At 36.0% G+C, this 240,000-nt stretch overlaps 5 protein-coding genes and 1 long non-coding RNA gene across 10 annotated transcripts; 4 read left to right on the forward strand and 2 right to left on the reverse strand.

Annotated features, from left to right (window-relative positions):
- The first annotated feature begins 24,106 nt into the window (after positions 1 to 24,106).
- LOC115210590 (nodal homolog) lies at positions 24,107 to 31,749 on the forward strand. The gene is made up of 2 exons (XM_029779193.2): positions 24,107 to 24,385; positions 30,578 to 31,749. The coding sequence occupies exons 1-2, from the start codon at positions 24,136 to 24,138 to the stop codon at positions 31,498 to 31,500; spliced, it is 1,173 nt and encodes a 390-aa protein (XP_029635053.1). The 5' UTR covers positions 24,107 to 24,135; the 3' UTR covers positions 31,501 to 31,749.
- Positions 31,750 to 41,535: 9,786 nt separating this feature from the next.
- On the reverse strand, positions 41,536 to 58,771 carry LOC115211050 (charged multivesicular body protein 6-A). The gene is made up of 8 exons (XM_029779925.2): positions 58,629 to 58,771; positions 52,568 to 52,677; positions 50,730 to 50,817; positions 49,854 to 49,940; positions 47,006 to 47,071; positions 46,608 to 46,688; positions 44,791 to 44,869; positions 41,536 to 43,186 (listed from the first exon to the last, which is right to left on the reverse strand). Exons 1-8 carry the CDS (start codon positions 58,692 to 58,694, stop codon positions 43,131 to 43,133), a joined length of 633 nt encoding a protein of 210 aa, XP_029635785.1. The 5' UTR covers positions 58,695 to 58,771; the 3' UTR covers positions 41,536 to 43,130.
- Positions 58,772 to 59,454: 683 nt separating this feature from the next.
- Positions 59,455 to 68,878, forward strand: LOC115211049. Its single transcript, XM_029779924.2, has 6 exons — positions 59,455 to 59,592; positions 62,912 to 63,013; positions 63,988 to 64,123; positions 66,318 to 66,534; positions 67,698 to 67,783; positions 68,242 to 68,878. Exons 1-6 carry the CDS (start codon positions 59,549 to 59,551, stop codon positions 68,380 to 68,382), a joined length of 726 nt encoding a protein of 241 aa, XP_029635784.1. The 5' UTR covers positions 59,455 to 59,548; the 3' UTR covers positions 68,383 to 68,878.
- Positions 68,879 to 68,989: 111 nt separating this feature from the next.
- On the reverse strand, positions 68,990 to 156,996 carry LOC115211046 (nucleosome-remodeling factor subunit BPTF). 5 transcript variants are annotated; one of them, XM_029779918.2, is made up of 23 exons: positions 155,255 to 156,996; positions 142,762 to 142,764; positions 113,838 to 113,958; positions 112,369 to 112,490; positions 111,707 to 111,912; positions 109,977 to 110,143; positions 108,484 to 108,736; positions 107,024 to 107,227; positions 106,333 to 106,716; positions 104,092 to 104,234; positions 99,585 to 103,074; positions 86,231 to 86,369; positions 85,538 to 85,881; positions 85,046 to 85,249; positions 83,428 to 83,541; positions 81,472 to 82,425; positions 79,657 to 79,960; positions 77,969 to 78,194; positions 77,214 to 77,461; positions 74,966 to 75,139; positions 72,989 to 73,184; positions 71,808 to 71,892; positions 68,990 to 69,576 (listed from the first exon to the last, which is right to left on the reverse strand). In XM_029779918.2, exons 1-23 carry the CDS (start codon positions 156,313 to 156,315, stop codon positions 69,386 to 69,388), a joined length of 9,333 nt encoding a protein of 3,110 aa, XP_029635778.1. In that variant the 5' UTR covers positions 156,316 to 156,996; the 3' UTR covers positions 68,990 to 69,385. The 5 variants fall into 5 exon arrangements, with proteins under 5 accessions (XP_029635778.1, XP_029635776.1, XP_029635777.1 ...); XM_029779916.2 differs by having other exon boundaries at positions 109,977 to 110,164; positions 155,255 to 156,995; XM_029779917.2 differs by lacking the exon at positions 142,762 to 142,764 and having other exon boundaries at positions 109,977 to 110,164.
- LOC118763137 lies at positions 123,181 to 126,299 on the forward strand. Its single transcript, XR_004998893.1, has 3 exons — positions 123,181 to 123,227; positions 125,576 to 125,634; positions 126,214 to 126,299. It is a non-coding gene; the product is annotated as an uncharacterized LOC118763137 (long non-coding RNA).
- Positions 156,997 to 193,193: 36,197 nt separating the features above from the next.
- On the forward strand, positions 193,194 to 206,419 carry LOC115210885 (aminoacyl tRNA synthase complex-interacting multifunctional protein 2). The gene is made up of 4 exons (XM_029779655.2): positions 193,194 to 193,772; positions 201,247 to 201,390; positions 203,076 to 203,319; positions 205,050 to 206,419. The coding sequence occupies exons 1-4, from the start codon at positions 193,221 to 193,223 to the stop codon at positions 205,448 to 205,450; spliced, it is 1,341 nt and encodes a 446-aa protein (XP_029635515.1). The 5' UTR covers positions 193,194 to 193,220; the 3' UTR covers positions 205,451 to 206,419.
- Positions 206,420 to 240,000: the final 33,581 nt, after the last annotated feature.

Here is a 240,000-nt window from a genome sequence, read left to right on the forward strand (position 1 = left end):
ATTTCTGGAACCACCGTTGTCACTGGCTTACGCTTATTGTCCGACCCCCATATACTGCATTAATATTCCTCGCACTTTTTGTTGCGTTGTTGCTATTATTGAACTCATAAAGCAAAATATGCCAAATATGCTCCTTTCTCACTTCCATTATAGCTTTGAAAAAATAACTGTTAAAATCGAACTGCACTCTTCAAAAATTGCACTAAGAATAAGTCTTAAAAAAGGGAAAATTACAACCTGCTTTTATAACAAGTTGATGCTGATAGTTTATCCCGTCCCCTTCCGACTTTTCGTTCATGCAATTGGAAAAGCTGCATTATTTATTGAGATAACCCATTACATACATATATATATATATATATAGATAGATAAAACTTACTTGGAGAAGGATGCGTGGCGCTCGATCATATAATAATAATAATAATAATGATGATGATGATGATGATGATGATGATGATGATGATGATGATGATGATGATGATGATGATGACGATGATGATGTAGTACCAGGCAGTGGCTCTCGTGGCTTCTGATTTTAACTGATTGGAAGTGTCATCATGTACATTGTTTTGTCTTGGTATAAAAGATGGGCTACAGCAAATATTCTGCTCAATACCACAGATTTGCTTGTCAGTTGTTTGACCTTAACCAGTTGAGCATGTCCCTTAGTGACTGACGATATGTGCATCTCTGATCACGGGCAGAAGTAGTGAGGGAACATCATAGACATGGGTGTTTCGTTCAATATCCTTAAACAACCCTTATTCAGGCACCTTTTGAACGGGATGGGTTACTCGACCAGAAGAAAATTCTAACTGGGCCCCTCATGCAAGGTCATGTGCTGTTTATCTTGATATGAGATCACCATGTCGCGCACGTATGGTTGTGATGCATGTGCCTGGTGTACTCTTATCTGACGGGTAGTCATGATGGGTATACTGGGCTTCGTATATTTTACCCCAGTGTTACTTTGATGGCATGCACTGCTCTCTCACTCACAACTGTAATTATATATTATTGTTTTAATAATAATATATGCTCCAATTAGAGCGACTAAATCTAAGCCACAAAAATATGTATGTATGTATGTATGTATGTATGTATGTATGTATGTATGTATGTATGTATGTATATGCATATGTGTAGTCACACACAAACACGTACACACAAACAAGTGATTGTGCCATTATATATATATATATATATATATATATATATATATATATATATGTAAAGAGGAATTTCGATTATCCCCACGTGGTGAGTTGTAATGTATATAAGAAATTAAATTTTATATATATATATATATATATATTATATATAATATATATATATATATTTCTTTACTACCCACAAGGGGCTAAACACAGAGGGGACAAACAAGGACAGACAAAGGGATTAAGTCGATTACATCGACCCCAGTGCGTAACTGGGTACTTAATTTATCGACCCTGAAAGGATGAAAGGCAAAGTCGACCTTGGCGGAATTTGAACCCGGAACGTAACGACAGACGAAATACGGCTATGCATTTCGCCCGGCGTGCTAACGTTTCTGCCAGTTCGACAGATATATATATCATGTATTTGTATGTGGATGTGTGTCTGCGTGCGCGCATGTCAGCACTGTTGACATATGTTCAACGTATGGCATGGTCGAGTCTTTGGCAACTAAATTGACCTACCACCAACCAGAGAAGCCGATAAGGCAGGTTGCTATAAGCCCAGCTGGACAAAACCAGTACTTCTCACAAGAACTAATGAACCAATTGTTGGTGTTAATGACTAAGCAATGCTAATGAGGACTTAGAAATTCCTAGTATTGTTTGGCACACTGTCAAATTTATTTACTCAAACTGTCAAATTTACTGGATGTAAAGAATACCTTAGCTTTCGTTAAAGTATGTCTCTAGGACAGTGGTTTTCAACCAGGGTTCCGCGGAACCTTAGGGTTCCGCCAGTACAGTCCAGGGGTTCCGCAAGAAGTTACAAAACTGCTAAAATCGGCAGTAATTTTTAATTCTCCCGTGCAGATATGTGTGCATAAGACTATTAAATTATTGCACAGGGTTCCTCGAGCCAGTAGAATGTTTCCTTGGGGTTCTGCTCCAGCAAAAAGTTTGAAAAGCACTGCTCTAGGAAGTTACTCTGGTGATAAACCCGTTGAGCAGTGAATTGCCTTCACCGTTCGGCGGATGTTTATGAGGTTTATGAAATTCATAACGTTTCTACTCACTTTCTGAAACCCGATCTTATTGTATGTGTGCGCGCGTGTATGTAAATATATGCTTACTGTTAATCTGTTGGCTCAGGCACTAGCCTAGACAACTGTTAGTTTTGGGGGAGGCGAGATTTTTGGGGTCTTTTTGTGCATTTTTTTCTTTTTAAACATTGTTAAGATCAATTCGCTTGATGCCACCTGTATACAGAAGTCCTAACTTACTACACTTGTACTAATGAAACGAAATGGAGTCAAGAGAAGCAGAACAACCATTTGGAGAAGACAAAGCAGTCAAGACAAGCTGTGCTATTCGTTGTGTTTATGTTGTCCACCACAGCAACTTGGACTGTTTTTATCTGCGCTTACTTATCCACATTAAATGCCGACGTTATTTGCGGATTTTCGATGTTTTGCAGTGGTGTGCACAATACCAAAAAGATGAAGACGATAAAACGATGGAGAAACGAATCGGACACAGGAGCCAAAAGCAGATACTCAAGAGGCCTGTTAGATAAGATAGTTATTTGCTATTATGCTCACATCCAGTGAAACTGATCGACTCTTCTTCGGGATGAGTACAAAATCAATATCAGGCAATTTCATGAAACAAGCCAGAAAATAGATTGAAAATGTGTACATTGAATTTTGTCTCGAAATCTACAACCAATCTGTCTGTGACGTATCCTGTTAACTAACTGGGGAATTCCAGGCCAGATAAAGAAATCAAAGGAGCATATAACGGTTAAGATTGATTAGGTACACAATATTATGAAATATCGGAGTCAGCAGTTGTAACGATAAAAATTTGTTGTTATAACGGCATGTTGTAGGGTGTGAAAGATGAACAACGCATGAAGTTTTAAGGAAATATTTATTTACCGTCACGTTACAATACCTTGCCTCGACGGACAGGTTATGATAAAAGTCGTAAAGTATTCGAAGTAAAGTTTGTGTTTGTGTTCTCTTCATTGTTTAGTAGTAATTACAGAGAGAGATAGAATGATGTTGTGATGGAACAGAATTAGAGCTCGTGGGACTTGTAGGGTTGTGGGCCGTTGTTTCACAGTTACTGACAGTAAACTTCAATTCTCCCTCTGACAAAGGTTCTAGCTGGTCAGCCAGACTTCGTTCTCATTGAGTTGTCACTAGAGTGACTAAACTGGTTGAGTCGTCACCAAGTGACTGAACTATCTTTTTGCTTGGGGTTAGACATATCGTTGAGAACAATGGGCTTCGTTGGTGGTACTGTGATATCTCCATTCTAGCTTTTGGTGAAGTAGAAGAGGTTATAAGGGTCAAGTGGGGAAGACATTATTTCGGCCTAGCTAAAGGCAATCTGGCGAATGTAAAGCTGCTGTCACTGAAAAGCTATTGTTTTACGGTGAGAAAAGTTCTGTTGAACTGTTATTAAATTTGGCTAAGGTGGATCGAATCCACTTCATGCCTGCAAGATCCTACAAGCACAAGAAGTCTTTCTGGAAACCACCCACGATATTCAAGCCTCGGATAAGTTTGAGGGTGAATGAACTTTCAGTTGGTGAATGACCAAAAGCATGTATGACATCATTCTGAAAAAGTACTGAAAATGACAAAGGTTTTAGTTTGTTGTGACCCTAGGCAGCACAATGTAGACCTTCTTTACAAAACTCATGCTAGCTAAAGTTCGCCAAAACCAGCGTATTACCTTTGCAGTGGAATCAAGTGACATTGTCGTAAAGCTTCTGGAAGAAGGAGATGCCATCTAGAAAAACTACATAAATTGTTGCTTTATGCAGCTATTGACGCGCAATCAGAAGATATCAACTAAGCTAAATGTATCTGGTGGAGCTGTCAAAAAAAAAAGCTTTGTTTCGATTCTTGATAAGAATGCTGAAATACAGTGGCGGTTCGTAGATAAAATTAGTTGGGTGCTGCTTCAGAAAATTTTTAGCCGTTGTTTTAATATTGTGTAAAAGGAAACAAACATATAAAAAGAAAATTTATACATAAACTTGATCGGTTCGCATTTTAACCACTGCCAGGTGGTGCATTTAATTTGTTCACTGAACACCGCCAGGAATTACCCCTTGTTTTTCAAAAATCCCCCCTAAATCACAAAATAAGTGGGGAAAATGTGCCCTATTTTTCAAATTCTAGCAATAACACTGAAGCTGAAAGCAGGATAATAATCTAATTCTACACTTTGTCACATTCAAGAATATAAACATGTTTTTAAGCACAACACACTCGGAGTCAAAAAGAAACACTTCCTTTCACCGGCATACCGGGATCGGTACTGCGTGAACGACAGAGCTCTCTCTCCCTAGTGTGAAGCTTCCTATTTCGGACACGTGAGCATGCGCACAACAGCAAAACACCGCGTCTCTGGAACTGTGAAGTGCACAGTTCTATGCAAGAATTTTTGTACTTTTTTTTTCATAAACTAGGGAATGGCTACTGACATTAAACTTAAAGATTAAATAATGTACAAGTATAAAGAAAGAATTAAAGAAAATAGGACTCATTATATTGAATGTTATCGATGGTATCAAGTGGAAATAGGGGGTGCTGCGGTTCCGCAATGCCTATACATGAGTTACCACTACTGAAATAGCACTCAGAAGCATCACACTTATCAATAACAGAATTTTGGCGGAAACTCTGCTACAACAGTCATGAGGCATTATTCCCCAGTCAAAGACTGACCATCTTAGCTTATAAACTTTTGAGCAGAGATTACAAACCCAGAAAATAATGGAAGAACAGTGAATGCAAGGGCACATGAAACTACAGAACAAACATCACAGAGGAGAAAATGACAGATGAAAGTTAATGCAAGGGAGCTTGAAATTCTTGAGCAAGAAACTGAAAGAAGATCCATCAATTTAAAAGCTCTTCGAAATAAGAGTTCAAAATGTTATTTCAAATGTCAAATTTTGCTTCAAATTTCAAATGTTATTTCAAGGGGTATTTCAAATAAAGGATTCAAATTCAAACGTCCAAAATCTAGTGCAAAGATTTAGTAAAAGATAAGGATTTAAAGCAGCTCAAAAACGAATTCGAAGTTCAGTTTAAATTTTTTTGTAACGGACAAATAGTGTTTGCGGTTTGCGTAAACGGCATATGTGAGCCAGCACTGTATCTCAAATATAACCTGCTTTATTTTTTAAAAGGGGGGATATTTTAAATCACACATTTACATAAATGTGAAGAGGTTCACTACATGGATAGATGATTTGTTGCTTATGTACCCCGATTCTATCTATTAATTATATTCCTATTTGACTGATAAAACACATAAGTTGGATAATATCTATAGTCTCAGCTGGTCACGCTTGAGAATCCAGGAGCTAAGTGTAATGACGGTTGCTTCTGATAGGACTTTACCCTTACAACCCTCTCAGGAATAAAGAAGATGGGCGGATGGGGGGGGGACTTGAATGCATTTCCTACGGCACAGAAGGAATTCCCATTTGGAAATCATTAAACTTTTCTGTCCACAGGCGACGTGCTTTCTTTATCGCTCCGTATAAGAAAATTATTTTTGTTTATTACTGTTGATTATTTTGTTATGGAAGCGACCATTCGCATAGAGAACGTGTCGTTTGTTTTTGCATTCTTTAAGGGGTCTCATTTGTTGAGTTTTGATTTTTCAAATTTTAGTTAGAAAATTCACCCCTCTCTCCTCAAAATTTTCGTTGCGTTTTGCAACCTTTTCAATAGTTTTGACTCTCAAAACTATTGAAAAGGTTGCAAGACGCAACGAAAATTTTAGGAAAATAAAAATAAGAAAAAAGTGAACATTTTACCGGTGAATGTGTTTATATTATAAGGCACAAAAAGAAAATGACTCTCCCCAGACACAACAGAATATGCTTCAACACACGAACTCATATAAAGAATCTTGCAAACCAAATCCAAAAACGAAATACATTGTTTTTTATTTTATTTTTACCGTTTATTTCTTTTTGTCACTGAAATGAGGCCATGCTGGGGCACCGCCTTAGAGGGTTTAGTCGATTAAATGAACTCCAGCACTTATTCTTTTAAGTCTGGGACCTATTCTATCGGTTTTTCTCCCGAACCGCTAAGTTGCAGGGATGTATACTATTCGACACGTTTGTCAAGCGGTGATGGAACACACACACACACACACATATATATATACACACACATACACACACACACACACACACACACACACACACACACACACAAATTTATATACGGGCTTCCACACAGTTTCTATCTACCAAATCCACTTTTTTTAGTCATTGGTCAACTCGGAGCTAAGGTAGAAAAGACTCTTTTTGCACAGTAGAACCGAACCTAAAACCATGTAGCGGCGAAGCGAACTTCCGAACCACACAGATGTGCCTGAGCCTATGGAATTAATTGTTAATAAGAGGCAAATCACAAAAGCTTTTAATAATGCGCTGTGTTGTAGTCGAAATTGCTATCAAAATACACTTTGGGCGCCATCGACTTGTCGGATCGGCGTATAAGGAATGGTGGAAACGCAGTAGGTATTGTACGTGTGTTTGCCTGTAGAAGAAATTTGGGGAAATGACGACGACGATGATGATGTTGATGATGAAATGATGATGATGATGAAATGATGATAATGATTAATATGACGACAAGAATGATGATGATTATGATGAAGATGATGGTGATATGACGACTACGATGACGACAATGACGACGATGATGATGATCATGATGATGACGGCGATGATAATGACGACGATGATGATGATGATGATGATGATGATGATGATGATGATGATGATGATGATGAAATGATGATAATGATTAATATGACAAGAATGATGATGATGATGATTATGATGAAGATGATGATGACGACAACGACGACGATGATAATGATGACGACGACGACGATGATGAAATGATTATGATTAATATGACGACAAGAATGATGATGATGATGATGATAACGACTACGACGACGACAACGACGATGATGATGATGATGATGATGATTATGATGAAATGATGATAATGATTAATATGACGACAAGAATGATGATGATGATGATGATAACGACTACGACGACGACAACGACGATGATGATGATGATGACGACGATGATAATGATGACGACGATGATGTTGATGATGAGAATGGTAATGATGACGACGGCGATGATGTCGAACTTCGGCAGTGTTGTTGATGACGACGACGACGACGATGATAACGCTTGAAAAGCCCTGTGCAACAAGTAATTGTAACCAAAAGAAAATGCCAGTTCAATTCGGAAGCATTAACAAGTTGATTCGAGATATAAACAATGAATTAAGTTCCACCTGCGTTAGCAATTACTTCAGTTGAAGAAATACTAATTACTGGCACCTGGAAGCATTTTTGTAAAATGTACTCGTGTGTGTGTGTGTGTGTGTGTGTGTGTGTGTGTGTGTGCGTGCGTGCGGTGTGGTGTATGTGTGTGTGTATGTGTGTGTGTGTGTGTGTGTGCGGTGTGTGTGTGTGTGTGTGTGTGTGTGTGTGTGTGTGCGCGAGTGCGACGAAGGGAGACCGGGAAAAGATAGGTGGAGAAAGATCGAGATAGAAACGGAGAATGAGATGGTTGTGTACCGCCAAAGGTGTGCATCATAAATCTATTTTCCCTTCAAAAGCAATTAACTTCTCAACCACTTAGAAAAGGAATAATAGTCGTTTCCGCTATTGTCATCATCATAACCATCATCATTATGAATTTACATTTGTCATAATGACGTAGCGGGGAGTATTCGGGACGCGCGCTGTGCACAAGGCGGCCATTTTATAAACTTTTTGTCAAAGGTACGTTACATTTAAGGAAAGAGATGGCTAATTTGTTACTAAAAAAGATGACCAAAATCCAAGCCACTCAGTCCCCATCATTGTTGCACACATAAGCAGCGAGTTGGTTGATTCGTAAAGTCGTCGGGGGAAACGCTTTACGGCTTTCGTTCTGGATCCTTATGTTCTGAGTTCAAATTCAACCGAGGTCGACCTTGCCTTTCATTCTTTCGGAGTTAATAAAATAAGTACCAGTTGAGTACTGGAATCGATGTAATCAACTAACCCCTTCTCCACAAAATTTCAGGCCTTATACCTATAATAGTAAAGATTGCTGTTGCATATACATAGGTGGCGAGTTGATAGACTTGTTAGGGTGTTAGAAAAAATGCATGCAGGCATTTTTGTATGGAGGTAGTAGTAGATAGGCCTATGATCTAAGGCATTCAAGCAACAACCTAAGCATTTGGTATTTACAGTAAGCAATATATTGCCTTATACAACGGTAGTACGACCTCAGGAAGATTTGGTTAATGTTTCTAACAGGTCTAGAGACCACATAGACGCTTCCCTTGTATCATGGACACGTTTATCTCAACTTATGGTACGTGATTAACACTAAGCATTAGCTTCTGTTAACTTAACTCACTTATCCCCTACTCCTTAAAAAAACTTATCACTAACGCCTCTGCCTCTTTATAGTAACTAGACAATACAAAAATAGGAAAATTCAAAGTTATCTTCAGCGACCTAACATTAATTTCGGTGAGGGTTTATCGCGACCAGATAGAAGGTTTGGACAGTAAATTTGCATTGTGTTAATTTTTATTTCTCTTTCACGCGAAATCTTTTCTTACACAGCAGGGATTCTTTGCTGTCGGTGACTGTGTAATCACAGTTAATTTTGGAAACGGAAGCTATGTCCGCTCTAAGCGAACAGACTGGCTAATTGACAAGTCTAATTGGTAGTAGTAAGTTAAGTAAATAGACAAAACTAAAGCGTTACCGAAGACGACGACGACGACGATGATGCGAAAGGCGTGATGAGGAACGGAGATGAGAAGGACGTGACTATAGTGACGACAAAATCGATCAAAAGAAAAAGAACTCAATAAGGAAGTCTCTACACTGTCACTCAACCTGAAAAACATAAGTCAAATTTCCCTCAAATCACATACTTTGCTATCTTACAAAGAAAAAAGAAAGAAAAGAAAAGAAAACAAGAGATATTTTAGGTAATCAAAGTAACAATAAAGTTGGTGCTACTATAAATAATATAGTTAAGCCAAGAAATTTAATTGATTAAAATTACATCCTCAGTGATGAGGACAATAATTATACAAAAGATAAATTATAATAAAATGAACAAGGGGATGAAGTCTGACCTTTAGCATTATGGTAAAGTTTCTGGATACGTTTCAGTTTTATTGTAAGCCTAGTACTTATTCTATCGTTCTCTTTTGCCGAACCGCTAAGTTACGGGGAAGTAAACACACCAGCATCGGTTGTCAAGCGATGTTGGGGGACAAACACACACAAACGTACACACACACACACGCACACACACACACACACACACACACACACACACACACACACACACACATATATATATATACATATATACGCCAGGCTTCTTTCAGTTTCCGTCTACCAAGTCCACTCACAAGGCTTTGGTTGGCCCGAGGCTATAGTAGAAGACACTTGCCCAAGGTGCTACGCAGTGGGACTGAACCTGGAACCATGTGGTTCGTAAGCAACCTACTTACCACACAGCCACTCCTACGCCTATGGAAGATTATTTATCAATTAGATAACGGTTTGTCTTACTACATCATATCAAGTATATTAGTGCTTATTTTATTAAATTTTTGAGCAGTATATGCCTTGGGTTCCCCACCCCCAGTCGTTCTTTTAAGATATAACACAACTCTGTTCATCCACAAAAATGCTATATATCTCTCTCATCATTATAAAGTCTGCAATAATGGTTAGACCCTGCTTTGTTGATGAGGTTTAATAAGACTGAAATAAAACTTGGTGTTGTTACCATACTATTATTAAACTTACTCCTCAAGGGCATTCTATATAAAATTAATTTTAATTGATTGAAATTTTATAGTAATCTCTCATTTTTTTCCACAGCTTTTTGACCAAAATTACTTATATAAAAAAAGGATCGTTTACTTTATTAATAATGCAATTTTAATTACATCACTAATGATGGAATAGCTTGGTTTTCTACTTTAAGCAGGTTATGGTTTCCCGGTATTTTCCCATATTATTCTCTTTATTAAATAGTGTAGACCTAGAAAACTATATCATGGGCTTAACAGATGTGGTAGTTACAGTTTAAAAACCTTTGGTTACAGGTTTTCTGAATCAGAGTTTACATGGGCAACAGCAAAACAACTCAAAGAGAAAATACGATTTTATCAAAGTGCTAAGGGACGAAAGATAACCAGGGAAGTGTTGCCAATTGATCAGTTTGAAATGAAATGATTCTGGTGTAGCTGAAAAATTCTTTTATATTCAACCGATCTACTGAAATAAGAACTTACTAACTGGTTGTTATTTGTCCGTTTTGTATTTTCCTTTTTATTATTATTTAGGCGGAAATTAGATTTATATTTTGATTTCTCTTTGCTTTGTATTGGCAAAATCAATATTAGGAAGAGAATTGGCACAGAGCGCAAGGTATTTAGCTACGTACATTTTGAGTTAAGATACCGCCAAGGTGAGCTATATCTTACATCCGTCTGATCTCTATAAAAAGAGTCTCAGCTGAATTCTGGTTTGATCTCATCGACTCTACCCTACCCACAAATTTAATAGTCAAGTTGTTAGCCTCATATTTAATGCAGTGAAAGAAAAACATATAATCAGTCTTATAATAAATGCCGTTGTGTATTACCATATACAGACAAAAATACACACACGTATACACGTATACATACATACATACATACAAACATACATACGGACTGACTGACAGACGGACATGTATGTATGTATGCATGTATGTATACTTTAAGACACCCACTCTTTTACTTGTTTCAGTCATTTGACTGTGGCCATGCTGGAGCACCGCCTTTAGTCGAGCAAATCGACCCCAGGACTTATTTTTTGTAAACCCAGTATCGGTCTCTTTTGCCGATCTGCTAATTTGTGGGGACGTAAACACACCAGCATCGGTTGTCAAGCGATGTTGGGGGGGGGGACAAACATAGACACAGAAACATACACACACACACATGCATGCATACATACATACATACATACATACATACATACATACATACATACATACATATACGACAGGCTTCTTTCAGTTTCCGTCTACCAAATCCATTCACAAGGCTTTGGTCGGCCCGAGGCTATAGTAGAAGACACTTGCCCAAGGTGCCACACAGTGGGACAAAACCCAGAATCATGTGGTTGGTAAGCAAGCTACTTACCACACAGCCACTCCTACGCCTGCTGTTGAGACTCATCATGAAAAAGAGAATATAATGAAAGAATGACAAAGAAGACGGTGATCAGACTTTTGTATTTATTCAGACTTAGAACAAAAATAAATGGATAACAAAAAGGGAACAAAGGAAAGAGCATCGCATAGTTATCGTAATGAAACGACAAAAGAAAAAAATTCAAGGACAGATATCAGAAAGATTGTCACAAAGAATTCAACTATCAAGGCCCGAAATTTTGGGGAAAGGGGCCAGTCGATTAGATCAACTATCAATGAAATATTGAATTGAGAAATGTTATACTTCTCTCCAAGATGGTTCAATGCGAGTCAATATAACATGTAAATATCTGTGTATAAAAATTTACGTAGTTTTGTATTTTAACCTTTCTTTGTTCTCATATCAATACATCTAAGTACGATAAACATAAAAAAAATAAATGCGCCCTTTTAAAGCCTAGCCAGGCTCATGGGCCCGGTTTCCCAGTTTCTATGGTGTATGTGTTCCCCAGCTGGACGGGACGCCAGTCCATCGCAGCGTTACTCATTTTTGCCAGCTGAGTGGACTGGAGCAACATGAAATGAAGTGTTTTGCTCAAGAACACAACGCGTCGCTCGGTTCAGGAATCGAAACCACAATCTTACGATCATGGTGCTGACACCCTAACCACTAAGCCACGCGCCTCCACACACGATAAACATATTTGTTGTCAAATAGAGAGAAGAAAAACTCATTCGATTGATTAATTCTGGTCAAGAAAACCAGGGGAATCAATATCGAATTTAATTAAATAAAAATAACATGTATTATACGTACCCCAAATTTTAATCTTGATTTTAGTGGGAGAAAAGGTGTATATTATTCATGTTTTATTGTAAATAAAAATTGAATGGAGTCATGTAGTAAGGTGATACCTCCATTCATGTTTGGGCCTTATTAAACCTCTTCAGCAGAGTATACTATCACTTGCCAGACTCTAGATGATTAAGATATAAAGATTTTAAATGAATAAACATGACAAATTAGTAAAGGCAAAAGTTGGAGATAAAGGGAATGAAGGAGCATTTATTGACATATGCATTTAGTCGGCAAAATATGAAATCAAAGAGTGTTTAATGGTGGTGGTGTTGGTGGTGGTGAGGATTATTGAAAAATTAATCTTTATCTTTCACACCTCGATATCAAATCTTTAAGATTTTCAGCCTTGGCTAATGTGTGATATGGCTGTGTCGTTAGTGTTTACATCCGGTTCTCTAGCGTATAATGTTTGTTTCACACACACACACACACACACACACACACACACACACACACACACACACACACACACAGACACACACACACACACACACACATACGCGCGCGCGCGCAAAGAAAAGCATACACGAACACACTTAGAGTCAGATATATACGCATAAGGATGCACCAATATACATGCGAGCGTATACATTCATATTACCATAGGCTTGCACGTTATATATATACAGAAAGCGACAGTATATGTTTAAAACGGTATCGTTATTTAAATCCACATTTAGTGCCATATCTTCAAAAAGATAATACACGGGTCAAAATACTCTGGAAGATAAGAAATAAAATATTGATTCATTGTTTCGCATTGTGTCTGTTTGTATTTCAAAGATATTCAGATTTTGTGCTCTGCAAGTGGGGCAGTGAATTTTTATGATGTTTAAGTATATTTCAAATTTTATTAAAAAAAATTAACAGTCCGATTCAGAGAATATATATGAATATTTTGAAGGTATATACAAATTTCAACGTGGAACAATGAAAAAATACGTAATTCCATACTTTCTATGGTATTTGAAATCACGTTTCTGAGTTTTTGATGATAAAGAATTTTAATAATCTATTTCAATCTGAAACAATTACCGCACAATATTCAAAGACGAACCCAATTCCATTTGCTTGATATGCCTATGTAACATACAGTGAAGCTTACCAAAGAAAGTGCTTCTTGGAAAATGATTGAAACTGAAACAATCTCCAAACAAAATGGAGGCCTTCTTTATATTGGGTTGTCCGGAAAGTTCGCGCCGATTTTTAAAGGAAAGAAAAAGGTCAATAAATACTTGCCATTACATTTTTAATCAATCAAATATGAACCATTTTGTTGCACAATGCGTTTCCATCTTTCCTTTAACTTAAAAATACCCTCTTCCCAGAATTGAGGTGGTTTCATGGCAAAGAATTCATCAACGTATCTTTTTACGTCATCCAAGGAATTGAAATTTTTACCATTAAAACTATTCTGCAGAGACCTGAATAAGTAGAAATCCGAAGGAGCGATATCTGGTGAATATGGAGGGTGGGGTAACACATCCCAGCCGAGATGCAGTAATTTTTGTCTGGTTCCCAAAGCATCAAGTGCCGAAAATGAACTTTCTAATCTTCCATTTTAAAGGGTTACAGAATTAACACAGGTTATAGGAACATAAACCTTCTTCCACGAAAAGATAGCTTAAACTGTGCTCTAAATGGAGGTGTAGTCAAATCCTATTTTATGGACTCAACCATGATCTAAAATAAGTCGAAAGGTAAGCTACAATAAATCGGCACGAACTTTCCGGACAACCCAATAATTTTTTTTGTACCCGTTCACCATCCAGTCTTTAGTAACTTTAGCATAATAACCAGAACAACAAGACAAAGTTTCACTGAGTTTAGTAACAGCAAAGCTTCAAATAAACCCACAATATTTTCTTTTATTATATCATGTGCAATAAGCTCCGCTCTACACAAAAGATACTTTTATAATATCCGACTAGTAAGCAGAGTAGATTGTCGGCTCCACTACGGATTACACCTATGACTCTCAGTCGAGAGATTCTTTATACAAGTAGTTATAACAGCCAACGAGTAGAAGTATGCTCACCAATACACTTGGTTCCAAATGAAAAGAAATTGAATACAACGATCAATTAACTGGCAACATTTGATTCAGGAAGAATAGTTTTCTTTGATGTTTTTGGTAGAACCTAATTGTGATATCAGATTTCTTCACTATTGTAGTAATCTCATCTGGAATAGCTACAATTTTGCCTACAGGTGGCAGAACTCCTCATTCTTCTTTTAAACTTGCACATAATGACAGCCCTCTGTGCAATACTGGCAAAGAATGTAAATTGGCTGAAGTTCTAAAGCAGGCCAAGCTGAAAGTATGAATCAATTCTCACAGATTTGCATTTGAGACTCTCAACCAAGCATTCCTTACAAGATCTCAGCAGTAGCATTAACACGATAGGTGGAGTGACAGTCTTACCCTTTGTTGATATCAAACAAACTCTGGCAATCAACGCAAATGGTACATGTGCATATGAGTTAAGAAAATGACCCAAAGAAACTTATGATTAGAGACGAGAATAAAAATATTGTCTTTCTACTAACCTGAAAGTTGCACTTGAGAGAGATGCTTCAGTAGCCCAGCTTTTAAAAGTTAAATTTTAGTTGGAGGCAATAGTCAACTACCATACATTACTGGGAGTCGAAATGTCAAGATACCAAAAAAAAAAAAAATGCAAAACAATTATCAATACAGCCCAAGAAAATCTATTGAAAGATTATTCCAATCTTTCATAGGATTTGTAGAAAATATGAACGACTTCCTCAACATATCATCGTAGCTCCCAAAAAACGATATAGTGTAGAATATTAATAGCGCCATCATTCAAAAGGTACCAGATCAAGTAAGTTTACAATGTAATTGACGTTAACAAAGGTACCAAAATATCCAACATATTTCATCAATTCTTTCCCATCCGTTGCTGTCCCACCTCATAATCTGTACTTGAGAGCAAAAGTACTCGTTATTTTACTATAAAATTTGGAAGTACCAAAACTCTATAACGGTACAAGACCAGCAATCAAAATTCTTATGTCCCGTGTGATCGAAGCCACCATTATCAGTAGTTGCACCAAGGAAGATATTTTCATTCCATGCATTCTTCGCATTCAATTAGATATGTTATTTCAATTCAAATACCTTCATCTTACAATGATCATCTTGTTATTACATGACCACCAAGTCTCAGGAACAATCCCTCAAAGTTGTTCGAGTTGAGATGACAAGTCCCTGTTTGTCTTTGAGTCAGTCCTATGCAACATGATCACATGTTAGATTAAACAGATATCTTTTCATCTGACCACCAAACCATAGAGCAAGAAACGTTATCTTCTCTCAGAATTCATCTTTATATATAAAGCTGAAGTTGTCTGTGTGTGGCAGGTTTGGTAGCCTTCAATTAACACTATCTCCTCCGAGACCCTGCAGCGCAAGTTGACCAAAATTGAGAGTATGATAGAAGAAGACTTGCCCTTCATTCCGTAGAAGAAAAAATTCAAATCGGACCATGTTAAGACCAAAAATTATTTACATCAGAAAGGTGCTTTTTTCTATGAAAATCCCTATTTTTTACGGTTTTTTGACTGCTGTGCCGCCATTTTTCAACCAGAAAAATGTTCACATAAAGAGAATAACAAGCTACATAATGCAAAATTTTTACTTTTCAAAAATTCCGATTCTAAAGGGTCGAAAAGAAAACAAACTCAAGCAACGCCGGGCTACACTGCTAGTACTGAATAAAACACATTTCTTGTAGAAATATTTTTGTTATATTTTGTGTTACATATCAATTCATAATTATGAGAAAATATAAAATGTAAAGTATAATGGTAGTATTTTCTAATGGCACAAAATTGAAATTAGCCATAAACTCAGTCTCTAAATTTCTACACGCCACAGAATCCTGGTTAAAAGTGCAACTTCAGATTTGCTGTAAGTTAAGTCATTCAAAAGTTCAGTAAAACTGTTTCTCCATATTCGACACCCAATCAACGATGGGTGGCTCTGCTAGTGTACGTGTACGTGTGTGTGTGTGTCACATTACAAAATTCCTTCCAATGTATTCTGCACACACATATATATACATATTTACTCATACTATTTCTTTTTTTCCTACAAAACCCCTTCCTTTCTCTTTCTTTCTGCCTAACCATTTTTCTCTAGTTTTCTATAGTCACGCCTTTCTTTCTCTCTGTTCTTCTCTTACACACCTTTCTACCGATTCCACTCTTCCTTTTTCTTTATTTTTATTTTATTTTTTTACTCTAACCCTTCTAATGTAACAATTTTATTGAATTCATTTAACATTTTAATGAAATATTTTGAGCCGCCAGAAGAATTTTATTGTCCGTTCACCCCCACCTCTCTATCTCTTGCTTTTTGCGTCTTCTGTCAACCGCTCTATTTTGCACTCTTTCTCTTTTCATCTCTCTTTCTCCTTTTACTCACAGGCATTTCCTTTCCATATAATTTTATAATAATTGGAAAATTTCAAATAATTAAATTTCTATTTGTATCTACCTGCTCATGTCTGTCTCTTGTTTGTGTGTGCGTGCGCGCGTGCGTGTATGTATGTGTGTATGTATGTATGTATGTATGTATGCATGTATGTATGTATGTATGCATGTATGTAGGCATATCTATCTATCTATCTATATGTATATATGTATATATACATACATACATGTATATATGTATATATACATACATACATGTATATATGTATATATACATACATATATATATATATATATATATATATGCATATAAAGGGGCGCAAACACATCAGCATCGGTTGTCAAGCGATGTTGGGAGGACAAACACACACACACAAACACACACATATATATACAAACATATATACGACGGGCTTCTTTCAGTTTCCGCCTACCAAATCCACTCACAAGGCTTTGGTCGCTCCAAGGCCATAGTAGAAGACACTTGACCAAGGTGCCACGCAGACACAACAGAATATGCTTCAACACACAAACTCATATAAAGAATCTTGCAAACCAAATCCAAAAACGAAATATATATAATGAATATAATAAAAGCTGACAATTTTTTTTATCTTATATTTATTTTAGAAACAAATAATACAGTATTACATAGGCATTTTATAATATTTCTTATTTTTCTGGGAACTCGCCGCGTACCAGCAGCTGATGGCTCGCGAACCGGCACCGGTCCGCGGACCACCACCTTGTGTAACACTGCCCTAGGGTCATAAAGACCTGGGTTGAGAACCCCTGCTTTAGATGGATGAAATGGCTCTTCCACGATGCAATTGCTTCAATTCCAGCACGCAATTTCAGACCGTGTCAATTACTAGATAAGTATAATTCTGACTTTTGTCATTTGGCTTCTAAGATACATCCGTTTATACACCTACATGCTTCATTTACTGGGACGAATTTTAGTCAAAGCATGACAGTCAAATTCCCAATGTTATTTTAGTAACAGTGATTGTATATTTTAAGAACATTAAGTTTTATTTGTTGCAATAGAATTTGCGAGAATCTCTTATTATAAAAGGCAGATTTTATCTGCCTCCCTTTGTCTCTTATAGAAATCTACAATATAGGATTTCTTCAATTACAATTTACCTAGCATTTTTAAGAGTAGAATGCATCGGGTCGTGCCAGGTCCAGTTTATCAAATTTCAACCCCAATTAAGCAAAATTTAGAGAAAACTCACATTGTGGTGTCTAAGTCAAATGCTTTTCTTAGTGTGGGCTACAGCACACGCTCACACACACATAAACGGAGCGAACTGTTTCACTGACGCTATCACCCTAATTTCTCCTCCTTTGTCTTTGCAAGTGTGCAACGATTAAAGTGAAAGTAATTCACTTTTTGTAGTGAGTGACTCTTTCACTCTGCATTCCCACTTCCTCTTTACACACATAGACACGCAAATATATAAATAAAATTGTAAGCTAACGTGTGTGTGTGTGTGCGTGTGTGTGAGTGTGTGTGTGTGTGTACATGTGTGTGTGTGTGAGGGTGCGTGTGAGTGTGTGTGTGTGTGTGCGTGTGTGTGAGTGTATGACAGGTAAGTTTTTTAGGACGAATATAAGACCTAAAGTATATCCAAATAGCAGAAAGATCGCCCAAAAGTGTATATAGATATTTAAATGTATTTATATATTCATCTATACACAGATGTATAATGTGTGTGTATATATTTCCATAGAGGTAACCTTTCACTCCATACAAAGTTTTTTAGGACGAAAATATTTATATATAAAAGAAAGGTTGTGTGTCTGTCTACTCCGATTTAGATTCCTAACTACTCCCACATTTTGCGATGCAGTTTAACCAAAACCGGGTATCTTATAGTCGTGATTCATATCGAGCCCTTCTGGGTATTAGCGCGCGTCTACGATGAGTCTACGATTTTACAAATAATTTACCATCATTTTTTTCCATTTTAATGCATATTTTTTTTAATAAAGGGAAGTAACTCTCAAACTTCACACCAATATGCGTGCTTATATGCGACGTAATATCACATCAGCAGCATTTCCTCACACCCTCCTTGCACTTGGCGAAGGCAAAATACCAGGGGATGAAAATGGTAATATTGCCATCGATTCCATTTGTACCATTGTTAAGACGCCTTCTGATCTCAGAGATGCAGTGTTCCCAGATCTACAAGCTAATTATCAGAATATAGATTGGATTGGCAAAAAGGCTATACTGGCCCCGAGGAATAAAACTGTTCACCATATTAATGATGAAATGCTAAAACTCATTCCTGGGGAAGTCTATGTATATCAGTCTATCGATACAACTCCTGACCCAGAGGACGTCATCAACTATCCAATAGAGGTACTCAATTCCTTTGAGCACCCCGGACTACCACCACACTTTCTCAAACTTAAAGTTGGTGCCCCTATAATGCTCATCAGAAATTTGGTTCCCCCAAAACAATGCAATGGCACACGTTTGATCGTTAAGTCCTTATCTCCCACCGTAAACTTATATCAATATTTGCCTGAATAATCATCATAATTCAGTGCAATCATTAACAGTACTTTCAAGCAATTCAGTCCCGAGCAACGCCGGGCAATTCTGCTAGTACCTTATAAACACTGTGAATTATAATTTGGATCAAAGTTTGTGAGCCGTAAGTATCTTACATTTCTTTCTTCTGCCATAAAAATTCATTATCTTTTTTACAGCTTACATATATTTATTCAGATCATTGTTTAGTAGTTTTCTCTTTACCCTCTGCGCTGTATATTCAATTTTGTTGGTTTATCAAACTCTCTCTCTCTCTCTCTCTCTCTCTCTCTCTCTATATATATATATATATATATATATATATATATATACACACGCAATTCTTCAAATTTTTTCTTGTGAAGACGCTACTGGTTTCTCATTAAAAAAAATCAATCTCTACCATTGGAATGTAATAAATAAAATTTATTGACATGAAAGAAAATTACCGGTGTTGTTTACAAATATCTATTTCTTTATTGTCTACAGGGAGCTAAACTTTGCCTTTCATCCTTTCGGAGTCAATAAATTAAGCACCAGTTACATGCTGTGGGTCGATCTAATCGACTGGCCCCCTTACCCCAAATTTCGGGCCTTGTGCCTAGAGTAGAAAAGAGTAGAGGCTTTTGTAGCGTACACTCGAGTGAAATTCCTCTCTCCCCTTTATTATATGTACGTGCATTCGGACCTAGCAGGTAACACAACGCACCACCCAGTTTAGGAATTGAAACCACGATTTCACGTGCAACACCCTAGCCACTTGGTCACACGTCCTTATACACACACACACACACACACACACACACACACACACACACACACACAACGCTATTTGGACCCCATTGTGTCCACTACTCTGATTGGTTGATATTGGTGCAGTTTGTCTCTTACTCTGTCGCGCCAATTTGCCGCGTATAACCAATCGGAGCCTCTAAATAAAATCACGTGAGACAGCCTGTTCTCAACCCAGTTTTGAGCTTACATCTTATAAAACTCGCCTTCTCCTTTCGAGGTCTTTCGGTTCCAGACCTTTTTAGGTCTAGCCACAGACCACAAAGACACAACCATTTCCAGCGACACCACCACAGCAGCCACGTTGAGACTTACCAACTTCGTCCAACAGCATTACGGCAACCTCCGTCTTCGTCGTCAACATCATCTCTCTACGTACACAGCCCAGCAAGCAACTCGCCCAGGTTCCAACACTTCACTGTTTGTGAATTGATTCACTATGGATCAACAGCGAATATATAACCTGCTTGAACTCCTGTATCACGTGACCCAGGCAGCAGCATCACAGCCACGACTTCACGTACGGCACGTACCTGCAACCGGCTCAGCATCACAGCCACGACTTCACGTACGCAACGTACCTGTAACCGGCTCTGCATCATGGCTGCGGCTTCTTGATACAGTATTTCAACTACTGTGTACAATTGACTACGAATTGCTATTCTCTTACAAGTGTCAATGAACTTCTCACTTCGATAGCTATAGACTCCTCGCTGTCTCCTTCATTACCATTCTTATATTTCTTAGCAATCGCATATATCTATGCTTACATACACATACATTTGTTCTCATGATGGCCTGTCTATTATTCTGTATACATGACGCACACGCAGACAAACATGTTTTCATGTCAATAAATATTCTCTTAATCATTCTACGCGACTGGTATATCCATTTTCTCTCTGGCACTTAAATGTACCATTCAATTATATATTTACTGTAAAGGCTGTGTGATGTACTAAAGAGCCATTCTCGTCACCTCGCATCGCATCGCACGGTCCTTACAAACTGGTGACCTTAATTAGAATACGCACCTCGCCCGCTTACACTCTCAATCAGGAGCGAACTGAGAATATTAAGGGCCCTCAGGCATAACTGTTTACCGAGCCCCTTTGAATGTGTGTCTTAGTAGAGTTAACATGTAGAGTGCGGGCCCCTCAGAGCTCCGGACCCTCGAGCAGTGCCCGGTTGACCGACGGCCCCTATTTTATTCCACTGTACCTCCAAAGCCATTCACTATATTTAAAAGATAATCTTAATGTATTCATATAATTAACTATTATCAGGAATCATATATGAAAAAATTAAAATATTTCGTACATTCTTTCTTTTATTCTTTTACTTATTTCAGTCATTTGACTGCGGCCATTCTGGAGCACTGCCTTTTTTGTCGAAAGAAATCGACCCCGGATTTATTCTTTGTAAACCTGGTACAAACATGGACACAAAGACACATACATAAATATATACATATGTTTATATACAACGAGCTTCTTTCAGTTTCCATGCACCAAATCCACTCACAAAGCTTTGGTCGGCCCGAGACTATAGTAAAAGGCACTTGCCCAAGGTGCCGCGCTGTGGAACTGAACCTGGAACCATGTGGTTGGGAAAAAAACTTCTTACCACACAGCCTGCCCCTATATGTAGGAGTATAAACAATTTATTGCGCATAAATTTTAACAACAAAATCTTGTATGGACCCCCAAAGGGTCATATTGCGCCCAGTTGTGAACCACTGCTTTAGATTAAAGCGATAGGCGAGTACAAAGTGTAATGTTGGTTTCAAGTTTTAGCAAAAGGCCAGCAATTTCAGGGTAGGGCTTAAGTCGATTACATCAAACCAATATTCAACTGGTACTTATTTTATCCACCCCGGAAAGGATGAAACTCAGCGGAATTTGAACTCAGAACGTACCGCAATGCATTTGACCCAGTGTGCTAACGATTCGCTGCCTTAGTACAGAGTGTAATATTAATTAATGAATAACAAAGAAACAGAAGGCTGCGAGCTGGCAGAATCGTTAGCACACCGGGCGAAATGCTTAGGAGGTCAAATTCCGCCGAGGTCGACTTTGCCTTTCATCCTTTCGGGGTCGATTAAATAAGTACCAGTTACGCACTGGGCTCGATATAATCGACTTAATCCGTTTGTCTGTCCTTGTGTATCTCCTCTGTGTTTAGCCCCTTGTGGGTAGTAAAGAAGTAGGTATTTCGTCTGTCTTTACGTTCTGAATTCAAATTCTGCCGAGGTCAACTTTACCTTTCGTCCTTTCGAGGTTGATAAAATAAGTACCAGTTGCGACTGGGGTCGATCTAATCGACTGGTCTCCTCCCAAAAAATTTCGGACCTTGTGCCTAGAGTATAAAATAATAACAAGGAAACAGAAATCCCGTTTTAGCTCCTTAACTTACAGTTGTTTCTGCTATAAGAAGCAGTGCTCTCAGAGCTGAGTTTTTGTGCCACATCCGATAGCTTCGATGAAGCCATTAAAATTAGTTTTAATGCACTGCTTCTAGTAGCAGAAACAGATGTAAGCTAATGAAGTTGATAACGTGATTTCTGTTCTCTTGACATTCGTTAATGTGTGTGTGTGTGTATATGTGTGTGTGTGTTGTATGCATGTATATGTATGTATGCACATGTGTCTATGTATGCATATACATATACACTTATACGTATACATACACATGCACAGACAAAATAATGAGTAGCAATTACCCACTTCTACCACAAGCCAACCCGGGTCCAGCCATTTGCAGAAAAAAAATGAAGTAAATGACGTCATTAGCAAAACCTTAGCGATGTCCGTTCCGCACAGCATGAGCTTCCGAAATCACATTATTTACTATTTACAATTTCACAGTTTTCCATGCCTTCACAAAGAAATCCTGATCTGAGCGTTATCTTTCTTCCTGCTAATCCCTTTTCTGATGGTACTTACTCCGTCTGGATTGAAGAGTATGCTGACAATTAAGGAATGATCAAACATTGTAAGATTCTCTTAAGATAACAATCTCAACTCAGATATCAAACAGACGCAAACTTCATTGTATAGACATACAGACACAGACATAAACACACACACAGACATAGACACACACACACACACACACACACACACACACACATATATATATATACATACATATTTATATATACATATATATATATACATACATATACATATATATATATATACATATATATACACATATACACATATATATATATACATATGTATACATATGTATATATATACGTGTATATATATATATACACATACATACATACATACATATATATATATATATATATATATATATATATATATATATATATATATATATATATATATATATATATATATATATATACCTATATATATTCACGCATACACACACTTGCGCACACACATACACACCTAGATGTATATATATTCAGAAGGTGCTGGCTCCCTTTCTTTTATAGAAGAACAACGTCCTGCGCAGGTTTCACTTCTTAACCCTAACCCTATCGTAACCTGGATTTACAAGTCTTAAAAACGATCATAATCATTCTTCAAATTCTAAGAAACGACAACTTTTCTTAAGAGAGATCCCACTTTTCAGTAACATAATTTTATTTTCTTCTTTATTACCTCTGATTTGATTCTCAAGTCAATAGATTCGATGTATTGAAAATAATCAAAAAGAAAGAAGATTCATACAACAGATCTGCATTCCCTTCAGGAACTTTTGAGTTGCTACAAAGCTATTATTTCTTGATAAAAGACAGTTCTGTCAATACCACTGACAATTAATTTTTGTACTATTCAATTGCAAGTTATACTGTTAGCAACGATTACGAATCTTTCAGTTTCTCAATATTCTGGTTGAATTCTCAGAATTTATAGCGTCTTTGTTGAAAATGTGCTGTTCATTAATTCTGTTTCAATTGATATTATTAGCGCTTTGGTCCACTTTGTCGTCTGCTTCGCCAGTGGCGGCAGTAAACCACCGAATGATAAAAAGTTTAAAGAATATAACCACACTATCCAATACCGACCATTTAAATGTAGACGCGATTCTTTATCAACTCCAGCGTAATGGACACTACAAAGACCGGAATATACTGTGGACTCCATCAAAAAAATTCATGATTGATTTATTCAAAGATTTAAGAAGAGAAGAAAGCCTTCAGAATAGTTCTGGACAACTAAGAAAATCGAAAATTCGTCCATCTGATACAGTGCGAAGCTATTCAGCCAAAGGTAAGCAATCAGCTACATCTCTATCACTAAAAATATTAGGGTATTTCTTTAATATAAGTCTAGATTAGTTACAGAGGAGTGTGATGTTGTGAGGCTTATATATTTAGGAATATATAAAACGAATTGTGGAATTGGCCCGATAGTTTATCTGATAAATTGACATTTTTAAATATTTCTCTATAACGAGTGGGATCGGTTATGACCGTGAGAAAGGTCTCGTTTGGCCTCGGGTCACTTCTGATCAAGCAGACGTGATCAAAGCCGTTTCAGTCGTGACTATCTTATCGTTATTTCAACCACAGCATGTATATGACTATACGTATACGTGAGAGCGTCGGATAGAATCCCTTGCAGTGTACATGGCTCTCTGTACCTTAATTCCAGATCTTGCCATGGTCATCTTTGCTCCTTCAGGTTTTAGGGGTCGATGAATAAAGTGCAAGTCCCCTGCCCAGGTGGATTTTCTCTTTCTCTGTTTCTCCTTGATTTCACCTATAATTCAAAGGTACAACCTAGTCACGTTATACCATGCCGATTCAACCTGAGAATTGCATTAAGACTACACTAAAAAAATTACCTCACAGTCTGCAGTCTTTTAGATTTTGTACCAATGACATATTTCAGTCAAACGTTTCTTTATTTTTTAAATTCTGTTCACTGTTTCAGTTGTAGACAATACACTTGTTAACTTAAACTTCACAAATTTGATCTTTCATTTTATGGGGATCTTTTCGTTGTGGTTTTCTGTATAAAAGGTAGATTTCACAATACTTATACCTTTCTACGCTACATCATAACTGTTTAAATCCACGTCTAAACACAAAATCCAACGATTACAGTGTTATTTCCAAATATCCAATCACAAAAGGGTTTCCTTCCTAAAATTTGATCCCAGGGAGATATATTTTCGTGTATACAAATGCTGAATTTGTGGGAAATATCATCATACATACATACATACATACATACATACATACATACATACATACATACATACATACATACATTATGGCTGCCCCCTCGTTATCGAGTATGGCCATTGCACGAAGCTTAACTGTTACTGGTGCTGTGATCGAATGTGACTTTTTAGCCCAGCTAAAGATCTACAATGTCTTGTACAAAATTGGCAACTAAGACCTTTACTGGTAATAGCCGGCTGTAGTTGTAACTGGGCTACATACATACATACGTACGTACGTACATACATACACTCATATATACGCACACACATACATGCATACATACATACATACATACATACATACATACATACATACATACATACATACATACATACATACATACATACATACATACATACATACGTACGTAGATACATACACTCATATATATGCACACACACACATATATACATAATACAAACATACATACATACATACATACATACATACATAAATACATACATACAAACGTACGTACGTACATACATACACTCATATATACGCACACACACACACAAACATACATACATACATACATAGATACGTATGTACGTACGTACATACACTCATATATACGCACACACACATACATACATACATACATACATACATACGTACGTACGTACGTACGTACGTACATACATACATACATACATACATACATACATACACACATATATACGCACACACATACAATAATACAAACATGCATACATACATACATACATAATACATAATACATACATACATACATACATACATAATACAAACATGCATACATACATACATACATACATACATACATACATACATACATACATACGTACATACATACAGGCATACATGCATGCATGCATTATGGTTGCAAATCGATTTCAAGCAATGCCCTCGCTTGGTTATTCAGCTACGATGTTCAGAGAACTTACCAATCACGCTGATATATGCTTTAATTCCATTATGGAATTTTTCATGGAGTGCTTTGCATTTTTCAGCTACGGATAGCCATAATTTGCAATACACATTAGAAATGTTAAAAATCAAGCGATGCCTATGTCTGAGGCTTTTTAAAATGAAGAAAGGCTTAACTGACTCTCTAAATAATGTATGCATTTGCACAGGCAGAAGAACTAGTCTACATCATTGGATGCAAACGAAATCTCAAGTGTTACATCAGATTTTACCTTCTTGAGAGATATCTAAACAGAGACTAGGGGTTTCTCACTCTCACATACATACATACATACATACATACATACATACATACACACACACATATACATACATACATACATACATACATACATACATACATACACACACACATACATACATACATACATACACACACACACATACATACATACATACATACATACAGACAGACAGACAGACAGACAGACAGACAGACAGACAGACAGGCAGGCAGGCAGGCAGACAGACAGGCAGACAGATAGACAGAAGTGTACACATATGCACACATGCATGAATGAGTTGCCACTTTTGTTTGATATATCGTTGGCAAATACGATGTTTCTCATAGGTAACGGTGACTAATGAATGTTGAAAACAGGTCAGTCAAATTGCCAAATTTAACAAAATCAAAATAGTTTTAAAACTTTTTCAAATTTATCCTGTACCATGGCGATGAAAGAAAAATCATAGAGATGCAAACTAAAATTCGTCTTCTCGTTAATGAAGAGGAGAGATTTCGCCAACGTTTTTGTGGTAGCTTGGTATTCGTCTGCTTGGATAGATACTATTGTCTGTCTCAGACAATAGTATCTATGGAAGTAAGACGACGAGCTAGCAGAATCGTTAGCACGCCGGGTGAAATGCGTAGCCGTATTTCGTCTGCCGTTAGGTTCTGAGTTCAAATTCCGCCGAGGTCGACTTTGCCTTTCATCCTTTCGGGGTCGATTAAATAAGTACCAGTTACGCACTGGAATCGATATAATCGACTTAATCCGTTTGTCTGTCCTTGTTTGTCCTCTCTGTGTTTAGCCCCTTGTGGGTAGTGAAGAAATAGGTATTTCGTCTACCGCTATGTCAGTTCAAATTCTGCCGATGTCGACTTTACCTTTCAACGTTTCTTGGTCGATAAAATAAGTACCAGTTGAGCATTGGAGTTGATCTAATAGACTTTTCACCTTCCCCGAAATTTGCTGGCCTTGTGCCAAAATTTGAAACCAATATTCATAAATTGTTTTAGACACAAAAACAAAATATTATTCATTGTTTATCACATGGAATGTTGTTAGTTAGTTAGTTAGTTAGTTAATTTGGCTCAAAAGCAAATAGCAAGGCCATGTAGGGGGACATGGAGTTAAGTACAGGGTGGTGTTCATGTAAAGAGTTCAGGCCACTTGAGGTCCAGGGAGGCTTTGAACAAAGCGGTCGTCGGCATCTTCACCATCTCATCTGGCAGCTTGTTCCACGGATCCGCAACCCGGACGGAGAAAGCTCCTCTCCTTCGATTGAGATGAAATCGTCGCAGGTAGAGCTTTTCGGAATGACCCCGCAGCCGACGCTCCGGAGCAGGAGTGAAGAACAGCTCTTTCGAGAGGTTACACTTCCCGCTTATGATGTTGTGGGCGAGAATGAGATCACCACGGCGGCGGCATTTTTCAAGAGAATAAAGGTCGAGCGTCCTCAGCCTTTCTTCGTAGGACAAATTTTTGAGACCATGAACCATGCGGGTAGCCAGCCTCTGGACTCTTTCGAGATGCTGTATGTCTTTGAGGAGATAAGGAGAAGAGGCTTGAATCCCATACTCCAATATGGGTCTCACCAGCGTGACATAGAGTGGTAGGAATATGGCTGCTGTGAGCATTCCGAATGACCGTCGAATCAAAAACAGAATTCCGCGCGCTTTGTTGGCAGCATGGACGCACTGGGCCGAAGGCGAAAAGGAGGAATCCACCAAGATACCCAGGTCCTTTACCTGATCGGTCCTCTCCAGCAGCAGACGACCCGGCTCGAAATCAAGTTGAGTTGCAGGAGTAGAGCCGACAGGCAGATGACAGCACTTTGACACGTTCAGACACAGGTCCCAATCGTTAGACCACTTCCAAATTTGGTGGAGGCATCGACGAAGATCCTCTATACTACCGCGAGGAGCGACCAGTTTGATATCGTCGGCAAATAGAAGGGTGTGTTGCGTGAGGTTGTCGGGCAAGTCATTTATGAAGACTAAGAACAACAAGGGCCCAAGCACTGAACCTTGAGGCACGCCACTGCTCGCACTGGAGACGTCGGACCGCGAACCATTAACTTGAACTTGGAAAGAGCGATCTGAGAGGAAGGCACGAACCCATCGTACAATATCCGGATGGAAACTATATGCTTGAAGCTTGACAAGTAGTAGGCGGTGGTTTACCGAGTCAAAAGCTTTGGCAAAGTCCAATAAAACGATGTCAACAGCATCACTATCATCGAGGATGCGCGTCACCAATTCTTCCATTACTAGTAAGTTGGTCAAGCATGATCTCTTCGGCACGAAGCCGTGTTGGGAATCAGTGATCGAGGCTGTGTTTAGGAGGTGGAGCATCATACTTTTCTTAAGGATGGTTTCGAACATCTTGCTGATTATTGATGTAAGGGAAACCGGTCGGTAGTTAAGCGGGTCTTCGCGGCTCCCTTTCTTGAAAATTGGGCAGATTATCGCTGTTCTCCAGTCTGCAGGTATAACACCCGTCGCCAATGACATATTGAATAGTCGTGTTAAGAGCTCGCAGATGACCGGAGCCAACGCTTTGATAACCCGTGGGTGTATGCCGTCAGGGCCGTGACCCTTGTTGACATCGAGGCCTTGAATAACACGTTTGACTTCGTCCCGCGTGATGACCAATCGAAGCATTGGAGGTACCGATCTATCAAATGGAGGGGGTTCAGGACCATCATCTTGTTTGAAAATAGTTGAAAAAGCCTCGGCAAATAATTGACTCTGTTGATAAGGGTCCTCAATCGATACGCCTGTTGAGTCTACCAACGTTGCAATCTGGTTGTTCAAGCGGGAATTCCGCTGGACATGGGCAAAGAAGGTTTTTGGATTGCTACTGGCATTTGCCGCGATTTTGTATTCATAACTGAAGCGTTCTTTCTTTTCAATTTTCACGGCTCGGTCTCGTTGAGTTTTGTACACCTCAAAAGCTGCAGTCGAATCCAGGTTTTTGAATTCAGCCCAAGCAATATCTCTGAGTCGACTTTCTCGTTTAACCTTCTTCGTCACCCAGGGCTTGTGTTTCTTCCTCTTGGGAAGCCCAACGGGAACTGCCTGGTCAGTCAAACAGATTACATATGCTTTGAGGGATGACCATAGTTCGTCAACTGAGGACAACGTCATCAGGGATCGCCAGTCCAGAAGCGCGGAAGCCTCGGTTAGAATTTCAAGATTAATTGCAGAGAAGACTCTACGTGGCAGCGAAGTAATCGTGGGCGTAGAAAAAGTTGTGTTCATGACGAACTTCAGGACCGCATGATCACTCTTGGCAAGAGGGGCGCACACAGATACGTCTGACACTGATCTTGGATAGCGGGAGAATACCAGATCTAGCATAGATGGCTGCTGCCCAGACCGATGCCTTGTCGGATATTCAACATGTTGCGATAGAAAACAATCTTCAGCCACGTCAAGAAGTGCCTGGCCGAACCGGGAAGATGTTGTACAAATTGATGCGGGCCAATCGATCGTGTGAGCGTTGAAGTCGCCTAGTACCAAGCAGTCATGCGAAGCTGAAACGAATCTTATCGCTTCGAGTAGATGAGCATCGTCCTGGGGGTCGGCTAGAGGCGGCCTGTAGACAGCCAACACGGGCAGGCAAAACTCAGATAGGCTCAGCTTGCAATAGACGGCATCGAATTTTGTTGTAGGTTGAGCATTTGTGGGTAGAATACCACAGGACGGTTTGTGCTCAGACTTAACATACACAGCAACTGCATCTTAACAATTGAGACTAACCTATCATTTTAACTGTTGAACTTGAGTTTGCGTACATATATCCAGTGTGAACCTTACACACACACGCGCACATACACACACATATAAATACGTTATACATAGAAGTGGATACAGACAGGTAGATATAAATATAATTTTTTAATTTAATTTTGAGAATTTTTCTATGTAAGGAATTCTTTATATATAGTATCTACTTGGAGTAATATCTTGTCAATTAATGTATTTATTACAATATTTAAACTCCTAACTAAAACTTCGTCTTTCTTTTCACAGTTCCTCGATTGAAGTACAATAAACATGGATGTCCGAAGCTAATCTATGTGTTTGATATACCAAAGTTACCAATACATGAACAAACCAATACGGTTGAGTTTCGAGTTTTTTACCCGTCTGCTACGACAACGTCTGCTTTGCCTCGTTCATCTTGCCGGCCAAACCATCGATACAGACATTGGACTGTAGTGGTGAAACAAAATGGAGTAAGACTACATAAGAGCACTCAACGATATAGACCAGTGAGAGATAATGTTTATGAAGTATTCAATATAACTAAAGCAGTAAATTTTTGGATAAACTCAAAGCACGGTAATATTAGTATTGTGGTTAGGGAACGGCTTCGAGGTGAAAAAGATGATTTACGTGATAATGATGATGATATAAGTATAGCACAGCAGAAGCACAATGTAAGGCCAGGAGAAGGTCTTTTGGTCCTTTATTCGGGAAATAGTCATTTTTTCCAAGACATCTACCAACGTTTTACTGCCGAATCGCAACAAGTGAGTAGGCAACGACAACGCAGACATTCGTCGCAGTCGAAATCAAAGCGCAGACGACAAAAACGGAAAAGGAAGAAAAAAGTAAGACAGGACGTACTAAATAAAGATCTTCCATGTGGTTTGTATGATTATTACATTGACTTCAATGTTATTGGATGGGGAGAGTGGATTGTCTTTCCAAAACGTTTCAATGCTCATCTGTGTTCTGGTAACTGTCCTTCGCCTATAACAATGGATCTTAATCCCACCAATCACGCTATGTTACGCAGTTTGATGAAATTAAAACAACCAGACGTGACTCTTTTGCCCTGTTGTGTACCAACAAAACTGAAGCCCATTAGCCTACTGTATTTGGAACCTGAGGAAATTGTACTTCGACAACATGCTGATGTTGTTGCGGAAGAATGTGGTTGTCGTTAAAGAAGAAAAATAATAAACAATGAAGGTGGTGGTAACGGTGATTGTAATGACTTTTATTTTATGCAGACATTAGATATCATATCAAAAGATATGAAAGAATAAGAATTTATATTCATATATTTCTATTTAAAAAAATTTGTTTTTTGAAATTTCTATTTTTAAAAAATGCATACAAAAGAGATTTGGGGCATAAAATCCAAAGAGACATGAAGCAAAATCTGATGGTAACCTTATGAGATTCTCCTTAACCTCAACGAATATCAACTAAAAATAAAGTATACAATTCCTAAATTGTTGTTGTTGATGTGGTTCTTGTTTGACAAAATTTTTATATAAAGCCAGAAATTTTATGCAATACATGAAAAATATTTCAAGAAATCCGAACGATATGAAATATTTTTCGATGAAATCATTTAAAAAAATTTTTTAATTTCTAAAGAAAAACGTTCTATATTACGTATAAATTTACCATAATAGTTTCTAGCTTAAGTACAAAGTCTAAAACTTGAAAGAAAGAGCTAGTAGATAGCGCTTAACTGGCAGTTTATTTTATCGAACCCGAGAAGATGAAATCGAAGTTAACGTATGAATTCATTATGTAAAAAGCTGGGAGAAATACCAGATGACACTTTTCCGATGCTTTGATGATTCTGCTAGCTCAACGATTAACCATAGATAATGAGATATCTATATATATAAAACTGTAGTTGTGTGAGTGTCTGTCCCCTTCGATTTAGATTCCTAACTCCTCCCACATTTTGCGGTGCAGTTTAACCAAATTCGGGTATCTTATAGTCGTGATTCATATCGAGCCCGTCTGAGTATTAGCGCGCGTCTACGATGAGTCTACGATTTTAAAAATAATTTAACATCATTTTTTTATTCCATTTTAATGCATAATTTTTCGTGTGTCGATGGCGGCGGAGTTGGCGTCCATGTCACACCTGCACCTGTTTGCTTCTCCCCCTTCTTCCCTCCCTCGTGAAGCTGTGGGGAAGGGAGTGTAAGGAAATCAACGTCGTAAAACGTTGTCAAGGAGACCAGCGTTCTTTTAGAACAACGACTTCATGACTTGAAGACACCAAAACAGAAATGGCTAAGAAAGCCCGAATTGGCATCTATAAGGGAAGTAACTCTCTAAAAATGCTTATATAGTTATTTCCCTTACAAACCCGAGCAACGCCGGGCGATACTGCTAGTACATACATAAAAAAAAAGAAAAGAAAGTCCAACATTTGATTTAGTAATCCTTAGCTTTGAGAAAATTCAGAAGATTTACATTATTTAAATTCTTACAGAAAACGCTTAAATTATAATCTAATCATTTGTCATTACCAGATCTTGTGGTAGATTTTTCCATATTGGAATTATTCTATTTATAAAAGAGTATTTATGCAGAAGTGGTTGTGTGTAAAGAAACTTGCTATCCAACTACATAGGTCCGGGTTCAGTTCTACTGCGTGGTACCTTGGTAAAGTATCCTCTACTATAGCGTTGTGGATTTGTTGTACACGGAAACTGAAAGACGCCCGTCCTGTGTATATATATAATGAGAAGTTTTGGTATTCAGAAGACCCAAAATGGCAGGTAAGGCTCTGTAAGTGCTACGGAAGGACCGTAACATCCAACAGAATTTTTTTTATTAATATTCTCTTATTTCCCTTTATACTTCCCATATCTCTCCCTTTCCAAAATAACTCCCTCATATCGTCTCTGGCTTTGTTGTCTCATTTTATTTAACACACACACGCGCGCGCATATTCTAGCGTAGCTAGAGTGTGTGTCGCCCGGGGCGGCCCACGGGCCCCACAAAAAAACACATATTGCCTTCAGCAGATCCAAAAGTACCGACCCTACCTCCCCCCTAGCTACGCTAGTGTATATATATATATATATATATATATATATATATATATATATATATTCTCCGAAGAGGCCTTAAGATATATTTGTAAATGTCTCATTTTTAACTTCATATTGACATACTATACATGGCAAATATAAGTAAAATGAGGCATATTTATCTGCATGGCCGAAACAGCTGTAAGATATAGTGTATATTTATATTTATATCTATTTATATTTATTTATTTATATCCTCTTATAATGATTATACTTATTGTATTGTATTACTCATTCATGTACGCTGTTTTGTTATATATTTTTATGTAGTGGTTTAATAAAGTATGTGATTGGGTATTATCTAGTAGTTGATAAATGATTTAGATGTATTTCTCCATTTTCTTATTTTGTATTATATATATATATATATATATATATATATATATATATATATACATGTATGTGTGTGTATAGCTTTGTGTTTGTGGTTGACAACCGATGTTGGTGCGTTTATGTCCACGTAACCCAGCGGTTCGGCAAAAGCGACCGATAGAATAAGTAATTGGCTTTAAAAAAAAACATGCCTTGGAGTCGATTTGTTCGACCAAAACCCGTCAACGCTGTGCTCCAGCATGGCCGCAGTCAAATAACTGAAACGAGTAAAAGATAAAGGATCTTAATTAGGAGCGTTCTCTTTATAATGACCTCTTGGATTAAATTCGTTTACAGGAATATCCAACAAATTATTTTGACATTTAAAATCCATAATTAGGTCTTTTTATTTTAATTTTTCCCTCTACAAGAGAGAGACTCAGATTATCAAATACTTAAACGACCTGGTTAAGAAAATTTACTTAGATTAAATAACCTTTTTCGGGTATAAGAATCCGATAACCATCCCCAGCTAATTACTCCGAATGTTGCCCCACTGGACAATTTTTTCCAGTGAAAACAAAGCGCGACTGTGGGGCGTATAAATAATTCTTTTCTGCTCAAGGCACAAGTCTCGAAATTTTAGGGGAGGGGGCAGTCGATTAGATCGGCCCCAATACGCAACTGGTACACCGCCTCGTATAAATATTAAAGAAGCTACTGAAGGTTTTATTTCATGTATACACAAATACAATAATAGATAATCCTTTCTATTGGGTTGTCTGAAAAGTTCGTGCCGATTTATAGTAGCTTACCTTTCGACTTATTTTAGAACATGGTTGAGTCCATAAAATAGGATTTGACTACACCTGCATTTAGAGCACAGTTTAAGCTATCTTTTCGTGGAAGAAAGTTTATGTTCTGATAACCTGTGTTAATTCTGTAACCCTTTAAAATGGAAGATAAGAAAGTTCATTTTCGGAACTTGATGCTTTAGGAACCAGACAAAAATTGCTGCAGCTCGGCTGGGATGTGTTACTCCACCCTCCATATTCACCAGATATTGCTCCTTCGGATTTCCACTTATACAGGTCTCTGCAGAATAGTCTTAATTGTAAAAATTTCAATTTCTTGGATGCCGTAAAAAGATATCTTCATGAATTCTTTGCCAGGAAACCACCCCAATTCTGGGAAGAGGGTATTTTCAAGTTAAAGGAAAGATTGGGACATATTGTGCAACAAAATTGTTTATATTTGGTTGATTAAAAATGTAATGGCAAGTATTTATTGACCTTTTTCTTTCCTTTAAAAATCGGCACGAACTTTCCGGACAACCCAATACTATAGGACAATGCCTGAAATTTTGCGGAAGAAGATCAGTCAATTACTTCGATCCCAGTGTGTATCTGGTGCTTAATTTATCGACCCAAAAGGATAAAAAGCAAAGTCGACCCCGGCGGAATTTGAACTCAGAACGTGAAGACACGAAATACCTATTTCTTTACTACCCACAAGGGGCTAAACACAGAGAGGACAAACAAGGACAGACAAACGGATTATGTCGATTATATCGACTTCAGTGTGTAACTGGTACTTATTTAATCGACCCCGAAAGGATGAAAGGCAAAGTCGACCTCGGCGGAATTTGAACTCAGAACGTAGCAGCAGACGAAATACTACTAAGCATTTCACCCGGTGAGCTAACGATTCTGCCAGCTCGCCACCTTATTACACTGATGAGATTCAAAGATTCTCCGTACAGACGACACTTAGTAGTGCTCAAAAGATTCAAACTGAGACTCCGATGTCTTTACAGAGGATCGATTTCACAAGGTAAAGAAAGACTATAAGAGGGATCAACTTGAGCGGGTATAGAAGCAATTATGCGGATGAACAAATTAGACACATTAAGTATATTAAAAATATTAAATATAATAGTTTGGGTATGAAGTACAAAATAGTTATATATGTATACATGCAAAACGAGAGAAAGCAAATGGTGGAGACTTTCAGATGATGAATTTTTAAGTATAAATATATAGATATTTATATTAACAGGCCCAACTTACACAGAGTAGAAACGACAGAGTAAATTAAAGGGATGGCAAAAAGGTGTTATAAATCCAACAGCTGTTTTGGGGGCTTGGAGATCCATAATAATGTTGGTTGATGTAGTTCATCACAATATGCAGCCGTATGGATGAAATTAACATTGGATAAAACGAGTCTGTCATCAGGATAAGATCTTACATTTAAGATCTTAATGCAAAGAAGTTCAAAGATGGAATCCAATGTTAATTGCATCCATACGGTTGCATATTGTGATGAACTACATCAACCAACATTATTATGGACTCCAAGCCTCCAAAAACAGCTGTTGGATTTATAACACCTTTTTATATTAACATGTTCATATATATATATATATATATATATATATATATATATATATATATATATATATATATATACTATTGGATGATTCTACATATTGAATAACAGATAAACTATTGTTTCAAATTTTGGCATAAGGCCAGCAATTTTTTTAGAGAAGATGGTTAGTCAAGTGTATCAACTCTAGTACTTGACTACCACTTTATTTTATCGCCCTCGAAAGGAAAGAAGACAGAGTTGAACTCAGAACATAAAAAGCTAGAAGAAATGCCGCAAAGCATTTTGACCGACGTGTTAACAATTCTGTCTGCTTGTCATCTTAATCTATATATATAAAACTGAGAATGTGTGTGTGTCTGCCTGTATTACTAAAACTCGAGAACTACCCAACCGATTTCATTCAAATCTTACACATGCACTACTTAGAGTCCATGGAGTGTCATGAGCCAAAAAAAATTTCAGCTTCTTGCTTTATGCAAACCCGGAGCAATAACAGATAAAATATTGGCTTGTCTGACAAATTAATTTTTTCCCCCTACTTGGTACCCCATCGGCATATGTTTTAAAAGAAGTACTATTTATTCAAATTTCAAAAACGATAAACGAAAGTCGTAAAGAAAGAATAGTGCTAAAAAAATCTATAAAACATACGATAAAAATATCTTTCGTGTTAATTCAACTAATATTGAAAAGGATTTAAATAAATATGAAAACAAAAAACAACGAATTTATCTGACAAGCCAATATGAAAATAAAACCTTAATTAGTTTTATTAGTCGTAATTTGCACCCACGTTGTTGTGAGCTTTAAAAAAAATTATTTCTTGAAGAAATCGTCCAGTGAACAATTATCCGAAGACAATTATCAAGGAGCACTTGTTCTATATAGAAAAATTTTCAAGGGAAATTGTCAGAGGGCAATTATCTTAGAACACATAAAGATCGTTGCACCTACTCGATGTATTTTTTAAAACAGTAAAGACTCTAGATCTTTGTGACATACTTAAGTTGAGAAGAGGCAATTTTTAAACATTTTCAACATAAAAATTGTCTTGTGACTGAATAGTCTTAAAGACCAGCGTATCTTTTGAAAACCTTTAGCACACACTCTAATGACAAATTTAAATCATGAGTTGCAAGAATTCCCAGTTTAGGTCTATTGGAAACTTTAGGAATGTCGGTTCCATTAAAAAAGTATTCAATACTATAATTTTCTCATTCAAGATGTAAAACATTTAAGAATACCAAAGACAAGTTTACCTTTTGAACTTACAAGAATACTCGCTGGAGATCAAAAATTAGATTTATATAGGCTGCATTTTTATTAACAGAGTAGAATTTTGCCACATCTTCATACAATTATAAATTAGAAAAAACTTTGCTTATCATTTATATAAATTAAGAAAAATACTGGCCTAAGAAGGTTACCTTATGGATTCCAGTTGAAAGTGGAGCGAAAGTAACGAAGCAATCTTCAATACGAACAGTTTTCTGTTTTCGAAATAGTCTTTGAAACATGATATACGTTTACCTTTAATTCCTAACAGTTTAATACTCGTTTATTACTGTTCTTTTTTTAATATTTTAACTCATGTCCATTGTCCGGAAATCTTTCGTCATACACCTGTAACCTCTTCAGCGACACTTTTCATTTTCGCGTGTATTCTTGCTCCACTTATTCCATTTTGATCAGAATGGAGTTCTCTATTCCGTTCTGTTCAGAACAGAATAGAGTAAGTGGAGCAAGCGCACACACGAAAAGGAGAAGTGTCGCAGAAGAGGTCACAGATGTGTGACGAAAGATTTCCGGACAATGAACGAGTTACAATACAAAAAAATTTTTAAACTATAATAAACTAGTGAAGAACAAATATATGGTGCGTGTGTTTATTTGGCAAAAAAAAATGACAGTCCAGAAATACAGCAATATCTGTTTCGATACACGAGTTCACATCAGAAATCTTGCAACAAAAATTGATAAACGTAAGTTTAATACTCATGTCACCGTATTTCTATGGAAATATATTACTTATGTTTCAGCTGATTTTGAAAATAATGCAGCATTTAGTAAAGTAACTTCATCGTTATTAAGCTGGTGTTTGAAACATATATTAACTTGTAATTCTGATGTAAAATTATAATTTAGATGGCTTTAAACTGAAATTTTGTCATATAGCTTATCGAGAATTTCAAGCTGGTTAAATCAGTTTTTGGTGGAATATGTTGTCAAAGGATTTTGGTATATCTAAATAAATAACAACTTTGAAATCCTGGCCAATTAAAACAGTCCGTTCACTAAAACATTATAGAAATTATAATACTGTAGCTTTTTTACTCATTAAGTCATGCCAACATTCAGAAATTAATGTGTTTGTATTAAAATATTCAGTCAATTTTTTCTCGTATAATAGATTCCATTACTTTACTAGTTGAATAGAATGGTAATTTTTCAGTTTAATCTGATGAGTCTGGGACGTGTGAGTGTGTGTGTGTGCGCGCATTTGTTTGAGTTTGTGTGAGTGTTTGTATGTGTATGTTTTCGTGCGTGTGTATATATATGTATGCGGCGTGCGTGCGTAAATGTGTGCGTGAAAGTGTGTGTGCGCGTGCGTGTGTGTGTGTGTGTGTGTATGTGTACGTGTGTGTAATTCGGGGTGACTTTTGAAATCTCCCACATGCCAGATATTTTACCTGTTTTTCAAGAAATTATTCCGAACACGTTTCATAATGGTTCGGCAATACAATATACACAATATTTCTTCAAAATGGTTGAGGAATATCATCAATTTCAATTGCAAATTTAGAAAACAATTTTATAATACGCTCGGATTCAGTATCGCCACGAAGCAAGACGTCACTTACAGTTGCATTTACATCATTAGCGCCATTCAATTTCTCTACTTGAAATAAAAACAGGAGCATATATATGTGTGTGTACGTAAGTGTGTGTGTGTGTGTGTGTGTGTGTGTGTGTGTGTGTGTGTGTGTGTGTATGTATGTATGTATGTACGTACGTACGTACGTGTGTGTGTGTGTGTGTGTATCTATATTCTTTGATTCTTTTACTTGTTTCAGTTATTTGACTGCGGCCATGCTGGAGCACCGCCTTTAGTCGAATAAATCGACCCCAAGACTTATCTTGTGTAAGCCTAGTACTTAGTCTTTTTTTTTTGCCCGAACCGCTAAGTTACGTGGACGTAAACACACCAACATCGGTTATCAAGCGATGGTGAGCAGACAAACATAGACGCACAAACACGTACATATGTGTGTGTGTGTGTGGTGGTGGATCTTGCAGGCATGAAATGGATTCGATCCACCATAGCCAAATTTAAATTAACACTTCAACAGAACTTTTCTCACGGTGGAACACTAGTTTTTCGGTGACAGCGGTTTTACATTTTCTAGATTGCCTTAGCTAGGCCGAAATAATGAATTCACCACTTGACCTTTTTAACCTCTTCTACTTCACCAAAAGCTAGAATAAAGATAACAAGACCACCAACTAAATCCATTGTTCTCAACGATATGTCTATCCTTCTGGATAGTTATAAAAGCAAGAACCCCAAGCAAAAATCACTTGGCTCGTGACAACTCAATCGGTTAGTTAATGAATGATAACTCGAGTCAGAGACAGCTACCATCAGTTAGGGAGCGGAACACTAGAACCATGATCACAAGCAAGGCAGCTACTAAAGACAATGGTCAAATGGAGAAATGAAATTTACTGTCAGCAGCTATGAGACCCAACTTTCCACACTCTCACTTTATCTTCTCTGCACATTACCATATCTCTCCCTGTGGTTTACTACAATAAGAACACACAGGCTGAAATTAATTTTTTTACTTCGCACGCTCTAGGATTTTATTACCTGCCCGTCAAATCAAGGTATATTTGATGTAACGGTAAATAAATATTTTCTTCACAACTTCAATCACTGTTCTTTCATCTTTACATAATGGCAATTAGTGCAGAACCAATCCTTTACAAACAGATTACATTCTATCCTGCTGTGTATCAACTATCGTTTTTCATATTATTGTTTACTATATACATATAACCTCTACTACATTGATTCAAAAGAAAAGAGTATTCTTTGACAGCATTATATTGCACTCAAATATTAAATCTGGGACTTTATTTACAATGCTTTTAGAATAAAAAAGAATGAATTTAATCCATCTAATCAAGTATTCAACTCAAGATTGGATTTCTTTATCATTAACTCTATTTCCAATTCCACCGTGCTAACTTTCTTTAAAAGCCATTTTGCTTTCATTGGAATATTTCACTGTGACTTCTAAGTTGCAAAATGAAGACAAATCTTCAAATTATGAGAAAGACTACACTGATGATGATCAAAATCCTTCAAGCACTTTGCCTCACTTACTTCTATATCAGATCATACCGTTCGAATATTTAATTCATCATCATCATCATCATCATTTAACGTCCGCTTTCCATGCTAAATATATATTTAATTCAATATACTTATGCACTTTATTTTTTTAGTTGAATAGCTTGTTTATTTGAACTGTTAAATTTGAAAGATTCACACAGGTACAACAAAGCGGGGAAGAAGATAGATGACAAAGGAAAAGAAAGGAGAGGGGAGAAAGGCGGAGCAAAGTAGCGGAAGACAGAGGGGGAAGGGCTGAGCTGCTTTGTAAAATAGATACTTAATTCATCATCATCATCATCATCGTTTAACGTATGCTTTCCATGCTAGCATGGGTTGGACGGTTCAACTGGGGTCTGGGAAGCCCGAAGGCTGCACCAGGCCAGTCAGATCTGGCAGTGTTTCTACAGCTGGATGCCCTTCCTAACGCCAACCACTCCGTCAGTGTAGTGGGTGCTTTTTATGTGCCACCAACACAGGTGCCAGACGAGGCTGGCGAACAGCCACGCTCGGATGGTGTTTTTTTTTACGTGCCAATTCATATACTTCAAAATATCTGTTGAACATTCCAAGGCACATTTTTATAATTATATGTATATAGTGAGCATGTTAATAAAAGTTATTATGCATTCCTTTTATTTGTAATGTTGTAAATATTTAATATGTATAATATATATATAGGCAGGAACACATCAGGCACCCAAAAATAAGTTTGACACAGTTCGCTAAAATACATGCAGTCATTTTCATCAATTTTATTTACGTTATCGATAAGCCGGAAATAAACTCTGTGCTCAACACGAATGTATATACGAACAACGTACTTATGCTCTGATCGTCCTGTAAGGAAGGAACTACTCATATCTTTTCCACAGATGTTGACTTACAAAGGTTTAAGAGGAACATTAATGGCATCATTCTCACTGGTCTACAAGGGCCTATACAGATCAAGCCATGAGCACTGAACTTTTTCACAGACCCAGGAAGTAAAAAAACAAAGGCATAAGAACAAAACAATGATAACGTAATCAAGTTGAAATAGAATCCTGAATTAGAGGCTTCAATTGTTTAATAACAATGCAATGTACAGAATATTGACAAGCAGGAGACAATCTTTGATTCTCATTTAATAATCATAGAAATATAGAGCAATTTTAGAATGGCAAAAAGGCTGTTTACACACACACACACACAAGCACACAAACAAACACACACATACAATCTGCTGTAAATTTGTTGTTTCATTTTATATAATTTGTAACATGGGAAAATATATTAGAAATCATAAGTAGCAAGAACTTTATTTATTATAATTATCATTATTAATATTATCAGCATTATTTTTACAGTCAATTCCACTTAATTACATACTGGATAATTACATAATTTGGTTAATTGCATAACATTACAAGACAACAAATTATTCACCATCAAATCCATAAAAAATTGAATAATTAATTCTATATGCAAAGTCAATTTCAGTTAAGTGCACAATTTTTACTGATTTTTAGAAAAAAAAAATGGTAAAATGTTGCATACGACTGACCATTTATAATATATAATAAGATAATGAATGTGATCCTGGGACCCTGTATTTCCATACTGAGTTAAATGACAGATTCATGGTTCCAAATTAGTCAAATATATTCAATGTATGTTTACTATTCCATATCAAATTTCAGATCCCAGTTCAATTTCATTTATTTTTTTATCAATTGCATGATAAATTTCTTCCATAAATCTTTATTGTAGATAAAATTTGTAAAAAGTTTGTTTTATATAAATAAAGTGACGACTACACACTCTTTTGTTTTCATTATTGACAAAATTAGTCAATGACTGGCCTAATTAATTAACCTGCAAACCTTTAAATGTAAGTATGTGCAAATTGAAAATCACTGTCTATACACAAGAATCTATCTAAGTTTGAATAACTGAAGAACATCATTGCATGAAGTCCAAGTTATTTTCTTATAGTTTTTGAGAGGATAGACAGAGTAGAACGTAAGTAAATTATATAGATACAAAACATACTGTAAGTAAATAAAGTTTTATTATATAAACCATACACATGTAACATATCCACAATATCTTAAGACTGATAATATACTGAAATCTTGCACTTTGTCATCTACCACACAAATTTGGTAAATTGTACAAGAATTCCATTCACTGAGGCTATGCAATTAAGTGGAATCAATTGAATTATTATTATCATAATAATTATTATTATTGTTAAATTTTTTTTAACATTACAAAATAATTAAAAGTGTTAAACAATGTCAAGAAAGACAGGTAATGGACACCAGTTTGGATTAGTTTTGTTTTCTGTCAGTCTCCACTTCTTGATTTCTTTTTCTAAGTTAATTATTTCCTTCTTGGCTTTCCTCTATCATTAGTTCAGTCACTGCACTGATCAGACCATTGAAAGTTGTCAGCAATGACATTTATAATCATTCATATTACCTCTGGGAGCAATGAGAGAATGCAGCTGCTAAAGAACACAGCATTTGGTTTAAATCTTTCTTTTATCAATAATTCGTCGTAGCTTTTTTTTTTTTAACATTCATTGTTTTTTTTTTAAAGAGTTCATCCATTATTTTTTACTTTCTTGAAGATGATATCAAGATGCAACCATCACAGGTTCTGCTGCCTTTTGCTTCTTTTCAGCAATTTTATCTAAGAAAAATAGATAAATAAAAATATACACATGATTAAGGGTTAAAATTATAAATGCAAATAAAAACTTTAAATGATTTTGCTGTCTTTTGGGAGGGTCATTATACCAATAACAAAAACATGCACTGGTTCTGTTTCACTTCTTGTAATATTCTTATTAGTCAGTTCAAGGCAGTGAGCTGGCAGAATTGTTAGTACACTGGACAAAATGTTGTTGAGCATTTTGTCCATATTTACATTCTGAATTCAAATTCTGCCAAAGTTGACTTTGCCTTTCATCCGTTTGGGGACAATAGAATAAAGGACCAGTTAAGCACTGAGATTGAGGTAATCAACCAAATCCTTCCCATACTATTGCTGGCCATGAGTCAAAATTTGAAACCATTATTATTAGTCAAGTTGTTAATATTATTTAACCAATAAACTTAGTCAATTGTTTGGCTGATCATTCAGTCAATCAATCAATCAGCTATTTTTGTCAAAGTTCTTTCACCATCATTCACAACTTCATCAATGATATCCTCTCTCTGTTCTAGGTCTAACTAGTCATCATATCACATAATACTATGATGAGTTGTCATTGTTTAACCTAGGTCAATACTGATCTAGCAAATCTTTATTCCAACCATGACCATCCCATTTTCTATTCAGACATAAAGTATCTAAAACTATGCAATTTTTTTAGAATGCTAGATTTAAAAATTTAGCTGCTATTTTTAGCAGGTTGAGCACTACATAGAAACTTCATCCTGGTCCAATGGTTGCCTTTTATTCAGACATAATATATCTAGAACTGCATAATCTACTATGGACTTCTTCTTTTATAATGGAAGAGTAATGTTTAAAGGGAATTTAGCTGCTATTTTTAGCAAGTTGAACAACCACATAGAAGCTTATTTCCTGGCACTATGGTGGTTGATGTTTAGTCCCAAGTCAAGACTGACTGAACAAACCAATGATCAAAGATATTTCGGTAGTGATTATTTCATCTTTTTAAAAATATATAAGATTGCATTATCCAGTATGTTCTCTCCCAAGATATGAGGACATGATGTAAAGGAAATTTGGCAGTTATTTTTAGCAAGTCAAGCTAGGAGGATGCTAGTTTGTTACAGGTAACAACCCAGCTGATGCTATAGCTGCCTTCTGTAGCTATGTTAACTGAAACAGTGCATCAATCTCTAATAGAGTTATTCTGTTATCTGCTTACAACATATGCATGGAACTTACAAAAAAATAAAGAAGTTACAAACTATGAGTGGTTAGTTCAATCCTGAGCCATTTCCATTATACTTTGCGATGTTTAGAAGTGGAATTTGACATTTTATAATTGTTTCTTTGGCTGAGATAGAAAGACAGCTTCCTCTTTCAATGGATGGATATAGATGTAAGGACAGGGAATATACAAGCAAGGAGGGAAGAAAGTAAACATGCAAAGTGAGTGTAGCTGTAGATGATGTTGTTGTTATCATCATCATCATTTGGAAAATTCTATAAAATTAGTGTACAAAAAAGCAAGATTATGTTACTAAAAGTCATATTAAGTAGGTCTAAACGGAGAACAAGAAACCAAGTTTTTATGAAATCATTTTTCTTTTCTATACCTTCCAGCTTATCTTCTGGTACATCTGGCAACTGAATGTCTTCAGGTAATTCTTCTTTCTTTGCAGGTTCAACGTCTGCCTGTAAAACAAAATGCTTAATGTTTAGTTCCAGAAATGGTTTGAACCAAAAACTTAATAAAATTTTAACATAGAATGTTCAGGAGAAATAAATACAGAAAAAAAGATTAAATAAAATTAAATACATGCTTTATCATAACAAACAAATTAACAGTTTTGTTATATGAAAACCTTCATTTTTGTTCAGTTAAATGGCCTCTCCTCTTTACAGCTAATATTGATTTCATTTCTAACTCTCTCCTAACTGTGAGTAGCCATGTAGCACTCCTACAACAAGAACTTGATCTGCTCCACCCTTTTCTTGCATACATTAACCTTCATCTAATATAAAGCTCCTGTCCACAAGTTTTGTTGGCATGCAAGCTGTATAGCAACCTCACTAGAGCAGGTGGCACCAGAAAAGCACCAGTTCACACTGTAAAGTGATTGGCATTAGGAAAGGCATCCAGCTGTAGAAACTATGTCAAAACAGACAAGAGCATAATGTAGTCCTTGGACACTCTGGATCCATTCAAACCATCCAACTCATGCCAGTAAGAAATATGGACATTATATGATGATAACATGTGTGTGTGTGTGAGAGAGAGAGAGAGAGAGAGAGAGAGAGTGTGTGTGTGATGTGTGTGTAAAAGAGGTAATTTAACTGAACAAAAATGACAGTATAATTCCTCCTCCTCATCATCATTTAACGTCCTCTTTCCATGCTGGCATGGGTTGGACAGTCTGACAGGAGCTGGCCAGGAAGGAGCGTGTGCCATGTTTTGGCATGGTATTTACAGCTGGATGCCCTTCCTAACACCATCCACTCCATAGAGTGAGCCGAGTGCTTTTAATGTGGCATTCACACAGGCGAGGTATTTTTGACATGATTTTTACAGCTGAATGCCCTTCCACACACCAACTACTTTACAGCATGGACTGCATGCTTTTTAAGTGGCATCTGCACTGCCAGGGTCACCAAGTAACTTTGTAAAACAAGGAATCTCTGAGAGGGCAGGGAGCATATAATTCTAGATATAAAATAGCATTTTCTTGAGTGAAGTCTAAGTTTATTCAGTGTACATGCATTCAAACTAAAGTATTACAATAATCCACTTCAAACAATTCTTTCATAATTTTCAGTATATACATCATCATCATTTAACATCTGTTGCTCATGCTGGCATGGGTTGGACGGTTTGACTGGGATGGCACAATGGAAGGTTGAGCTAGGCTCCAATCTGATTTGGCATGGTTTTCTACGGCTGGATGCCCTTCCTAACACCAATCACTCTGAAAGTGTAATGGGTGTTTTTATGTGCCACCAGCACGGGTGCCATTTGCATGACACTGGTATCTGTCACAACTGCAATTTTGCTTGGCTTGATGGGTCTTCTTCTCAAACACAACATAATTCCAAAGGTTTTGGTCATTGCTTCCATAAGGCCCAATACACAAAAGGAACTCAGCCACTTGCCTCCATATTTGTATGTATAAAATATTACAATCAACTCATTCAACCTTTAATAAATTATTTTGTTCAATTTATCCCCTATATATTATTTATGATTGACCAGCTATAGTGTTATCTTTCAAACAGAAAACATCTGTATGAAGTCGCTGACTGGTAGTAACAATAAAAAAAATGTTAACACTCATTCAATATCAACGCAAAACAAAGCACAAATCATAGGTTTGTGATTTTCATGTACACAGAAAGAAAAATTTAATCTTTTTAAATGCTTTGAAATAAAACTTACCTCTATAAGTGCATCCAGTTCAGCAAGGACATCGTCTTCATCCTCTTCCGTCAAACCACCAGCCAACAGTTCATCAATTTCCTGTAATTAAGATCATAATGAAATTATTGTATATAGTGCTCAGGTGCACCACAACTTGTCAAAAGTGCATATAAAGTATATGGAGTAATGTACAAATATCTGAAAAGTGAACAGTGTATGAGTCAGATACATGCTTGCGTGTGTATGGAGGGGAGAAAATCAGGTGTAGTGTTGGCGAATCTCAGGAAGCATGGAAGTTTTGAAGGATAAATCATTCAATACAGTAATTATTCCAGTGGTTATTCAGGAAATTATCATGGTACCCCCAATGACTTGAAGTTTACTGGACATGATGAGAACAATGAAACAGAACCAACCTGTTGGTATTTAATGCCTTCTGCAGTTTCATCCATTATCTTTTCCACATCTTCAAGTGACATTAACTGTAAAAGAAAATAATAATATTAGCAAAGACAGCAATTAAATATCATTATCTTAAATGCAAGATATTGAAAAATATTTACATTTTACTTCAAACTGAAGAGGGCTGAAGTATATCAAATGAAATTTTTTCCTTAAAAAAGTAATATATCTTTTATCTTTTACTTATTTCAATCATTTGACTGTGGCCATGCTGGGACACTGCCTTGAAGGGTTTTAGTCAAACAAATCGACCCCCTAGTTCTTATTCTCTCGGTTCCCTTGCTGAACTGCTAAGTTACAGGGGATGTAAACACACCAACACCGGTTGTCAAGCGGTAACAAGAAAATAACAAACAACATTTACAGAAAGGATAAACATTTGCAGTAATGATAAACATGGCATTGGATTCAAAAGATGAAAGAAATTATTTCATCTATGCAAATGGTGCTATCATTTTATCTAATAATAATAATAATAATAATAAGAGAGCGGGATGGGCTACTCAAACTGAAGAAATTTCTAACTGGGCTTCAACTACAAGGTCAAGCAGTGTTCATCTTGATATGAGATCACCATGTTGCACACATATGGTTGTGAAGCAAGTGCCTGGTATACCCTTATCAGAAGGGTAATCATGATGGGTATATTGGGCTTCATATATCTGCACCCCAGTGTCACTTTGATGACATGCATTGCTCTCTCACTCAATAACAATAACAATGCTTTCTACCATAGACACAAGGCCTGAAGCTTTAGGGGAGGGGTCTAGTTGGTTACACCGACTTCAATGTTTCACTGGTACTTAATTTATTGACCCCCAAAAGGATGAAAGGCAAAGTCGACCGTGGCAGAATTTGAACTCAGAACATAAATACAGACAAAATGCAACTAAATATTTTGCCCAGCATGCTAATGATTCTGCCAGCTCACTGCCTTATTATTATTATTATTATTATTATTATTATTATTAATAATAATAATAATAATAATAATAATAATAATAATAATAATAATAATCCTTTCTACTGGAAGCACAAGGCCTCAAATTTGGGAAAGGGATTAAGTTGATTATATTGACTCCAGTGTAACTGGTACTAATTTTATTGACCTCAAAAGGATGAAAGGGCAAGTTGACCTTGGCAGGTAAAGACAATCAAAACGCTGCTAAGTATTTTGCCTGGCATGCTAATGATTCTGCCAACTTGCCATCTAAATAACAATAATAATAATAATAATAATGGTTTAAAATTTTGCCACAAGGGTAGTAATTTTGGAAGAAGGGATGAGTCAATGATATCGACCCCAGGGTTCAACTGGTATATATTTTGTTGACCCCGAAAAGATGGAAGGCAAAGTCAACCGCGATGGAATCTTAACTCAGAACGTAGCATTGGGCAAAATACCACTAAGCATTTCATCCAGCGTGCTAACAATTTGCCAGCTTAATAATAACAATAATAAATAATAATAATAATAATAATTTGTCCCTGATTAAGACACAAGGCCAGTAACTCAAAAAGAGAGGGTTAGTCAATACAATAATAATAATAATAATAATGAAATTATTGTATACAGTGTTCAGGTGCACTACAACTTGTCAAAAAGTGCATATAAAGCATATGGAGTAATGTACAAATGTCTGGAAAGTGAACAGTGTATGAGTCAGATACATGCTTGCGTTTGTATGGAGGGGAGAAAATCAGGTGTAGTGTTGGCGAATCTCAGGAAGCACGGAAATTTTGAAGGATGCAGTGCTCCAACAACTAACAACTGATGCCAGCAGTTTGTTCCATACTTCAGCAACTCTTAGCGTGAAAAAATGTTTCCGAACGTCATGGGAGCTGTGCTGTTTTCTGACTTTGTAAACATGTCCATGGGTGTTACCCCAGTACTTGACTGCTTTTTTATTTTATCAATTTTGGAGAAATAAAAGAGAAAGTGGGATTTGAACTCAGAAAATAAAGCACCAGAAGAAAACTACAAAGCATTTTTTTCAATACTATTATTCTTATTATTATTTCTTGTACTTTAAAACGTGTTTCTTATCGACAATGGATTTAAAATTTGTCACAAGTAAACACCAAAGTAAGCTTTTGGAGAATTATAATTATAAACTAGCTTCAGCTGCCAATGTGAGACAGTTCATTGTGCTATTAACAGCACCTAGAAGTGCATGACCAACCCAACTTCACAGCTCTCTCTTCTGAAAGAAAATCTAAGAAATTGTATTTCCAGCTTTATAATGATAATTAGTTTAGGAAAACTTCACTCATCTGCTTATATCATATAAGGTGAGACATATGGCATGTGGGACTGGCAATGTCTGGTCAAGGCAGTGAGCTGGCAGAAACGTTAGCATGCCAGGCGAAATGCTTAGTGGTATTTCATTTGGCTTTATGTTCTGAGTTCAAATTCCACCGAGGTTGCCTTTGCCTTTCATCCTTTTGGGATCGATAAATCAAGTACCAGTTATGCACTGGGGTCGATGTAATCGATGGGCAATAAAGAAATAAGGTGACTTTTATTGACAGACAGCAAGTGTAAATGAACCAATGAGGAAGCCTCTATGTAGTAACTAGATGTGCTAAAAATAACAGCCAAATTTTCTTCACATCACATCTCACTGCCTAAAAATAGAAGGGGAAGACGCACTAGACAATGTAGTCCTAGACATACAAAAGGATGGGACAATCATCACTGGAATGTCTTTAATCATATAGTCTGTTCAATCAAGGATTGACCTGAAGCCAAATAAAGAAACTGTGTTTATAGCAATGGCACCAATGATAGAAAAATTTTACCTCATGCATTTTCTTCAGGGAATCATTTCCTTCCTTAAGACTCTGTAAAACATTGGCTTCAATCTGTGCAAACTCAATATCATGGACCTGAAATAATAGGAAAAATAAAAACAAATTTTATTATATTTTGTGTGATAACTATGAGAATATTGCAACTAAAGTTGTTATTAACAGTGATATTGTTTGAAAGATTGGAGGTGGTATACACTGGCTTTAAAATTATGCCCTGTGAGGAGTTTTTCACAATTCATTAAAATCTGCATGTCTTGCATAAATAACAGAAAACTATTTACTAAAATGTAAACAAGTATAACTTCATTTACATAATGGGTACAAGTTTGACAGTCAGAGAATACTATAGTATCAATACAGCACGAGTTATGAACAGACAGTCCATCTAGCTCCATCTATTTAGCAGAGATGGTTGCAACACTCAGTAGGGTCACCGTAAAGTTGATGCAAGTTTTCTTTTACAAGTGTTGACTTCAAACCTCTCAACGAGTTAAATCTGCAATAAAGTGTTGTTCCAATCCAGGAAGGGAAGTGTCACACAAAATTTCATAATGCTGTGTCAGGATATTTCTCAGAGACAGATAAGTAAATAAGAATCTGTGCTGAAAGATTCTGCTCTTCTTAGCTTCACCCATTTTCTAAAAAACCGTATCCCTTGATTTGATGTAAGAAATGTTATTAACAACAATGACTATCTTCATCATGATAACATTATTGGTACTATAGTTGGTAACAGCATTGAATAAAAAAAGTCTTTAAATGAGTCTTTCTTTTTCCTTTTAAATGTTAAAACGTTGATAGAAACAATTCTACAGTCAAAGTCACTTGATAACAAAAATTGGAGACAAGAAAATAAGAACTTACCAGCCGTTCCAATGTTTCTAATTGATTTTCTGTTTTCTGGATTAATCCTTCTTGGAATTTTTTCTTTCTTAAAAGAAGTTTAACTCTCCTAAAATATTAAATGATGAAAAGTTTAATTATATTTCTTTAACACTTTAGCATTTAAACCGGACATATCCAGATCAAATATTCTACCCATTTCATGTTCAAACTAACCAGATCCAGTCTCTCACACCTATTCTACAATGTCACTCTAAAAGTAAACAATCACATCATCAAAATTTCAAAGCTATGAGATAATGCACAAGTAATGTGAATAAAATAAACATTACATTTAACAGAGTAATCTGAATGCTGAAGGGTTAAAATAGACAGAGCCTTGTATGATGCATACAAACAATATGCTTAGAAAATATGTTCATTTGTTCATATTAAAAAGAAGAAAAAGAGTTGCTAATAACTATTTTATGAAAAGATTCATCTCTTATAAAGCTTTGTACTATTGAAATTATTTATTGATTCTTAAGAAGTTTAAGCATAAACTTAGAAAGTCAATACAGATCAAGGCCATTGCTTAACAACATTAACTGGTTACATATCTTTTCAAAAGGTATTTCAAAATAGATTGAAATAACCAGACTTAGAACTGAGCAGATGTGACAAATTATAGATAGAAGTAGGCAAATGGAGTTATCACATCCATTTTCTGTTTACTATTTTTTTTTACTTTCTTTTCAGTGTATTTTTCACATTTATTTTTGAATGTTCTAAGAGACCTTTTTCTAGCACATAAACTTTTTATCTGTACTTGCATATTTTTTCATTTAGTTTGTGTTTTTATTTTAAGTCAACTATTCTATTAATTTAAACAGCTACCAACAAGCAGACAAACTATCTATCTATCTACTGGTCTATCTATCTATCAGGGAATAGAAAAATAACTCAACCAACTGACTGTTGGTTGAAATAAACAGAGATTTAATGAAGATAAAATAGATAATTGTTGAAATCATGAGATAAGTGGTGAGCTGGTAGAAACGTTAGTGCGCCGGGTAAAATGCTTAACGGTATTTTGCCTGTATTTATGTTTTTAGGCGTAGGAGCGGCTGTGTGGTAGTAGCTTGCTTATGAACCACATGGTTCCAGGTCCAGTCCAACTTCGTGGCACCTTGAGCAAGTGTCTTCTACTATAGCCTTGGGCCGACCAAAGCCTTGCGAGTGGATTTGGTAGATGGAAACTGAAAGAAGTCCGTCATATGTGTGTGTGTGTGTGTGTGTGTCTATGTTTGTACCCCCAACATCGCTTGACAACCGATGCTGGTATTTTTATGTCCCCGTAACTTAGCGGTTCGGCAAAAGAGACCGATAGAATAAGTACTAGGCTTACAAAGAATAAGTCCTGGGGTCGATTTCCTCGACTAAAGGTGGTGCTCAAGCATGGCCACAGTCAAATAACTGAAACAAGTAAAAGAGTAGTATAGTTAGTTGCTGCAAATTTGGCAAAACATTATTGATTGTGTTGTTGGGCAAAGTATTATTAAGTGTTGCTTTGTGCCTGCACTAGAGATTATTATTTTGTCTTGTGAGTTACTTGGCAACCTCACTAGTGTTGGTGTCTTGGAAGAAGTAGCCAGTGCACTATGCAAAGTGGTTGGTGTTAAGAAGTGCATCCAACCATCAAAACCATGCCAAAACACACATAAGTGTTCAATGCAGTCCTCTGGATCATTGAATCCTTTCAAACAGTTTAACCTATGCTAGCATGGAAGACGAATGTTAAATGATGATGATGGTGATGAATACTTTGTTTCCAATAAATGCACAAAATAAAATGATTATGATGATGGTTATATACTTACTCTCGACGGCCATTTTTCAAAAGAGCTCTGGCAGCTTCTTTTTCTCTCACTAAGTTTGCTTCAAGCTTCTTAGTGTACTGTTTCAGTTTGTCACGTTGAACCTTCAGTTGCTGTAAAGGATATAAAGAGTTTTTTTTAAAACCTTACCTTACCAACAATGTCTTATATTGCAACAGTCAACAAAGAGTCTTAATAACATTGATAACTGTGACACAGACAGTTTGGAACATCATGCATCTAAGTTCATATCTATCAAATCAACTTTGTTGTTACATCAATATCACCATTGTTTTAATGCTAACATGCCTCTAATTTACAACCAAGAAAGATACTGTTTACAACCATTTAGTTTTATGTCAGATCCTATCAGGTAAGCCTATAATCAAATGAATTATAACTATAGCCAGTCCACTTTTTACTCAAACAGTGTATCTGGGGCTACATCATACAATTATCTTTCCTTTTTAAGACAGCAGAATGTGATTTGGATATTTGGCTGCTATTTCTAGCAAGTGGACTGACCAAGAAGAGGCTACTTAGAGTTTTTATTTTCATTGGTTTGATCACAAGGAAGAGTCTGTGTACATAGCTTTGACAGGCCCTTCAAGACCATTGAATTTACCAAGAGAAGCTGGCTGATGCACAAAAAATATGATCAGGGAGGGAATTCCAGGGAGCTATATTAGCGAAAGAGGACTGGGTTTTTTACTGGGTCTGGAGAAAGGGGCAGTTCCACAGTCTTTGCAGGCAGGCATTCCAAGGACAATGAGATTGATGCTATTAATGATCTATTTAAACTATTGTAAATCAAACTGAGTGAAAACCACACAGATTTGGCATGTCAAGTAGAGATAATGCAGGGTTGGAGAGGACTCATTAGTTTTACTGAGAACAAGACAACCTCTATAGTGTTGGTGCCTTGAAAAAATACAGCTAGTGAACTTTGTAAAGTGGTTGGTGATAGGAAGGACACAAAGTTCTAGAAACAAAGATAAATCTGTGACACTAGAGTAAAGGCATGGTCTGCCAACCTGCTGAACCATCCAACCCATGGAACTCAGATGTAAAATGGTGATGATGATGATGAAATTGATAGCTACAGATAGTATTTAGCACAGGACCTGGAGAGGATGATTAGGAGACACAACAAAGGTGATGAGAAGAAAAGAGACAAGTAACTCTGGAACACCTAATGTCAGTGGCACAAGACCAACCAGAGCAAAGAGCAGAAGCAATTGTGATAGAAGTAGAAAATACAGAGATAAGAAACAACACATCACTAGGCCAAGGACTGGAGGTTGAGGGCAAGTGATTTCTGACAATCAATTAGTTAGTCGTCTTTTTTTTTAAGATGCTGATGACGTATGTAGCCTCAGGCTAGTTCTGATCAAGTAGAACTACAGCATACAGGTAGTTGACCGAATAACTAGTTGTAACCCACAGATGTGTCATTACCACTTACAGTTATATGTGAAGGTATAATCATTTAACTTACACTTCTTTATTTACATAAGAATGGTTTATCCCAGAACTAGTCTTGAGATGCTAAGTAAGCCAAGGGAGTTAATTACGCAACCGTCATTAACAAGCCAACAAATCTACTAGAAATAGCAGCCAAACTTTATTCAAATGAAATCATACCATCTTAAATGCAGAACAATGTGATGTAGTCTATAATATTTAAAGCACAGAATGGTCACAGCTAAGACACCTTTGATCTTAAACAAGTCTGACCTGAGGTTCAACCATTTCTGGATTTAGGCATGTCTGTATGAATATCCCTACAATATCTCTCTTCATTGACTCAATAGACTCAGGTATTTTCAATACAAGGTAAAAAAAACCTGAGTCTAATGAGTCAATGAAGAAACCTTTCTATAGTCTCTTAACTTGCGAGAATTATCTGTCAAAACTCCCTCAAATCACATCAAACCATTTAAAAAAAAAAACAAAGAATAATACATCTAAAATTGTTCAATGCTTGAAAAAAGATGGGATGTTAACAAGGGAAACGCCTTTGATTGCGAGTTCACTGGATCAGGGATGACATGGGATTAAATAGCAACAAATAGCCGACACGATAAGAATGTGAGAGAACTGCTGAGTATGGTTCTGTTGAATGTCTTTCATGAAAATTTGAATGACCATTCTCACTAACTACTACACAGCTTTCTGATCAGATAGAGGACTACCACTATACTATATTGCAATACATTAGACCAAGACACTTTTAGTTGTGCTGCTGAGAAGGCATTTTCATATTCCTGATATACAAAGGGATAACAAATGCTGCTTGATCTCCAAAGAACATGTGATATCACAGCATGAGGGGGGTCTTGTGTAATTTAGATATCTAGGAAATTGAAACTGTAAACCTCTATCTATTGATGTAAATGAGATACATTTGCAACTTATTTGTATTCAAAATCAGCAATAAACTCAATAGATATTGTATTACACTAAGAACAACTTGACCCAGCCATGACACTGAATCAAGTTATCTGAAGCTTAGTACATTACCAACTACTGTACTACTTATATGTAGGCCATCAATGATCAAATAATCAATGACCGAACCTACCACTATAGTGTCAACTACATAGTTGATACAGTTCTATATTTAAGAGATGAGGAATTATGTTCATTGTTTACATTATTTACATTTGACGGATATTTGTCCTCATCTTGTTTGTAGTTAACACAACGTTTCGGCTGATATACCTTCCAGCCTTCATCAGGTGTCTTGGGGAAATTTTGAACCTGGGTTCTCATTCCTAAGGTATTTTTCGATATTATTATTATTATTATTATTATTATTATTCAGGTCAAAGCCTGGAATTAAACTCAGAATCTTAGGGTTAGTAGCCTGTATGCCATATGCCCGGGCATACAGCATAGTGATTAAGAGCATGGGCTACTAACCCCAAGATTCTGAGTTTGATTCCAGGCAGTGACCTGAATAATAATAATAATAATAATAATAATGATAATAATAATAATAATAATAACAACATCGAAAAATACCTTAGGAACGAGAACCCAAGTTCGAAATTTCCCCAAGACACCTGATGAAGGGTGGAGTGTATATCAGCCAAAATGTGTAAACTACAAACAAAATGAGGGCAAATATCTGTCAAATGTTAATAATGTACATAGTTGATGTTGATAGAGTTGTAGATCAGTGTCTATTGGTTAGAAACTCCAAAACCAAGTTTCAGTGAGATATTCATGCCTATCTCTTAAATTTCCAAACCATCAAAGTAAGAACGATGTAGGTGTCATTCTTAGCCATATGCTACCATAGATAATATCTTAATGATTTTTTGCTTCCAGTTAAATCAAAACACAATAAAGACACATTGAGCCACAACATCTGTAGATTTATTTGCTGAGTAGACAATCTAGTGAAAGGTGAAAGTGATGGAAGCATGGGATTTTTATGGGTGTTGTTTTAAGTTTTTCACTGTAGATTAAAAATGTGTATCCATTCATAGTTATTGTTATTTTGTTTATAACAAAATGGAAGATGAGCTGTACCTCTATATTCAGCATTTAAACTTTAGTCAAATTTGGCTTTCATTCTTGGCAAAGACTCAAAACCTTGAAGATGTACTCAATAGAAAGAAGATTTGAGCGATACCGAATTATATACATTTGGAAAATGATAGAGCAAAAGGTGCCAAACTTTGGTATCAAAACCTACCACTCACTGCGCCACGGAAGACGCTGCCAGCTACCACCAATCAACAAAAAGGCTGGCCAGGCAGCAAAAACCCTGCGAGAGTCAAGTCTGTTGGTTCGAGGAGCACAACTATTCAACTCCATTCCGGTACATGTCAGAAATCTATCAGGATGCAGTGTGGAATCATTCAAATTGCAGCTGGATAGATACTTAAGCACCATTAGAGATGAACCCCATCTCCCAGGATATACACAACGAGCACAAACTGACTCAAACTCGCTCCTACACATGTCAAAATTAAACAGAGAATACAACCTGGCAACCACACCAGACTCTGAGGGTGGAGTCTTCGACTTGGCCTGAGCATGGACTCAAACTCAAATGAAATGAAATGAAATGAAATTGTTAGAATGAATGCTAAATTTTACTAAAATTTAAATGTCAATTCCTGAAAGCCTTTGTTATACAACTAAAGACATGCAGAATATAGGGGTACAAGCTCTTAGGTATGTCCTCTTAGACTGATGAATATAATGGTGATGATATTGAACTTTTAAATCCCTGTTGGTTGATTCTTGTGGGAAGAATATGAACAAAGAATATCCCAGGAGGTTCTGGCCAGGGGATATAAAAGTAGTATTTGTATGGTGAGACGAAGTAGGGATAACAAGTTGAAGAGTAACAGACCCATTGGCCCACTACAAGCCAATTCAAGAGAACAAAAGCAATTTTAGTGCAGTAGATGTTTCCTTCCTTCTCGAGTCACGCCTGACTCATAGGGCCAGTTTCCCGGTTTCCTTGGCGTATAGGTTCCCCACCGGGACGGGACATCAGTCCATCGCAGGTAAGCTGCAAGATGTAGGAGGAAAGAGTGAGAGAAAGTTGTGGCGAAAAATTCAGCAGAAGTTCGCCATTACCTTATGCCGGAGCTGCGTGGAGCTTAGGTTTTTCGCTCATAAACACACACATCGCCCGGTCTGAGATTCGAACTCGCGATCCCTCGACCTCGAGTCCGCTATTCTAACCATAAGGCTATGTGCCTCCACTGCAGTAGATGAGACAAGCGCAATGTTTCCTCTAATGTGTCCTTTTCTTTCTTAAGACGATAGAGGAAAATTTTTGTTGCTATTTCTAACAGGTTGGACGACAACGTAGAGGTTTCTTCGTCGGGTTGTGAGCAAGAAATCGCAATGTATTGTGAGGGCACCTTAACTAAAAGACACAAGAATATTGGCCTTCTATTTGAAACATTTAGGTGAGGGTAACAGGCATAAATCAAAGATGTTGGTGAAAACTTCTGTTAGCCGATTGAAAACCTTCGCTAGCTGTACTGCTCATCTGGAAATACCACAAGACTTACACTTGGGCATACATAATGCACAAAGATAACTTATCTAACGGGTGGAGAGTCCCATTTGGCTTCCGGGGTTCGACATAAACTTTGCAGTGGAAAAATCAGTCGAAATTATATTAAGAATTACTAATAAGAAATAACTGAAGAAACAAATAATGGAGTTTAGTTTAGTTTCACTATACATTGAAGGAAGCAGGAATCTCTACGTGGTCGCTCAACATACCAGAAATAGCAGTCTTCTTCAAGTCACACCCTACCGTCTGGAAAAAAACATTGGATAGCGTGGTTTGGGGTTACCTGTGCAAGTCGGAATATCTAGAATACCTTTATCATATACAGTAGGTTTACTCGACCTGGACTCACCTAGGGCTTAACAACAATAACAACTAATGTATAGGTTTTAAAGTGTGTGAGTTATTGCTTAACTTCAAATTAGGCCCTGATTAGGCACAACCTATTATCAGAAGTAGTTCAGTCATAACTATCCCGTCTTTTACTCAGAGCTACATTATTCAATGTGTCCTTCTTCTCACTGTAAGGCAGTAATAAGTAATTTGAGGGAGATTTTCCAGCTGTTTCTAGCAGATCGAGTGATTGTGTAGAGGTTCGAGAATTTATGAAGAAATGAATGGTTGTAAATTAAGCAACGACCCGTGCCCAAGAAGAAGAAAAAAAAACATAGAGTTCTTATACATGTGCTTTGGTAGGTTCGTCTATAAAGCAAATAATGGGGTTTTTGGGAGGTTTTTTTTAAGTGGCGGGGATTGTTTTGCTTTAGAGAAATTTCTGTTTTCAAAATACGGAAACAAGTGACAACCCTGTAATTGACATACTAATATTACTTCCACATGTACGGTTAAACTCTCCTATAAAATACACTACTTACTCATTGTGCTAAGAATTAACAATATATACGTGCGCGTGTGTATAATTATTCATATATATATATATCTATATATATCATTATTAAGATGCTAAAAAAATACCATAGTTGAACCTCCCCCGAAATTTACAATCCAACTTACTAATACTGCTTTGTCTTGTTCGGTGATTCTCGTATCTTTTTTCTTCTTAGTGAAAAAACTCCCCATTGTGATCAGATCTTCCACTCATAAAAAAAGTTAATACTGTACTACTTGTATGGTCAGTGCCAACAGCAAAGAACTACACCCATAAAGGCAACAGCCTCTACCAACACCGGATAGCAACTGCCATTTTGTGATTTCACTTTAAGTAAGATTGTAGTTGTATGGGTTTGTTATTTTCAGGACATTCACATTTAAGTTGTCGCCCTTCATCATCATCTCCTCGAAATACTTTAATTTGTTGGACTGTCTTCGTCTTATGTTGTGATAATTATCACCATATACACGTGGTGTAACATAAAATCGGTCTCCAGTATTTCTCTGGTCCTTTGTTTTTATCGACTCCGGGACGATAACCCCGGTAGAATTTGAACTTAGAACCTGAAAGGCCGTAACTAAATACCTATTTCTTTATTACCCACAAGGGGCTAAACACAGAGGGAACAAACAAGGACAGACATAGGTATTAAGTCGATTATATCGACCCCAGTTCGTAACTGGTACTTAATTTATCGACCCCGAAAGGATGAAAGGCAAAGTCGACCTCGGCGGAATTTGAACTCACAACGTAACTGCCGTAACTAAATACCGCAGAGCATGTTGTCCGACGTTCTAACGCTTTTATCAGTCAGCTAAGTGGTTCCTCGTTTGTTTAGAATGTTAAAATTCTTCTAATTCTTTTTTTTGACATATGTATGCTCATATGTTATTTTAGTTGAATATATAATGTAACATAAGGTACTTATTTCCAGCTTCATCGATTTGGATATAAATAAACTCTTCTTCGGTACAATACAGACAAATAATCACTTCTTGGTGGTTTACACAACATTGTTTTGGAAACGCTCATCCCAAGTAACATGTCGTTATTTGGATTGTTTACGCCGTATAAGTTCAATATTAAGTAAGTTTCGTTACCTTCTAACTTTTTAAATCTAATTTTAAACTCATGCTATAGTTTTCTCAGACGAATGTTGTAATACTACAACGAAGTCCATGAGTTTGAATAAGTTTGTTTGCTGTGAGACCAAAATAGGAATCTGACTCTTAGTCTGAGAGAAAGGAAAAATATATTATTTAGATAATAAACGAAGGAAGCTAACGCAAGATTGCTGTCAAAAGGAGGAAGATTGAATACAAAATTAACGGAGGCTAAATTTAATATTAACTGGCCTCTACTTCTTTTAAGTCTATCTCTTTTTTCTTTTTTTACCACTTTACAGGAGGTATTTCCCTTTCTACGAGTATCCCTCGTTGTTGCTTTAGTTTTCTGTAGTATAACAAAACTCTCATTATTTGGATCTGTGACCCATCACTCTTTTAGATCTGATCAAAAACTTTCATAGCTCATGACACTAAACTACCTGGGCCCCTCATTTTGCCTCTTCTATCGTTTCTACAGCAGGGTCTGCTCTTTTGCATTATTTATTTATTTTGTAGTATTGTAACTCAATAAATGTATTTGAGTTCCTTTTCACTTCGTCTACACATTTCTTATTACTAGTCGCCTTTCTACACACTTTGCTATCTAAACAATTCCAGAACTGCATTCCCCTATAATTGAACCTACTGCGTTGGCATTTGCTGTTTAGTTTACAACTGGGCGATAGTTATGGTATAACTGAAACTATAGATCTCTGGATCGCGTTTAGTTGTCCGGCCGACTACCCTTATTGATCAGAAGCAGAGCCTTAACAACTGCTTCTTGACAACCTACTTTCCTGAGTAGAGTTTTGGAACACAGCTGTCACTTGAAATCCTATACCTCGTGGGAAGAGGAAAGGGTCGTTGTCCCCCACCAATGTTCCTGTGTTCATGGAACATAGATTAAAATTCTGAAAGAAGAGAACCTTCAAAAATTTGAAATATTTTATATATTCACCCCATCACCATCTTTTGTACTCTTTTGCTTTCCCATGAGCTCAGGTCTTCGAAAGATAGCTATTCCAAGTAGCATTGATCCCATTCTATTGTCCCCTTTCTCTCTTAATGAAGATCTAAATGCCTATTGACTACAGTTACTGGCTATATGGTTTTCATAAAACCTGATCTACTGGAGATTTACTGTCCTCTGTTACTTACCAGTGGGGCAGTCAGCCATATCCAGCAAGCAGATCTGACAAAACTACCTACTGTCTAAGAATTCCATCTGTCTTTTGTCTCTTGAAGCAGTGGCTTCAGTGAATAGTTCTCTTCGACCCACATTCTGTCAACTCTGGTGTGCATGGGGTTTCAGTTTTGTTTGCCACACTTTTACTCCTATACATCAACAACATACTGTCTGTCACCCCCAAGCAATATCCACTGCTATATAGTTGATACCATCCTTCATTCCACCCTAATCTTTTGCTACCAAGCATCATTTGCCTCAAAAAGTCTTACATTGTGCCAATGTTGTTTTCTTTTACATCAAACACACTACCACCACTCATACCATGAAACAGTATTGTGCCCCACCCCTCAAAACAAGGACAACATACAACTAGAACCCTTAATGTCACTAATAATGCTAAGCTTCTCCTTCACTGAAGACCTCATCTGGTAAATGTATATACACAATATAGCAAAGACTGCTTCATAAAGTTTAATCTTCCACTTCAAGGACAAAAGATACTTCATTCCTTTCATATAATAACCTTCTACAGAGTTCAATTGAAACCTACAATTGGGTACTGCTCCCTCATCCAGGCCAGTGCTGCTGCCCATTCACAGACATCCTAAACTGCAGAAGAAATATCAACCACCTAACTGACTTTAATCACTCCAACTTTTGGCCCATAGATGTATTGTCTCATCTATCTGCCTCTTATGTTGCAACCACATTTGCCTCTACTTCTCAGACTGGTTGGTCTTAAGCAAACTTCACTCAGTTGATCCTGATTTACATGTCACCCTATTGTGTCCATCTTTCCAGACCCTTCAACAACCACCTACTCTCTGCAACATCAGTTTTGTGTAATTCCCTCCCTGTATAATTTTTATGTCCTGCAACTTTTCTAGAGCAACATTAACCATATCAAACTCTGTGGTCTTGTAGAGTTTGCAAAATCCTTAAGCACGATTCTTTCCTGAAACCAATCAAATAAAATTTTAAAAAGTGGAATTATGAAACTGCTTTAACAGTGTAGATGACTGAGTTAGTAAATAACTATCCTGGGTACAATTCAATCAATTATCATTAAACATCATCATCATCATTGTTTAACGTCTGCTTTCCATGCTAGCATGGGTTGGACGATTTGACTGAGGTCTGGCGAACCAGATGGCTGCACCAGGCTCCAATCTGATCTGGCAGAGTTTCTACAGCTGGATGCCCTTCCTAATGCCAACCACTCCAAGAGTGTAGTGGGTGCTTTTACGTGCCACCAGCATGAGGGCCAATCAGGTGGTACTGGCAACGGCCACGCTCAAATGGTGCTTTTTATTTGCCACCTGCACAGGAGACAGTCCAGCGGTACTGGCAACGACCTTGCTCAAATGTTTTTTTCACATGCCAGGATATTTGAGATGCTACTGAAGGTTTTCGTTTTTAAATCTTAATAAAATCAGATCATTGTGGTAGAGCTGAGCCATTTCTAGAGGGAAAATGGGAAGTTATGGTATCCATTCTTTTTCTAAGAGCATTAATAATGCTTGTAACAATGTGGTTAAGAAGTTTGCTTTCCAACCACATGGCTTTGTGTTCAATCCCACTGCATGGCACTTAAGGCAAGTGTCTTCTATTATAGCTCTGGACTGATCAAAGCCTTGTGACAAGACTTGGTAAACAGAGACTGTTTGTATGCATATCATGCATATTTGTATATCTGTGTCTCCTTAACTTGACATCGCATGATAGTTGTGAATGAGTGTCAGTCATACAAGCAGTTTCAGTATTCTGCAAAAACATATCTGGCTATGGGATAAAAAAAAAATTACCATGCTTGGAAACAAGTGAAGGTTGGTGACTGGAAGAGCATCCAGCCATAGAAGCTCTATTGTAATAAACTTTGGTGGATCCATGAATGTCTGGAAAAGTAGATGTTGTGATGGTGATGGTGATGCTGAAGTGAAATGAAATACTAAAGGCGCTTACTCCTCTGTCGGTACAATTATCCTGGATTACACTTTTTCATCTTAAGGAAAAGGTCCTGTGTAATTAAAAATCCTTCATAAAAAGTTTTTGCTTTTTAGCGATAGCTGAAATTTTAATAAATGATTTATTGTTCTGTATTCTTTTTCAGGTCTTCACTGTTTGTATTTATAGGACTAATCCAGATCCTGGTTGTCTACGCTAATGCCAGATGTTCTCTTTCTGTTTCACTCAATAAAAATGGTTTCCACAGGTAAATCACTTGACTGTTCTATTTCGATGATGGAGATGATCAATTAAGAGTGGAATGTATTTGCTTAGTTCGGTAATACATCATCACTACTGTGGATTCAAACCTACCAAAATTTACATTACTTTTCATTTCCTGTGTTTAATAATATAATTCCCTGTAATATTTTAGAGTTTATGTCATCAACTATATTTCACAAGAATTGGCCTTACCCCTGGTCAAAAATAATCATTGCAACTCTTTCAATATCTTTAAAAAAACACTGAAAAAATTAACACTTTTTACTGTTAAATTTGACTTTAATTAAAACATTCTCTATATTAGTCTATTTTTTTTACCAATAAAGAAACAAAATTATTTTTTGAAATTTGCTTCTGATTTAAAGATAGAATGATTTTGAAGCTTCTTGCTTGTAAGATGACAGAAATCAACAAGTCTCTCTGGTATAGTGGTAGCAAGTTGTCTAGTCAATGACAGATTTGTGGTTCAATTCACATGGCTGATTTTATCCAGAAAGACAGACCAAAGTGAATAATATTGTATAAGCTTTTATTTTGAGCTATTTCATAAAAATGCTTATTTTCAAATTTCTCAGTGCTTTGAAAATATCCAAAAGTATTAGCTCTTCAACTTGTGCTTACTTTTTTCATCTTTTCAATTACCTTACAGACACTATTTTAAACTTTATTCAAGTTTAATCAAAGATGATCATGCAAAGAAATGCAATATTATAGTCCTACAGTTCAGATTGTTCTGCCATTAGTCACTAAGAAATCTAAGAGGTTTCAAATAGAAGCTGAAACACTTATTCTTCTCTGATACAATGAGTGTGCAATTTAAAAACCTCCAGTTCTATTCTAATTATCTTCTTAATGTTTCCTATTAAAAAGCTAATAATTACACCAAAATTGAATTGAATTTAAGACTTCAGATTAAGTTAACATAAACTGAAAAGTTTTTTTTTCTTTTTTTCTCAGAGAAATGGTTTATACAGTTAGTATAATACTCCCAAGATATTTGTCAACAACCCAATGTAAATCTGCTCTTGAAATGACATTGCCAGCTGGGGCATATTTAGATCCAAACCAGATTAACAATTTAAGGAAACCCGAAGTAAGTAGATTTAAAAGCATTTCTATTCCTAATTTGTCAGTGATTGAATGTGATATTTTGAAAAAAGAAAAAAATTAGTGGGGCAATTTTTAACAGATGTACACCTTTTCTGATTTATGCTACTAAACTAACCACAGCTGTCCCTCAGAACTGAGGATGACTAAGTAGTATGTACCATGCTTTCACTAATTATTTTATATGCCTGTGTAGTCATGGCTACACAGACAACCTCTTGAGCTTCTTAACCTTGAGCCAGCTGAACATACAGGATATGACAACTTCATTTCAGCTGAGTAAACTTGAGCAATGTGAAATAAAATACATTTTTTAAGGACACAACATGCAACCTTGTACAAGAATGAAACCCACTTTTATGATGGGGAATCCAACATCCTCATCACTAAATCATATACCTTCACATATTTATACTACTAATTACTAGATATAAGTATTAAATATATTTTACATTTATTTGAAAAGCTAATCTTTTTTAGCTTACACTAAGTTAAAATAATGATATATTTTTGTCTTTTCACTCAGGTCGGGACTAAATTTTTCATGGGACAAATATCAGTTGAATCCTTTGGATATAAACCATTTATTTTTCTAGAGTTGATAAAAATAAGTACCAAGGCATGGCTGTGTGGTTATGAGTTCAATTCATGCGAACATTGTCAACTGGTATTCTATACTATAGCCACAAGTCAGCCAATTACCTTGTATGAAATTGATAGAAACTAACTGAAGAAACTTGTTGTTTGTGGGTTGGTGTGTATGTGTATCTGTTTGTGTGTGTATGAGAGTTCATATTTCTCATTTTCAGATGAGTTTGTTGACTAAATAATATAGATGGTGTTCTTTGCTTGCAATCAACTGTGGAAAGCATGTCCAGAGTTTTTAACATACTGCATGATCTTTGTAGACTAAAGTCTCATCCAAAGGTGTTCACTTCTTGTTTGCCTTGTAGTTGCATTCAGGCTTTTGTTGTCTGATAGACTAAGGGATTACTACTTTGCTTGGAAACAAGTGAAGGTTGGCAGGAAGGGCATCTAACTGTAGAAAACCTGTCTCCACAAATTCCATCTGATTCATGCAAGCATGAAAAAGGGAACAAAAATAAATGCAATGATGATAACAAATTTCTCTCTACAAAAGTTACTCTTGTACCTAAGCAATATGACACTGGTTATGTACATCTAAAACCATATTATTCAATACCATTATTACTGAACAATTGTATTTCCCTTTTTCTAATACTGAGTCACTTCAAATTGTTTATATATATATATATATCTTATAGAGAAGTTTGTTCTATAAATAATTTTGGGATCATACAATTCCTATGGGAGAACATTAAGACCTGAGAACCATAAGTCTATTTACTTGGACCCAAGTTTCTTTCAGTTTTCTCTTAAAATAAGTTGATGTTATAATATTTGTCTTGCTTTCCAATGGCACTGGCACTTTGGACAAGTATCTTCTGCTTTATCCTTTAGTTGACCAAAACCTTGCAAGTGAATTTGGTAGATGAAAATTGAAAGAAGTTTGTTGTATGTGTATAAGGTTCCTTTATTCAACTCCTCTAAAATTGGTGCCATAGAAACTGCTCCCAGTACATGTGGTTGATGATTTCTGAGGTCTCTCTATTCTAATGCTAATATATCTAGTGTAACCAGTACAGGAGGCTAATGTGAGCATCAGTCAATGGAAGCAGCAACTCCCAATAAGAAACAACTTAGGCTGTGACAACCTGTCAGACCCATGCCAACAAGAAAAGTGAAATGGGGATGATATTGATAAATATATACAGGTGTGGGTATTTGTTTACATTTGTGCTTTTTCAAAAACTGCTCTGCTATGGTCAATGGGTCATCCACAGGCTTTGCACTCTCAGAGATATATGGAATAAAGGTATTCCCAGCTTATGATTATTCAAGTCTGTATTCTCCATAGAGACAGTACAGAATTAAATAATCAAATCTTTGGTGTCTTATTTGTTTCCAAATTCTCAACACTGTGTTTGGTTGAACAAGTGTCAGGTATCTTTCACCTGGAAGGTAAATACTTGTCTTGAACATCTGCTCTTCCCCATACTGAAGGTCAGCAAAGTTATAATGAATAGTGTTTAGAGCTTTTAATATCATAACATGAAAAATACATTGATCAATATTTATACCTTTCTTTTTATATTCAGGTTCTGTTTGATTCGCCAGTTGATGTTGAGGCCCCGGAACATGCTTCTTCTAATCAAACCCTTTTGGTTTACACTGATCTTCAACCAGTAACACAAAATGAATTCACTGCAGAAATAGTTCTTCCAGTTCATCTTCGTTATCATCAGTCAGAGCATTCAAAACCTTTCAAAACTATTCATTTCAAGACACCTGACACAATATTTATAGATTGCTTGGGTAAAATATATAGTTTTATAAATTAAACCTTTTTTCACGCTAATTAACTGCAGCTACCACCATTATATAATTCAAAACTAATTACAATCATTCAATATTAGGAAATCATTAAAATGTCATTTTTCCCAATCCTAACTTTATATAACTATTATGAAAGTTTCTTTAACATGCACATGCTTCCATGTGTGTGTGTACGTATATATATACACACACACATACAATGATGAGCATCTATTTTTCTTTCATTCTAAACATATCTGAAATACTTTCCAGAAACATTTCTCTTTTTGCTTACCTAAGTTTTATAAATTGCACCTATTTAGGAAATAAGTATTGTACATTTTCTTTTTTCCTAACTGTATTCCTACTTTTGCACCCCGCTGTATACAGATGCACACACATATATATATATATATCAGTGGTTATAACATTCATAAAATACCCACTTGAGACAATTACTGTTCTAAAAAGAATGTTAATCAAATGTAGGCATTGTTTCAGAAGCCCGCATACCTAAAAGCAAAAACCAAGCTCTGCTGCAAGCTAAACAGTTTAACCACTTACATATTGCCCCAGCTGTATACAGTAAACTTGTACTTTCCTATGCCACCCACTTACTATCTTGGCCATAGCATCCATGTGGTGTTGTGATGGGATAAAGTACAAACCAATGCTGTAATTGGTCAGTTGACTAGCTTATGTTTAAACTGACAGAGATCTATCATAAATCATTTAACAATTATTAGACAAATAATTTTGGAACAAAATATACTTGATTTGAGTGAACTTGTTGACATGATGTAAACATGAATAGAGATTTAATGAATTCTGTCCATTAATATCTATAACAATAAGAAGAATTAAACATCAGTTCGTTAGAAGTAAACTGAAAACAATTTATTGTCTATTCAACTGGCTTACCATTCCATCTACACTAACATATGTTAATAGAATATTAACAAGTGTAGTAAAGTAATAGTATCACATGTTACTTTATGAATTTTGCAGTAGAAATTAAATAAGCAGGAAAAAATCTAAATTTCATTGAGTTTTATATATATATATATATATATGAGAGAGAGAGAGATCTGAAAAGAAAATTTATTATCATGGTAGAGTAATGAAAACACATAAATCAAGATTTTGTTTTTTTATATTTACAGATGGAATGTATACAACCTATGAACTGCAGTGTTCTCAAACCAATTATAACATTTGTACATGGACCAAACTCAAATGCCAATGCAGAGTAAGTATGTATGTCTGGGTGTGTGTGAAAGCATCCAGAACTTTATACTAGAAAGTAAAATGCAATTTACTTGAATTCATTTAAGATATAGAGAAGATATATATATATATATCAATCTTAACACTTTCCTATTAGTTACACTAACGCCATAAAATAAATAAAACATTCACATAATTATTCTGATATTCAGAATTTGTCACCTTTAATGGACTTCTTAAACAGTAGTTTTCTAATAATTTTTCTGAGAAAATTTGGCAACCATAGAATGATTAGGCACATATACATTTATTTATAAAATGAAATAAATTCACATTTCAAGAGCTAGTTGAAGTGACATATATTAATTCAATACACACTCTTTGGTGTTTTACGGTTTTCATTTAGCAAATATTTTTTAATGTGAACAGTTACTGCTGCAAAAAAAAAACCCAAACTATTTTTCTTTTTTATATTAACAGGTATCATCTACTCAAGCAATCATTCCAGTTGGAAATTTAGACCATCTACTAATTGTAGCAGTAATTACTACACTGACAACAATATGTGGTACAACCTTCTTACTATATCAATTAAAGAGTCAGTTTTACAAAATGAATTAAAAAATTTTGTAATTCCACTCTCTACAACAATTATCAACTTTGTCTAACAAGAGGAGGCTGGGAAATTTTACAAAAGAAACTTAAATGATTTTGACCACTAGGTATTTAAATTATAAAAATAAATTATTTTGGTGACAACAGTTATGATGTTTATGGTAGGGCTGGGGGGAGAGACAATATGATTCAGCAGTTATGCTTTATTGATTTAAGTTCAATATAGAAATTGTTAATTATACAAAACTGGTAAGAAAACAACACTTGAAGTCATTACAATATTTATTAAGAGGTTGACTGCTATGTGAACAATCAAAATTTTTTTTTTTCTCTTACTGCTACAGTCTTGACACATGATACATGTCTGTGGCCCATTGACTCCTCTGTCATGTAGTCTATGAAAAGGTAGGCTAAAGCTCCATTGTGATGCCAAAGTGAAGTTGTGTAGTGGAGCGAAAGTTGGTGGGGATGCATATTTTAATAAAAAATAATGAACAATGAATTTCATTCACTGTTGTCGCTGGAAAGATTTCAGCCACAACAACAAAAACAACGACAAACATTCTAATTTTTTCTTTTTCCAAGTTCCTGTTCTTTCCCTTTCATTCTAAACATATCTGAAATATATATTCTGAAACACTTTTCAGAAACATTTCTCTCTTTTTACTTACCGAGGTTTTATCAATTGCAATTATTTAGGAATAAGTTATCTTTTTTTTTTTTTAAACCTTAAAACAAACTATGATAAATGTGATGATATTAATGAGGATAGATGGGTCTGACAATTATGTGTTGCTGAGAGGATCTGTTGTCAACAACAACATCAATGGTAGGCTGGAGACTAAGACGAATAGTGGAAAATAACCCCTTCTCAATATTTCTACCAGTGCTGCATTTCCACACCACAGAACTAAGTTGGCCAAGCTGGCAGTTACAGTTTGAAGAATCTATCAATGGTATTTACATTGAAATGGATAGCAGCAAGTTAACAAACAGAATGGATTTTGTCCTAAAATTTCTCTTTAAGGGTTTTCAGTTTCTGTACAAAAAAGGTTTCCAGTACTTCCGCACATTGATAGAATGGAGAATCACTGGGATTATAGTAACGACAGTTATCAAATATTTTGGTCATGTCTTTGATAAAATCAGTCAAACGTTTATAATGTTTGCTTGAGAGTCTCTCTTCAACAGTTGATAAATCTGAAAAACAAAAAAAATGTATATCCTTTATTTGAAAAAAGCTATTCAACAATATGGTTTAAATTTATTTAGGTTCAGATTTTTATAGGTGTAAAGGGTGATTTCATTAGATGCTCAAAGGATAGTAGAGGGTAGTAGAATTGGTAGTGAGACAAAATAACTTGTATTTAGTTATGTCCCTTCACATTCCAAGTTCTAATGCAAAAGTTGCTTTACCTTCCATCTTTCTAGGGCAGTGGTTCCCAACATGGGGTCTGCAAAAGTAGGACTGTGGGCCCATGAACTAAATTCAAAATTTCAAATATATATATATATACACACACACACACATAAGGATAGGCAATATCCTTGGGTCTGTGGAAAAACTCATTTAAATAAAAGGGGGTTCTTGGTAGTGAAGAGGTTGGGAACCACTATTCTAGGGTCTTAAATAAGTACTGTTTCCGTTATAATCAACTGTTGCAGACTTGAACTTCAAACTGACATGCTGGTATAAGTACCTCAAAGTTATTAATCAATCCTTCTTACAATCTCTGCCAAAGAATGGAAACAGACCTAAGTCTTACCCTCCATCAGACACCTACCATATTCTGAGCGCCTTGTTTCCCTGGGCATGGATTCACTGAAGCTCTGGCGTCTGGCGACGGACTTGGTAAACACCCACAAGGTTATCAACCACCTCACCAACAACAACACTGAACACCTTTTTGATCTCCATGTGTCTAACACACGTGGACATGCCTACAAAGTCAGAAAACAACACAGCTCCCATGACTTTCGGAAACATTTTTTCACGCTCAGAGTTGCTGAAGCATGGAATAAACTGCCTGCGTCAGTTGTTGACTGCCATGACACTGCATCCTTTAAGGCCCTCATGCTTTCCGAAATCCGCCGAAACTACACCTGATTATATATACACTTCAGATGAGTTGTAGTGCACCTGAGCACTGTACACAATTATTATTATTATTATTATTATTATTATTATTTTCAAACCATATGAAATTAACTTCTTGCTTGTATGAGATTTTACAACTCTTCAAACTATGTCTAGAAAATGTGTAAATTAGTTTGAAAATACTAAGTCATATTAGTATATTTTAAATATAAAGATCTAGGTACACAAATAGGAAACAGAGAAATCACTGGCACACACTTATTTTCTCTTGTTATTTTTCCATGCCAAAATAGAAAGAAGACATAAAAGGATGAGTTTACATTTAATATCATCATGATCATCATCATTTAACATCTGCTTTCCATGCTAGCATGGGTTGGACGGTTTGACTGGGGTCTGGGAAGCCAGGAGGCTGTACCAGGCTCCAGTCTGATCTGGCAGTGTTTCTACAGCTGGATGCCCTTCCTAACGTCAACCACTCCGTGAGTGTAGTGGGTGCTTTTTACGTGCCACCGGCACAGAAGCCAGTCAAGGTGGCACTGGCATTGGCCACATTCGGATAGTGCTTTTTATGTGCCACCAGCACAGGTATCACAACTACAATTTCCATTTGATTTTTTTTATGTAGATGTAGATGTACTTGACTCAATAGGTCTCCTCAAGCACAGGAGGTCACTCTACGATCCAAGGTAAGCACAGCAGGCCGTTCTGCGATCCAAGATACTTTGGATGGGCTGGGGCTGCTATGTGGAACTGGTGCAGGAAACAGCCATGAACTCGCGTTATTTGTTGGGTCTTCGCAGTCACAGCATATCTCCAGAGATCTTGGTCTTTCGTCATTGCCTCTGTGAGGCAATATATGGATATTAAGGCAGAAATATGGGAATGCTGAGTTAAAATGCCTTATATCCTCAGTTCAGTTTCAACCCAAGTCAATTTTACTTTTCACTTCTTTCAACCCAATAAAATCAATATCAGCCATATGAAATCAATTCAAACCATATACGATCATTCTAAAATATGAATACTACTTTCAGTTTCATTTTCTCCCTCATGTTTTACACATGAATTTTTTTTTTTTTTTCCAATTCTGGCATATGAATTGTGAGGGCAAGTATTTTACAGCAGAGTTCTGATTCTACTTCTGCTTCATGTAAACTGGAAAAAGTACTTACATTCAGCTAGATATAATAAATAAGATTTGCCTAGAACCTTTGTATGAGGCTCTTTTCCATAAGAACCTTGTATGTGGTGCAGCATCATTACCCGTTGCTTTTTATTGCGTCTATGATTGATTCTGAAAAGCATTTTAGTTAAAAACTATTTCACTTACCCATAGGTTCTTTGATGACATCATAATAGTCGGGGGCTTCAAGCCTGTTAACTGGTTCCAAGAATGGCCATGCCATCTTATTTGCCTAAATAAATTAGAAAACATATTTAGTATTTCTTTAAATGTAAATATTTTTGTGGTATAGTGTATAAATGACTGTGGGATTGTACCTAGAAAGTTAATCCCTGAGGCACAATTCTGGGTAAACTTATTTATGGAAGAGCAGTAATTGCCCATGCATACCAACCTCTCCTCTCCATGTCAAGGGAGAGCAAAGGCCAATACATCTTGGCATCAGTGACATTGCAACTCATTGCCACAGCTGAGTGAACTGGAGCAATGTGAAATAAAGTGTCTTGCGCAAGAACACAACACATAGCCTATCCAGGAATCAAACTTACTACCTCATGATTGCAAGCCTGATGCTCTAACCACTGAGCCATGCACCTTCACTGGTGTAGTGTACACCAAGCCAAAAGCACCAGGTAAACAAAGAGAGCAATAGTTAAAATTCTCAGCTGAAGCTATTCACTTCAATTACATTGCTAGTGTCCATGGAAAAGCCATGAATATCACAGATAATATAGATTCTTCCTTAAATATTTAATTAGACATAAAATTATATATATATATATATAATATATAAATATAGCGCAGGAGTGGCTGTGTGGTAAGTAGCTTGCTTACCAACCACATGGTTCCGGGTTCAGTCCCACTGCATGGCACCTTGGGCAAGTGTCTTCTACTATAGCCTCGGGCCGACCAAAGCCTTGTGAGTGGATTTGGTAGATGGAAACTGAAAGAAGCCCGTCAATATATATGTATATATATATGTGTGTGTGTGTCTGTGTTTGTCCCCCTAGCATTGCTTGACAACCGATGCTGGTGTATTTATGTCCCCGTCACTTAGCGGTTCGGCAAAAGAGACCGATAGAATAAGTACTGGGCTTACAAAGAATAAGTCCCGGGGTCGAGTTGCTCGACTAAAGGCGGTGCTCCAGCATGGCCGCAGTCAAATGACTGAAACAAGTAAAAGAGTATATATATAGAGAGATAGAGGAGATACAAATGTTTACAGTATTGGGAGAAATAAAATTTTATCAACTCATCTAAAAAAAGTTTCAATCTTCTTCCAAATGACAAAAAAAAATCGATGGACAATAGCAGCATCAAAGTATTACCTGAAGGCTGCGAAGTAAGCGCCGTAAACTGTCGTAGTCTTTGTCTGACATGACTCTTTGGGAATATTTATCCCCATGTTCATTCTTTTTACAAGTAGGGCAAAGATACGTATCCATGCTATCTGCTTCACTTTTTGTAACCCCAACACAGCGTCCATGGAACCAATCTTGGCATCGGTCACACCCAATGTAAAACCTGGAATGGATCAAACAGATGAAATAAGTCATCATAAAAACAGAAAAGGATATAAATATTTACATAGAATTTGCACAAATGTTTCATTGATAATTATATATCTAGATTGTTTTACACAAACAGAATTATATTATTAGTACAGAATTATATTATTAGTACAGTTGTTTCACCGATTCGCTCGGGCATCATTCCAAGCAACAGTGGCTGTTAATTCTCTTCAAGTCTTTCCTTTAACTTCAGTTAAACATTGCAGAGTAATAACAGTTTGTTACTGCTGGAATACGAAGAAGACATTATGAATAAAAGCATTTGTTATACAATAAGAAATATTTTATTTTAAGAGAAGTAGCCAAAAACCTGCCAAATATTTTATCAATGTAAAGCAACTGTGCAAAAATAAAACAAAAAAACAACAACATATATTACACATTTCAAATACAATAACCAAGTTTTTGACATGTAACACTAACAGAGAGAATTCCTGAAATGATTTAATCACAGCTTGTGCAATACAAGCTTGATTTATATACATACATACATGTGTGTATATATATATATATCATTGAGCCTGCTAAGGCCAAGTGGCTCATTGCAAACTTCACAATTTTGTGCACTTTTTTTTTTATATAAACAGAAGCAAATAATGAAAATTTAATATTTGGTAAACAAAACAAAAAAAAAAGTCAGTTAATTGTTATAAATGTTCAGAAATAATGAAAGAACTAATAAAATGGATGTAGAATTTCAAGATAGAAATGAAGATGAAATGCTTATGAAAGGCAGTGTTAAAAGTGAAAAAAAAAATTATAAAAGAATGTTAACTTAACCAATAATTATAGCATCTTTAATTTGAAAGCAATTTAAGGTATATAATATATGTATGTGTGTGTGTGTGTATACATATGTATATGCAGATGAGCATGACCATCCGAAATGTTCAAGTCAATGGCTGTCAGCAATGCTCATGCTGGAAGTTGAAATCAATAACAGATTGAACAACATCGCTAAGACTTTCACCTACAAAGCCAAGTAGTCCAGAAACAAGCAAGATCAAGATCTCTGGGTTTGCAATGAGGTGGGAGTTATTTGGGAATTTTCTTCTTCTAGAGAGTTGTCTAAACAAAGTCTAGGGTTCTCTCACTCTAGTTGAAGGATGGCCATTGACTCCGAGTTCATCTGTACTTTGACAGGTTTTGTTTTTTGTCCAGCAGGGAGTCCAACAAAAACCACTCTTCTTACCTGGTAGGGTTGCAAGTTTAAGCACTGACAATCTGACCATGCAACAGGTTGTACAAGATTACATGTAAATACATAAGTATATGAGTGCGTGTGTGTGTGTATGTATAAATAGGCAGACATGTATAAATGTGCGTATGTGTGAAGAGAGAGAGAGAAATACTGAACAGAATATATGATAACATTTTAGTAACACTAAACTGAGAAAGAAATAAAAATAGATGAGAAGTGTATGGAAAAAGAAATGTCAACAGATTGAAATGTGTAGAATATATAGAAATCTTAAAACTGAAACATGCAGGACAATGAATAGAGAAATGAGAGCGAAATGACACAGACAACCCCAATGATACACCACTGTAGTGATTAGGCTTTGGAGGATCCATCCTCAAGCAGCTAGAGTTAGTATACTACATGCGGACATAGACAAAATGTTTCCATCAGGGGAATAGAGAGAAAGAGACAGACAGACTTTACAAGCAGTCACAGAATCAAAGTAAAAAAAAAAAATTGTTCTTCTGATGTGAGTTGGAGTTCCTACTTACTGAGACTTGTCATAAGGAGTTCTGCAAATGCAGTAGAGCTCTTCTGATGTATTCTCTCGATGCAACTTGCATTCATCGCACACGTAGGATTCTATGTCCTGAGCCTGCTCCTCAGAAACAGCTACACAGGCCCCGTGGAACCAATTGGAACACAGATCACAACCAATGTAGAACCTGTAGCAAAACAGAACAACCCTTCATTTACACCAATCTTATTGCCCATCAAGGGCAGTAGGCTAGATGATAGCCAGAGAGCCAGAGAGCCAGTGGGTATATTTGTTCAAGATCTCTTGATGGTTTCAGATAGTTTTGGAAACATTAGAGTCACCAAACTGACTGAACAAGTATAGCAAAGAGAAACAGCTATGCACATCATCCAGCAGCTTTCTCAAGTAAATGGATTATGCAACCATCGCACAGGTCACAAGATCTAAATTTATCATGAAAAGATATTTGGGTATATGTATGCATGTTTGTGTGTGTGTAAGAGAGAGAGAATAGGTTTTAAGTAACAATATCCTTCTCTCCCCTAACTATCATGCTATTGTTTCACCATGCAGAAATCATGGTATATGTCAAAGCACCAGTTACTGATGGGAAAAAATCGTTGTCTGAAATGCCCAGTCTACCCATTTCCTGCTACACAAAATGGCCACCTCCCATTCTCAATTTAGTTTACTATCTGCTTAGTATTACCACAGTCTGAATATTATCTCTCCAGTTTATTTACAGTTTAGGGCAAGGGAAATATGTAGTATTAGTATTTATTAAAGCTAATGAAAAAAAACATAAAATGATAAAAACCCAATGAATTCAAAAGAAGGGAAACAATTTGTTACCATCATTCAATACAGAATAGATTTGAATGTTACTATAAAAGAATACCTGAAAATAATTGCAACAACCAGAAAGAAACAGAAGAATAGCTACAAAGAAAGAAGCTATGCTGATGATAAATGTGTTTTAATATGGGGTAATAACACATGCAAGGATGAATAAGGAGATGATGACAACCAATGGCAGAAGTGGAGAGAATTTTTTAAACTGCTTATCAGACAATGTTGATAATCTGAGCAAGAAAGATGCTGACACACACACATCAGCAATAATGTATTTGACTGAGATGATGCCCTGAGAAAATTCAAACCATGAATATGAAGCATGGAAAAAAATAAGTCTAAAGTACCAAGTTGATAACCAACTTACCTTGCAGAAAAAAAAAAAAAACTTTTCAAGTACATTAAATCAAAGTATAACAAACAAATACCATTTTTATATAACCTTTGTAAAAAATAAAATTCTGAAAAAAGAAGTTTTAATCTTTGTTTGCAACTGAACTCTTTTATTATGTGGCATAAATCTAACAAACCAGTAACAGATTTTGTAACTTTTACAACAATACTACTGTTTTATGCAGATACATCACAGATTTGTCCATTAACATCATTTGCCATAATAAATGAAAATGGTAATGTTACATTCTGTTTTTCCAACCATCTCAATCCAGCACTATACTAGGCTGAACTCAACTGGAAAGATGTGATGTAGTTTTAAAACTACTGCAGCTTTTTCATTGATGAGTCACTTCTTGACTACCTTAATTTGACAGCCCACATTCTGGACAATTATTGATGAGGTTAATGTTGTCAGTAAATTGACCAACAGATTTAATAATGACAGAAAACAAATGTAATATACCTTATCGAGTACATTTGCATTAACTTTGCTAATGTGATACATATACGGCAAAGTAGTTTCACATTTGCTGGTTATACATACAAAATACATCCATGACATGTTAGATATATTCATTTTAACTTTCTTGATGTAGAGCATAAAGTATGTGTACCGCTGCCTTACCTTTGATGGAATACTCACAAACATTGAAATATAACTGCCTTACCTTTGTTTGCACATGCATATTCATGAAGTGCTCTCTGCAACATATTTGTTGATGTGTACTTAGACACTTGTGTATTTGTTAGTGTGCACACTGAACATTAATTTCCCTTGTGTATACACATGAAATACATCTAAGAAATTAAGCTAATTTTTCTAATACCGATATATACAAATGGGATACACTATCCCATAGAGTAAATTATAGTTCAGCATAAACAAATACTTTCTATACAGATTTATGGGTTGGTTTAAAAGTTACCTAAAATACTGTTTCTCATGTGTATACAGCCAGTAAGAAGGCATTTTAGGAAAAAGGAAGAGGACAACAACAGAAGGCTTTACTTACTTTGAGTCATCATATGGTGTCTTGCATATGCAGTACAATTTTTCAGCTGGATTAAAAGATTTGCCAGTTGATATAATCTTCTGCTTCTTCTTCTTAGAAACAGTAACAGGAGCAGGAGCCGTGGGCGCCGCTACTGATGCATTTAGTGTATCATCTTTACGCCTGGCAGCAACTGGAGATGTTGCGGCAACTGCTGCTTTCGTAACGGTTTTCTTTTTCTGTTTCTTGATGCATTCATTTATTTCCATCTGAAAATCAAAACATAAGGCAACATTTAAGTAAAACTAAAAGAGAAAACATAATTTCTAAATCAATTAAACAATAGGCGCTGAAGTGGCTGTGTGGTAAGTAGCTTGCTTACCAACCACATAGTTCCGGGTTCAGTCCCACTGCGTGTCACCTTGGGCAAGTGTCTTCTACTATAGCCTCGGGCCAACCAAAGCCTTGTGAGTAGATTTGGTAGACAGAAACTGAAAGAAGCCCGTCAATATATATGTATATATATATGTGTGTGTGTTTGTCCCCCCAACATCGCTTGACAACCGATGCTGGTGTGTTTACATCCCCGTAACTTAGCGGTTCGGCAAAAGAGACTGATAGAATAAGTACTAGGCTTACAAAGAATAAGTCCTAGGGTCGATTTGCTCGACTAAAGGCGGTGCTCCAGCATGGCCGCAGTCAAACGACTGAAACTAGTAAAAGAGTTAAAAGAGAGTAAAGAGTAATTAGCAGAATGCAAAAGTTGCTCAAAATACCTGAATATCATGTTGAAGATTCTTCTCCATTAATGAACGTTTACGTAAAATCTCTTTTTTCAAGGCTTCTTTTTGTTTGAAGAGCACAGCTTGAAGCTTGGAGGCAATAACACGCTTCTGCTTCTCCTCAGCACACTCTTGTTTCTTAATCCTTTTTTGTTCTACTTTCTCCTCTCTCTCAATTTTATCAAGAATATTCTTTATAGCTTGACTACACACAGAAAGGCTGCAAAATAGAATATAACAATGGATACATTAAATATGCATTCATATATTTTTATAGTATGGGCACATTGTGTATTTTATTTCTAGCATGGGAACATTACAATGATCCTAAAAGGGGGTAGATTAACTTACTTTAGAGTCTTGCTTTTTAACTTGTAAACTAATAAACTAACATACCAGTTTTCAACTACTTTTCTTCCAGAAAAAAACAGTAATTTTGCATTTTTTTTTTTAGATGTAAACTATGATAAAGATTTGTCGAGAAAATTTTACTGATCAGTTTTTCATCATCATCATTTAACATCTGCTTTCCATGCTTGCATGGGTTGGACGATTTGATTGAGGACTGGTGAACCAGATGGCTGTACCAGGCTCCACTCTTGATCTGGCAGAGTTTCTACAGCTGGATGCCCTTCCTAATGCCAACCACTCTGAGAGTGTAGCGGCTGCTTTTATGCGCCACCGGCACGGGGGCCAGTCAGGCGGTACTGGCAATGACCTCACTTGAAGAGCAAAAGGGGGTTATTAAGTAGTTTCTTTTTAAGTGCAAGCATAACCATAAAATTAAGAACTTTACATTGCTGTTCCACTGTGAAAAACCTTATCTTCTACACAACCACAATTTGACTTGTTGAAATTGGATACACAAAAACTGTGTGGAAACCTGTCAAGTGGGCTGTACCATCAGCTGGATGGTAAAATTAACCTGCTGCTCAGTTTAACCCACCACTTGGTCCTTCAGTGTCTTTGGGTGAGTCCTCTGTTTGCAAGCATTCAGGCCAGATATCCAGCCTGAGAAGTAACTTCCTCCTTTACCCCACCACCATTCCTTACAAAAGAATCATCGGTGCTGCTCTTTCTTTTCTGAGTAAACCACACAAAAAATTTACTAGTGAAAGCTACATATCTGAAGAGATGTTTCAACTAGTGCTGCTATCATAATACACACAAGAATAAAACAACAACCAATTTACAATAAAGTGGAATTAATACAGTTGACTTTAACAGGAATGTAAGGCAGCACCATTTGTGGATCCCACCCCCAATTTCAACTAGTGTGCATGTGTGTGTGTATTTAATGAGAAATTATTCAACAACCAAAAACATCTACTATAATACTCTTGTGTATTTCTCCATCACAGCATATGAATGAGAAAGGAAGGGGTGATGGCAAACTTGGTAGTGGGGTAATGGAAGTTACATGGTGAGAAAGGAAAAAATCAAACAGCATTTCAACTTTGCATGAGTGTGAGTGTGTGCAATGGAAGTGGGATGGTGAACATTCAATGCTGAAAAGAAAAAAATCAAACAGTGTTTCAACTCTGTGTGAGCATATGTCTGTACAAGGGAAGTATGTGAATGCTTGTATCTGTGATTATTTTGTACCTTATTTATATATAAAATACTACAATTAACCATAATTTTTGATGGCAAGGGGCCAGCTAGTATAAGCAATAACCTACCGAATTTGTTCATCCTTCTGTTCTGGAGTGAGAGCTTTAGGCTTTGCTTTTGGCGTTTCTACAGCAGTAGAGACAGTATTGGTGACTATAGGGATGGTCGTACTGGTTGAGCTTGTAGCTTGCTTCAGCACCAATTGTTGAGGCAATGCACTGATAATCTTATCCTTAGATTTCCCTTGTATGGCTGCAAGAGCCTGTAAGGTAGTAATAGGTTGTGATTTCTGTGCTTGCATTTGCCGCTGATATGCCAGTAATTTTGCTTGGATCTCTGGGCTTTGGTTTTGCAGCAAAGCTTGTCGAACAACTGTGATAAAAATAAACAAAATCTTAATTTAACAGTAAAATGTTAATTTCTCTCAAACAACCTGAAATATAATTGAATAACTGAAATATAATTGAATTACTTTCCCTAAGTACAAGGTCATACACTATATAATAACAGGAGAGGATGAAGTTAATTCAACTAATGTATCAACTGAACTTTGACTATGATTAAACAAAATATATAATGTATTACAGTAAATATAAAAAGCGAGTGATGTTAGAATACCAAAAAAAAATGGAAACGACTAATGTTTTGGACAGGTTCCTTCATTTGAAATATTATGAAGGAATATATATTATAATATATATACATTGTGGAGGCGCAATGGCCCAGTGGTTAGGGCAGTGGACTCGCGGTTTCGATTCCCAGACTGGGTATTGTGTGTGTTTATTGAGCGAAAACACCTAAAGCTCTATGAGGCTCTGGCAGAGGGTGGTGGCAACCCCTGTTTTACTTTTTCGCCACAACTTTCTCTCACTCTTTCTTCCTGTTTCTTGAGTAACGCTGTGATGGACTGGCGTCCTGTCCAGCTGGGGGGAACACATACGCCATAGAAACCAGGAAACCAGGCCCATCAGCCTGGCTAGGCTTGAAAAGGGCACATAAATAAAAAATTAAAAGAAATATATATATATATACATTATAATCACTCAGCAATACTGGACTGAGTGATTATAATATATATTAGAATTAATAGAAGCAAGATCTGGCAAAAAAGAGGGTGTTGTCAATCAAATCATCTGCAGTAAATTAAATTAAGAAATAAGTGGTATATAACTAGATACTGTGATTAGGGTCAGGGTTGATATTATTTCCATAACTCATTAAATGTATCTTATTTAATTCTTTAATAAACCATTCAAGTTCATTTATATAAGGTTCAACTCTTGTTTCTATATCATTAAGTAAAGGAGGTAAATTTTGATAATGATAATGAACTTATTGTATCGTTATTGTATTCCATATGAGTAACTTTTTCTCAGAGTTTTGTCATTTATTCCTCTCAAGTGAAGAGAAGCATGTGGAATAAAGTGTGCTGTTTAACCCTTTCATTACCGTATTTATTTTGAGATGCTCTGTGTTTCTTTCATTTACTTTAAATATAACAAAGAATTTAGTAAAATAACTTAGTTATCATTAAGCTAGTGTTAGGAACATAAATTGTGACTAAGGGTTGCTGGAAAATTTTAATTCAAAACTTATGAAAACAAGACATTTGCACTACAGAGCCAGAGGCGGTTTCTGCCGGGTTGGTAACGAAAGGGTTAAGGACCCAAATGCCAACAATGAATTTGAACTCATAACCTGAGGTGTTAATCCACTCAACCATTTTAACATTTCATATGCAATACTAGAAACAAGAGAAACAGAAAGTTCCGTTAAAGTAAGCAAAACACACATCATCATCGTTTAACGTCCGCTTTCCATGCTAGCATGGGTTGGACCATAAGAATATAAAATAATCTTTTTTAACAATAAGAGTTAGATACCTTGTTGCACAACTTGAGGAGTAAGTGCATATTTTGTGGTTGTTGTTGCAGTGACAGCTGCAGTTGCATGAGTTACTGTGCTGGAGGTAGTTGCAGGAGCATTAGAGCCAGCAGCCAGGGCAGTGAGAGGACGGGCTGTTGTCAAAACACTGGTGCCACCAACACTACCAGTGTTCATAATAGCAATGGGGACTGTTGTTGTACCAGGGCGACTCGTAACCACAGAAACAATAGGCTTGGCAATCACACGACTGGTTAGTGGAGAAGCTGTTAACATAGTGGTACTTGCAGGAACCACAGTGTTGACAGCTGGACGAGATACAACAGTGGTTAGTATAGTTGTAGTGTTGGTATTCTGAGTGACTTTGGAATTAGACAAGGAAACCACTGCACTAGTGGTAACTGCAGGTGCTGTTGCAGTTGGTGTTGTTGTAACTGCAGGAGCAGTGGTTGACGCTACTGTTGCAGCTACTGTTGAAGTTGCTACTGCTACTGTTGTTGCTGGTACAGTTGCTGTTGTTGTTGTTGAAGCTGCTACTGCTGTTGTTGTTGCTGCTGCAGCTGCTGCAGTTGCTGCTGCTGTTGCTGCTGCTGCTGCTGTTGTTGTTGTTGTTGCTGCTGCTGCAGCTGAAGCAGTTGTGGCTGTTACTGTGGTTGTTATCGTCGTTGTTGTTGTTGTTCCAGCAACATTTGGAGTGGTGCTTGGGGCAGTTGTGGTGGCAGTAACAGTTGCTTGTGTATTCGCAGCAGGGACAACAAGCCGAGTAGGCTGAGCTGTTGCACCAGCAGCAGCAGAGGTGCTAAGTAAAACGGCCTGCTGTTGTGGCCGGATGGTCACTTGTGGACGTACTTGACCAGGTGTAGTAGTTGTAGAAACAGTAGCCACAGTAGGGGCAGTTGTAGGAAGTGTTATCAATTGCAGACGGCCATCAGGAAGCCTTACTATTTGCTGACCTGCAATATTAAATAAACAATACAATTGCTGGAGTCGAAAAATTAATTCAGAATATAACATCATTAAAAAACAAAGTACAGACACAAAACTATTCTCATGAAATATACAAAACTATAATTGTATCCTACCATCAGTATTATCTCCCTGGCAAAGAAAAATAATTTCGATGGTCCATCATCTAACCGCGAACAAGCACCATAGCATAATAAACTTACCACTGAAGACAGTGATAGCACTCCATAATTCATAAGATCAAATCCTTGCATGAGCAGAGATCTTCCTGTGAGTTTAACCCTTTAGCTTTTAAACTGGCCATATCCGGCCAAAAGTATTCTACCTGTTTTATGTTCAAACTGGCCAGATCTGGTCTCTCGCACCAGCCCTACAATATCGTTTTAAAAATTAACAGCTACCTCATCAAAATCTCATAACTCCAAGATAATGCCTGATTAGGTCAAGGTAATGTGGATAAAAAAGGATTAATTTTGGCAGAATAATGCGAACACTAAAGGGTTAAAAACACTAATAGGAAACCTCACAGCTATAGTTATTCATAAATCACAATGCAAACATAAATATCTTCCACAGTGAACTAACGGCCCAACAATCTATGCAGCAGTACTATTATGTGTTACTGTTTTTAATAATTCTTTTGTCTTTTAGATAATTTTTTTTTTTAATTTTTGAAAGAACAAATCATCATTATGTAGTCACTTGACAGTGAAAGAACCTCTGATGGAATACAAATTCTGAAACCATTCGTTTATTTCATCAGAGAAGTTTTACTACCAAGCAAAGTCTTACATTGATAATACTCTCTTTCCCTATAAAGTTATATGTATTATGCCAAACATTAGAACTTCTACTTGAATCGTAAAAAAGTTTAGATAGAAAACTTATTCAGTGAAGTAGTAATGTAACTTGGAAGCTACTCCAATCTCACTATCATTTTATAACAATAAAAAAAAAAGAAAAAAAACTAAATAAAACCCAAAACATACCAGGTAAGAGTCCTCGTACTTGAAGCTGTCCTTGAGGTCCTTGGATTATTTGTACATTCTGTACTTGACCAGGCATACCTTGAGCAATAACTTGTGGTCTTATCTGAACAGTAGCTGAAATGGTCAACATGTAAGTTCATATAGTTGTTTCCTTTAACATCTTCAAAGAAAATATCAATACTAAAATCTCAGAAAATATAGATTCTGTACCAATTTGTATATGTGTGTGTGTATATATATATATATATATATATATATATATATAGAGAGAGAGAGAGAGAGAGAGAGAGAGAGAGAGCAATATGAAAATGGAGGGGATCAATAGGTGGTATTCATCAACTTTTAGACGTTATATTATGTCAATTTATTTATTTACTAAAACAAACAGTGACTTCACAATATTACATGGAATCTTGCATTTTAGGCATTTTGTCAGATGGAGTCTTGCATTTGAAGCAAATTGTCAGATATAATAGATTTTGAAGATAATTTTAGGCGATTTGTCAGATATAATAGATTCTGAACATACTTTTAGCAATAATGACTACAATTTGGTAATATGTAGGTATAGTTATATATAGAAGAGGATATGTGGGGATTCAGAGAAGGAATTATGGACGTAATTTTATTCGATTAACAACAACATGATGAGACGATATATACGGTCAATTTTGATGTTTTGTCCCTTGTTTGAGTTTGGTCCAATTGGAGAGATAAAAGTAGAATGAGGTATTATTGCCTCTTGGCTAAAACAGCTGTAAGATATTATCCCAATTTCTATTGCTCTATGTTATATATTTTAACAATTACTGATATTTTTATATTTATATATTATATATGTAAAGCATAATATGTTATACATGTTTTACACCACCAGAAAAACTGGTTTTAATACTTCTGCTTCAGAGTACATACATACATACATATATAATAAAAAAAGTTTAAAATCCTACCCAAGCCATATAAACTCATAAGGCAGGTTTCCCACATTCTGTGATGCATATATGCCCCACCACCTTCCCCTGGATGGGACGCCAGCCCATCGCAGGATTACTCACTTTTGCCAGTGAGTGGACTGGAACATGAAATGAAATTTTGCTCATTAACACAATGTACTGCCCAGTCCAGGAATCAAAACCACAATCTTACGATCATGAGTCTAACCCAGTGCTTTTCAAACTTTTTGCTCAGCGGAACCCCAAGCAAACATTCCACTGGCTCGAGGAACCCCTGTGCAATAATTTAATAGTCTTATGCACACATATCTGCACAGGAGACTTAAAAATTACTGCCGATTTTAGCAGTTTTGTAACTTCTTGCGGAACCTCTGCACTGTACTGCTGGAACCCTAAGGTTCCGCAGAACCCTGGTTGAAAACCACTGGTCTAACACCTTGACCACTAAGCCACATGCCTCCAAACACACACACACACACATCAGATAGTGTGTTGGTTAGACTGGTTATTACTTCACACCTTAGAGTCTCATGCACCTGACTAATGGCAAACATACATATATAACATAAAACAACAGATTATTTTGATTAAATAGGATACTTGCGACAGTAAAATATAAAAGAGTGGTATTAATTTGAAGTAATAATAAAATGAGAAATTACCTCGAGTGGCCTGCAACTGTCCTGGAGAAATAAGCCGAGCTGTGGCTCCACTAGCTGTGGAAACCACAGTACCTGGTTTAGGTGCAAGAGTAACATTAGTTGTAGGGCGAAGTGTAATTGTGGTACCTGGTAACTGAACCTTCACACCTGGCCGGATGGCACTGGCAGTAGTAGCTGACAAACTGTTCGACAGAGCAGCAGCAGCTAAAATAATGAAAAATTTATAGTGTAAACTTGTGTGTGTTTTAAACAGGTAAAAGCATGCATAAATAAGGCACAGAGAAGCTTGAAAAGTAGTGAATAAAGTAGGAAGAATTGAATTCATGCAAATACTTTTATCAATTTGTTTGATGCCTGACCATTCTCTCTCTCCCACGTACTCACACACACATTCAGTAACTTCATTATCTTAAGTAAAAGCAAGCGAACAAACAAATAAATAAACAGAATAATACATTTTTAATGTCAAAAAAAAAAATCCAGAAAGCTTACCTGGGGAAGCGAGAATTGTTTTTGGTTGCACTTGAACTCTCTTTATTACAGCAGGTGTTGTTATTATAGTTGGTGTATTTGAAGATTTCTGTGCAGATGAACTGTTTACACCCAAAGCAAGTGACACCACAGAACCTCCAGAGCTGGTGGCATTGGCCTTGCCAGCTTCCTGCAAGAGCCGTTTCTGTTGAAGATTCAAACGCTGCTGTTTGAGCTGCATTTCCATTTGAGCTTTGATTTGAGCAGCATTTTGTGGTAACCCACTGCTTGAAGGAGAACTACTTGCACCGACACTAGATTGCTGACTAGTCTTTTCTTGCAATGCTGCTCGCTGTTTTTCCAACCTGAAAAGATAATCAAAGTTTATCATTTAAATCAAAATCCAGTGTAATTATTATATTTCGAATTCTAGATCTTGTTACTACTTCGACAATTTATGTCAATTTTACTACTTTAGCCAGAGTCATTCAATTATCATCTCTCTTGATTCAACATTACATATAATTCCTTCCAAATATTTACATAATGAAATATATAAAATACATTTAATGTTCAAAGCAGTAAATAAATTTTGTAAACCAATTAAAATACTTAAAGAGAAAAAAATCTCAAAAAGCAAAAAAATAATAATATAGTTTTAGAACTGTAAGAAGATGAATGCACAAAACCAAACAAGTAGAAAGTTTAAATTACTTTTCTCCAAACTGCTTGATTTCCCATAATTCTAACTGTTCTTCTGGTGTCCAGGTTTCTGTAACACTTGGTTCAGTTTGTTTTGGAGACTCTGCTCGCTTACGTTCACGCAATCCACTTCGCTGAGGAGTGTATTTCTCTGAAAGAGACAAGAAATTTTCTTGCATAAAAAAAAAAACAAACCTAACTGAAAAAAAAATTAACAGACTAACAAAAACAAAGGAAAGTTTTCCTAAATATCCAAAGATGAAACAAAGAATGTAAATTACAATATAACTGACTCTGCAAGAAATCTTATCTCTTGACAGCACACTAACATAAACAGTAGTATATTGAGCTAAAGGTGACACAATCATTAAACAGTTATTCCCATTAGAATCAACTTTGTTTTGCATACTGGATGTGGGTTCATTCAACCATATTATACTCCCTTAAAAATGTCTAGCCTTGTACAAATTTAAGAATTATTATTCCCCTTATATTGATTGTTGTTGTTAGTGTTATAAAATGGCAGCACCAGTAGAGCATCAGATTATGCTTAGACTCCATTAAGATTGCCTTCCACCCATCAAAGGCTGATAAAATAAATGCTATTTTGCATTAGAACTGATTCAATCCACTAGTTTCCCCCCAGAATTTGTAGCTGTGTGCCAACATGAGAAATAAGAATTATTATATTTGCTCTCCATGCCTCCAGTGTTTATAATGTATCTATCAGAAAAATAAATATTCAAATATTAACTCTATTCTAAAAGTTATCTGTGTGTCAAGTCAAACGGTCAGCATTATTTGAAAGAAGGTGGTTAGGAACTAGAAAAAACATAGTTCCATTTAGAGGATGCCCTGACTCCCAATGTAAATTTTGTCTTTTTATTCTTTAATGATAAATGTTATTATAATATTATATAAGTATTATAATAAAATATAAAAGGAGTCTCTGAACTTGTATAAAAGTTTTATACTTAAAAACAAACAAACAAAAAAACACCATTATTAATGATTTCTTACACAGACAGAAGACCTCAGATTAAATGGTAACAAGATTTTTATATTTATTTTTTTTCTGCTCTAGACACAAGGCTGAAATTTTTGGGAAGGAGGCCAGTCAATTAGACCAACCCCAGTATTCAACTGGTACTTAATTTATCAACCTCGAAAGGATGAAAGGCAATGTCAACCTCAGCGGAATTTGAACTCAGAACGTAAAGACAGACGAAATACCGCTTACCATTTCACCTGGCATGCAAACATTTCTGCCAATTCACTACCTTAAGATTTTAATATTTATTAAAATTCTCAGGAATTACACTATTATGACAAAATATAAAAGGAGTCTCTGGACTTATATAAAAGTATTATACTTAAAAACAAACAAAAAACACCATTATTAATGATTTTTTACACAGACAGAAAACGTCAGATTAAATGATAACAAGATTTTAATATTTATTAAAATTCTCAGGAAATGTATGAACAACCCTTTCCATTTAATAAAATAGTGAAATGATGGGAACTAGATATTGAAACTAAACTTGACTTGCTAGGAGCTTGAGTTGGTATTAGTATAATTTATTGAATAAACATTTCTTATATTCAATTTTTAAACATTCAACAGGAGTTATACAGTTTTAGAAATTTATATATTTGAAAAAAAAAAACTGGACAAAGAATTTAACATTAAAAGAGCTTTTTCTTGTGCTAACCTTTTATCTGTGGTAGAAAAAAAAAAGTAGCTAGGGTGAAACTGAATTAATAAACTTATATGTTTTGACTAAAGGTACAATATAACCACTGTTGACATAGCACAGTATAGCCCATGACCTTTTCACAACATTTACAAATTGTGTGTTTACTTTTATTTTTTATTATTAGTACAAAAGAATTAAGTATTCAAAAATCAACACACAAAAAAAGCCCACAAAATCCTCTAAGTTTGGCTGTTGGGTGAGTGAGGGAAAGAAAAGTCATTTCATCACTTCCTCTTGGTTATACAAGTTTGCAAGATGTTTAACCTAAGATAAAAAGCATACCGAATGTGATTACTCCAATTTTTATACTGGAATAGTGTATTTAGAACTACATTATCTAATCTGTCCCTTCTTTTCTAAAATTACAAGGTACTACTTAAAGGTGATTGAGCAACTATATATAGCAGGCTGGGCAATTGCATAGAAGCTACATCATCATCTCTCTCTATCAGCATCTGTTCTAAAATGGGAAAAAGAACAAAAATGGGACAAATGGTACTCTTTATGTTATCACATGACAGAAATCCCTTTCTTAGCAACACTCTACAACCACTGATTTCCAGTTTCTACATTATATTTCTACCAATTCAATGCACTTGCCTTATCCCTGCCCTAATTAGAGATGGCGGGAGAGTGTGAAATGGAATACTGAACTAACTGGAAAATGACAAGCAATTTATTTATATAAAGCTGAGGTTAAATCCTATCACATAAAGATAAATAAATAAAAATGTTTTAACGTTGCTTTTGGTTTTAGAAAATAGTGTTTGTATGTGGAAGATGTATAGGAGCCATAAAGACCACAGAGACACAGGAAATTGATTTCCTTAAATGTCCCAGTGGTAATCTAATTAGCAGTGGAGAAGGTTGTACAGAAAGTGTAATTGCTAGAATAAGAATAGGATGGAGAAAGTTCAGAGGGCTTTTACCTCTGTTGGCAACCAAAGGTCTCTCTCTCTCTCTATCTCTCCATGTGAACTAAGATTGTAAGATGCATGTGTATGAACTGTGATGCTGCATGGTAGTAAGACATGGGTCCTGAATGTAGAGGACATTTGAAGGCTGGAGAGGAACAAAGTTGATATGTTCTGCTGGATGTGTGATATCAGTGTGCATGTGCAACAGAAGATTGGTGCTTTGAGAGAGAAGTTGGACATAAGAGGAATTATATACTATGTGCAAGAGAGGAGACTGCACCAGTTTGGTCATGTGATGCAGATGGATGAGGAGAGTTGCATAAAGAAGTGCCAATCACTAAAGGTGGAGATGACAGAGCAACAAGATATGTGGCGCACTGCTATACTCAGAAAGACAGTATTGAGACCCTAAAATCAAGATGTCATGTAAAAAGCACCCAGTACACTCTGTAAAGCGGTTGGCATTAGGGAGGGCATCCAGCTATAGAAACCAAGTCAAAACAGACTATAGAATCTGATGTGGCCCCTGGCTTTGCCAGTTCCTGTCAAGTTGTCCAACCCCCATCAGAATGGAAAACGGACATTAAATGTTGATAACGATGATGTTTTATAGTGGGAGTTTACATATTTTTAAAATAAATATATTTTTCCCAATCAGATGTTACTGAACCATTATAAATTTTATCAAATTTCCAGTAAGTCTGACAAAGATCAAGTGCCTTGCCAAGCTGTAGCATACATTGAACTCTTACAGTCAATAGTTTTGCATTTTAACCTGTTACTAATAATTTATCAGTAACTCTTAAGTTAACTTTATTTTAGATACTGTTGTGTACATCTATGGTAGACATGTGTCATTCTTTCAAAATATGCCACATCTATTTGATCAATGTTAATTCTCATCTTAGCTTGTTAAAAGAAAACATTCTGCAACAATGTCCATAGAGTAAATCCTTTCACAGAGTCCCTAGCTCAACTGGATCAGTACTTAATTCTGCTTTTTGTACCATTAAGCCAATGAAAGACAACTCTCTCCTTGGATATATGTCAGTCTATTGTAGATAATTTTTTTTTCACTGATAACTTAAACTCAGGAACAAACACATACACACACACATATATACATGACAGGCTTCTTACAGTTTCTGTCTACCAAACCCACTCATAAGGCTTTGGTCAGCCCAAGGCTGTAGTAGAAGATATTTGCCCAAGATGCTCTGCAACAGGATCAAGCCCAGAACCCTGCAGTTGGGAAGGTTGCTAATATTCCATAAATAAACCTAAAACATTCTGCAATTTCATTCCAATAGTAGAATCTTATATCATGATCTGAGTCAAACAAAATGGCTTTTAAAGTTACAAAGTGCCTCCAATCACAAATCAGTTTTATTACATCTAACCCCATCTTCAACCATCTGTCACTCTCCCTCACACTCTTGTGAAACTATACCCACTTTTCCCCACCATCCTAATCCACTGTCCGTATCCTTTCTTATGCTCTCCTTCTTGTCTTTGAGAGTTTGTTCAGGCACCCTATCACTCCCATTTTATCTGCTCCCCGGCTACTTGCACACTCCCTTATAAAATGCAGGGTAGTATGTATCTTCTCTATAGCAAGATGCTTCCACTTTTCTGTCTATCAAACTTTAACCTCTCAACACCTGGCATAAATCCATCTCTCCCTTCTCAAATACCCATACAAACACTTAGCCAAGGGGACATTTTCCGTTCCCTGTTCTTTTCCCATCTTGCAAAGTTACTTGGCAACCTCGATGCAGCACTGCAGCTCATTTGATCATGTCAAATTGTTCAACCAATGCTAATATTTTGTGGTGCACCTGAGCACTGTATACAATAATTTCATTATTATTATTATTATTATTATTATATGGAAAAGGACATTAAATGATGAGCATGGTCATCATCATCATTGTTATGATTTATTGCTACAGCTTAAAACATTCAGGTTAAGCAGTTACAGAATACAAAATGGCATGATTTCTGGTAGTTTGAAAGCGGTGCTATCATTGAGCAGTTCCTCCTGAAAATCCTTAGGAAATTTTATCTTACTCATTATAGAAGTACTAATTGTTAACATGGAGCTTATTAGATCATTGTCAGAATATGCTGCTCCACTAGTTTTATGTCAAATTAAAGGGCAGTTACTGTTACAAATGATTTTGAATAAATTATGTCAGCTGTCAGTTTCCTTGAATCAGATAAAATTTCAAACATAAATGAGGTTACCTACATGTACTTTACTGTAGTTGTTCAACCTATTAAAAATAGTAGTCAAATTCACTACAAACCATATGCTACTAGGTTAAAAAAAGAAGGATATGCTGTAATGATATGAGATAGTCATGACTGGAATGGATTATTTAACAATCTACTTGATCATCCTTTCGGGGTTGACAATATAAGTACCAGTTGAGCACTGGGGTCAATGTAATTGACTTACTCCTGCCCCTGAAACTGCTGGCCTTGTGCCAAAATTTGAAACCAAAATATTTCTTCTTGATCAAACATGTTTCTCATAGCAGAGCAGAAACAAACATCACCTGAATGACAGTGATGCTCATTTACAACACAAGATGTCACGATAAGGTATATACATATACAACAAGCATCTTTCAGTCTCCATCTGCCAAATCCACTCACAAGGCTTTGGTCAGCCCAGGGCTATAGTAGAAGACACCTGCTCCAGATGCCATGCAGTGGGACTATACACAAAACTACATGATATATATATATATATATATATATATATATATATATATATATATTCCTTTCCAGTGGCCTAACGTGTAAAAATTTAGTCCAAAGACTATGTATTAGTCATAAAATACAGTTTACATTTAAACACACAAGGAATCCACTCAAAGGGCTGCGTCTGCGCAGTAGATTTTGAAAAATTTAGGATGTATAAACAAGAGGCACATAGTTTGATTACCTCGTGTTTATATATTTAATCTAAGGTGTACCTGTTGATGACAATTTCACCTAGCGGGTAAATGTTATTTACTTGCTAAACTAAAATCAGAAACTAATTGATCCAGGAAACTAGATGGTAAAATGTTTTTATTTTTCCATTTTGTTCCTTTCGAATTTTATCCCTAATTTTGTGGTTATAGAACCTAGCTGTTCTTTCTAGCGTGTTGAATCCCACGAGTGGATTCCTTATGTGTTTAAATGTACACTAGGTAGGCTAACTGGGAAGATAGTTTTTGTATGTGGCAGATGCTCGGGAGCATTAACCTCCGAAAATCTGCAGAAAACAACTTCCGTCACTTTCCAGGGGGAAAAACTAGAAGTAGTTGATAGCTTCCGTTATCTAGGTGACCAAGTCAGTAGTAGGGGTGGGTGCACTGAAAGTGTAACTGCTAGAATAAGAATAGCCTGGGCAAAGTTTAGGGAGCTCTTACCTCTGCTGGTGACTAAAGGCCTCTTGCTCAGAGTAAAAGGCAGACTGTATGATGCGTGTGTACGAACAGCCATGCTACATGGCAGCGAAACATGGGCCGTGACTGCTGAGGACATGCGTAAGCTCGTGAGGAATGAAGCCAGTATGCTCCGATGGATGTGTAATGTCAGTGTACATACTCGACAGAGCGTTAGCACCTTGAGAGAAATGTTGTACCTAAGAAGCATCAGTTGTGGTGTGCAAGAGAGACGATTGCGCTGGTATGGTCATGTGGCGAGAATGGATGAAGATAGGTGTGTGAGAAAGTGCCAATCCCTAGCAGTTGAGGGAACCCGTGGAAGAGGTAGACCCAGGAAAACCTGGGACGAGGTGGTGAAGCACGACCTTCGAACTTTAGGCCTCACTGAGGAAATGACCAGCGACCGAGACCTTTGGAAATATTCTGTACGTGAGAAGACCAGGCAGGACAAGTGAGCCCAGCCCACTTATGAATGCCTTTCCTCCCTTGGACACAAAGACCTGTTGAGGCAAGCGAAGTCGATATAGAACCTCATCCGACGACAGACACCCATGCCAACCCCCCATGCTTGCGAAGACATGTTGGGGCAAGCGAAATCGAAACCGAATTGAACCAGCCAGGATCCCTGGCCTGGTGGTATCTAAAAAGCACTATCCGACTCGTGGCCGTGGCACGTAAAATACTCCAATGCGACCGTACGACAGGCACCCATGCCAACCCCCTTTGCTTGTGAAGACATGTTGGGGCAAGCGAAATCGAAATCGAATTGAACCAGCCAGGATCCCTGGTCTGGTCTGGTGGTACGTAAAAAGCACTATCCGACTCGTGGCCGTGGCACGTAAAATACTCCAATGCGACCGTATGACAGGCACCCATGCCAACCCCCTTTGCTTGTGAAGACATGTTGGGGAAATCGAAATCAAAATCGAAATCGAATTGAACCAGCCAGGATCCCTGGTCTGGTGGTACGTAAAAAGCACTATCCGACTCGTGGCCGATGCCAGCACCGCCTCGACTGGCTTCCATGCCGGTGGCACATAAAATACACCAATCTGACCGTGGCCGTTGCCAGCCTCGCCTGGCACCTGTGCAGGTGGCACGTAAAAAGCACCCACTACACTCACGGAGTGGTTGGCGTTAGGAAGGGCATCCAGCTGTAGAAACATTGCCAGATTAGACTGGAGCCTGGTGCAGCCTTCTGGCTTCCCAGAACCCCGGTCGAACCGTCCAACCCATGCTAGCATGGAGAACGGACGTTAAACGATGATGATGATGATATATATATATATATATATATATATATACACACGTGTTTGTGTGAGGGAGTTCATATTACCCCTTGTGTTCATGTGTGTTAATTGGTTGTCAACAATGGCCTCACAAGCAGACAGTGTTGTTTGTTTCCAGTTCATAACAAAAACATATCTAGGCTGTTTGGTGTTTGATAGATTGGGAGATTATAACCTTGCTTGAAATAAGTGCTGGTTGGTTTCAGGAAGTGCATTTGACAGTAAAAAATACTCCACCACCTTAGTCATCTGACCCATTCAAGTATGGAGAAGGGGGACGAGACATTAAGACAAAAATGACAATGCTGGCTTCTTTGCATTTTCTGTCTACAATTTCATTTACAGGGCATTGATTAGTCTGACATGAAAGTAGAAGAAACTTGATCAAGGTGTCACACAAAATGAAATCCATTGCCACATAGCCAAGCGGGCATGAATATATACACACACACACATACATACACATAAAATTTAATTTTTTTACACAATTCTAAATCTTAAATAAGCTTGGGGGGGGGGATTATTCTTCAGTAAAATGATAATTTTGGCATTACAGAGTTTAAAACAAAACAAAAAAGAAAACGGTATGGTTACATATACAATTAAAAAGCAATATAACAGAATCAAGACAACTTGTTTTGCAGCAGTCAGAAAATAAAACATGGCATTTATGGAATTGGCAGCAACAGAAGGCAGTGTGCTTTTGTTTCATTTAATGACCATATTCCAGATTAAATTGGTCGGCTAAGTCGCCCCATACATATTTGTCCTTATTACAATAACAATGCAGACATAGTAATGTGATCAAGGTAATAGAACGTACACCAGCAAAGGGAAAGATTTAATAACTATATCTTCTTCCTCATACCAGTTAAATAATGGAAGAATATATAAAGGCCATCTACAATGGCTACATTCTTCAGTAATTGAAGCAGCTCTTAAGTGGCAAAACGAATTTAATAAATTACAGAATGTATAACAGTACTGTACTTTCAAACCAGGAGTTCAAATCTTGCAATTGACGATTTTATTGTGATTTAGGCGAAGCACATTCTTTTCCAGTAAGTTATCACAATGGATAATTTGACATAAAAGCTAAGTAAGAAAGATTGTATTTTTATCTACAGTTCAACCAGTATACTTTCTTATGATCCTTAGGTATTATACTTTTAGAAACACAGTTTTTCTTTCAACTAGAACTGAATTAAACAAAATGTATTTGCAATTACAAATTTATTCCTTATCGACTGAACACATCAATAAAAATATGAAATCAGCCCTAACTAAAGGAAAAGTATGTGTAAATGTATGCATATGCATGTATGTGTGTGAGTGTGTGTGTTATATGTTGTTTCACTGGAGCTGAAAAACTTTGCAAACTTACTCAGCATTTCCTGTAACTGATGTAATATGAAACTCTAGAGTTGCAAAGTTTCTCAGCTTCAATAAAACACTGTATTTTACTCTACCTTTGGCATTTAAGAGCTATTTTTTGCACTTCATTTTATACTTATGTGATTGCATATATGTGCATATAGACACACATAGATATGCACCAATGAATGAATGAGTAATAATACAAACCATTCCCCGCCTACACACACATACATGCATACATTCATTCATATATAGTTCCAATATATTTCTCATAGATGCTCTGGGATCCTTAGGGATTTCAGGCCTTCAATTTGAGACCCCATTCCCATTACCCAGTTGATCCAGCCACAGTTGATCAAGTTCCAGCTTATGTCATCTCAATAACAACAAATTACTGGTCTGCTCACCTTATCCAAAACCATCTAGGACATACACACACACAAATTATAATGATTTTATCAATATACTGGCTTCTTAATTTAACCCTTTAGTATTTAAACCGGCCATAATATTTCATCTGTTTTATGTTCAAACTGATCAGATCCAGGCTCTCACACCTACCCTTCAATGTTATTCTACATTAAGTAATTACACCATCGAGATCTTGAAGATATGAGATAATGCATGATTAATTCAAATCAATGGGAATCAATAGGCATTATGTTTGATTGAATTGTCTGAACACTAAAGGGTTAAACCTTTTGATAACAGCCCACTTGAAACCTAACCTGGTCCAGTGGTACAAACTTCTTGATTTAAAGTAATCTAAATTAAAATTTATCAAAATTTCATATCAAGTTCCAAACATGAACTTAATAATGACAAAAAAAAATTACTGAATTCTTCATTCTTTCAAAATTAATTGAAACAAAGAAGTGTATTTCAAAATAAATATGATAACAAAAAGATTAAAATGAATATCAAAACTGTAACCAATTCATTCCTTTTAACTTTATGAATGAAATTAAGTTCTTTCTTGTAAAAAGTTTCTCAGCTTCAATAAAACACTGTATTTTACTCTACCTTTGGCATTTAAGAGCTATTTTTTGGCACTTCAGTTTATACTTATGTGATTGCATGTATGTGCATATACACACACACATAGATACAGTTTCATTCTTTGAATGATACTACAATGTAAAGTTTTAATTTATTGGATATTTTTTTTACGAGAAATTACAAGAGAATGTTGGAAACGTGGCTGCATGGTTTAATAAGCTTGCTTCCAAGCCATGTGATTGCAAGTTCAGTCCCCATCCACAACACTTTGGACAAGTGTCTACTAGTATAGCCCCAGGTCAACTAAGGCCTTGTGGGTGGATTTGAGACAGAAACTGAAAGAAGCTTACTATACACACATACATACATGCCAGGAAATGCATTTGGCCTAAAACTACAAGCTCATAATGTATTTAAATGTGATGTATGAATTATACAGAGGTTGCTTGAATGCATTCCTTGGATTACTGTATTGACTAATAAAGTGGCAGGAGGAAGAAGAAGGAGTCCTAGGGCTGTGCCAAACATTTCCTCATCCACAAAGCTGCTTTGAAGTACACAAAACATCACAGCCAAAGCCTGATGACTGTATGGCTAAACTGTAAGAAAGAATTTGATTATTCCTCACTCAAGGATAATAGATTCAAGACATGCTGAAGTTCCAACATCTATAATTAATGCCATTAAGAGGCCTACAACAACATGGTCCTCAGGGATATCAATAAGAACTAAAGCTACCTCTTTAGTCATGAACAATAATTAGGCTATCAACAGGAATATTTCAGGGCGATAGCTTATCTACAATGTTTTTCATCCTATCAGTGAAACCTTTTTCTACCCCGTTAGGCAATACAAAGGCTGCTTGATAAGATTTTCACTTGAAAGAAAGATCAATGTTACTCACACATTTTTGGCCTTAAACTGTATTTGAGAAATATACATGAAACCAAGAGACAATTAGAATTGATTACAATATTCTCATGGGACATAAATGGAGTATGGTTAGCTGGGGTGCCTGAGGGGCATGTTCCCCGCTCAAGAAAAGAAGTGCACCCTTCTAAATAATGTTATTACGCCCTTTTCTCCTGGAATTGTATTCCCTTCTGACCTTGTGCCCTCCCATCGAAAAATTCCTGGGACTGCACCTGGTTAGGACAAGTGTTCATATTTGATAGTCAAATGAAGAAAGATTATCAACCAGGCAAATAATCATCATCATCAAATGTTTTAAATGCTGGTTTTGTCCCCATTGACGGGGTTGGCCAGATCTACCTTAATGCCATAGCAACTGCCCTCACACCACCTTGCCATTTTGCCTGGTTTTGGGTGTCCTTCTTTTTCAAGCCAACCCTCCTAATCTCCTCCTCCACCTTTTCCTCAGTCTACCTCGCTTTTGCGCTCCATTTACCTCAAATGCAATCACCCTCCTCAGAACATACTCTTCGTTCATCCTCAACACATGCCCATACCACCTCACTCTATTTGCCCTTGCCAACCATTCCTCAAATCCTCCAACCCCAGCATCCCCATCAAATCCTCAATCCCCCTCTTATCAAACAGCTTTAATCCACACATTTCTCTCACTATTGCTCTCCTAGTCCTTCTCAAAATTGCCATCTCTCTCCCCCTCACACACCATGTCTCACTCCCATACAGCATTGCAGCTCTCACGCAATGCTTACAGACCCTTCTTTTCATTTTTAATGAGAACATTTTCCCATATAACAATGCTCCACATTCCCTGGACTTCACCCAGCTAAGTTTTGCTCTTGCTGTCAGCTTCTTCACATCCACCACTTACATCCACCCTATCTCCCAAATAACAAAACCCTCTCACCATTTCCACCGCATCACATAGCATTTCCACTGGTTCCGCCAGCCTCTACTACTTCTTCCTGACTAATCCTCTCCACTGGCCCCCTCAACTACAGCAACTTCCATTCTCTGATTCCATTCATTCTCCTCGTTCATAATTCCATTCATTCTCCTCGTTCATAATTCCCTCCATATGCTCCTTCCAAATTCTTCCCCTGTCCTTCTCACTAAAATTCAACCTTCCATCATTCCCCCTCATGCATCTTCCCAATTCAATATCTCTTCCATCTTTTTACATTGATTTAATAACCCTAAACACACTATCCACTATCTGGGTTCTCACCCAGCCCACTCAACCTCTCCTCAGCCTCTTTCCTCATAGATCTCGCGACCACCCTCTTTGCATGATTCTTCATGTTGCTCAGTCCTATTATTACATAAAGCTTCTTCCTCACTATTGCATCCCTCACCTCATTCCACCACTACATATCTCCTCGATCTTTCCTACTTTTCATCCTTCCACATACTTCGTCAGTACACCTTCTTTAAAAGACCTCCACAAATCAGATGCATCAATGCTTACCAACTCCCCAGTTCTCTCCTCAAACCTAGTTCTTGTTTCTTCTTCCTTCAGTTTTCACACCTTTCACCTCTCAACCATTCCCTTTCTCACACACTTTTTAACTTTCCTCTTATCCAAGTCAGTAACCACCAACCTGTGCTGCAACTCCCCTGGTATTGTCTTCACATCTCACAGATATTTTCTGTTTTTCCTGCCAACCAACACAAACTCAATCTCTGTCTCATTCCCTCTTGCACTGAAAGTCACCTTCCTTTTCTCTGTTTTCCTAAACCACTTGTTCGTCACACACAACTCTTTCTTATCACAAAACTCCAGCAGTATCCTTCCTTCTACATTTCTCTCCCCAATTCCGTTTCCTCTATACACACCCTCAAAGCCCTGGATCCATTTCTCAACCTATCTATTAAAATCATCCATGCCCAAAACCAATTCATCCACCTTATGTAAATCCCACTCATTTGTCATTTCATCAAAGAACTGCTCTTTCTCAACGATCCTTCTTCCACTTTACAGACCACACTCACAAATCACCCTTGCCACTTCTTCCTCAAATGCTAACACTATTGTCATCACTCTGTCACTCTTTCTCCTGACCTCCACCACCTTCTCACAGATTTCTTCCTTCACCAAAACTCCTACACCCCCATAATATGGATGCCATTGGCTTCTCTATCTCTCTTATTACCAGTGATGAATGTTACAGCTACATTGGAATCATTGAGAATATTGCATATATTGGTGCTGTGAGTAAATAAAAAATGACTAAAGAATACTTTCAGCAGACTTTGGAAAGCATATTAATCAGAGTTGTCCAGCTACATAGTTACATGCAGATCCACCAAAGTTACAGGTAGATAATCACCCCAAGGGATTACAATAATAAATATGAGCCAACAAGGGAATCTTTGTGATTGTTTGACCTGCAAGAAATAGCAACCAAATCTTTGTCAAATCACTTTCTACCATCTCAGAAAAGGAAGGGCACATGGCACACTGGACAATTTAGTCTTAGATATACATGAAGTCAAGAAGGAAAATGGATGGAATACCTTTGATTTAGATCCAGGGCTGACCTGGATCTAAACAACAAGAATATATATAAAATGTGTAATCATCCAACCAATAGTAGCATTTAAATAAAACAGTCGTTTGAAACAAAAAAATAATAAATAAATGAACCAACCTCTTTGTTGACTAGGTAATCCAATAGGCACAACAATTTTGCGTACCAGAAACTCAGAGCGGAGTCCATATGGACCAATATCACGCCTTTTCAATAACTCTGTCGTCGTTATCTCCGTTTCAGTGGAAACAGTGTTTGTGCCACCGGCAGGTGTCTTCACAGACATGTCATCCCACCGAAGACATACCCAGAGAATCCGTAGCTGCAGACCAGCTGCTGCGAGGGATTTGAGAGTTTGCGTGCGATATCGCCATGCAGATTTGAAAGAAGGTCGTGGACACTGATAAATCCAATTCACATTGTTCATTTTGCAGTTATAATTAAAACCAGAAGCTTCCATATTACCACCTTTCCGTGCTAGTCGTTTCAGTTCATGACTTTCTAAGACAAAAATACTTTTTGATTTGCTAGGAGTTTGAAATTTCTGACATACTGGCAAACTACTTTTACGTAACATTTTGGTCCGTTTACCAATTTTGGAAAATTTTGGCAGCCTAAACTTATCTTTTGTAGTTCTTATAGGTGGCATCTTAGCCTTCAATTCATCAACAGTCATAGCAGCTAATGCCTGTCTGGCAGCTATTTGTGCTGGTGTCAAGGCAGGTGCTACGGCTGGTTTCGCAGTGAGTAGTTGTGCTACAGTACTGTTGCTGGCTACAGTGCTGATCTTCCTGACAGGAGTACTCTTCTGTTCGGCAGTTACAGGTGTAGCTTTAGCAATTGTCAACCCACCAGCCTGGAGAAGTGATATGTCCGAAGAAAGTTTAGCAGGAAGTAAACTTTTGCCAACTAATCCATCAGAGAGTTGTTTAGTTGTATTTTCTGAATTAACCAAAAGAGATTTAGAAGTGTTTTCTTTATCCCCTTCCACATCAATTTTTTCATTCCCATGGTCAACAGTGGAAGAATCACTTTTTTTACCATTGACTACAACAGGTTTCGCTGGTGTTTTATCTACACTGGCAGTCTGTAGTGGAGCAGATTTTGTAAGAGAATTTGAAGTAGGTGTTGTAAAGACTACCATGGCAGGGCTAGATGTTGCAGTTGATATTGCCACTGGAACTTTAGTCCCAGGAATAGCCACCTGTGTTGGAGTCAAAGAAGCTGTATTATTAATTGAGTTATTCAAAGAGTCTTTTGATACAATAGAGATTGGTATGGCAGAGACAGTTGATGAGGTAGTACCTAAAGTGATCGTTGGTAGTGAAGATGTTGCAAGTGTCACAGGGATGGTACGAACGGCTGTTGCTGCTAATGATACAGGAATGGTGCATTTTGGAGATGGAGTGATTGCTGTGGGAGCAGAGGGTGTTGTGACAGCTGTTGTTTGAATGGGCGAGACAGTTGACCGTGTTGTAGATATGGCTGTAGGGGTTGCTACTAATGATACTGCAGTAGCGGTGGTAGATGCTGGTGCTGTAACAACAGATGATGTAGCAGATATTGATGGAGTTGACGGTGAAGCTGTTGTAGCAGCAGTTACAACTGTTTTAATCAAAGAACTAGTAGGAGTACTGGTAAGAACAATAGCTGGTGCAGCTGCACTAGTAACAGTTTTTACAAGTGTATTTGGCATTGTTACTGCAACAGTTTTTACAAGTGTGGTTGGTGTTGTTACTGCAATACTTTTTGCAAGCGTAGTTGGTGTAGTTACTGCAACAGTTTTTGCAAGCGCAGTTGGTGTTGTTACTGCAACAGTTTTTGCAAGTGTAGTTGGTGTTGTTACTGCAACAACTTTTGCAAGTGTAGTTGGTGTTGTTACTGCAACGGTTTTTGCAAGTGCAGTTGGTGTTACTGCAACAGTTTTTGCAAGTGTAGTTGGTGTTGTTACTGCAACAGTTTTTGCAAGTGTAGTTGGTGTTGTTACTGCAACAGTTTTTGCAAGTGCAGTTGGTGTAGTTATTGCAACAGTTTTTGCAAGTGCAGTTGGCGTTGTTACTGCAACAGTTTTTGCAAGTGCAGTTGGCATAGTTACTGCAACAGTTTTTGCAAGTGCAGTTGGCGTAGTTACTGCAACAGTTTTTGCAAGTGCAGTTGGCGTTGTTACTGCAACAGTTTTTACAAGTGTATTTGGTGTTGTTACTGCAACAGTTTTTGCAAGTGCAGTCGGCGTAGTTACTGCAACAGTTTTTGCAAGGGCAGTTGGTGTTGTTACTGCAACAGTTTTTGCAAGTGCAGTTGGCATTGTTACTGCAACAGTTTTTGCAAGTGCAGTTGGCGTTGTTACTGCAACAGTTTTTGCAAGTGCAGTTGGTGTTGTTACTGCAATAGTTTTTGCAATTGTAGTGGGTGTTGTTAATGCAACAGTTTTTGCAATTGTAGTGGGTGTTGTTAATGCAACAGTTTTTGCAAGTGTAGTGGGTGTTGTTACTGCAACAGATTTCACCGATGTAGTTGATGTTGTTAGTGCAACAGTCTTTACCAATGTCGTTGGTGTAGTTACTGCAACAGTCTTTGCAGGTTGAGCATTTGAAGTTACAGCCTGTTTATTATTTCGACAAAATGGAGAGTAGCAGGAAGATTTGATGGCAGTTTCGTTAGTTGCAGCCTTTTGCAATCGGCATGATACGCAATAGCAGCAATACTTCAGAGTCAATGACTGTTTTGTAACATTCACATTTTCTTGAGAATTTTTTGCTTCTTGTTTTAACAAAGCTGCTGCAGCAGGTGTGAGAATTTTTACCTGTGAATTAGCTGGTTGTAATTTCAATTTAAATGCAATTTGTTGTTCTATGGCTTGTCTCTGCTTTTTCTCCATTTCATCACATTTTAAACGCCGTTCGAGAAGGGAGTCTAGTTTAGAAAATGGCTTCACTAATTTAGGATAATACATTTTCTTCTGAAATGCATCAGAAACATCAATAACGTCAACACCTATTTTAGGTGGAAGACTAGTATAAGGAGGAAATGAGAACAAATGTTGATTCATTCTAATATAGTCATCAGATTTTATATCAGGATCATCATCAACTTCCATTTTATTATCCTTAATAGTTGTATCGGTGACTACTTTATCTTTTGTTTCAGATTCTTTCTCAATATCCTGTATTGGCTTTTTAGGAGACACCAATGGCAATTCAGATCGTTTTTCATCTTTACATGTGTTAACTTCCACTTTGGGATCAGACCTAATTCCTGATTCTTCTTTTAAATCAATTTCTTTCTTTTCAGTTGGCTCAACTTTTATTTTACTTCCATCAACCTCCATTTTTTTAACTTCATTAATTGCAGAACTGTTTTGGCTTTCTGACTGTTGTCCATTTACATCCATTCCTTCATTACTTACCTCCTCATTTTCTTTCTTAGCAATCTTTGATGGTCTTACAAAATTTGACTCAATTAATTTCCGTTTACGTGCTCGCAGTTTAACTGAAACAGCTCGCAATCCGACAGTATCCATAGGAACTATGTTATAGACTCGTGTTGACCCAATCCACAACCATCCATGACAGCCAGTAATTCTGTACTCTTCTCCTTTTTGTTTCCAGACCTGAACAGAAACAATAAAACAAATATTGAAGTCCACATAAAATCATTGACATATAAGTAGTCATTGGGGCAGGTTGCCTAAAAGTTTATGAAGTGAAAAGTCAAAAGTACGATCACGAAGAGCCATAAGTTATAAATGGGCAATGTAGAGAGTAATAAGCTGAAGAATAAAGCTTAATATAGAATCAAGGAAATAATCAAAGAGCCCAGGATTCACTGCTCATTAAACTATGAAGGGTAAACTGATAAGGCATTGACCACTCTCTGACAGATTTGTGGTTGAACCTGTGGCAGAGGAGTCCTCTGGCCTTCTTGGCTCCCAAACTACATCTCTTCTCACTGCTATTGAAGCAGGGATGGATATCTGCAAGTGGGAGCTCCATGAGTTGGAGTAGCTGTTCCAGCATGTCTCCCTAGCTATCCACCAGGACAATGAAGCAGACTGATAAGTCTTATGTCTCCTAAATGTGTCCATTAGCTCACCATTCAATAAAGAATCAAAGAGAAGATAAAATGGAAAAAAGACCAACAAGAAAAGTTATATGTGAAAGAAAAAAAGAAAGAGAATGAGGAAACTGGTGGTGGTCCGTGTCAGCAAATATTATGCAGAGAACTTCAAGAGTTTGAATTCAAATACCACAGGGCTGATCCTATATCTGAGAGTAAAGAAATTCAAACATTACTTTACAAGTAAACTGCCCACAAAAGATGATTAAAAAAAAATAATAAATGACCAGTTTAACTATGCTGGATGAGTTAATCAGGTTATAAAAATGCATATGTGTAAGCATCTTAAACCAACATTATCTGACATATAACACTTAAAGTAAGATTTTATTTCAATAGGGTAGTTCAAAATTTTCACAGATTTATTTTCATTCTGGCCACCTTATACTGACAGTTGAATGGGCTTATCAACCATACAATTAAAAACAGACCTAGCAACAAGAATATTAATATTTTAAGAAATGACAGAAACAAATCTTAGTAGGTAACAAAATAGTTTGTATAAACTTACTTGATGCTTGAGGCCTAAAGGATATTTAATCCAGACAAGCCTACTTGGGTCATCTTCCTCTTCTTTTCTTCTACGCTGTTCTTTTTCTTTTTTCTTCATCTCTTCTCGATCCATTGCAGTTATTTTTTGCAAACGATGATGTCCTACAACGAAAAGTATGAGGCTTTGTTAGGATTACATATTATTTTCTAAACTTTAAAACAAATAAAAATATTGGAGCATAGATAAAGTCAATAATTGTATTAAGAAAAAAAAAGGGTAGTTAAATATTTTAGTCTTTAAATATAAATAATGTTTAAAAAATTAAGTAACAACTTCTTTTTTTTCAATAAATGAAGTTATCAAAACTTTATATTTGGAATTTCAGTTTATTTTTTTTACACTTTTTAATACTTGTCTCCGTGCTGGTGGCACGTAAAAAGCACCATCCGATCATGGCCGTCTGCCAGCCTCGTCTGGCACGTAAAAAGCACCCACTACACTCTCGGAGTGGTTGGCGTTAGGAAGGGCATCAAGCTGTAGAAACACTGCCAGATCAGACTGGGCCTGGTGCAGCCTTCTGGCTTGCCAGACCCCAGTTGAACCGTCCAACCCATGCTAGCATGGAAAACGGACGTTAAATGATGATGATGATGATGATGATGAATACTTAATTTTGCAATTTTCAATGGAACACCTAGCTACATGTTGTGGGACACAAAGTACACTGCAGCACATTGTTTGGAAACAACTAGGAAAGCAATTATATTTTATATATAATTATATAAAAGTAAAAAATTCTTAATAATGTTAAGAAGACCATAAACTAATTCCCCAACACACATACACACAAATATAGCAGAGTGGTGAAGAAGTTCATTTTACAATCATACAGATCAAGGTGTTGCACATGTCTTCTACTAAGGGCAAGTGTCTTCTACAAAGCTTCAGGCTGGCCAATACCAATATCTTGTATGTGGAATTTGGTAATCAAACACTACTAAAACATGTTGTGTTTGTGTGTATATGATTGTGGTAGTGGTGGGAGGTTGTATGTGTACATGCTTATATTTATGTTCTGTCTCTTTACATCTTGTTACTTAGTGAAGGTAGTGCTCCAGTATGGCAGCATCCTGTAACTGAAACCATATAATCATTTCTTTTCCAAACTGGCTTGCTTCTTGGAACCCTCCATGCTAGTAGCTTAAAGTCACTAATAAGTAACTTATGCTATGGGGTACATACATCCTTCTCCAGAGAAGGTCTTCTACAGAGATGCTGTTTGGCAACAAGTATAGCAATGAATTCAGGGTACATGTAGGAGTTCACTAAGGAACAATCCTAAGATCCCTCTTGTTCATTATAGTCCTCCAGGCAATAACAGAGGAACTTAAGATGGGCTGCCTCTAGGAGCTCCTCTGTGCTGATGTACTTATTCTTATAGCTGAATCACTAAAAGAACTAGAGAAGAAATTTCAGGTGTCGAAGCAAGGTCTAGAATCAACAAAAACCAAAGTCTTAAGAAGTAGGAAAGTGGACAAATCACAAATCCCTTCAGGTAGATGACCCTGCTTGATCTGTAGAAAAAGCATAGGTAGAAACTCCATAAGATGTACCTGGTGTAAGCTATGGACACATAAGAGGTGCAACATTATCAGGGGAAGGTTAACAGAGAAAATAGTTTTTGTGTGTGGAAGGAGCACAGGTACAATAAACACTAAAAATGTACAGAAAATAGACTCCATCAAATACCAAGGGAGAAATCTACATTCTACTTGCCTGTATTTTCCCTCCAATAAGAAACCAACATTAACTTAACTTACTTTTATCCTACCCAAACTATAAAAGAGATTAAAAAAGTTGGAGCAATATTCTTCTCTCCTAGACTAATTGATAAAAAACAAAATAGATATTTAGCCAGTAGTTGAACTTGAAAATGTGGAAATATTAATCAAGAGAAGTGAAGCATGGAAATTTCAATAATTCATTCGATTTCAATTCACTGTAGTGATTACTCCTATCTGGTGCTAACATTTATTTGCTGTGATCATTTGTTAGATTTGTTTCTTTAACCAGCTTCCCTCAACACCCTTAATATTTTAATCAAGTCAATAGAGTCTTACAGTGATACAAGCAGATTTGTGTTATCGCTAACATTTTTTTGACAATGTTAGTGGGCAGTAATACAAAGTTTTTAAAATATTTAATTGTGCTTTTGTAAGAAACATTATTATTAATAAAAAAAAAACATAAATTACTCACCAAGAGATTCAGTCCAGACAGGGTTAAAGAGCACTGGCTTGATACAAGCCTCAAGAATTGCTAGTGCCAATGCGAAGTCTTGTGGATTTTGACACATATGTACCGCTTTTTGCCAGTTTTGGCGATGTATTGCCCAATTAGGATGCAGGAATGGTGTGGGTAGATTGCTTTCCAATTGTGTGATACTTAGCCTAAGTGTGGAAATAGTCAGTATACGGTTGCCATAAAGACTACCATTCCATTTAAACTCACTCACAGGAGTAAGACTAAACTTATGTGACAAAAACCGTTTTTTATCTCTCTCCTCATTATGCTGATGCTTATTTAAAGCTAATGCATTACTACTATATTGATTAATAAATGACTTGTAATTGTTTTCCATTCCTGCAAGTAAAACAGAATAAAATTTCAGATGATGAGGATTCCATGCCACAGCAGAACTATAAAACTGTTTCTAGAACATCAGGATGTACACGATGTTACATTTATGGTAGCTGTGAATTTATGTGCAATCAGATTACTTAAGACAGACTGATATAGAATAGCATTTAGAGAATTTACGAATAAAAAAAATAATAATTAATTAACTAAAAACAAATTTACAAGATTTACAACTTAAAAAAAAAAAAAAAAAAAGCAAATGCAGAATTCTAAAATACTTAAATCAGAAAAACATTAAAAAAGAGTTTACCTAATTTAAAGTATCCTGAACAAGAGTTTACAGCACTAGATTTGCTGCGTGTAACCCTGGTAACTTCTCCTTCTTTATTAATTAGCAGGACATCATCTGAGTTGGGAGTGCGGCTAATCTTTAAAGAACCACTAGTGATAGAATCATTAAACTGCTTGGGCGTTAATGACCCTGTTTTAGAACGAGTTACAATTCTTCTAGTTTCTGAAAGAAGAACAACAGAACGGTAATAATTTAAATAATCACAATTTTTTTTTTTATTGCATGACAGTAGTATTAATTATAATAAAAAAAAAAAAACCGAATGACGATGATGTTGCTTTCTACTATTGGAGCAAGGCCTGAAATTGTTTTTGGTGGAGTGGGTAGCAATTACATCACCCCAGTGCTCAACTGGTACTTATTTTATCAACCCCAAAAGGCTGAAAGGTAAAGTCAATCTCAGCAGCATTTGGTCCAGCATGCTAACAATTCTGCCAGGTTGTTGTCTTTATAAATAAATAATAATAACCCTTTCTACTACAGGCACAAAGCCAGCAACTTTGGGGGAAGGGATAAGTCGATTACATCAACCCTAATACTTGACTAGTGCCTACTTCATCAACCCTGAAAGGATGAAAGGCAAAGTCGACCTCAGCGGAATTTGAACTCAGAACATAAAAACAGATAAAATGTTAAGTATTCTGCCTGGATTGCTAGTTTATCATTATTTTTATTATTAATAATAATGATAATGATGATAATAATAATAATAGCAGCAGCAGCAGTAGTATTAGTAGTAGTAATAATAATAATAATAATTTCTACTAAAGGTACAAGGCCTGAAATTTTGGAGGAGAGAACTAGTTGGTTATATCAATCCTAATGTTTAACTGGTATTTAATTTATCAACTCCGAAAGGATGAAAGATAAAGTTGACCTTGGCGGAATTTGATAATAATGATAATTATTTTACAACTGCACTCCATGCTAGGTTGCAAGGGTCTGCTCACCTGGATGGGTAACAAGGTCCTTATCCTGCTTGCATTTCACTTTGGTTTCTATGGCTGGATGCCCTTTCTAACACCAACCACTTTAAAGAATGTACTAGGGATTTTTTATACAACCAGCACTAGAGAGGTGTTATGTCCTCAACAAGATTCAGGGATCTTCACAACCTCTGTAAACCATCCAACTCATGCCAGCATGGACAACAGATATTAAACGATGAAATGATGATGATGATGACAATGATGATATATACATGTATGTATATATATCTGTGTGTGTGTGTGTGAAACAGAATAATATATTTAAAGAAATTTGAAATAGTTAACATTTTTTAAAAATCTGACTAAGAATATGAAAAGAAACATTAAAATTTCACAGCTTTCTGAATTTCCAGACAGAGAGGTCTCAAACTGAAATGTAGGAGACAGTGTTAAGTATTAAGTTATTAGTATCTTCAAACAAAATATTACCCGTTTCTGATTTTTCTGCTTGCTTCTTATCCTCGTCATCAATAGAGTCTACAGGTTTTGGAGGAGCCATTGAGCCACTTAGGGAATTAGAGGATATTAAAGTACCAGAAGAAGTGACTGGGTCACTCTCTTTGGGTTGAGTTGGTGCTAATGAATTTGTTGAGAGCCCATCCACTGTACTTGTAGGAACGGTAAATGTAGATGAAGTGCAGGCTTCGGTGGAGTTGTTACCATGGCCAGATATTATAGAATTCTGAAATTAGACAAATACAAGTAACCCTTTAATTTTTAAGGTTTTATTATAATTTATTAACCTTTTTGATATGAACCCATCACTGGGTCTGTATATAAAACTGCCTGGGTTTTTAATGTTCATACTTAAATTTAAACTTTTCATCATAATTTTAGGTAAATAAAATATATTAATTAATGAAAATGTTACTTTAACTAAATCCCTTCAAATTCTTGATTATTTTAACAATTAATAGGAACACATGTTTGAAGTAACTTGATTAGAAAAATGATCCCAAAATACTTAAGGAAAACTAATTAATGCCAATCCAGAGTGAACCATAAGCAATCAGACATCTTTATATCACATGTATAGCTATCAGTGAAAAAGATCAAGAAATACTGATTTATTCCCTAGGTAAAGAGTCCCGGATTTACAAAAGACAGAAATGAAAGTATCCTGTTCATACTTTTCCTGAAGGTGTAAAAAAGCATACAAAGAATCCTTTAAACAACAGTCTTCAATTATAGCCTTGTAAGTGAAATTGGATAAATGAATACTATATGTGGAAACCCGTCAGACAGACTATTCCTACTCTTCAGTGGTAGACAATCCATTGAGCAGTTTCACACCACCAACTGATTCTTGGATACCTTCATCAGAGTCCTCTCTGTTACAAGCATGCATTCAGACTAGGTTTCCCATAAAGAGTAGTGTCTGTGGCTCCACTTTACCTTCATCAGTCTCCAAGGCCCTGAAAAAAGACCATAGGACTGGTTCTTCATCATAGGGCTAAGCTTTAAAAGCAATTTTTAATACTTCATTGGAAGGAAATTTTAAACTGAACGTTTTGATGGTCACCACTGAAAGAAGTAAAGAAATTTTGATTTCTTTTCAACAATCACAAACCAGTTAGATCAAACTCAATATATTACTGGTACATAGTTTATTGGTTCTAGGCAGATGGAAGCTAAGTCAATCTCTGCTGCATTTGCATTCAGAATGTTGAGCTGAACATTTCTGCCAACTTGAAAGAAGTAAAGAAATACTTAAGGGTAATAGACTTAATCCAACATCCTTGCCAACACCATCATCCAGTCAAGGATGCCTTTAGCAGAGTTTGCTCTCCTGCAAGAATTTGGAGCAGTTCTTGGTCTGAGCATAACTTGAGTTATATACACAATGATTGCTATTTCATCTAACAAATTTTATAGAATAAAAAAGTTTAAAAAATATGAAATTCTGAACATGGTTTTAGTACCTCTTGAGCAAAAGACGGCATCTGTGAATTCACTATTTGTTGTGAATTTTCCTGAGAGTCACCACCACTTTCTTGACGCTGCTTTTCCTCTTCTCTTCTCCTTATTTCTTCCTCTTCTCGAGCTTTCCTTTCAGCTTCTTCTTGAACTCTTTTAGCTATTCTTTCAGCTTGTATTTTCAAACAAGTTGCTAAATGACAAACAAATGAAACAGTGAGTATTCAAAAGCTAATGCATATACTGACATAATAATTAAAGACAAAAACAAATGTAAGCTATATCAAGGTTTATGAATCGAAACTAATATTATTTAATTCTTAATTAGCTGTATAGCTCTAAGGTAAACTTGACCATGGCAGGATCTGCACTCAGAATGTAAAGAACCACAAGGAAAACTGCAAGGCATTATTATGCTCTAACCATTCTGCCAATCCACTAACTTTAGTAACTGTTTACATAAGCACAAGGTCAGAAATTTAGAGGAGGGTAACAGTCAATTATATCACCCTCAGTATGTGACTGGTACTTTATTTTATCGATTCCAAAACAATAAAAACAAAGTTGGCATCAGCACAATTTGAACTCAGAATGCTAAGAATCAAAGCAAATATGTTCAAGCATTTTTTCCAACACTATACCAATCCTGCCAATCTACAGCCCTAATAATCCTTTCTACTAAAGGCACAAAACCCAAAATTTGGGAGAAGGGACTACTTGATTACATCGATCCCCTAGTGTTTCAATGACAATTTATCAACCAAGAAAGAATGAAAGGCAAAGTTGACCTCAGCAGGAATTTGAACTCAGAATGTAGTGACGGGCAAAATACTGCCAAGCATTTTGTCCAGCATGCTAACAATTCTGCCAGCTCACTACCTTAACTAATAATAATAATAATAATGATAATAATAATAATAATAATAATAATAATAATATATTGACAAAATGCACTCACATGATATGGTTTATCCATTTGACATCAGGGTCAACAAAAAAACAAAAAGTAGAGTATTATACTGACTTCATGTAGGAAATTCTTAAATATTAGAATAAAAAAATTGACAAGGTTGTGACTCAGCTAATTATCTTTGGGGCTTTGAGAACTATGGCAAAAAATTTAAGAGGAAATCTTGTAAAACTAGATCTTAATCTGGGAGTGAATGCAGTGCAGGAAACTAGCTTACTTGGATCAGCAAGAATTATCAAGGAAGTAAGGACATATAAGAATGTCATGGAGGAAACTTAATAGGAAAAAGGATAAAAATACTTCTGTTCCTTGATCCTGAGTTGTGGTCTGACAGAAAGTATGGTTAAAACATTAATGCCATATAACAGCAAAAAATAACATTATAAGTGCAAGCGTGGTTGTGTGTGCTTTGCAACCACATGGTTCCAGGTTCAGTCCCACTGTGTGGCACTTTGGGCAAGTGCCTGCTACTATAGTCTCTGGCTGACCAAAGCCTTGAGAGAGGATTTGGGAGATGGAAACTGAAAGAAGCCTATTATGCGTGTGTGTGAGTTTGTCCCCCACCACTTCAACAACCTGTGTTTGTGTGTATGTCCCTGTAACTTAGCAGTCTGACAAAAGAGACCGATAGAATATGTACCCGGCTTAAAACAAAATACATGTACTAGGGTCAATTCGTTTAACTTAAATTTTTCAAGGTGGTGCCCCAGCATGACCACGGTCTAATGACTGAAAGAAGTAAAAGATAAAAGATAATAATAATACCATTTTCAATTTCTAAAACAGATTTTTTGCTTCCTTTCGCAGAATTGGTGAGATCTTCAGTCAAATTCATCTGTTTTAGGATTTCTTCCTTCATATCTTCAAGAGCCATAACTAGCTCTGCTTCAAACTCGTTTCTGTCAAGGCAGTCAATTAATTCCTCTAGTTCAGCCTTTGTGCTATAATACCAGGACTGACTGTCTTTCTCACTGTTAATAAAAATCATTGCTTAGTAATCTCATTTCAGAAAGAACAAAAAAATGAAAGCTGAAATACCTAACACCAGACTAAAAAATCAAGAGAGACATTTATGCATGTATATTTAATGCTTTAAAAATTATTTAACGTTCTCAATTTGCAAACCAAATACATTTTAGTCAGTGAATAATTTCATACAACATATGACAAATTTATTTTGAAGGTCACTTAATTATAGAAAACATAAACATACCAGTAATACAACTGGTGCAATTATTTTATACACACACACACACACACACTTGAGGCTTTGTCATGCCTTAAAGAGAAAGAAAATCTATTGCTTGGGATATAGAAACTTTAGAATGAGAATTTAAACAAGCAAATTCTATTCTAGGCACCAGTCATAGTTTTAACAAAGAATTATGTGAAAATTTCTAAAACAAATATTTTAAACTGTAACTTACACAACCATTCTACGAATTAGGAACCAATAATTTCGCCCATGCCTATCATAACCAATAGGTTCATGTCGACATAGTAAGCCACTGCGTTCTGATTCAGAGAGGCAATCAGTCAGCCCTTTCACCTAAAAAAGAAGAAAATTAGATAATAAATAATAACCACAATTGACATCTGTTGACCAAAAGCAAGGATAGTTTTAGAGAAAGAATGTATGTTCAACTGAGATCGATATTGAAAAGTCTAGCAGGGTTTGTCTTAAGACAATGTAGCACCTATATATACATGTGTGTGTGAGAGAGAGAGAATCTATGAGCTGACAGTCATATTGACTTCATGACTTCTAAATGAGATATTGGAAGCATCCTTTTGAAATAAATTTGCAAATTGCAAACTGTTTCACATAAAAATAATTGCATGTCATTCTCTAATCCATTTCTGTTTCTAAACAAGAATTTATATCAGCTTATTACAAAATTTAAAAAACAGAAAACTGTACTCAAGGTACTTATAGGCTTCTAACAATAATTGGTATTCAATATAATTCATATGGTATCACACTAAATCATTTGTTCTCGACCCTCCCTTTTTATTTTTTTTTTGTAATTTAGAAGCACTTTGGATACAAAATAGAAAATTAATGGCACACTTCACATGAAAACTTAATAGAAAATTGTTTAGAAGCGAAAAAATTTAAATAACATGTTTTTTAAAACAGAGAAGGTTTTCTAAAGCCTTAAATTATATTTTCAAAAATGTTCAGTGTAATGTACCTCAATTTCACTTAATGCAACAATGTGCTGAGTTACACTGACAACTGCTACACTAAATAAAAACATCCAGTTTCTATCACTCTTTCATGTGTCATACCCTCCTTGAAAGTTACAGTGGATATGATGCCATGTTAAAAACAGTAGTTAAGTTTCCCTCCAATCTTACCCTAGTCTTAAAAAGGAAGCATATATTAAATCATGTGGTCCTAGATACACTGTGACTGAAAAAATGAGTTGGTCACAGTAGAAATGGCTTTGGTCATAAAAATACTCGAGCAGCTGTTTCTACAGCTGGATGCCATTCCTAACGCCAACCACTCTGAGAGTATAGTGGGTGCTTTTTACAACAATAAGACTTATATTTCATAAACACTAATAATAATTCTAATTTGGAAATGTTGACAACTACTTTAGTTTAAAATTTTTTTTAATAATTAATAGAAACATATGGTCAATATTAAATTAAGGAAGAGGTGAAAATAAAACTATGGAAGATTCTAATCGGAATTAAATTAAAAGATTGTAAAAAAAATAAAAATAAAACTAGAATTCTAGAGTATCAATAACTGAATATTAACAAATGAACGCTGTGATTTTTTTTTTTTATTAAATGGCTATAAAAGAAAATTATAAGAAACTAATAACTTGGTTCCATTATAATTTCAGATTTATGAAATTAAAAAAAAAAGTGTATCACTAACTTGATGAGATTTGCATACACTGCATAACCAATCATCCTCAGGAACTTCTTGAAGAGGTGGGTCAACACAGCTTAAATGGTATACAGCAGGGCAGGTTTCACAGCAGAGAAGATCACCCAGTCTACAATAACATGGAGCAGGAGAAAAATTAAACGACTGAACAAGGTTAGCAGGCTAATGTATATCAACAAAACAACAATTCGCAATAAACTGAAAAAAAAAAATGACAGAGATTATCCCATTTCACTGTTGAAATACACTATAAAACATATCACATTTTATAACATAAGTATATGAGGAATGACAGTGGGTCTGACGAAAGAAAGAAAGATATATAGAAAGTAAAGCTTATGCATATTAAGACAAAGTTGTGTTTTTCTGAAGATTTATCATTGTCTTTCTTATATAAGAGAAAGATCTTCCTTTGAAACAGACTTTTTCTGTTACTTCACTATACTATAAAACATGTATTTGGAAAGTATTCAAAAGAGTATACAGCAGCTAATAAAAAAGAAACAGAATTTGTACATAAGAAACTTAAAACAAAGATGCTTTCATTATTTTGCTTTTTTAATATTGAAAATAAATTTTTTTTTGATTTCTTTTATATCTAAAATTGAACTACTGAGGTGTCATTTGATAAATGCACCAACATAAAGAATATATTCTACCAAGGCTTTTTGACTACTTTTCCTTCATCTGTGGGAGCCTCACAAAATAGCATTCCCTAAATTTCTAGGGCACCAAAAAGGTCAGTTCACATAACTGTCTGTCTTTCAATATTTCATCAATGACCTTTTCAAGTCAGACTTCACTTATTTTTGTCTGACAGCCCTTCTGTAATCACTATTCTTTCAATGTACTCCAGTTCCTACTACAGCAAAATCTAGACTCAAATCAGATGTAAATACAATTATTTCCAAGTACATTGAACCTATATTATCAAATAACCAACTCTTTCAACTAAAGCTAGATTCATTTAACAATTAGTATGCAACTCTAAACCATATCACAGTAGTTTATTATGTATAAATGAGAAAGAGTATTGCCTATAGACTGCAAGAGCTTTTTCAAATGAAAGGAAAACAATGGGTGGATAAGATTGGTGTGAATGATGAAAAGACCAATGATTTTTGTTATGTAAGAAGAATTAGAATGGGGTAAAAACTTATAGGGCAGTGATTCTTGGAATAAAAGACTCAAGATGATGTTTAACACACAGCTCAGAAAGAAACAGTAAATGAGTGATAAGAGGAACAATATAAATAGCAAGGAGTAATAAATGACATTAATTTGAAGTTGGATTCAGATATTAAATTCCGGAAAGCATCAGCTATTGAAAAATGAATAAGGCAAGCCAAGTTCATAATAAAAAATATTTGTCAAAAACTTTGATGATTACATAGTGTCTTTACTGCTCACATTTGAGAACTGTATATTGGTGTTTATATGCAGCAAGAAGAACCAAGACACCAAAATAAGTGTAATGGCAACAGATACGATACATCACTAATGATGATTGTCTTCAATACATTTTCAACTTGGCCACCTGTAATTCCATATGGAATTTAATCAAGCTTATTTCTTCAGAGAAGTTCAATTTATTGTTTGTCTCCTCAGTATTTTTTTTATATATGAAATGTCTTTCTATTATTTCTGATACTTTAACTTCTAAATACTCTAGAATTTAGTAAAAATTATAAATTCTTGAACCTCAACTTCCTATATTGATATTACCACTTGTTATTTCACTGTTGAATGTACAAAGATTAATGAGAACAATCTGAAGATTTAGGGCTAACAAATATGCGAAAGTTATCAATGAGAACCACAGTTCCTTAAAGGTATATACAAACAAAATGCAAATTTAAACCCAACAAAAATCTTTCAAAAAGTTATGTATGCTACTCCCTAGTAGCAGTCCTGAACTAATCATGGATCCTTACAGATTAGAAGAGAAGAAGCTTCATAACAATAGTTAAGGAAAAGATATACATTTATTAACAGCATATAAGCAATGAGCTTGAATCTTTAAATGTTAAGAGCAATGAAAGGATTGTTAGTAGATGAGAACATATGGATCCATAATTATAGTTAAGGACAAAACTGCACCTTTAAAACAGATAGGACCAATTGGATCACCTTTAGTGGAAATGAAAGTGGAATTTTTTTTCCATCTGAGCATATGATAAAACATGTTCATGATCTTTATATAGAAAGATGACAGTAAATATGTAAGGTAGATACTTCAATTTCAATACTTATTGTCAAAATTACTTACCTTAAAAAGTTAATCAGGCAACCTATTAGATATATCATATAATATACCAGACATTATAAACATATCTTATCATCTGATAAAAATCTAAAAGACATAATCTACCATGTTAGATCTATCTTATCTCATACATAAATATAAATTAGATGATAGACAGTTGTACAATTGGAGAAATGAAGCTGGATGGAATGCATATGATACACAACTGCACAACACAACATCGTTGCATGATACAACATACAAAATGGTACAACACATAATTTTACAAAATAGATATGACAATACATAAATGATGATGAATATATGTACATGACACAATACTAATTTGAAACATACATACAATAGAAACCTACTGAATACACATACAAACAAATGTTTCATAGCAAACATGCCATATGGAGGTGTCAAACAAAATACAACCAAACTATCAAGCACATATCCCATCTAACATACAAAACTATCTTGCACACATCTCACATACAGACTATTACTATCACTTTCATCTAAACTTATTAAGTGTAAAGGATAAAAATAAAACTTTAACAAAATTAGTAATTTGCTTGAAACAAATTACTAATTTAAATGCTAATTTATTACATTTGTCAAATTAATAACAATTTTACAATATATAAACATTAAACTATATATAATTTTACTATATATAATATACTATATGCTTATATATAATTTTACTATATATAAACATTAAATATAAGAAATAAATTATAATGCATGTAGATATATCCCTGAACACTTAACATTTATAAATGTAAATGAAGTATATACTAACTGAACTTTACAGAAGCATGTAAGCACAGCAAGCACACACTCACATAAACATATCTAATACAGTTATTCATTCATAAATATACTATGTCAATGTTTTTTTTTTTTCATAATGCAGACAAAATAATATACAAATGTTATGTATACTTCCATAAATACATTGTCACTTTTCATAACACACAAACATAATCCTACCATAGCATTCGCATTCATGAATAAACTGTCACATTTTACAAAACACACATACACAAACCTACATAAACAATTACAAAATCAAAAGATGCTTAAACAAATGATCAAATTACAAATGAAACAGAAAAATAAATATAAATCTCTTCCCAAAATAAAATATTTTTAAGATGACAATAACAAACATATTAGGTGAATTTAAAGCCATTGTTAAATCTGTTAACCCTATATGGATGAATCAATTTGATTACATATCATCCATATAATATTACTAAATTAATGTTAGTAGCTATAGAAGACATTGGCTACGACATATCACACACACACATATACACACAAACACATAGACACCATGCAGGTGTGAAGGTATATTTTGTTCTTTTTTCCTGACAGCATCTATGCATGCATTTATATGGTCTGTTGATATGCATGCATATGCAATGCATTAACTGCCTAAATTAATGAATGAAGTTAGATCTATGAATATATTTTAGTTATCAAACATACAGCTATGTGTATGTGTGTGTATGTGAAAGAATTTAGTTACTGAAAATACTGAAGAGACTATTGCAAGCATGAAGGATTGTTGATTTAAATTCCAGGCATTATATACATTAAGCTGCCACCAAAAGAAATAGAGAGAGAATGTAGAGAAGAATGCTTACAGAGTATTATATAGGCATATGAGAAATCATACAAGAAGGTCTGGTTTGTTATACATAAGCTATCCACAGTGAGAGAGGAAAACATTATGAAGAAAATCTATTTTGCTCTAACTGACCTTTTCCCTAATTAATGACATATACTAAATGAGATCAAAAACATTGAAAAGATATGATTCTAGCCCTCTATTCTTTGTTAACTCTCACACCCCTTAACCAATTATTTTGCAACACTACAGTGATCTGACCATTTATTGTTATACCTCAGTTTCCAAACTCGTATTTTCCATTATCTCTCAATAATTCAAACCCACATCATTTCTTCAAATCCCCATCACTCTAGATCATCAGATTCTTTGTATGCCAATCTATTTCATGATACCCGGTTGCTCTAACCCACAATTACTTATTTAGTTCCTCAGTACCAATTCATTTATTCTGTAATATATCTCACATCATCATTTCATGATACATTACTCAGTTTAAGCTCATCTATTCAGTGATTAACTGCATAAACTTACCGCAGTAGCTGCAGCCTATCTGTTCTGTGATAATTACATGGCTCAAGTTCATCTATTTCATCATAACTATCTACTATAGTTGATGGCATAAAATATGCAAGGGCACACCAGACACACCCTAATTTCAGCAGTGCATATTGAGGCAAAAAAAGTTGTTAATGCACTGAAGCTTATGCAAGGCCCAATTTTGCAAACAGGATCTGGGGTGATATTTTGGATACATTTTCTTTTGGAAAAAAGTGTCTGATGCATCATCAGACGTGTTATTTTGTGATACTAAAAATTTCAGATCATCTAATATCCTAATACCTTTCTTTTTAACATGATCAATCTACCTATTTTAGTTTATATCACTGCTACCCCTCCATGCATACAATCCCAATGAACAGAAATTTGATCAGATATTCTCAATATCTAAAACTAATTAATCCATGCCCAATCTATTTTGGCAAAAAAAAAAAAAAATAATAATAATAATATAATTGGTAGATTAATTTATATGCTAATTAAATAGGTTGTTCAGAATAATTTCAAAGCTTTGAAAGTAAATAAAAACTGCAACAAAGGTACACAAAGAAACAACAACAACAAAAGACAATGGCCAACACATGCACCAATTATGAAAGCAACATTTTATCAAATGTTACAGGTGGCAAATTAGAAATTAGAATATTTTTAACATGCAACACAAAAAGGAACTAATAATAATTTTATTAAAAAATCCAAAACCATTCCGAATGAGCCAAAATTCTCAAAGAATGGTATATTACCTTCTAGTCGTCAGCACATTTTAAAAGGAGTCGAGGGGAAAAAAATAATAATAAATGAAATTAATAAAATGTAACAAAAGAGAAAAAAATTCAAGTATTATTTCATAAATATGGACACACAAACATACACACACACGCACTCACACATATTCAAATATTATATACATACATATTGAACTATATATATATATATATATATATATATATATATATATATATATATATATATATATATATATATATATATATATATAACCATTCTTTATGTTATAGGCATGTTAAATTATTATATACACATTATATGATACATACATACTACATAGTATATATTATAATCATAGTAAATGGATTATATATACACACACACACACACACGCTACATAGGACATATTGTAGAAGTACTCTAAATATTGTATGTTACATATATGGGCATATACATAAGTATGTTTATGTGAATGTGTTATGTGAGTTTGTATGTGTGTATGTGTATATATATGTGTGTGTGTATATATATATATATATATATATACACTCACACACGCACATACATACGTACCTGTACATACATGAGTGTATATATAAATATATTTGTATACACCTATATGTACATGTGTGTGTGTATATATATATATATATAGTACGGCTGTAAGGTACAAACATGACTGTGGTTAAAAACTTCTATTTCAAACCAAGTAGTTTTAAGTTCAGTTCCATTGTGTGACACACTGTAATACTTTACCAGTCATATCTGGTCCAAATATTCTCTCTTTTGTTCAAACCAACCAGATCCAACCTCTCACACCTACCCTACAATATCATTCTAAAACTATACAATCACATCATTGAAATCGCAAAGCTATGAGATAATGAATGATAAATTCAAATCTATGTGAACAAATAAGCATTACATTTGACAGAATAATCTGAATGCTAAAGGGTTAAGTGTTTTCCACTATAGCCCTGGGCTAACTAAAGCCTTCAGAATGGATTTCATAGACAGAAACAGAAAGAAGTCTGTAGTATGTATATATATACATATATATACAAGTATATATGTGTATATATTTGTCTCCTTATCTTGAAATCATACAATAGTTGTAGACAACCATTGCTGTTTTACAAGCAGTATTCTTTGTTTCTGATTTATTGTGAAAACACGTCTGACCATGGAGTAATATTACCTTGTTTGGAAAAAACGGTGAGTGACAGGAAGAGCATCCAACTGTAGAAAATCTGCCTCAATAAATTCCAGCTGATCCATACAAGCACAGATGAGTGAACACTAAAACCAGGATGATAGTTGTTGTGGCCAATGCTGGTGTTTCATAACTGACACGTAAAAAGCACCCACTACACTCTTGGAATGGTTGGCATTAGGAAGGGCATCCAGCCATAGAAACCAGGCCAAATCAGATTGAAACCTTGTGCAGCTCCCCAGCTTACCAGTTTTCAGTCAAACTGTCCAACCCAAGCCAGTATGGAAAACAGACGTTAAATGATGATGATCACATACACACACATACATGTATAGACATATAAAAAGTTGTGTATGTATGTATATACACACACGTTTATATACATACATTTGTATATCATCATTATCAAATGTCCACTTTTACATGCTCATATGAGCCAGATGGAATTTGCTGAGACAGAGTTTCTACTGCAAAATGCCCCTCCTGTCAGCAACCCTCACTGGTTTCCAAGCCAGTTAACATTTCCTCACAGCCAGACATGTTTTCATGGAAGACTGGAAACAAACATCACTTGTATGATAGTGATGCTCGTTTATAATCAAGACAAGGGTACAATCAAGCACACATACACAGACATACTACACATACACTGCAACTATTCTACTTTCATTCTCTTATTTCCCTCTATATTCCTTATCTTTTCTACAATAATTTGAACTCAAATATTTCCTCATATCGTCTCTGATGAAGGGATATCCATTATATCCCAGAAACAGCTGTAGGACTATTTCATTATAAATGTCCTGAAATCTCCTCAAAGCCTTGGATTTGTTATCTTATTCAGTCAGAGAGAGAGAGAGAGAGAAACCTACCCACCATAAAGGGCTTCTTTCAGTTTCTACCTATCAAATCTAAAGATAAGCCTTTGGTTGACCTGAAGCTTCAATAGAAGACACTTGCTCAAGGTGCCACACAATGGGACTAAACATCATCATCATCACTGTTTCTGAGACTACATGGCTGGGAAGCAAGCTTCTAACAATACAATCACAACTGTGCCATATATATATACAACACATGTTTATATGCATACACATACACACACTATATATATATATATATATATATATATATATGGGTGTGTGTGATATATATATATATATGTTTACATTACATGCACATGTGTGTATTTAGGCACACACACATAAATGTATGTACGTGTGATCAGTCTCTAAAGTGGTTTGTGTCAGTCTGCTTCAGCAAGACAGTAAAATCGATAAAAAGAATAAAGTGTATATATGTATATCAATATTATGAACCTTCTCGTAGTAAACAACAGATGAGGGTTACAAATTTTCTCACTGAACAACCAGCACGGACAATTTGTTTACAATGACCAGATGTTAAGGCTGCACCACATCGGCTCATTCCCTACATCAAAATCAACATTGTACAGGTACACAGTGTGCAATATGTCAGCTGTCAAAGTGATCACAGAACAACATGATGTGTTTTGCCAAGAACACAACCCATTGCCCAGTCCAGGATTCAAAGCCACAATATTACAGTCACAAGTGCAACACTCTAACCAATAGGCCATGCATACTCACATACACAAATACTATATAGTTTATGCATAATATACATATTTTATAAGCTATACATCCTTGTGATATCAGTGTCTGAAAATATGCTGATTTTTTATATACTGTAGCGGCGAGGTTTGAGTGGCATGTGGTGACTGGCTGCCTCCCACTGATGATCTCCAGTAGAATGAAATCACATGATATGGGAGTTCTGACACCCATGACAGATAATTTTCATCTGCTACAATCTACGTTTGTGCTTTTAGATATCAATTGTCTATATGAGAAGATCTCTCAAGGCTAATAACGCAGTATTCAGTGTTCCAACAAGACATCCACATTAGGTTGGATATTAAGACACAAACACACACACACATATATTTTATATAGAAAGCCAAGAACTATATATGAATGCAAGCATATTCTTTCTATGCTTTCAATGTATGGAAAAAACGGGTCTCTTGACAAGGCATTTCGTCATTTGTTGATCACTCCTCAGAGCAAACATAACCTATTTCTTTCTCTTTTTTCCTGCACATCTAAAGCATAAAAGAAATACATTTACATTCTAACATAGTTCTTTATCATGACTAATGGCTTTCTAATTATCTAACTTCTGATTCATATTATGATGTGCACAAAATAATATATATCATTAACAAATTTCTAAATCACAAATAAGCTAATTAAGCTGCCCATCTTGGTGGTAGCTCAATATATCATCATCATCATCGTTTAGCGTCCGTTTTCCATGCTAGCATGGGTTGGACGGGTCAACTGGGGTCTGTGAAGCTGGAAGGCTTCATCAGGCCCAGTCAGATCTGGCAGTGTTTCTACGGCTGGATGCCCTTCCTAACGCCAACCACTCCGCGAATGTAGTGGGTGTTTTTTACGTGCCACCTGCACAGGTGCCAGACAGAGCTGGCGAACGGCCACGAACGGATGGTGCTTTTACGTGTCACCGGCACGGGGCCAGGCGATGCTGGCAACGGACACGAACGGATGGTGCTTTTACGTGCCACCGACACGGGGCCAGACAGAGCTGGCTATATATATACATATACCTGTAATATAATATGTGACAATTATTCGGATGGCAGGGCAGAAATTTGCACCGGCATCTCTTATCGAGGCAATCAAAATATGCTATATCTATGATATCACAGATAAATTCCTCTATTTACATAATATCGAGGTCTCTTTCATTCTTTTGTTGTCTTACCATTACTATAAATATATATATATATATATATATATACACACACACACACATCAACTGACACTCCATTCTATGCTATCAATTGGGGAAGGAGACGAGATATGTCTTGTCTGAAGTGTGATCAACAAATAATAGAAAGAAATGTCAGGAGACACCTTAATGCACATCGATAGCCAAAAAGAAGTGAGTTTAAGTCTTTATCTCAACTAATGCTTTTCTAATATTAAAATTTATTTCAGTATTTCTGCTTCGCACTGTCTTGTGCATGAAGTAAGTACATACATATATAAATATTAATGTTTGTATCTATGTATAATTATACAGACACAGAAAACAGTCAAGCATTAACTAAAGGATGATTCAAAGCCATTCAGAAGACAAACATATTTATCATATTTTTACAAGTAAACATTTAACAGTTACTTCAAAATTTCAACTTAGTCATCCTTGTCAAAGTAACTGTCACACATTTTCCTGCGAAGATAACAGCTGTGTGGTTAAGAAATTCACTTCTCAACCACATGGTTTCAAGTTCAGCCCCACTGTGCAGCACCTTGGGCAAGTATCTTCTATAGCCTTGGGTTGGCCAAAGTTCTGTGTGTGGATTTGGTAGACAGAAACAAGATAAAATATATTGTATATTACACTACATGTGTGTGCATGTATATACATGTATGTATGTACATGTGTTTGTTTACATTTATGCTTCTCCAAAAATTGCAAGTTACAAGCAATGATGATGATGTTATTTCTCCTGTTAAACAATCCACTGGTTTTCCATCTTCACAGACACGTCTGGTTGTAAAACAATGCTACGCTAATATATTGATATGGTATTACTGAACAAATATATATATGCATGTTAAAAATTATATATATGTATATATCATCATCATTTTAATGTCCACTTTTCTATTAGCATAGGACAGATGAAATCCAATGAGGAAGATTTTCTAAAGCCAGGTGCCTTTCCTGCTGTCAAACCTCACCTGTTTCCAAGTAATATTTCTCTTTATCCTTTGAACACACCTTGTCACATTGTGCATGTTGATTCTGCCTGAAAATGACATTAAGAGTACAAGTACTTGTGAAATGCTCAGCCACTTACAAGTTACCAGTAACCCAGTTATTGAATAACTGAATCCTCACCAGTGAAGGACGTAAATCCACTATCACCACATATCACGCATAGCTAAGCACAGGAATGGCTGCAGTTGAGAAGCTTGCTTCCTAACCATGTTGTCTCAGGTTCAATCCAACTGCAAAACACCTTGGGCAAATATTTTCTATAATAGTATCAAGCTGATCTTAGCCTTATTTTACATATCATTATCCTCATTTAGCTTTCATCTTGCTATACCTACATGAATTTGTTAAGACAGATTTTCTAATGCTGGATACCCTTCTGGTCACCAACCCTCACCTGTTTCCTGGCACACATACATAATATTTGTTCTTATTTTTATGTTTGTTTTTACCATGCTGGCATTAGTAACTGAGGCATTGATTTTCAGTCAGATGGCCTTCCTGGTGCTAACTCTTAATCGTTTTTCAAGTAAAGCATCTCTTATTTCACATGCTTCTGAAGCCACAAAGTATGCAAATGATTTATTGACAGGAGAAGTACCAACAACACCACTGAAATAATGTGCTTCTCCTATAAACAAGCATAGATATAAACAAAAAACACACACACACACCCATGATGTGCTTCTTTTCAGTTTCTGTCAACCAAATCCAATCAAAATTTTAATCAACCCAGAGCTAGAGTAGCAAACACTTGCCCAAGGTGGTGTAATCAAAAATCATGTAACTGGGAAGTGAACTTCTTAAGAATATAGTCATGCTGCGCCTATAACATTATATATATATATAATTATGTGTATATATGTGTTATATATATATATTATATTGTATAGCTGATAATACACTTGGTCATGAGAAACAATTAAAAGGATTGATGACAGGAAAACCATTCATCCCTTCCTGTCACCAACTCTTTTACGCTAGCATAAAAAAAGGGATGTAAAATAATGCCAATGAATATGATATGAGAATTAACTACATATTCTATATGTACAATTGCATAAGTTGTTGGTTTAGTGACAATATGGTGATAAGTTCAAGCTTCACCATATCCCTTGGACAAGGAAGATAACTGCTTCTTAACAATAAGCTCCACTCATACCATAGTTAAGAGGTTAAAAGCACAAAGTGCAGCAATATGCTAATATCAAAATTTCCAATGACAAAACCACATCCTCTCATACTCACACAAACTTCCCATATGTTGTAGCATGCCACAAAATAAAAGAAGGAATGGAAAAGAAAAATGTAAGCATCTGGAATCTATTGATAAAAACAAGGGATGCCTCACTAAAATTGTTTTTGATGTTTGCCATGACCTTATTTTTGAGTGTGGGGGAGGAGGGCAACAAACTATGTAAATCCTCAGTTGTTTCCCTATAAAGTACCTTTGCTCAACTTCCATGTTATGTATACTGTTGTTTTTTTTCTTTCTGCTATTACAGTTTCCTTGGAATGTGGAACAGATATAATGGGGAAGTAAGAAGTAGAGATGAACATAAATGTAAGTACAGTTAAACTGTATATATAATATACAATTGAAATCTAAAAAATCGTTATCATCATCATCACCATCAGCTACATTACAGAAAAACATAGTTCCAATCAGATTAAATATAAGTATTCAGGCAATTTATTTGATTATAGCAAATACTAGTAGTTTAATTAAAGCTTTGATATTGAAATATGAATAAAGTCATTTCAATACTGAACAAAGGAAAAATTGCTAAATTCATAATTAGGATTATTAAAGCTGAAATATAGATTAAAGTTAATTTTCTCTTCCTGAAGCGTTGTTTTAGACTTCATCACTCTTCCTTGCGTAAGGTATGTTTCATTGAACAAAAAATTATAATAATAATCAAGAAGATGTTAAAAAAAAAAAAAGAGATAATAATTATTTACAGCAAGACAAATATGAAGTTGGGGAAAAAAATAATTGCAGATTCTGTTATTTCAAACTATGATACTTGTTTTTGAATAAACTTTTATTTAACTATGTTCATGTTAATATACCATTTTGAAAATGCAGATTCTTATTGTTAATTATTTTGCTTCCATTGTTTATTCTTGTTTATTTTAGGCTGTCCAATTAAAGACGAAAACAAGGAAAATTTGAGCAAATTCTATAGCTATAATTCAAATCGGAATACGAAGCCTCGGCAACTGCTTGTAAAGTCAACCAAGAATTTGTCGAGGGATCTATCAATGAACATACTGTTCAACATTAGGTCTAAAAAGTTTGCAATTGAGACAAGAACTTTCATGATAAGAAAAGTTGCAGGTAACTTTCTATGATTAACAATGAATTACTGAAGGTCATTACTGAAATATGGTCTCAAGTTGTGTTTTTTAATACTGGATATAGCTTATTCAATTCACCCACAAATCAGACATGTTATGCCATGTGCCCTTCTTTTTTTAATACCATATAATATGATCTGAAGGAGATTGGGTAACTAATTTTCGCAGATCTAATGACAGCATAGAAGCTTTCTCTTTTGCTTGTTGACCATAGTATTCTTTGAAAAGGTAGAACTTGAACTTAATACACCAAAACTTAGCTACTGTGAAAGAGTCTGAGTTATTTCCATAAAGCTTGATTTCAAAATAAGCTTTGATAAATAAAAATAATGCAATATTAAGAGCTATCATTTGGTGCAAAAATAATCACAGTTTTTTAGTAACGGCTTTAAAACATATCTCAGCTCAGAATAAATTTTATTAATTAAAATAGTAATTACAATCAACTAGAAACAAGTCTATTTACTCTTGTAACAGAGAATTCTGGGCTCCAGAAGCTAATGAATTCTTCAAAGGCATTTTGAACTGCTGCAGGACTGTTGCAGACCTTTTGCAGTCATTTATCAAAATGATTTGATAAGTGGAAAGTCTCAGAAAGAACAGTCTGGGAAGAAAGCTAGAAACGGCAATTCTGTAGTCCAGGTCATGCAACTTCTTCAGAGTGATTAATGAAACAAATGGCAATACAGTGTCACGAAGAAGAATGGTTACTCTTTGATTTACCAATGCTGGACCAATTCTTGGTGATTTTTCTAGTAATACTTTTATTTTTTGATGTGACAGGGTCATGAAATACTACTAGATGCTATCACTTACTGACAACCAGACAATGACCATAACCACTTGTTTTGAGAAAGTATTTTGGTGCTTCACCTCAGTCTAGCTACACTACGGAATGCCATCTACTGTTGTACAGAATCCATTTTAAAACAAGTTGCAGAAGAACAGAACATTGATTACCTAAAATTTGTACAACATTGAAAAGTTGGCAAATGGGCACAATATGAGTTGAATAAAAATCAGAAAAATTGCCATTATGATGTCTGCCTTGTACTTCTTTTGCACAAGAAAAAATTACACCTATATTTTCTATCCATACCTTATTATAGGAGGTCTGAGCAGAAAATCACATCTGTATATCCTGTATACTATATATTCACAGATTTCGGAAAAAATATATGCTTAGCATTCTAAATAGGAAGTTGGTTTTAAATGTTAGTCCCTATAAAGAACCTTCAGATAAATTTGGTGAGTTAATATATTAAATCTCTATAAAGATGAAATAATAAGAAAAGCCCCCATAAATCACATTTTCCAGAATATTAACAACTTTTGCAGCTTTTTTTTAATATTTTTATATTGCATTTCAATCAATCAAATCTTCAATTACTTGGCTTTCAATTGATAATCTAAATTTTTCTATACAGGCTTTCACAGTTTACTATTATGGATGATAGCATAGTAATTGTGACTGTTTAACACTGCACTGGAAAGATGTTTCTTTTTATTATGACAAGAACTCTGTCAATTTCTACAATCTGCATTCAATTGTTCAATCAAGAGAAATAACTATTCATTAAATTGATATGTAGGTGGAGATGCATGGTTTAGTGGTTTAAAGGCGGCGAGCTGGCAGAAACGTTAGCACGCCGGGCGAAATGCTTAGCGGTATTTCGTCTGTGTTACGTTCTGAGTTCAAATTCCGCCAAGGTCGACTTTGCCTTTCATCCTTTCGGGGTCGATAAATTAAGTACCAGTTACGCACTGGGGTCGATATAATCGACTTAATACCTATGTCTGTCCTTGTTTGTCCCCCCTGTGTTTAGCCCCTTGTGGGTAATAACGAAATAGGTTTAGTGGTTAGGGTGCTGGACCCATGATCATAAGATTGTGGTTTCAACCCCTGGATTGGGCAATGCATTGTGTTCTTGAGCAAGACACTTCATTTCACGTTGCTCCAGTCCATTCAGCTGGTAAAAATGAATAATCCTGCGATGGAAGATGTCTGGTCCAGAGAGAAATATATTCACCAGAGAAACCAGGAAAGCGACTCCAAGCTCCTTACAAAGATATGTGAGTGGCTGAATATTCCAGACAGTGTATGATCAGGCTAAATCAACATGACTACTTAACAAGAGCTGGGCCTTTGAATTGCAGGTACAATTAGACATGCTTCCACACAGTTTCCATGAACCCAATTCCACTCACAAGGCTTAGGTTGACCTAAAGCTACAGTTAAGACACTTGGCCAAGATGTTCTGAAAATTAGGAAATGCACTTCTTAACCACTTGGCTATGTCTGCATCCACAAAAATATAAATTCATGTTTAACATGGTCTAGGTAAATATATTTCCCATCTATATCATTCACTGATATTTCATATACATTTACATTTGATAGTATAGATTTAAAAAAAAACTAAAATGCTTATTATTGCAATTGAATAGAAAAGGATAAATATGTTTTTTTTCTTTTTTCGGTGATCCCCATTTGGGACTTTTCAAAAAATTTATCATAATTTCCAAAATAATTCACATGTGAAAAAATTTAAATATTATATATTATTTTAACTCCTAAGACACCTGGCAAAGCCAAAAAATATGAATAAAAAAAACTTGGCAGTTAATGGGTTAAGAAAGTGTTTAATAAAACAGTTTTAAAAATATATAAAGGAAATGTTGCCAGTTTCAAAGATGAATTTCATCTTGTCAAGTATCAGTGGAGATTTATAGGGGTTTGAAGTAGAAATGGTTAATCTTTTGTCTGGAGAGGAGTCAAAAATTAGGGTTAGGGGGGAAGAAGATTGGTAGGAGTGAAGAGAAGAGAGAAGGAAAGTAGGAGTGAAGAGAAGAGAGAAGGAAAGTAGGAGTGAAGAGAAGAAGTAGGAGCTGGAGGAGGTTAGATGAAGAGGGGAGGAGAGTTGAGCCCATGTGGCACAAAGGAGCAAAGAGAGAAGATTAATCTCTGTTCACAGTGCAAATGGGAGTCCAGATGGTCCCTGTGCAAGGACAATCCAAACACAGACAGGTGTTGCAAAGAGTGATCAGTAGAGCGGAAATGGCACAAGACTGGGGTATCATTGCCAAGTCGCATGTCTCAGAGGTCTTCTGTGAACCAGTCAGCCAAGCAGCATCCAATTTGCCTGATGTATAGAGAAGGGGAGAGAGAGCAGGAGATGACATTGGTAGAAGTGCAGGAGAAGGAGTCGGTGATGTGATAGGGTCAATGATGGGTGCCGGTGAGGAGGGTGGTGTTTGAATCAGCAATGTCATGTTTGGTTAAGTCCTATTTGGGGTGAAAAATCAATAAACTGATTCCTTATGAGGTTTTCCATTCAAGCAGGATGAAAAAAAAAAAAAATCGATAAAGCGATTCCTTATAGGATTTCTTACTAAAATTGGCTACACCCCATTTTCAACCATAACTTTTACCAATTTTGATGTATTAACTTGATGCTGGCGTTACTTAGGACACATGGGGTTTTTGAATGCTTTAAGATCTCCAAAAACAAAAAAACAAAAAAAAAAAAATCGATAAATTGATAAACCGATTCCTTATGGGATTTCCCAATCAAATTGTCTGCAACCCATTTTCAGTCAAACGTTTACCAATTTCAATGGATTTCATTCAAATTTCATATTTCATGTCAGTGTTACTTAGTTTGGTTTAAAACAAAGCACTTGATTAGCTTAATAATCCTAACTTAATCCAGGGCAATGCCGGGCTATACTGCTAGTATATATATATATATATATATATCATCATCATCATCATTTAACGTCCGTTTTATTTATATATATATATTTATTTATATATATATATATATATATCATCATTGTTTAACGTCCGCTTTCTATGGTGGCATGGGTTGGACAATTTGACTAAGAAATGGCGAACCAGATGGCTACACCAGGCTCCAATCTGATCTGGCATAGTTTCTACAGCTGGATGCCCTTTCTGATGCCAACCACTCCAAGAATGTAGTGGGTGCTTCTACGTGCCATCAGCATGAGGGCCAGTCAGGCGGTACTAGCAACGGCCACGCTCAAATGGTGTTTTTTATGTGCCACTTGCACACAAGCCAGTCCAGTGGCACTGGCAACGACCTCACTCGAATATTTTTTCATATGCCACTGGCACAAGTGCCAGTAAGGCAACGCTGGTAACCATCACACTCGAGTAGTGTTTTTTATGTGCCACTGGCATGGAAGCCAGTCAGCTACTCTGGCAACGATCACGCTCAGATGGTGCTCTTAGCGCTCCACTAGCATGGATGCCAGTCATCAAATTTGATTTCGATTTCACTTGCCTCAACATGTCTTTGCAAGCAGAGTTTAGTGTCCAATGAACGAAAGGTATGCATAAGTGGGCTGGTTACACCCATGGCATAAGCCATGGGTTATGGTCTCCCTTGGCTTGCCGGGTCTTCTCAAGCACAGCATATTTCCAAAGGTCTTGGTCATTAGTCATTGCCTCGGTGAGGACTAATGTTCGAAGGTCATGCTGCACCACTTCATCCCAGGTCTTCCTGAGTCTACCTCTTCCACAGGTTCCCTCAACCGCTAGGGTGTGGCAGTTTTTCATACAGATATCCTCATCCATTCTTACCACATGACCATACTAGCGCAGTCGTCTCTCTTGCACACCACATCTGATGCTTCTTAGGTCCAACTTTTCTTTCAAGGTACTCACTACACTCTGTCAAGTATGCACACTGGCATTACACATCCAACGGAACATACTGGCTTCATTCCTTGCAAGCTTACGCATGTCCTCAGCAGTCACAGCCTATGTTTCACTGCCATGTAGCATGGCTGTTCGTACACATGCATCATACAGTCTACCTTTTACTCTGAGCAAGAGGCCCTTTGTCACTGGCAGAGGTAAGAGCTCTCTGAACTTTGCCCAGGCTATTCTTATTCTAGCAGCTTCAATTTTCAGTGTTTATTGCTCCTGAGCATCTCCCACATACAAAAACTATCTTTCCAGTTAGCTTATATAAGGTAATATTGGTATCTCGATAACTTAAAATAGTTCAATTTAATTAAATCAGTATATAGTTAACATGTTCTTTAACCTCAGTTGCTCCCTTATTAAATACCAGTTAAATCCAATTGATCAATCTCCATAGAAACCATATAAGTTAATATTTAGATAAGTAATAAGTAAATAAATATTAGACTATTTCTTTGCAATTTTCTTTTCCTCCCTCTATTGTGGTAAAAATTTGGTATATACTCAAAATATTCAAAGAAGTTTTATACTTGTGTTAAAATTTCATTCTTAATAATCTTCTTGATTACCCTAAATTTTAACTTTATACAATAAGACAATATCATTTGAAATGATCTTTAGAAATTATTTGATTTATCTCTTTCTTAAATGGCTCTACCCTCCTGATCTTAGTATTTATAAGGACCTTTATATAAATAACCCTTCTAAACAAGTACCACTAAGAAACTATAAATATCATGTAGGGAGTAACAATAATAACTTCTTAAACCTATAATATAACCTTTAGTTTTAAAAAAAAATGAGTGTAAAATATGATTGTTCCATAACTTAAATATTCCTTCAGCTGATACCAGACATTAGTCTTTTACTGATATTAGCTAAATAAGTAAATATATAATTTTTAGTCTAATATATTTTGAATTATTACACTTTTTCTAAAAATCTTCTCTATTAGTGTTAATAATCTACATATACTTTACCATAGTATTAGTAATTAAGCTATTTTATTTCCTTTTGTATGTGTTCTGCCCTACTTGATTATTTTATTTTTTATTATCTTATAATTAGCCTGTATTTATTTATAAAATTAATCTAATTTTTGTATCTCTATAAATTCATACTTGTATAAAACTATACTAGTATATATACTACTTATAAAAAAACTGCTTAGATTGTAATTTTATTAATATACTAGCAGCATAGCCCGGCGTTGCCCGGGTATGTAAGAGCCCCTAGTAGGCAATGACTAATCCCAATCTAGTCCTTTCCCTCTAGGGAACGAAGGCGCATGTGTAGGTTGCAATGTCTTCTCTTCACTCCCAAATAACTATCAAACAGCTATCAATAATTCAACCCAACCAATTCCTACCAGGAAGAAATTACATTCGAGACTTTACCCCCAACACCGCCACTTCTGCTACTAGCTGCTGCAGCCGCAAGTTATTCGAATACTTTTTTGTTTACACTTTCTTTATAACTACCACTCCAAACGTTTTACCTTAAATTTTTTAAGGAAGCCTAAGGGTCCTCGGACGCTACTTGCAAACTCTTGGTTTATTATAAACCGCTTTTGTCGTGTGCATCAAAAAACCTTTTCCATTCGTTTGTTCAGTTTGGTCACTTTTGACTTTTTCGTTGTTGTCACTCACATTGCTGCCCGCTTTTTTGCCGTTTTTGTACATTTTTTATACATTTTGGGATACTTATCCCATGTGTTTGGAGAGTTAAAAAGGTCGAGTTGCGTCCCCTAGACAGTCTGTAGAAAATGTGTTGCATATAAAAAGCTTAGATTCTCGACCCATGTCGAATTTATCGATTTTTTTTCATAACTGGGGGAACTTTTCAAAATTTTCGCTACTTTAGTTTTGAATTATGACATTGGGCTATGTGTGTGTCAAGTTTCATCAGAATCGGTTGAAAGCCATGGTCAGGGTGAGGGTACAACCTGACAGACACACAGACAGACAAACTGCCGTTTATATATAGAGAGATAATTAGCATGTTCCTTTACCTCAATACTCCTTTATTAATACCAGTATATACCAATTAATCAATATTCACAGATACCATCTGATGAGTTAGTATTTAAGTGTACAATATGTAGAGATGTAGAAATATTTCTGGATAATTTCTTTTTCTCCCTCTAATGTGGTAAAAGTTTGGTATATACTCAAAAGTATTCGTAAATTTCCATCCTTTTCTTACAATATTCTTCTTAATCCTCTGAATAACCCGAAACTTTAACTGTATACAATATAGCAACATTGTTTAAAATATTTAAATATAGTACTACATGATAAGATTCCCCCCCACCCCGTTTCATTATCACTGGTCTGCTAGTGAGTGACCCCCTTAATTGTCAGCTGACATCTTGTTTTAAGTTTTCCTTTACCAAACCCTATGATATTGCTTCTAATAAATCTTGATTTTTATAACTATACCAACTATGATGACTGTCTGCTCCCTCAGCCCTACCCCAAACAGATACTGCCCTCTGTTCTCTCAGCCTTAGATATACATGGGATTTGATAAACTAGTCTATAAATTAAAACTGACCCCATAAAAACAAAATCAGGCAGAGTCTGTAACAATGTATATCTTTTTGAAAACTTAGAAACTTCTATGCTGGAGTGGGACAGCATGTTTTTTGTCTATCTCTTTAACTTCTTGGAGATTTCATGTATAATTATACTAATGTGTCCATCTGTTCTAATTTAATTAAATTCTATACCTTTGTGCAGCTGAAGATTTATCTGCATTTTAAACTGATGTAATGACTGAATGGCTCAATTAAATGGAGTTGCATGAAACAATCGTACTGCATTACCATTGGATATCCTTGTTGCTTATTTTGATATATGTGTGTGTGTGTGTGTGTGTATGTATATATCTATATCTATCTATCTATCTATCTATATATATATATATATATATATATATATGGATATATATATAGTATATCAGGTATCAGGGCATGTATAAGTCTTGAAAAAAATTACATAAATCGATTCCAGGTGAAAATGCGATCGATAAAGCCATGGGAACATGTATTTGACAACTCAGCACCATCCATTGGACAGGGGGTGTTTTGCTCGTCTATTTTATAAAATCAATTCCAAATAAGAATGCAATCGATAAGCCATGGGAACGTGTATTTGATAACTCAGCACCATCCATTGGATAGGGGGTGCTTTGCTCATCTATTATATAAAATCTGTTCTGTCTGTCTGTGTGTGTCTTCTAGGATCTCGGGCACCCTCCATCCGATTACGCTCAAATTTGATATGTAGATACCAACGGTATCAGGGCGTGTATAAGTATTGAATAAATTACAAAAATCAATTCCTGATGAGAATGCGATCGATAAAGCCATGGGAACGTGCATTTGTACAAGAAAGTACATCAGCTGTTGCGATCGATACATGTACATGAGAAAAATGCACTTGAAATAATGCCACAATATGCAGTATATTTAAGAGGCCAAAAAAGTAAGATGAAAAAGAGATATTTTCTTCAAACTTGGCATGAAGGAAGGAAAGACTATTTGGTTTCTCAAGAAGTTTTTTTTTTTGCCTTAACTTCGTTTAACAAAACCAAAAATTTTATTGAAATAAAGGCATGCTTAATTATTTTTTAATGAAAAGAAAACACGTTTCTTTCTTGCCAAGCTTACTGTTTAAACTATGTTTGAGTTCTCCCAGTCAACAGCCTTATCATTACTGGTACTTTAAACTCTTCGGTTGCATATTTGTGTAAATAAAATCATTTTTCTTTGGAATAGAAAAAAGTCTATCTTTATTTCTTCTTTTGCTGGTGTCTCAAATTTAGGTTAAATCAGTGTTTCTCAAAGGGGAGCCTATGGGACGGTCGGTCAGACAAGTTGTTTTGAGAAAATTTGGTTTAAATGTTTGACAACTCAGCACCGTCCATTGGAGGGGGGCGGTGGCATTTTGCTCGCACATATATAAATATATATATCATATATACATATCTATTATATAAAATCCGTTCTGTCTGTGTGTGTCTTCTAGGATCTCGGGCATCCTCCATCCAATTGTGCTCAAATTTGATATGTAGATACCGACAGTATCAGAGCGTGTATAAGTCTTGAAAAAATTACAAAAATCGATTCCAGGTGAGACTGCGATTGATAAAGCCGTGGGAACGTGCATTTGTACAAGCAAGTACATTAGCTGTTGTTATCGATACTACACGTAAATGAGAAAAATGTATGCGCAGTTTGCGCAAAAAAAGCCAGCTGGCTTGAAATAATGCCACAAAATGGAGTATATTTAAGAGACCATAAAAGTAAGATACAAAAGAGATATTTTCTTCAAACTTCGCATGAAGGAAGGAAAGACCATTTGGTTTCTCAAGAAATTTCTTTTTTTGCCTTAACTTCGTTTAAGGCCAAAAATTTTATTGAAATAAATTCATGCTTAATTATTTTTAAAAAGAACAGAAAACACTGATTGCTTTTTATTCAGCATCGTCCATTGGACAGGAGGCGTTTTGCTCATATATATATATATATACTAGCAGTATCACCCGGCGTTGCTCGGGTTTGTAAGGGAAATAACTATATAAGCATTTTTAGAGATGTAAAGTATAATAGCCATCTCAATATGGCTAACCACAAAGGGGGGTGTTACTGTAGCTTTTTACGTTCTGAGATTTAATAATACATTTTTAGAGAGTTACTTCCCTTATATAATAGCAAAAAAATGCATAAAAATGGGAAAAAATGATGGTAAATTTTTTTAAAATCGTAGACTCATCGTAGACGCACACTAATACCCAGAAGGGCTCGATATGAATCACGACTATAAGATACTCGCTTATTGGTTAAACTGCACCGCAAAATGTGGGAGTAGTTAGGAATCTAAATCGTAGGAGACAGACACCACACAACCTCACTTTTATATATATAGATATATATATATATATATATATATGTATATATATACATGTATATCATATATATATATATATAGTATATGTATACAGATCATATATATATATACGTATATATATCATATATATATTCATGTATATATATACATAAGATATATACATATATATATATACACATATATATACATATAAATATATATATTCATGTATATATATACATACATAAGATATATACATATATATATACACATATATATACATATAAATATATATATACATATAAATATATATATACATGTATATATATACATACATAAGATATATACATATATATACACATATATATACATACATAAATATATAAATATATATACATATATATACATACATAAATATATAAATATATATACATATATATACATACATAAATATATAAATATATATACATATATATATCATATATGTACATAAATATATATATACACATATATATATCATATATGTACATAAATATATATATACACATATATAAATATATATATATACATATATAAATATATATATATACATATATAAATATATATATATCCATATATAAATATATATATATCCATATATCCATATATATATCTATATATACATATATATCATATATCCATATATCCATATATATATCTATATATCCATATATATCATATATCCATATATATCATATATCCATATATATCATATATCCATATATATATATATATATATATATATATATATATATATATATATACACACAAGTAGGTACTGCAAATTTAGGGTGAATACTTGATAAGTGTAAGCACCTGTATACGCCAGTTAGTGGCAGAGGTGAGAGGGTATATATCAAATAAAATCAAAAGCAGAACACAAAGGATGTCGCGGTACACGTGTTTCAAGCTTTATAAACAACCTGTTCTTACATCAGTGTATAATAGATATGAAAGATGGTTTAAAGCTCTCTTCAGCTACATGCATTGTTATTCCAAAGAAAAATATGAAAAGTACATGTAGTATTATCATACTTTTCATATTTTTTATAGTGTGGTGTAACTCTTTGGAATAAGAATGCATGCGGCTGAAGAGAGCTTTAAACCATCTTTTATATACTGATGTAAGAACAGGTCGTTTATAAAGCTTGAAACACATGTACCGTGACATCCTTTGTGTTCTGTTTTTGATTTTATTTGATATATATATATATATCTATATATACATATATCATATATCCATATACATATGTATGTATATATATATATATATATATATATATATATACATATATGTAAAGTATAATAGCCATCTCAATACGGCTAACCACAAAGGGTGGGTGTTACTGTAGCTTTTAGCCCCAGGAGATCATCGTCTCCAGCTGGCTTTAGGCACACTATCTGTGTCCTTATGGTATTTGCAAAGGGAGGCCATCCCTTTCTCGTAAGCCTAAGTGATACGCACGGACCGCAGTTTCGAGGTTGTTGCCTCTTGTCAACGGGCAGTAATCACCGGTTTACGAGGAAAGCCTGTATGCAAATCCTGGAGCTGTATGAACTTTTAATATGGTTTTAGAGTCAAGTTTTGGCTGCTATTTCAAGCGTGGTGGTATCGCTTCGATACCCTAAATTTTAATCTTAATAATAATTATTACCTTTGAAGGTTTTTATTCCCATGCTGGCCACTTGATAAGTTTCATATTTAAATATTGATCTTATCCTTATTTACATAATATATATATATATATATTTTCTCTCTAGTTTCAGCTCAGAGCTGTGGCCATGCTGATGCACCACCATTTTGCTACACTGTTATTACTAAGCGCCTCCTTTAATATGTGGCACTTGCTGAAGAATGGAGTTTGATATAGCTACTCTCATTTGCACCTCTTGCCGTGTGGTAGGTTCATCTGGTACTCTCGACAGGAAGAGGTCTAGCTTTGATTTAAAACCCCCTACATCTACTTTGTGCAGGTTCCTCAGGCTCTTAGGGAGAATATTAAAAAGCAGTGGGCCCTTGAAACCCAGGCTGTTGTAACTGGTCCTGAAGTGCAATGGCATTGCTGGGATCTTTGGCACTATGCAGTGTCGTCCTGTTCTGGCATTGGTGTAGCTTTCAATGCCAAAATTCAGCACAATTCCTTTCAGGATCTTCCAGATATATATTACTGCATATCTCTCTCGTCTTCACTCCAGGGAGTAGAATCTTAGCTGTTTCAACCGTTCCCAGTAGCTGAGCTGTTGCAAAGAGACAATCTTCTTGGTGAATCTTCTCTGGATTGCTTCAAGGTCCGCTGTTAATTTCACACTGGTGGGTGACAATATCTGTAAGCAGTAATCCAAGTGGCTGAGGATGAATGTTCTCCAGAGGACCATCATGGTTTCCTTATCTCTGGTTCTGAATGTTCTCAGGATCCATCCAGCCAGTCGTCTGCACTTTGTCGCCATCCTGGTAATGTGCACTTGAAAAGAAGTATCATCACTCATGTCAATACCCAGGTCCCTTACTGATTTAGGCTCTGCGATTGAAATTCCCTGTGGACTGGTGTATCCTCTAAGTTTCATATTCAGTTTTGGATGCTGGTAGTGTAGGGCTTGGAATTTTTCAGCATTAAACTGCATATTATTATCCTCAGCCCATCTGTAAATTGAGTCTAACTCCTGCTGCAAGTGTGCAACATTGCTAGGGTTCTGTATTTTCTGAGAGACTTTTGTATCATCTCCATAGCTTGCAAGGGTGGCTACCTGGGCACTTGAGGGCATATCTGAGAGGCCCACTATAAAAAGCAGTGGTCCCAAGACAGTGCCCTGTGGAACACCGCTCACTATTTATGTGTTCATAGAGGTGGCTCCATTAGCCACTACTGCCTGACTCCTATATTTCAGAATGTCATGTAACCCCTCTCCAAGTTTTCCAGCTATGCCAAGATCACGCAGCTTGTGACATATCATACCATGATCCACCTTGTCAAAAGCCTTTGCAAAATCAAGGTATATTACATCCACATTTGATTCGTTGAGTAACTGCCTCAACACCCAGTCATAATGTTGTAAGAGCTGGGTCAGGCAGCTCCTACCTGGTCGAAACCATGTTGGGTATCACTTAGCAAGTTATTTTTTTCAAGGAATGCGATTAGTTTCCCTCTGACTATCCATTCCATGACTTTGTTGATATGTGAAGTCAGAGAGATAGCCCTATAGTTTTTGGCATCTGCTCTACTTCCCCCTTTATGTATTGGGCATATTATTCCCTCTTTCAGCTTGCTTGGCAGTTTGCCATTTGTAAGAAAGCTCTGGAAGAGAATCTTGAGGGGTTTTGCCAGGGCATGTTTACACGATTTGAGGAGGATTGCTGGGAAACCATCAGGACCAGCAGTTGAGTTTGTGTCCACTTCATCTATGGCTAGTAGTACATCTTCGCTAATGTCAATGTATTCTATTGTAACTGCCTTGCTGGTTATAGGTGAGGTGGCAAAGAAGTCCACTGGTTTGTTCACTTGTCTGTATTCCAAAGGGGTGGTAAAGACACTTTTGTATTGGTCATTCAGTATCTCAGTGATCTTAGCTGGAATGTCTGTGAGGTAGCCATCCTTTTAGAAGAGATGTCCTATCTTGCAGTGTACTGAGGCTGTTTCTTTCGCGTAATGAAAAAAGGCCTTTGGGTTTGACTTAATGTTTTTTATAACCCAGGCTTCTTTGTCTGCTTTCTCCCTCACATAGGATTGTTGCAGTGTTGTTTTTAGGCAGGACATTTCGTTACTTTTGGGATGTTGTTTGAATCGATTTGCAATCTTCATCCGTCGTCTCGTGAGGAACTTCCTTTCCCTTTGAATTTTGTTCCTATTTGTTTTGACCTTGTGCTCTGGGGCATATTTCTGGCATTATGGCTTGCACAACAGACATGAAACATTCTAGTTTCATGTCAACGTCTGATGTGGAGAGACATTTTGGCCAGTCCTCTCTGAGGATCTCTTTTTGGATCGATTTCCAGTCTGCTTTGTGGAAGTTCAGATTGGAGAGATTTTGGGTGCTTCCTTTAGGCTGTATGTCTCTGGTTACTTTCAGCCCAAACATAGACAGCTCTATTATGTTGTGATCCGAGACTAATGTCAGTGTCACTTTCACATCATGAATGATGTCCATATTGTTCGTGAAGCAGAGATCCAGAATGTTATTCGCCATTGTTGGTCTGAGTACAGCTTGCTCCACGAATAGGGCATTGGTGAGGTTGAGCAGGAACTCCACCTGTTCTTGCTTGCAATGAGTCATTCCTGAGATTATGAGACCTTCAGACCATTTGACATTGGGGAAGTTGAAATCACCCATAAGAAATATGGTCACATGGTGTTCCAGATTCACGAGGATTTCTTTAATTCTTGTGAGGAAATCTTAAAACTTGCCTATGTGGTTTGGAGCATCCAGTGGGCAATATGTATTGCATATGACTATATTATGTTGTCTTATGTATACAATTAGAGTGTCACATACCGAATTTGAGTGCAGTAAGACCTGGGGTGTGAGATCATCACGGATGTATACAGCAACTCCACCATGGCTCCTTTCCCTTCTGTCTGTTCGCAGTATGGCATAGTTTGGTACGTGTACTTCTGCATCCTCTATATCAGGGCTGAGGTGAGTTTCCACGAGTGCTATGCATAGGGCTTGATTGCATGCAGTAAGATCTCTCCGGAAAGAAATTTTGCTTTTATTATGATGCAACAGGACCCCAATATTTAGTAAAAGTATTGGGGTGACAACTGTCCAGGCGTTAGGGGAGGCCATCCCGTGTCTGTTGACTGTGGTGGTCTTGCATAGTGCTGGGCAAGGTTCCTTGTTTGTGCTTGGTGTAGCCAGGTCAGCTGCTGTACAATCTTTTGCGCCATGTACAAAAAAGACTCTTGCTTAGCTGCTGCATTGCACATAACATCTGAAGAGCACACTTCTTTTGTGAATTTTTTCCTTGGAGACATTTGTCTTTCTTCGGGGAAGTTTTTCTCTTTAAGGACCCTGTAGTTCTGGTGGGGTGTTGGGTGAGCAAACCGGCAGTTTTTGCCGTTTTCCCCATGCCAACATTTGCCTCGCAGGTAAAATGTGCAGGTTCTTAAGTGCCTTCCAAATTTCTTCTTTCCTGTTGGGTTTTGGATGGTATTGAATCCTCCATGGAGTTTTCTGTTGTTCGTTTGGTGGGTTGGGGTTTCGGTTTTGGTTGTTTCAATTTGCTTTTACCTTTTTCTTTGTTTCCTTCTATATTTTTGTGTTCCATCCTTCCTTTTCTTGTGGTGGGAACTTTTTTCCTCTGGTTTTCTAATGGGGTGAGGGCTCTATTCTTTTGTAGGACCACTGGTGCAGAGGGGCTTCTAGTAACTGCTTCCTTGGCTCCCCTATCCTTTTCTGCCTGGTTGTCCACCGGGGCAGGTGATCCATACTTTTGAGGAACCTCTGGATCACAGAGACTTCTGGGTTTTGTTTCCTTTTCATCTTCTCCATCATTATCAGCCTTGCCACAATAGTTTTCGATTATGTCATCCAAGGTGTAAATGTGTGGTCTTATAAGCATATAAGACCACATGAATTCATTCTTCTTCTGCTCTATCTGGTCAATGGTTCTGTGAAAGCCATTGTTTTTCAGTGCAGCAGTGATGATGTTGTTTGGAGGATCGTCACTAGCAATCATCCAGGCTGGCAGCAGAAGATTTAATTCTTTCTTCTCCCACTTTGGTGCCATCTTTGTTTTCTAAACCCAGAGGGGGAGTAGAGGGAAGAGAGGTAATGAGAGATAGAGGGAGGAAGAAAAGAAGAAACAAAGAGGAGAGAAATAGGGAAAGAGAGAGGGTGAAATGAGGAAAGCGAGGGGGTGTGGCGTGTTAGAGAGACAGAGGAAGGTGGAAGAAGGGGAGAGAAAGAGAGACAGAGTGAGGGAGAGGAGGGGAACAGAAAGAGAGACAGAGTGAAGAAGAGGGGAGATATACATATTTGTATATATATATATATATATATATATCCACATATATATGTGTATATATATATATACATTGTTGTTTGTGCCTTCTCAAGCCATGCCTGGCTCATAAGGGCCGGTTTCCTTGGTTTCCTGGATGGGACAGATTGAGAGAAAGTTGTGGCGAAAGAGTTAGCAGAAGTTTGCCATTACCTTCTGCTGGAGCCACGTGGAGCTTAGGTGTTTCGCTCATAAACGCACACACCACCCAGTCTGAGATTCGAACCCGTGATCCCTCAACTACTGCTTTAACCACTAGGCCATATATATATATATCCATATAGATCATCATCATCATTGTTTAACATCTGTTTTCCATGCTAGCATGGGTTGGACAGTTCGACCGGGGTCTGGGAAGCCAGGAGGCTGCGCCAGGCTCCAATCTGATCTGGCAGTGTTTCTACAGCTGGATGCCCTTCCTAATGCCAACTACTCCATGAGTGTAGTGGGTGCTTTTTACGTGCCACCGGCACAGAGTGATATATATATATATATATATCCATATTCATATATATATATATCATATATCCATATACATATATTCACTACTTATAAAAAACTGCTTAGATTATAATTTTATTAATATATAATTAACATGTTCTTTTACCTCAATACTGTTTTATTAATACCAATAAATATCATTCAATCAATATCCACAGATACCTTCTGATGAGTTAGTATTTAAGTATACAATATGTAGAAATATTAAACTATTTTTATATAATTTCTTTTCATCCCTCTATTGTGGTAAAAGTTTGGTATATACTCACAAGTATTCGCAAATTTCTATCTTTTTGTTATAATATTCTTCTTAATAATCCTCTGAATAACCCTAAACTTTAACTGTATACAATATAGCAACATTGTTTAAACTATTTAACTATAGTACTACATGATAAGATTCCCCTTGTTTCGTTATCAATAGTCTGCTAGTAGGCGACCCCTTAATTATCAGCTAACATACCTCTATCTATCTATCCATATGTATGCATGCGTATATATATATATCTCCATATGTGTGTGTATGTATATATATATATATCTCCATATGTGTGTGTATGTATATATATATATATAGAGCCATGTGTATGTATATATATCCATATGTATGTATGTATATATATATCCATGTGTATGTATGTATATATATACACACGTGTATGTATGTATATATATATACACGTGTATGTATGTATATATATATACACGTGTATGTATGTATATATATATACACGTGTATGTATATATATATACACGTGTATGTATATACATATATACATGTGTATGTATATACATATATACATGTGTATGTATATACATATATACATGTGTATGTATATACATATATACATGTGTATGTATATATATATACATGTGTAGGTATATATATATATATATATATATATATATATATACATGTGTAGGTATATATATATATATATATATATATATACATGTGTAGGTATATATATATATATATATATATATATACATGTGTAGGTATATATATATATATATATATATATATACATGTGTAGGTATATATATATATATATATATATATATATATACATGTGTAGGTATATATATATATATATATATATATATATATACATGTGTAGGTATATATATATATATATATATATATATATATATATATATACATGTGTAGGTATATATATATATATATATATATATAATATATATATATATATATATATATCCATATGTGTATGTATATATATATACATATCCATGTGTATGTGTGTATATATATATATATATATATATATATATATATATATCCATATGTGTATGTATATATATATACATATCCATGTGTATGTGTATACATATCCATATATATTTTTTTTTTCTGCTGTAAGTTCAGCTCAGAGCTGTGGCCATGCTCATGCACCGCTGTTTTACTACACTGTTATTACTGAGAGCCTCCTCCAATGTTGCTCTTGCTGAAGAATGGAGTTTGATATATCTACCCTCATTTGCACCTCTTGCCTTGATGTGGGTTCATCTGGGACTCTCGACAGGAAGAGGTCTAGCTTTGATTTAAAAAGCCCTACATCTACTTTGTGCAGGTTCCTCAGGCTCTTTGAGAGAATATTAAAAAGCTATGGGCCCTTGAAACCCAGGCTGTTGCAGTAACTGGTCCTGAAGTGCGATAGTGTTGCTGGGATCTTTGGCACAATGCAGTGTCGTCCTGTTCTGGCATTGGTGCAGCTTTCAATGCCAAAATTTGGCACAATTCCTTCCAGGATCTTCCAGATGTATATTACTGCATACCTCTCCCGCCTTCTCTCCAGGGAGTAGAGACTTAGCTGTTTCAGCCTTTCCCAGTAGCTGAGCAGTTGCAAAGGGACAATCTTTGTGAATCTTCTCTGGATTGCTTCAAGTTCCACAGTTAATTTCACACTGGTAGGTGACAATATCTGTAAGCAGTAATCCTGGTGGCTAAGGATGAATGTTCTCCAGAGGACCAAAATCTTTTCCTTATCTCTGGTTCTGAATGTTCTCAGGATCCATCCAGCCAGTCGTCTGCACTTTGTCGCCATCCTGGTAATGTGCACTTGGAAAGAGGTATCATCACTCATGTCAATACCCAGGTCCCTCACTGATTTAGGCTCTGGGATCGAAATTCCCTGTGGACCAGTGTACCCTCTAAGTTTCATATTTAGTTTTGGACGGTGGTAGCGCAGGGCTTGGAATTGTTCAGCATTAAACTGCATATTATTATCCTCAGCCCATCTGTAAATTGAGTCTAACTCCTGCAGTAGATGTGGAACATCGCTGGGGTTCTGTATTTTCTACAAGACTTTCATATAGTCTGTGTAGCTTGCAAGGGTAGCTATCCGGGCAGTTGAGGGAATATCTGAGAGTGTAATACGTGCTTTTATATGCCACCGGCATGGGTGCCAGTTGTGTGACACTAGTATCTTCCACAACTATGATTTCACTCAGCTTGATTGGTCTCCTACTCAAGCACAGTATATTGACAAAGGTCTCAGTCATTTGTGATTACATAATTATCATCATTCAATGTCAGTTTGATGATGATGGAGCTCTAACTATATATATTATATATATATATATATATATATATATATATATGTATATATACACACACACAAACATACATATGTCAATAATTCAGTAACAGCTAGATATAAATGCTTGCATGCTCTATATTCTTCATACATAAAGAATTCTTAATGATCATCTACTTTCAATTTTCTTGTTAAAATTTATCAGCAATAGGTATTTCAGGGTCAAGGTTTTATTCATTTTCAATTTTCTATTTTTTTTGTTTCTATATTAGTCACAAATTCATTACTTCATTATATTTTTCTATTTACGGAACATAATGTTTTATTCAGTGTTTAATCAACTGTGACTTTGTCATTTTATGAAACAAGATTTTGATACTTGAGTCCATTGAACTGAATTGTTCCATATTAACTAACACAGAAATTCTCTATTTTTCCAGACTTCCATGTTACATAATAAAGAAATGTCAAGAAGAAAATAGGTCTTGTGTTCTTGAATTCCATATTATGACAAGATTGTCAGGAATGCAATACTTCTGTAATAGAAAAGGTGCTTATATAGCAATAACTAACCAGAGAATATAGACACACCAAAATTTGTCAATGAACTTAACCATGACCAAACATCTTAATAAGCACAAAAACTTTAATTTTTAGCTTTTCCTACATACATTTTAATATTTTTTCTGGAAAGGTGAATGACTGATATAATTATTGCTTATGGCTATTCTATTTAATACATAACTTTGTTAATCCGTTGAACAGTAACCTGTCTGAAACAGCCTTTCGTTTTATGATACAAAAGTGCCTATGTTAATGTGCTAGTATGTAAACTAAAACCTTCCATTACAATTTTTGTACATGAACTTTTTCTTATGTCCAAAACATCAGCTTAATGATGAAAAGCTATTTCACGGAAACCCTAAAAATCTTTCATTATTCTCAAAATAAACTGAAACATACAAGTAATGTATGTCATTTGATACAGGGAAATAAACCTTGCCATATAAAGACGTAATACAACAGTTAAATCAATAGACCACAAAGATACAATAGGATACACATAGTCAGCAGTTCTCAGGACATAAAAAAAAAAATAATAAATAAATGAAGGAAACAACCCTCAGAATCAGATGAAACTAGTACTTACACAGCAATTACTGCTGTGGAAATTAGATAATGTGCAAAATAAACAGTTTTGTGTGAAAGATTTGAATAATGATAAAGATTGTGTCACACGATCAAAATATCTGGGAGGGTGTAGTCACTTAAATCAAGCTCAGTGGTATCAGGTACTTATTTTATTGAAAGGCTGCTAACAAGGTTGGCCTGGGGAAAAAAGAAGAGGAATTGAGTTCATTGAAAATGTTAGGACACTGTCCATACATCTGAGATAGTGCTGCTGCTAGACACATGAAAATCCTAGATTACAACCAAAGATACCCATCTGGCTGACTGGCAAAACCTCTCTCACTAACACATAACAATCTGTAATCTACAATATGATTTGAGGGATACTTTTTGCAGTCATTTGACTTAGTAAAGAGGGTAGCTAAATACCCTAAAATAACACCCAAGCATCATAAATAAATAAGGCACATCAGAAATTTGTATAACTAGATGTATTAAAAAAATGAGACAGGCACAGCTAGAATACATTTTTGATCATAGATCTATTCAACTAAGGCTGATCTAAGGTTAAACAACAACTCAATCACACCTGCAGTTTCTTCTGTCTGCTTCTTCTATTACATCAACTCCTCTTCAGAAGGAGCAAAACATAATCTAGCTAAGCTCTGGCTAGCCTAATTCATCACATCTATTCATCCTTACTATGGCCACATACAAACCTGCACACTAAGCAATTTATTCAATTGGAAGAGGAAGAATTTATTCAATTCTTCCTCTTCAGCTCAGCAATCTACTGAAATTCCATTCCTGCTGCCTTTCTTCTCAGACAGAACTTCAAACTGAACATCAACTACAACTTCACTATTACAAGAGGGCTTGCAAAAGTCACCAAAACTCACTGAATAATGGTCCCTTACATTGGCAGAGTTTTGACAGGGACACAGTTAACTAAATTGATCTCAGTGACCACTGTATATCAAATCTAGAAACCAGCGAACAACCCCAGAGGGATAAGAGTTAAACTCAGAACAAAAAGAGATACCTAAATAAAACATATTTTAACTTATGCTCTACCAATTCTGTCATCTACTACATTGACTAAAATAACACGAAATAAGGCCATTTTTACAATAATACAAAGTATTTCCTACAAATAGCTGCCTGATGCCAGGAATATAAAAATATCTGATATATACCTCAAAAAGACCAGTAATAAAAGAAGAAATTAATATGTATACACATACACACTCTCTCTCTCTCTCACATACACACACATATGATGTATATCATACGAATGTAATTCAAACACATATATAGCAAATATAAAGACAACTGAAACTTAGGCAGAAAGGTTCAATGATACTGTTGAACAGCTACATATCAAGATCTTAATCTACCAATTCACTGCTTGTAGAGACAGAAAACTAGACAGAATATCGTGAAGCATTTATTCCGAGTCTCTGCCCTCAGAGTTCAAATTCTGCTGAAATCAAATTTGCCTTTCATCGTTTCAGAGTTTATGAAGTACCAGCCCTGTACTGAGGATGATTCTTCTCTTTCTCCTGGAAGAAATCAGTAATGTCAAAACCTGAGGAGGGATGGGCTCTGCCAGATCTAAAATTGTTCTACGTCACAATGGTACCACTACAATTTAACTAAGGAATTATGGGACCCAGGCAAATTAGTTATAATTAGTTAGTCTGCAGAGGAAAGGCAGTGCCTGTGACATTTTGCAGCCTCTAAGATTGATGAGACCAATGTGGATAATATTTGGTTTGAACTTAATAGCTGACACCTGTGGTAAAAAAATATAGCTGATGAGGGAGACACCAACAATGGTTACTCCTGCTGCAAGAAATAGCAGTCAAATTCCCTGCATTAGCTTACAAAAATATAAAGGAAAGCCCTGGATACACTGTTTGAACCAAATGGGGTAATTCTGGCTAGAGTGTCTTTGATCATAGGCTGTTCTGTTTGTTCAATCACAGCTGACCAGGAGTTATTACTTAGATATTTAAATCAGGATGTAATTCCAGCCATTTGAGGAGTGTTTAAAATGACATCAGTGTGGGAGTGACAATGAAAGGAAAAGCAGGTATTTGGGATTGGTCTGGGTAGAGCTGGAGGAAGACAGCTAGTTTAGAAGAACAGAGGCCACAAAAGTAGAGAAAGGAGAGAGAAGAAACATTATATGTAGGCCAGTGTGTTGCCCTGTGAGTAGTTGCTAATCAGCCAAAGTTATTTGGTTTTTGTTTTATACTCATAAGTGGTCAAGAGCAGCTCATGAGAAGAGGTGAGTTCTTTGAAAAATATGTTAGCTGCTTGTGAATGAACTGAGATGGAGATAAAGAGTGTGTTGGGTGTGCTCGCAGTAAGATCACAAACATGTTGCCAAATGTGGTTTGCACCTCAGAAGGAAGCCTATTATGTAAGATACAGCTTTACCATTTTTACATGTGAGGTCTCCATGAAAGATTCATCAAAGGTTGTGAGACCATATTTCTACAACTTTGAGAATATTAGTATTGTTCATGCACAGAGAGGGTACAGTGCAAGATCATTTCTTTGATATGTGTAGCAATTGTGTCTTTTTGCTGTTGAAGTAGACTAGATTATTATGAGCCCACTGGAGGATGTTTTTTAAGTTAGCGCTCAAAAAAGTAATGCATGTCTAACATGAGATATCTAGGCAACATGTGGAAGACATCTGGGTAAAGAAGGTTAAGGAGGAGAGGAGGATGGTATCTTTTGGATAGAAGTTATATGTGTGGCTAGAAATAGCTGCAAATAGGTCATTCCTGTACATAAAAGAGTATGTTAGACATAACTGAACCTTGATAGAAGAGGAGTTTTAGAAAGCCCTCTTACAACATGCTGCAATAGTGCAGTCAGACAAAGACTTCTAAACCAAGATGATACGAGGCAGATTAAATCCATAAGCAGGCAACATAGTTACACGATCTTCATGTTTAAGGGAACAACATTACTTTTGTGAAGGTGCTCCAGATCAAAGGACCACTGGTGTGATTTGATAGAACTATTTCTATAGATCTATATGGCTTTCCATAGACTGAGATTTTCCATGATTTGGTGGTGATGTTGGAGCTAGCTTTGAAGAGTACTAAATGAATATTACCTAAAACAGTGCACTCCAGTAAGTATATCAGTCCCTGGTTGGAATGATTAAGGAAATTGTTGTTTTGCCAAATTGGCCATGATCAACCAACCATGACTGTCTTTTATTTTTGTTGTTCAGGCAGTGTACTGCAGACTACATTATGAAATATATTTTTCATTTTTTTTTAAGATGATAGTTCATGATTTGAGGAAGATTTAGCCTTTAGAACTAGGAGGTGACAAGATGGAATAACCACTAGACCTCACTTCATTAGTTTGTAACTAGAAAAGTGCCTAAGCAAAGAAAAGTGAGTGGTGATAAGACAGGTTAAGTAGAGTAAAAAGTGCTTTGAATAAGATTTGTTGTATATGCAAAGATAACTAGATCCTAGCAGTGTAGTCACAGGTTAATATTAAAGACTCATATGGTAGCGAGCTGGCAGAAATGTTAGCACACTGGGCCAAGTGCTTAGCAGTATTTTGTCTGTCTTTATGTTCTGAGTTCAAATTCCACTGAGGTTGACTTTGCCTTTCATCCTTTCAGGGTCGATCAATTAAGTACCAGTTGCATACCGAGGTTGATCTAATTGACTGGTTCCCTAAAAATTTTGGGCCTTGTGCCTAGAGCACAAAAGAATATTAAAGACTCATTTTGTTTAATATCTTAATTTCATAATGAACCCTTTAACAGTTGGCTTCATGTTGTCTGATAGTATGGATGACAATGTTGGTAATGAGGATGGATATGTTCTATTACCCATTAATGTAATCAAACAAAATATGGAACACACATAGTCTAATTAATATTCTGCAAGTGTGAAACAAAACAAAAATATTGAGAGATTGTTTAAATTCCATGTGCTGGGTCAAGAGGGTGGATGGTGGAAGACCCTATGTCTGGCAACAGGACCCTGCACCATACCACACAAGCAGGAGAATCCAGTCATGGCTGTCAGACAATTTCTCCAACCACATCGCCCCTAACATCTGGCCACCTAACTCCCCAGACTGCAACCCCCATGATTATTGTGTAGGGTAATTGAGCGAGAGAGATCAGCAAAACTCCTTGTAACATCAAAGATGAACTGAAGACAAGGATTATGGCAGCATCACCAACTTAAATAAGGAGACCATCCAGAAGAGTTGCAGGAGATTCTGAAGTCTGGAGGCATGGTTGAAGCCATCTGGAGGCATGGTTGAAGCCAATGTCAATTTTATTGAATAAATTTACTCTTTAGTATTTCAAGATATTTTTATGTAATTTTGGTAAATATATCTGTTAAAATGAGATGTCAGTGTTATTTTCATTTTTGTGTAATTTACACTACAGTTTATTCACCACACTCTGTATATATATGAGATACTCTCACTTCTATTCATCCTTTTGGAAACATTTGCCTTGAATAAATGAAAAACATTGTAGAGATGAGAGAATTCTTTTTCTCTGTAGCATTGGTATCCTGAAAAATGCACCCAATATGCTCTATAAAGTGTTTGTTGCTATGAAGGGTATCCAGCTATAGAAAGTGTGCTAAAACAGAACACAAATGGTGTCTACATAGAGCTGGAAGGGCATCCGGCCGTAGAAAGCTTGCCACACGCTTAGCGCTGCGTATATGTGCATACATTTTGTAGGCGCAGGCATGGCTGTGTGGTTAGGAAGCTTGCTTCTAAGCTACATGGTTTCGGGTTCAGTCCCACTGCGTGGCACTTTGGGTAGGTGTCTTCCACTATAGCCCCGAGCCGACCGAAGCTTTGTGATTGAATTCGGTAGGCGGAAGTTACTGCCGTGTGTGTATATGTGCGTGTAGGTGCTTGTGCCTCTCCGAAAGAGAGAGAGGGAATTAAGTGTATCTGAAAGGATATAAAGCAATGCTGGTAACCGTAATACATATTGGTGAGAAGTCACCAATAAAGCACTACGTCAAACAAGAAATGCCTAACAGTGATTAACTCTACTCCTCAATGCTGCCACTCCTGAGTTTTGAACAAACACTCCTTTGTAATTTTTGCCAACAGAAATGAAAGTAAACAAGTGATCAACTCCTTGGAGAATTATAACCAATGAGACAGTTGTTTAGAAATGCATTATACATATAGAAACAAAAGAAATAGGTGAGGCTTTATGATCACAAATGTTTCAGTTTTAAAAACGCCAAGGTGACCAACTGCTCCTAAACATAGGCCCTAATGCAACAGAAGTAAACCAACATCATCAACATTTAACGTCCATTTTCCTTGCTGGCATGGGTTGGACAGTTTGACTGAAAATTGGTAATCTGAGGAGCTGCACCAGGTTTCAATCTGATTTGGCATGGTTTCTACAGCTGGATGCCCTTCCTAATGCCAACCACTCCAAGAGCGCAGTGGGTGCTTTTTATGTGCCACCAGCACAGGTGCCAATTATGAAACACTGGCATCAGTCACAACTACAATATATCACTAGGCTTGACAGGTTTTCTCAAGCACAGTATATTGCCAAAGGTCTCAGTCACTTGTCACTGCCTCTGTGAGGTCATAAAATAATGATCAAATTCAATTTAAATACTAACTCAGGTTTACAAATACTAATATTTCAACTATATTATAGAAATATAGGCATCCTTATAAACTGAACAGTTTGAAATTAAAAAAATACTACTTGTATATTAGATAATATATAATATATACATATATAAATATATTGATAGAAATGGTAAGACAACAAAAGAATGAAAGAGACCTCGATATTATGTTAATAGAGGAATTTATCTGAAAATATAATGTGACAATTATTCAGTAGCCATGATAAAACTCAGAGTTTTATCATGGCTACTGAATAGTTGTCACATATTATATTTACAGATACAGACACACACGCATATATATATATATATATATATATATATATGCATGTGTATAAATTTCAGATTAACCACAATTTAATGAATGAGAGGAGCAAAATGAATTTCAACTTTTGGAAATAGCAGATGACTTGACTGAAAACTGGCCACAGGAAAAGACAATTGGAGGGAGATAAAACTGATATGCCAACATGGAAAAATGATTAGACATATGCTGATGACAATGATGATCATAATGCAACACTGAAATAATAAATGTGTTAATATAACCTGTTAAAAAGTTTAAGCTTTCAATAAATGCAAACATCTTTTAATGCTGAAAGGGAATGCCATACTGCTTATCAAATGTTTATTTTCTACAGGTGTAAATCAGGTTTATAGTTATTCTACCTCTTAACTTGTCTTGTCATCACAAGCAGTAAAACCATCAAAAGGAATTTTTATTTTTCTTATATTTGTTTTCATCTAATTTTCTCTTGCTCTATCCCAGTAATTGTAAAGTATCAACTACCTAAATCAGATTGTTCGATAGTCAATTGTTATAGGACCATAAATTTCACTATAACTTGATATTAGTAAAATCATTATTTTCAAGAGAAGAGCGAAATCAAAGTCGTATGTGACAAATGAATACCTATATATATATATATATATATATATATATATATATATATATATATATATATATATATAAATTAAGATAAACAACTAGACGCAATGTAATATAAACAGCTAGATGCAATGTGATACCATAAAGGAAGAAATGTGATGTTAAGACACCTACATTTCTAGAAATAAGAGCTAGATGCTTTTAATGCTGTAGGAAAAGCCCAAATGTATACGCATATGCTGATAGGGGATGTAATTGCCCCACCACCAATATTGTCGGTATTTCTGAGATAAGAAATTATGAATATTATAACACCAATATATTCAGGTTAGTGTCTTCATTCTGGTTGTTATAAGTTACTAAAACAACCAAGATGTGAACACCACTCCAAATATGTCAATGTATGGTAACCAATAAACATGTCCTTACACCAATCTTTTATAAAGATTTCACAATTTAATAAATGTATGTTATCAGTTCTATGGAGTTCTGACTAATACTGACTATAGACTATATATTAAAATATAATTAGCAACAACTACTCAAATGAGCAATATCTACTAATTGATAAATAATCGGTACAGCCAATGCATCCTCAAGATTTGATTTTAAACTTACATTTTTAGTTACTCGAGATAATATTCAGAATATTGATTTTCTAATTAGATATTGAAGCATTCCACAACTTTTAATGATGGTTGTAAACTTTCATCCTTGGAGTCAGATAAATACCATCAGTTGTTCCTTAAACTAGTTTTGCTTTTTTCTCAAGCCAAATTCATTGTGGTATCTAAGTTAAGCACTGCAAGCTAATGAGGTACTTCTCAATTATATAGTTGTTCTAGTGTAAGGCGGCGAGCTGGCAGAACCATTAACACGCCGGGCGAAATGCATAGCCATATTTCGTCTGCCGTTACGTTCCGAGTTCAAATTCCACCGAGGTTGACTTTGCCTTTCATCCTTTCAGGGTCAATAAATTAAGTACCAGTTATGCATGGGGTCAATGTAATCGACTTAATCCGTTTGTCTGTCCTTGTTTGTCCCCTCCATGTTTAGTCCCTTGTGGATAATAAAGAAACATATATAGTTGTTCTAATGTTTATAATGATAAATTGTACTATCTGGTAGTACCTACATAAAATTAGGTGGGCAAGGTCTTTGAGAATGAGGTACAGTAACCACAGCACAGATGGTGGGATATGAACCAACGCATCTTCAGCAAGTAGGCTAGAGCCCTATTAACTTGGTCAGGTGTCAAGTATATTGTATAATTTGTCATTGTACATTGCACTTATGTTTCTACAATAGCTTCAACAATTCAGAATGAATTACTCCAATTCTAACAAACAATTCTTAGTATTTTAGTTCACCAGTATAACAAGGAATTGGGCAGTGACAAGTTTATGAAAGGTTTTTGATTACTCTTAAATGAATAGCTTAATAGATGTACCAGAATAAACTATAAAGGATATATTGCAAATCTTTCTGTGTATCCTTCTGGGATTTTTTTTTTTTTTCAATTATTTATTTTAAATATCTTTGCCTTGAAAATAAATCAATCTAAATATTGAGGTATTTTTAATGCTAAATGAATAATCTTAATAAGACACCATGCCAATGTTGTAGTATTTCAAAAGGGACTGTATTGTTACTGAATTATGAGAAAGTGGATTTAATGAGGCCCTTTATGATCACTGATTTAAAATGGAATTTAAAAATTAGTATTCTACTCTGCTGGTTTTGTACATTACTTTCCTTGATAGTATTTTTTGTGTTGTGATGATAAGGCAATGTTAGTTATATTGAAGGCATCTTTCTAGATCTTTTTCTGTATTAACACAAAATTTCCAATAATTTTTTTTATCAGATTCCTTTTACATCAATTTTGACTTAATGAGAATTAAATAATTTCTGCTGAAATTATCATCAAAGTTCAAGAACATTCACACAAAAGACTTAACATTCTAAATAAGAAAGGCGAGGGATAACTGAGTGTTTTATCTTGAGAAGAATACTTAAATTCGTATTAACAACTGAGGATTTCACTTGACAAAACTATAAAATATATACAGCTTAAAGGCTTTCAGAAGGTAATGAACGTTTCCCTAAAATGCACGTTCATTTATTTACAAAAATATAATTGTTTATTATGATTTTGCTAGTTATCTTCCTTTGATATGTGTATTTGCTTACAACAAATTAATATTAAAATTACCAACAACATTTTGTTATACTGCAATACAATACATATTTTTCTAATACTTTTTTTTAAAATCAAATTTTAAACTAATTAAAATAAATTTCGTATATATCATATATGACCGTTTAAAGACATAACTCAATAAGTTCCTACTGCGAAACTTACTAAAGTTTAACAAAATCAGGATACTTACTTATGGCACGAACGACAGTGGTCATCATATTGGATGTTTCCTTCATTCATGATTTCTTCTCTTACTGCATTTGTCGCAAGGAACAAATCGGTCAGAGTCTGAAGTACCTTCAACCTGTCTTCGATGCCAACAAACGGAAAATCAGTCTTCTCCAAAATCTCAAGAGTCTCTTTATATTCTTGGTTTCGGTCACTGTCCAAGTAGGCTCGGACCAGCTCCGTCCAAGTCATTCCATCTAAAAAATACAAAGCTATGTTGATACTGTCTTTCAAATCGTGGGCACCGAATGTTGTATTATTTGCTTCCTCTTCCCTTTGAAGGGCTTTCAGCAGTGTTATATGGATCTCTGCCAGCAGTAGACACTGTTCATCACTATTTAAAGCAGAGCAAAAGTCTTCGAATAAAAAAGGAGATAATCGTAAAATTGACCGAAAATGTCTAAGTACTTCGTAGACGCTTAATGCTGACATTAAATATTCAATGGGTAACATAAGATCAGTAGCGGGTGCAGGCAGGTTCAAAGGAGGAATTTCACGGGTTTCGTCTAAATCCGGAGTTTTGGGCCGCCGTGAATGGTATCTTCTTTTGCTCACAGAACCCACCGTACTATAACTCTCTTCGCTGTGTATAGATTCAGACTCTTCATAGGTATCATCCGAACAACGGTCTTCATCGACATTATCCATATCTGTTAAGTCACTAGATTTGTCAGGTTCTACCTCTGAATGTTTATGTTCATCATCGTCGTCTTCGAGCATTTGTAAGATGTAGCTACGGCTTTTCTGAGCGGCCTCCCTTAGACGGGCACCCCTACTACTGCTCATACTAATGCCGCTGGCCGTAGAGCCAGCCCTACCCGTGTGATGATGGTGACTATGAGGTGTTAAATGAGAGCTACTACCAGCATATGCTCCTGTGGAACTTTGTATTCCACCGTCAAAGTGGTGGCTATCTCCAAACGTACCATGATAGAAAGCTTTAGGTCTTTTCAGAAAATTGGTCCGACCCGACAATGGGGTTTTTGGCGGACGACCTCTCGCACGCCTCGATTTCGTAGACATTTTTCACGACAAGTACGTTATCTATATGGAATAAAGCATATTTTTAGAATAGATCTTAATAATACAAAGCGTATTTAGATGTGGATTATGAGCATTTTAACAGTGGTCCAGGTTGAACAGTTAGGAAAGCCGCCATTTTCTCTCCCCCCCATCACCATCGCAGTCACGTGACCAGCCAACTATATGTTAACGGACGGGCATGGCTGTAAAGGCAACGGTAGCGGGGCTGTTTCCCCCCTGTGCTTAGATTGAAGCCAAGTAGTAATGTTTGGAGAGTGTTCACTCACCTGCAAGACAGCAAAACGAATTAAATTGTCCTTTAAATATGCAATGGCCTCCACAATATATCTATTCCGTGACTATTGTGAGAAAATGCAGAGTATGAAGGCGGAGGAGTACGGAGCCAGTGACAACAACAAGAAGCCAGGCCGATTCTCAATGTTGTAGAACAACAAGCGGTCCAGTAACGCATTTTACAATTGGATCAATCGTTTCCTGGCTTTTTTTCTGCTTTCTTTAACGACAACTCCACATTTGAGGCTGGCATGATTCTCATATTATTTTGGCGTAATGTCTACAATCAAATGTCAGGGTACAACCGGCTTCCTGGTACCTATGTCGGCGTGATTCGGGAATTAGACGACCAAGTCTGGCGTATACACACACCAGAAGTAACCAATAAGCGACGAGCTTACATGTATAATATGGTGGCAGGGACACAACAGAGATAAATTAAATCAAAATCCGGAATCGTATACGAAATAAACGAAATACGAATCAGACACCTTAATTGCATTGTACAATTGATAGGCTATAAAAGCATCTTAATTATATTTATCGATTTCAATAAAAACAAAGATGCTTTGTTTCTTTTTAATTTAAATAAAATTTTTATATTCGTTATTAATATAAGTAACACATATTTGTATTAATTCTTTCAATACGTTATTTCCTTATCCTAATTTGACAAATGGATGAGGTTTGATACTAAAATAAAAGTGGCACGAAGTGGGACATTTTATACAGTCGACCACTATTGTGTTTATATAAACATGTGTATGTAGCTAACCCGACCTCGCAATGCCATACATCATGGAAGGGCGGGAATTTATGATTGTCTTTCTGTTAGTAAATTATTTTGTTATTAGTAATTGAAATTCATACAACGATAAAATATACAAAGATTTCTACATAGAATTTTATATATCTCTGCCTTATATATTCGCTTATAATTTTATATATATACTGGACATATGCAAATTTATATATATATATATATATATATATATATATATATATATATATATATATATACTATACATGTGAAAATTTATACATATATATATATATATATTAATTATATCTGTAAAATATATATAATTTATTAATTTATAAATATAATTTATGTCTGTGTGTGTGTGTGTGGATATATGTATATAAATTTATATACATAGATAGATACAGATATGTGTATGTGTACATATATTTATGTAGGTGTGCGTATCAACATCACATATTTACGTCGCTTTTTGGGTCGTCCCGATTATTGGTTGTTATTGGGAAATGCTACTTTTATAGACTGGTGCTTGTAGCGTCATTTGGGTTTGTTTTTTAAAGCTCGATACCCTTCCTATCACCAACCAATATACTAATTTACATACACACACACACACACACACACATATATACGTATGTCTATGTAATACAAAGTAATGTGTGTGTGTGTATATATACTCTCATATATATACACATTACCTTATATTGCATATACATATACATATATGTATATATATATATATATACATATACATATATGTATATATATATATATATATATATATATATATATATATATATATATATATATATATATTTATACTTACATACATTACTTTATGTTGCATATACATATTATATACATATATATATATATATATATATGTGTGTGTGTGTGTATATATATATTTATATATATATGTATATATATATATATATATTATATATATATATATGTGTATATATATATATGTATATATATATGTATGTATATATATATATGATGATATATATATATATATATATATATATATATATATATATATATATATGTGTGTGTGATATGATATGATATACTGACAATATATATATGCATATATTCTTTTATATGTTTCAGCCCTAAGATTGTGGCCTCATTGGGACACATGCGCATGCACACACACACGCACACACAGAACTTTCAGAATCAGAGAACAGGAAATAATGATGAATATATTCTGACTACTGAGACTACTGCTGCCAGCTATGGTCACCACTCAATATAAAATTAACAGCAAAGCTTTAAACAATCCAGCGAAGTTACACAAAGAAAATCATCTCAGTGCAACATTTGAACTACTGTGAAAGGCTAAAAAATTGTCATTTTAGTAAATAAATAAATAAATTGACATAATATAATGTCTAAAAGTTGATGAACCACCTATTGATCCCCTCCATTTTTTTATTGCTCTCTCTCTCTTTGTATATATATATATATATATATATATATATATGTGTGACATATATACATTTATGTACATCCTCATCATCCTCATGAAAATAGACGTTAAATGATGATGATGTCTTTACACGTGGTAGATGTGCAGGTACATTAAACACCAATAATGTACAAAAAATAGACTCTCTCAAATGTCAGTGGTGTGCGATCCTTAGAAGTAGTAGACAGTTTTCAAGAGCAGGAGACAGTTTCCAAGTTAGTAGTTGGGGGGGGGGGTCTGAAAGCATAGCTGTTAGAATAAGAATAGGCTGGGCGAAGTTCAGAGAGCTTCTACCTCTGCTAGTAATGAAGGGCCGCTCCCTCAGAGTGAAAGGCAGATTGTATGATGCCTGTGTATGAACAGCTATGTTACATGACAGTGAGACACAGGCTGTGACCAGAGGACATGCAAAGGCTTGAAAGAAATGAAGCCAGTATGCTCCACTGGATGAGTAATGTCAGTATACATATGGGATAGAGTGTAAGTGATTTGAGAGGAAAACTGGATATATGAGGCATCAGATGTAGTGTGCAAGAGAGAACACTATGCTGGTATGGTCATGCAATGCATATGAATGAAGACAGTAGCATCAAGAGGTGCCAATCTCTAATTGTAGAGGAAAACAAGCGAGTTAAATGAGCAAACAACAAGAGAAAAAAAGGAAAACAGGACAAGTAAACACAGAGAATGACCCTTCATCAGTTGTCGGCTGTCTATCTACTCCTCATTTCGAGCATTCAACGACAATATGAGTCTTCAAAGACAGTTGCTCCATAAATTCTAAAATAAAATTTAGGATTTATGGAAGGTCAAAGTTGGGTACAAAAACAGGACAGTGGAGACATACAAAGAAACCAAATGAGAGGAAAATAGTGAACGCTGGGAGAAATATTTTCTTTCAAAAGAAAAAAGATAGAAGAGGGAGAAAGAAAATGTCCAGTCCTTTGAATGTCTGCGTAGGAAAAAAAACATGGTCACGTGAGGAAAAGAAAGATGGACAATGGTCACGTGTGAGCAATGAGAGAGGGAAAAAGAGAAAGAGAGGGAGACAGTCAGATAGAAAATGGTGAAAGAGGGAGGGGTAAAAAAGGGAATTAGAGAAGGAAGAAAACAGAATAGAGTCATGTCCGCTAGCCACTAACGTTTCTTTTATTCTCTCTGTTTATTTTCTTGTGTTCCTTTCTGTTGAAGAGCGTAAGCTTGAAACATAGAAGACTTTTTCACCTTCCCGAGCATTAAACTAATACACCTGTTTGTTGTTCAGACACCTGTCTTCGTCCTTTGTTTTTCTTTTTTGTAAATTCCAAGTATATGTGTGTGTGTGTGTGTATGGGTGTAGGTCGTCACCAACTGTGTAAACAACATGAAATACGAAAACAAACGAGTTAAATGTGCAAGCAATGAGACAAAAAAAGGAAAACAGGGCAAGTAAACACAGAGAATGATCCTTCATCAGTTGTCGGCTGTCTATCTACTCCTCATTTCAAGCATTCAACGACAATATGAGTCTACATATATATATATACACATAGGCATATATACATAAATATACACACACACACACACACACACACACACACACATATATACACACATATATATGAACACACACACATATATCATTATCATCATTGTTTCAATGTCCATTTTTCTAACCTTATATAGATCAGACAGAATTCATGAAGCAGGTTTTCTACAGCTGGCTGTCCTTTCCAAGCAAGGTGGTAATTCTTGGTCAGGCATGTTTTCATGGAATATTGGAAGTGAATAACATTCAACCATAATAATCCAATGATGTCAAGACAATTAGACACAAACACACACATACATACACATGCATACACACACACACACACACACACACACACACACACACACACACACACATTTTAAATCTAAAGTGTTATGTAAAAAGCATTAGTGTGGATGCTTGTCCTACATACAAAAATTACTGGTGCCAGCACCATGTAAAAAGCACCCAGTATGCTCTGTAGAGTGGTTGGTGTTAGAAAGGGCATTAAGCTGTAGAAACCAAACTAAAACAGATGGAATCTGGTGTGGCCCCTGGCCTTGCTAGTTCCTGTCAAGCCATCGAACCCGTGCCAGAATGGAAAATGGATGTTGGCTGTTGGTGTTGATGATGATGATGATGATGATGATGATGATGATTATGATGATGGTGGTGGTGGTGGTGGTGGTGGTGGTGGTGATATACATACACATATATGTGTGTGTGTATGATGGGCTTCTTCTGCTTTCCATCTGGGATGGTGCGATGTCTTGACTTGTGCATGACATGGATTAAAGTGAGTGAGGGAGGGTTGTGTAATGTCATCTGCCTCATTCTCTTGTCCTTTCCTGTCTGATTCTAGTAGCAGGACTAAGTCAAAACAACTAGAGATAGGTCAAGATGCTGTGGATGGCTGCAACATCGTTCATCTCACACTGTGTCCTGTTGGCACTCCACAATGCCTACTGGTCCACCCTTCTGTCAGTTGAATCAATCTGGTAGTTTCTTCCACACAGTTTGTCAGGAGCAGTCTTCACATGCATAGGGAGACAAGCTCTAGCTCACCGAATGTTTGAGACATGCCAGCTACCTTCATTATGGTTTAACCAGTCTGTTGAAGCATTGTCCAGAATCTGGCTGCTGTTGCATGCAGACATCTTTGAGGAGCCACAGGCAAGAGCTAGATGTCAGGTGAGGACTGCTGCATTCTGAGTTCAAATTCCGCCATGGTCGACTTTGCCTTTCATCCTTTTGGGGTCGATAAATTAAGCACCAATTACACACTGGGGTCGATGTAATCGACTTAATCCATTTGTCTGTCCTTGTTTGTCCCCTCTGTGTTTAGCCCCTTGTGGGAAGTAAAGAAATAGGTGAGGGTCACACACACAAACACATATTGTAGAATGGCTAAAAAGTGTGATTGGTTTTTGTCAACACTAAAATTCAAGCAGTCAAGTTGCTGACTTCAGTCTGTCCTTTGCACTTGTATACTTGTTAGATACTTGACACTTCAACATTCTTTGATGCAAACTTGTGATATGACAGGTTGTATTTTGTGTGCGTGGGATCAGCCTGAAAATGAAGAGCCAAAACAAATATTATCAACACCTCATGCTTTTTATTTTCAATAAGACAAGAAAGTGGCAGAAATCTGCAGGAAGATATGTGCTGTGTACAGATAGAATGCTGTTATGGAATGTGTGTGCCAGAAGTGGTCTTCAAGACTTCCTTCATTGATTAAGTAAATTGCTTTGAGTTTAAAACTTGAAAAAACAAATTGACTTTTTGCCAACCCAACATACATACATACATGCATACACACACACACACACACACACACACACACACACACACACACACACACACACATACATACACACACATACACACATACACACATGCACTCACAGAAACACAGACACACACACACATACATATATACATTCATACATACATACACACATACATATATCAGTTGCATACAGTAATGGCAATCACTTAAAGTGAATGGAACTTGTGGAAGAGGGAAACCCAGGAAGACATGGGATGAAGCATTGAAGGCTAATCTAAAAACACTGAACCTTACGAAGGAGATGACTTAGGACCAAAATATGTGGTGCATTGCTGTACTCAAGAACACCCATCCACCACAGCAGAATTGATACTGGTGGTGGTGCCACATAAAATACACCTAGCACACTCCGTGTAATGGTTAGTGCTAGAAAGGGCATCCAACTGTAGAAACTATGCCAGAACGGACAACTGAGCCTGATACAGCCCCTGGCCTAACCAGCTTTGATCAAACTGTCCAACCCATGTCAGCATGGAAAACGGACATTAAATGATGATGATGATGATGATGATGATGATGATGATGATGATGATACACACACATATATATATATATATATATATATATATATATTGCAAATAAGAAAATGGAGGAGCACAATAGTTGGTTCATCAACTTTAGGACATTAAAAATGTTAACTTATTTATTTATTAAACTGATAATTATAATAACATACATACATATAGCATATTATTCCTATGCATATAAAATAAGGATACAAGTAATTATTAAAAAACATGAATATAAATTATTAAAATAACTTACAGCTGTTTCAGCCCATAGATAAAAGCATCTCATTCTGCTTATATTAGTCAAGTGTATTGAGGTAATAGGCAGTTGAAAATTATATATATATATATATTTAATATTAGTGTTTGTTTTTAGTATAACATAAAAACAATTTTACACTGAATTGAAGGATTACTGAATACATTTGGTAAAGGACAAATTTATTATTCATTGACAAGATTGGGCATGTTATGCAACATGTGGGTGGTTTCCATGTCATGCATGATGGCAACAGATTTGATCCTGTTATGAGGAGGCAGCTGGAGTTCTGTGATGCAAATGACTTTTTAATCTGCAATAGGCACAGGAGCGGCTGTGTGGTAAGTAGCTTGCTTACCAACCACATGGTTCCGGATTCAGTCCCACTGCGTGACACCTTGGGCAAGTGTCTTCTACTATAGCCTCGGGCTGACCAAAGCCTTGTGAGTGGATTTGGTAGACGGAAACTGAAAGAAGCCCGTCGTATATATGTATATATATATATATGTGTGTGTGTATATGTTGTGTATCTGTGTTTGTCCCCCCAACATTACTTGACAACCGATGCTGGTGTGTTTATGTCCCTGTAACTTAGTGGTTCGGCAAAAGAAACCGATAGAATAAGTACTAGGCTTACAAAGAATAAGTCTTAGGGTCGATTTGATTCGACTAAAGGCGATGCTCTAGCATGGCCGCAGTCAAATGACTAAAACAAGTAAAATAAACCAACTTCAGGAAACCTGCCAGTCACCTGTTCACCCATCAATCTGGTAGGCACACTAGCCATATTTATTACATTCTTGCCAGAAAACAGGGAAGATGATTGCTAATAAATGCCAAAAATTTCCCAGGTGAAGAATGCACCCCTAAAAATAGGTTAGTCATTAGAGATTTCAGAAGCAAGGCTAAAAAGCTACCAGAAAGACAACCAGTGTGAAAAAGAAAGGTTTGGAAGCTTAAGGATCCTCTGAATGGCAAGAGATTTAGAGACGTGTTAACTGAAGCATTTGAGGAAAAAATGGGGGATATAGTGGCATATAACATGGAGGACAACTGGAAGTTTCTACAGAACAACCTGTTGAGGGCCAGTAATCAAATTTGTGGCTAGTACAAAGTCCCTTCTTGACCTTAGGTGACATGGTGATAGAATAGTGTAGTTGAAGGCTATTAGAGAAAAAAAACAGCCCTGAGAGAACTAGAAGTGTGGTGGTAGCAGGGAACTGTATCAGACAGCCAGAAGGTAGGCTAGGGGACAGGCATATTTAGCCCATGTAGAAACAGAAAAAGAAGTTTGCCAATGTTCTGCAGTGATAGGACCAGACTTGAAGTGTTTCAGCTTGCAAGACACTGTGTGAGAGAAAATCATGATTTCATAGGAGAGAAATGTATTTAGTGATTCTGCAAAGAAAGAGACTTGGAAATACCATTATGAAAGGCTGCTAAATGTTGAGAATGCATGGGAGAAAGAGAGCCTGCCAAATGTAGATCCAACTGAGGGACCAGCTATCCAAATCGATAGTAGCTTGCTAGATAAAGCAATTAAGGATATGAAGACAGGGAAAGTCCCTGGCCCATCAGGAATCACCATGAGATGCTTAGAATATCTGGTAGATTAGGATATAGCTTAATCACCCATATAGTTAATCAGACTATCCACGAAGGAGCCATACCCAATAATTGCTGTAGCAGCATTATAATCAGCTGTTATAAAGGCAAAGGTGATGCCTTAGACAAAAATAATTACAGAGGCATCAGATTGCTGGAAGAGAGCATAGATGAGATGCAGTTTGGATTTGTGCTAAGTAAGAGCATGATTGATGCTGTATTCCCGGTTAGGCAACTGTAGGAGAAGTATTTAGCCAAAAATAACCTCTCTACTTGGCTTTTGTTGACATGGAGAAAGCCTTTGACAGAGTCCCTCATTCCCTTATCTGGTGGTCAATGTGGATGCTAGGGATAGATGAGTGAATAGTTAGAGTTGTACAAGCCATGTACAGGGATGTTGCCAGTAAGGTGAAGGTTGGCAATGAGTATACAAATGAATTCAGTGTACAGATAGGAGTTCACCAAAGTTCAGTTCTCACCCACCTCTTGTTTATGTTAGTCCTCCAGGCCTTAACAGAGGAATTCAAGACCAGCTGCTCCTTGGAGCTCCTCTACACTGATGGCCTTTTTCTTATAACTGAGTCACTACCTGACCGAGAGAAGAAATTTCAGGCGTGGAAGCAAGGGCTGGAATCTAAAGACCTTAGAGTTAATTTAGCAAACACCAAAGTCGTAATAAGTAGGAAAACAGACAAATCACAAGTCCCTTCAGGGATATGGCTCTGCTCAATACATAAGAAGTGTGCTGATAGAAACTCCATACATTGTACCCAGTGCAAGCTTTGGACACATAAGAGGAATAGCAGTATCACAGGAAGGTTAACAGAGAAAATAGTCTTTGTGTGTGGCAAATGTGCAGGCACAATAAGCACCAAAAATGTGCAGATAACAGACTCCCCCAAATGCTCAGGGGGAATCATTAGAAGTAGTAGATAGCTTCTGTTACCTAGGAGATCAAGTTAGCAGTGGAGGAGAAAGTTTAATTGTTAGAGTAAGAATGGGCTGGGCAAAGTCCAGATAGCTTCTACCTTTGTCGGTAACTAAGGGCTTCTCCTTCAGAGTGAAAAGCTATGCTACATGGCAGTGAAACATGGGCTTTGATTACAGAGGACTTGTGAATGGTTAAGAGAAATGAAGCTGGCATAATCTGCTGGATGGGTAACATCTGTGTGCACACACAACAGAGCATAAATGATTTAAGAGGAAAACTGAGTATAAGAGGCATCAGATGTTGTGTGCAAGAAAGTAAACTGTACTGATTTGGCCATGTGATGTGTACGGATGAGTACAGCTGCATAATGAAGTGACAAGCTCTAACTGTGGAGGGAACCCAAAAAGATGTGAGATGAAGTGGTAAGAAAGGGTCTTCGGATGCAGAGCCTCACTGAGGAAACGACATGGTGTCGTGGAGATTTGCTGTACTTGAGAAGATGTGTCAAGCTAAGTAAGATTGTTATCATCCATACATACAGGCGTGACTTTTGCAGGTGCTGGTGCCACATAGAATGCACTTGTGTCACCATGTCAGTGACACATAAAAATCACCCACAGGCATCCATCACACACTTTAATAAAGTGGTTTGCATTAGGAAAGGCATCTAGTCATAGAAACCATGCCACAAGAGACAATTAGAATCTGGACAGCTCCTCAGCTGACCAACTTCATGTCAAACCATCCAACCTATGCCAGCATGGAAAATGGATGTTAAGCAATGAGGAGGAGGAGGAGGAGGATGGTGATGATGATGATGATGATGATGGAGGTGGTGGTGGTGGTGGTGAGGACAATGATGATGATGATGATGACGACGACGACGACGACGATGATGATGATGATGATGATGATGATGATGATGATGATGATGATGATGATAAAGAATAGTATTGATAGTGACTTTGAAGTTTCAGGTTGGTCAAAATTTCAAAATCACTGTCAATATTATTCTTGTTAAAGAATGGAATACACAGGCTGAACATTCTTTAGTGAGGCAGAGCTATAGGAACCACACAGCCCTATGCTTTTTCTGCTCATTTGCAAACTACGTTTCAGTATGTATATGAGGTGCGTTTTCCTCAAGAGAGTTTGTCAAGCTCACAAATTTCACTTGAAGTGGCACAATTTGGTAGATTTCCATCATAACCCCAGTAGAGGAAGGGGAAAGGAGTCTTGCACACAGAAAATGTAGACTATATCCAATAACTTACCCGAGGTTTAATCGCCAAGTTAAATATTTAAACCACCTGATGAATGACTGTAACTCGAAAATTTAAAGAAATTAGCAGCCATGAAACGATCGTAGTGTTATATTAATTATATTTTTTTAATAATTTTGTTATATATTTAAATAATATAAATTAAATAATCTTATGTATTGGCTTAAGTTTTTCATTGTATGATTTGCCTAATAGTGGTTTTATCTCTAATTTAATATTATATATATATATATAGTTGCAAATTGAGACAGGGGTTGTAAAATGCAACCCACCATGGGATACCATATATCCAATATACTGCTAGTAAGGTACCCAACAAAGTTAATACATAAATGTTAAGAATTGCGATACAATTAATTCATTTATTGTATTATATGGGCAAAGGTAAAATGTTTTACCACAAATTCATAATACAAAATAAGAAAATGGAGAAATACATCGAAATCAAATATCAATTACCAGATAATACTCAATCACATACTTTATTAAACCACTACATAAGAAACTATAAGGTTAAACATAATAATGCAGGGTAAAGCAGTGTACATGAAGGAGTGTACATAAAATAGTAATGTTATACAATAAGTAGAATACGTATAATAGAACATAAATATAAGTACACATAAATAGAAATATAGACTTATGTGTACTTATATCCATGTTCTATTATACGTATTCTACTTATTGTATAACATTACTATTTTATGTACACTCCTTCATGTACACTGCTTTACCCTGCATTATTAGGGTTAACCTTATAGTTTCTTATGTAGTGGTTTAATAAAATATGTGATTGAGTATTATCTGGTAATTGATATTTGATTTCGATGTATTTCTCCATTTTCTTATTTTGTGTATATATATATATATATATATATATATATATATGCCGGAGTAAGCACATAAATGTGAAACAAGGTGGAAAAAAGAGTACTTAAATATAAAAGGTAGAGTAATATGCTTTATTGAAAAGTAGCAGAACTATAACAAAAGCTGTTACTCAGAGTTTCACATTCCCATTTGTCGGACAGTTTTGTTAAAATGGAACAGCTGTTCCATTTTGTTATATTTCTGCTGCTTTTAAATAAAGTATATACATATGTGTATATATTATTTGTTTCACTCATTAGACTGTGCCCATGCTGGGGCACCACCTTGAAGAATCTTTTAGTCGAATGAATCAACCCCCAGGACTTATTATTTTTTTAAACCTGGTAATTATTATATTGGTCTCTTTTGTCAAACTGCTAAGTTATGGGGATGTAAGCATACCAACACTGGTTGTCAAGCAGTAGTGGGAGACAAACACAGACACAGAGACACACATACACACACATTTTTGGCATGCAAATCACATAAACACGCATACAATTTACACACACACACACACACACACACACACACACACACACACATTCAAAACTCATTATTCACTCAGTTGATACTCCAGATTTCAGATTTTATGCATTCTTCTACACAACAAGCTTGTTAGCTTACAGTTTCATTTGATATCAACAATGGTAAAAACCACCCAGACTTCTTCCCCGTTTTACCTTTTGATTTCTTTACTCCAGCTGCAATACTATCCCTGCAGCTGTCTCCAGCACCTAAGTATCAGTAACTATCAAGCTAAGGAATCTATAAACATTACTTCATGTATGCTTCCACAACTTATTACAAAGGTACATCTGTCAGCCTCTCAAAGATCTCACAAAAACTTTTTGTAGGCCTTTTCTCACCACTGAGTATACACTATTTAGTGTTTACCAACTACCTTCATATATATTTGTTAAATTCTCTCCAAATGTCACTGCAATTTTGAGCTCCCTATTACAAATTGCATTTACCATGTTGGCTATGATCTTTAAGTACCTGGTCTTCAGTATATAAAATTTCCAAAGACACAGGCATAGCTGTGTGGTTAGGAGCTTGATTTTCATCCATATGGTTCCAGGTTCAGAACCCACTGAGTGGTACCTTGGGCAAATGTTTGCTATTTCAGACTGACCAAGGCCTTGTGAGTGGATTTGGTAGGCAAAAACAAGCCTATTGTACATAAGTGTGTGTGTGTTTGTGTCTGTATTTGTCCCCCCACCACCAGCATTGCTTGACAACTGTTGATGTGTTTACATTCCCTGTAACATAGCAGTTAGGCAAAAGAGATCAATAGAATAAGTACCAGGCTTTAAAAATAAAATAAGCATTGGGGTTGATTCATTCAACTAAAAATTCAAGATGGTGCCCCAGCTTGGCCACAGTCTAATGACTGAAACAGATAAAATATAAAAAGATAAAATGAAGGTCACGGAGAGGGTCATAGTCCAACTAATTAGGGAGAGTGTCAGTTTAGATAAGATGCAGTTTGGGTCTGTGCCAGAGAAAAGCACCACTGATGCTATATTTCTGGTAAGACAGCTGCAGGAGAAATACCTAGCCAAAGATAAGCCCCTGTACCTGGCTTTCGTTGACACGGAGAAAACCTTTGACAGGGTCCCCCAATCCCTTATCTGGTGGTCGATGAGGAAACTTGGGATATATGAATGGTTAGTAAAACCTGTGCAAGCCATGTACAGGGATATTGTCAGTAAGGTGAGGGTTGGCAATGAATACAATGAAGAATTCTAGGTAGAAGTAGGGATCCACCAAGGTTCAGTACTCAGCCCCCTCCTATTTATCATAGACCTCCAGGCAATAAAGGGGGAATTCAAGACAGGATGCCTCTGGTAGCTCCTCTATGCTGACGACCTTGCTCTAATTGCTGATTCACTATCAGAACTAGAGAAGTTTCAGGTGTAGAAGCAAGGATTAGAATCAAAGAGCCTTAGAGTCAACCTAGCTAAAACCAAAGTCCTAATAAGTAGGAAGGCAGGCAAACTACAAATCCCTTCAGGTAGATGGCCCTGCTCAATCTATAGAAAAGGCATAGGTAGAAACTCTATAAGATGTACCCAGTGTAAGCTATGGACACATAAGGGGTGCATCAATATCAAAGGAAGGCTAACTAGGAAGATAGTTTTTGTATGTGGCAGATGGTCAGGAGCAATAAACACTGAAAATGTGCAGAGAACAACTTCTGCCACATTCCAGGAAGAAAAGCTAGAAGTAGTTGATAGCTTCCATTACCTAGGTAACCAAGTCAGTAGCATGGGAGTCTGTGCTGAAAGTGTAGCTGCAAGAATAAGAATAGCTTGGGCAAAGTTCAGAGAGCTCTTACTTCTGCTGGTGACAAAGGGCCTCTCTCTCAGAGTAAAAGGTAGACTGTATGACGCATGCATACGAACAGACATGCTACATGGCAGTGAAACATGGGCAGTGACTACTGAGGACATGCATAACCTCGCAAGGAATGAAGCCAGTATGCTCTGCTGGATGTGTAATGTCAGTGTGCATACTCAACAGAGTGTAGGTATCTTGAGAGAAAAGTTGGACCTAAGAAGCATCAGATGTGGTGTGCAAGAGAGACGACTGCACTGGTATGGTCATGTGGCAAGAATGGATGAGGATAGCTGTGTGAAAAAGTTCCACATCCTAGCAGTTGAGGGAACCTGTGGAAGAGGTAGACCCAGGAAGACCTGGAATGAGGTGGTGAAGCACGACCTTCAAACATTAGGCCTCACTGAGGCAATGACTAGTGACCAAGACCTTTGGTAATATGCAGTGCGTGAGAAGATCCAGCAAGCCAAGTGAGACTATAACCTGTGGCTTATGCCAGGGATGTAATCAGCCCACTTATGCATATCTTTCCTTCATTGGACACTAAACTCTGCTTGCGAAGACCTGTTGAGGCAAATCGAAATCGAATCAAATTCAATGACTGGCACCCATGCCATTGGAGCGCTAAGAGTACCATCTGAGCATGATTGTTGCCAGAGCAGCTGACTGGCTTCTATGCCAGTGGCATGTAAAAATGCTGGTAGCACATGAAAAAGTATTCGAGCGAGGTCATTGCCATTGCTGCTTGACTGGCTCCTGTGCAGGTGGCACGTAAAAAATACCATTTGAGCATGGCTGTTGCCAGTACAGCCTGACTGGCCCTTGTGCTGGTGGCACATAAAAGCACCCACTACACTCTCGGAGTGGTTCACGTTAGGAAGGGTATCCAGCTGTAGAAGCTCTGCTAGATCAGATTGGAGCCTGGTGCAGCCATCTGGCTTGCCAGTCCTCAGTCAAATCGTCAAACCCATGTTAACATGGAAAGCGGATGTTAAGCGATGATGATGATGATAACTGTCTCAAGATCTATAATAAATAGTAGAGCAATAAAAACAGAGCCCTGATAAACACCTTTTGTACACTAAATTCTTTATTGAAATCACTTGCAATCATAACCTTACATAAGTTTATAGTATCTTTGTACATGACCTGACTGACTGTTAACACGCTATTTGTCTTAATAGATTTATGCAGTAGCATCAAAACTCTCTAAATAGTTTACTTTCATTATCATCTGGTGTAGTTCCTTTTTCCCATCTGGATTTGTACCACATAGAACTTTTCCCAACTATTCCTTTTCTGCCTTATTCAAGCAACTCATAGTATCATCAAACCATCAACACAGTGTTATAATTTTATGGTAAATATTTCCAGTAAACAATTAACATTCAGATAGCAGATTATGAACTACTACTACTACTACTACTACTACTACTACTACTACTACTACTACTACTACTACTACTACTACTACTGATGATGATGATATTGCTGCCATAACCAGTCAGGTTCATTTGTAGTATTCTCGTTTGTGAGAGCAGTCAAGTTTATTTAAGATATTCTCATTTTAAAAATCATCTCCGGCTAATAGTTGAGAGGATGCTGGTGTTGCCTTGGTGGAGATTTGCACTCTCTGGGTGCTCTTGTTTGTTGTTGTTGTTGTTGTTGTTATTGTTATTAAGACATCAAGCTGGCAGGATTGTTAGCATGCTGAGCAAAATGCTTAGTGGCATCTCATCTGCTTTCATTTTCTGAGTTCAAATTCTGCTGAAGTCAACTTTGCCATTCATCTCTTTTGTGAGGTGGTCTATAAAATAAGTACCAGTTGCATACTGATTTCAATGTAACTGACTAGCCACTTCTCCCAAAATTTCAGACCTTGTGCCTATAGTAGAAAGGATTATCATTATTATTATCATTATTATTTTTCATTTTACCTCAGGTTTTGTTGTAACTCCTGGAGTCTTGCATGCATAGTGGGTTTGCTGCTTGCAACCTACAGTGTCATGCTATCTGCTCTTTTCAACTATAATCTGCCGATTATTTTGGCCATGCCAAGGAGGCAAACCTTTTGTACTGGGCACTCTATTCTGATTTCCTTTATATTCCTCCTGATGCTTTCTGATATTTTCCCCAAGGACCCAACAATAATTAGCACTATCTTCATCTTTTTCATTTTCCCGAGCAGGGCTACTTTGTACTTAATTATTGTTATTACTATTATTATTATTATTATTATTATTACTATTATTATTATTATTATTATTATTATTATTATTATTATTATTATTATTATTATTAGTATTATTATGTGATGAAAACTCACAGCTTATTTTGCTGGGTATGATGGAAAGTGTCAGCTGTCCACAGTCAGCAGACTTTGGTGACATTTGTTTACTGGTCATGCTTCAAAAACCCTGTGAAGAATTCTTGCAGTTCCAAGCAATGCTGATTTTTGTAAGTGTTCTACTTTCACACTTGCACTTGGTAGTTGAGTGCTGATGCTTCCAAGTGCACCAATTACTATTGGTATCACATCTACTCTCTTCATTGATCACAACCTTCGTATATTCCACTTCAAATTGTTATAGTTGTTTACTTTTTCTTCTTCTGTCACCAGGGCATGCTATGTCGATTATCACACATGTTCTTTCTTTTTTATTCACCACAACAATGTCTGGTTTTTGACATCTGGTCACATTGAATAATTGCATCCCACAGGATTTTGCAATTCTCATTTTCAGTGACTCCTTCTGAAGTTTTCTCATACCATGTCTTTACTCTTTGTAGGCCGTGATTTCCACAGAGCTCCCAATGGATCATTCTTGCCACATTGTCATGGCATCTTTTGTAAGTGCGTTGTGCCAATTTCAGGCATTTGCTAATGATGTGCCATACCATTTCATCCCCCTCACAACACATTCTGCATTTGTTACTTTCTGTAGTGTTGTCTATTCTGCACTTCTGATCCTTAATGCTTGTTCTTGAGCTGTGCATATGAGTGCTTCTATCTCTATCTTCAGGTCACTCCTCCTCATCCATAGCCATCAGTCCTCTGCATTTGTCTTGGTGTTCACTCTGGAAAATTGACCATACATTTTTTTTCTCCCATGCTTTTTCTTTTTTTTTTTTGTTCATTTCTTGTTTAAATTTTCTTTTGTTGCATAATTTTCAGTTTTGATGACACTAGCCTTCTTCGTGTGTTTCAACAGCGGCTCCACTGCATTATTTTACATGCCACCCTAGGCTGTTTTCCTCTGCTTTGATACAGCCCTGGAAACTAATGAAACCTCTTCCAATCTTTCTTGTGGACAAGTACAACCTATTGGTGTCACTCTTTGGGTAGAAGGCTATGTGTACTGTCAACATTTTTCTGGTCTTGTTATCCATTTTCTTCCCTTCTCTCTTTTGCCATTTTATAATTCCTGCTCCATACTAAAGTGATGCTATCACCCACATATTAACTGCTTGGATTTTATTCTATCCTGTCAATTTTGAGTGCAACACCAACCTCAGTCTTTGGAAATGCTTCATCCTCAGTTGCTCTTTCATTTTCTTTTCCATTATCTCATTGAACTCTAGTACACCAAGGTATTTGTATCCTTCCGTTTCAATTTGTTTAATCATGTCTCTATTCGGTAATGCTATCCCTGCAAGGGACTGTACCTTGTCTCTATTTAGGTAGATTATTCCACACTTCTTGAGTCCAAAATTATTATTTTTACTATTACTATTATTATCATTATTATTGTTGTTGTTGTTGCCTTTGCACAGCTTCTAACGCTGAAGATGTACTACAGTGTCAGCTGTTCACTAGCAGTGAACTAAGGTAACACCTCTTATTTTTCGAGCACCTTCCGGAGTATTCAAGCGGTTCCAAGCAGTGCTGTTTTCTGCAAGTGCTCCACCCTTATTGCAGCCCCTATTTGTTCCATGTTCTTCTCGAGATTTTTGCTCACTGTTCCCAGGGCTCCGACAATTATTGGTGCTACTGCTACCTTTTTCATCGACCACAACTGCTTAACTTCCCAAGCTAACCTGTTATATTTCTTGACTTTTCTTTCTTTCTTATTATTTTTTATAATTATTATTATTATTATTATTATTATTATTATTATTATTATTATTATTATTATTATTATTAGGAAAGATTAGATTCTATTAACCTGATATATTTGATAAACTGAAGGAGGTTCTTCACAAAAGGTATCAGCTTTTTGTTTATAAGTAGGTTCTTGTAGGATGTTTGAGTTAAATTTTTCAAATTTTGCTTGGTCAAAGAAGTGAGCCCTCAATATATGTGTTCTCATAAAATCAACTGCCTTCTGCATTAAGCATTTGAGGTATATTTTCTTGGTGGAGAGAGGAATAGGAATATTCTTAGCTGAGATGTCTAGTTTTTGAGTGATCAAAGTGTATAAGCAGTTTGTGAGCATGCTTGCTGAAGGATAGCATTGAGTACACCAGAGTATTACTAATTCATAGAAAGATGGTCAGGCTACTTTGAATAAAGAACTCCAAGTGAAAAGTCTGAGTATTAATAAGTTTCATTTATAATATTGTTTAGAAGTATATAGTTAGCACCAACTTTTCTTCTAAAGCCCACATTGATATGACAGCCAACCCTTTTAAGTTACAGTACAATTCTCACACTTACTCCTTTAGATACTTTAATATATCTAATCAAACCATTTTATCTGACCACAGCCATGATCAAAAAAGCAAATCCACATCATACAACCTCCGATGGCAAATCCTTTCTTGATCTAGATCCAATTCTGGGAGCAGAAAAATGTGCAACTTGTACCTACAAGAAAGCTTGGAAATATTCTTCTTCTGACATCCTTCTGAACAGAATCACTGAAAGGACTCTCTCATGCATTCAAAGAATCCATAGGACATACAGACAATTCGACTTCTCTGATTACACCAATTGATTACCTACACTATTCCACTGTCCTCCCTATTCCACCTCCTTTCTTCACATACTGTTCCTTCATAAATCTTTCTCTCCATCTACCTAATTCTCTCAGCTGCCAACCCATTTCCACCTTCTTTGTTCCCCTGCATCTTTCATTAATCCTTACGCTACTGCAGCAATTCCATCTTCATTTGCACTGATATCATACTTACACCTATTTTGTCAACATCTGTTTACACATAGCATTCATCTCCAAACACCTGTCATTGTCTATTGTCACAACACTATGAGACATTCTTAAGCAATTTCCTCTCTCATACTTGTATGTACCACATTTTACTTACTAACTTTTATTTTCTTTCACCTCTATTTTACTTTAATAATTTTTTCCATACCTCATCTATCCCTATCGCATTATTACCTTCCTTTATTTTCTTCTTCTTCTTAACATCATCATTATTAATATTAACACCCTCATTATCATTGTCATCATCATCGTCTTGTCATCATTATCCTCATCACCAACATCATCATGACTACTTCATTATTGTTGTTGTTATTAGTATTATTATTAAGGTTTGGCTCAGGTTTAGTCTTATTCCTGGTAGAATTTATGTGGGTCATATCATAAAGAAAGAGGAAGGAAAACAAAAAGGAATACAATCCCTTAAAATTTGAAATAGGAAGAATTTGGAGCATGTGAACAGTAAAGGTTGTGCCAATAATAACTGGTGCATTGGAACAGTAAGCAAAGATATAGACAAATGGCTAGGTATCCACAAATTTTCAGCAGTCTTTCAAGTGCTTAGAACCTTCCTGATAATCTTTGCTGTCCCTAAGAGATAAACTTTCTGTAGGATTTTACCAAGCATTCTATTTCAATCTCCTTCAGCCATTTGTCTATACCTTTGCTTACTGTTCCCAATACACCAATTATTATAAGCATGGCCTTCACTGTTCACATTCTCCAGATTCTTTCTATTTCAAATTCTAAGGGTTTGTATTTCTTCCTCTTTCTTTATGATTCTGGAATCAAACTGGCATGGTGGGTTGATTAGGAAACACATTTGCTTTGCCTTATCTATAATTGCTATGTCATTGTTATTTTGGTTTGCCTCAGGTTCAGTCTTATTCTCAGTAGAATTTATGTGAGTAGTGGGTTACTACCTTTAACCTAGGCTGTCCACAATTATTATTATTATTATTATTATTATTATTATTATTATTATTATTATTATTGTTATTATTATTATTATTACCATCATCATCATCATCACCATTACCATCACCATCACCATCATCATCATCACCATCATCATCATCATTGAGTGAGAGAGCAGTGCATGCCAGCAAAGTGACACTGGGGTAAAGTATACAAAGCCCAGTATACCCACCATGACTACCCGTCTAATAAGGGTACACCAGGAACATGCATCATAACCATGTGCGTGCGACATGGTAATTTCATGTCAAGATAAACAGTGCATGACCTTGCAGGTGGGGCCCAGTTAGAATTTTCTTCATGTCAAGTAGTCCATCCCGCTCAAAAGGTCCCTGAAAAAGGACTGTAAAGGATGTTGAATGAAACACCCATGTTTCCACAGGTGAATTATCCAAATCTCAAAGAAGTCTTCTCAACACATGAGTATGATGCTCGTGATCAGAGATGCACATATCATCAGCCATTAAGGGACATGCGCAAATGGTTAGGGTCAAACAATTGACAAGCAAATTTGTGGTTCTGAGCAGAATATTTGCTGTAGCCCATGTTTTATACCAAGACAAAACAATGTACATGATAACACTTCCAATCAGTTAAGATCAGAAGCCATGAGAGCCACTGCCTGGTACTGCTGCTGCTTCTTCTTCTTCTTCTTCTTCTTCTTCTTCTTCTTCTTCTTCTTCTTCTTCTTCTTCTTCTTCTTCTTCTTCTTCTTCTTCTTCTTCTTCTTCTTCTTCTTCTTCTTCTTCTTCTTCTTCTTATTATTATTATTATTATTATTATTATTATTATTATTATTATGAAAGCCTCTTGGATAGTTCTTAATTACTGGTTATTCCTTACTTAAAAGCAGGTAATAACAAATCACCAAAGGTTTCAAATAGTGCCTTTTCCTGTAACTCAAAGAGACAACAGCGTTCTTGAAATGTGAGCTCTACCCAACAATGCTGTCTTCTGGATCACCTTGAGCCTGACAGCAGCTCCAATATTCTTAATATGTTTTTAAAAGCCCTTGGAAACTGCTGCTAATGCTCCAATTACCACTGGTATTACCATTACCATGCCCAAGAAGTTTCCTATCTTGTCTGGCAGTGGCTGGTATTTCTCAATATCTTGTTATTTTTTACATTTCATCCTTGAATCTCCTGATATTGCATCTCACCTCTATGATTCGGATGTACTGTATGTTAAAATCCTAGAGTATTTTGTAATGTTCATTTTCCATTACTCCCTCTGGCTTGTGTTCATACTCTCTCAACTATCTAATTATTATTATTATTATTATTATTATTATTATTATTATTATTATTTCAATTATTAAGTTGTCTTATTTCTATTGTATGTTCTCATTTCATTATTGAGTTAGCTGAATGTGCTTTGGGTATGTGTAGTGTTTTGTTTTGGTTTAGTCATTTTTACTGTATTGAATGTACCTCATGCAATACTTGTGTAACGTCTAACCATGTCATGATTCTGTACTAAATGTTTTAGTAGTCCAAGAGTGGATATTTTGCACTAGTGTTCTAATTGCATAAGAGCCCTACCACCTTGTATTAATGATGAATATAATTTTGCAATGTCAAGATTTTGGGTAGAGTGTCTATTCTCATTATTCTCACTGTTTCCCTGCTAGCTGATCTAATATGTTTAGTTTTCAATTGAAAATATCAACATTGCAATTTATTACTGGGACAGCTAGTGTGTTGATGCATATTAACTTGTTTTTTTGCATTAAGCTTGTTTTAAAGTATTGATCTAATGCATCTGAAATATTCCTTCCCTACCTTTTCTTTCATTTGTGTGTCTTGTATATATGTATATAAATATACATATTTGTATATGTGTGGTGGTTGTCACCTTCTGTACCTACACATTAGAACCATCAAGGCATCTGATGTGGCTTTTTAAACCAGACGATATTTTGAAAAGACACCCACATAGATTGCATATATAATTTGGACCATCAAGAGCAGCAGTTAAGTTCTGATCTTTGCTATCCATTTGTGACCAAGGACCATCGCTGACCATTCCACATGCAAAATGTCAACAATGCCTGTGGAAAATGTTAGGTTCAATAAGACTTGCACAACACCTCATAGACCCTCTCCAAGCAATTGACATGATCTAGAGACAAGCCAACACAAAATATTTAGTTACAATATGGGCTGCAGGCTCAGGAATGTGAGAGCACCTTGATCTCAAGTGCAAGCAAAATGTTCCTAAAATGTCCAATGTCATTCCCTGCATATCAGAATGACCTTCCTCTACTCCTTGTGGTCTTCCAACATACCAGACACCAACCCAAAATTTCTGGGTGCCCATGCTATTGCTAGATAGTTGTTGAACCTACACTGGGTTTGTAATTCCTTTTGATAGGTCTTATATAGGTCCAGCTCATACCAGCATGGAAGACAGACATTAAATGATAATGATGATGATACACACATATTTGTTTATCTATATTATCTACGCATGTATATATATATATATATATATATATATATATATATATATATATATATATATACACACACACAAGCTTATGTAATGTATATGTGATTGTGTGTGTGTGTGTGTGTGAGAGAGAGAGAGAGAGAGAGGCAAATATATAGTAGTGAATTAAATTGATTTATCTAGTAAACGTCAAAAGACTAAGTCCATTAATTTCAAAGCTACAAATTGGAATTATATTAAATGGAGCCAATCTACAATCAAAAGATAAAGTTAAATGATAAGGTGCGTCAAAAGTAACGTAGTAAAAATGTTATGAAAGGAAATTAGGGTAAAGATAAGTAAGTCAAATAAGTGACAGATAGATAGATAGATAGATAGATAGATAGATAGATAGATAGATAGATAGAGAGTGACAAAAAGAGAGGAAGTGAGAGAGTGAGTGAGATGGAGGGAAAGTGAAAGAACAGTCGTAGTTTAACTAGTAATATCCTTGTCATAGGATATCGTGTGTGGCATGCTTCCTACTTCCTTACATACATGAGATATATCTATGCCCCAGTTAGAATGTTTACCTATTACTTAATAGAAAGCCCGGTAATTTTTCTCCAGCTGAGTAAACTGAGGTTGTTGTTATTGTTGTTTAACAATAAGTTTGCATGATAGATCTGATCTATGACCAAAGGAATTCTGACCATAGCCATACAGTATCAATTCCCTATGATTACATTATGCATTGTGAACTCCTGTTTTAAAGGCTGCAGGTTTTAATTTGAGGGAGATTTCGTGAGAATTAAAAAGTTTTTCTAGGAAGTGGAGTGGTTGTTTTGAAGATCACTACCTGAAGTAAAAAGGTTTCACTATCCATTAGCCCAATATGAAGTGTTATCATTTATAGGAAAATTATTAATACATTGTTAATGGTCATCTCTTTAATTTTCAGAAATAAAACTTTAATCCCCACCCCTGTTGTTAATGTTTTTGCTATGTTATATATTTTTTTATCCGAGAAGTTTACAGGGTGATTTCGTCGACTGATATTTCCTCCTAAAGAAATATAACTTGAATTATTAATATTCTATGTAAACATAAATCTATAAATAGATTTCCTGGAATAAGAGGGATAACTCTAAATAACTGGTCAAAATAATATCAGTAATTCTTCAAAACTAGCTCGGTAATTACAAAATTCGATTTATTAACAGGATGCAACGTTTTACATCACTTGGCTTTGTTAAGCTAATTTCAGTTTCGGGACTTGCCAAATTATTCGATTAAATATAGCGTAAAAGCATTATAAATTATGCTTATCAATCAAGAAAAGTATTAAAAAAATATATTGATTATAATTTATTATGCAACGATATCAATGTAAGATCATGACATTGTTTTGTTCAATATTATTGTTTTGTAATAGCCATATTGCTAATGATTTTATACACGAATGAGAGATTCAGTTCAGTTTTGAAAAAAAAACAAACCCCAAATTTATTATCTTTTTTGATAGAGAATTGTAAATTAGTTATAAAGATTTTTATCGATATATAATACTCGTTTATATATATTACATTTCGTACTTGTATACAAACAGACATTTTGCATTTATGTTCGTATAATTGTCAAAGTGAAAATAATGCATAATTATTTCCTAAATTCATAATTTTATGAACAAAAATAGTAAGTTTATTAAAATAAGTGAAGTAATAATATTTTTTATATAAAAAATATTTATTATATTGTTTGTGTAAAATATAAAAGAAAAATTATAAAAAGTAATTCAATAAAAGGTATTGGATTATCTGCCCATTATTTAGGTTTTCTTTCATTTTATTTTGAAAAAGCCATGCAACACAAGGGAGATAATTATCGAACACTAGTGTCTTTGTTTGTGATGCATTATTATTGCATCATTGGTGGACATTAAAATTTTTTAAAATTAAAATATTGTATGATTATTTTTCATCTACATGTTAGAAATTCAGAAACATGCTCAAGAATGATATTTATTGTTGTAATTACATGTTTTTTTAAAAAATATTTTTTATTATATCCTATTCAATAAAATCTTATAATGTTCCTTGGAATGAAGTATATTAAAAAACTAATTGAAAATATCTAAGAAAACTTAAAAAGTATTCATTAAAGTGTATTTATGAAGAAAAAAAAACAAATTCGAAATATTTGAAGGGACATAATCGATTCTAGTTTGTTGAGTTTATTATTCATAGTGTACTTATGGTTGCTTCTAAAAGTTGGCACCGGACTAGGTTTTCGGTGACGGAATAAGAGCGATTATTTGATTCCTGCGCAGTTTCAGGCTGACAGCTTCACTAAAGTGTTGTTGAGGTGTCAAATCGGCAGCATGTCTTCTTCGGAGCCGTCGTTTCCGTCTGTAGCCGATAGCGGCGAAATGTACCATGTAAAACCATACCACTCTTTTAATAATATGAATCTGAAGACGTCTGAAGATATGTATTATGTTAAACGAATTACCAAAGCTCATGAAAAAGCCGATGTGAGTAAATTTCAATTGATGTTCATTTTAGATGATACTTTTGGTTTCAGTATTTATTAGCACGTGTCACTTTTCTATTTTCTGTGACTCGTCGTCAATACTCGAAGCTCGAGATGCTGTGTTTTTAAACAGATTTGATTCAACTTTAACTTTTACATATAATACAAGAATAAATTTGGTCGTAAGATCACCTAAATTTGTTTCTGAAATTACAAACAACGCAGTACTTTAAACATTTTCGAAAGAAACTGTTCTTAATCTCAACCAACAGACATTTTGTTGTGACATGTTTGTTTGTAAAGGAATTCACTTTCATTAATTGTTACGTCATCCGTCTTGTTAAAAACTATTTTACATTTGGTTTATCCCATTTCTTGTGAATATGATCCAATAATGCATTGATTATGAAAAACTTCTGGCCGAAGCTATTTAGCAAAACATGCAGCGAAGCAAACAAGATGTTAGTGTACATGTCTAACATATTTCATCATCCTACTAGTATTTTCATGTTCTAGCATAAAAATCAACACTCACTTCCTCTCTGCCTATATATTTAGTATATATTATATATATATATATAAATTTATGTTCTAAAAATTTATTTAAAACAAAATTTATTCGTCATTTTATTTGATATCACTTGTAGAAATCATGAAATCATGTTCTAGTTAATCATTCAAGCAGAACCACACTTAGACTCATGATCCATGAAAATTACTACCAAATAATGCTATTTAGCCTCAATGTAGTTTACAGTCTACACTAAAGTTAGTTCTGTTATGTTTCTGACGTCTTGGTTATAATTTTAAATTCAATTTCACTTTGTAACCACTGCTACTATTATGGCTAGTATCCTAAGAAATGGCGCTTCAAAATCAATTTGCACTACTTTCCACAAGCCCATGGCAATCAGTATCAGAGCGAATGAATTTTTATTCGCTTAGTGAAAACAGGAATAATTGTCATGGCCTTTGTAGGCCCAGTCTACTGGTGGCATTGATATCGTTAATATTCTGCTTCAACTGTTGCAAGCCGGCAGTTGCAGGGAAGACGTGCAGGAAGTAGAATTGTAAGGGACGATGTTCTGGATGGAAAAACTTGGGTGGAGTGAGGTTTCGAGGTGAGTGAGTGTAATCGATACATATGAGAAGAGATGAGAGCCGAGAATGAAACGAAGAGCTTTGGATGCGATTTTGTGTCTTCGAGCATCAATATTTATTTTTGTATTAAAATTAGTTATTGAATCAGGGTGCACTGGAGGTGTTGGATTTTTTAAACGGATTTCTGAAAGTAATTTCATGTTACGTGAAAAGAATCGAATAAATAATTCACTCAGTATCTTTACTTTCATCACGACCTCCTTAAGGGACTGTCTTTTTCCTTACAGGAAATCAAAGAATTAACTTGTTTATTTATCTCATAATGGTTAAGTGGGGGATGGCAGACTGCAAGTACTGTTCTATGATGTTGGAATGGACACTTTAGTTTGTCTTCAATTTGCCTGGGTAGTTAGATAAAGGATCACCTCCTTCCAGATTGTGCCTAACTCCTTGTCACCCCATAGACGAAGCATCTATAGAATTTTCTGGAGAGATATAAAGATGGGTTACCTTGCCAAAGCATACAACAAGAATTAAACTCAGTACTGCAAACGAAGGAACAGGATGTTTTGGCTATAATTGACTGTAAAAATGAAAGGATATTAAATCATTAACCCTCATCTGACGCTGTATTATCTAGGTTATGTTTCATGTTTCAGACTTAAATAATCAATACAATTTGGAAAACAGCAGAATTTGATAGGTTGCATAAGTGTCTTAAGAACGAAAAAATGTTTGGCAATACATTTTGTTGATGCAAGCATGGCTGTGTAGTTAAGAAATTTGCTTTGCAACTACAGGTTTTGAGTTTGAGCCGACTGTGTGAACCTTGGACGCTTTTCTTCTGTCATAGTTTCAGGTTAAAGCTGTCTGAATGTAAGTTGGTAGACAGAAACACTGGATGCCTGTTGGAGGGAACCATTCCTGTTCTGATATGGTCAGCAGCTGACTGACTGCTCTTAGCAGAGTCCACTCTGTTGCAAGCATTTGGGCCCAGTCTTCAGTCATGGCAGCCTCTGACTAACCCAGTAAAAAAACAAAAACACTAAAGGAAATGGGTTCATCTCCACTTTAATCTTCTGGAAATAGTTTATCTTGGGTAGGAAATTTTCAGATAGTCTTACCTGTGGAATAACTAAACTCATATTCAGGAGTGAAATGTTCTTTATCTGCCTAACATTATTAAACCTTCACAAATCTCTGGCCAATAGTCACATACCTCCGAAATGGTTCAGTTAACCTAGCTGTTAATATTCTTGTAAGGTGCTTTAATTCACAGTAAATAGCATTAGCACTGTAAAATTTACAGTGTAAAACTTAGCATGTAATTTCATTTTAAACTCAACATGACATGTTAAACTGGTTGTCCTCATATATGACATAAATGTGAAGTATTTCTTTGCTCAAGGACGCAGTGAGTTATTAGACACACCAGAATACCTCATAATACTTACAAAGCAATACATTATATTTAGATCATTGCTAGAATACTTAAGATATAAATTTTGAGATCTAGATATCGGAAGCTTTTTAGTAATAAAGCTGTCAAAAGGAGTAAATTTACTATTTTCTGTGCTTGCATGAAAACATAGAATAAGGAATCTGATATATTGCTTAGTTCTGGTTTACTGTTGAAACTTAATTAAACTTAATTTCAGTAGGACATTAGAATCATCTCTGATTCTAGTATGTGGCAGTGTGGTAGTGATTATCTAACTCTTATGGAATTAACAGCTGCGACATTTTCTTTTCCTGGATAGAAACACCTATTTAACCAGGTATTGTCTGACAAAATATTTCTTTTTCACATTACTGTTTGAAGTAGTGAACTGAATCACCTTATGGTATTTGTCTTCAATAAAGAACAAAAGTATCCAATTAGGCATAGGAGTGGCTGTGTGGTAAGTAGCTTGCTTATGAACCATATGGTTCCAGGTTCAATCCCACTGCATGGCTCCTTGGGCAAGTGTCTTCTAATATAGCCTCAGGTCGACCAAAGCCTTGTGAGTGGATTTGGTAGACGGAAACTGAAAGAAACCCGTTGTATATATGTGTGTGTATATGTTTGTATGTCTGTGTTTGTCCCCCAACATTGCTTGACAACAGATGCTGGTGTGTTTACGTCCCCATAACTTAGCAGTTTGGCAAAAGAGACCCATAGAATAAGTACTAGGCTTACAAAGAATAAGTCCTGGTGTCGATTTGCTCAATTAAAGGCAGTGCTCCAGCATGACCACAGACAACAAAAGAGTAAAGAGTAATAGTGAAAAAGTTTATGAAAGTATTTAATTGAAAGGTTTTTCACTTTGTGTTCCTAAAGTCTGCCCTTTTTTCATTTTAATCTGTGGTCCCCAAAATTGATGACTCTTAAAAAGAATTAAGGTTGTAGACAAGTAAATCTGACCTCTTTTGTGACCATGTTTCTAGTTATATCCATCATCATCATCATTTAACATGTCTTTTATGCTGGCATGGGTTGGATGACTCCAATATCTGCTTTCGCATGGTTTCTATTGCTGAATGCCCTTTCTAATACTAACCACTTTACAGTGTGTACTGAGTGCTTTTTTTTGTGGCAATGACACTTGTGAGGTCACAAAAAATCCCCCTTAATTGCATGGAGGTTTAGTAGGTGACTGAGAGACTAAAATTTTGATAGAGACTGGAACAGGTGTTGTAGGGGAGCTATATGCTACCTCATATTATATAAAGGTGTGTGGGAATAGCTGTAAAGGGAGATAAAGGTAGCAGTGACAAGGTGTCAGGGCTTACTCTTAAGGTACAAGAAGTATAAGAGAGTCGACAGAGGATTGGGTAGGGTGGATGGGTAAGAGTGTTAGAGGGGAGTAACAGATGATTAGAGACAGGAGTAGGTATATGCAAGCATTTGGTGGGGGATTTTATCAAATAATTCAGTTCGTCATTATTTAGCTGGTTTTTGGAACATAAAATATTTCTTGCATAAAAGTAATGGAGAGTTTAGTTTGAATATGAATACATAAAAATGGACAGTTTTGTATCATTGAACCAGCGGCAGTGAATATTGAAAGGATTAAAGAAGCTTCTTCATCATCATCGTTTAACACCCACTTTCCATGCTAGCATGGGTTGGACGATTTGACTGAGGGCTGGCAAACCAGATGGCTGCACCAGGCTCCAATCTGATCTGGCAGAGTTTCTACAGCTGGATGCCCTTCCTAACGCGAACCACTCCGAGAGTGTAGTGGGTGCTTTTACGTGCCACCGGCACGAGGGCCAGTCAGGCGGTACTGCCAATGGCCATGCTGAAATAGTGCTTTTTATGTGCCACCTGCACAGGAGCCAGTCCAGTGGCACTGGCAATGACCTCGCTCGAATGTTTTTTTGTTTCCTCTTTTCATTTTGATCAACTTTGAAATCAGTTTCAATTATAAAAAAAGTGGAAAATGTATTCGTTAGGTTTTGAGATGTTTTATAACATTTATACACTGGATTGACATGTACAGCCATTGAGGAAGTGGTATCATAATCACAATGGATGAGAAGCAGAGCATTGAATTGGATGCTAGAGTTGCAGGTGCCAGCTCCAGCATTTGGTCCCCAGAAGATGAGAGGTTGGCATAAAAGCCTAACTTGTTAATCTTCAATTTAATTTTCATGCTTATCCTCACCTATGAATGGTCATGAATGTTGGGTAATGACCGAAAGAGTATGACTGCAAATACAAGTAGCCAAAATGTGGTTCTTCAATGGATATCTGGAGTAACATTACTTAGAGATCATGGAGTCTCTCTAGGCTGAGCCTCTACTTCTCCACATTGAGAGGTTACAGCTCTGGTAGTACATGTGATGTGTGATTAGCATGTCACTGGAAAGGATCATAAGACAGGTTCCTCAAGCCAAGCCAACTGGCAAGAGACCTAGGAGTAGACCAAGAACAAGAAAGTTGGATATCTATAGTCTTAGTTGGTTGTGCTTAGGAATCCAGCCAGAAAATCTATTGACAGTTATTTCTGATAGCACTCTATGGAGGAGATGCCTGAGGACTCTACTCCCATGACCTTTCCAGGAATAGCAGGCAGAGAAGATGGATGAATGAAATGTATTTAGCAACTGACAGTGAGAAATGAATTAATATATTCTTTTCTGGCACAAGGCCCGAAATTTTAGGGGAGGGGGCCAGTCGATTAGATCGACCCCAATATGCAACTGGTACTTAATTTATCAACCCCAGAAGGATGAAAGGCCAAGTCGACCTCAGTGGAATTTGAACTCAGAACATAAACAGACGAAATATCGCTAAGAATTTTGTCCAGCGTGCTAACATTTCTGTCAGCTCACCACTTTAATGAATTAACATATTACCAATATTTAAATATTCTCCATAGGAAACACAAAATCACTAGGCATGGCTGTGTGGTTAAGAAGTTAACTTCTCTGGTTCAATCCCACTGTGCTGTAATGGCTTTGTCATCACTTCTGTCAACAGATTGTCTATTCTCTGTCTACCTTTGATGATGTGTGACATAAGAGGTTCTTTACTTGAAGAACTGATGTTAGCAATGGCAAAAGCTTCCAGCTATAAAAATTGCTTCAGTAATATACTTGTCTAACTCATGCTAGCATGGAAAATTTAACATAAAACAAGCAAAATAACTGTATTGCAATAATTGAACCAAAAGGTTAGTCTGAGCTTCAATATAGACTCATCATGATATGGGTGTGTCTGCTAGAACAAATCTTGTACCACTGGCTTTAAAGGGTACTGCTGCCAAGCAAAGTATAGCTATTATGATGTGACATCATACAGGCAAACTGCCATTAAATCTAAGATGGAATGGTTGCATTCTATGAAGATTAGATAAAAATTCTTTTGTTGCTATATGTGAAATGAATCTATTTTTTTTTTAAATTTAAGGTTTTTTCCAAATAATGTACTGCAGCACACTAATTTGTCTCAATCTGTTGTGATTGTTCTATAAAAAAAAAAAAAAAAATTAGCTCTTTAAAAATTAGAATGCTGTAATGAAATCCTAAATGTAAAGTCTTCATATCTATATTTAATATATTTATTGAATAAAAAAACACCTGATAATTTTTCTGTTTCTTTTTTTAAAATTATTTATAAATTTATTGATTAAAATATATAATTTTTTAAATAAAAATATATATGTTGGCTTTATGCACAATGTGTGCTATTGGTAACCAAAAAATGCTTAAGAACTACTGCTTCAATTCTTTTGCTGGTTTCCACTTTCTTGAATCTAGTCAAAATGTGTTTTCTTTGGGGAATTTATTCACATGATAAGCATTTAAATATTAAAGAAAATTTATTGGAAATAATTATGTAGTAAAGAAAAACAGTAATTAATGACCAATAGTATCTTAATTATTTTAGCAAATCTGAGAGAGAACTCCAAAGATGTCTTATCTTATGATCTCATCAGCAAAGACCACTTGTCAAAATAGTGACAAAAGAATTACTGAGTAAATAAGATTGCACAATGGTTAAAGAAATGCTGAAAAAATGAAATAATATTAGTTATTAGTATTGTTTATTTTTCCTCACCACATATTTTTAATTAGCTTTTTGATATGATTGATTTCTCTGAATTATACATTTCCTGAGCAATTCTATTTTCCTACCCCAATAAATATACAGTCATATATATAGATATTGATTCTTTCATATTACTTTGATAGTACAGTAAAGATTAAGCTTTGCTGATGAAGTCATAATTAAACTGAAACAAGTTCAGAATTGTCTCCCATGCCATGCAAAAAAAAAGTGTAAATAATATTGGTTATTAGTATAATTCTTTTTAGTTAGCTTTTCAATGCTTCCCACATACGTTAATACTAACTGTATTATTTTGTGTTTAGACTTTAACTGGTCTATCTCTGTTTTGGTTGTTTGCTGAATATTCATAACCTGGTTCTCATTGTAAAAGAACTGCATAAGTAATTTGAAATTTAAACAAAATCTATTATGACCGAATTTCACATGAACATCATACTCCAGCATGCTTACGGATGAGTTGCTACAAACAGTGTCTTTTAATGCCACTGGTCAAATTTAAAACACAAATATAGGCTCAGAATATTTATCAAATTTACATAAGCCTCTAACCTGAAATAAACTAGGTGACTGGAAGGTGAAAAATATTGAAATTATAGAATAGCAGGTAGAAACTATGTTTGCTATATATGACCCAGCTTGCCTGAAACTCTGATGTTTATGCACAAAATCTTCCATTGTAATTCTATGTATGGGTATTTTGTTAAGTTGTGACACCAAACAACAATGTATAGGATCATCCACATGGTTATTTGGCCTGCTAGAAATTGCAGCCAAGTCTTCAGTTGATTCCTTATAACTTCACATTGGACATTATCATCCAGGGTTCACTTTGACTGCCAAAAGAAGAAAATAAAATAAAACAAATAAGTAAAGGGAATTCGATAGGATGATCTTGATCAATGGTCTGTTCAGTCAGGGCTGACTTATAGCTAAAAATCAATTTCAACCACTTAATGAAAATACTTCCTAATTCTTGATTATTAATGTAACTACTTGAAACATAGGCAGTATATTTCATTAGAAATATGATGACCAAAATGTTAAGCAATGCACACAAGAAAACATAGTGACTTTCCTTGTAGTTTAAGGAATTAGTGTGTCCATACTATCAGTAACAAAAGATTAAGAGTCCCAAGAAATTAGATTGCTCTTCATGACAGATCAGATGGTAATGGGAACCAGCTACAAGCTTTTCTCTTGAAATATCTGTCTATTGTGAATTCTTTTATTTCACAGAGGACATTGGAGAAAGGGCTTTTCACAATGTTTTATAGGTGTATGTATGACTGCGTGATTGAAAAATTTACTTCCCAATCACAAAGTTTCATGTTCAGTCCCATTTATGTGGCATCTTAGGCAAGTGTTTTGTACTACAGTCCTTGGTGGACCAAAGCCTTGTGAGTGGATTTACTACATGGAAACCGAAAGAAGCTCATTGTGTATATTTAATGGAGCTGTTGTATGTGTGTACTCTTTTTCTTTTATTTGTTTAAGTCATTTGACTGCAGCCATACTGGAGCACTGTCTTTAGTCAAACAAATCAATTCCAGGACCTATTCTTTGTAAGCCTAGTACTTATTCTATCGGTCGCTTTGACTGAACTGCTGAATTATGAGGACATAAACACACCGGCATCGGTTGTCAAGCAATGATGGGGTGACTCATGCATGCACAGACACACACACACCTATGTATATATATATATATGATGGGATTCTTTCAGTTTCCGTCTACCAAATCCACTCACAAGGCTTTGGTCAGCCCGAAGCTATAGTAGAAGACACTTGCCCAAGGTGCCATACAGTGGGACTGAACCTGGAACCATGTGGTTGGTAAGCAAGCTACTTACCCAACAGCCACTCATATATATCATCATCACTTAATGTCTGCTTTCTATGCTGGCATGGGTTGGATGGTTTGATAGGAGCTGGCCAGGCAGAAAACTGCACCAGACTTTTGTGTCTGTTTTGGCATGGCTTTTATGGCAGGATGCCCTTCCTAACACCAGTCACCCAGCAGAGTGGACTGAGTGCTTTTTATATGGCAGAAGCACAGACGAGATCAGTTTTGACATGGTTTTTAGTTGGATGCCTTTCCAAATGCCAGCCACTTTACTGTGTGGACTGGATGCTTTTCGGTGGCATGTAAAAAGCACCCACTACACTCATGGAGTGGTTGGCGTTAGGAAGGGCATCCAGCTGTAGAAACATTGCCAGATCAGACTGGGCCTGGTGCAGCCTTCTGGCTTCCCAGACCCCAGTTGAACCGTCCAACCCATGCTAGCATGGAAAGCGGACGCTAAATGATGATGATGATGATGATATATATATATATATATATATATATTTATTTTATAGAAGGAGCTTCTACAGGACTAGAACTGTTTCATTCAAAAGAAATCATCAGGAGCTTCCTGATGATTTCTTTTGAATGAAACAGTTCTAGTCCTGTAGAAGCTCCTTCTATAAAATAAATTAATTTACTCTGCTATGTATTGAGTACCTTATTTACTGTGGTTAACCCCGACTCAACCCGGGACCTACATATATATATATATATATATATATATATATATATATATATATATATATATAATGTGTGTGTGTGCTTGTATGTATTTGTTTGTGACTTCTTGTCTTGATATCATATGATAGTTGTAAACGAGTGTCACTGTTATACAAGCAATGTCATTCATTTCTAATATTCTGTAAAATATTTGGCCAGGTGGGGGAGCATTACCTTGCTTGGAAACAAGCTGGTGGTTTGAAAGGCAATCTGTCCTTAGAAAATCTGCCTCAGTAAACTGTTCAACCCATGATGCATCGAAAAGTGGATATTAAAATGATGATGATTATGGCATCATCATCATTGTTTAACGTCCGCTTTCCATGCTGGCATGGGTTGGACGGTTTGACTTAGGAGTGGCAAGCCAGATGGCTGCACCAGACTCTGCTAGTAAACTGCTTCAGACTATTTTAAAATTAAAGCCAATAGAAATAACTATAGTTGAGCCAAGACAAATTGATTGAATTTATGTGTAAAAAATTATTTTATTTCTGTATTCAGAATACATAAAATGAAGTGTGTGTGTGATGTTTTTCTTTTCTTCAAACTGCATTCAGCTTGAGTTAGTTAAGATTGTATAGAACTCTTACCAATCACTGTGTCAATCTTTGAAACATTTTCAGTAATTTGGGAAAGGGATGTATATGTCATCATTATTGTCATTATCATCATCATCATTTAAATCCTCTTTCCATGCTAGCATGGGTTGATTCCAGTATTTTGAATGAACTCGGTTTATTAAGCCTACAACAAAAAATAAATAAAAATATCAATCAGTTTAGCTCTGTATTACTTTTCTTTAGTTATGAGCTTTAGAAAATATCACAGAATCCCAATAATTATTTCCCACTTATATTGCTCTCAAGACTTAGTATTTTTGCATGTGATTAATAAAAAGGTTTTATAATGAAAATGTTAATATCACTGGCATCCAAAATAAAGTGGAACACCGTGTACTTGGTGAATAGAACAAGGTATATGACTAGTACTTGTGAGCAATAGAATAGAAAAAGGCAAAGTTGATCCTTTTTGGTCAAAAGCTAAGTTGATTCTACTTACAATATTTATAATATTTGTAAAGTTATGCTTGAGTTGGCTGACATTTCATAGTTCTGTACATAATTGTGAGATAGAGACAATACTATACATCCAAAGCCAGCAGCTGAAGGCAGAGGTAAATCTTCTGGTAAACTGTGTCTCATCTGTTTGCAGTACCAAATTATATACTATGAGCAAAACGCCCCCCTGTCCAATGGACGGTGCTGAGTTGTCAAACATTTAAACCAAATTTTCTCGAAACAACTTGTCCAACCGTCCCATAGGCCTCCCCTTTGAGAAACACTGATTTAACATAAAATTTGAGACACCAGCAAAAGAAGAAATAAAGATAGACTTTTTTTCTATTCCAAGAAAAATGATTTTACAAATGCACGTTCCCGTGGCTTTATCAATCGCATTCTCACCTGGAATTGATTTTTATAACTTTTTCAAGATTTATACACGCCCTGATATCATCGGTATCTACATATCAAATTTGAGCGCAATCGGATGGAGGATGCCCGAGATCCTAGAAGACACAGACAGACAGAACGGATTTTATATAATAGATATTTACTTGAGTACAATGCAGTCTCAAATATAATGTGATACCAAGACAAAGTGACCATAATTATGTAAATTTTTCAGAGAAACTAACATGATATTTTGGTTTCAAATTTTGGCACCAAGCCAGCAACTTTGTAGAAGTGGGTATTTCGATTACACTGACTCCAGCAGTCAACTGGTATTTATTTTATCAACCTCAAAGGATGAAAGATAAAGTTGACCATGGTGGAATTTGAACTCAGAACATAAAGCAAATGAACTGCAAAGCGTTTTTGCCTGGTGTGCTAAAGTTTCTGCCAGCTCACTATCTTAGCAATTTATATGATATTGCCAGGGTCTCTGGACTCGTGAGATCAGTATGGTGGATATTTAGTTTTAATGTAGGTTAAAATTTACATGAAAAAAATTTGGGCAGAGAGGAAATTCCAGTAGGATGGCCTTGTGAAGAAGAAGGATTGGGCAGAATAATTATTGTGGAGGCAGCGAAACCCAATAAAGATAAAGTGGGAAGGAGAAACAAGTCTATTGTGTGCTGGTAGGTGATATACTAGAATTAGATAGTACAGAGAATCATATCAGAGACTGAGTAGCAATAAAATAAGTAGAAAGAGGTCACATATGTTGTAGTAAGGCTTGAATTTGTAACCGCCAAGTGTGTTTCATGTTTTTACCTCTCTCACTCACTCACGTGCATGTACACACACACACACACAAACTCACACAAAATCATGCACACACAAACTCACCACACACAAACACACACTTACAAACTCACACACGCATACAAACTCACCTCCACATACACAAACTCATACACAATTTAATAATGTATTTATTTTACTGACAGGTTGACAGTTTGAATTATGAAATCTTCAGGTTTGACTTTTAAAAAAAAAGTGTATATGTGTGTATCTTTAAATTTATAGAAAGTTTTCCTTGTTCAAATACTTAACAAGAGTTGGTTCTAAATTATTGTTTCCTTCATATTTTGGAAAAGTAGAGATTCATTCAAACTATTAAACCTCTTCACTTTATCTCAAATATTCCCTCCAAAATGGTACGAACTATACTGAAAAATTAGTATAGCTAGAACTGGTTTCATAAGAATGAATAGATTGAATCAACCCAAGTGATGCCTTTATAAAGTTCTGCATTGCTGACTCACTGTTGTGTAAGTCTATTTTGGTTACACACCTCAACTCTTCTCTTTCAGTCTTTGAAAGTCAGTTATTTTTCTGTTGTCAGTGTTAGTTAGCTGCTGACTGCTACAATGGGAAATACTGCTTCTAAAGCTGCAGAGCAGTTTCTTCACCGAGTTATTGCATGTGGAGCTAAGAAGAAAAAATCACGAAAATCTGACATGTGCTCTGATAAAACTCCTTTAGAACAACCAACAACTATTAAAAATTCTTCAACTGCTGTTACCAAATCTTTTGTAGCTAATCAAGATAGAATGGAAAATATTGATGCTTGTGAAAACAATGGGAATATTGAGACAGCTTTAGTTGAGGACTATGTTTTAGTTTCATCCCGTAATCAACAGAAAGAAGATACAGCTATGTCTGTGGAGAATGTAACTGAGATGAAACCTTCATCAGATATGGATAAATATACCTGTGAAATTAAACCACAAAACTCTCCTACAAAACTACTTCATTCTATAGAAGATATTCCTCATTCAGACAGCACTTGTGTAAATCAAAAGTCCTGTAGTATTTCATCAGAAATATCTGCTTCCAAATCTAACCCATCTTTCACTCATGTCAGCCAAGATGCGACGAGTCATGTGGATTTATTAAAAAATGTTGATGAAAATATTCAGGTAAAAGTACAGGTATTCTCAAATAACAATAACAGCAAAATAATTCTCTTTAATTTAATTGACATACATTTTATTACTAGTAACTATAATAGTGGCTGTTGTTACTATCTGGTTTGTATAACTGATTGAAGTGCATGCACCTTTATTTTTAAGTGGGTCATATATTATATGAGAATCACAAGGAAGAGAGCCTGTACACCATGCTGCTTTTGTTAAACAGTTTTTTTATTCATATCCTTGAAATTCTCTTTGGTTATTGGTTTGTTACAACAATATAGGAATATTTAGTGGATGTTTTAAAAAGCGATTAATAATTACTTAACCCTTTAGCATTTAAACTGACCATATCCAGCCAAAATATTCTACCTGTTTTATGTTCAAACTGACCAGATCCAGTCTCTCATATTTACAGTTTTATTCTAGAAATAAGCAATCATGTCATTGAAATCTCAAAGTTACAGGATAATGCATGACTGGTTCAAATAAATGCAAATAACTAATCTGAATACTAAAGGGTTAAATATGTTTTTTAATATTGGCATAACATCTGAAATTTGGTGTGTTAGGGATGGGGGCAGGGTATTGGTTGATTACATCAACTATGGTACTTATACTTTGTTTCATTGATCCTAGAGGGATGAAAGGTAAAATTGATCTCAGTGAGATTTGAACTCAGAATGTAAAGAGCTGTAACTGAATACTGCAAGGCTTTTTATTTAATGATTCTGCCTATCCACTATTCTTATATTTCTGTGTGTGTGTATGTATGTATGTATGTATATATATATATATATATATATATGTGTATATATATATATAATAAAATGTTCCATAGCTCATGGGGTGCCATTGAAACATTTGTTTACATGTATTGATTCATGCACAATACACTGGAGTAGTTTGTTGTTATCCTCTCCAAGCCCCTAAAAGGGTTTTGAGTTCAAAATTGGGAGCAAATGTAATAATTCTTAATTATGCAACAATGCTTTTGTTGCTTACAATAATAAACAGAGCTTGTTATTTATTCAGCTAAGAGGACCTAGTTTATTGAGAATTAAGTACATTTTCCAAGGACTCGACACTCTGCAGGTACAATATAAACTATCAACTTACCTGTATAACTTGTAGTCTATTAACTTAGCTGTCATTCTGCCTCTAAGTGTCAATAGATGAATAGAAGTGTTCAGTTGGTGTTGTTTAGTATTGACTCAGTGTGATAGGATAGATTTCTGATCAATACTGTTCCTCTTCCTAAGTATTTTTTTTTTTGCACACACCAGGATTACATTATCCTATGGCTCCCTTTTTTTTTTAAAGTGTGTAGATGTGACTTAACTGTTTTTTTAGCAGATAAGTTTTCAATTAACATATATATAAAGGATTAAACTAGTTTGTGCTGATTTCTTGCTCCAATTCTATAATGGTCTGTTTCTTCAATTAATTTCTCGATAATTAACGACTTTGATGGGGAAATTAATTGTTTTTTTAATTTAATGAAACTTTTCTGTTTAAGACATTATTGTTCTTTTTTTTTTTTTTTGCTGAGTGATTTTATTTCCAACATTTCCTAATTATATTTCTTCTTTTAAAGAAACTGGTGACTATTTCAGTTCTTATTAATGTTCAGTAAGTTTCAGCTGACCATGTCAATAGTGCTGGTATTATCACAGTAGTGTTGTTGTCAATGGCTGGTACCTTATCACAGTAGTGTTGTTACCAAAACAAAGGCATTTGTTGTTTAGCTTCAGATCAGCCTGACTGAACAGGCATATGATTAGACATTCCAACTGCGACTATCCCAGCTTGTTTTCAAGGAAGGACATTGTATCCAGTACTAAATTATCTATGTCCTTCCTTATTTCTCAAGATGGTTGAAATCTTATTTGGGTTAGATTTGGCTGCTATTCATAGCAGACCCAGCAACCACATGAAGCTACTTTGTTACTTTATCTTGGTATAGACTATGTAGCTTTAATAATGAATCATAGCGGGGTACAATATGCCATTGAAAATTTTAGGGAACATTGTAAAATTGGTGACTTTTATTAGCTTACATAGCATAGTTAAAGTTCTCCTTTTGCCTTGATTCCATCACTGTGAAGTATATTTACCACTTAAATGTGGCTAACCCCTAAGGGTGGATGCTATTGTAGCTTGTAACCCCAGGAGGACACCTCCTCCAGCTGGCTATTGATACACTTTCTGTGCCCTATCAGTATTTGCAAAGGGAAGCCATCCTTCCCGTCTTCAACCTATGTCAATAGCCAGCTGGAGGAGGTGTCCTCCTGGGGCTACAAGCAACAGTAGCATCACCCTTAGGGGTTAGCCACATTTAAGTGACATACTTACTTCACAATGTATTGCAGCTACTGTTTATATCTTGTTCAGAGATTTATAATTCCATCACCATCAGACCAAAATAAAGCAAACAATTTAAACAAACTCAGTACAGCTTTTTTTTTTTATATAACTTAAGTCTATGTAGACAGTATCATGATATTGCAGGGTCCCCATGGCTAGTAAGGAAAATGGAAGATAAAACTGTAGTCTCATATGCAAAAAACCCAAAGCTATGTGATTGTAAAATTCTTAATCACAGTCATTCAGCATTCCACATTCCAGCAAGTCATTCTCCATTCTGGTTTGAGGAATATCTTGATTTCATACCACTGTCATTTTAATGGTTGACTGGGTAAGATGTGATTTGGTGATCCTTATGAAACCTAAAACTTGCCAGCTTTAAAGTACAAGGAAACTTGGCACCAATTCTCTTTCATGCCTACGGAAAAATATTGTGTCATATATTATGAGTGATCTGTTTTAATACCGAGTACTCTCATTTGATGAACTGGATTCTCTTTCCTGTCATAAATGACAGATGAGGGTTTTGCAATGTCTTGCTGAACAACTTGCACAAATGCTTTGTTTATAGTGATCAAATGTTTGTGCCATACATGACCTCACTCTCCATCAACTCGACATTGTCAGTACACGGTGTATCATGCTAACTGTTGAGGTTATTACAGAGCAACATGAAATGGGATGCTTTATTTTTTTTTTTTTTTTACTGAGTGATTATATTTTATTGTCATTTTTCTGCTTGCTTTTTCTTACAAGCGAGAGTCTATTTACTGTTGAGAACATTTCTTGCTGGTTGGCTTTGAGAACAATTCTTGCCTTAGGCAGTAGGTGTTAAAACACCAACAGTCATTTCATGGTTACCCTCTATGCTGAATGCATTTCTAGCTTCTTGGCTATCATCCCTATGTACCACAAGAGGAACAACCTTCAAATAACTCTGGAAGCTTTTACTTCCTTATACTAAATCAGTTTCAAAACACAAACTTATTATATCATTATCATCAACATTTAACATCCATTGTCCATGCATTGGACAGTTTGACTAGGGCTGGGAAGCCGAGGGGGCTGTGCCTGAAACCAGTCTGATTTGGCATGTTTTCTAATGCCCTTCCTAATGCCAACCACTCCGAGAGTTTAATGGGTGCTTTTATATGCCACCGGTATGGGTACCAGTTGCGTGACACCAGTATCTGACATGACTACGATTTCATTGCCTCCGTGAGGCCCAATGCTTGAAAGGTGCTTTTTATGTACCACCATCACAGATGCTGCTTACATAATACCAGCATCAGCTGCATTGTCTCCATGAGGCCCAACGCTTGATAGGTGGTTTTTACATGCCACCAGCACAGGTGCCACATACATGACACCAACATCAACCACAACAATGATTTCATTTGGTTCGACAGGTCTTCTCAAGCATGGCATATCACCAAAAGTCTCAGTCACTAATCATTGCCTCTGTGAGACCCAGTGTTTGTAGATCAAGCTTCACCACTTCTTCCCATGTTGCATTGTTGCCTTTATTGAACTCATAAAGCAAAATATGCCAAATATGCTCCTTTGTCACTTCCATTATAGCTTTGAAAAAATAATGGTTAAAATCGAACTACACTCTTCAAAACTTGCACTTAGAATAAGGACATGGTAAAATTACTACCTGCTTTTATAGCGAGTTGATGCAGGTAGTTTATCCCATTCCCCTTCCAACTTTTAGTTCATGCAATTGAAAAAAATCACATTAGTTATGGGATGACCCAACACACACACACATGCATATATATATACAAGGCAGCAAGCTGGCAGAAATGTTGCCGTATTTCGTCTGCCGTTATGTTCTGAGTTCAAATTCTGCCGAGGTTGACTTTGCCTTTCATCCTTTCGGGGTCGATTAAATAAGTACCAGTTACGCACTGGGGTCGATATAATCGACTTAATCCGTTTGTCTGTCCTTGTTTGTCCTCTCTGTGTTTAGCCCTTTGTGGGTAATAAAGAAATAATATATATATATATATATATATAGAGAGAGAGAGACAGAGACAGAGTAAACAAGAATAAACTATTGTATATTTCAGGGCATCACTACACACATGTTTCAGTAGCATGTTTATTCTAATTATGAGTATTTGCATAACAGGTAACACTATATATATATATATATATATAGTCATGTAAAAAGTATCCAGTCCAGTGTGTAAAATGGTTGTCATCAGAAAGTGCATCCAGCTGTAAAAACCATGCCAAAGCAGTTGGCGTAGCTTGGTGCTGTCCCCTGGTTTACCAGATCCTGTCAAACCAACCCATGCCAACATGGAAGACTGACATTAAATGATGTAAATGATGAGTACCTGTGTATGTACACACAGACACACAAACATGATGTTTGTTGTTGTGGCACTGTAGTTAGAGTATTGAACTTTTGACCAAAGTTCACTGGTTCCAACTATAAGATTCTCTTGAAATTGTTTATTTTATTTGTAATCTTTCATTCATTAAATATGTTAATACTATGGCACAGGCACAGCTGTGTGGTTAAGAAGTTTTCTTTGAAACTTAATGGTTTTCAGGTTCAGTCCCATTGCATGGCACCTTGGGTAAGCGTCTTCAATTATAGCCTCAGGTTGACCAATACTTTGTGAGTGAATTTGGTAGATGGAAACTGCAGAAAACCTATGGCTGTTTAGTGAAGAAATTTGCTTCCCAAACCATTCAGTTTGGGGTTCTGTCTTACTTCAGGGAATTTTGGACAAGAGTCTTCTACCATAGCTTTTGGCCAACTGAAGCCTTGTGAGTGGATTTAATTAACAGAATTGAAAGAAAATTGCTTTGTGTGTGTGTGTGTGTATGTGTGCGTTATAGTTGTAAATGTGCATCACCATCATATAAGTACTGTCACACACTTCCAATCTTCTGTGAAAACAAGTCCAGCTACGGTTAAATACTGCTTTGTTTAGAAGAGTATGAAGTTTGCAACAGGATGGGTATCCTCCATAAAAAAATCTACCTCAGCAAATTTATTCTGATTCTGCAAGTATGGAAAAGTGGGCATTAAAATGATGTACATGTATATAAATGTTGATGAATGTTGATATTCCACACTTGTCCCTACTTGAGCAAAATGGTGGTGATAGTACTGAGATGGACCAGCTGTATTAAGTACAGCTGACTGAGGTAAATAGCACAGATAATAGTTTATTTAGTTTTGTTATCCTGGAATGTTTAGTTTGTGGTAGATTGCTGCTAGTCTGTCCAGGTAAAGAGATGTTTTTCACTTATTGAAAGAAAAGTATTAAAGATAATCTCTAGCAAATTGTGGTGGATAAAAAGGGAAAATAAAATGAAAATGTTTGTGATCAAGAAGGGCGTTAGCTTTTGTTGAATGGTTTCATATGTGTGGTAGCAGGATTCGGCTATTTGCCACAACTCCAATAAAAGTCAGAAGTGGTTGTTGCAGAATTTCTACAACTTCACCAGCTTTAGGATACAGTTGAGAAAGACACAGATCACTCTGCCTGCAACATCCCCTGTGTGTGTGTGTATGCACACATTCAAACATATACATGTATATCCTTGTGATGTTTTCTCTAAGAATGCAAAACTGACCTAAGATTTTTGTGTAAAAACAACAGTAAAATTCGCTTAACCCTCTTAACCCTTTCATTACTGTATTTATTTTGAGATGCTCTGTGTTTCTTTCAATTATTTTAAATATAACAAAGAATTTAGTAAATTAACTTCGTTATCATTACGCTAGTGTTAGGAACACAAATTTTAACTAAGATTTGGAGGAAGATTTGAATTCAAAACTTATGAAAACAAGATATTTATACTAAAGAGCCAGAGCCGGTTTCAGCTGGGTTGGTAATGAAAGGGTTAATATCAATCTGCCTGAGACTACTTCTGGTTCTATAATACAAATTCTCAGGTTCAAAGTAATCTAAATTAAAAAAATTCCTTCAAAATGTAATGTCAATTTATGTTCCTGACATCAGATTGAGAAACACAAAATTATTTTACTAAATTTTTCATTATTTTTCAAATTGATTTGAAACAGGGGCAGTGTATAAGTGCATGGAGACACTATGTTGTAATGGAAGTTCATAAGTTTAATCTTTACCCCATTTTAAAAGGTGCTATGGATTAGAAAGCATGCTCGATAAACTGTCAGTATCCCAGTTTTTATTATCTGTTAAAGCTAATTTTATTTCATTTATATCACAAATGATCTCATTATTTATGGCTTTTCATACCCATATTCCCCCCTCCCCTGTAAAATATTAGGGGCTTATGGTTACTTGGTGCAGGCAAAGGGAAACTACTCCAGTTTACTTGTTCTAATGTGTTTCTAAAAATTTCATTTACTTATGAGACTCAAAGTGAGATCAGTCTTGCAAACTATTATCATGGAATTAGTTGCAGTTGAGTAATATATCTGCTTGGTTGTTAATACCTTTGTGGGATGAATTTAATATGGAATTTACCATTACCGTTTCTCAACACTCATCACCTACAACCCTTAATCAGGACTTCAATATCGATAATGGAGAAGAAATACTTAAAGCTAAGAAAATATGTGTTAATTTTTGTAGTATTCTCCTATATAGTGAGGAAGTTACTATCATGTTTATTTGCAGCTTGGTTGAATGAAAAGTCATAAGTATTAAGTGGTGGACAGATTATAGCACAATATGAGGGAGCCTCTACGTAGTATTCAACCTACCAGAAAGAGGAGTCAAATCTTCAAATACATTCTATTGGCTTTAAAAAAAAAAAAAGAAGAAAACAGTGGTTATGGTTATGGAAATACTGTCAGGTATAAAGATGGTCATATTTGGAATGCTTTTGATCATAGATATGGTTGATCGGTTAATCATGTTGGACCTGGGGCTATAAACTACACAAATTACAAGAATGTGATCAACATTCTGGATGGCAATTGTACACTTTTTGTCCAGTTTTTGTGATATTACTCTGAAATATTGAAGTGTAAGAATTAATACAAAAGGAATTGTTTATTTTAGTTATCTTTTATCTTGATTCTGGACTTAACTTTCAGATGCTTTCTTAGTTTTGATTTATTTCTGTTATATTTTCTTTCCTTTTCAACATGAAGACACTGAATAACCCAATTTCTGATCTTGAGAGGCAACAAGCTGCTATCTTTGCTCGACTCAAAAGAATACAAGATGAATTAGATAAAATGTCATGTGGAAGTGAATGCCAGGAGAGCAGTCAGACATTGGGCCCTGTTCTAGATGTAAGTACAGTTTCAATTTGGCTCTTTGATGTCTCTTTTCTATATAAAAAAAAAAGCTACAAAACATTGTCATGGATACTATTTGTGTGAAATGTTAGAACTAAGTTTTGCAATGGTATTCTTTGTTTAATGATTAATCTTTGAAATGAGTTGACTGAGGAAAATAAAATTATCTCATTCTGGAGATGGTTTCTGTGTTAACAGACATGGCTGTGTGGTTGAGAAGTTTATTTTTCAGCCATGTTTTAGGTTCAGTCCTGCTGTAGAGCACCTTTAAAAGCCTTGTAACTGGTTTTGGTAGACAGAAACAGAGAGAAAACTGTTGTGTGTGTGCATGCATGTGTTTAGATATGAAGTTATTTGTGCCAAATTGTAGTTTGTGGTGTGTGGTGTTGTCAGTTTCTCCTGTCAGCAAATTGTCTGGGCACTTCATGCCTTTGAAACTGTAGAATAAGTGATCTCTAAAACTATTTAGGGTTAGTGTCAGGAAGGGCATTGAGCTGTAAAGCATTGCATCCATCACATTACATTTTCATTTAACTCATGCTTGCAAGGAAAAACTGGACATAAAAAGAATGAAGTAGTAGAGCATTGATCTTTAACCATACACCAATCACTTATCTTTCTCTTCTCTCTTTATATATGGATATGAGAAAAAGGAAACAGAAAAAAATTGATGCCTTATCAACATATGACCTCTGTTTCTGTGAAAGAAAACATGCAATGATAACTTCATGTAAGGGTTTTTCTGATCATTGTCATCATCATTGCTCTTTGGTCTGCTTTTTCTCTGTTGGCTTGTGTTGGATGACACCTCTTCAAGTAGTATTCTAGGGATGGATATCTTTCTTGGTGTTAACATTTACTTTCTTTTCAAGTAAGATTCTTTATTCCACATCTTTGTATGTTGAACTATCAAGCTGCCAGACATGTTGATTATGCAGGAAATGAATGTCACTGTTGCCCAAGCCGGGTTGATGCAAAGATGCATGGAAACACACACACCTCATCATGACCATCATCATCATGCTGGTGGCACATAAAAAGCACCATTTGAGCGTGATCGTTACCAGCGTCGCCTTACTGGCACTTGTGCTGGTGGCACATGAACAAAACATTTGAGCGAGTTCGTTGCCAGTGCCGATGGACTGACTCCTGTGCCGGTGGCACGTATAAAACACCATTTCGAGTGTGGCCGTTGCCAATACCACCAGACTGGCCCTCGTGCCAGTGGCACGTAAAAGCACCCACTACACTTTTGGAGTGGTTGGCGTTAGGAAGGGCATCCAGCTGTAGAAACTCTACCAGATCAGATTGGTGCCTGGCACAGCCATCTGGTTCACCAGTCTTCAGTCAAATCGTCCAACCCATGCTAGCATGAAAAGCGGACGTTAAATGATGATGATCATTCTTATAATGCCCATTTTTTTTCATACTTTCATGGGTCAGATGAAAATCGTTGAAATAGATTTTCTGTGGCCACATGCTGTTCCTGTCACCAACCTTCACTTGTTTCCAAGCAGGGTAATATTTTCCTATGGCTGAAAATGCCTCACGTTTTATTTTTCATTTGAATTATGGTTACAAACGGATAACCTAATAACTACAGAATAATAAACTAAATAATGATCTGTGATTTCTTTTTCTTGTATTTATATAATTTTAATTTTTATTTTATTCTACAGAATGTTAAATTTCAAGATTTAGTGATTGGTGTTGACCCGAATTCAGTCCCGTTGTCTGTACTTATTCTATATCAAGAACTCTCACGAAGTTTGAAAGTGAAGCCTACTGTATATGTTCATTCTTCTGTTGAGAAGAAACCTTCACCAAAATTACGTAATTTATTTGACTTTGCCTCACCTTTGAAGAAACCGGAAGACAGTCGGCTGTCAAACGATCTGCTGCTCACAATTATTTACAAAAATGGTAAAAGAACCATTATAACTACTTTTCTATTTGTCTTTTGTCTTTTACATGTTTCAGTCATTTGACTGTCTTGAAGGGTTTTTGAAGAACAAATTGATCCTGGTACATATTTATGAATTTGGTACTTATTCTATTGGTGTCTTCTGCCAAACTGCTAAGTTACAGGGAGATATACAAATCAACACTGGTTGTCAAGTAGTGTTGTTGGACAAATACAAAGACATGCATACACACACACACACACACAAACACACATGCATACATATATATACATGGTGGGCTTCCACACAGTTTCCATCTAGCAAGTTCACTCACAAGGCATTTTTGGGCTTGGGGCTAACCCATGGTGCTGTGCAGTGGAACTGAACCTGAAATCGTGTGATTGCAAAGTGAGCTCAACCACGCAGCCATGCCTGCACTATTTATTTGCCTTTTTTTAAAAAACTGTTTCCTATAAATCTTTCTTTGTTTTATTGGTAGGGTGGTGGTTGTAATTTAAAGTTTGCAGCTTCAAGGATTTGACTGAATGTCTTTTACTACCACTTATAGCATTAGAACTTGCTGTCACTTTTGTGAACTGAAAGAATTAGAATTATTTACCTGTGGGTACAATATAATAGGGTGCTGGGATGGGTAGTTTCTGTGTGGTTGCTTAGCTTGTTAGAAATAACAAAATCTCCTTTGAATCATATCCTACTCTTATTAACCCTTTCGTTACCAACCCGGCTAAAACCGGCTCTGGCTCTGAGTACAAATGTCTTGTTTTCATAAGTTTTGAATTAAAATCTTCCACCAAATCTTAGTCACAATTTATGTTCCTAAAATTAGCTGAATGATAACTAAGTTATGTTACTGAATTCTTTGTTATATTTAAAGTAATTGAAAGGAACATAGAATATATCAAAATAGATACAGTAATGAAAGGGTTAAAGAAAATAAGGACACATTAAATTAAATAGTCCTAGATATACTAAAACAAAGAGATAATGAGGGATGATCATGTCTGGAATGCCTTTGAACGTAGGTTCTGGAGATTAAACCTGTGACTGACACAAAAGTGCCTTTATGTAGTTGTTACTTGTTAGAAATAGCAGGTATATTGCTCATATCATATACTACATTGGACATTAGCTTCTGATATACAAAAATCCCATAAGCTACTTTTTATTTCTAACCACCTTGAATTTATGATTACATATTAAAGAGCTCATCTGTAATATCTACATTCATAATCTTCTGTTCTAATACAGTAAAAAAAATGCTACCATGTGAATGTTGAAGATTTAAGCTGATTCACCCGAAATTATCATACCATGTTTAGATGGATTGCTTTTGCCAAGTACTCAGAAAATTTTGGCTTGTTTGATGTTGAAGAAAACTTTACTAGTTGGTGTGTTGTGCATAACTTCTGCCAAATAAGTGTTTACTTCTCAATTAGATTAGTACTTACCATCAAGTCAATCAAGATAATCAGAACAGATCATGATAAACACTGGATAAATCGTGGATATTGAACTGGCGGAAGACTAAAAATAATATAAATAGAAAACGAGAGATCAGCTTTACGGGGGTTAACTGGCTATTTATTAATGGTTATTTTTTAATATTTGCTTCTCAAACATTGTAAAATTCGGGTTTCTTTTCATTCACATTGTCAAATAGTCATTTTCATTGAAAATCAAATTATTATTTAATTTGTAATTTCATTTTCTATTAATTTTTACTTTCAGTTCGTCAAGGATGTTCGCTGATGGTCAATCCTGAGAAACAAACCTTTATCTATGGAGAAGTGAATGTTGCTCGATATTTTTCTAGATTGATAAACCCCTCATATGATAAAGATCCTGTTCAGTCAACGCTGATAGATGCTTGGGTAGATAAAGCCAGTTTATTACTTTATAATGGTAATGCTGAACAAAAAAATGAAATGATAAAAGATCTAGACTCAACACTGTCAAAGAGAAAGTGGTTGGTTGGTCATGACTTGTCTTTAGCTGATATTGTTTCTTGGTCTGGTATCCAGAAAAACAAGCTTGCTAAACTTGTTTCACCAAATGTTGAAGTTTGGATGAAAACTTGTGCAAGTCATCCCATGTTCAGTTTTGTTAATAAAGTATTATCACAACTCTGAAGTCAAAGCTTTTGCTAGACTTAAACTGATGGTTTCCAATCAACTTTTATATTGAGATGTTGATGATATAGGTTTTTCTATTAAAGAAAAATGTTGTTTTAACTTTTCAGCTTTTAACATATTTAACAATAAATAAGCTGTTCTAACTATAGATTTTATTTAGAACGTGTGTGTTAAAATGGTAAGGGCCAGATGTATGGCAAATGAAGACATTCAGTCATCTTTTTCTCAACTCATTATCACAGCCAATGGATGGATTGTCTGAGATACTGATGTAGAGGGGTGAAGTATTATTAAATGAAACTAATTTGAAGAGGATCTTTCATCACATATATTTGTATAATTCATTTTGTCGAGGACATAATGAGCTGTAGGTGAAGTGTACTTGAGTTTGGATCAACTGTCAAAGTACTGTGAGACATTTCCTTACAAATAGGAACTCGGCTTTTATCACAGTTTTTTGCTCATAGAAGGATTCAACTCTGTATTACAATCGAAAGAAACAATTCTTAATATTACCTATTTACTTCAACGTGGGTTGGACCATTGAATGTGATCTCTTCCAACGACTCAGTTCAGTGTTTGTGAGAGGATGTGCTTGTGTCTGTGTGTTGAAATTTCCTCTTGCCAGTTTTGTTTTCTTAAATAAAGAAATGTACATTAGCTACTGTTATTGCCATAAGGAATCATGTCAGGTGGACTGAGAGCTAATTTGATAAATATGTAATTCTCCACCATTTTTATGCAAGTTCTTTATTTAAACCATAATTATATTCACTAGAACTAATTAATATATAAGATTGTTAATAACACTCTATACTTTTAATCTGATTCAGTAGTTTATAAAAATTCCTGTTGTACATTTCTCTTTTAAGTAAATTATATAAACTCTTAAAACTATGTCCATTTTGACATTTTCACCATAAGCTTTATATCTTTGAAAACCCATCAGCTGATTTCTTTTTAATTTAAAAAAATGAAATTGTAATGTCGAAGAATTGGAAAAATAAAATATATATTTTAAAATAAATAAATAAAAAAGTTTTTAATTTAAAAAAATTATATTTTGTTACTTTACTAATATTTTTATTACTTCTTTTGGAGTTGAGCTTTTTTGATGAGTGACTGTATATGAAATTGTGTTGAAACTGAAGCAATTAATTATGGAATAACCGTTTAGGAACACAAGGACTATATTATTTGTTTTTTTGAGGAGTGAAAATTTTCGTCACACTTCTGTAACCTTGTCACTAGGAATTCCATTCAGAGAAGTACAGCAAAACTTTGGACACTAAGAAGTGAAAAGAACATAAAACAGTTTTAGTGTTTTCTTAAATAGTTAAAATGGTTCTTTCATGATATAATTGTTTATTAAAAAGTTATTTTTCAACCTTTCTAATTTTCTTAATTCAAATAATTTCACTCTATATTTGTTTCTGCAAATTGACATATTAGATTCATTTGTATGAATATTCCTGTTTAATCTTAGATCAACCTTGGTCAATCACCTATGATTAAAAGGCTTTCAACGAGTAAATACCTTGCTTTAGTGATATCTAAAATTGCAATTATCTTATGTGTTCTAATTTTTTAAAAGGTGTAATTTGAGGGAGATTTGGCTGTTATTTTCAACAGCTTAGTGTGTTTATTTGTTTAATGACAAAGTAGCTTGCAACATAAAGGCATGTCTAATCTAAGAAATACACTTTATTCTCAGCTGGAACCATTTTACTTTGTGTATGTCTCTAATATGGATGAAATAGGATTATTGCAGTTCTATTTCTCCTAATATATAATTGCGAGGCTGATTAATATACTTGGCATTGTTGAAAGAAAAGGTTAATTTTATCTTATAAATGAAGGTACAGGCATGTCTGCATGGTTATGTTAGGGAAGTTCTTGGTTTGCAGGAACTCCTGGTTCGATTCCTCACTATTGCATAGCCTTCAGTTGAGTATCTTCTGCTATACCCTCCAATCAACTCAGAACTAGAGTGAAATTAGGTTGATGGAAATTGTGGAAGCTTATCTGACTACATCTGTTATTGGGAAGTAAATTTAAGCTATTACTCATTCTTTTGCAAGCATTTGGACCAGGTGTCCAGTCAGAAGAAAACTTGTACTTTCATTCTCCTTTTATTTCCCAACTGTCATGAAGGGACTGCTTCCCTTTTTTTTTTTTTTCTCACAGACTAAGCCCTTAAGAAAATTTGAAAAGACAATTTATTTCCTATTGATTTTAGATATTTGATATGTACATAGGGGCAATAACTAAGATCGGATGGCTGGATGCTTTACTTCTGTGTTCACATTTCATTTGTTGACATCATTATTTATATTTGATAAAACAAATAAAGGCCTGCTTTAATAGAGTGTTCTCTTGTGTAAGCAGGATATGATATTTTGTTCCAGCCTGTGACATGTCAATAAGAAAGAAAAAGAAAGCAATTTATTCAAATAGCTTGTTTTCTTCAAAGAATAACCCAGTAATGAAAGAAATTAACATATTCCTATAACCCTGCAAATATAAAGACTATCCAAGATAAGGCTATGTAACTACATCTATATGCGGAACATTATGTAAAAGTACTATGCAGAGTAGTCTCCCATTTAACAAATTGGGGTATTTAATACAGCATCAGGGATAATTGAAAAAAAAGAAATCTCTTTCAATGAAAGAGGTAAGTTGGAAAAGCTTTATACATTTCAGGCACAATGGTCCATGGTCATCAGAAAAGTATGCGTTTAGAAATTCTGTGGAAATGTTTCGAAGAGGGATTTAAAGGAAAACTTTTTTTCTAACAATTGTCGTAAAATGTTAGTTTCATCTCTTAGTTCACTTGGTTTTTATAATATAATTTTTTTAACGCGGTCATGAAACTTATTTCTTACGGCAAACGAAGAGTTATCTCCCTTACCTTACTATACTAGCCGATTAAAAAAGTTTCATTCCATGTACCCCCTCTCTCTCTCATATATATATATATGTGTGTGTGTATAATATATGTTATATATATATATATTATCTACCACACACAAGTAATATAACAAAATATGTTATATATGCTTCAACACACGAATTCAAATGAAGAATCTTGCAAACCAAATTCAAAAACGAAATATGTTATATATATATATATATAATATATGTTGTATATTATATATTACATGTATATATATATATAATATATATGTATTATTTATAATATATTCTTTTATTCTTTTGTTTGTCATTTGACTGCGGCCATGTTGGAGCACCACCTTTTAGTTGAGCAAATCGACCCCAGGACTTATTCTATCGGTTTCTTTTTGCCTAGCCGCTAAGTTACGGGGACGTAAACACACCAGCATCGCATGTCAAGCGATGTTGGTGCCGGGGTGGGGAGACAGACAAGACAGACACACACACACATATATATATACATATATACGACGGGCTTCTTTCAGTTTCCGTCTACCAAATCCACTCATGGCTTTGGTCGGCCCGAGGCTATAGTAGAAGATATTACCCGAAGGTGCCACGCAGTGGGACTGAACCCGGAACTCTGGTTGGTAAGCAAGCTACTTACCACACAGCCACTTCTACGCCTATATAGAAATGGTAAGACAACAAAAGAAAGAAAGACCTCGAAATTATGTAAATGTAATATGTGACAATTATTCGGCAACCATGATAAAACTCCGAGTTTCGGATGTCGGGGTGGAAATCCACGTCGCCATCTCTTCAGTTATCCGGCCATCGGAAAAAATGCATTTTTTGTTTAACGGTAATTTTCATAGCATTTTTTTGGAGATGCCGGCGTGGGTTTCCGCCTCGACATCCGAAACTCGGAGTTTTATCATAGCTACCGAATAATTGTCACGTATTATATTTACAGATAAGTTCCTCTATTTACGTAATATCGAGGTCTCTTTCATTCTTTTGTTGTCTTACCATTTCTATCAATATATATATGACTCCAACGCCGAAACCACTAAGCCATGCACCTCCACAAATTTGATATGCCGTTAAAGAAAAGGAAGCCTGTCTGAAGACAAGAGGGGAACTGTAAACATGTGTTCGCGTCTAAATAGGGTTCATATTTTTCCTTAATGGCATATCAGTTTTGAAGATTATAGCAGTCTTGAGATTATCTTTCTTTATCATTTAGAATTGGTATCTGTTAGCACCAAGCAATTAATCTGAGCCCAGAAGCCGTGATAATTTCAATAAATGAAAAATTAAATTTGTATGATATTTGATATTCATTTATTAATCTCTATTCTTTCAAAATATACCATTGTTATCCTTACATTATTTTTCTACACTCATTTTTGTTCCATTCATTCATATAAATAAGAACGAAGATCCTAAAGTTTCCGCACACCAAAATATTATTATTCTCTACCATGGTATCGAGTACTCTTTTCTCTGACAGTCTGTGCGTGCGTGTGTGTATATATATATATATATATATATATATAAATAAATATATATATACGTGTGTGTGAAGTTATATTTAACGCGTTCGAATATATTCAGACACGAGAAGAGCTTTCGCTGCGGAAATAGTCCCGGATGAAAATTCTTCGTATAGATAACATGTGTTAAAGCACATAGTGGGCTATGAATGATATCACTGGATCGTAAAGGCATGCGTTTCTGCGTTCTTTTGTATCATCAGTTACGAGCACCAAATCTATCATTCACAGCCCGATAAGAACGAATTCATTATTATCAGAACAATATACAGTATGCGTGTAAAACTAGTCAAGCTAGAATTAAATAAATAATGTCGCACGAAGCAGCAATGAGTAAAATATATTCATACACAGTCATATTTAACCTGTTCGAGAACATTCGGAAATGAGAGCACCTACCATTGCAGAAATAGTTCCCGGGTGAAAATTTTCTCTTAGACAACATGTACGAAAATACATTTAGAGCTTTAAATGAAATCACTGGATTGTAGGACGGTTGCGATTTTGCGTCCTTCCGCGTCTTTCGGTCAACCAATCAGCAAGCTAAGTTTGTTAAAATCCTTTCGCCTCAATTTTGACCCCATCAATGACATTCCGCCTCTACTCCAACTTAGCCATTTGATTGATAAACTAAACAATTAATCAGGCAATGGATTTGTTAATTAGTTAAATGTTAAATAAGTAACTAATAATAATGAAAGAAGTCAAATAGAACAAGTGTGTGTATTGTATTGAGAGAGAGAGAGAGAGATACAATATATTTGTGTGTGTGTGTGTGTGTACATACACACACACACGTATATATATTTCATTCCGAGTAATTGCAATTATATAAGATTTAGAAGGCGGCGGGGGCGGGCGAAAGGTGTAGCCGTATTTCGTCTGCCGCTACGTTCTGAGTTCAAATTCTGCCGAGGTCAACTTTGCCTTCCATCCTTTCGGGGTCGATTAAATAAGTACCAGTTACGCATTGGGGTCGATATAATCGACTTAATCCGTTTGTCTGTCCTTGCTTGTCCCCTCTGTGTGTAGCCCCTTGTGGGTAGTAAAGAAATAGGTATTTCATGTCTTTACGTTTTGAGTTCCAATTCTGCAGAGGTCGACTTTGCCTTTCATGCTTTCGAGGTCGATAAATTAAGTACCAGTTGCGTACTGGGTCGATCTAATCGACTGGCCTCCTCCCCCAAAATTTCGGGCCTTGTGGCTAGCGTAGAAAAGAATTATATCAGATTTAGAATTTCTGGCAATTTGTATAACTTTTTAGTCATTTCGTCTTTAATTTTTACGTGATTCATATTTTCGTTTGTATTTCAAGAATTTTTGATTTCTGCCTTAATATTGAACCACAGATTCATTTGAAATAATTTAATACTGATTTGTTTTTAAAAAAGTAATTGTATCGCGAATTTGGTGAAAAGATTATAAGTGTGGATCGAAACCTCGACATGACTACACAATCCAGAAGCTTACTTCAACCCGTTGTGTTTTTAAACTGTCTAGGGAATGAAGTGATCTTTTATCTTTTACTTGTTTCAATCATTAGACTGCAGCCTTGCTGTGGTGCCGTATTGAAGCATTTTAGTCGAACGAATCAACCTCAATAACTTCTTTCTTTAAAGCCTGGTACATATTCTATCGGTTCTTTTACCGAAACGCTAAGCTACTGGGACGTAAACATACCAATACCGGTTGTCAAGCTGGTGATGGGGAACAAAGAGACACACATACACACACACACACACACACATATATATACGATAGGCTTCTTTCAGTTTCCATCTACCAAATCCACTAAAAAGACTTTGGTCGCCCCGAGGCTATAGTGGAAGACACTTGCCTAAGATGCCACGCAGTGGGACTGAAACCAGAACGATGCGGTTGGGAAGTAAACTTCTTACCACACAGCAACGCCTGCGCCTATGATCGATGACAGTTTCGGTAAATAGTGTTACCTGTATCTCTTTATCATTTTTATTTTTGCTTTTTCTTTGTCACTGGACTGCGTGGAGTACTGCTGTAAAGTGTTTAGTCGATCAAATCGACCCTAGTACTTATCTTTTAAAAAGGTGACATTTATATCGGCGAATTTTATCGAACCGCTAGATTACGGAAACGTAATCAAACCAACACCTGTTGTCAAGCGGTGATGGACAAACACACACGACGATCTTCCAGGCAATTTCCGTCTACCATAAAGGCGGCGAGCAGGCAGAAACGTTAGCACACCGGGCGAATGCGTAGCCGTATTTCGTCTGCTGCTACGTTCTGAGTTCAAATTCCGCTGAGGTCGACTTTGCCTTTCATCCTTTCAGGGTCGATTAAATAAGTACCAGTTACGCACTGGGGTCGATATAATCGACTTAATCCGTTTGTCTGTCCTTGTTTGTCCCCTCTGTGTTTAGCCCCTTGTGGGTAGTAAAGAAATAGGTATTTCGACTGTCTTAAGGCAGCGAGCTGGCAGAATCGTTAGCACGCCGGGTGAAATGCCTAGCGGTAGTTCGTCTGCCGCTACGTTCTGAGTTCAAATTCCGCACAGGTCGACTTTGCCTTTCATCCTTTCGGGGCCGATTAAATAAGTACCAGTTACGCACTGGGGTCGATATAATCGACTTAATCCGTTTGTCCCCTCTGTGTTTAGCCCCTTGTGGGCAGTAAAGAAATAGGTATTTCGTGTGTCTTTACGTTCGGAGTTAAAATTCAGTCGACGTCGACTTTGCCTTTCGTTCTTTCGGGGTCGATAAATTAGGTACAAGTTGTGTACTGAGTCGGTCTAATCGACTGACCCCCTTCCCCCAAATTTCAGGCCTTGTGCCTAGAGTAGAAAATAATTTCCTTCTACCAAGTCACTCACAGGGTATTGGCAGTTCCGTGGCTATACTAGAAGGCGCTTGTCCACGGTGCTGCACTGTGGGACTGAACTCAAAACCGCGTGGTTGAAAAGCGAGCTTTTTAACCACTCAGCCGTGTATATATAAGTGTTGGATATCTATTTACAAATTAATTATTTCCAACATAAGTGCAAGGATAAAAATTTAGGTTGATGGAGCAGAGCTAGTCTATTAAACACCACACTACTTGATCTCATCTACCACTGAAGAGTAAGAATGACTTGACCTGGTAGGGAATTGAACTCAGAACTTAAACATTTGGAACAAATACCTATTTCTTTATTACCCACAAGGGGCTAAACATAGAGGGGACAAACAAGGACAGACATAGGTATTAAGTCGATTACATCGACCCCAGTGCGTAACTGGTACTTAATTTATCGACCCCGAAAGGATGAAAGGCAAAGTCGACCTCGGCGGAATTTGAACTCACAACGTAACGGCAGACAAAATACCGCTAGGCATTTCGTCCGGCGTGCTAACGTTTCTGCCAGCTCACCGCCTTAATACCGCTAACCAATCCACTGTCCTGTCTATACACAAAATGATGATACCACCAGTTTGGTTTATTTTCCCTTCAAATATTGATAATTTGTTTATCCAAATAGATTAAGCATCAGACCACCAGCTCATGGCTGGTGAGTTCATACAGTGCAAGCGTTTCTTCATCTCAGTGCGTTGTATACTTTGACATAGGTATATATCTGAGTTTAATATAGCTGTCGCAAACATCCTATTCGTACTAGCATCCTGTTCAGATGTATTTTCTTAAGCTGCTTAATTTTGTACCAACCGGAATTAAACTCAGATTCGATGAATACTAGAGGCTAAGAAAATTGATTAACATAACCAATCAGATACTGCTTAGTAAGATCAATGCAACACCTTCTACAATAATTAATGTATATGGCCGCTTTGTTAAGGTATGGAGATAGCTGAAACAGCAGAGTTTATAACTACCGTGTTTACTTGAATACAATGCAATTTCGAATATAATGAGATGTCCACATTTTGTACCTAAAAAATCAATAACAAATTTTATTCTCTTATCACTTTTTTTGCACTCGAGTACAATGCTATCTCCAGTTTTGAATTATTAAATGTCTTGCATTATTCACGAGTAAACATGGTAATTATTTTACAGAATTTCATTTTGTCTCTTATGTTTTTGAGTTCATATCCGGTTATGACCAACACCGTCTTTGATTTCGTCGATGTTGATAAAATAAATGTACTTCTTTCGTTTCCACTGAAAAATGTCCTCTTGTTTTATGTTTACATGACCTTGTACTGATTCAAAAGAAATTATGTTTTGTGTTGGCAAATTGAGAGAGGATCCGGTTTCAGTTTATGCTTGAAGACATTTTTCGCTATCCATAAATGAAACAGAAGAAAATTGCCGATTCCCACCATCTTTTTTATATATATATATATATATATATATATACTCTTTTACTTGTTTCAGTCATTTGACTGCGGCCATGCTGGAGCACCGCCTTTAGTCGAGCAAATCGACCCCGGGACTTAATCTTTGTAAGCCTAGTACTTATTCTATCAGTCTCTTTTGCCGAACCGCTAAGTGACGGGGACGTAAACACACCAGCACCGGTTGTCAAGCAATGCTAGGGGGACAAACACAGACACACAAACACACACACATACATATATATATATATATATACATATATACGACAGGCTTCTTTCAGTTTCCGTCTACCAAATCCACTCACAAGGCATTGGTCGGCCCGGGGCTATAGCAGAAGACACTTGCCCAAGATGCCACGCAGTGGGACTGAACCCGGAACCATGTGGTTGTTTAGCAAACTACTTACCACACAGCCACTCCTGCGCCTATATAGTTTTCATTTTTCTTAAAAAATTCCAAATAATAGATTTAAATATTTGCAACTATTCTTACTCAACTTCAGATACACCGTTCTCAAAATTAACTTTCTCCGGCTATCCATTTTGTGGCACTTCATCAGCATCATCGTCTACAACAACAATAACTATAATCCCTGAACATTACTGTCATGAGCCAGAAGACTCACACGACCAGATACTCAATTTCTGGGACGTATAAGCAACTGAAACCACAACATATTCCCCTAAACAAAACGTCAGTCCATTGCAGTATCACTAATAAACAGCAGAGTAGACTGGAGCGACGTGAAATGGAGAATTTTGCCCAAAAACACAACGCATCGTTCTGTGCAGGATTGAAACCACGTTTTTGCTATCGCGAGTGGAACACGTTAACTACTAGGCTGCTCGCTTTCACTACAATAACGCTTTATTTATCTATTTTTTTGCTTCATTTAGACCCGAAAACTTATGGCAGATGTATTTGAAAAAGTCTCCATATTTGTTAAGAGTTTCAACACTTTTTCATGACTCCTATATTTAAGTAAAATAATAGTTAAATAAAATATAACAAGTCTTTTATGTGTCTACATGAAGACTTACAATAATATTATTACATTCTGGCAAAATCTTATTCCTTGGCTGTTACTATTTTTTTGTATAAATAAAGCGGCGAGCTGGCAGAATCGTTAGCGCGCCGGGCAAAATGCTTAGCGGCATTTCGTCCGTCTTTACGTCCTGAGTTCGGAATTCCGCCGAAGTTGACTTTACTTTTCATTCCTTCGGGGTCGATAAAATAAGTACCAGTTGAGTACTGGGATCAATTTAATTGACTTACCCGCTTCCCTGAACTTGCCGGCCTTGTGCCAAAATTTGAGATCAATACTTTCTATATAAATACGGCATAGAGGCTGAAGCACCGGAAGTAAAAGGGGAGTTAGTGGATAATGCGCCGGACGTGGGCAGGCATGTGACATTAAGTGACGAAGCAAGGTGGGGAGCGGAAGAGGCATGACAGATTTTTAAGACAGGTAACCGGCCAGAACGGATATGTTGACGGAGTTCTTAGCTTCTGGTCAGCAGTTGAGGGCAGAGAGAGAGAGAGAGAGAGTCTCTGGGTCGTACAACTGCTAGTCGACTGCCTTCTTCGTCAATTGAAATCACTTGACCTCTCACATCTGGTGCATCATCTACTGTACTACTATAAAATGACATACCTTAACTATTATAAACTTTAACCATAGACGACGTTTGTGTAATCACAATGAAACCTAAATAGGTGAGCTACTACTTTTTAATCAATGAACTCGTTGCTGACAGCGTATCCATAAATGGTTTGCACAGTTCACACAAACCATTTATCTACACCTAGTTTCTTAGTGATCATTAAACTACAGAGCGTAGTATTTCCTAATAACTTTCTCCGTGTTCATTAATTCTATGTATAATGGTTGTTCTTTGCTAAGAACTTTTGTAATTGTCTTATTAGGACGAGGGCATCAGTGGTAGTCCGTTCTGTCGCAGACCCAAGTTGTATCTCGTCTGTGGTGTATGCGGGAGATTTGAAATAAAGACACCTATTTCTATTCGTCGACGCAGACCTCTCCGGTGGTAACGCACCCTTTCACGTGGCCCGACCCGAACGCCAAAAATAGCAGCTGCTTTTCCCCTACCTTGACAAAGCCCTCACGCGTCCAGCTCTGTCAGCTACCCCGATCGAAAAAGCCCAATGCTCCCCTGCCTGCGTGTGCGACACTCCTGCCCCTTCCTTTTCCGGTCAGCTCCCCAGCTGCTGACGTCATCCTACATCGTCTAAATTTTTTTTTTCAAACTATTTGTGTTATAACATTCTATGTTATCTTCACAACCTGGTCCTCTGTAGATGCTTCTTTCAAATGTATTTATCCTTGAAGAAGTTGATGATGATACTTTTATGCCAGCTATTAGAAATGGTCCCATCTCTATACTCCCTGATAGACTATGCATGTGACTAATCCTTGACTCGTTTCGCTGGATACTTCTTGTATCTCAGCAACTATCCCTGGTGGTCTAACTCCTTTCACAAGCTTCAGAGCATTCTTGACATTCCGACGACAGCCAATTTCAACAGCAGGTTCATCTGTTGGATCTACTGTGGGTAGTCTCTCTCTCTCTCTCTCTCTCTACTGTATATTCTCCTCATTCAGCAAGCTCTCGTTGTAGCATCCCTTCAACTCCTCGGCGTTTGTGAGGGCGACTGTGCCGCTGATTTATACTGAAACACTGTTTGCAATACGGAATACCTTACATCTCTGATCCTCACATCACAGAATAGTGATAAATCTCTTCTTTCACTGCTAATCATATTTGATGGTTAGCTTCTCTTCTTTTTCTTTTTTCGGGGTCAATAAAATAAAGTACTTATCGAGTGCCGTGATAGATGTAATCGACTAAATCGTCTCCCTACAACTGTTGGTCTTGCGCCAAAACTTGAAACCATTAATTGCCCCGCTTATAAACTTCCTATTACTTGGATCATATGTAAACCGGCTAGACCAGTTCGCACATAAACGCCTTCTTCGCAGCTAATTCTATTGATAGTGTAATTTTGTCTATCCAAATAGTATTTTGTAAGATTTGGTAGTAAATATGTAGCAGAATGCTGTGTTTCATATGACACAATGTATCTTGATAACGTCATTCAAATAAGTTAGTGTCTTGTTACTAAAACTGGCCCGTCAAATGACTTTACTTTCAATCGTTTGTACTTTTGATACCACATTGTCAGTTACTGATCAATCAATGATTAGCCGCAAATTTTAGAATTTAGGTCTGGAGCTTAGTTTTGACTGACTAAAATGTATTAATAGCGGCCAAATACATCATCTAACCAGCGGGCATTTGTATTTGAAAACGACTCCAAGCTGCTTGTCCTCTTAGTTCACATCTATCACTTAATCTCTTTATTTATCAAACAACAACCTCATAAACCAGATGCAAATGAAACATGTCACTGACCAGGTCGCAATTGGTGCGACGAAAATTTTGATGCCAAATAATAAATGTTTAAATGAAATTAACAGTCTTTGTGTGTTTTTGAACAGCTAATCTGTATCTTCGACCCTGCAATCGTCTTTATAATTTTATTATTTTTTACTTCTCACACACTATGCAAAAGAACCTTTTTACACTTACACTTTGAAATTACATTTCAACATGGTATTTTTTTAAAACAATAACCTTTGAACTCTGTCCTTCGAAACATAATCATTTCTCAGTTGTTTGCAAAAACAATTTTCAATATGTTTCTGGTATTTGAACATATTTTCTTTGACTGAACTTTCTGAATGTGGTCGGATTATTATATAAACCTCCGCATTAATATTATTTTAATGATATTAACATGCTTGCATTAAATAAATTTTGGGATTCATTTCCTTATAAGAGCTATTTTTCTTTCTTATCATCATCACCATCATCATCATTGTTGCTTTATGAGAGTAACTGCATTGGTATGTTGTTTTTACCCAACTTTCGAATAAACAACCCAATTAACCTAAGCGCGTTTGCCCACTCCTTCATTTCGTCATACATTTTATCGTTTTACTTGCTTTTTTAAAAAAATTCTTCCTAAAATATGATTTAAATCAACTTTATTGGATGAAATAATAAAAAAAAAACGTCGGCAGTTTGCACTTTGGTGAAGCCATTTAGTAATTTAGGCAAACCATTCGTATCAGGGGTGGTTATGAAATATGAATATTTGTGTCAGTAAAATAGTATTCTAGACAGGATTAGCATTTAAGCTAGCATTGCAGAGGGATTAATATTCAGCATGGAAAAAAAGTCTATTAAAAGAATTTTAAGGACACAATGTGTTTGTGTACTTAAAACTCATTCAATGAAAATAAAGAAAAACAATACAAACACACACACACAGCATACACTCACCTAACAAACATATGTTGTTCATTTTTAAGTGCTCAATACTCTCCTAGAAGTGTAGATTTTGAAACAAGTTTGTTATATGTAAGGTAAAAAAAACTACACAACTGATCTACAGTTTTGTTCATCGGTCATTTACTCTACACATCAATAAATTGAGAAGTGACGATTGATAACATGTGAACAGTTTAAATGACATTCGGCGTGTTTTCAGATAATCATGTTGTTTCTGAGAACATTTGCTGTTCATCATTTACCAGGAGAGTCTGCTTTGAAGTTCATGAGTAGAAACCTAGGCTTATCCTAGCATGTTGGAATAAGTTCAGTTGTTTTGTTTAGAATTGGACTGGGGATATGAATGATAGGGAATTTCTCTGTAAGACCAGTCACAGTAGACCAATGCATTACTGAACGTTGGTGCCTTGTCTTGCAATTCCCAAGTAACGTTCGTGGTTCTCCCCAATTTCTTTAAGACTGGGCTTTCTCTTCATGGACATATCAACTCTGATCTGTTGTTAATTCATGACAAAATTTAAATATCTTTTTTGAGTACTTCTCATATAACTGAGATGATGTTATTGCAACACAAACATCTTACACAGCTGATTTAAAAAAGCCATGTGGCTGACTGGCAAGGGTTCATTCTCCATTATGTTACAACTACTTGCCCAGAGGCGCCCAACCTCTTCCATCGCAGTTACAGTAGAATTATTGGTATAGAGAGGCGGCGAGCTGGCAGAAACGTTAACACGCCGGGCGAAGTGCTTAGCGTTACGTTGTGAGTTCAAATTCCGCCGAGGTCGACTTTGCCTTTCATCCTTTCGGGGTCGATAAACTAAGTAGCAGTTTCACACTGGGGTCGATGTAATCGACTTAATCCGTTTGTCTGTCCTTGTTTGTCCACTCTATGTTTGGCTCCTTGTGGGTAGTAAAGAAATAGGTATAGAGAGGCATGCTGTCCGTGTTTTCGGTATCAATAGACGTTAATTTCTCTAATGCTCCTCTAAACTAAGTTTTTGCTTGTCCTTGTCCACCTACTTAGAACATCTTGTTTCTCTTTCATCATTCCATTTGTGTATCACTTTGCTGATCTCATACTAAACATTTTACTTAATCATCCTCAATTAGAGATGCAGCCTTCTATAATTCCTTTCGCAACCAGGTTGTATTTTCTTGCAGATGCAGACACTGAAAAATAGATGTCCACTGGCTTAGTAAGGCCTACAAAGGTCATCTTTCAAGTATGTTTTTAAAAAAATGGTATTTTATAAAGCTGTCGTAACATGTTTGCTTGGTTATGAAACATATGCCTTATCTAGTGCAATACCAAGACCAATTACAAATCAACTAATAGCATAATAAGATTAAAATATAAGTATTAAAATGCATAAATATGTAAATGGAACAATGTTTCTTCCAAGTTGGTGCATGTTTTGCAATCAGCAATGCACAAAATAAATTAAAAGGCGCACTGGAAATTAATGCTAAACTAAGAAGTTAATTGCCTAAAATAATTTAGTAATTAATAATATTTTATCAGTTATTATTTATATTACTTATACATTAGCGCGCACATATTTCTGCCAGATAAGCAAAAATCTGTACTCCATAAGATTTTTTGTGCACATTGACTACTAAAAAGTTAGAGAAACATCAGGAACTACATATATTTAGTCACATTTGTGGAGGCGCAATGGCCCAGTGGTTAGGGCAGCGGACTCGCGGTCGTGGGATCGCGGTTTCGATTCCCAGACCGGGCGTTGTGAGTGTTTATTGAAACTAATAGATTCGATCCTCATGTCTGTCTGTCTCCGACCGACCGGACTCTTTTACCGAACCGCTAACAACCCAACAGTAGTTGTCAATCGGAGTGGGACACGGGGACACGCACGCACACACGTGCACACAAAGACGCACGCACGCACACACAACAGATTTCCACACAATTTCCGTCTTCCAGATTCACTGACAAGGTTGCCGCGTTGTGGAACTGAACTCGAAATCACTTGGTTGCAAAGCGAGCTTCTTAACCACACTGTCAAGGCTGCTCCCATCTATTTATTCATTATTTTATGCCACTAGGACTAAATGATCCATCATTACTTTTATTTCATAAGACATTTAGCATCACATTATTACCATAATAAATACGTGAATCAAGTGATTCGGTGAATACTGTCGCACATTACTAGTTTAATTGGTTTGCTAGACTGCTGTTATTTAGGCTCGAGTTAGTTCTGATTGAGCAGATCTGTCATGAATGGTATTCCATCCGTGACAATGTGACATTTTATATTCTTTATATACATATATGATAAGGTATGATATGAGTGAGATTTGACTGCTCTTTCTGGCAGAATGAGTGACTTCATATTGTACGTCCATGTGATATTGCGGAAGATAAGTAGGTTAAGCTATCTAGTAAACGTTATTTTATATACATACATACATACATACATACATACATACATATATATATATATATGTATATATATATATATATATATATAAAGGTGAGTTGGCAGAAACGTTAGCACGCCGGGGGAAATGCGTTGCTGTATTTCGTCTGCCGTTACGTTCTGAGTTCAAATTCCGCCGAGGTCGACTTTGCCTTTCATCCTTTCGGGGTCGATAAATTAAGTACCAGTTACGCACTGGGGTCGATGTAATCGTCTTAATCCGGTTGTCTGTCCTTGTTTGCCCCCTCTGTGGGTAGTAAAGAAATATATATATATATATATATATATATGTGTGTGTGTGAACATATAGAAGTTATCGTTCACTAGCGAGTTAATTAGACACATATACATATGTATGTATGTATGGCTGTATGTAGTAGTAGTTGTAGTAGTAGTAGTAGCACATAAGTAGGTTAAGTGGCTCTTTAGATATGGCAGTGTACATATGACTATGAGATAATGTTTTTATTGACGGTACTTAAAATAAAATAACTACTGATATTAGCTCAATGTCTATGAAGATATTATCTTAACACAAACTGTATGTCTTTATATATGATGTATTTATTATACGTTCTCGTGATAACAGTACGAATTACACAGATAATTACTTCTATAAATAATGTCTGTTAATAATGTTATTAGTTAGTAATGTTATTAGTTTTCGGACCATTAACCTCATCTTGGAAATGTACAATAATAACGGACTGGGTTCGAACTAAGAACCGTTATTAAAAGAAAAAAAGAAAAAGAAAAAAAAATCAAAAGTAGAAGTAGTAACATTTGCATTCACTATATCACTGACGTAGCAAATTTTAGTTTTACTTAATTTAATGATGTTTAATTGGTAAAAGCAGGCGAAACGCTTAGCGGTTATTTCGTCTGCCGCTACGTTCTGAGTTCAAATTTCGCCAAGGTCAACTTTGCTTTTCATCCTTTCGGGGTCGATAAATTAAGAACCAGTTACGCACTGTGGTCGATATAATCAGCTTAATCCGTTTGTCTGTCCTTGTTTGTCCTCTCTGTGTGTAGCCCCTTGTGGGTAGAAAAGAAATAGGTTATTTCGTCTGCCGCTACGTTCTGAGTTCAAATTCCGCCGAGGTCGACTTTGCCTCTCATCCTTTCGGGGTCGATAAAATAAGTACCAGTTACGCACTGGGTCGATGTAATCCACTTAATCCGTTTGTCTGTCCTTGTTTGTCCTTTTCTGTGTTTAGCCCCTTGTGGGTAGTAAAGAAATAGGTTATTTCGTCTGCCGCTACGTTCTGAGTTCAAATTCCGCCGAGGTCGACTTTGCCTTTCATCGCTTCGGGGATCGATAAATTAACCACCAGTTGCGTACTGGGGTCATCTAATCGACTGGCCTCCTCCCCCAAAATTTCGGGCCTTGTGCCTAGAGTAGAAAAGAATAATAAACACACGCACTGGTTCGGTATTATTGTTATTGTTCGTGTTGTTATTTCTTTTTCCTTTTTTTTTTGTCAAATAATTATTTCATCGCATTGTCCAATCTCTTCATTGAGACATCTTTCTACTTCTATTTCTTTTAAACTTATGTTAACACGGATCTTTCTTGTTTTACTGCACCTGTGGAAATTTTAAAGTTTACCGAAAATTTTAAAAAAATTGATGCATTGATGTAATTTTCCACGCTGAATCTCAGGGGCTAATTTACTTACTCCAGAAAATTTTGAAAACAAGATACAGAGGTTTTGAGCTTGATCATTTTTACCTAGTCAGAAAACAAGATTTGGGAGCTGTCATTTTGTCTGTTTCTGCACGTGTTGACTACTGTTAACAAATGAAATATTGGTGGAGTTCTGTTTTACGCACGCCATATATCACATCGTAACTTATTTCTTTTTTGGAATTTTCAGAAAATTTTTGCGAATTTATATTCTACACACGGGGAATTGGTACGTGATTTATGGCCTATTTAGCTATTATTTTTAGCACATCTCCCGACCACCTCATACGTCATGTGTTTTAAGCATTTAATAAGCGAAAAATAACGTAGGTAAGCAACTTGGTACCAGCTTGGCTTGTTACTATGGAGACAGGCACCTATATGTCTGGATTTCGATTGGTTAAAATTACCCCAAATTTCAAACTTTAAAAACCATTAACTCTTTATTTATCAATATATGGCGAAAATGAATTTCATGTCAATGATTACCATGCAAAACTACACCAATACACCAAACATGAATTCAATTGCAACAACAATTGAAGAAACTGAAAGTGGTAACCCAACAAAAAGATCCATAAACATTTTATATACCAATCTTTCAATATGCCTACAGACATTTATACAATGTTCACAAATTTAAACAAAGATTCTTGTCGAATTGCGTCCCTGTAATATTTACAGCCTCAACGTTTTATTGAGTCGGAATACTATTCCGCAATCTCGAGGTTTTGAGCTTAAATTTGTTCGAGATCAATAAATTAAGTTCCAGAGATATCGTAGTAGAATCCGGAATATCAAGGAAGATATTCACATTTATGGTGATTCCCTGTTTGTCAGAATTTTAATATGTGATTCTGTGTTTTACACGAACCTTCAAATGTGGCTGATAATCAGAAGCGGAAGAAAATCCATTGGAAAGACTCAAAAGATTTTGGACAGTAGTTTGCTATTGAGCACTGGAGGAACTTCTTGTTGCTTTGTCCGGACCCATAGAATACTTCAAATCACGCTGTAGCTAATGCAATCACTTAATTTTTAAACCATCTTAATACTTAGAGTAGTGAACAAAGTACAACTGCTGCAAAAAAGGAGGCTTGAACCATCGATAGTTAATTGTTTTGATTATCATAGACAAAGCGTCGAAACAGGGATAGGAACTGTAAATAAATTTGAAGAAGTTAATTAGTTACTAGCACTAACGTGGCAAAGATAAGGAAAAAATATTAGTTCAATGAAGATATTAATGTAATCTGAAATTGGCAAGTACAGACAATTTTGGATATGTTTCAGTATTATTATCGCTCTTCAGCGAAATACAGCCTTCTTCGTACTTGTCGGATTAGCGATTAGGGAATCACTATACTGAGATGTACTTGCATAGCGAGTGACTTGATCTGAGATCGTGTGCTGGAACGAAAACAATTGCAGCGTGGAAGGTGTTTATAAGCCATTTAAGAAACACACAAAACCGTTAGATTCACTTCAACATTTAAATGCATCACGAAGCTTTGTCAGTGAACAGGTTGCGGTCTCAAAGCGACGAAAATATTTTGACAAATTAAATTTAAATGTTGAAGTGAATCTAACGGTTTTGTGTGTTTCTTAAATGGCTTATAAACACCTTCCACGCTGCAATTGTAATCACTATACTGATGTACAATAATGTAAATGAGTAGACGTAAAAAATGTCAAATTAAGTGAAGGAAAACTAGACAGGAAAAACATCTGCACGAAAAACAACAGTCAAGTTAATACCGTTATATTTCATATGATGGGGTAAAACTCAACTGAATTAGTAATAGATATAGGTTACAAGAAAAAAAAGAAGAAAAACATCAGCAACATAAGCTCAACGATTAATATTAGTTCGATTTGATATCAGGAAGTAGGGGTGACAATATTAGAGATGTTTTAGATATCCCCAGTAAAGCATTATTTTATTTGCATTTACCAGATTAGTGATACTTGAGCCAATGATTTCTATCAACCATTTAATTAAATAGATTTGTTTCCTTATTACATTAAATATAACGACCTTAACTAGAAAATTATTATTTTTTTTGTGTGGATCGTTACCCTTGATAATTTCCTTCACTCATTATGATGATCTTTGATGCTTAAGAGTGTACATTATTGTACATTAATATAGTCTTTCTTTTTTCACTGACTTGACAAGGACGGAAAATTTTTATTTCGCTGAGGAGGTTTGATAAAACTGAAACACGTAGGTTGTCATCCGTACATGCCAAGCTGAAACTGAATATTAGTCATTGAGCTAATATTTTCTTCTCTTCACCACATAAGTGTTATTAATTAGATTTTCCCGCACTTCATTAACTATAATGGCGTTAAACCAATCTGGATACACTTACTGTATCAACAACAACTACAACTACTACTACTACTACTACTACTACTACTACTACAACAACAACTACTACTACTACTACTACTACTACTACTACTACTACTACTACTATAAATACAAAACATCAAAACTACAAGTAAACAAACATAGAAATGGGTTTGTGGTTTTAATGGATAGTATTGTCCATAAATTACTCAAGTGTAACGGAATGCATCTCGTTCTTCTTGTGTGTGTCATGTTAGATGTTATTTTATACGTCCACGGGCGACTATGTCTTAGATCGTCAGCCATTGTTGAGTTTATTGTGAATATGATTTATAAATCTAGTTTATTACAGGATATAATTTATAGTTGCAAATAATTGATTTAACAGTTGACCTGCACCTAGTTTAATGAAAATAGCTATTCAACTGTGTTGTAAAAACTTCAATATTTCCATCAAACATATGACCGAATTTATAGTCCTTTGATCTTAAGATCGTTTAATAAAAAAACGGAGAGAATAAAATTAAACAAACAAAAACCAACAACAGAAAGTAAGAGGCTAGTTTTTGTTGTTTTGTATCATTTCTCAATTTTCATTCATTTTTTCCCTCCGTTAGTATCAAGGTTACTCAGTACAAGAATATTTTTATAATCAAATTTGAATACCTCATTTTCTCTATGTTGACTACTTGCTTTAGTTGAACGAGAGGTAAGTTACTGGGGAGTTGAGAACGCGCCATAGTTTCGATTTCTAGCTGAACCAATTTTGGTTAACTTAGAATGTCAATATTTCGTTTTTGGATTTGGTTTGCAAGATTCTTTATATGAGTTCGTGTGTTGAAGCATATTCTGTTGTGTCTGGGGAGAGTCATTTTCTTTTTGTGCCTTATAATGTAACACACTCACCGGTAAAATTTCCACTTATTTCTTTTATTTTCAAGACTATTGAAAAGGTTGCAAGACGCAACGGAAATTTTACCGGTGAGTGTGTTGCATTATAAGGCACAAAAAGAAAATGACTCTCCCCAGACACAATTAGAATGTTAATGTATTTTGAAAGCAAGAAGTTTTCAGTAATATTCTCTTCTTCTGTAAATCTAAATGTTAAAAATGATTTAGTCGGCGGAGAACAAACAGAGCGTATGATCTTTACATGCCACATAGTAAAGTGCATTAAATGTTCTTGACGATTGCAATAATGAAATAACAACGCAATAGGGAGGACACAGTTTGATTAGTTTTTATCCTTTACTGGTTTTAGTCATTGGATTGCGACCATGCTGAAGCACCGTCTTCAAGAGTTTCAGTCGAGCAGATCGTTCCCAGTACTCATTTTAAAAGCTAATACTTATTCTATTGGTCGTTTTTGTCACACCGCTAGTTTTAGGGACGTAAAGAAGCCAACAGCGGTTGTGAAGCTGGGAAGGGGTGTACAAACACGGACACAAACACACACGCACATGTTTAGACGACGGTCTTCCACACAGTTTCGGTCTACCAAATTCATCCACAAGGAATTAGTTAGCCAGGCTGTATATAGTAGGACACACTCGCACAAGGTGTTGCATTGTGGGACTGAATTCGAAACAACGTGGCTGCAATGCGAGCTGCTTAACTACGTAGCCATGTGTGATAAAATGTGTTAATACTGACATCCTAAAATATATCTTTCTTTCGTTTACAGTAAAAATTTCGGCGCTAATACTGTTGGCGAGCTGGCAGAAACGTTAGCACGCCGGGCGAAATGCTTAGCGGTTTTTCGTCTGCCGTTACGTTCTGAGTTAAAATTCCGCCGAGGTCGACTTTACCTTTCTTCCTTTCGGGGGTCGATTAAATAAGTACCAGTTACGCACTGGGGTCGATATAATCGACTTAATCCGTGTGTCTGTCCTTGATTGTCTCCTCTGTGTGTAGCCCCTTGTGGGCAGTTAAGAAATAGGTATTTCGTCTGCCGTTACGTTCTAAGTTCAAATTCCGCCGAGGTCGACTTTGCCTTTCATCCTTTCGGGGTCGATAAATTAAGTATCAGTTACACACTGAGGTGGATATAATCGACTTAATCCGTTTGTCTATCCTAGTTTGTCCTCTCTATGTTTAACCCCTTGTGGGCAATAAAGAAATAAGAATTGTTAGCACGCCGGACAAAAATTCTTTGCGGCATTTCGTCCGGCTTTACGCTGAATTCAAATTCTGTTGAGGTCGACTTTGCCCTTTCATCCTACGGTGTCGATAAAATAAACGCCAGTTGAACACTAAGATCGCTGTAATTGACTAACCCCCTACTACTGTGGTAGAAGGAATTATTAGGTATGTCTCGTTATTCATTATATTGGTTTCCAATTTTTGCACAAGGCCAGCAATTTCGGGAGACGGGTAAGTCGATTACGTCGACCCAAATGCTCAACTGTACTTATTTTATCGACCTCGAAAGGATCAAAGGCAAATTTGACCTCGGTGAAATTCACAACGTAAGGACGGATGAAATGCCGCTAAGCATTTTGTCCGATGCGCTAACGTTTCTTATTTCTTAACCCACAAGGGGCTAAACACAGAGGGGACAAACAAGGACAGACAAAGGGATTAAGTCGATTACATCGACCCCAGTGCGTAACTGGTACTTGATTTATCGACCCCGAAATGATGAAAGGCAAAGTCGACCTCGGCGGAATTTGAACTCAGAACGTTTCTGCCAGCTCAAACCCTTAGCTATTCATTATATTGTTCATTATTAAGTTCCAGCCGTGACCATTCCAGTGCAGTAAAAACATCTTATTCCTAGATATGCATTACTGAAATTGGGATATATCTAACGTCCCCATTGCATCTTGTATGCCATCAAATGCGGTAATTATTGTCAGTGGCGATTAACAAAATGGTGTTTAAATTCGTATTAATCCAGAAATTTGTATTAAATCACACCTAGTGAAACATCATGAGCAATAAATTTCTGTTACGATGAGTATTTATCACTAACCCCCAACCCCACTCACAAATCAGATCCAGTAGGTTGCCAGCCTGGATATCGCTTCCCTCTCTTACACACCTGTACCTTCTGAGATAAGTTATATCTCCTCGGCATTCCTATAGTATAGAATTGGAAATTATCTAGTGCGCCGAAAACCGTAATTTCTTCCGATCTGTATGTTTCCAGTGTCGTAGATTAAAAATCTGCAGAAAGGGGGATGATTTGCTCCCTTTTTACCGTAAATTTTCTTTTGAATTCTGTTCTTTTTTCAGATTTATTTCTTAATCATCTGCGATTACGATTTCAAAAATTATACGTATTACAAATCCGAAAACAAAAAAACAATCAAAAAATGTTTGTTATGGCATATGTCGCTATACTTCCATGGAATGGCTTTATCTGTCGTTTCTGTTGCAGAAAAACAAAACTACTCTGAAGTAGTGTATTTCTGCTGCTATATTTGTTTGTAAGTTCCCATTTCACTGCGATAGTTTTAGTTTTCTTTTTATCTCATTTCTGTTCAGTTCAATTGTCATATCTTCTGGTTTTCACTTTCATTTCTGTCGCATTTTAAACTATTTTTTTAAAGCTTAAAATAGTGCACGACCCAGCTTATATAAATCAACTACTATTCGGAATTGTGAATGATACTTAATTCCGATTTGACAAGCAAATATGCTAACATGTAGAATTATTCATGCGATCGAGCGTCTTCGGTTTACTGGTGATATGGCGCATGAACACACTGGGGCGTGAAGTACTCAGTACGTGCTACTCTTGCGCTTTCTATACATTTGTTACGGCATAAACATAGAATATAAATTTACTTTCTTCCAATCTTACATTGTTAAGTAGCTTATATTATCTTCCTATTTAACTACTGAGCCGGCAATGCAGAAGATAAATTGTAAGGCATTTGTAGAGTTTCATTCAATGATAAATATTGTATTAGCAACGAAACAGAAAGAAACAACTAGAATTATACGCTCCGTACTAACCGGGTAGCTGCATTATCACTTGTTCGATTGTTTAGTCCATAACTTAGCACAAACACTAGACTTTGAAGAAGAAGCTTAATTCTACTTGTTTCAGAAGGTGAGATAACCTATAACGATAAACGTGGCCCTTTTCAAGCCTAGCCAGGCTCATGGGCCCGGTTTCTGTGGCGTATGTGTTCCCCTCAGCTGGACGGGACGCCAGTCCATCGCAGCGTTACTCAAGAAACAGGAAGAGAGAGTGAGAGAAAGCTGTGGCGAAAGAGTACAACAGGTCACCACCAGAGCCTCGTGGAGCTTTTAGATGTTTTTGCTCAATAAACATACACAGCGGCCGGTCTGGGAATCGAAACCGCGATCCTCCGACCGCGAGTCTGCTGCCCTAACCACTGGGCCAGTGCGCCTCCACGAGATAACCTATAGCAAACTGTAATAATACAAGGAATGGCTTGAACCGCAAACTTTTACTATTACTTTCTTTTACTTTCTACTGGAGGCACAAGGCCTCATTTGTTGGGAGAGGACTAGTCGATTACATCGACCCTAGTGTTTTACTGGCACTTAATTTATTGACCCCGAAAGGATTAAAGGCAAAGTCGACCACGGCGGAATTTGAACTCAGAAGTTTGCGACAGGTGAAATACCGCTAGTGTTAAATCTTTCGACAAATTGTTTTTCTCTTAAAAGTTTTAGCTTTACTTCGTGTGTAAGTTGCACTCCAGTTTTTTCAGTTAAAATCAAATATAAAATAGTGTAACTTATACACAATTGTTTCCTGTGTGGTTCTAAAAGGGCGAAGAATAATATATATTTGAAGCATACGAATATGGTGTTTTTATTACTTCAGTGTTCAAATTTCCGGTTTCGCCGTTGTGTTTCATCTCTGAATTCGTTGAAATAAGCCCTATTGATATATCGATGGTTGCATTTGGTCAGAATCAGTTGAATATCATAATTGTTGACTTTGATTTTTCATTCATCAGTCTAGAGCAAATGTAATAAGCATCTGTTTTTTATTAAGAGCGAGTCGCTTGCCTATCTTCTGCCTCTTTATAAAATTAATCTTGTTTTTTCTTGACTTCACTAGATAGGATTGAAAACCGAATATTTTCCCCAAGTCTATCCAGATTAGTTGTTTTGACATTCATGCCCTTTCTTATAACAAACAGCTGTTATAAAAGCATTATGAAACAACTTCTAATACTCAGCAGTGTTCAAAATAATTGTATTCTTACAGTGACAGACGGACAGAAGATAAATTGGTTGAATCATCACCAGTAAACAACTAGTACGTGATTTAACGGTTTTGAGTGAAAGAGAAGTTAAGTCAACGCCAGCAGGATTTAAACTCAGAATGTGAATGACACAGATTAAATTTTGAAGCTTATTTAGTCTAAAGTTCTAGTTTTTGCTTTCCATTGAAAGAAATCTAACGTGAAGACAGCGGAGTGGACGAAGACGACGTGAAGACAGCGGAATGGAAAGGGACGACGAAAAATCGTTTCCTAGTAGCCAGAATTTCGCGACAAAATGTATGTTTATTAAGCACAAAAGCCTGCCGTGCATGTCGCTGGGCATTAAAAACCAATCGCACAAACCTAGAGGTACTCTGGGCCCACTTGAATCGATAAAAAATCACTTTTTTTGCCATAGCAACCACATGTTTCTAGCTTGCGAATTTTAACCATCGTCAAAGCAAAATGTGCATACAATTTTCGTCCAAGGACCGTTATATATATATATATATATATATATATATATATGCATGTATACACACACATATATATATATATCGAGTGAGAGAGTGAGTGAGTGAGAGATTCTTACCTGAGGTAACAGGTTACTGGATAAGCGTAAAGACACGCGCACATACTTACATACATACATATATACATACATACATCAAATGGAAGAACAACGGACCTGAAATGATGATTTGGGATAAGAAAGAGAAACTGTGAACAGTTGTGGAAATTAGCTGCCCAGCGGATGCTAACATAAAGAGAACAGTGAAAAAGAGAATACCTATGCTGAACTATTGAGAAATCTGCAGTTACTCTATCCAGATTACAAGTTCAGGTTTATACCTGAAATTATTGGGGCCCTGGGATATGTAACACACTGCCTAAATACCAAGCTTGAGAAATTAGTTTCTCAAAACCAGAAAGGAGAAAGCTAATTCGAAGACTATAGATCCAGTCCATCGCTGGAACTTTCCAGAAGTTTATCATTTAAATATATATGAGCATGTCTAGATATGCAACTATATGCATGAGAATACAAATATAAAACATACAAATCTGCACATACATATATACATCCATCCATCCATCCATCCATACATACTTACATATATATATATACTTACAAACAAAAGTACCGTGTTGTTGGTGCTGAAATTCCAATGAAGGAGCCTTGGATCTAGGTTAGGAACCGGTTCTCTATTGGCAAGAAATCTCGAAATAAAATGAATAATGGCATACATACATACATACATACATACATACATACATACATACACGCATACATACATACACGTATACATGCATACATATATACATGTATGCTTGCATACATACATACATACATACATACATACATGTATGCTTGCATACATACATACATACATACATACATACATATATATACTTACGTGCATACACCTATATACATATATATATGTGAGTCTGAGTGAGTATGTGAGTGTGTGTATGTGTGCTTGAGCGTGTGCTTGCGTGTGTGTGTGTGAGACAATGAGCATTCCGAATAGACCAGCTTAAGAATAACAACGCGATCCTGCATCACAACTGTTATAGCCATTTCCGACAACTCGGAAAATTAATACGAAGTTGCAAACACACACACACGCACACACGCGCGCGCACACACACACACACACACACACACAAACATACATACACATATCAACGCACACAAATACCCACACCAACATGCACGCAGACATACATACATGCTTTAAAAGGAGTGGCTGTGTGGTAAGTAGCTTGCTTTACAAACCACATGGTTCCGAGTTCAGTCCCACTGCGTGGCACTTTGGGCAAGTGTCTTCTTCTCGGACCGACCAAAGCCTTGTGAGTGGGTTTGGTAGACGGAAACTGAAAGAAGCCCGTCGTGTATACACACACACACACACACACACACACACACACTTGTGTGTGTGTGTATGTTTCTGTGTTTGTGTTTGTCCCCTACCATCGTTGACAACCGATGCAGGTGTGTTTACGTCACCGTAACTTAGCGGTTCGGCAAGGGGGACCGATAGAATAAGTAGTAGGCTTTCAAAAAAATGTCCTGGGGTCAATTTGTTCGACTAAAGGCGGTACTCCAGTATGGCCGCAGTGAAATGACTGAAACAATTAAAAGAATTAAAAGAATAAATTGGCGCACTCACACACAAATACACGTGTCACATATACAAATGCACAAGCACACCTATAGATATACATATATATCATACACACACATATATGCACGCAAACAAACAAAGAAGCTCGTATATTCAACATAAGTCTTTTCGTATTTTTAATTGCATATATCTGAAAACGTTTTGTAATTTCATACACACGTATGGATATGAGCGCACATACGCACAAGATCCTTCGTCCTCTCTTACATACATCATCTTTTCTTTCATCTCTCTAAATCAGCCTACTTAGAAAATGGACTGGGTCCTTTCTTTGAGAATACATATTACCACGAATGTTTTTCTCGTTATTTCGTAATGTAACTTTTGTAATTTGAAAAACATAATACTACATGTTTAGCGTCGAGATCAGATCTGTTTAACATTCGGGTGTGGTTTACAGTTTCTTTATATATAAGGTCAGATTTTTTTTTAAATCCCACCTCCTACACATCTCCAGTGAATTGTATTTCAGTTGTCTGTTTAAGGTGAATCATAGCGAATATTTTGACACGTCTTTTCAAGTTTATAGTTTGGCAGTAATTTGTTGCTTGCTAGATAAATAATCAGATGGACAGACAGAGACACAGAGAATCTGTCATACTGTGTTTATAGCCAGGTCCTACTGATAGAAAAAACAGTGGAATAAGATAAATAGATGGTGTTCGCGCCATGTATTCACTTACTATTCACGCGCATGCATACAGCTACGTAAGTTCACTCACTGGAAAGTACGTTTATATCCACAGAAACTCATTCATATAAATATGCTTACGCCCACACATTAACCACACAGAATTTTTAATGAATCGATGAGGATAAGTAGTGGGAACAGGCGATGACTGCTAGCCTCTATCTTGAAACTGTAGAGACATTCTTCTTTGAGGTGTGACTGTCTAGTCTCAGGTTAGTTCTGATGGAGCAGACCTTCGATCAAAAGCATTCTATGACCAGTCTTCTTTTTAAAGTAGTAGAGTGTAATTTGCCTTGGCTTACATTGGGGGATTCAACTCCTGATGGAGTCGTAGGTATGCAGTCTCCATATACTATGTACCTTGGGCATCTTTAAAGCTAGTGGAACCCACTTCTCACAAGGTTTGTCCACAATTTATATCGTAGAGAGAGGGAGGGGGAGAGGGGAGAGAGAGGGGAGGGAGAGACATTGAAAGAGAGAGAAGAGTTATCTCCAGCATAAGACTACGATTTATTTATCAAACTCGATAACAAAAATAAAATGTCTTTCTCATTCGCAAAATGAACCCCCTTTAATTTTGCTCAGATTGCTTTCAATTTCGGTGTATCGATGCAACTCTGAATTTTGATTACGATCACCCAATTACTGTATCTCGTAAATTAAATAATCTGATGTTATTTAGAATTAAAGTTGGGAAATTTGGGTAATTTTTAGCCAATCAACAGGCAGCGTGCCATTAGCAGCTTATTACTACGACAACCGCACGCCGTATTGTGGTTCACTTCACTGTTGTCTGTGACACACGTTGGTCTATGTTGATTTTTCATACTTGATTCTTCACACCACGAGATTCTTTTCACCCGCGTGTTTTGTTTTAATTTTTCTGTGTGTTAGTAAATTACATATTTTTGAATTCTGCGTGCAAAAACATATAAGATACAGGTATTCTTTTCCTTGGGACAAATTCTTTGTTGACCAATGTTATTCTTATCGTAGTTTACAAATACACACACCGTTTCTTTTGTCTCTCAATGAAGAGACGAAAGAAACATGTTAATTTTATTCTTTTACTTGTTTCAATCATTTGGACTGCGGCCATGTTGGAGCACCGTCTTTAGTCGAACAAATCGACCCCAAGATTTATTCTTTGTAAGCATACTACTTATTTTATCGGTGTCTTTTACCGAACCGCTAAGTTATTTGAACGTAAACACACCAATATCGCTTGTCAAGCGATGGTGGGGAACAAACACAGACACACAAACACACGCGCGCGCACACACACACACATATACGACGGGCTACTTTCAGTTTCCGTCTACCAAATCTATTCACAAGGCTTTGGACTTATACTTTGTAAGCCTAGTACTTATTTTATCGGTCTCTTTTGCCGAACCGCTAAGTTACGAGGATGTAAACACACCAGCATCGGTTGTCAAGTGATGTTGGGGGGACAGACAGAGATACACAAACATATACACACATATACATATGTATATACATATATACGACGGGCTTCTTTCAGTTTCCGTCCACCAAATCTATTCACAAAGCTTTGGTCGACCCGAGAAGACACTTGCCCAAGGTGCCACGCAGTGGGACTGAACCCGGAACCATGTAGTTGGAAAGCAAACTACTTGCCACAGGTATTTCTGTTTATTTAGAAACCTACAATGAACAGGTCATGTCACAGACGCTAAACAATAAATTTCACAGGATACAAGTTTAAAGTCGACACCACTCCGCTAAACGCAGAAAATTTCTGTCTCGCTATTGGCTAAAAATAGAGTGCTTTTCCGATTTTTAAACCTCTGTAATTTTTCCCTCCATTTTTTTCCCTTCCACAATATCATACCTTCATAGCAATGAGACTGGAAGACTACATTATTATAACCGATTTTCAGATTTTTCTTACTTCCTTTTAAAAAAATGCATATTTTGCGAATGAAAAAGCTAGATCCATAAAATGCGAAGTTGACTTTGGCGGGATTTGAACTCAGAGCGCAGACAGCCGGAAAGAACACAGTAAGGCAATGTATCTGAAACTTTAAAAACACGGTCAATACTGGAATTTCCCATTAAGCAATATGTCACCTACTTTGAGCAACAAGGAAGTTGGCCTAAGGTTAAAAGCGAAACCATGGAAAGCTGTATGGTGGATATGAAACTGCGGCAAAAGATTCATCTGCTAACGAGTTGCGACACTCACATCATGTTGGTCAGAGGGACCAAATCCCCGAAGTACGTTACAAATGACGTCAACAGACAGAGCGACCGTGGGCCGACCATGGATGCAATTAGGCAATGAAAGATCAATGTCTGTAAGCTCGATCAAATGATTCATTCATCGACTTTGGCGAATCTGACAGGTTAAGTCAACCCCAGCTGAATTCGAAACTCGGAACGAGAAATAGCATGTAATAAATTATCACGTGGCATTGTGATATTTCTGCTATCACTACAAGATTCTTAGATGTCTTTGTTAGAAACCACTTTGTTGAAATCATTCCAGCTTGAAGATAATTCATGATTATGAAAATAATCCAAGTCCCCGATTTGAAGATATTTCCACCCCACGCTCTTGAGTTTCAGAGGCCTTATAAAGAGATCAGGAATACTACCTTCCTTCACCACAATAAAAAAAATCAGTACAGTGCTCTGTCGTTGCTGTCATCCACTGTTCTTATGTTAACTTTTGCTATCTCTGCATCAAATGTATAAAATTAAAAGAAAAAAGAAGAAGAAAAAAACCAACGCCAAACTTAAATCTAACATCTAAACCGCATGCTAACTTCAGAACTTTTACACCATCTAAATCCCACCTGTCATCTCTAATTATTCCCAGGGTTTTTACTTCAAGGAAGACAAGTGTAAACTGGAAATAAACTCGTTTACATTTTATAAGAGTTTGTAGCCTGCTATCTCCTCAACTACTTTGCTGATAGACATTACAAAAAGCAAAGGAAAAAAAAGAACCGTGTTTAAAAGTTGGAAAAATTTCGTTTTAAGACAATAAACTGATCTTTTTTCTATAAGTGAGAGGAGATAAACAAGATTGCCCTTTCTCTTATATAATGACTGAATTTATAAAAAAGAAAAACTCGAAACCGTTAGACATATGGCCCAGCATTCTATTAATTGCGTCATTTCCACCCCCGTTGATATTTGTAAAAAATACTTTGTTGTTGACTGATAAGAGAGAATACCAATTTATTCCGCTTCCTATAAACTGCATTTTTTTTTTACCTAGCATACTGTCAAAGTTTGTCAGAGAGTACAGCTGGTAAAGGATTCTCAGACCATGAATATATAAGATAGGGACCCGGCTCCACAAGACGGTGTATAATTCCATATCCTCTTTTACTCTCAGTGCATAATTGGTGTATCATAAGCACTGGATTTTGAAAGGCCTACCCGCTGTCATTGACTTTCAGACGGCCTACAGACAAACATAGAAGAATGGTACCGACTTATGATTTTTTGGTATCCTCTCCTCTTTTTCTGAAAGCAAACAAAAGCGTCCCAGCCCACACATACAAAATTCGCAAAGTGACATACCTTGCATCTTGGGATGATCATTACTCCAACAATAATAATACTACTGCTAATAATAATAATAATAATAATAATAATAATAATAATAATAATAAGGCGAAAGAATTTGACAAGCTCAGAAAATATAAAGACCTGCTCATTGAAATTGAGAAAATGTGGCATCTCAAGGTGGTTACAATACCAGTGATCGTAGGAGCACTAGGAATGATCAAGAAGGGAACCGAAAATTATATGAGAATGATCCCTGGCTTACCATCCCTGCAAGAAGTGCAAAAAATTGTCTTAACTGGTACACCATACGTACTGAGAAGAGCATTGTCGATGTGAGAACTATTACTACCCATGTATTTTAATTTAACTTTATTTCTATAAAAAAAAAGTGAACGAACTAGTGAGTTTAGTTTAATGGCCTACAATGTATACTATGAGTTTCTTTGCCCTAGGAGTCGGGAAGACACTCGGCAAGAAATGGAAGCAAATTTGAAAGAATAATAATAATAATAATAATAATAATAATAATAATAATAATAATAATAATAATGGTTTCAGATGTTGCCAGAAGGGCCTCAGTGTTGAACTGGTACTTAATTTAGTGACCCCGAAAAGATGAAAGGCAACGTCGACCTCAGCGGAATTTGAACTCAGAAGATAACGGCAGACTAAATAGTGCTAAGCATTTCGTCCAGCGCGCTAACGATTCTGCTAATAATAAATACCTTGATGCAGTACCAGGCAGTGGCTCTCATGGTTTCTGATCTTAACTGACTAGAAGGGTTATCATGTACATTGTTATGTCTTGATATGAAAGGTGGGCTACAGCAAATATTCTGCTCAATACCGCATATTTGCTTGTCAGTTGTTTGACCTTAACCAGTTGAGAATGTTCGTTGGTGGCTGACGATATGTGCATCTCTGATCACAAGTAGAAGTTGTAGGGGAGCATCATACCCATGTGTTGAGAGGAATTCTTTGGGGTTTGAATAATTCACCTCTGGAAACATGGGTGTTTCGTTCATCATCCTTAAACAAACCTTATTCAGGGCATTTTTGAGCGGGATGGGCTACCACATATGGTTGTGATACCTGTGCTCGGTGTACCCTTATCATACGGGTAGTCGTGATGGGTTTCGTATAATTGTACCCCAGTGTCACTTTGATGGCACGTACTGCTATCTCAACCAATAATAATAATAATAATAATAATAATAATAATAATAATAATAATAGTAAGGCGGTGAGCTGGTAGAATCGTTAGCACGCCGGGCAAAATTTCGTCTGCTGTTACGTTCTGAGTTCAAATTCCGCCGAGGTCGACTTTGCCTTTCATCCTTTCGGGGTCGATTAAATAAGTACCAGTTACGCACTGGGGTCGATATAATCGACTTAATCCGTTTGTCTATCCTTGTTTGTCCCTTCTGTGTGTAGCCCCTTGTGGGCAGTAAAGAAATAGGTATTTCGTCTGTCTTTACGTTCTGATTTCAAATTCTACCGAGGTCGACTTTGCCTTTCATCTTTTCAGGGTCGATAAATTAAGTACCAAACGCATTCTGGGGTCGATCTAATTGACTGGCTCCCTCCCCAAAAATTTTAGCCCTTGTGCCTAGAGTAGAAAATAATAATAATAATAATAATAATAATGATGATGATGTCGATAACAACAACAATAATAATAACACACGCACCGGTTCAATATCATTTCTTTATCGGCTAAATATCTAATCAACTAACTAATCTGTCGTTTGTTTAATGTGTTGGCTAAACAATCTCTTCAAGGTAGACCTTGAAGAGAGGGGGCATGTCATTGCGGAGGTCGCAAATAGCGACAAAAGGACATTGACAAACAAACCGCACACAGTGCGTGTGTTTATCATTGGCGTAATGATCTTCCCAACTCACAACAACATTAGTTTCAACACACGAAGTCACATCAAGAATGTTGCAAACCACATACAGACACGAAGAAAAATGATATATGTATTCAAACTAGGGTATAGTACTGGTACTTGTTTCAATGGCGACATGGTCTGAAATATTGAAATTTGAACCTTAAACGAGCAATATGAGATACTGAACGAAGTACTGTGGAGCAGCTAGCTCCAGTAAATATAAATGTCAATGCACTTAGTTCCATATCAAATTTTTGGTCTCTAATAGGACTTTATAGGAGAGGTGGGGGCGGGGAGGCGAACTGACAGAATCGTTAACACACCATTAAAATGCTGCTAAGCATTTTATCTTTCTTTATGTTCTGAATTCAAGTTCTACTGCGGTGGACTACTTTGTCTTTCATTCTTTCGGAGTCGTTAAAATAAGAACCTATTTCTTTACTACCCACAAGGGGCTAAACACAGAAAGGACAAACAAGGACAGACAAACGGATTAAGTCGATTATATCGACCTCAGTGCGTTACTGGTACTTATTTAATCGACCCCGAAAGGTTGAAAGGCAAAGTCGACCTCGGCGGAATTTGAACTCAGAACGTAGCGGCGGACAAAATACCTATTTCTTTACTACCCACAAGGGGCTAAACACAGAGGGGACAAACAAGGACAGACAAACGGATTAAGTCGATTATATCGACCTCAGTGCGTTACTGGTACTTATTTAATCGACCCCGAAAGGATGAAAAGCAAAGTCAACCTCGGCGGAATTTGAAGTCAGAACGTAGCGGCAGACGAAATACCTATTTCTTTACTACCCACAAGGGGCCAAACACAGAGGGGACAAACAAGGACAGACAAACGGATTAAGTCGATTATATCGACCTCAGTGCGTTACTGGTACTTATTTAATCGACCCCGAAAGGATGAAAAGCAAAGTCGACCTCGGCGGAATTTGAACTCAGAACGTAGCGGCAGACGAAATACGGCTACGCATTTCGCCCGGCGTGCTAACGTTTCTGCCAGCTCGCCGCCTTCGATAAAATAAGTACCAGTTCAGCACTGGGATCGATGTAATCGACCCACCTTTCCCCCATGATTTGTGCCGATAATAGAAAGGAATATTTATAGGATAGGAGAGGTATGAACATATTAGCGACAAAAAGCGACAAAAAGTAGGCATAAATAGCTATATCTGAGAATGGACACTAAAAAGCATGGTGCTAAGATTTTCCCTATTATGCATAACATAACATTCATATTGACTACTAGCATTAAAAGTGCACATGAATTTTCAACGAGTGACGCTTATATCTTTATGAGTTTTTGCAGTTGGGGGGTTGTTTTAATGTCAGACGCACCAGAGACACAAGGTGACGTTAGCATTACTACTGCTGAT

Source organism: Octopus sinensis, linkage group LG4 (assembly GCF_006345805.1).
Source record: "Octopus sinensis linkage group LG4, ASM634580v1, whole genome shotgun sequence".
NCBI classification, from domain to species: domain Eukaryota; kingdom Metazoa; phylum Mollusca; class Cephalopoda; order Octopoda; family Octopodidae; genus Octopus; species Octopus sinensis.

Excerpts from the sequence above, each read along its gene's own strand:
- LOC115210590 (XM_029779193.2), top strand. The coding sequence starts at position 24,136 with ATGATAAAAAGTTTAAAGAATATAACCACACTATCCAATACCGACCAT. Across the intron at positions 24,386-30,577 it reads GCGAAGCTATTCAGCCAAAG|TTCCTCGATTGAAGTACAAT; the intron begins GTAAGCAATCAG and ends TTCTTTTCACAG.
- LOC115211050 (XM_029779925.2), bottom strand. The coding sequence starts at position 58,694 with ATGGGGAGTTTTTTCACTAAGAAGAAAAAAGATACGAGAATCACCGAA. Across the intron at positions 49,941-50,729 it reads TAGAAACATTGGAACGGCTG|GTCCATGATATTGAGTTTGC; the intron begins GTAAGTTCTTAT and ends CTATTATTTCAG. Across the intron at positions 47,072-49,853 it reads CCCTGAAGAAAATGCATGAG|TTAATGTCACTTGAAGATGT; the intron begins GTAAAATTTTTC and ends TTTCTTTTACAG.
- LOC115211049 (XM_029779924.2), top strand. The coding sequence starts at position 59,549 with ATGTCGTTATTTGGATTGTTTACGCCGTATAAGTTCAATATTAA. Across the intron at positions 59,593-62,911 it reads CCGTATAAGTTCAATATTAA|GTCTTCACTGTTTGTATTTA; the intron begins GTAAGTTTCGTT and ends ATTCTTTTTCAG. Across the intron at positions 67,784-68,241 it reads AACTCAAATGCCAATGCAGA|GTATCATCTACTCAAGCAAT; the intron begins GTAAGTATGTAT and ends TTATATTAACAG.
- LOC115211046 (XM_029779916.2), bottom strand. The coding sequence starts at position 156,315 with ATGTCTACGAAATCGAGGCGTGCGAGAGGTCGTCCGCCAAAAACCCCA. Across the intron at positions 107,228-108,483 it reads AGCAGAAAAATCAGAAACGG|AAACTAGAAGAATTGTAACT; the intron begins GTAATATTTTGT and ends TTCTTCTTTCAG. Across the intron at positions 78,195-79,656 it reads CAGAAGGATGAACAAATTCG|CCTTTCTGTGTGTAGTCAAG; the intron begins GTAGGTTATTGC and ends TCTATTTTGCAG.
- LOC115210885 (XM_029779655.2), top strand. The coding sequence starts at position 193,221 with ATGGGAAATACTGCTTCTAAAGCTGCAGAGCAGTTTCTTCACCGAGTT. Across the intron at positions 193,773-201,246 it reads ATGTTGATGAAAATATTCAG|ACACTGAATAACCCAATTTC; the intron begins GTAAAAGTACAG and ends TTCAACATGAAG. Across the intron at positions 203,320-205,049 it reads CACAATTATTTACAAAAATG|TTCGTCAAGGATGTTCGCTG; the intron begins GTAAAAGAACCA and ends TTTTACTTTCAG.